At 39.1% G+C, this 232436-nt stretch overlaps 6 protein-coding genes and 1 long non-coding RNA gene across 23 annotated transcripts; 4 read left to right on the top strand and 3 right to left on the bottom strand.

Moving 5' to 3' along the window:
* The first annotated feature begins 7631 nt into the window (after positions 1-7631).
* Positions 7632-19732, top strand: coq10a (coenzyme Q10A). Its single transcript, XM_057829747.1, has 5 exons — positions 7632-8109; positions 8739-8888; positions 17232-17424; positions 17491-17592; positions 17661-19732. Exons 1-5 carry the CDS (start codon positions 7973-7975, stop codon positions 17826-17828), a joined length of 750 nt encoding a protein of 249 aa, XP_057685730.1. The 5' UTR covers positions 7632-7972; the 3' UTR covers positions 17829-19732.
* Positions 19458-63458, bottom strand: cs (citrate synthase). Its single transcript, XM_057829745.1, has 11 exons — positions 63280-63458; positions 47128-47178; positions 42135-42242; positions 38291-38356; positions 37207-37338; positions 36652-36840; positions 27904-28103; positions 27508-27637; positions 27311-27412; positions 26787-26996; positions 19458-21724 (listed from the first exon to the last, which is right to left on the bottom strand). The coding sequence occupies exons 1-11, from the start codon at positions 63328-63330 to the stop codon at positions 21554-21556; spliced, it is 1410 nt and encodes a 469-aa protein (XP_057685728.1). The 5' UTR covers positions 63331-63458; the 3' UTR covers positions 19458-21553.
* A 13789-nt stretch (positions 63459-77247) lies between these two features.
* LOC130906210 (inactive dipeptidyl peptidase 10) lies at positions 77248-157911 on the bottom strand. 6 transcript variants are annotated; one of them, XM_057820315.1, is made up of 25 exons: positions 157768-157911; positions 132463-132577; positions 132174-132269; positions 127803-127897; positions 119348-119419; positions 101118-101170; positions 100555-100636; positions 100179-100299; positions 99921-100075; positions 97784-97881; positions 95763-95886; positions 95165-95206; positions 93226-93339; positions 92737-92828; positions 92255-92302; positions 87990-88108; positions 87715-87762; positions 86972-87070; positions 83328-83394; positions 83055-83234; positions 82918-82972; positions 82728-82827; positions 79441-79499; positions 78962-79034; positions 77248-78876 (listed from the first exon to the last, which is right to left on the bottom strand). In XM_057820315.1, the coding sequence occupies exons 1-25, from the start codon at positions 157804-157806 to the stop codon at positions 78659-78661; spliced, it is 2364 nt and encodes a 787-aa protein (XP_057676298.1). In that variant the 5' UTR covers positions 157807-157911; the 3' UTR covers positions 77248-78658. The 6 variants fall into 6 exon arrangements, with proteins under 6 accessions (XP_057676298.1, XP_057676261.1, XP_057676288.1 ...); XM_057820278.1 differs by lacking the exons at positions 119348-119419; positions 127803-127897; positions 132174-132269; positions 132463-132577; positions 157768-157911 and adding an exon at positions 110554-112156 and having other exon boundaries at positions 100555-100985; XM_057820305.1 differs by lacking the exons at positions 119348-119419; positions 127803-127897; positions 132174-132269; positions 132463-132577; positions 157768-157911 and adding an exon at positions 104816-107350 and having other exon boundaries at positions 100555-100985.
* LOC130906233 (uncharacterized) lies at positions 152718-156112 on the top strand. 12 transcript variants are annotated; one of them, XR_009061268.1, is made up of 10 exons: positions 152744-152837; positions 153249-153282; positions 153360-153458; positions 153523-153629; positions 154858-154918; positions 155006-155041; positions 155241-155309; positions 155424-155532; positions 155616-155685; positions 155820-156109. It is a non-coding gene; the product is annotated as an uncharacterized LOC130906233 (long non-coding RNA). The 12 variants fall into 12 exon arrangements; XR_009061270.1 differs by lacking the exon at positions 153249-153282 and having other exon boundaries at positions 152718-152837; XR_009061265.1 differs by lacking the exon at positions 152744-152837 and having other exon boundaries at positions 152844-153282; positions 155820-156108.
* Positions 157912-169823: 11912 nt separating the features above from the next.
* racgap1 (Rac GTPase activating protein 1) lies at positions 169824-193696 on the top strand. The gene is made up of 17 exons (XM_057829260.1): positions 169824-169972; positions 170869-170969; positions 173638-173840; positions 173923-174065; positions 174995-175064; positions 175139-175192; positions 175358-175426; positions 175526-175643; positions 175919-176061; positions 176919-177083; positions 177883-177978; positions 184772-184970; positions 185226-185331; positions 185418-185550; positions 189839-189962; positions 190035-190134; positions 192986-193696. Exons 2-17 carry the CDS (start codon positions 170885-170887, stop codon positions 193056-193058), a joined length of 1881 nt encoding a protein of 626 aa, XP_057685243.1. The 5' UTR covers positions 169824-169972; positions 170869-170884; the 3' UTR covers positions 193059-193696.
* A 2335-nt stretch (positions 193697-196031) lies between these two features.
* si:ch211-210c8.6 (uncharacterized) lies at positions 196032-203432 on the bottom strand. The gene is made up of 5 exons (XM_057858553.1): positions 203204-203432; positions 200461-200566; positions 200076-200182; positions 196887-197059; positions 196032-196815 (listed from the first exon to the last, which is right to left on the bottom strand). The coding sequence occupies exons 1-5, from the start codon at positions 203358-203360 to the stop codon at positions 196537-196539; spliced, it is 822 nt and encodes a 273-aa protein (XP_057714536.1). The 5' UTR covers positions 203361-203432; the 3' UTR covers positions 196032-196536.
* On the top strand, positions 200636-220694 carry bin2a (bridging integrator 2a). Its single transcript, XM_057858543.1, has 13 exons — positions 200636-200765; positions 208252-208342; positions 208418-208498; positions 208576-208630; positions 208712-208806; positions 208878-208973; positions 209475-209582; positions 209652-209737; positions 209817-209892; positions 214055-214137; positions 214270-214837; positions 219999-220058; positions 220150-220694. Exons 2-12 carry the CDS (start codon positions 208259-208261, stop codon positions 220032-220034), a joined length of 1368 nt encoding a protein of 455 aa, XP_057714526.1. The 5' UTR covers positions 200636-200765; positions 208252-208258; the 3' UTR covers positions 220035-220058; positions 220150-220694.
* Positions 220695-232436: the final 11742 nt, after the last annotated feature.

Below are 232436 nucleotides of genomic sequence, written 5' to 3' on the forward strand. Positions count from 1 at the left end.
CATTGTTCTTTGGCCAACTGCTCGAGGTCTCTGAGATTTGAAGGATTCTTCTCCAAACAGCGATTTTCAGATCTCTCCACAGGTGCTCTATGGGATTCAGGTCTGGACTTTTTGCTGACCACTTTAGAAGTCTCCAGTGCTTTCTCTCAAACTATTTTCTAGTGCTTTTGGAAGAGTGTTTTGGGTCATTGTCCTGCTGGAAGACCCATGACCTCTGAGGGAGACCCAGCTTTCTCACATTGGGCCCTACAATATGCTGCAAAATTTGTTGGTAGTCTTCAGACTTCGTAATGCCATGCACACGGTCAAGCAGTCCAGTGCCAGAGGCAGCAAAGCAACCCCAAAACATCAGGGAACCTCTGCTATGTTTGACTGTGGGGACCGTGTTCTTTTCTTTGAAGACCTGTTTTTTTTTTCTTGTAAACACTACGTTAATGCCTTTTCACAAAAAGCTCTACTTTCGTCTCATCTGACCAGAGAACATTCTTCCAAAGTGTTTTTGGCTTTCTCAGGTAAGTTTTGGCAAACTCCAGTCCGGCTTTTTTATGTCTATGGGTCACAAGTGGAGTCTTGCTGGGTATCCTACCATAGAGTACCTTTTCATTCAGATGCCGACAAATAATACAGGTTGACACTGTTGTACCCTCGGACTGCAGGATACCTTGAACTTGTTTGGATGTTAATTTATGTTCTATATCCACCGTCCGCACAATCTTTTATTGAAATCTCTTGTCAATTTTTCTTTTCCGTCCACATCTAGGGAGGTTAGTCCGCTGGGTTTTACACTTATTGATGACACTGCGCACCGTAGACACGGGAATATTCAGGTCTTTAGAGATGTTCTTGTAGCCTTGAGATTGCCCATGCTTCTTCACAATTTTGCTTCTCAAATCCACAAACAGTTCTTTGGTCTTCTTTCTTTATTCCATGCTCAATGTGGTACACACAAGGACACAGGACAGAGGTTGAGTCAACTTTAATCCGTTTTAACGGGCTGCAAGTGTGATTTAGTTATTGCCACCACCTGTTATGTGCCAGAGGTAAGTAACAGGTGCTGTTAATTACACAAATTAGAGAAGCATCACATGAGTTTTCAAAGGGTGCCAATACTTTTGTCCAGCCCATTTTTGGAGTTTTGTGTAAAATGATATTGATTTCATTTCCCCCCCCCCATTCTCTTTTGTGGTTTTCATTGCGAGCAAAATAAATGAAGATATTACTACCAAAGCATTTGCAATTGCAATCATTTTCCGGGAGAAATTGAGCATTATCAGACACAATTGAAGGGGTGCCAATACTTTTGGCCAGCAGTGTATAATGAATAGGAAACGGTCCAATATATTTTTAACGGGTTACTCAAAAAAGTAAGTGCTCACTGTGATGTCTTGTTACTGTCACAAAACAAGTTCCTAACCAAGTGATAAATCATAAAATTGCAAAATGTTCCTGTTGTTTCTAATATATTGTTTGATACAGTATCAAGGTACACAGCAGATTTACGGTAAGACGATGAATAAGGTATTCTCAGTATAATGCAATGCAGTTTCACAGTACACCCTACAAACTATACACATATCAATACTTTTTGAAAAACAGGACAGGTGAGAAATATAGGATGACAACGACATACAGGGAAGAAAGACGATGAGAACCTTAAGAGGCGTACAAATTGACATCCATCTTTTATCTGGACTGAAGCATGTCCACTGCACAGGGTGCAGGGAATGAAAAAAAAAAAAAAACTCACTTTACAGTGCGTACACGCAGCAACGTCATGACTGCAAAATTTGATTTTTTTTTTTTCACTGCAATTTTTAACAGTTTTGACCCTGTCATGCACAAAGTATGATTTTTTTTTTCTGAAAAGTTTTTATTGAATTCATATCGGACAGGGGTCTCAAATGTGCGGCCCAGGGACCATAGTTTGTGCTACCCCCATTTGACATCCATTGTATTAGTATTGACTGCATGTATTTTGTGGCGGGCAATAAAGGAATTACATGATTTGAAATGAATTAATTGAATGATCCATTTTGGAAAAAAAATATTTGAATAGAAATAAAGAAAAATAATCTTAAAAATGCAAGTAAAAAAAAGCCATGAGCAATAAAAAAAAAAAAATCACAATAAAATATAATTTATTTAAAAAAAAATTGAACCTTCAAAAAATCTAAGACAAATTGTAACAAATTGAAAGAAAGAAAGTGGAAGAAAGACCAAATGAGAAGTCTGGCCTGTGTGCATTTTAGTCTGGTAATATTGTTTCGGTAACACTTTATTTGAACTATGTGTCATAAGACCGTCATAAATAATTATGACATGACACACTCATTAACATTAATTAATGCTTATGAAAGATGTCATTAAGTGTCCTGACCCTAACACAGTTCCTAAACATGAATCCCAACCAAAGACATTTGAAAATTTTTTCAATATTGCATCACAGTGACATCATTTACTAAATGACACCCAATGACAGCTGTCATAAGCCCTCATTCATATTCATGACAGGAGTAAGTCTAATTACGACAGTCTTATGACAACAAGTTCAAATAAAGTGCAACCATAATTTATTTTATTCTTTTGTGAATAATTGTGACTTCACCTAGCTTAACTCTTTGGCTGCCAATAACGGCAATAGGCGTCCAATCCATTTTTACTGAGAGAGGCTGGTATAATATTGCTACTGCTGTCAAAAGGTGTTTTCAATATCAATTTCCCTTTTTAAAATAACATTTTTAATTACTAACTACCTCAACACAAACTCTGCGTCGGGGCTGGCAGTGAATGAGTTAAGCTAATGATAACGTTTGAATAAATTTCCACTGTAGTGACCACGGTACCCGAAAGGGTTAAATCCATATCTGAATTGGTCTTTGTTTGGGATTTACATTGCTTGTTCCTTTCATTATCTAAAAGCAGCAGAAATGTTTTTTCAATGAACCTCTTTTCATCCTTCCATGCGAGAAAATAATTCTCATCTTGTGTTATCATAATGCCTTTGTGATGATATTATTGTATTTATGCATTAATGCAAGCCTACAAAGTGGGGCTTTAAAGGAAACTTGCTACCAGATCATCAGATGTCTTGAATTAGGGGTATTACAAATTCAAGAACTCATGTGCTTTTGAAATGCCACACAAGTGCTGCCATAAATCTCAAGCCACCTGACTCATTTTGGAAACTAATGATCCCATCTTGTGTGCAGATTGTAGATAATATGATAATATGACATGAGAATGAATTCCTCATGTTAGAGCTGCACTTCGCACACAATCCTATTATCCTAATATCAAGACAGCTGGAAATGTGTCTTAAAATTAAGTATATAAAAAGTATATACTGTATATTGAGTTTTTTTGTTTGTATGCTACTAGAACAATGGGTCACACATGCAACAAGGCAGCGATTTGCTGGAAACAAAAATGGAAGGAATGCAACGTTAAGGAGGATTATGGAAGCACTTGTGACTCCCTAAATTCATCCGGCTTTGCCCTTCCAGACCGGTAACTATAAAGTCACTGTGCTGTAAGACTTTTTGTCTTACTATCATGCGCATAACACCAACATGCCCTTTCATAAAAGACGAAAAAGACAATGTCGACATTCATAGAAAATCTGAATTATCAACCACTAAATTAAAGCATCCTTTCCAAGGCGCAATGGCCAACCTCTGAATCGCTCAGAATGAAAAACAATAAGCCACAGCATCAAAATTCCTAATGGTCACACAAAAGTAAAAGTAAGATAGTCGCAGTTTATATTAACAAGCAATAAAAAAAGTAAATAAACATGATTCTTCAGGGGATTAATTGTGGGAATTGGACTTGTTAATGTGTTGTGTACAAATAGTTGGGTCTCTCCCCTCCCATTTAGTGTGGAAATTCAACAACCAAATAAACTTTTGACATCTTTAGCTGATCTTTAGTTGTAATAACGAACTTGACTGACTGGCATTTTGTTTGTTTTTACCTGTATATCCGTCACATTGAACTAACATAATTCAGTTTACAAACATAACATTGTGACTGTAATAATGACAATAATGTGCAGTTTTTAATGACTAAGTTGTAAACATATTGCATGTTCTCCCTGTGAATTCAAAATATTACATCAGCATGTTTTTTGGACCCACATTATATTTGGGCATACATAACATTTTAGAGTTTGTCGCCAATTGCTATTTCTAACATATTGTATTTTTTATAAAAAGCTACTCATTAAATTACTTTAATTCATATGCGGGCACTGACAGTGATCAACATCCAATCCATTTGAAATGGAAGGCTTGCAAGCAATCATTCTCAGTCAATTAGTGAATTTGTGGGGTGCAAAAACTGAAGACTTTCTTCTTTCAAATTTAGGGCTGCATATATTAATGAAATTATGCCTTATATCTGAAATTCCTTGATTATAAAAGTCAAATATTCCAGTAGGGTCAATCAGTTCAGACTGGTAGATGGCTAACACGAGTAACACTAGCTCTGAGGTGGTAGGGTGTCCTAACTTTTTCCTCAGTTAAAATATACATTTTTGTTGATATGTTTGGTTTAATGAATAAAACAACGTTCATTTTTGTTGTTTACCTGCAACAAGATCACTTTCTTTTCCAGAGATAAAGAAAAACAAGATCAGACATTTGATATGTGAACATTTCTTAATAAAGAACTGAATATTTCATGGGGTGCCCTAATTTTTTTTAAACATGACTGTATATGGCTCTTCATCTCAAGCTTGTGTCCTCTAGGACTGCGCTCTTCTGGACGGAGTTTTCTGATGTTTCCCCAGGTATCTGCTGGAGCCACTTCTCCAGTTTGGGGGACACGGCCCCCAGTGCTCCTATGACCACGGGCACCACTGTTGCTTTCACCTTCCAGGTTCTCTCAAGGCTCTTCCTTGAGCCCTTGGTATTTCTCTTGTTTTTCTTGTTCCTTTTTCCTGATATTGCCATTGTTGCTGATGGCTACATCGATCACAATGACAGTCCTCTGCTGCCTATCCATGACATGATGTCTGGTCGGTTGGCCACGACCATCTTATCAGTTTGTATACGGAAGTCCCACAGGATCTTAGCCCTCTCATTTTCCATGACATTGGGTGTGTTTCCCATTGGGATCTAGGGGTCTCCAGTCCATACTCTGCACAGATATTTCTGTACACTATACTGACTACTTGGTTATGGCATTTTATGTATTCTTTTCCTGCCATTATCTTAACCCTGCTATGATGTGTTGGACTGTTTTAGGGGCCCCTTTGCACAGCCTGCACCTAGGATACTGCCTGGTATGGTATATCTTGGCTTCTAATACTCTGGTGCTCAAGGCCTGCTCCTGTGCTGCCATGATTAGTGCACATGGACAGTATTTATGCCTGTCACAACAAGGCCTGGCAATACAATGGGGCAAATAGGTATTTAGTCAACCATCAATTGTGCAAGTTCTCCTGCTAGAAAAGATTAGAGAGGCCTGTAATTGTCAACATGGGTAAACCTCAACCATGAGGGACAGAATGTGAAAAAAAAAAAACACAGAAAATCCCATTGTTTGATTTTTACAGAATTTATTTCCAAATTAGAGTGGAAAATAAGTTTTTGGTCACCTACAAACAAGCAAGATTTCTGGCCGTCAAAGAGGTCTAACTTCTTCTAACCAGGTCTAACGAGGGTCCACTCGTTACCTGTATTAATGGCACCTGTTTTAACTCATTATCGGTATAAAAGACACCTGTCCACAATTTCAGTCAGTCACACTCCAAACTCCAAAATGGCCAAGACCAAACAGCTGTCGAAGGACACCAGAAACAAAATTGTAGACCTGTACCAGGCAGGGAAGACTGAATCTGCAATAGGTAAAACGCTTGGTGTAACGAAATCAACTGTGGGAGCAATTATTAGAAAAGGGAAGACATACAAGACCACTGATAATCTCCCTCGATCTGGGGCTCCATGCAAGATCTCACCCAGTGGCGTCAAAATGATAACAAGAACAGGCCCGTCTGGGGTTCGCTAGAGAGTATTTGGATGATCCAGAAGAGGACTGGGAGAATGTGTTATGGTCAGATGAAACCAAAATATAACTTTTTGGTAGAAACACACGTTCTCGTGTTTGGTGGAGAAAGAAAACTGAATTGCATCTGAAGAAGACCATACCCACTGTGAAGCATGGGGGTGGAAATATCATGCTTTGGGGCTGTTTTTCTGCAAAGGGACCAGGACGACTGATCTGTGTAAAGGAAAGAATGAATGGGGCCATGTATCGATAGATTTTGAGTGAAAATCTCCTTCCATCAGCAGGGGCATTGAAGATGAGACGTGGCTGGGTCTTTCAGCATGACAATGATCCCAAACACACAGCCAGGGCAACAAAGGAATGGCTTCGTAAGGGGCATTTCAAGGTCCTGGAGTGACCTAGCCAGTCTCCAGATCTCAACCCCATAGAAAATCTTTTGAGGGAGTTGAAAGTCCATGTTGCCCAACGACAGCCCCAGAACATCACTGCTCTAGAGGAGTTCTGCATGGAAGAATGGGCCAAAATACCAGCAACAGTGTGTGAAAAGCTTGTGAAGAGTTACAGAAAACGTTTGGCCTCCGTTATTGCCAACAAAGGCCACATAACAAAGTATTGAGATGAACTTTTGGTATTGACCAAATACTTACTTTACACCATGATTTGCAAATAAATTCTTTAAAAATCAAACAATGTGATTTTTTTTTCCCCCACATTCTGTCTCTCATGGTTGAGGTTTACCCATGTTGACAATTATAGGCCGCTCTAATATTTTTTAAGTGGGAGAATTTGCAAAATTAGTGGTTGACTAAATACTTATTTGCCCCACTATATATATATATATATATATATATATATATATATATACATATATATATATATATATATATATATATATATATATATATATAAAACACCATGCTCTCTATTGAGCGTGAGCTTGCTCAAAAATTGGATTTCACTGATGTTATAAATGACTTTGCTGTCAAAAAATCTAGGCGCATCACTGTTTGAGGGCTTGATAACCCCAGGGATGTTGAGGGGGCAGGCACAGGATGTTCAGTTATACTGTTTTGTTGCTTAGCAGGTGGGCATAGCACTCTCAGTTGTTTTTTACTGTAGCCTACATGGGACAATAGATGGAAATTGTTTGTTTATATTGTGTCACATCACATTACGGTCTGTTAAATTTAACTGTCCATCTCAAATGAAATAATTTGAAAATTTACTCTGTCATTGATTGCAAAGCGTTAAAGTACTGCGTATGTTGTCGTGACAAGCCAGTAGCAGGGGTGGGGTGGGGTTGGGCTTTTAATGGTCTCTTGTCACCGGGCCCCTGCAGGTCTGTTGACAGCTCTGAGTGCACCCACTCCAATATGTGCCAGTCATGATAATGATTATATATTATAATTGAGACATGGTGTCCACATATGTTGACATCCAATTTTCGTTTCATGTAGGCCACAATATTAACATTTTATATAAGTTTTTAATCACCAGAAACATTCACGTGCCCGACAAAGGGTTAAATCAATGCACTCTTCTGTACTGTATTTAGCGATCATGTTTTATCCTCCTGCACACTAGGTGGCAGGGTGGCAGCGCCAGTTTCAATTACGAAACAGAACAAGCTGTTTGTCCCACCGGCGTTTTATTTAGCCACAGAAGGTCGTCTGCAACCGGTCGTTATTTGGCAAGAAACGTATAAACTGTCCCCGACAACTTCGCCGCAGTTTATGAGCAGCGACGATGTGAGGACGCGAGTGATGTTTTCGCTTTATGTCGCGCTAATTGGGATTATTACGATAAGTCGCTAGCTGGCTAATGTTACAGCTAGGGTCTTAGCTACATTTCTGACACGTATTAGCTCCGCGCGGGCTCTTTTCCCCTCTTCTTTGGTTGTTCCGGTTGCTTTATTGTCCGCCACGCAAGGTTTTGGTCTTATTGACACCGAGCAGCTGTTTTGATGGCAACCGCGACCACCGCCCGGAGGTTGCCTATGGGTGTGCGGACTTTTAGTGACTACCTCCAGGTTGCCATAGTGGGCTCTCCGCGGTCCTGCCGTCCGGCGGTGTCCCAAATATGCACGCGACAAAGTATCAGGTGAGATCCATCAACAACCTTAATCTACCTATGTGTGTCCCTTGTTTTATTTTTGTTTATGTGATTGTTTCAGTGCCGTTGAGGGCGATAGATGTCCAATCCAATTGGACTGGGAGGATTGGCAGGGATCGTTCAATTGTTGTCGTCCCCTCCAGTCCAAACAGATTGGACGTCAATTGCCGTCAATGGCAGTCAATGAGTGATTTATGAAAAAAAGTTAAGTTATTAGAACAGTAGGAAGGTTGATTATGTGTTTCCTTGGTTTCACTGGTTTAAGTATTATTATGGCAAAGTTACAGTGTTTAATAGGGATTCAACAAATTCTGAAAACAAGGCTGGTGTGAATTTTCCATGACGTCATTGCCATAAAGGTTGTACAGCCTTTTTCAAAACACCTGTGACGGTGAGGCGACAGAGATATTTCTAGCCCCATCTTGGCTTGTGGGGGTCAGTCACCAGAAGCCGCGTTCCAACGTCACATGATGCAGGAGCTCTCGTCACCCGTCAAGTGAGAAAACACCAGTAGCAGACTGACGACTTTTGTTTTGTGTCCTATTGTCACCGTGGGAGGCCGGAATGTACACACCTGTTGGGTTTTCCGCACTCACGAGGTCTCTTGTCCCTTGCAGGCATTTGTCCTCATGCGGCATTTTGATGACCAGATCTCCCAGGGTGCTTTGCCTTCACGACTGGGACGCCATGGCGAGTGTTTCCACTAGCAGGAACTTCATCAGCCTCACCAACAAAAGGAAGGAGTACTCTGAACGCAGGATACTCGGGTAAAGGTCGCCGCTGAGAATCTCGTATTTTCGCTTATTTACATTTGGATAGTAGTGTTGAAGCTATTCCTAGTCCACAAGTATCTGACCACAGACCAGGCCATCATATAAACCCATTATATTCCATAGCACATTCCTGACGGGGATGTACAAGAGATGGAGATGAGTAGATTTTCTTAGGCCCATCTCAGTGATCAGCCGTTACATTTTAAATCAAACACAACATAGAAACTGACTATTTTGAAAGAATTTGAACAATCTAGTTGAGGTACACTAGAACACTAAGCAAACATGCCAAAAATGGCACACATTGTGCATCAAGATAAAAAAAAAAAAAAAAAATCAATTTCCGAGCGCCTGATATTTTAATGCTAATTAAGGGGGGGGGGGGTGTTCGGTGTCTTAAAAAGTCTTAAATCCAATAACTTTATTTTAAGGCCTTACAATGTCTGTCAAATTCAATTTGGAATGGTCTTAAAAATCTATTGACGTTACTTTTATTTAGAACATGCATGAATTTCAGTGTGTGTTTTAAAATTTTCGACTTTTGAGGAAAAAATAAGGTAACTACAAAGTGGAACTACCTGTGCTACCCGGTCAGAATTTATGGAACTCAAGCATAAGCGGATTTTAGGGGGTGGTCGAAAAGTGTCATTGCATGAAATTGACTTTCATATATATATATATATATATATATATATATATATATATATATATATATATATATATATATATATATATGTATATATATATATGTGTGTATATATATAGATAATGTGTTGTAAAGCAATAAAACTGCAACAAAAATGAATGAAATGAACAAAAAAAATTTTTTATAATGGGTCAAAATTAATTTTCGAACAGATTTGAATAGCACCTGAGACGGTCATTTCCTTTGCATATAATTTTAAAAAAAAAATAGGGGAGAGCAATTTTATTTTTCAAATGATTTTTTTCTTTGATTGAAAAAACTTTTTTTTTTTTTTTTGATTGAAGCAACTTTTTTGGGGATTGAATGATTTAGACACAAATGTCCTACCCATAAATGGCCCAAACACAAAAAGGATTGCTTCAATCAAAGAAAACTTTTTCAACGAAAAATTAAGTGTTCAAATGCAAATTTTTCAATCTCAACTATTTTTTCGCATTCAAAAACGATCATAGAAATTTCTTCTTTTGATTGATTTTTCTTTTTGAAAAATATATTTTTTGAAGCAACTTATTTTTTGATTGAATCATAAAGACAAAAACGTCCTAGCCAAAATGTGGTCCAAACACATATCAACATTACTTCAATCAAAAAATTTGCTTCAATCAAAAAAAACTTGACTCCAATCAAAAAAACATTCAATCAAGGAAAAATAGCTTTCACATGCACTTTTTTGAGTTTCAAATTTCCGGTGGGTGTGCCATATTCAATGGATGACGATCTTGGCGAAAAGTATTGCCTCAGCATCCGTATTTAGAATTCCCCTCAAGAATGATGGGAAACAAAAAACGCTCATTGTCAACTTATTATTATAAATATTCTTGTAAGATAATCTTATTGCTGAACACTGCATTTCGGGGTCATCAACATGTTGTGCCCCCCCTGCCCCAAAAGTCAAACTCCCGCCTATGAACGCAAGTGAGTTGACAGCTTAGTTAGCATAGTCATAGCAGACAAAAACTTAAAAGAAATAAATAATTGACTTTTTGATCTGGGGGTGTAATGTTAAGCATTCAGTTTCTTTGATATGGGGTGGGAACTAAAGTTCACTGTCGCGAGTTGGCAGGGGCACTATTAAGCGTTACATCGGCTTATTATCTGATGAACACAATTAGAGTACAGACTTTTCAGTACCTCTGATTAAGATCAACAAGGAAACATCTCAAGTGCATAGTGCATCGAAGAATTGAAGTTGAACTAATTTCCTCTGGAGTAAAGTGGCCAATGAGGTCATTTAGTTTGTGTTGTTAGTTTGCGTTAATTGACTTAGTTTCTGTTCGTGTAGTTATGTATGTTTCTGTGTGAATATAATTTGACTTCATGTAGGCCTATATATTTATCTGTGCTGTATGAAAATGATCTGACTTGATGTATATATTTGTCAGAACTGACTTTATGTATATTTTTATCTGTATTGTTCAGTTCTCACGGCATTGTCAAGGCAAATCAAGTTCTGTGATTAAAGCCCGTAAAAGAGAAACAACTTGGTTCGTGATTTCGACTCGAGAGGGAATTACAGTGAGAATGTGGCTTAGACTAGCCGGAATAAATTCTCGTGAATACATCACGGGAAGAAGAATTTTCTTTGAGTTTACAGTAGTTACATACATGGGTTTGTGCAAATTTTATGATTTCTGGCTTGAGAACGTACAGTTCTGCGCATGGTTGAAGCCGTTAGAGGGAAACTCGTATGACGCAGACTGGACTTTGTGCAAGAAAATTTAAAACTTGGAACATTGTGTAGCCTTCAAGGCATTGGAATCCCATTGAAAATCTGAATAGCATGAGGTGGTCATAAAATGCCAGCAACAAATGCTGTTTGTGGTTCACAAAAGTGAAAGTTGTAGTGTTTTCGGTTGGGCATTAAGCATTTTGTATCACAGTGTGAAAGAGCTGGGAATAAATTCGTATACTTTGCAAGTAATTCCAGGCCTCCAACTTTCCTTCAAATCTTTAGTACGTTTTTTGCCGCTATTGATGTGAAATGGGTCTTCAAATTCATTCGTTATGGTCTTAAAAAAAGTCTTAAATTTGGCTTGTTGAACCCTGCAGAGAGTCCCAGTAATATTCAATGGAAAACGCTTTTCATGAGCTAACAAAAAAATACTACTGAAACAATGAAGACACAAATGCCTCAGAAACTTTATTAGACAAGAACTATAACAACACTCGTGCATATGGTTTTGTAGTTTAAGTTTAGTTTTATAGACAGGATATGTCTGCTATTCATATTATTTATTTCATTTTTTCCTTTTGTTATAATTGACTCTATATGTTAGCAAATGTGGAAGGGAGGCACTGTCCTATGACCGTGTTTTAAGGCGAGGCCGTCAAAGCTGACCGAGTGGAATCACAAAGAGCTTTTTTCGTTGAAAATTCTTGTGAATAAATGCTTAAATCCCCGAATTCTTTATAGATATGGTCATAAAACAATCTCGATTCTTGGTTGATAGCAAAAAAAAAACAACAACAACAAAAAAAACATGCACTTAGCATTTATTTTATGTACATATGTCGAAGTACAATGCTAGTCTATTAGTAAATGTAGCTAGCGGCCGCCTTATGTAAACAGCTTTTCCGGTGAAAGTTTTTGTGAATAAATGCTTAAATCCCCGAATTCTTTATAGATATGGACGTACAACAGTCTCGATTCTTCATTAAAAGCAAAAAAAAAAAAACTTGCAGTTAGCATTTATTTTATGTAAATATGTCAAACTACAATGCTAGTCTGTTAGTGAATGTAGCTAGCTGTCGCCTGAAGTAAACTGAGCTTTTCTGCTTAAAATTCTTGTGAATAAATGCTTAAATCCCCAAATTCTTTATAGATATGGACGTACAACAGTCTCGATTCTTCGTTAAAAGCAAAGAAAAACAAAACAAAACGTGCAGTTAGCATTTATTTTACGTAAATATGTCAGAGTACAATGCTAGTCTATTAGTAAATGTAGCTAGCGGCCGCCTTATGTAAACAGAGCTTTTCCGGTGAAATATTTTGTGAATAAATGCTTAAATGCCTGAATTCTTTATAGATATGGACGTAAAACAGTCTCGATTCTTGGTTAAAAGCAAAAAAAAAAAAAAAAAACGTGCTGTTAGCATTTATTTTACATGAATATGTCGAAGTACAATGCTAGTCTATTAGTGAATGTAGCTAGCGGCCGCCTGATGTAAACTGAGCTTTTCCGCTGAAAATTCTTGTGAATAAATGCTTAAATCCCCAAATTCTTTATAGATATGGACTTAAAACAGTCTCGATTCTTGGTTAAAAACAAAACAAAACAAAAAAAAAAACCTGCAGTCACCACTTATTTTACGTACCCGAATTTTTCGGACTATAAGTCGCGTTTTTTTCATATTTTGGCTAGGGGTGCGACTTATACTCAGGAGCGACTTATGTGTGAAATTATTAACACATGATATTATTTCACATGTTATTTTGGTGTTTTGGAGTGACACTGATGGTTTGGTAAACTTGTTAGCATGTTCTTTATGCTATAGTTATCTGAGTAACTCTTAATAGCCACGTTCGCATTCTGCCTTTGGCAATGTGTGTTCAATTGTAATTTTGACTTTTTTATATTGAAATGCATGCTTTTAGTTTGTGGCGCTTTCACGCCCACGTGGGGGCACACTCGCACTTGTTTACGTGAAGAAGCGTGCTCACATGCCAGAAGACCGACAGCTACGCAGCTGTGAGTGAGTGGGACAGTTAGCGAGAGAGAAACACGACTGTGAACCTACGTTCATTGTTTATGCTTTTAAAATATCTCTACAGTGGCAACACCTGTGTGTATCATCTTTTCTGTTGTTGTTGTTGTGTGTTTTCCACCCGTGATCGGACACTTAGACCCAGTTGTGTGGTTGTTTGAACGATGTGCTAATGCTAGCGAACGCATGCTAACCGTTTATGTCATTGCTGTAAGAGCACCTAATTTTCATTTATTTACGTTGATGGGAACCTGTTTGGTATTGAGGACTAAATTGATTCAGCAAATTATACAGACGTCCAGCATCATCATTTGGGAGTTTAGCTCGCTGCATAGCCAGGACCGAGCCGTAGCGTCCTGGTGAGGACAGTATATTCGCATTTCGTTGTTCATGCACTGTACCCTGTACATTTATTCAGCATATTGTTCTCTATTGTATTTTTATATTAAATTGCCTTTCAAGATGACATATCTGTTCTATGTGTTGGATATTATCAAGTAAATTTCCCCCCAAAATGCGACTTATACTCCGGTGCAGCTTGTATATGTTTTTTTTTCTCTTCGTTGGTCATTTTATGGCTGGTGCGACTTATACTCAGGTGCGACTTGTAGTCCGAAAAATAGGGTAAATATTGCGAACTATGATGTCATTGCAGTAGCGGCTAATTTCTCTGATTGATTTTTTTTTCACACCCTATCAAAATGCATGCATGGGAGTCCTCGAACAAATCACTCCTGAGACAATCTTTCCTATTTGTATGCGGTCCAGCTTTTGTACTTTTTCAACAGAAATCTGGCGTTAGATCGCTGCGTGCGTGTTTGTGAATAGCTCCTCTTAATGTGGGCGGCCCCCTACTTGAATGTGAGGCGCAGTGCATGACTGATCTGACCCGTCAATACCATTATGAAGTCTATGCCTGTAAATTGTTTGACATGGTCCCCAAGATTTCTGTTGTTCACGCCTATAATGAACGAGTTCAAAATTCTAAATTGGGCTTTTATTTGTGGCAGAAATCAAAGCTTTTTTAAAAGGGCCGTTTAATTACTGCTACACAGGACTTGAAGCAACACATTATTGCACAGGAATGCTTTTGGTCTTGGATAAGTCTACTCCATAGCATGAAGAAGATGGTAAATTGTTGTCTAGGGCTGCCACAATGGATTGACTCCCGTATTTTCCACACAATAAGGTGTACCTTCAATGAATGGCCTATTTTAAACTTGTTTTCATATACAGTATAGTATGGGTGTGACAAAAAATCAAAATGGTGATATATCGTGATACTTTGTATACATGAAGGATATCGATATGCTTCTCTCAGGAATCGAGATATCGTTTTAAAAAGGTGTCAATTTAAAAAAAAAAAAAGGAACCATTAAGTTGCTACCAAAATCTTCCTCCATAATAGTGTCTCAAATAACTCTAGTCTGCCATTGACGGTGCTCGACGCCCAATCCATTTAGACCGGGAAGTCTCATTCATTCAAAACCAGAGCTCTCACAGTCATTTGGTCTGATTTTCAGGGCATTTTCAGGTCACTTGCTGTTCATTTTAGGACATTTACAGGTCATTTCCTGTTGAATTTGAGTCACTGCCTATTCATTTGGGTGATTCCCAGGTCATTTTCTGTTCTGTAACTCAAAATAAACAGGAAGTGACTAATAAAATACCCCAAAATCAACAGGACGTAACTGAAAACCAACAGGTAAATGACCTTAAATGGTCCAAAATTACATCATTGCTTGGCATTGGCTGCCACTGACAGCCATAAAAGTTCAATCGGTTTGAAGTGGGAGGGATGGCAATTCGCTGCCACCCTCCCAGTTCAAATGGATTGGACGTCTACTAGTGATACTCATTCCAATTCACAGCAGAAAATTGTTTTACTGTTCATTAGTTGTTTGTAGAATATCCTAGAATGATTTCCTGACCAATGTATCCATAATTGTATCGTCAGTTCGTTATCATGAGCTTTGCATCGCAAATCATATCGTATCGTGAGGTAACAAGAGGTGCCTACACTATAGACCCTACACACGTGACGTCACAGCCACGCCCCCGCGCCATGTTGTCCGGATGCTAATCATGTTAATGCATTAGCGCTTCGTAAATTCCTCCTATTATGGCGTGTTTTTCTGCTCGTTAACATTAATAATCAAAATGGTGAAGTCGTGTGTGGCGGTCGGTTGCAAAAACAGAGAAGATAGACGGAGAGACTTGAATTTTTACCGTATTCCGAGAGACCCGAAGAGGAGACAGAGATTGACTGCTGCAATTCGACGAGAAAACTGGGCTCCAAACGACTACCACAGATTATGTAGTAGTCATTTTATATCTGGTAAGATGCATTTAATATATATTTAGAGGGTTTTGGGCTGACAACCACAATTAAGATCATTGCTAGGCTAATCGCCGACAACATACACTCAGACGTTGTGAATGAACTACCTGAAAATATATAATTATAAGGGGATAATCAGACAGTTGTCATACAATTAAATTACAATTTCACTATTGAGGTCAAAAGCCAAAAAATAAATTCAACTAGGGACAATCTGGAGTAGTGCTATCGCACTTCATATTTATTACGTATTATATATGTATATAGTGAGAGTGCTATCGCTAAACCATATAAACATTAAAAGCCCTAGCTCCATTGACAAATGATATGAAATACATTAGACTTGACAGTGGATGTTAGCAAGAACAAAAGATTTTGAATTGAAAATTTCGTAACTCACCTTCCGAGCACAAGATTCCTGCCGAATTTTCGTGTACGAGGACATGTTTCACCCAACCAGCAACGTAGCATTTATAAGCCTCCAAGCTCTTAAAGTTTTTCAAACTTTCGTGAGAATAGGCTGGTTTTGTGTGGACAAGATAGTTGTAAATATCAGGATATCAGATGTCAGGCGAAGCCAGCGGGTCGAAAAACATCGATTTAGGCATCAAATACGGATCTGGCGAATGGATAAACTGAAGCTTTTCCACGTAACGCCTTTTATGCAACGGATCCAATGAGTTTACAGCGTCAGATAACACCGGGGGTTCCATGAATTGCTCTATAACTTGCTCGACTAATTGAAAACAATGAGAATAGGTCTGAAAAAGAGGTACAATATGGCGGCCGGAAACAGCGACGCGCCCATTTTGTGACGTAGGTGAGTAGGGTCTATAGCAGGGGTTCCCAACCTATTCCACTAAGGCACACTGTGGGTGCAGGATTTCATTCTTACCAAACAAGATGACAACACTTTTTCCCCAATCTGGTGTTTTACAAGTGCAATCAGTTGATTGCAGTCAGGTGTGGCTTGTTTTAGCAGAAGCCTCATTGGTTCAACTGTCTCTGCTGGATCGGCTGGAACAAAAACCAGGACCCACAGTGTGCCTTGAGGACTGGGTTGAAAACCCCTGGTCTATAGGGTGTAGCTGCATAATAAGGCACAGTAGTAGTAGTAGTTGTGGTTGCATTATAAATCCACTAGATGGTGCGCTAAAGGGAATGTCATGCCATGATTAACCAACATTGATCCATATATAAGTCGCATCAGATTATAAGGCACAGTTTGCTTTTGAGAAAATTGAAGGCTTTTAGGTGCGCCTTATAGTGCGGAAGATACGATAATTGTCTTACGATTAATTGACGAATCGTTTATCAAATGAATCAGTTATCTTTTTTCTAACCTCTTAACCCTTTTTAGGGCACGCCTTTTAACTCATTGGCTGCCATTGAGGGCACTAGACATCCAATCCACTGTTCATTCTCCTCTCAATTGAAAAGGGCTTGAATGTCTACTGGTGAAAAATTAACTTAAAGAGGTTTAAATTAGTTGTGAAGAGCCACATGTTTGGACATCTAATTGTCAATGGCACTGGAAGAGTTGAACGGTACCAAGACATGAGTGCAAAAATAATTCTCTCCGCAGGTATTCCATGCAGGAGATGTACGACGTGGTGGCAAATGTGGATGACTACAAGCTGTTCGTCCCGTGGTGCAAGAAGTCCCAGACGGTGGCCAAGCGGGCAGGGCACTGCAAGGCCCAGCTGGAGGTGGGCTTCCCGCCTGTCGTGGAGCGCTACACGTCCATGATCAGCAGCGTGCGGCCTCATCTGGTCAAGGTAGTTTTATTTTATTTTTTGGTTACGTGAGCCATTGGTTACATTAATCTTGCTTCCTTGGTTAAGGCTGTGTGCACAGACGGAAAGCTTTTCAACCACCTGGAGACCATTTGGCGCTTCAGCCCTGGCATTCCCGGCTACCCTCGCACCTGCACTGTTGACTTTTCCGTAAGTCGTCGGTCGCCGTCCCTCCTCTGCTCCTGCCTTTTACGTGAAAGCCCTCTCCCCCACTCCAGATATCCTTCGAGTTCCGCTCCCTGCTACACTCGCAGCTGGCCGCTATGTTCTTTGATGAGGTGGTCAAGCAGAACGTGGCCGCCTTTGAGCGGCGCGCCTGTAAGCTCTACGGCCCGGAGACCCGCATCCCACGAGAGCTCATGTTCCACGAAGTCCACCAAACGTGATGTCCGGTCCTGGGTGCCCACTCTGCATGAAGCCGCTGCCTAAATTAAGACCCCACGCCCCGTCTACCTCCCTTGAGGGACATTGTCCAGCCAGTTTGTGTACAAAAGCAGAAACGAGTCAACAAATTAACCACCCAGCACATGCTTTTTATTTTATTATTATTCATTTTTTAAGCAAGTCCCTTGTTGCACTCTGACCTCAAAGTTCAACATATTCAATGTCCTTCACTTTAAATTCTTTTGATGCACAACTCGCAATAAGATGACGAACCTTGCATTTGTAACGGGCTGGCATAATTGTCAGGATACTTAAATGCATGTGTCCAACAGTTGCTCAATATATATTTTTTTGCACAACTTTTGCAGTGTTCAAATAAGCTGAATGGCAAAATTCACTTTAAAAAATTTTTTTAAACAGTGGACATCTATACAAAATTGATCATTTCCTTAACTCATTCACTACTAGACCAGGTCACAGTTGTTGTGTTAGTTGAAAAAGGGAAATTGATATCCAAAACACCTATTGATAGCAATAGATGTCCAATCCCTTTTAATTCAGTTACAATCGATTGGACGTCAATTGACATCAGTTGAACACCTTGGCTGCCACTCTGAGGTCACCAAAAAAAAAAAAAATCTGACAGTAAAATACACACGGGCCACACTCTTTGAATGTTTTTTTTCAATTGATTTCAAATGTATTTTGAATTCTTTTTTATACTATTTTTAATTTGCATGTTTTTAAATTACAATTGACCCCACCCCTCCCCCGAAATCTTCATTTTATTTCCTATTATATTTTTTATTGCCTATTGCAAAATATGTGGAGGCAAAACTAATACTTCAATTGGTTGTCAAATGGCGGCTGCAACTTGGAGACCCATTATGCTATATGAGCTGTTTTAGAAGATAGTTGTAGGTTCATCCCAAACTTTTTGCTGAGTTGTTTCCGCTTTGCTGCAATATAGTGAGCTTGGTGCTAAACACTATTTATTTATGAATGATAGTGCATTGGAAGGAAGTACAGGGGAAAGTGGGTATAATGTGCCATGTTTGAGGCAATTCGAGTGTTACCAGGTTTGTTTTCTTTCTGCACTTTGAAATTGCCTGCTGTTGTGCTGTGACATTTGCATGCGTGTGCACGTATTTTGTAGCCCAGCAGTGAACTAAATGATACACGCTTTGAGTCAGATACAAGATAATATGGGCTGCTTTAACAGGTATTTTAAATTGGAAAGTTTTTTTTTTTTTTTTGTGTATTTTTTTTAAAATAATAAAAGCAGTTGAGACTTCAGGATGCTTCCCAAAAATCTTTGAACGCTAAAAAATTTGAAAGGCTTATTTTTTTTTTTAATATTTTGATTTCAATTTTTACCAATGTTCTTTAAAAGGTTTTCATTGGGGGGTTAAACTTATTAGATTCCCAATGTTACATGGCATATAAAACATATCCAAAAGGTTTAAAACGGCTATGTTGACCCAGACATCCCTGTTGGGCTGTAAAATCTGTTCAGCTTTTTGTCTTTAATTTCTGCACATTTATGCCTAGGTTTAACTTGTATTTGTGTGTTGCTCACATATTGATTGTAAGACAAAAAAAAAATTGACTGATGTTACCAAAGGTCTATGAATTCTTTTTGGATTACCTCACTTTTTTTTTTTTTTTTTTAACATGTGCTAGAAAAAGTGGGCCTATTTGATGTGGCAAAGTCAACCAATCAGCAATGTAGGAGATAAAAAATTAACTGTTGCTTTGCTACATTCCATTTCTTCAAGTTTTTGTCATCTGCAGGGAGAATACTCATAAAAAGTTAACTTTCAAGCATCTGTGCTATGTCCTATTATTGTACACAAGTGTACCTTTGGAGCCAATATTGTAAATAAATATAGTTCCTTATTTTCAATGTCTAGCTTCAGCGTCATTCATCCAGACCTTTTCCTTTTGGGTCAATTTTGCCTTCAATGATTAAGCCTTTGATGCATGAGTTATGATTTTCATTATATTATTTGAACTTTTACATGGCACTCATTTAACTCACTAGCAGCCATTGACGGCGCTAGACGTCCAATCCAGTTTGACTGGGAGGGCCAACTTAAAAACATTTGAAACATGAGCATTCAAAGCCAGTCGTACTGGATTAAATGAATTGGATGACTATCATCAATGGCATATAATGATTATATATATATATATTATATATATATATATATATATATATATATATAGAGTTACTTGGGGCTGCAATTTGTATTTCTCCTAATTTTGTTTCCAAAGTAATTTACACATTTTACAATCATGAAAATAATGACCAAAAAATGTGACAACTTTCTCTGATCGGGTGTAAAAAAACTCAGACCAGTGTTAATAAAAACCTTTATTCTTTTTTTTCTGGGTTAGGTTTTCCTGTATTTCTTGCCCTGCCCGACCCATCAGACCCCCCTGAAGCGCGTTAGATGAACCCACCTTACATTTCATTCTCACTTATCATTTATGACCCTTCAGTTCCTCTACGATCAAAATGATTGCAACAAGATGATAGACGAGGAGAAAAAAATGCTTTGAGGCAAAAATGGAGTGTTGACACACTAAGTCACAGGCGGCTGGGCTGTCTGACAACTGACCATAAGAGCAAGCTTTATTAAACAAAAAATCCAGGGGCTGGAAGGAGGGGAATTATGTACAAGATAGCTGCAGTTTTTACCCAAGGGACTGAACTACAACACAGTTGGTACTGTGTGTGGTGGTTACGAGCAGAACTTATACATATACAGAACCTATGTACACAAAGTATAAATAAAACCACAACACGACCCAACCATGATAGTTCAATATATTTTCAACTCCACTAAGTTCAGGAAATTAGGACGGTGGGGGTGGGGTGGACTCAAGCTGGAGAGCTGTGGATTCAATTAAGTAGAAGCAGTTTTTTTTTGCAGGGTCGATATTGAAAAAGCGCTCTCGTGTGAACACTACGCAACAAACGCAAGCGGACGTAAAGAATTAGAAGGACAGTTAACTTTGGATTCACAAACTTGCTCGTAGGCGTCACGACAGCCCACTCGCTTGCTTAATGTGTCAGTCAGCAGGATGAAGTAGCGCCGGGATCAAAAGACCTGACCGTTATTTTGATCATAGAGGAAAGTCAGGCCGGCACTACAAAAAAATATATAACAGACCTTTTCAAAAGCTGTGGCATCACCTTTTGTCTTTTTTTTTTTTTCTTTTTAATGTTTTGAGCTTGATCACTGTGGTAATGTTGAAAAGTGGAGTGCTCATAAATGGGAGTGAAACGCTGCCAACGACTGAACAGGGGGGAAATGCATAGAAGAGACTAAAGCGATGTGCCAATTGATTGCCAAGGGACGTAGCGTTAGCTTTTTTTTTCCTCAAACAAACACAAAGGAAGTGCAATTCACTCCCACGATTCCCTTTAAATGTCACGCTCAATTCGTCACAAGGACTTGCAAGACTAGCTTTAAAAAAAAAAAAAAAAAGTGGGCATCTATGTAGAAGTTTCACCTTGCGAGTTACAGGTGAGGAGCTAACGGGACAACTAGCGGTTGCGGGAGGAGCGACTTGTGTGTGATGAAATTAAAAGCATAGGGTCTCTTTAAATCCTGTGAAATTCCAGGGGTGGACAGGGTAGGTCAGGGGGTGGTCAATCATCCCGTTCTTCCGTATCTGCACCTCCTCCCACCGCTAACCTTCCTCGTTTGGTTGGCGATCAACCAGACTTGGAGCCCACCAGAGTCATGAGTCCATCAGTGCTCATGGATTTGGGGCGCTCCAGCGGGAAGCCCAGAGCTCGACTCCACACCAGCTGGGCCAGAACGCCTAGAGCCCGTGATACGCCGAACAGCACCGTGTAGTAGTTCATCTCGGTCATTCCGTAGTACTGCAAGTGGGGGAGCACAGGGACACCTTCAGAATTATGGTCATTAACTCATTGCCTGGTACATGACGGCAATAGGTGTCCAATCCATTCTAATTGGGAGGGCTGAATGTGTGCTCATTCGCTGCTCGCCCTCCCAATTTAAATAGATTGGGTGTCTAATAGTAGCAAAACAATTTAAATTCACAGCAGAAGGATGAAAAGAGCTACATGATTGGACGTATATCATCATTAATGGCAATGAAAAGCTTAAAGCAGTAATGTGAAGTAATTTCTTCACATGCCAAATAGGGTCACAAGTAATTAAACATTGTCCAACAAATAAAGCATGAAAAAATAATTTATATGCAGTATATTTGACAAAATAATCGCGTTTCCAAAGTTCGAGCCTGAAAGGGGACGAACCCGGAAGTGATACGTCACACCGGGAACGCGATGGCACCTCCATACATACGGCCGCCATACAAAGCCCTTCAAACAATGATTCAAACAGCGATATAAGCGATAGATCGAGCACAAGGGAGGAGATCCAAGTTTTTGAAGAGTTGGAGGAAGAAGAGGAGCTTGGAATTTTATGTTGGACCTAACATGTATTAGCCAGACGCTAATCAGGATGAAAACAATGTGCCTAGACATGGAATGGATACAAGACCCATCGAGATTACAACATTGGTAAGATATAGGCTGTTATTATTTTCATGATTTGAAGATGCAGGCATTTGCACATAATTTTATGTTTTTGTCTATCTGATGACATTGTTAAAAAAACATAATAATCAGACTTCATGTTCATTTTGGCAGATCCGGCAGCTCTCGTGCATATAAAATAATAATATAAAAACGTTGGGGGGGGAGAAGGAGCTGAGTCGTTGTTATATCTTAACCGAGTGACCCACACGACACCTTTATTGGCTTTTACAACTTTACTCAACGTCTTGCCAAGTGACTCTGAACAACAACTTTTCTCTCTTTTAGTCAAGGAGTAAGGCACAAACAATAACACATCTAACTAAATGACATGTGTACCCTGGTGAACTCCCGTATTACAACTAAATAATATCCACTATATCACAGTCGTTGATGGCTTTCTCCACTTTATTGTGGCAACAATAAGAAAACAATGTGGCGTCTAATGGCGTGAGGAAATGTAGTTTTTTCACACAAGCGAACAGATTACAAAGCACCACTTCAGTGTTGTCCCGAGACTACATTTCCCATGATTTACTGCGTGACCTGCGCGCTCGCGGATTCGCTGCGAGATTGACTCAATGCCAACACGCTAAATTGTCACCTGTCAGCGGCTCTCGCGAAACAAACTAGAAGGCTATCAAGCAATCACCGTGAAAGAAACGCCGAACCGTACAAATGCAATGCAATGCTAGAACCGTGAAGGTGGAAATACATAATACAAATACAAATACAAATAAATGTGCACAAACTCACCGGCGGTGTGTGTCTCTTACTGCAATGTGACCGTGAATTACCGCGACGCCACCCCGCTTATGTGCACATCCACACCCCTTTCCCGATTGACAGTGGATTAACCCTTTCGGACAAGATCGTAGATGATGCACAATTTGAACACGCTTAACCTAGCGAACGCAACAACAACTATGATCGGGGATTGCCACGAGTTAACATTCGGCTAACGTCGCTAGCTTATACTGTTCATTCCACAACAGTTGGCAGCTCTGCTTTGACAAAGTCATCAGTCATCTATCCAAAAATCACACTTACTTTTTGGCAAATCCTTGATCATAAGCAGACCGGTTAAGGAAGCAGGCATCTTCGAAGTGTTTGCAGCAGAGAACACTACTCGATGATGGCATGAAATTCATTCACTTCGTGTGAACGAAAGATGTCCATTTACGTGCCCTGCTATCCTTTGGCCACTCATACAACTTTTCGTTTGAGTGAGAACAAAACATTGCCACACACCGCCGTGGCATCTTACCGAGAAGCAATACAACAAACAATACTGTTCTATGGCGGACTTCCCTTGCACTTCCCGGTGCGACGTAATTTCCGAAGATTGCCGAAGAAAAGCATTTTCGTTGTCAAGGGCATTGCTATGGGTTAAAAAAGAATCTGGAAGGGTTGCGTTTAAAAAAAATAATGAAAATATGCTTATAACTGTTTAGCCATTGATATTATTCAAAAACATGGTTGGCCAACCTTACTTCACATTACAGCTTTAAAACAATTTAGCAGGCCAACACAATATGCAACTTTGGCGTCACCTAGTGGAATGTTAGTGGTGTTAACACTAGTTCAGTGACGTAAGATACCATAAGTGGTAACTCAAAAGGGCAAGTACCTTTTTTGATAATTAAAAATAACTTGTGCGCACATACAGTGGAGCAAATAAGTATTTAGTCAACCACGAATTGTGCAAGTTCTCCCACTTGAAAATATTAAAGAGGCCTGTACCGTAATTGTCAACATGGGTAAACCTCAACCATGAGCGACAGAATGTGGAAAACCCCCCCCAGAAAATCACATTGTTTGATTTTTAAAGAATTTATTAGCAAATCATGGTGGAAAATAAGTATTTGGTCAATACCAAAAGTTCATCTGAATACGTTTTAAAGTACCCTTTGTTGGCAATAACGGAGGCCAAACGTTTTCTGCAACTCTTCACGAGCGTTTCATACACTGTTGCTGGTATTTTGGCCCATTCCTCACTGCAGATCTCCTCTAGAGCAGTGATGTTTTGGGGCTGTCGATGGGCAACACGGACTTTCAACTCCCTCCACAGATTTTCTATGGGGTTGAGATCTGGAGACTGGCTAGACCACTCCAGGACCTTGAAATGTTTCTTACGAAGCCACTCCTTTGTTGCCCTGGCTGTGTGTTTGGGATCATTGTCATGCTGAAAGACCCAGCCACGTCTCATCTTCAATGCCCTTGCTGATGGAAGGAGATTTTCACTCAAAATATCTCGATACATGCCCCCTTTAATTCTTTCCTTTAAACAGATCAGTCGTCCTGGTCCCTTTGCAGAAAAACAGCCCCAAAGCATGATGTTTCCACCCCCATGCGTCACAGTGGGTATGGTGTTCTTCGGATGCAATTCAGTATTCTTTCTCCTTTCTTCAGCAGGGGGATACATCTGGCAGTGCAGGATTTGAGTCCCTGGCGGCGCAATGTGTTACTGATAGTAGCTTTTGTTACCGTGGTCCCAGCTCTCTGTAGGTCATTCACTAGGTCCCCTCCGTGTGGTTCTGGGATTTTTGCTCACGGTTTTTGTTATCATTTTGACGCCATGGGGTGAGATCTTGCATGGAGCCCCAGATCGAGGGAGATTATCAGTGGTCTTGTATGTCTTCCATTTTCTAATGATTGCTCCCACAGTTGATTTCTTCACACCAAGCGTTTTTCCACATTCTGTCTCTCATGGTTGAAGTTTACCCATGTTGACAATTACAGGCCTCTCTAATCTTTTCAAGTAGGAGAACTTGCACAGTTGGTGGTTGACTAAATTCTTATTTGCCCCACTGTATGTGTACATCACATTTTCGGTCATTTAGGCCACAATACTAAAGGGAACCATGGACAGAAAGACTTGTTTAGTTATAATAATTCGATATTCAAACCTCAAAGTCTTTTCGCTTTTATAAAATTTGAAAAATTAGTTTAACTAGTAGTAGGTCGCAATTATTGTTGACAATGCAATGCAGTGACACCACTGGGCAGTGCTGCCGTACTTCCAGTGTCACTCGTTAGCTACACAAACGTGTCGTCAGTTCTGCCCTTCCAATTTGAACCTGGGAAAAGTGATGAGCAGGACAGTTGATATTTCACATAAAGAGCAACAAAAGCAATTAAATCTCCAGCGGAATTCGAACCTGCATTTCCTGTGTGACAGACATGCACTTAGACCACAGGATTTTACTTCTGCGTGACGTTAGAGTCATGATATTCCTTATAAAGTAATCACAACCCACATGCGCTGTCTGTGCGCTAAAACCTAGAAGGGAAACGCATTAAAAAACGCTGCTCACTTCAGACAGCAAGCAGACAGTAAGAACATGGGGATTGTGTAAAAGGGTTTATTGAACACACAAAAAAAACATGCAATCACGAAAAGGGAGACACAAAAAGTGTCCGTGATAGTAGGTCGGGATCAATTTATTAAAAAAAACGAGGGAAAACCGCGGTGAGAGGCAGAAAAACGGGGGGGGAAAAACAAGGCAAATATGCCAGTAACAACGAAGAGATATACAAACTGTCAAATGGCAGCAAGTCAATACAAGCCACTTAGGATCGGTTTAAAGACACTGCTGATGAACTGGCATTGGATGCAGGTATGAGGGAGCGTATCCCACATCTCAGTAACAAAACAATCTGACCAGCAGCAGAATGTGACAAAATCATGCCAGTTGTCATACTAGCTTTGCTTGCTGGCTAGCGCAGCTTTTCTCCCAGTTCATGCCAACTGCGTCATCACCCCCAGCGTGCATCGAGTACATAAAACATGGTGCCCTCCGTAGGTCAAAGCATGTACTAAATATTATAGATCTTTAAAGCAATGGCAATAACATATGAGTTTATAATAAGATTTTTTAGTAAAAGAACAATTGTGGCTTAACAGAGCATACACGTCTAAGTCCGAGGATACCTTTAACATTTTGTAAATACATATATTAATATCTGTATACTGTATATTAAGTTAATCAATTTATTAATAATGTGTTTTTTTAATATAACCTTTGACGAAAAAAATATTAATAAAATAAAATTTATACAGTGAAAATGAATAAAAATACACTGGTTATGACCATCAGTAACACTTTAAAGTTGACTATTTATGTAGTATTTAACTAATTTCTTGCCAATAACAACAATGGACAACCAATTCATTAAAACTAGGAGGGCTGGCTGTGAATGCTTATCTACCAGTACCGTTGACGGGGCTAGACATCCGATCCATTGTGACTGTGAGGGTTGGTTGCAATCAATTGCTGCCAGTCAAAATGGATTTGACGCATATCGCTGTCAATGGCAGCCAGTGAGTGAATGTCATTTCTGTTTTCTTCCTGATACTGTCTAAGTTAAGGCTTACCTGCAGCAGAACGCCGCTGTGGGCGTCCACATTGGGCCAGGGGTTCTTGGCCTTGCCCTGCTCCAGCAGCACATCAGGGACAATCTTGTAGAGCTGGGCCACCATTTTAAACATGGGGTCATTGGGCAGGTGCTTGAGGGCAAACTCGCGCTGGCAGGTGTAACGAGGGTCAGTCTTCCTCAGAACGGCGTGCCCGTAGCCTGGTACCACCTGACACGGAGAGGCCAAGTTTACAAAGGTCACATGTCTTTAAACAGACAGTCAACACCTTGCATAAATGACAGTCATGTGAAAGAAGGTTGCTCAAAGTATTTAACGTGTTCGTAAAAACCCTGTATTTTTTAAACCTAATTCCTGTACAGTGATACCTCGTTTTTCGCTGTTAATCAGTTTCCCCAACATCAAAAGTTCAAAAAATTCACGATTACTCAAAAACTTTGACCTACTGTCTTTCCCAAAGACATCATTTATACTAGGGGTTATCTACCCCTTTAAATAATACAAAAACAAGTGGTGGTAGTTACCCTTCCAGATTTAAGCGTGTTCCAGATGTAATCCCTCATCCTTTCATCTGAAACCTCACCTCCGAGCTCCTTCTGCAGTGCTGTCAACCACACCAGCACCTCCTGGAAGCAAAAAAAAAGAAGCAGATGACAACACCGTGAGTATAAACAACTTGAATAAATTGGCCTGGCTAAGTGCATGTCGGTCAGCGACCAACCTGGTTTGCGAGGCCGTGAAGAGGACCGGCCAGGCCGTTCATAGCGGCGCTAAAGGACAAGTAAGGGTCTGAGAGGGCACTGCCCACCAAGTGGCTGGTGTGGGCACTGACATTGCCCCCTTCGTGGTCACTGTCAAGTGACACCAAAGTTAGCTCGCGTTGATTATGTAATAGTTATGTATCATTTCAAAATAAAAATGGAAATGTGTAGACATGACAGTATTTTGATTGCTGAGTAAATGGACAGAATACCTTGGATATACATTACATAGACTTCACTGCATTTAAATGTTTGCATAAAAACCCTGAAGAGTTTGTTGACAGCATTTAATTTGTTTTGCTTATTTACTCCTGTCAAATATAAGACATCTTTGTCCCAATGCCAGTGTGTGTTACCTGTGGATAGTGAGGTAGAGTCTCATGAGCTCAGTGAATTGGACGTCGGTGTAGCCCAGCATGTTGGTGAAATTGTGAGACCAGTCCAAGTTGGAGTCGATGGCTCCGATGCTGCTCCCTTCTCGGTACAGGTTGCGGTAGATCTTGGCCGCAATGCAGGGCAGCTTGGCGATCAAGTCCATGGAGTCTTCGTAGACATACTGAGAGAGCAAGTGACCAGTTTAAAGTCAAAAGTTATTCACCATTGGGTTTAGTGATTTTTCAGAATGGGCTTTTTTCAGGCATTTGAGTGGAGAAACGAGCGTTACAGATCATTTATTGTGACAGAGGCCTTTTCAAATTGGTTTCAAACAAAATATATACACTGCTGGCCAAAACTATTAGCACCCCTGCAATTCTGCCAGATAATGCGCAATTTCTCCCAGAAAATGATTGCACTTACAAATGCTCTGGTAGTAATATCTTCACACTTACAAATGCTCTGGTAGCAGTGACATGCGGTCAGGGGAGGCAGGTGAGGCAGAGCCTCACCTGTCATCATGACAAAAAAATAATTATAGCATCAAATTTATATTAATATTTGTCCATTGCTCTTAATGTATGACTCATTTCAAACATTTTTTATAGTCAAAATCGCTGAATTTGCCCATTTCCTGTTCAAATAAGGAAATGAAACGAGAGGTGCGGCAGCAACGAGTAAAGCCTCACCTCTGATTGCGCAATCCATAACAAACTGGGTTGATACATGGAATTGGAGCGTGCTGGTTGCCGTACATCTGCATGTCACCATTATAATGTTTCCAGATACGTTTATCTGACCTGATTTTCCACCGTCTGGCTAATGTCTTTAACCCTTAAAGTTTAATGTTTGTTAGCGACACATTTAGTTTTGCTGATGGGAAATAAAACTGCAGTGAAAAGGCACAGGTTGTGGCAGATAGTACTCTGCCGCACTGAAAGGGGGCGTACGTGAAATTGGACTTTCCGTCAAAAGTGGATGCGATTAACAACACCGGAGCTAAAAGGTTTGCTTCAAACTACGGGACAGAAGATAACTCGCGCTTTGCAAACGGACTGGTACACCCGAAAAGACTGGCTATGTGGCTGTCCTTCGAAAAATCGCCTTTGCTGCTTTCCCTGCCTTTTCTTCTCAACTTGTGCCAATGTCTGGACTAACACGAGATATTGTGACATTAAAAAACTACCACTAAGCCTTAGCAAACATGGGAGCTCGACCACTCACATTTAAAGCCTGATTGCTTTAAAAACTTTTGGAAGCTCAAGGATCAATTTGGCTTTGACGAACAGCGGAAGCTCAACGGTAGCATCCACAACGCCCAAGGTAAAGGAAAACCGAAAGAGTTTGAAAGACCTCATTAATGCAACCTGCATCCTAGCTAAACAGGAGTTAACATTTCGTGGTAACGATGAGCGTGTAAGCTCTTCTAAACGTGGCATATATGTAGAACGATTACATGGTTTTGCTGAGAAAGATGAAAGGTTAGCTAGACATTTGGACACATCCACTGTGTTTTCTGGCTTGTCAAATAGAACACAGAACGATCTAATTGAAGCAATCCTCTCCATTGAGGCAGAGAGATTTTTTTAAAGTAAAGGAAAATAAGGAGGACTTTTACAAAAAGGGCGTAGGTTTGCATAGGGACGGTAGGGACATAACACTACCAACTTTTCAGGATGCTAAAATTGTCCCCAGCAACTTTTAAGCAACCTTACCTTTTTTGCATGATATAATGTTCAGTTACAGTGCCTTGCAAAAGTATTCGGCCCCCTTGAACCTTGCAACCTTTCGCCACATTTCAGGCTTCAAACATAAAGATATAAAATTTTAATTTTTTGTCAAGAATCAACAACAAGTGGGACACAATCGTGAAGTGGAACAAAATTTATTGGATAATTTAAACTTTTTTAACAAATAAAAAACTGAAAAGCGGGGCGTGCAATATTATTCGGCCCCCTTGCGTTAATACTTTGTAGCGCCACCTTTCGCTCCAATTACAGCTGCAAGTCGCTTGGGGTATGTTTCTATCAGTTCTGCACATCAAGAGACTGACAATCTTGCCCATTCTTCCTTGCAAAACAGCTCGAACTCAGTGAGGTTGGATGGAGAGTGTTTGTGAACGGCAGTCTTCAGCTCTTTCCACAGATTCTCGATTGGATTCAGGTCTGGACTTTGACTTGGCCATTCTAACACCTGGATACGTTTATTTTTTAACCATTCCAATGTAGATTTGGCTTTATGTTTTGGATCATTGTCCTGTTGGAAGATAAATCTCCGTCCCAGTCTCAGGTCTTGTGCAGATACCAACAGGTTTTCTTCCAGAATGTTCCTGTATTTGGCTGCATCCATCTTCCCGTCAATTTTAACCATCTTCCCTGTCCCTGCTGAAGAAAAGCAGGCCCAAACCATGATGCTGCCACCACCATGTTTGACAGTGGGGATGGTGTGTTCAGGGTGATGAGCAGTGTTGCTTTTACGCCAAACATATCGTTTTGCATTGTGGCCAAAAAGTTCAATTTTGGTTTCATCTGACCAGAGCACCTTCTTCCACATGTTTGGTGTGTCTCCCAGGTGGCTTGTGGCAAACTTTAAACGAGACTTTTTATGGATATCTTTGAGAATTGGCTTTCTTCTTGCCACTCTTCCATAAAGTCCAGATTTGTGCAGTGTACGACTGATTGTTGTCCTATGGACAGACTCTCCCACCTCAGCTGTAGATCTCTGCAGTTCATCCAGAGTGATCATGGGCCTCATGGCTGCATCTCTGAGCAGTTTTCTCCTTGTTTGAGAAGAAAGTTTGGAAGGACGGCCGGGTCTTGGTAGATTTGCAGTGGTCTGATGCTCCTTCCATTTCAATATGATGGCTTGCACAGTGCTCCTTGAGATGTTTAAAGCTTGGGAAATCTTTTTGTATCCAAATCCAGCTTTAAACTTCTCCACAACAATATCTCGGACCTGCCTGGTGTGTTCCTTGGTTTTCATAATGCTCTCTGCACTTTAAACAGAACCCTGAGACTATCACAGAGCAGGTGCATTTATACGGAGACTTGATTACACACAGGTGGATTCTATTTATCATCATCGGTCATTTAGGACAACATTGGATCATTCATAGATCCTCACTGAACTTCTGGAATGAGTTTGCTGCACTGAAAGTAAAGGGGCTGAATAATATTGCACGCCCCAATTTTCAGTTTTTTATGTGTTAAAAAAGTTTAAATTATCCAATATATGTTCCACTTCACGATTGTGTCCCACTTGTTGTTGATTCTTGACAAAAAAATTAAATTTCATATCTTTATGTTTGAAGCCTGAAATGTGGCGAAAGGTTGCAAGATTCAAGGGGGCCGAATACTTTTGCAAGGCACTGTATATAGAGAATTTAGATCTTTCAATAGTTCCATATTTTGTAAGGATAGAATTGACCCTACCACTATTAAGTGAATTATTTTCATTATGTTTATGTTTGCTAATAAAAACCAGACATTTATTCAGGAAGTTTTCAAAGTGTTTCTTAAGTATTTTTTGAAAATAAAGGTTTGAATAGAACAGTGTATCATCTGAACCAATGCACGTAAAAGTTATTATCAGTAGATAAGGATTTATTTTGCATTGATCATTTTTGCCTATTAATTAATTAGGTTCATATACATGAGAAATGTGGCCCTGTGCCCCCTTCATCCAATCTGTTTGGTCTTATTAATGTCCCGTCCCCAGCAAAAAGTGTACCTACATGCAGGTTATGCTGTTATATCGTCCCTACGAATGTTGAGACCAAACCTATGCCCTTCCAAAGTAACGGCGGTTTTTGTGGTGAAGGACAGGCGCAAGACCACAAACAGTTTTCATTTCAATCTTATGGGAAAAAAAAAAAAAAGAGCTTAGACTAAGAAAAATACAATACAATATTTAAAAACTACATTTTGGACTTAAATAAAATATCCTTTGTTTTTCTTTTCACACTTTTTGTTTAGCAATCTGTAATAAATTGATTAAAGTATCAGAATTAAAAGTTTTAAAAACAACTGAATATTTCACTAAAGGTCAGAATTGAATTCTGTGGTTTTGTACACCACTCTTTACTCTCATTTATGTTGCATGAATTATAAAATTGCGACGGCCAACACATTGAGGGTGTAGAGCAAATGCATGTTATTTTCTCACTTTCACATATCGATAATATGTACCGTGTGCGCGTGTTTTGTGAAGAATGCTGATGAGATATGAAATAACCAGTAGCCAATTGAATAAGCTACCCTTTTTGGTTTATATATTTGGAAATCTGACACTAAAGGAGTCAGTGCCTCACCAACCATGAACCTTACCGCACGTCACTGTCTGGTAGTAATTTCTTCATTTATTTTGCTTGCAATGAAAAAACACAAAAGAGAATGGGGGGAAAAAATGAACATTATCATTTTACATAAAACTCTAAAAATGGGCCAGACAAAAGTATTGGCACCCTCAGCCTAATACTTGGTAGCATAACCTTTAGACGAAATAACTGCCAACAACCGTTTCCGGTATCCATCAATGAGTTTCTTACAATGCTATGCTGGAATTTTAGACCATTCTTCTTTGGCCAACTGCTCCAGGTCTCAGATTTGAAGGGTGCCTTCTCCAAACTGCCATTTTCAGATCCCTCCACAGGTGTTCTATGGGATTCAGGTCTACACTCATTGCTGGCCACTTTAGAAGTCTCCAGTGCTTTCAAACCATTTTCTAGGGCTTTTGGAAGTGTGTGTTGGGTCATTGTCCTGCTGGAAGACCCATGACCACTGAGAGAGACCCAGCTTTCTCACACTGGGCCCTACATTATGCTGCAAAATGTGTTGGTAGTCTTCAGACTTCATAATGCCCTGCACATGGTCAAGCAGTTCAGTGCCAGAGGTAGCAAAGCAACCCCAAAAGATCAAGGAACCTCCGCCATGTTTGACTGTGGGGACAGTGTTCTTTTCTTTGAAGACCTGTTTTTTTTCTCTTGTAAACACTGTTAATGCCTTTTTCCAAAAAGCTCTACTTTTGTCTCATCTAACCAGGGAACATTCTTCCAAAGCGTTTTTCTCAGGTAAGTTTCGGCAAACTCCAGCCTGGCTTTTTTATGTCCCTGGGTCATAAGTGGGGTCTTCCTGGGTATCCTACCATAGAGTCCGCTTTCATTCAGACACCGACGAATAGTACGGGTTGACAGTGTTGTGCCCTCGGACTGCAGGACAGCTTGAACTTGTTTGGATGTTAGTTGAGGTTCTTTGTCCACCATCCGCACCATCTTTCGTTGAAATCACTTGTGAAATTTTCTTTTCCGTCCCCTTCTAGGGAGGTTAGCCACAGTACCATGGGCTTTACACTTATTAATGACACTGTGCACGGTAGACATAGGAACATTCAGGTCTTTGGAGATGGACTTGTAGCCTTGACATTGCCCATGCTTCCTCACAATTTTGCTTCTCGGGTTCTCAGACAGTTGATCTTCTTTCCTTTCTCCATGCTCAATGTGGTACACACAAGGACACAAGTCAACTTTAATACATTTTAACTGGCTGCAAGTGTGATTTAGTTATTGCCAATACCTGTTATGTGCCAAAGGTAAGTAACAGGTACTGTTAATCCCCAAATTAGAGAAGCATCATATGATTTTTCAAAGGGTCCGGTCCATTTTTGGAGTTTTGTGTAAAATGGGAGAAATACTTTTGGCCAGCAGTGTACAGGGTTCGTACTAGGGCTGAACGATATTGGAAAAAACTTACACTGACTTTTTGGAAAGACTAGTTGACTTACCATGTTTTTGTATTAGTGTATTGCATTGAGTATTTTATCAGTTTTTCTTGGATTGCCCCTCTTGTTGTTCTCATATCTCCTTAATTTTTTTCTTTATTTTATATTCTTTAAACAATTAATCATACTCGTCATTTTAAAAATGTTTGATCGCCTAGTTTCTTCGATTTACTTTAATTGTATTGTATTTATTTATTTATTATTCATTTATTTGAGTGACTGAAAGTGCAAAAAATTGCAAGACCGTGATATACGATTGTGTTCATAAAATATAATTTAATCCAGGCTAAAATGAAGATTTCTGTATAGAAAAGGAATACAGAAAGCCACGTCTCGGCACACCTGCTACTTTAATGTAGCAAACCAAAAGTTTTTTTTATTTATTTATTTTTTAATGATCACGCGGAAATAAAACATGGTGCCTCAGAGTTTTGTGGCAAACTGAATGCGTCCTATAGCAGAGGTGCTGCCCAGTCATATCACTCTGTTCAGTGGACGCAGCACACACATCAAGGCCGATGAAACCTTGATGAATGCGCTTTCTTGGAAATGTGGGATACTCGAAAAATGGGTCTCACGCCTCCACATGCTAAACTAAATGAGATTTCGATGTACGTTTAACTGTAGTTCTGAACAACAAAAAACTTTCAGCAAAGTAGTAAAGCTTTTTACAAGGCAATTTCAATCGCTCCTAAAATAAGACTTGCTTTTTTCTTGTGCAACAGGGCCAGTCGATCAAGAGCCAGGCAAGAAGGCCGAATCCTAGCAGCAATGAAGCAACGCTAACTGGCTCCCAGCCGGAATAAACTGTGACAGGCAGAGGGGCTGTGGAAGTCGTGGGAAAAATGTGCCAAAAAGCCTAAGTGGTCGTGCCATAAATGTATTGTACTAAACAACAGCAAATTTGCATGCCATAAATGTATTGTACTAAACAACAGCAAATTCACATGTATACATTTCAAAACTATTTGAAAACTGTTCGCTTCATTAAACTCCAAACTACTCATCATGGGCTCAAATGCACTGTACTCGATGCGACGCGAAGCAGAAAGGGAAAGCAACTTCAGAACGAGCGTGTAGCAGCGAGGAAGCAAGCATTTTATTTTCCTCCATTTGATAAGTTATAAATTTAGACAGGGTGCTGAGAAATATTGTGTGCATAACACTTCCAAGCATTTTCAAAGACTTCTCGCAAAATTCAAGCATTTTGCAAACCTTGAAAACACGACAGTAAAATCCAAGCATTTTTAAGGATTTCAAGGACCCATACGAATCCTACATACAGTGCCTTGCAAAAGTATTCGGCCCCCTTGAACCTTGCAACCTTTCGCCACATTTCAGGCTTCAAACATAAAGATATAAAATTTTAATGTTATGTCAAGAATCAACAACAAGTGGGACACAATCGTGAAGTGGAACAAAATTTATTGGATAATTTAAACTTTTTCAACAAATAAAAAACTGAGAAAGTGGGGCGTGCAATATTATTCGGCCCCCTTGCGTTAATACTTTGTAGCGCCACCTTTTGCTCCAATTACAGCTGCAAGTCGCTTGGGGTATGTTTCTATCAGTTTTGCACATCGAGAGACTGACATTCTTGCCCATTCTTCCTTGCAAAACAGCTCGAGCTCAGTGAGGTTGGATGGAGAGTGTTTGTGAACAGCAGTCTTCAGCTCTTTTCACAGATTCTCGATTGGATTCAGGTCTGGACTTTGACTTGGCCATTCTAACACCTGGATACGTTTATTTTTGAACCATTCCATTGTAGATTTGGCTTTATGTTTTGGATCATTGTCCTGTTGGAAGATAAATCTCCGTCCCAGTCTCAGGTCTTGTGCAGATACCAACAGGTTTTCTTCCAGAATGTTCCTGTATTTGGCTGCATCCATCTTCCCGTCAATTTTAACCATCTTCCCTGTCCCTGCTGAAGAAAAGCAGGCCCAAACCATGATGCTGCCACCACCATGTTTGACAGTGGGGATGGTGTGTTCAGGGTGATGAGCTGTGTTGCTTTTACGCCAAACATATTGTTTTGCATTGTGGCCAAAAAGTTCAATTTTGGTTTCATCTGACCAGAGCACCTTCTTCCACATGTTTGGTGTGTCTCCCAGGTGGCTTGTGGCAAACTTTAAACGAGACTTTTTATGGATATCTTTGAGAAATTGATTTCTTCTTGCCACTCTTCCATAAAGGCCAGATTTGTGCAGTGTACGACTGATTGGTGTCCTATGGACAGACTCTTCCACCTCAGCTGTAGATCTCTGCAGTTCATCCAGAGTGATCATGGGCCTCTTGGCTGCATCTCTGATCAGTTTTCTCCTTGTTTGAGAAGAAAGTTTGGAAGGACGTCCGGGTCTTGGTAGATTTGCAGTGGTCTGATGCTCCTTCCATTTCAATATGATGGCTTGCACAGTGCTCCTTGAGATGTTTAAAGCTTGGGAAATCTTTTTGTATCCAAATCCAGCTTTAAACTTCTCCACAACAGTATCTCGGACCTGCCTGGTGTGTTCCTTGGTTTTCATAATGCTCTCTGCCCTTTAAACAGAACCCTGAGACGATCACAGAGCAGGTGCATTTATATGGAGACTTGATTACACACAGGTGGATTCTATTTATCATCATCGGTCATTTAGGACAACATTGGATCATTCAGAGATCCTCACTGAACTTCTGGAGTGAGTTTGCTGCACTGAAAGTAAAGGGGCCGAATAATATTGCACGCCCCACTTTTCAGTTTTTTATTTGTTAAAAAAGTTTAAATTATCCAATAAATGTTGTTCCACTTCACGATTGTGTCCCACTTGTTGTTGATTCTTGACAAAAAAATTAAATTTCACATCTTTATGTTTGAAGCCTGAAATGTGGCGAAAGGTTGCAAGATTCAAGGGGGCCGAATACTTTTGCAAGGCACTGTATAAGCGTACATGAAGGCCAATTTAAGCATGACAATTCACCTCCCAGTACTTTGACTTGTGCACACCCTCGGAGTAGGCGCGGGCGAAACTGCTTTCGCTGTTAAGGGCTGTGATGGCGGCGCTGAATTGAGACATGGGGTGCAGATTGGTCGGGAAGTTGTCCAACATGGTGACCACGTGCGAGGGAAGCGCTGCTCTCTTAGCCCACTCTTTGGACACCCAGTTCACCTGCCAAAAAAGGAGCGTGCAGCATTATGTACTCGTTCTGGGCACATCAGTCTTTCTTGACTGAACTGACTGACAGCTTTTTTTTTTTATCTTTTAGGCTTATCAGTCTGCTTTGCTCATTTATTCAGAGATAAGGACAATAAAACATACTTTCTCCTCAGCAATAAGCATGTAGTCATACCCTATAGATCCTAACGTGTTATTTGTGCTCTAGTTTTGACTGTCTGCTGTCTGGTCACCTGAAAGGCCCATGATTAATGCATTTCCACTGCCTCAAAACTGTTTAGATTCTGATCATTACCCATTTTGTCTTGGGAAGACGAAATGTAACACGAAAGAATTTCCATGCCATGCTGTGACTCTCACCTGCTCCTCTGTGGGCACCTGTCCCGTGACCAGCAGCCAGAAGAGGCCCTCGGGCAGCGGCTCTTCACCCCCTTCCGCTTTGGGCAACAACGTCTGACACTCTGGGATGCTATAGCCTCGGAAGCGAATGCCCTGTGAACAACTAGAGAAAGTCAAGCAACACTGACTTTTTTTTTTTTTTACATTTCAAAATCTTTGGAAATTTACGGCCATTGCCTATGTTTATATGAACAACATTTCAATCATGATCAATGTTTGGATTAAAATTATGGTTGCACTGTTTTCATTGACACTCAGGCATAATTTCCGGTAGGACCAAATTCTGACATGCGTAGATTGACCAAATATACAAGAAATAGTAGAAAACTTTATTTTGAGTGTGAAAGGTTGTCTATATGTGCTGGCTACCAGTTCAGGTTGTACCCGCCCATTGTTAGCTGGAATAGGCTCCAGGACCCCCAGGACCCATGTGAGGATAAGCAGTACAGAAAATGATTTTTTTACTGACTAAATAAAATACAATTGAAAAAATGTTGATGAAATTAAAATGAATAAATACAAATACACTACGGTTATGGACCCCAATGATACTCTAAAGAGGGTAAGTAACAGAATAATAAAAACATTTTGAAAATTCTATTAAAAAAAAAAAAATAAAAATACACACACACATATATATTTAAATAAAGAGAATGTTAGCAGTTTTATATTTTTTAGTCAAGCTATTAAATAAAAACAACATGAAATTATTATTTGTCCTTTTTTGTTTGTTTTTTTTAATTTAAAAAAATGTATATATATATTTAAAATTAAATGATTGCCTGCCAATGACACCGATAGATGTGCAATTCATTGAGACTGGGGAGAGGGGCTGTGAATGCTCATGTTTTAGTGGCACTGACGGCGCTAGATGTCGAATCCATTTTGCCCACGAGGGCTGCCAGCCTGTCCCAATCAAAATGGATTTTACGTCTAGATCTGTCAATGGCAGACAATGAATTGAATGAATGCACTATAAAGTGGGAAACATAGGTGAAATAGGCTGTAAGAGGGCAAAGTATGCTCAACACTATTTAGCACTGACCTCATCAGGATCCAACACAGAGGTCTCATAAACCAGACCCTTCATTCCCCTCATACCGCCATACACCTGGGCAAGAAAACACAAATACACATAAATTTTTTTTTTTTTTTTTTTTTTTAAATCACAAAAAGTTCTTTCCTCACACTCCATCCCTAAAAAATCTATTTACCATTAAATAATATTGCCTAGCTAACTAGTAATTCTAAGATATCTGCAAATGAAAAAAGAATGTGAGCAGTACCAAAAGTGAACTAACCTGCTGCTCTTGAATATTTGTGCAAGTCTAAAGCCACATCCTGTCACAGTCACAAAAGAAGTTTCCCAATTCAGCGTTTCTTGCCAGTGCATGAATGGAAATGTGAGTCATCACGCACTGGACAAGTACTTTTCCAATACCAAAGTTCATGTTTTGGCTATGCCTTGCTGGTGCGCTGTTTCATGTTGTCAAGTCCACTAGTGATTTATCACCCCCACCAAAAAAAAAAAAAAAAAATGTACCCGAGTTATTGGCTGGCACAGAGGGAGCAAATCACTTTATTTGTGACCTTAGCAACATGACCCGATTGATAAGTGACACAGTAAAAGGATGGCAAAGACAAATTAAGTGGGCTAACTAATCTGCACTACACTTCATTTACAGTTGCGCTTTCTGGACAATTTGCTTTATGTCAAGCCCATGATGCTGTGGCAGAACAAGTTACTTTAGATGAACAGCATGTCTTTTGGTATAAATAACCCATGAAGCAACGTGGTTACCTAGGGTTTAAATATGAACAAATAATTTTCTTGTAAAATTTGGTTAGTGCAGCTTGTGGTCAGGTGCGCCTTATAGTCCATAAAAAGTAACAATTAAGATATTTTACATTGTGAGTGGGTGCTTGGGGAGATTACAGACATTCTTTTTCTTGGGGAGTAATAGGATACACGACTGAAGGTTGAATCTCTTAGGAACAATGACAGGTGTGTGAACAGTGCACAGGTTTATTGCATTATCAGTGGAAAATAAATAAGGCTACGTCTACACTAAAACAGATCATTTTCTCCAGAGTATTTTGCCGACTATTCTTATACCTGTCCACACTTACGTTCAAGGTGCGTTTAAGGCCATCCCACTTCTGCAAGGTACGCCAGCATTTGCGCAAACTACGTATGCGGTGAAAGGAGCATCCTCATATGTTACATCATCGCCCACACGGTTTGCCTCTGAACCGGAAACTCATTACTCGCCGGCGGCAAATTTTAAAATTACTATACCTTGTGGACTGTCATTATTTTGTGATCAGTTTTTTTTTTCGTGAACGCAATTGAACACATCACGCAGGAACGAGGGTAAAGGGAAAGCACGCTCTGCTCTTACGAGCAGTCGCCGAGTTGTGATTGAAATAATCTTCAGAAAACAACGAAAGCCTGACATCGTTACTTGGGATGTTACAATCGATGCTCAGTTGCGCTCTCACCACTTCACCACACAAATAGAGGCATATGGTGTGGCGCTGTGTATATTTCCTGGAAGCCGCAACAAGGTGTGCTTGTGCATAACACTGGCGATCCTGGAAGTGGCGGCAGTTTTGACAGGCAGAAATGTCATGGAAAAAAACTGATCGCGCACCTCTTTGACTATGGATACCACGCTGGTCACTTTTCAGGGTTTAATTTTCCTCTACGCATTTTTATATACTCATGTTCGGTCGGCATTGAGATGGGAGGGGCCAGCCCCGCAGCTGGCTGATCGGAGACTACGCGGGAGACGAACTCTGTAAAAAAATTTTTAAAAAACGCTCATTTCCGTGTCATCCGTGATGTGAGGACCACAAATGGGCACTGAATTGAAGCATATTATTGACACGTAGTTTGAAGGTTCAAGAAAAATGTTTGGAAAAGGGGAGCAGGAATGCCACGTCATGACCGTCCGCTTCCTTTGTTTACAATACCGTCATGGCACACTAAAAATGGCGACTGCATGAAGTCACTTACTTAGTATCCGATTGCTGTACAGAGACAGCAGTCCATATTAAGCAGCAGATAATATTACCCGCCTACATTATCCGTCTAACAACTAATCCGGATAATAGGAATACTAGTGTAGCCGATAGAGGTGTGCAAAATTTCCGATTCTTAGATTATTCGCGATTCGGCCGTGGAAGATTCGAGAACGATTCACAAACATCCAAATTCCGATTATTGAAATATGCCAAGTAAAGCAGAAGTATGACACACTCAGCGCGCCGCGCGGTCTTCGGTACGCAATTAGGGACGGAGCGAGAGTAGCTAAACATCATGCTTCTCATTACCCGGCCCCTCGGGTAACGCCAATGCTCAACTCACGGCTCTAGCTCAACTCATGCCACGAGATAAAAATAAAAAAAACCAACAACATACCTGACTGCTGCCGAAAAGCTGCTACAAGCCACATTATGTTATGGTAGATATCATTCATATAGGACTAGATGCATTATAGCTTCGGTATCGTTACCAGCACATCTACAAAAAACTAGAAGCGGGCGTTAGTAACGGCCGCCATCTTAAAGCAGTACACTTCCCTGCAAGGCTGTTGTTGCGAACCTTCCAAGCGAACCTAATTAACTTTTTATCTAAAATACTCCTAAATCGGTAAAATATTGACTTGAATCTATCTCTAAAATAGTTTTAAAACTTTTACATGTTGAAAGTAGACAAAAGAGAAATTATGGAATAACAGGAGCAATTTTAACAACTTTAACGGTTGATTCACAACATTAAATTAATTGAAAGTAGTTTAATGCTGCTGATATAGAATGGGGACTGGAGTTTTTTTATTTACTGTTATTTTTGCATATTTGTTTACTGCTATATGTTAACTTGATACTGAAATAGTAGTTTGGTTTAGCCTGAGAGGATTTTTGAACAATTTTGGAACTAATGTACAAAACAAATTAAAAAGGAGTGGGGTGCATCAATAATCGTTTTATAATCGAATCGAAGCCTCCGAATCGTAATCGTAATCGAATCGTTAGGTGCCCAAGATTCCCAGCTCTAGTAGCCGACATGCCGTATGGTCCAACTAATTACACGTTTGAGGCCATTATCCGTCCTAGTGTAAACGGAGCCTGAGATGCACTGTAAAAAAAGCTAAATGAGTTGTAGATCTCCTAATACAGGTAGTCCACGAGTTACCAATTAGTTACGTTCCTAGGCTGGCGATGTAACTTGAAATTCAGCGTAAGTCGGAATTAAACCACAAGATACCTAATGAACCTCAAAATAACTGTCCAAAAACATGTATTATACGTCATATTAATAAGATAAAAAAATAAGACACTGTGAGGTACGTTGTGTTTAATGCTGTTATATTTACAGACTATTTGCGTTTAAAAAAAATAAAACTATTCAGGCTTTCCTCGCGAGTGAGTCACCTTGCTGAGAGAAAAGGGCGCTGTACGAAAGAGTAGGGAGGCGAGAAAAGGTAGATATCATGGCCATTCAGGTCGCCAGCGTCCCTTCTCGTAACTCGAGGCCGCTGTCCGAACTAAGGAAAAAACACATCGTGACTCGCAAGTGGAGTACGCGCCGGGTGGGAGGGGGAGGAGCAGCAGTGTGAGAACAAGGAAGTGTGACCTGACGTCACCAGGAATTGCAAGATGGCAGCGACTCTGCTGGGGGAGGAGGGGATCCTGACATAGCAAGAACTCGGTACTGTTAACGGGACTAAAAAAAAGTTAAGTCGAAATCGTGCAAGTCGGGTACGTCGTAACCCGAGGACTACCCATATGTGGTGTTCTTTTCTTCCACATAAAAACAACATTGAATATATTTTATTAAACTCCAGATGGAAATAAAGGAAATGACTAGTTTAAGGCCAACTCACCATGTCCACAGTAATCTGTCCGATGTTTGTTTTGCCATATTGCTGCTTAAAGTTCTTGATCCTGCTCTGTTCTTTAGGGATGAGGTCTGACAAAACGTCCTTGAGATTCTGTATTTTGAAAAGGATAAAAATCAACACACCTTAAAATCAACATACTTAAATATGACCAGAGGTTCACAAAACGCACTTCTTGCCCACATTTAACCAGGCATGAAAATGGGTCAGGGGTTAAAAAGGTGAGAAGGGTGTGGAGGAAATATATTCCAGTACACTGTATTGTACACCCCAACAAAATATTGAGCTCTGTCGACCCACACTGTGTTTCAGCAGGGCCATGCGGAGACCGGTGGAGGGGTTGGTGCTCGTAGATCAAAAGGGGCACATGAACAAGTATTTAATACACCTTAAAACAACATAACTTCAATTTTAACCAGCTTTAGATAATAATTGGCTGCGACTGTGACATACTTTGATTGGGAGGGGGCAACAGTGAATAGAAATCAAAACTGTCATTAAGACTTTCTGGCTGTGACTCAGTCAGTCTGCCTCTTTTCTTCCTTCAACCTCTGCATCAAAACTTCCTTCCTCAACTTGTTCATCTGAGAACAAACCACATCAGATGGTCACTGAGCCACCAACAGCACAGTTTTCTTAAAACTATTATTTCATTATTATCCATACTTAACAACTCTAGCACCTAATGATTAATAAAGCAATGACATAAAAATCTTGTAGAAAAATAACATTGTAATTGTGTTTATAATTGGATTTAATACCTGACTATCCTTGCAAACTTGTTCTTACCAGGTCTGCTATTCACCCAGCTGATGAGGTATCCACTGCCTTTAGCAGCCTCATCTAACGCCTTTTTTTATCCCTCAATCTCCCTTCCCTACGACGCATGTCCATGTAATGAAATATAAATATTTAAAAAAACAAACAGACTCCCCGGTGGCTTTTAGTTTTAAAGCTTTCTTAATTTCTTTCTCACTCAATAACGATGGAGTAGGGCTGGGCGATATGGCCTTAAGTACGTATCACGATAAATTGAGCAGATTTACCTCGATACCGATAAATGACGATAAATTCGCCCAAGCAAACTGTTATATTATTTGAAAATTTGAATCAATGCATGGAATACAAATTAACAGTTTCTCATTAAATTTATTTACCAGCTTTCAATTTAACAATTGCACATGCAGTCTAAACATTAAGTAATAAAAAAAAATCTTGTAAACAATAAGAATTCTTGTGTGAACATTTATAACAGCTTGTATGACTTGAAAAAATATCATCACTTGAATTTCATTAAATTCATTCCGCATTGTTATTCACTAGATAGTGGCATACGTTTAGATATTTAGAATAGATACAAATACGACACATCCACCCGCCCCACAGAAATTATACTTAATTAAAAAATAAAATGTTTCACAAACCTTTCCTTTCTTTTATTCGGCTCAATTATTTACATCTTATGATTTTGGAAATCCTTACAGTATGCAATAAATAATATTCCTGTTCCCAAGCACTGTGCTTACTGTACTGTAATTTTTACAAAAAAATAAACAATACATAGTTACTCCCCGTCATCTAGGACGAGCCGAGCCACTTACAAGACTAGCACTGTCGTGTATTACAAATACTGCTTTGAACACATCTTCACAGACAAAAGCGATGACACAGGCTTAAAGAGGTCAACTTTAATTGTGTAAATCACACTTAATAACGACACGATCTCCTGGTTGAAATAGACGACATCCACTTAATTCTATTGAAGATATGTAATGCTGAGGCAATTTGTCAACTTTACTTTTAAAAAGAAACGTGCACTGTTTATCCAGTAGATGGGGCTCTTGCAGTGTGTCAAACAGTGATTCAATTTAGGGCAATTGTCTTAAAAGTGGTTCATTGTTTCAGAAAGCCTCGGTTTTTCCATCCCTATCTGGAACCCGTCAAGAGTTTACCTAATGTCTGGTGAAAGTTTGGCGAAGCTAACTTAAGCCCGACTTCATCCCGTTTACTTGTAGCATTAGCCGCTAGCGTTAGCCGCTAGCGTTAGCCTACCGGGCTTCTGTTTGATTGGCTTCCTGAAAACCATGTGACTCCAAACGTAAGCGCACTGTCTGCTTTCTTAAAGGGGAATGAACATAGCCGAACAACACAGAGTCAAAGCGGGATGCAAAGACTATATTTTCTTCTTTTATTAAATTACCGAATTTACCGACATGGTCAAAATTACGTCGGTCATCGTGAAGAATTTCGGTAACGGTAAATTTTCGGTTTACTGCCCTGCTCTACGATGGAGTTAGATTTGTGTTTTTATTATTCAATCAAAAAACAAAGTTACTTCTATCAAAAACAAAGTTGCTTCAATCAAAATACAGTATATACTTTTAATCCCAAAAAGTAGCTTCAATAAAAATGTTTTTGATTGCAATAATAAATTTGAGACAAAAAAGCATTTGAAAACTATTTTTCTTGATTGAAACAAATTTTTCCATTTAAGTAATGTTTTGCGTTTGGGCCACATTTTGGCTAGGATTTGTGTCTTTATTATTCAATCAAATAAGTTGCTTCAAACAAAAAAATATATATAAAAAGAAAAATTTTGCACATGTGCCAATCACTGTTTACCAAAGCCTGAGAGGGTTTGAGTAGACTCACTATGAAGCTTTTAATAAAGCCAAGCATTTTCTAACTACTTTATTTTTGTTTAAAAATAATTCGGTGGGGCAGTAACATGTTTAAAAGTTATCATAATTCTTACATTTTGAAGTGCTTGAAAACCATTTATAAATGATACTTTGGTGAAAAAAGTGAAAAAACATGTCTTATATATATGTATCTTTTTTCCAATGTAAAATCTGAATAAATGCATTGAACACGCACAAAAAAATTGGGGGGCGGGGGGTTGGGGCGCTACTTCGCGGTTTTCACTTATTGCGGCAGGTTCTGGTCCCCATTAACCGCGAAAAACGAGGGATCCCTGTATTTCTGAAAAGCTTTAAGAAGCAGGACTCATTCCCACCACTCGTCGGGCCGCTGTTGTGCCGACACCGGCCGTCAGCTCAAATCCAAGCCGAAAATAACGCGTCTCCAGCGGACGACGGGAGCGACGTGAGGCGCCCCCTCCATCCGAGAGAATGCCGCTTAATTTGACTCAACAGTGTGTTTCTTCGTTTATATTACCGTTAAATACACAAGCTTGACGCCAATTTAATGGGAGATTTGGCTAGCTCTGGCAGTGTTCAACGCAAGCTGCAACGAATGGCAGTAACTTTTTTATATCGCAAAACGTGAAAGCGATTGAAACCATTACTCACCAAATTCAATCTGCTGGCAAATACAGGCAAGTGTGTATGCTGCGCTCTGGTCTGCCCCGATGTGGATAAGGCCTGCTTTTTGTTTTCGCAGCTTTGCAATGCAACCGAAGGCTCTCTGAGCACTCCATGTACACGCGTAAGGAGTGCGCGCGTTTGGAATAATGGAACGCAGCTTGGGCCGATGATTGGTTCTCGTCAGCGAAGCATCTAGAAGGATTTGCTGACTGTGTTCTTAAGTGCTCAGTTTACGTACTAAGTTAATCACATGATGATAATAATAATAATTAAATAAAACCTCCCGACCCCCCCCCCCCCCTCCCAAAAAGAATTTCTCCTCGGATCTACGCAATTCACGTAGGTCGCCCTTTTTGACTTCAAAACGGCGAATTTCGCCGAAAAGTGAGAGATTTTCATGCCTGTTTAACCTAAAGACTGATCGCCTGCGCTGCCAAGATCAGTATCAAAATAGTGTTTTCCTGAGCAGAGCAATGCTACCTGAAAGAATTGCAATCAGTGTAGACAGTTGTAGTTGGTGCAACGCTAGAATTCTTTAACAATTAAAACTAATTTTGTACACTGTCATGCAACCTTATCAAGACTAATACATTTTGGCAGTAGGCCTGCACAATATATCGTTTAAAGATCGCCATCGCAAAGTGGAGAGTGATTAAAAGTATGGTGTTAAAGGTGATGCAATGAAATATGTGGGTGCGCCTATGCCTGTCGAGATAAGTTTTAGTAGGCGATATATTGTTTCATAATTATTGCCGATATGAGATATTATTGCCTGTTTTTTTACCAACCTATTCAACCACGAATATAGTGACAATACCTCTGAATAAATAACCGATTCAAATGCAATAAACTTATTAAGTAAAACAAACTATATAAAAATGTATAAATATTTTAAAAAAAACACACACACAATGCATGCATAGTCATTTTAAAGCTAGTTAGGTGCAGAATATGAAATAGATGAGAAAATCCAATGTCATTCTTGTTGTCTACCAATTAAAACCCATGCAATCAACATGCACGTGTGCCTAGTGCACACAGCACACGCAAGTACAAATGTATGTACGCACGCACGCGGCGATAAATCGCAGCCGGGAAAATTACCGCCCTCATTTTTATTTACCATGCGACTTATTGCATTTCCTGACAGGCTTAGGTGCACCTACACTTTGTGCTGATGCACCTTGAGAAAAAAGTTAGGAGCAACCAATGCAAAAAGTGTGGAGCATTGTTAATATAGATCACAATGTTAATTTTTTCTAATACTGTTCACGCCTATACCAAACATAGGTATTCGAGTTATCTGGTGAAACTTCTTGCTTTAATATCGCAATATATTGGCAAAACCCCCAAAAATCGCAATGATAACCCCCCCAGTATTGTTCAGTTCAGTTTCCCACCAGAAAACTGCAGCCCAATGGCAGCCCACCAAGTTTTTGGAATAATATATGAACAAACACAAATGTTAAGTTACATGAATTTTTAAATGATGGCTTATGTGTTATTATAAGACTTAATAACAATACTTAACTGTAGAGTATTGTAGAAAGGCAGAGCCTTGAAATACAGATTTAACAAACAAAAATACAATGCTATTCAGTGAAATGGCAGAAAGCTAGTTATAATCGTGATAACTGGAGTACAGAACTTACGGTTGTGGAAGCGCTGGCGTTTCTGGCAGCTGTAATGAAGTAGGTGGCATTCTAGGCACAGAGAAATAATTAATTTTACAACTGGGATTCACTGTCAAATAAAAGTTGGAAACAAGCTAAACATAAAACCTTTTTTACACCCATGTTTATTTACACGTCAAGCTAACCCATCATCAGCCAAATCTACTGAGTTTTATTTGAAGAGTACTTTAAAAAATGCAAAGTGCAGTTAAAAAATTATTGCTGACAAAATCATTCATAAAAATCAAAACGCTAATCAAACAAAACTTGCAGGTAGTTCAAAGTACTCAACATCGTCTCATACAACAAAGCATGCAGCTTTTACTGTGCTCCACAATGTCAATAAAACAATCAATAAGGCATGTAAATTAATAACTTGTCTCTTCCACCCAATTCTCATGAATAAATAATCTTAATTCCACTGGACAGGCTTTTCCTAGATGCATAAACAAAGTCTACCTCTGGGAAGTCTATTTTCAATTTGTATTACAACTGGTAGGTTCCTTGGCAGTCCAATAGGGGCGCTCTAGAGTGGCAGCGAATGTAAAGTGCATGGAACTCAATTAGACAAGAGAGGAAGCTACAAGAGGAAAGAAAAAAAAGTTGAGGGAGAATGGTGGAGGAAAAAAAAGAGAGAAAAATATTCCTACACACGTGTGTACTGGACACACATTAGATTTTACACCAGTCAGTAAGGAAGTAAGCTGAACATGAACTGTCTAACAAAAATAAGGTTCACTGGAGAGACAATGAATATGCACAGGCACTTGCAGCTGGATCACCGGATTTCTTTAGCAACAACCTGCCATCACTGCTTCGTTTTTATCACCTGAGGTAAGAAAGTCTTGCAATGTAAATGATTTTTATAATTTACATGTATTATTTTGATTACGTTTGTTGAATAATATCAAATAAACCAGCACCATAAATTGGATAGAAATTATCAAACATTATCTACTGATTATCTACTGATTTTATATATTATTTGAGAACCACTTTCCATCTAATTTAAGACACAAACTATTATTACTGCCATTTTGATACAAAAATTTATATAAGTTGTTTGAATAGCTTCCAAGATATATTAAAAACATTAAAAATCTGCGATAATTGCATTTTTGAATTGCATATATTCGATTCACATTTTTAAAATGCACTCAATACTTCCAACACAAAAAAATCAGGACTTCAACTCAAAAGCTATTAAGTAGCTAATATTTTTAATATGTTTTTATAGTGAGGAAGAATGTGACTGAGTCAGACATCTCGAATGCTGAAGCAGATGGTGGAAGTGTTCAAACTAGGGCTGCAGCTATCGAATATTTTAGTAATCGAGTAATCGACTGAAAATTCTATCGATTAATCGAGTAATCGGATAAAACAAATATATTTTTAGGTGAAGAGCAATTATAGATTTACATGAGAAAACAAGACATTTTATCATTTTCAGTCAATCAATGTCTTTATTTTTTATGTATATTGTTGAAAACAGCGAACAATTGCATCTCAGATGTAACTAGAATTTAAAAAAAAAAAAAGACTAATTCACTGCTTTCACTCAAAAAACCTTTAGATCTTATTTACTATATATATATATATACTGGACTGTCTCAGAAAATTAGAATACACAATATTCTAATTTTTTGAGACAGTCCTGTGTATTTTGTGAGGACTGTCTCAAAAAATTAGAATATTGTGTATTCTAATTTCCTGAGACAGTCCAGTATGTATATATATATACACACACCTAAAAATGCCTTTACGCTTGATAACACACATCACTTAAAAGTTAGGATTTTCCCCCACGTTTTTCAATTGAATTTCTATTTGTGTCAAGCCATTTTTAAGTTCTAGTTAAGGTCCTGATAGGATTTTGAGTTTTTGCACTGTTCAAAATAAATGTATGATACAGGCTGTATTGGAGCACATTAGGGACTAGTGCTACTTGGTGTTTTATCCAGCAATGACTACTGAGCTAAAATTGATAGTTAGCATTATTGAGTTTTTATTTGACACCCTTATCACTCCACAACGCTATGTTATGTTAAAGCCTGTATGTAAGACACGTTAGCCACGCATCGAAAGTGGTTTTAATTGATTAAAACCTAGCCCTCCGCAGGGCTAACGTAAGATGAGCTAGTAGTGACAGTAACGTTAACCTTATATATTAGCGCTTAGCGCTTTTTATTAGCGCTTAGCGCTCTACTGCTTTAAGATGGCGGCTGTTTGCTAACGCTGCCCAGACGCGGCCTAGTCTGTCATTGCGCATCTAGTTCAACATACATGTGATCTCTATGAGACTTACCAGACGCTAGCTGCAACTAATGTAGCATGTGCGGGCTAGTATATAGCAACGTCGGCGTCGTTTGTAGCGGTTGTCGGCTGCAGTAAGTTTTTTTTTTTTGCTTCTTCCTCTACGCACGTGACATCAGCGCGTTGTCCCGCATTAAAAGTAGTCCGAGCAAAACGTGATGCTTAGAGCTGTCAAAATAAACGATTACTCGAGGTGAATAAAACTACTCGGATCAGTTTTTAAACTCGAGTTACTCGAGTTGCTCGAGTATTCGTTTCAGCTCTAGTTCAAACCAATGCTTGTGGCAACAAAGGTCAAATACGAAGAAAATTATGTCATTGCTCTACTCCAAGCTCAACTGCTGACACCTATAGCACTGTTAAAGATTTTAAATGATTTAAAATTTTAAAGAAATTAAGTGTGCCATTCATCATGATATCTCAGAGATATCAGCAATTGTGGTTTGTTCTCTCTATATGTGCAGGTAAAAAATTTGCAGTAAATTTAAATTTTACAGCAATGTTACATAGAAAATGTGGTGCTGTTTAATAAATGACTCAATAAACAGCATTTTTTTCGATTTTAAAATATCTTGCTTTTCGTTTTAAATGTTGTCTAGTAGAATATCATATATCAATTTTCTGACCAATATATCGATAATGGCCACTCCAAATCATAATGGGCTGCAGCAACTTGTTTCTCTTTACAGCAAAAACAGATTATTTCACTAACTGGACTGATATATTCTCAGAATTCTTTCCTAAACAACTGCAGAGCCATGATCATTTTGACAAAAAAAACAAAACAAACAAGACACCCAAGTTATTAAGATAAAGAGCCATTAATGACCAAAGTGCTCCCACCACATAAACTCCCCGGATAAGCCTAATCAATAGTTTACATAGCCTGGAAAATCTGGGCCATCTGGGGGAAAGAAAAAAAAAAAAAAAAAAAAAAGGATCACGAGTTATTTTCATATTTCAATCTCCACTCTTTTCAGGATTTTTTTTTCATTTTTCAATTTGATCATGTTTAAACTATTTGTTAGTTTTTATAAAATGCAGTCTAAAATTGTATGCCATTACGGTAGCAAGTGATTTATAAATGAAATATTTTTTTTATTTTAGTGCCCAAAGTGTAATTTTCTTTGTTACATGTGTTGAGCTTGACGATTTACCTCACCTGGAGTGTAAAAAACAAATTCCCAAAAAGTAGGGCGCTATACCAGTTGTGAATAAAAACTGAAGCGATGTGAAAGTGCCAGATTTCAACATAGATGACAGTTAAAATTTTAAACCAAGAAAAAATATTTTGGGGAAAAATATGTTGATTTTCAAACTCACGGTGTCAACAAATCTAAAAAATTCTTGAAAAACACAAAAGCATGTGAACAGGGGGGCCCATAAACTGCACTGCACCACAAACAGTAGAGGAAATCATATAATGGGATCAGCAATAGTTCCACAAACCATTGTCAGTGAACAGAATCCACCGTGTCATCAGTGGTTGCTAGCAGAAGCTCTACAGTGGAAGCAAGAACCCATTTCTAAACAAGACCGAGAAGTGCAGGTGTTTTCTCCAGTTTATTAAAATTGAGTGTGGCAAAGTGGAAAACTGTTCCATCAGACAAATAACGATTAAAGTTTTTTATGGAAAGCTGGTAAGTAATGTCATTTAGACTAAAAAGGACATAAACAACGCAAGTTATCAGCGCTCAGGTCTATATTTCTGCGATAAAATGGGGTTACATGAGTGCGTGTGGCATGAGTAGACTGCACGTCTAAAAAAAGGCACTGTCACTGCAGAAAGGTATATTCAGGTTCTAGAGCAGCGGTCCCCAAACTACGGCCCACCTCCACATTCGGTCCGGCCCCCTGAACAATACCAGAGAGCATTTTGATTTTTTTCCCAATAGTTAGGGCCCGAGCACTAGACGTGCGAAGGCCCTATTGTTTTGCAAAGGATTATTATTATTATTATTATTATTATTATTATTATTATTATTCTTCTTTTTTCAGGGCAAATGAAAATGGCCAATTTGGAGGCCTGAACATGCACGAAAAGTCACCAAAATTTGCACATACGTGCCGCTTCGCGTAAATTTCGATAATCTTGTGTCGTTTTGAAAAAATGTCAAAAAATGGCTCAGTGGCGCCCCCTTTACCCTTAAAATTTTCAAAAAGGCCTCTCCTCTCAGGTTTTCAACGTAGAGCAATGAAATTTGGGGAGTAGATACCTTATGCCTAACTGTTCAAAAAAGCCTCTTGCACCCATATTCCAAATCCAACAGGAAATCGGATATTTTGGATCAAATGTGAAATTTTTATCGGTTCACAGTTGGGGTTTACATTTGGAGGCCTGAACATGCACGAAAACTCACCAAAATTTGCACATACATGCAACTTTGCGTAAATTTTGATAATCTACAAAAAAATTTAACAAAATCGCTCAGTGGCGCCCCCTTGAAATTTTCAAAAAGGCCTTTCCTATTAGGTTTTTTCAACGTAGAACGATGAAATTTGGCGAGTCGATACATTGTGCAAAACTGCTCCAAAAAGTCTCTTGCACCCATATTCCAAATCCAACAGGAAGTCGGAAATTTTGGATCAAATGTGAAATTTTATCGATTTACATTTGAGACCTTGTCGCTGAAGAAAATAGTTGGATCGTCTTCAAAATTGGTCAGAGTATTCAGGAGACATATGAGATCTTAAGTTTTCAAAATGGTGTGTTTTCACTCAAGGGTCGGGCCTGGGCGTGGTCCCAAAGTCGGCCATTTTTGGGCAAAATACCAAATTCAGAAAATGATTAAAAACTCCGTGATACAACGTTCAATCTTTTTCATTTCTAGCATGTATATGAGATATCCCAGCCTGAACACGACTGCATTGAAATATTACCCATTAGGCCTGGCGCCCCCTAGTGGGAACAGGAAATGGCCTTCTTTACGAGACAGGCTCCTCCTCCAAGGGAAAAAAATCTATTGACCTCAAACCTGTTTCAGGGGAGCCTCAAGACATGTGTTCAGGTCCCTGATAAAAAATATTGAGGTTTCGTTGAAGCGGAGAGGTCCAAACTGGAAGTGAAAATGACCGTCAACAATTTGTCTCGCCAAAAATTTTGAACAGTCATAACTCGGCAGATATGCAACATATCTGCGCCAAACTTTCCGTGTTTGTTGAGAGTCATACCCTGAAGGTTCTTGTAGGGGTCATTTGCATCAACTCTACAGTGCCAACTAGTGGCGAAAGAAAGAAGTTTTAAAAAAGGCCTTTCCTATTGGGTTTTTTCAACATAGAGCAAGGAAATTTGGGGAGTAGATACCTTATGCAAAACTGCTCCAAAAAGTCTCTTGCACCCATATTCCAAATCCAACAGGAAATTGGGTATTTTGGATCGAATGTGAAATTTTCATGGGTTCACAGTAAGAGTTTACATTTGGAGGCTTGAATATGCATAAAAACTCACCAAAATTTGCACATACATGCGGCTTTGGATAACGTTCGATAATCTTGCAACGTTACGAAAAAATTTAACAAAATGGCTCAGTGGCGCCCCCTTGAAATTTTCAAAAAGGCCTCTCCATTTAGGTTTTTCTAACATAGAGTGATGAAATTTGGAGAGTCAAAACTTTGTGCAAAACTGCTCCAAAAAGTCTCTTGCACACACATTCCAAATCCTACAGGAAATCGGGTATTTTGGATTGAATGTGAAATTTTTATCGATTTACAGTGTGCACATTTTACACCTTGGCACCTAGGGAATTAGTTTGATCATTCTCAAAATTGGCGAGCCTGTTCATGAGGCATATGAAATCTTAAGTTATAAAAATGGTGTGTTTTCATTCACGGGCCTGACCTGGGCGGGGTGCCAAAGTCGGCCATTTTTTCGCCAAAACACCGAATTCGGAAAATGACTGATAACTCCCTCATACAACGTTCAATCTATTTTAAATCTGGCATGTGTGTGAGGTATACTAGCCTGAGCAGGACTGGATTGAAAATTTACCATTTGTGCCTGGCGCCTCCTAGTGGGAACAGGAAATGCCCTTTTTTACGGGACACACTCCTCCTCTAAAGGGAAAAAATCAATCTACCTCAAACCTGCAAAAGGGAAGCCTTAAGACCTGTGTTCAGGTGCCTGATGAAAAATATTGAAGTTTCGTTGAAGCGGAGGGGTCCAAACAGGAAAGTGAAAATGACTGTCAACAATTTTTCTCTCCAAAAACTTTGAACAGTCATAACTCGGCAGATATACAACATATCTGCGCCAAACTTCCCGTGCTTGTTGAGAGTCATACCCTGAAGGGCCTTGTAGGGGTCATTTGCATCAACCCTACAGCGCCAACTAGTGGCAATAGAAAGTCACTCGTTTTTCCAATACATGTCCAGTTCTTTTCAGGTTGGTCATTGTAGTTTCAAGACCTATTAAAATACTTATTTACGGCCCATGTCCACGTGTCTCTGTCTGTTGCCGTGACGACCCTTTGTTCGCCATTTAAAGGAAATATTTTTTTTCAGAGACTCAGGCAGCTTATAGAGCCACAATAGTTGGCACACTTGGTCGAATTGGCCCAGTTAGAAGATTAATTTTAGTTTTGAATAAGGGCTTGGCTGCACAGCTCAGTAGTGGCTCCTTTTTTGTAGTACTTTCTCCAATAGGGGTTTTTATCTCTTGGGTGTGGGAATGTAAATAGGCGACTTTCGAGCATGTTAGGTTCTAATGAGATGATTAGAGAGGAGGATCTGCCACCGCCCTGACCTGCACACAGTCCGAGTTGCGTGACGTCCGAGTTGCGCTAGATCGCGAGGGCCCGTTCAGTCCTGCTTGCAGGCCTAGTTGTCTTTAATTCCTGGCTTTTTTCTGTGAAGAACCCAGAGAGGGTTATTTGGTTATTATCTATTTAATTAATAGTGTTAATGTAGGAAAGCCCCATTGCATGTTTGTGCTTTAGTTTTGTTACGACGCTGGCCCTTTAAGAAAAGTGACGTGCGCACGAGTCACTTTCTCTCCTCCTTTCATTGGCGTGCACGAGTTACTGTCTCTCCTCCCTTCACTGCCGGTGTACACGAGTCACTTTTTCCTCCTTTCACTGCCTGCGGTTCGTTCCTCAAGCTGCCGTCCTGTTTAGTGGCAATCCAAGTGTTGTATGTGAAAGAAGTGGGTATTAGAGGCGTGCGAAATTTCCGATTCTTAGATTATTCGCGATTCGGCCGTGGAAGATTCGAGAACGATTCACAAACATCCAAATTCCGATTATTGAATTATACCAGGTTAAGCGGAAGTAAAACACAGTCAGCGCGGTCTTTGGGACGCAATGAGGAACGGACCGAGAGTAAATATCATGTTCAACTCATGCCGCTAGATAAAAAAACAATCATACCTGACTGCGGCTGACAGCCGCTACAAACAACGCCCAGTTGCTAGTTGCCACAAACATACGGCTACAGTAGATGTCATATATGTAGAACTAGATGCATAATTACAGATGACGTCAGTGTTAGAACATGTATTATTGAACAGAGATGCGAAATGACAGACTTTCCGGCGTAAGTAAACAGCCGCCATCTTAAAGCAGTAGACCTCTCTAGAAGGCTCTGTTGTAGCGAACCTAATTAACTTTTTATCTAAAATACTCCTAAATCGGCAGAATCTTGTCTTGAATCTATCTTTAAATGATGAAATAGTTTTAAAACTTTGACAAAAGTAGACAGAAGGGCAAGTATGGAATAACGGGATCAATTTTAACAACTGTAACAGTTGATTCACAACATTAAATTAATTGAATGTAGTTTAAAGCATCTGATACAGAATGGGGACTGGAGTTTATTTACTGTTATTTTTGTATATTTGTTTACAGTTATATGTTAACTTGATTCTGAAATAGTAGTTTGGTTTAGCCTGAGAGGATTTTTGGACAATTTTGGAACTAATGTACAAAACATTTAAAAAAAGGGAGGGGGTGCATCAATAATCGTTTTATAATCGAATCGGAGCCTCTGAATCGTAATCGTAATCGAATCGTTACGTGCCCAAAGATTCCCAGCTCTAGTGGGTATATTGTAGAAGTGTGCCATGGCAATGCATAAACACGTTTGGCAGATGAGTTACCTGCTTAGGGTCCCTTGTATTCGTTAGCCGCCACGAGCTAACCGCTAGCGCTAATGCTAATCGTTGGCCCCTTTGGCTACATGGTGGAAGCTGAATTTTGTTTGTTCAGTGTCCCCCCCAGGATTGATAAATCTAAATTCAAGACTTTTAAGACCTTTTTTTAATGCCATTTCAACAGAAAATTAATAATTTTCTAGCACCCATTATTTAGATAATATTTAATCATATTAAAAAAATAAAGCACTGCACTACCTTATAAAATTATTGTAATAATAATCATGCTGTCAAGCGATTAATTTTTTAAAATCGCGACTAATCGCATGCTGTCAATAGTAAACTTGCGATTTTTTAAAATGCACAAATTATATATTTCAATGAGGGATGTCCCGATCCAGGTTTTTGCACTTCCGATCCGATACCGATATTGTTTCGCACTTTCGATCCGATACCGATACTGGCCGATACAGATACCGACCTATCTGAGCATGTATTAAAAGTTTAAAGTTATTTAGCCTCCTTATTTAGTTGTCAGACTCATGTTGAAAAGGGTTTTAGTTAGTGATGCACGATAATACATTTTTCAACCGATACCGATAACCGATAATTTCCTCCTCATTCCAACCGATAACCGATAATGTCAAGCCGATAATTCTATTTAAAGATTTATGTAAAATTTTAAAGTATACACAAAAGAAAATATTACTGTGCAAAAATATAATTTATTGCTCTTTTTTTCAACATAAAATATGAACAAGTCGTCAATTCCAACATCTAAATAATGACATTGTCTGACATTGTGTAATGGTAAACTTTTGGCAACAATTACTTAGAGTAAATACCTAAATTGCACAAAAATGCCTTTAAAAGTATGCCATTCCTAACATATATAACATTAATACACTGCAAAACACACCTTAAAACTATTCAGTTTTAAGTGTAAATCTATTGGAAATAAGTGAAATTATCTGCCAGCGCTTCAAGTGTATTTCTCTCAGATTTCTTGGAAGAAAAATAGCTAGCTGAAAATAATCTTAACAGCCTTATTTTAAGCAATACATTATTATACTTAATCCTAAAAAAAAAAAAAAACTTGGAAGAAGAAAAGATTTTGAATATTTGTGGCTACAGAATATTATTGTTATTTCATTACAACAGGAATGTGCATATTTAAATTGATAAGTGTTAATAAGTGCCAATAAGTTTTGATTATCTACTGTGACTGCAATTGAGCAGACAAATAAATTAGATTAATTTGAAAAGTGATTACTAATGTTATATGCTTTGTTGCACACTGTGAAAATGATTAACTCAAAAGAGCGAGATGTCATGTACCCATTCTGCAGCGCTTTGTTTACATTTGCGGCACTAACGACATGTGCTTTACAGCAGCTAAACTGATACACGGCAGTACTATTTCGATGGAGTTGGAGCTCGCATCTCCGTGCGTGTTGTTTTGTGCCAGAGTTTTGTTAAGCCGAAAATAAAGGCAGCGTTACAAAGTCATCTGACCGCTCGTCATTTTACATACTGAATGCATTATTGGCTGGCTGACTTCATTTTCTCCATGTTTAAATTATCATCTAACCACTGTGCCGTCATGATAAGCTTGCTTACTGGACATCACTTCTCCAAATGTACACGGTGAAAATGTCATTGGCATGTTTTTCATGAAGAATGGTGGTCGTATAAACTGCATTATTTTTATCCAGGGCTTTGGCTCTCGGATCATTTCGGTAAAAAAAAAAATCGTATCTTGTCTCGGCGGCGGCTACGTTCCTACCAGATAATCCGCCCGCACCGGCCGGTTCGCCGCGGCGTATTCGGGGGCTGGCTCTGCTTGCACGCCGTGAGGGAACGCTCGAGAAACCGGGGTGTTCGCCGGAGGTCCTGAAGCCGTGGAACCGGGCTCTGCCCGCCGCGGCGGCCTGCCGGACCAGCCAGAGCGGCGGGCTCTGTCGGAGGACGGCTACTTGCCGACTATCGGTCTCCAGTCGTGCCGGTGTTTAGCCTTAGATGCGAGTTTACCACCCGCCTTGGGCTGCTTTCCCAAACAACCCGACTCTGTATCGTCACAAGCCCCGTAGTTTAACTTAGTGTTTACAATAGCTTTAGCATTCCCGCTAGCAGCAGCAGGCTCATATTCGTTCCAAAAATCTTTGTGATGCAGTTTTAAATGGATGCTGGGTTAGTGGTTTTGAATGAGGACGCTTTCTTTCGGTCTCGTGGAACTTCTGCGGTGCATGTTTCAAAGATGGCGAGAGCGTCGTTTTTTTAGTAACAGCCGCCATAATATTCAACTATTTCTTGTCGTGTAACTCCGCCTCCTCAACCCCTCCTCCCTCAGGGGCTTCAGAGAAGGGAGGGGTTGAGGAGGCATCATGCTGAATTCTTCGGTTGTGCACATTTGGAGGCTAAATCAAGTATATAATTATCGGATTGCATTATCGGTTGAATTTTTTTATTATCTGGATTATCTGTGTGACGTCATAATTGCCATTATCGGCCGATAATTATCGGCGACCGATATTATCGTGTATCTTTATAAATTAAAGCTTGTCTTTTGTAACGTATTCTCCCAGTTAAACAAGACTAAGATGGCTATTCAATAAATGTTTATATCTTTTATATTTGAGTGTCTGTTCTAACAGACGGATAGTGGATTTTATATTTATTTTAATCTCTTCGAATTGGCAGAAAAAAAACGCATGTTTTCTCAATCTTTAAATAGTCTATATATTTTAATAATTATTAGAGCTGGGAATCTTTGGGCACCTAACGATTCGATTACAATCCAGAGGCTCTGATTCAATTATAAAACGATTATCGATGCACCCCCCCCCCTTTTTTTTTTAAATGTTTTGTACATTAGTTCAAAAATTGTTCAAAGATCCTCTCAGGCTAAACCAAACTACTATTTTAGTATCAAGTTAACATACAACAGTAAACAAATATATAAATATAACAGTAAATAAAATACTCCAGCCCCCATTCTGTATTAGCAGCTTTAAACTACATTCAATTAATTCACTGTTGTGTATAAATCGTTACGGTTGTTAAAATTGCTCCCGTTATTCCATAATTTCCCTTCTGTCTACTTTGGACATGTCAAAGTTTTAAAACGGTTTCATCATTTAAAGATAGATTCAAGACAAGATTGTGCCGATTTAGGAGTATTTTAGCTAAAACGTTAATTAGAGCCTTCTTGAAAAGTATACTTATTTCCGCTTTACCTGGTATAATTCAATAATCGGAATTTGGATGTTTGTGAATCGTTCTCGAATCTTCCACGGCCGAATCGCGAATAATCCAAGAATCGGAAATTTCACACACCTCTAATAATTATAAATGAATTTACACAACGAAATAATGCTGGAAAGCACCACATTCCTTCACATTCAGCGAAGCCTACACAGGTTTCTGTATAGCATCTTCAACAATTTGAATACTTTCCATACCCAACTCCTACCACAGTTGTTTGGTTTTCAATTCCCCTGTCTTTAGTTTGTTTTTCACTCCTAGCTGCTGCATATCGAAAAGGAAATACCAGGATGGACTCGCGGAGGGTGCCAGGGCAGGAGGGGAAGATTGAAAAGAGAGTGGGGCCACAGCGTTCACGTGCACAGGCATGCACAGCGCATTCTGTTTTATCCAAATTACTCATTTCATTTAACATGATCCATACATCGTTTTAGTATAAATATATGACTATATATATTATATATATATGTATATATATTTTTTAAAGTTAGCGAGAGAGAAGTCCGGCCCAAATCGACCGTAAATATTCACTCATAAGTCGCTCCAGAGTATAAGACCCACCCTCTACCAAACTATGAAAAAAACTGCGACTTATAGCCAGTAAAGGACGGTATCTAAAGCGGACACGGGTTACCCCAGTAGTTTATCTGGGGCACTGCTGTCGTTTCCCATCCTAAAGCTGAAATCTTGTGCTGCTGGAGTCACCAAGCTTGTCGGTTTAGATCCGGGTATTGAGAACATATGGGCATCATAAAGAGGAAGGTGTGACAAAGAAAGCACAAGACAGTTTAACAGTTAGAGGCCTGTATGAGACACCGATACTTTTTGTGAGCTTGAGTATCTTGTCTCCTCTGTCCCCGATATTTGCACTGTTGTAAAAAGAAATGGGGAAGCCTCACCGTGATTAAAATGGTCGCCCCAATTGATTTGAGATTTGTTGATTCCACGAAATTTAAATCAATACAAATGATAGATTTTCAAAGATTTAAACTTTTGTTTTGACCTGTCAACTATGTTCAATCCTGAAGAAAATATTGAACCATGGCACTTCTACATCATTGCATTCAGTTTTTAATTCACAATTTGTATACTGTCCCCACTTTTTGGGAATCGGTTTGTAATAATCAGCCTGAAAAACATGAAAATCTGATTCTTTTGACGGACTGTTCAAAATTTCCCAAACTAGTCTGTTTGCACACGGTTAATTAAATATGACATGAATGATAAGAAAAGTAAACCCATTTTTTTCCTCCAATTTTCGATCAAAAATTGCTGCATGTTGCCTCTGAAAGACAACTCAGTGAGATCAAGTTAAATCAACAACTGAAGAAGTAGTGTTTTGGTCAGCTGGCTTGGGTCCCACCTGCAAGACGAGAACCCACAGGCTGGTTAGAGCAGCTGACTCACGAGGTGAGGCAAAACAAAAGCTAGGCTCTTCCTGTATGATACGCACATTACTAAACAATGATTACTTAATGCTCAAGGATTGAGTTCATTAATATTAATTATTAGTCATCGCTCACTTCCTGGCAGGGACACATTACAAAAAGTCATGAACTAGTTGAAGTCAAGAGATTCAACAACCATTTCCTGCCAAGGACCTTTTTTTCCACCCATCTGGTAAGAATCCAAGATGCCTGCCTATAACAGGGCTGACCTTTATTTAGAGCTGTACAATTTACTGAATCGTGATCACAATTCTTGCTGCCACCATTAAATAAAATGTTTGTTTTCTCAACATTACTGGTTAAGATTTATGCCCAAGGTTATGTTTTTACTGAGAACTTTCTTTCCAACATCATTTGACCAAGTTTCTTTTCCCCCACATGCAATAAACAACTTCTGATACCAGTGCATAGCAGAACCCACTTCTGGCATCCGCTCATTAATTATAACACTCAGTTTACTGCTGAAATAATTTTGCGCCAGAATGCTCAACACCCACATGTAGCTAGCTTTTGAATTCAATTTTTGATTGATTTCAAAAGAGGGATTTGTAGATTTACATCTCCTTTTATTCACATATGCATATACAGGGGTTGGACAAAATTATGTAAACACCTTCAAAAAAAAAAAAAAAAAATTAATAATTAATTGCAGCAATTAAGGTCTCAATTCTTCGAGGTGTTGATTCATACAAATTCTGAATTGTTTCCAAAGGAATTTTAAGGCATTCTTCAGTTAGAATACCCACTAACTCTTTTTGACACGAAGGCAGTGGAAATCGACGTCTTAACTGAATCTCTAAAACTGACCATAAATGCTCAATAATGTTGAGGTCTGGGGATTGTGGCGGCCATTTGAGATGCTCAACTTCATTAGAATGTTCCTCATGCCATTCTTCAACAATTATATTCATTGATTATGATGCCAAAATGTTATGTAAACCAAGTCACAATGATAGAGAATATTGAACATGAAATCAAAGGAAATTTAGTGAGCCAGGAATGATAATAAGAAATATCAAATACAGTGATAATAAATAAAGTGATGCACATGTGCGCTCATATATTGCGTTTTGGGGACTGCAATAAGACTTTAAAGAAAAAAATAATACTAAGTGCTCTTAATAAAGTTGTGGTGTTTTAAGTAACATGTTTTTTGGGGTAAAATGAGCATTTGTTTTATGCATTTAAATTGCTTTATTTGCTTTTCAATGTACATATTGTAAATAGTTTAATGATGTTGTTGTTTTTTATCACACACACACACACACACAGAAAAAAAAAAAAAAAAAAAAACATTTATCTGTGTCTTGAGTTTTATTTGCGTCTGCCGAGTGCATGCTGTCTCCTGTGAGTTGAGTCTGGCTTTAGATGCACCGGTCCAATAAATTATCAAGTTCTAGTCATGTGCAAGGTCATTGATTTGTCCACATTTTCTTCACTCTAGTGTTTATCCACCGCTTTTCATGAAGAGGCAGGCTCTAGCCTGCCGCCTGCTATAACGACAAATATGAACTGTATGATCTCGAAGGTTGGGGCAGTTCGACTTGAGGGCACCTGCATAGGGCCCTCGGGGATGTTCGTTCTGGTCGGCCAGCTTTTAATTATTTTTTCCTTGATAAATGTATTTGTCTTAGGTGATTATTGCTTTCTTTTTGTTCCTGAATTGTGTGTCATCATCTCCTGCTCGTTAAGAGAATAAAAGAACCTGTGAAAAGAGAAAATTGAATTTTTCCTTCTTCATTTTACATAAGCTATGTGTGTGCATGTTGTGATCCATGTAATGGCCCTGTCATCTTTGTAAACTGGTCATTACAGCCAACTCGCCACAAGTTATTCTTTTCTTAAGAGGAAAAAAAGAACGCAGAACTTGTTGAGGTAGACACAGACACACTAATTCGCAGTGTTTGCGAAATTGCGGAATCACAAATGAGTATGCCTTTCGTGTCCAGGCAGAAAAAAAAAACATTACATTAGGTATATCATTATTTTATAAAAATTCAAACCTCTAAGTACGCTTTCACTTACTACTGCACTCGACTAAACACATGATTCTCCAGGTGTTCTGTCATATTTGAGATTTTATCACAGGAGCTTGTTATGTAAGAACAACAATAAAAGAGTCAACTGGGGCAGAAAAGAAAAGGTGACTGTGACAGAGGTTATCTGGAAATTTTCCTAGTTTAAGTAGGAGCCTGATAACCATTGCAGTCTGTACAGAATTATGAATACGGATTACAAATCATCTTTTAATGCAGTTGTCAGATATGAGGCCATTCAGTACATGTCGCGGTCAATGAAGTACAACACTAGGCTAAAAAGTTGCATGAAGGTGCAGTCATTGTCAGATAAGCATGGTGCTTCAAAGAAAAATGCCTAATAATATAATATACCCTCAAGTGGTTTATACTATAGAAATAATAATCCACTACATTAAATGGGTGCCTAGCTTAATGTATTAACAAATCTGCCCTGCGACAACTCTAAACAATCAGTTTATAGCCCACAACCCAACCCAACACGGACACTTCACAGTTTCGAGGATCTTAATACTGGATATTAGGTTAAGTAATAGGACATTTTAAGTGAAGGTCAACATGGTGGTGAAGTCTGACGGGTGCCTGAGCACCGCGAGTCTAAAATTACAAACGTAAAAAACTATTTCACAGTCAGTATTTACAAAATAAGAGAAGACTTGTCAATCTGTAACAAAGTGTGCGCTTTGCATAGCATAACTTGAACCAACATGTCCCGCCTGTGATTATTGAAAAGGGGACTGGCGACACCTAAGATTTGCTGGCACAATTGGAATCAACCATAAAAGCATAGATGATCAAATTAACCGTTCGTTGGTTACATGAGTTTCATTACAGCATTTAATCCATTGGAGTCACCAGAGCTGTACTACAATGCGGCCATCAGCGCTAACATTAGCTACCTTGACGCTAACCAGCTAACTTGGGCTAGACGGCTTAAGCAACGCTGATAAAAGTAACATGGAGGCCGCGCGCACCGTTCGCTCACCTTTGAATTGAGCAGTTTAGGCGCTAGCCTGCTGGCAGTCAGGAACGACATGGTTTCCGTCTTCAAGTGTTATTCTGGTGGGTTCTCAGTAGTTCAGGAAGCCGCCACCGGTGCACCACGGAGCCGCTTGAAGGTGCCCCTCCGACGAACAGAAGGTTGAAAAGGGATTCAGGCCCGCAAGTAGCATTGATGTTGATTGGACGATGGGCAATAAAAGTAGAGGTGCGTAAAGGGCTGTGATTGGCTACAGCGCCGTCAGACCTCTGCTCATTTGACGGAATTTGTGACGAATTCGAGTCAAACTGTGTGTTCAAGATATGGCTAGTTGTTCAAATTCCTGAACGATTCACAGTGACTATTTTTGGTAATTTAATAAAAATGAGCCTCATAAAGACCTGACTGACGTTCACATACGTGGACATCACATTTTGGGTCATGCCGGCCAAACTATTGACATTTTATATCGTAGAAGTGATGGCCAATTCTCAATTTTAATCATAGAATTTTTAAAAAATGTTTTTTTTTTTTTTTTTTTTTTTTTTTTAAATATGAATACATTTATAATGAATTGTAACAAAATTAAAAAATGAAAACAGAAATACACTATGGTTTATGGCCCCAATAACATTCTAATGTTGATAAAGAATAAATGTTTAAAAAGTATTCATAACATATAACAATTTCGGAAGATGAGTGAATTAGTTTTTTAAAAAATCCCTTTTCAAAACATTTTTTAAGAATTAATAAACATTTTGAATAAATAATGAGAATAATTCCAGTTTTAACTTTTTTCTTTAAGCTATTTTTTGAAAGAATGAACAAACATACAAATAAACAAACAAAAAAAATAAGAGAATAGTTACAGTTTTTTTCCCTTTTTTGTTTTATATAGAAAAAAAGTAGCTAAGCTCAAAACATTTTTAATAATAAATAAGAGAATATCTACTATTAATTCGTTGCATTCCAATGACAATGCTAGACGTCCAGTTTATTTAAACCGAGAGGACTGGCTGTGAATGCTCATTTTTAGGCTCCATTGACAGTACAAGACCACTAAAAATCACATCAATAAAATGACAATGGAGTAATTAATTATTACTACTTGCCATTGACCAACAGGCAACACCTTTGTACGGTATCTCTAATTGTAATTTATCTGTAGGCCTGTCAACAAATTTGGAACAAATGCTTAGCTGCAATCAAATACAGTATTTCCCTTAGGTCCGTTACACACAATAATATAATCAGGTTTTATTTGACCCAAACAGGAGACTATCTTATGTTTTATGGCAGGGGTGTCAAACCCGTCCTCAACGGGCCGCAGTGGGTGCTAGATTTAATGGCGTACCGCACGCAGGCTATTTTTAGACCGTGACGTCGCACCGTAAAGCGGAAGTAAAGCCGAAGTGGGACATTATAGACCCGCCCTCGCATAGACCCAACGTAATTAGTGCTACTTTTCTCCGGTAATCTTTCAAAAAAGAACATGCCGATCACGCATTGCTTTTTTGGAACTTGTAGAAATGACTCTAGACATTACGACACATGAAGGATGTTTTCCTCATATGTTTCCGGAAACCAAAAACTCGGGAGGAAAAAATGTGAAGACCGAATCAATTTGCGCGGACTTTAACACCAGCTCGGCGAATCCATTCACGTTTCATATGCAGTAAACGTTATGTTGGGTTGGCATGGTCTTTCAGAGGACAAAGAGGTAAGCCATTTTTATAATTTTAACTTATTTTTTTAGCGTAACATTGTGCCGTACTGCTTCTGTCTGACAATAAATGACCTGAAAAGAATTACAATGGTATCTGACTGCCACTGTTACTGTTTCTGTTATATATATATATATATATATATAAAAAAACTAATTTAGTAAGGGGGAAGTGTAAATAAATTATAGGATTAAGATGTGTTATCAATGAAAAAAATTAAAAGTGTTCATTGGTTGTCACTGAGTAGCATTTGCGATCGCTACACAAAGCTAACTAAATTACCCCCAAGAACGGTAAGAGATGTAGGACAACCAGAGGATATATAAAAAAGACAGGGCTGATGGTAAAGGATAGCTTGTTGAAACAGGAGAATGTCATTGTCAGTCACGTCGATAAAAAAAGCTAAAGCCATGCTTAGGTCGGCTCGTTTTTTTTCGTCTTTTTCAGCCTTCGACACTAAACCATCTCTTTAACTGAACATTTTTTTTTTTTTTATAATTTAAGTTTTTATTTTTTTTCCGACTCACAAATAATACACAGTACTTTGTACTTACAATAGTGAATAAAGATCGTCCATTTCTCGATTCATTGCTTTTCCTCTTAAAGGAAACGAGAAAAAAATAACACAATAACTTGAAAAAAAACAACAACAACAACAACAAAAAAAAACAAAACAAAAAAAAAAACAACAGAAAAAAATTAATTAATTAATAAATAAAGAATTTGGGAGCACATCAGGAATTGTTTTCTTACCCAGCAAGATAGGGATGTACTTTTTTGTTTGAGCGTCAATTGAAATCCATTCTAACTGGTTTCACGTACTCAGTCCATTTGGACCATATCAAGTAAAATCTATCCATCTGCAATGTAAGTGAAAATGACAGCTTCTCCATAATGTAAATTTCATGTATAATATCTATCCATTCCTCAATGGTTGGTGATTGTTTCTTGAGCCATTTCCTGGTAATAGATTTCTTGGTGGCTGCTAATAAAATATTGAACAGTTTTTTATCATTGACTTTCAGCTTATTCAGTTTCAAATCACCCAAATACAGATATTCACATTTAAAAGGGATATGTTGCCCGAAAATATTCTCCAAGTGTGTGTGAATCTCAGTCCAGTATGGTTTAATAACATTGCATTTCCAAAATATGTGTGAATGGTCCGCTCCATTTGTTCCACAGTCTCTCCAGCAGGCATCTCCTTTACCCAGGTGTCGTTTTTGGATCGGGGTTATAAAGTACCTCATGATGTTTTTCCAGCAGAATTCACGCCATATATTTGAGCTCGTTATAGTCCATTGCAGTTGGCACATGTTCTCCCAGCTTTTTTCGTCTAGTCGCATATTTCCCTCCCCTTCCCATTTTTGTTTTATATACTGAGTGTTCTCCATCTTGGTTAGTCTAATAATTTTATGCAATTTGGAAATAATTTTATTGCAGGTTTTGGACTCAAGAAGGTTTACAATTTCTTGAAGGACCAAATTTTCATGTCTATTTATATTTTTTAATATGTTATGGTGAAAATAGTGTCTAACTTGCAGGTATCTATAAAAATCGTCTTTTTCTAGGCCATTTTTAGATATCAGGGTTTCAAAGTCCTGAAATTTACTGTCTTGTGTGAATGATTGATATGAGGTCAGGCCTTTTGAAATCCACTTTTTAAACCTATTATCTGTTTTGTTTGGTGTGAATTCTGTGTCGAGGGCACACCATCTCAACCTTTTGAGTGAGTTCTCAATTTTAAGTTTTTTGCATACCTCCTGCCAGACCTGCAACAAGTGATGAGTTATGTTGCCATCTGCAATGTTCAAACGATGCCACAGTACATTATCAGCCATCAAAGCAGACATTGGCATTCCCTGGAGATTAGAACATTCAATTTCTTTCCAACCCGCACTGTATGTTGAGGAACATAAACAAATCAAAGGTCTTAGCTGGGCTGCGTAGTAATATTCTTGTAGGTTTGGAAGTCCCATTCCACCCTTGTTTTTGCTCAGTTGCAGTGTTTTGAATTTAATTCTAGCCCGTTTTCCTTGCCAGATATATCTCAAAATTAATCTCTCCCATTCCAAAAATTGTTTCGATGGTATCTTAACAGGTAGACATTGGAAGAGGTAAAGCAGTCGTGGAAGTATGTTCATCTTAATTGATTCAATCTTAGAACTCAGACTAAGGGAGGGTATAACATTCCATCTTTGCAGATCTGCTTTTAATTTTAAATTTAAAGGATTATAGTTAAATTCGAATAACTTTGTCAAATCTTTAGGTATCTGAACCCCAAGATACTTAATTGAACCCGCCTCCCAGTTCCATTCGTACGTTGTCCTGATCTGTGGTGGAGGATCATAGTTGAATGTCAGGGCTTGTGTTTTATGTATGTTAATTTTATATCCCGATAGCCTGCCATATTCCTCTAACATATTCATTAATTTGGGTAATGTCTGTGTTGGTTGTGCTATGGTCAGCAATAGGTCATCTGCAAATAATGCCAATTTTTGTTCCCCTGGTCTCATGATTATACCCTTTATGTCTAGCCTTTGTCTGATCAATTGGCCCAAGGGTTCTATGAATATGGCGAAAAGGAGTGGTGACAGGCAGCAGCCCTGTCTTGTTCCCCTTTCCAGTTTAAAAGGCTCACTCAGTTCCCCATTAAGTTTAATTCTTGCTAGTGGGTTTTTATACAACGCTGCCAAAATTTCTATCACTGATGGGTGGAAGCCAAATTTTCCGAGTACTTCATAGAGGAATGTCCATCTCACCGAATCAAATGCCTTTTCAGCGTCTAGGCTTAACATCAACATCTCCTCTTTTTCTCCCATTACTTGTTTTATCACGTGTATTATCTTCCTAATGTTATCCTGTGTTTGTCTTTGTCTTATGAAGCCCGTTTGATCCATGTGTATCAGAGCTGGTAGTACTGATTTTAATCTGTTAGAGATTATGGAGGTGAATAATTTATAATCGACATTTAGGAGGCTAATCGGTCGGTAATTACCACATTCGAGGCTATCTTTTCCCTCTTTTGGTATTATTGTGATTATTGCATCTTTCCAGGAGGGTGGGGCTATTTTCCTTTCTAGAACCCAATTATATGTTTTCAGTAATGGTGGAATTAATTGTTCCTGCATTGTTTTATACCACTCTGAACTGAAACCATCAGCCCCTGGTGATTTAGCTGTCTTTAGTTTCCCGATTGCTAGTCTTAATTCATCTTTTGTTATTTTAGCTATTATTTTGTCATTTTGTTCCTCTGTTAGTTGTGGTAGTTGAAGGTGAGCTAGAAGTTCTTTGATCTGTGTATTATTATTTAATTGTGGTTGAGAATATAGTTCTTCATAGTATTTCCGAAAACATCTTTGTATTTTTCCCAGGTTACTTTCTATTTCGTTGGTTTTGGGGTTTTTTATTTTATAAATAGTTCTCTCAGCTTGCTGTTTTCTAAGTAGGTATGATAAGAGTTTCGTTGACTTCCCTCCCACCACATAATGCTGTTGCTTTGTAAAGAGGATTTTTTTCTGAGTTTCTTGTGTGTTCAATTCATCTAGTTCTTTGTTTACGGTTTTGATTTCTGATGCAGTTTCATCTTTTATTGTTCTTGAATGTGCTTTTTGGAGATCTTTCAACTTTTCCTCCAAGGTTTTAAGTTTTTGTTGTCTGAGTTTTTCCTCATAGGTAGAGATGGCTATTATCTGACCCCGAATGACAGCCTTTAACGCGTCCCACATTATGGGTGGTGTTACCTCGCCGTTATCATTTTGTTCGATATATCGTTCGATTTCATTTTTCAATTTTTGTTTAATATTTATGTTATTCAGAATGTTAGAATTTAGTCTCCATGATGTTGTTTTAAACCTGTTACTTAACTGGATCGACATGTAGATATGCCCGTGATCTGATATTGTGCATGGGCCAATTATACAATCTTTTACTCTCTGTAGATCTTCTTTAAACACGAAAAAATAGTCAATCCGAGAGTAAACCCTATGTGCTGACGAATAGTGTGAATAGTCTCTGCCTGCCGGATTCAGTTCTCTCCATACATCCATTATTCCCATTTCTGTCATGTAGATTGTAAGTTTTTTTGTAATATGTTTTGTGTCCGATTTACCATTTGAGGTGTCTAATTTTGGATTTAATCTTATGTTGAAATCCCCTCCACATATCATAGACCCTTGACTTTTTGTTATCATCAATTCAAATACATGTTTGTATAATGACCAATCACTGCCAGGGGGAACATATACATTAAAGAGACTTGTTAATTTACCCTCTATTTTTCCTGTTATCATAATATATCTCCCTTCTTTATCTTTTATTTCTGACACATGTTCATAGTTTATTGCTCCCGAAATAAGAATTGCTACTCCCCTTCGCCTTCCTGACTCATGAGAAGAAAAGTAGACATATTTATAGCCTGATTTTTTCAATTTAGTATGTTCTAGATCACTAAGATGTGTTTCTTGTAAAAAGGCTATTTGTATTTTGTCTTTTCTAAGTTTTGTCAAAATTTTCCCTCTTTTAATAGGGTTGAGTACTCCGTTTATATTAAATGACGCAATTTTCATTAGATTACCTTGCATGTATAATTGTTTCTCTAAACCACTTCAACATCCTGGTGTGCTCCCATTTCCCCTTGAAAACATAGGGGAGAGAAAAACAAACAAACATAACAGTAAACAAACTCAAACTATCTAACAATTTAACCCAAATCAAGTTTTGTGGCTTCCTATGTAGGGGTCTTTGAACTTGACCCTGATGAGCCTCTACCATAGGCTCGAAGGGAATGGTCTCACCTCCTTGACTGGAGGGAGAAGCCCTTTCTTGCAACGGCAACGTGTCCCTTAAGTAGTATCCCATGGTGAACCTTAATTATTTAATACCACTACTATTCTAATATATCTATACATACATATACATATACACAATCACACACACTTACAGTGGGGAGAACAAGCACCGGACACACCGCCAATGGGAAAACCCATTGGCAGCGTGTCAAATACCTGCCCTCCCCACTACATGCATATTCATATAAATACATACACACACATACATGCATATATACGTACACACATATATATGTGCATACATATACTCACATACATAAATGCATATAAAGACCGTTACATCACACACCCACACACACACGTTTTATTTAATTTTTTAATTTTTTTTTTTTTTTTTTTTTTTTTTTTAAATTTTTAAATTTTACACCCACACCCTGGTTATATATTAGGCGTTTGCGTGCATCCATACTGTCGCGTGCCCGTGCGTACCTGAAGAACGTGTGCATGTGGTCCCGTGCGTATGGTGGGAGGGTTCCATCGTGTCATGGTTTGAAGTTCTTTAATGTCTACTTGCTCTTTCCTCCTCCCCGCCTTCCATCTTGACCGTTCCAACGAAACAGAATCCTCCGACGAGTTATTTCTCAGATGAAGGCGATGGTGTTCTCCTAAATGCTCTAAGTCTTTCCTTGTAGCTCGTCGCCCGTCCTGTATTGATGTTATCCCTCGTCGTCAATCTCTCTGCTTTTGTCCACTGCAACCGCTGAATCTGCTCCAACGTAGTCCCCGGCGGTCTGATTGTTGTGATATTGTAACCTCTCTTCGCCATGTCGTCAGTCGCTTCTTCATTGGTGTCGTAGATCTTGGTCTCCTCCTTGAATCTCACCCGTAATCTCGCAGGAAAAAGTGTTTGAAAGGGGATGCGATCTTCCTTCAGAACTTTGCGCACCTCGGCATATTCTTTTCGTTTCTTCAAAATCATTGGTGGGTAATCGTGGTCCACGTTGATGTGATTTTTGTTCCATACAAAGCCCTTCCCTTGCCAAGCCCTGCGCAGTAATGTCTCTTTTGTAAGGAAATTCTTAAACTTGACTAGGATTGAACGTGGGGGCACTCCTTTCGGTGGTGTCGGACCCAGCGATCTATGTGCCCTTTCGATGTTCAAATCAAGTTCCTTATCAGCCAAACCGAGACCGCTATGAAGTACTTGTTCCACGAACTGCTTCATCGAAGGCGAATCATTTTCGGCGCCCTCCGGAACGCCATAAATTCTGATGTTCTCACGTCGAGATCGGCAATCCAGGTCTAGCAATTTATTCAGCAGTTCAGTGTTTAGCTTTAGCATCTCGGCTATAGCGGTTTCGGCGTTGCCAACTCGTTCCTCTGTCCTTTCAATTCTATTTTCTGCTTCATCTAGCCTCACGTTTACTTTCAAGATATCTTCTTTGAGCACGTCAAATTGTTTTCTGTTTTCGAGACGGAATTCCCTTATCTCCCGGAGGATAGGATCCATGTCGGTCTTTCCTTTGCTTGTATTTGCCATTGAGAGGGAAGTAGTCGTCTGCCCGCCTAAGTTGTCAATTTCCGTGTTCTTGCGTGGCGTCTACCCCTCAGCCGCTGTTTCGCACAACTCTTTTAATTTTGGTAAGTGTGCAGTCTTCTTACCCCGTCTTTATAGATGTTCTCATCGGTATGTTCACTCATCTTATTTCGGGGTTTGATCCAAATTTCTCCGGTTCAAATGGGCGCTTCTCTTAACACGCTGCCATCACTTCGGTGTCCCGACCGGAACCAGAGGATATATAAAAAAGACAGGGCTGATGGTAAAGGATAGCTTGTTGAAACAGGAGAATGTCATTGTCAGTCACGTCGATAAAAAAAGCTAAAGCCATGCTTAGGTCGGCTCGTTTTTTTTCGTCTTTTTCAGCCTTCGACACTAAACCATCTCTTTAACTGAACATTTTTATGTTCTTCCACATCTTTGCCAGTCAATTTGGCACCAGGCACATCATTTTCGGAGATAATTGGTAGGTTTAGCTCTGCAAACATCTCCTTCGTACACGATTTCCATTCATTTCCTATTAGGGACAAACGGTGGCTTGTCCCTACTTAGCAACAGTAGCTAATGTCATGAATATTAATGAGCGGAAGTGACGTGTTGCTTGCGGTACGCCATTCCAATCAGTGGCATAGGAAGTGGGGTGCTGAGGGTGCTGCAGCACCTCCTGGTGTTGGGGGGGAGTGTTTTGGTAGATTCTTTTTTTGTTGTTGTTAAAAATAAACAAAACGTATTGAAACAACAGCGTATTTAACTTTGGGGATTAAATTTTTTTTTTATTTTTTTTATTTTTTTTTTTTTGTTCATAATATGGTCACCACCTGACACCTTGCTTGCTATGTTGAATAAGGCGCTATTGGAACGGAAAAGTTAACCATTGACAGAGGAGGCAATAACATGGCGCAAAAACGAATTTGCGTTTTTTTTTTCTTTGCAAAAACATCGACATTTTCTAAAATTCATTTCAAAGTCGAAAATAAAGATGATTACGATTATAGTTCTATAATAGTATCCATTGAGGAAATGTTTGCTGCAGATTTAGACCGTGGAGTGAAGAAAATAAATCTACCTTTGGTGTCCTTAAGTAAGTAAGACCTGCTTACATTGTAGCTATATTATTGTTTGCTGTTGAGCTGCCGCCATGCAGAGCGCTGTTGGATATTAGTGTGCAATTAATTTTAGGTTGAAAAGGGGGTGTTAAATCGAGGCTTATTGGACCTTTTAGTTTTCAAAGGTGTTCATGCTTCATTGCGCCGTCTAGTTGCAGGGATTTTCATTTTGATACACTGGTGCTTTTATTTCCAATACAAAAACTCCAACACACACTGTAGGTGAAATAGAATGTTATCTTTGTAGTAGCCTAGTATAGTAGTAGTACGTAAACTATCCAGCATGCGCCTGTACTGCTATTTTGCACGCCTTGTATGGAGTAAATGCGCGAGAATGACAAATTTGGGCTGAAACGGCTGTCTTTGGATGGGGAAAAACAAAAAAAGATTCTCAGCACACCCTGCTGTGAGTAGCTTCCAGCGCCACTGATTCCAACCAAACGAGATGAATACCTAAATTCAATCAATCAGTCACCACTCTGGTGTCTTACAAGTGCAATCAATTGATTTCAGTCAGGTGCTGCTTGTTTTAGCAGAAACCTCATTGGTTGAACTGTCTGTGCAAGATCTGTTGGAACAAAGACCACCAACAGCGGCCCTTTGTGGAATTGGTTTGACACCCCTGTTTTATGGCCAAGCGGAACATAACGTAGATCAGGGGTGTCCAAACCAGTCGTCATGGGCCGCTGTTGGTCCAGGTTTTAGCGCCTACCAATCGAGCACAGATAGTTTAACCAATGACGTTCCTGCTAAAACAATCAGTGCCTGACTGCAATCAACTGATTACACTTGTAAGACACTAGATTGGTGAAAAGGTGTCGTCTTGTTTTGTTGGAATGAAATGCAGCACCTACTGCGGCCCTATGTGGAATAGTTTGGACACTACTGGCTTAGATGGTCCCTGAGGCGAAAACTCAGGCAGGGGAAGCATTCAGTGATGCCACTGACAGTGACTTCAAGACAGCTTTGAGGACATTCTGGTCCAGGGAACAGTTCACCAGTAACCAGAGGTGAGTAGTAAGTACTAGTAACGCATTACATGTACTCTGTTAGATTTATTTGAGTACCTTTTTGAGAAAAATGTACTTCTAAGAGTAGTTTTACTAAGTAATACTTTTTACTTGAGTAGATTTATGAAGAAAAAAAGCTACTCTTACTCCGCTACGTTGGGCTACACAAGAGTTGTTACATTTTTCCTCTTTATTCTACATAATTAGATTTATTTATATATTTTTTTAACCAGTAATGACAAGAGTAGCTCTACAAATTTCACCAATGAGACTATGCAACAATAATCACATGACTCCATTATGCCAATCTTGTGCAAACTTACTGTTCTATGATCACGCCAGCCAGTTCAATCATGTGGTGTCTTTAAAGCACCATAAAAATGATTTGACATGGAGCACTGCCCTCAACATGACTCAAAAGTACAGATTTAAAACTCTCTACCAGTTTTTATTTGACACCGATCGACCATGGAAAACCGGAGATATGATCCTTTTAATTTCATAATAGTAACCATTCACTATTCAAACTAGGAACTATTTTCTCATGCTGATTGGACGAATAATGCTTCATTTCCATCTTTTTTTCTCTCGTGCTGGAATTCAATGATTATTTATTTATTTATTTATTTTTGCACTTCTTGGCCTAATGTGGTTATGGAATGGGTTATTGCACGGTATCATTATACCTACAGTTCATTTAGATAAGTTTGTGCCGAGAGAAAAAAAAATTCCATTGTTTAAAAAAAAACAAGTTACAATGTTACTCATTACTTGAGTATTATTTTCACTACTTTTTTACTTGTACTTGAGTACATATTTTGGAAGAATACTTTTACTTGAAAGTAAAAGTAAACTGTTCTAAAAGTACAGTAGGCGCTAGAGCCTTTAGCTACCAAGCTCCTGTCTTATGGAATCAGCTTCCAGCTAGTATTAAAGAAGCCGACACAGTCTGTACATTTAAGATTAGACTAAAAACGTTCCTATTCGACAAAGCTTATGGTCAGGCTAGTTGAAATCGGACTAGACTCACAGTTCAGTCTAAGCTGTACTAGAAGCTATAATGCTGGGGGAAGTACAGCCACTGAGTCCTATGTCCCTTTTCTCACTTTACCTACCACTTGTCTTGCTTATTTCTCTTTTCTAATTTTAATATCTAGTTGACTAGTCTCTTCATCACTAGTCACCCGGTGTCCCAGGGCTATTTTTCAGCCGCAGCCTCCTGACTATCCGGACCCCTGGCTGGATGAACGTCCTCGTTGCCCCCCCGTCTCATCTGGTTAGATGGACCTCCTCTTGTTCCCTCATTCTATTGCATCTCTATAAACTGTAACTCCATCTGCAAATTCCCATTAGCAGTCCTGGTGCATCTTTTCTATCCGTCCTGGGAGTGGATCACTCCTGACTGTGGTTCTCCCCAAGGTTTCTCATTTTTTCAAAAGGGTTTTTGGAGTTTTTCCTTGCCGACATGGAGGGTCTAAGGATGAGGGATGCCCAGGACTTGAACTTTATTTAATTCATCTACTGTTTCTGACTGCGTATCATATTGCCTCTGCAAAGCCCTTTGAGACAACCTTGTTGTTATATAGGGCTATACAAGTAAAATTGAATTGAATTGAACTTGAGTAATATTATTTTGAAGTAACTCTACTCTTGCTTGAGTAAAATATTTGGCTACTCTACCCACCTCTGCCAATAACTGTGTGGTGGCGATAGAGCGCTGTTAACCTCAACGAGGGATGTGTCAGCTGGTGGGGAGAATTCTAGGAAGTTCTCCTGAATTACAGCAACACGCCTTCCTGTGGGAAAGTGGAGATCGGGGATTTTGAAGAGGGCTCTCGTATCTCCCGAGTGGATAAAAAGCTTCTTGGTAGGATGTTAGTTGAATCCACTCTAGTTCCCAAAGGTTCTGGATGTTTTGAGGCCGGTTGACACGCAACTACGACATCATGTGTAAATCGAATACAGTGCCTCTGGATGTGTGTTCCAATAATGTACCAGAATTACTCAGGTTGGACAGTTTCAGACTTGTTCCGTGTTGGCGACTTGTGCTCTCTGTGTGGGGAAGGCGGGGGCCTTTTTGGTCGGCATTGGCAGTTAAATAAACCATACATTTCCAAAGATGGACGATGGACTGTCTCTTCCTTGGCTCGAAGATCCAGTACTAATTTATTTATGTTTCCATCTTAATTTTGCTATCTTTCCAGTTTGCCACGTTCATAATTGCGATGTTTGTTTACCGCTTTTCGTTTGACTGTGAAGAAAAAGGAAATGACAATCGGCCCGCTATGATATTTATGTCATCAGCCCTCACGCTATGACTTGAGAATCAATGGGTTGCTTTCATACATGCTGCGTCCGGGACATTGTCCTAGATTACAGGACATTACCTAGATTTAACTGGAGTGTGTTAAATGTGTGTTTAATATCGTATTAAATCAAATGAATGCCCTTGAATCTACTTGAATGGAAATCGAAGCGTTGCAGACAACTGCAATATCATTGAATATGGCATGGCTGTCCAGAGAGTCAATGTCATGACATATCGTCATGAAATTGGTGATATTCCCCACAGTAAAAAGTTTTGAGACACTTTCTCACTGGTGAAGTTTCATAACTTTTGACCATGAATGTAGTACACCTCTATTCATAACCTTTATGGACCGACTCTCCAGGCAGAGATGAGGTGTTGATAGGGTCCAGTTTGGTGACCTCACCATCCAAACCTCAGTTTGGTTCTGTTGGCTTTATCTAATAAGCCTTCAGCTCTCACTGGAGCAATCCATATCCAGCAGAATATGAAGTGCCTGAGGTGAAAATCCGGATCTCCAACTCTCAGATGATCATCCTCATTCGGAAAATGGTGGCACACCCTCTCCAGGTTGCAGGGGGAGTGAAGGAGTTCAAATATGAGGAAAGAATGGAACAGGAGGTAGCTGATTCCTGCAGCTTCTGCAATGATGAGGCTAACATTTTTTCATTGGACTGGGCAGAAGTCAAAGCAAAAGTTACTGACAACAGGAACTATGACTATTTCTCCTGGCTCGCCTGAAAACACCTCAGGTTCTTCCCGTAAGAGCTAAACAAAGTGATTCAGGAGAGGGAAGTTTGAGATTCCCTGTTGAAGCTGCTGTGCCCCCACCTGACCCCAGATAAGTGGAAGGCAATGGATGGAGAAAGTGTTAATCATAATGTCCACTGAATTTCCTTTTTGTAGTGTTCTAATTACCACTGCCAGTGGGTGAACCTACAGAAGGCGGAGGTTACGTATTTGGTTCTGGATGTCTGTTTGTATGTTTGCGTTCAAGATAACTCAGGAACAAATAAAGGCATTACCGGTACCATCAAACTTGCAAGATATGTTTGTAATATGAAACGGATGATTAATCCAATTTTAGGATTATGAGGTTAAGGTCAGAAAAGAAATTTCACAATAACTTATTCTTATTATAAAATAAGACAAAGGTCACAGAAGTCCAAAATATGTTGCTTTAAATCTGACTGTTTAAGTGGAAGGCTGCTCTCAGGGTGCTCTCTCAGGATTGTATTAACGCTGGAAGGTAAATTGACATAATCTGCAATGAAATGTCAGTTAATATAAACAAACATTAGACTAACGTTCCATATTGAAAGCCCTGACGTTGACATCTACATATCTAAAGCAAAATTACTGCAGTGCCACTGATACACTGTCCTATGCTTGTATAGAGGCATATCAACGACTTCAAATAGCCCATTTGAAATAATGGCAAGTACTAGTAACTGCGAGGAAACACAAGTTTGCTGTAAAACAACTTTAATTGTCATGGTATTGTTGGGGGAAAAAGTTTGATGTAGATAATTGGAGTCATGCAATGGTTTAGATCTTTACACTGTCTTTGTAGAGAAAATTGAGCACTGTCTCATGCATTCAGAGACCAATTTAAATGTTTAGAAATATCAAAATATGACTATATTCTACTTCCACTGGAATTGATGAGTCAACAGTTTACCCAAATCATAACTGCATAGTTGGATATACTGTACCGTATTTACTTATTTACTAATATCAGTCTAACGGGTGCATTTTGCAATTTATGTGCCATTTTACTTAAGTGCTGTAAAAACATACTGTACTGTATGTATATTTTTTGGACTGTGAGGCACACCATCATTAAACAAGTTTATTTTCATAAAGCACACCTGATTATTGGGCGCATTAGAGCGTCAATATACTGCACTTGTCATTTGTTCTTTATCTTTTAACATTTTTATCCCCCATCACCTTAGTTATGGCTTTGATTAATGCGTTTTCAGCACTTTACTGGCGCAGCAAAATACATTAATGCTCCGATATAATAGCTTTGAGGTCATTGAGCACAACCAAAATTTAAACATAACGCGCATTGTCAATATTTGGAAAAAATAAAGGATTTGAAGTGCGCTTCATAGTCCAAAAAGTACAGTATAAGTCGGGTTGTGTGTCTGTGTACACACATATCGTGTACAGTATACTTGTTAGTAGCTATGGTAAATCTCACCCTTAGAGAAATCTGGATACTTTCCAACCAGCCTGGGAGTAAACTGACTCATCCGAACTATGTGTGAGCTTCATTTTAATTTTCAGCCCCTTCAGCACAGTGGTTACGAAACCTGTATTGTTAATCTGTTCCAGCATGTAATATTAGTTTGTACCATGACGAAAAAAGACAGAAAATGCAATTTATTTCACATCATGCAACCTTCAGGTACACTTTAAAACCTGTAAACATTTGGCACAATCATCAGCCTACTATCTCTTACATACAATATACAGTGGATAGAGAAAGTACTAAATGTACAAGGCAGTTAATATAGGTAGAAGTCTTATCAGCCAATATTTCAGACTCCAACAGATTTCCCGCAGTTTTAAGATCTCACAATAAACACAAAAAATAAGAAAGAAAATTGCAAATGTGTGCAAAACAACACAAGGTTGGGTTTACTTTCTACACCCACTTTATTTTGTAAACAAACGCGTTCTCGAGCAGACGGTAAACAGCAGAAACCGTTGTGTACAGTTGTTGTTTAGGTCATCCATTTGCCAAAAGTTGTAGAAGCTGACTTGCTTGGGTGATGGTTTTCGGTCTTCCCTTCTGCCCTCCACATCACACTCATCACCAAGGCGTGTAGACCTACAGTATGACAGCACCTCCAGAGAAGAGGACAGGGAGCACCAAGCTCAGTCATCCTCCTCTTCGTCATCCTCAGCTGTATATGAGAGGGCTTCGTGCTTGAAGCAGTTATGAATATAGTTCACAATTGTGCGCTGGAAGTGCTGAATGCTGCGCGGTTCCCGCAATGAGTGACCCTCATCTGGATACAACTGCAGGGAGTAGTTGGCCTCTACCTTGACCAATCGGCTCAGGAGCTCTGCACTGTGCTGGAAGTGGACCCTAGCTGTGGTCAAACAAAAACACACTAGTTCAGTAGGATTAAGGTAGGAAGATGAAATTGTTACAATGGCATGATCAGGAACATGTACCATCTGCAGTTCCGTGTAGAATAAGAAAGTTTTCGTCTTTCAGTTTGCTGACCTCCTCCAACAGAGAGGCAGTCTGGAATAAAAAATTGTAGAATACATTGAATTAAGGTAATAATTACATAGACCCTTCCCTTCAGAGAGGAATTCATTTTGGCTACTTATTGCAGGTTATACTGTATTTTGTAATAACTCCTTGTTAAAGCAAACGTGTCGTAGCGTTAAGTGCAAATTAGTAATGAATAATTAAGCGAGCACTGGTCTACAGCCTAACCCATGATGAACTCACAACAGGGAAATCTTTTAACGCACAACACAAAACACTATAATGAAATGCTTTCATAACACTAAGTAGCTAAAATTGCTGCACACTTCTGATCACAGTCAAAATTGGGATGTAAATAAAGCAATAGAGCCAAGGAATAAACATGGCTTTTTTAAGATTAAGATCAATTAAGAACATTGAGGTTTTATAAGCTTACCGAGTAAATATGCTCCTCCTTTGTTGGAAGACCGAGATACCGCTCGGAGAATGCGGCACCTGAAACAATAGAATAACCTTTGACACCACGCTAGTTAGAGTTCAGGAAGTATATAATGTAATTATTAGATCCACTGGTGGATAGAGTGGATAGAGGTGAGTAGAGACATGTGGCACATAGACAGGTTGTAAATGAATACTACTACAATTTGGCTTGTCGTTCAATAGTTAGGTTGGTAGAGAGGTTGCTTGATGTAAAGACTGATATGGAGGCCAATGTAATTAGCTGGTCAGGTTGCTAAGCCAATAGGCAGGCTATCTACAATATGGGGAAAAACAGATTTGGTTGAAAGGTCAATAGTAACAGTTTTTTTTTTTTTTTTTTTTTTAAATAATAGGGTGCCATTTGTGTCCCCAGTATAAATTAAGTTGTATTTTCACTAAAGTAGGACAAATACTAATTCAACTTATTTTTTGTGTGTATTATCAACTGCCGTCTATTATAAATTTAAGGGTACATGTTTTTAAATTCTATTTCTTAAATCCAATTTACATCTGATAAGGCAGGCTATCGACAATATTGGGAAAAACAGATTTGGTTGAAAGGTCAATAGTAACTGGGTATTTTTTTAATAGGGTGCCATTTGTGTCCCCAGTATAAATTAGTTGTATTTTCACTAAAGTAGGACAAATACTAATTCAACATTTTTTTTTTTTTTTTTTTGTGTATAAATTCAACGGTACAGGTTTCTAAATTCTATTTCTTAAATCCCATTTACATCTGGTAAATGGTTGTGACGGAATTTTGCTATGTCCCCAGTGTGCTTCATTTAAATCTATATTTAAATCTATAATATAATTAGAATAAAATTCCAAAATAATTTTAAATTTTATTGCCCTGGACAAACTATCTTTAATTATGTTGTTTTTAAATTAATATGTATGTGCATATTAGAGCTGTCCCGACTAGTCGACGTTGTCGACGTCATTGATGACGTAAATGCGTCGACGGGCACAACATACTGTCCGTCGACGGGTAATGACGGGTTTAAAAAAAAATTACATGCGGATAAAGTTTTGAATGGTGGACACTCGCCATGCAAGCGGTGAAAGCGGCATAAAGCCAAAAAACCGGACCAGAATGACCAGAGCCTGGAATTACCGGTATTTCAAGGAAAATATGGAGGGTGCCACTGTGTGTCTCTTTGCCAAGCTGAGCTCTCATACCACGGTAGCACGGCAGCTATGAACGAACACTTGAAGCGCCGTCAGGCAGGTGTAATTTTGGAAGACGAGAAGAAACAACAAGCTAGCGGATCATAAGTCATACAACTAATGATTTTTTTTTTTTTTTTAAACTGAAGTTACCTTTATGTGCGTCGTATCAACATGCATCATTTTTTGCCCCACGTGCTTCACGTTTTTGATCTACTCTGCTGCTGCTCCCGAAAGCTGTAGATCTCGACATCTCTGTGCAGGGCATGCAGATTGTATTTATTAGGATCATGGAAGGTCCCACTTGGGAAAAAAAAATATATTATATATATATATATATATATATATATATATATATATATATATATATATATATATATATATATATATATATAATATAATAAAAATGTATATAGAAACGGAGCACTGGCCTGCTTACTATAATCCATGACTGCACTAATGTTACTTTATATTATAAAGTATAATTGTGTATATACATATAGGAGTATACTCTAAAATTAATACTATATATTTAATTTTTGTTATTATGACTATGTGTGCCTTTTGATTAAAAATAATTGTGGTAATATTTCAGTATGCCTTCTGCTTTATCTATTTTCAGGTTCAAACAAACAAAAGTTGAACAGTTTTTTCCCCTCCCCCAAAAATGCGGAATGCACACCAGAAAGAGCATGAAAGAGCATCTGAAATTCTGAACTCACACAAAGTATTTTGAAATTGATTGTCCAGGACATGAGGCCGATTGCAATTCATTTTAACATTTAGAACAATATAGACATACCACAAAAAGAGTAAGAATTGTTTTGATTCCTGTTAAAAAGGTGAAGTCAAAGTGTTTCCGTTTACATTTATTTGCACTAGTTAATGCCAGCAGCATTTGACCTCATTGTTTGTGATTTATTATTGATATTTATGTTTATTATTTATACGTTAATAAATAAGTGTTCCAAAATGTTTTTTTTTTTTTTGTGTGTGTGAATTAATAAGCTAAAAAAAAATTCATTATTATGTTAGTAAAAAAAGAAAAAAAATTGTTAGATTAGTTGACTAATCGTAAAAATAGTCAGCTGACTAATCGGGATAGAATTAGTCGTTTGGGACAGCCATAGTGAGTATGTATGTGTGTGTATATATATATATATATTTTTTAAAAAATAAATAAATAAAAGGTTTTCTGTTCATCCCCAGTGTCACTGTCCACTCTGTTAAGTGTTATTGTTCCTTTAAGAAAATTCCCTATTTATCAATGACATCACTCTTTCACAATAACATCACGCTAGTGATGGGAAATTCAACTGTGATAAGAAATTATCTTTTTTTCTTTTCAAAAGAAAAATACATTTAAAATCAGATTTCGCAGTTTTATGAAGTACGTTCAGTGTGGTTGATAACGTGACCACCCTGTTAAAGCTATATATATCAAATTAATTGAATTGAATCATTTCAAAAGGTTTATTTGTAAAACTACAAATTACATATATTTTTCATCAAGCAAAGTTAGGCTCAGGGCTAATTGCAGCATAAAATGCCCCCTCTGTTAATGTCTACTCTGCTACGCCCAAATGCCACCCAATAAAAATAACCCAACTGCAGTCTATAAGTATGTTAAAGGGGAGAAAGGTAAGTTGATCAGTAGCTTGATAGAAGATGGTTAGGCAGGTTTGTAGGGTAATGGGCCTTATGCAGAACATCGTGTGCCCAAACTGTAAAACAGGTTGAGAGACTTCCTGTGTAAGCAGCAATAACTATAATAACTATGACATATGGTTTCAATCCGAGCTCAGTGATTGTCTTTACCTCAAAGATTTTGGACAAAAATTAAAGATCTGTACGTGTACAGTATATCATTTGTATGTCAACGCAAATAAAGCTGTTAAAATTCTATTGAATGGTACCAGAATGCATACGCTCACCAAGTCAAAATGGTTATGGTCATGTTCGCCAATGCATGAACAACACAGTCATGCAGGTTGAGTGATAAATGGTTCACGACAGGAAGCTTGGGCAGAACAGATATTTTGATTGACAATGATGATAATAAAAATAACTCACTGTAAAGCCTAAAGTCAGTTACTGGGGCCACAGCAGCTGAGCACTGAAAGAGCTTCTCTGTTGCAGTTAACATTTTGAGAGTTAAGTGTCCACCAAATGCCTGTTGGGAAAACAAATACACTTGAATGTAGAGACAAAATCATTTTTTGAGTGCTGATCCAACAGTTTAAAAAAAAAAAAAAGATCTAACCTTGCCATAAAGAGCCATGCGGCGATCATCAATAAACGGCAGCTTCATCAACAGCCTGAAAATAGCCATGGAAGCAATCTATTATATTTTTACCAGCACTACTGTCAAGTTTACTGTTTTGGTTGTGTGGAACTCACTCTACAACTTCCAAATGATCTTTGACTTGAAGTGAACCAAGCCTACGGGGGTCTGAGGTGGAGGTCTTCTGTCCACGGCTGTCCACCCACGCCAACGCAACATTGTGTGAGCTGCAGAGGACCTGAGGCCAGTCAAGCGCAAACTCTTCTGTCACTGACTGACTACTGGGAAGGCTGTCTCTGAAGGACAAGACCGACAAGAAAACCTGATAACCTTTGAATGGCTATGTTGGTGTAAACATATGCTAAGGACCATTAGAAGTGTCCACTTACAAAATGATAAGCAGCGGGTGGAGGTTAGCCTCGTAACCTTGCGGTAAAGATAATTTCAGGTGCACATCTAAGGAAAGGAAATACATTTCCAATCAGCTTATAAACTAGCAAAAGATACTACATTAGGTTAATTGAAGACAGAGATATCTCTGATATTAGTAAAACAAGCAGTTATTTCCTTGAAGGACCAAAGTTTTCAAAGTGAATAACATGGTGTGATTGGTTGTGCACTGATATATCACAATCGACCATTCGATCTTCGTACTACCCTCACCTATGGTCATCATGCGCGATGGGTAATGAAAGAAAAAGAACAAAATCGTGGGTACAAGCGGCCGAAATGGGTTTTCTCAGGCAGATAGCTGGCGTCTCCCTTAGAAATAGGGTGAGAAACGTTGCTCTTCGCGAGAAGCTCACAGTCGAGTCGCTGCTCCTTCGCGTGGAAAGTCAGTTGAGGTTGTTCGGGTATCTGGTTCGGATGCCGTCAGGCAGCCTCCCAAGGGAGGTGTTCCTGACACATCCAGATGGGAGGAGATTTCGGGGCAGGGGGCCCATGACCATGTGGAGGGATGATATCTCAACACTGGCTTAGCAGCACCTCGGGATCCCCCAGTCAGAACTAGTTAATGTGGCCAGGGAAAGGGAAGTTTGGGTCCCTGTTGAAACTGCTGCCCCTGCAGCCCCATTTTGGATAAGTGGTTGAAGATGGATGATATGTCACTGCTATCGTTGATGGATGATCAGTCCAGAGAAGGGGTTGGGAACCTATGGCTTGCGAGCCAGATCTGGCTCTTTTGACAGCTGGATCTGGCTCGCAGAAAAATCTTTAATTATAAAAAAAAAAAAAAAAAATTATACTCCTTTGCGCATTGCACGAACCGGCGACGGTCACCGGTCATGCGCTGGTTATGTGCAGTAATAGGCAGAAGTGACTTTTGCGGCGTATGTTAGCTTTTTTGATGCTCCAACAACACTCCCGCACTTCGCACTAGATATCATCAAATAGCAACCTAGATGTGCTATGTTAGATCGCCCCAAGTCCTATGCCATTGGCTGCGTGAGCCCAGGGTGATCATGGGACACGTAGTCCATATACTACAGCCGGCAACTAGAATGCCGGTTCACAGTATATTTAGTGGGAAAGTGGCAAACATACATGTCGTTGTGTCTATCTATCTATTTATCTATCAATCGCATCGCATAGGCAATGCCGATGAGGCATAGACACTGTTCAAGTGGGGTTGCCATATTTTGCTGTCGAAAATAGCGCCGATGTGCGCGTGTGCGTGAGATCAGAAAGCAAAACTTCCTCATTTTCAGTTTCGTTTTTTGCGTTGTCTAATCTTAGCAAATCTTTTGAGAAGATCGCCAAAAAAACAGGAGTATCGTACTTTTCAGCAGGACATAAATGCGGCACCGTTTTTTTCTCCCGCTTTGGATGAGTCAACAGACGTAAGCTATTCATCGCAGTTCAGCATGATTGCAAGGTTTTGACTATGAAAGGGACAACAAGAGGGGAGGATTTATTCAAGTCCTTCACTGAGTTCGGTAAAGAAAAAAAATCTACCGATGGATAAACTTGGGGTGTGCACTGATAGCGATCCGTGCATGAGTTTCTCAACGCCTGCAAATATCAACGAGACTACAAAGCCATCAGCAAAACCATGCAGCACCAGAAGTCGCATTAATGGTAAGAAATACTTATCATTAATTAGCAACAGCATAACTATGTTATTAAACAGAATTCAAAGACTTATTTGTAAAGATGCACCGATACCGATACTAGTATCGGCAGGGGGCGCCGATCCGGCCCGAAATGGTGGTATCGGTATCGGCGAGTACCAACAAAGACAGCGCCGATACCATTTACCGGTCCATTATTATAACATTTGACTGCAGCCTTTTTTTTTTCTCCTGGCGCTCACTACACTCTGTCTCTGTGTTGTGTGATGACACGTGAACACCAAGCAGCTATCGCTATTGGCCTGCTCCAGACCAATGAGAACGGGCCAATAGCCACTCCTGACCAGTGACAAGGCCGCTTGGCGGTGCCGACATGGCGGCGGTCGGGAAATATTTCAAAATAGAAATCCCGTCAATTAAAATCAATGGCTGTATGCAAGATTTGCTGCCTGAAAGTTTCGAGATGTGGAGTTAAATCGGCCAGTTTCAATACCTCGAACCTGATAAAACATTTGAAGACGAAACGTGAACGAACACAACGAGTTTGAGCCTGCAAGAGCAGGACTGCTATCCAGAGGAAGGGCGCTGGACCGGTGCAACAATCTCTGGTCAGTTCACTACGTCAACTTTACTTTGTCTTTTACTTAAAGAAATGCTGCAGTAATTTGGGAACTGTTTCCAAAGTAGGGTTGCCACCTTTCAGAAATAGAAATAAGGGACTCCCCCCCCCTCCCGAAAAAAGGAGGCTAATAGAGAGACGGGATGCTGTGGTCAATTATTATTACTTATAATTGTTAGCGTCCGTAAATGCGGAAACAAGGTTGGACCTCGAAGCGGACAACAAGCGGGGGATACGTACAAGGGTTTAATGATTGCAAACAAAAAATAACACGTGATCGCGGGATAGTAGAAATAACAAAAGGAGTCCGTGACAGCAGGTCGACGGAGCTCAATACTACAAACTCGAAGGTTCACTAAGATGATTGGCAGCGAGCCAAAAAGCCAAAATATAAACACTCAAATACCTGCACAGGGTAGAGGTTACAAACGAGTGCAGCACACTAACAGAAAAAAACCAATGCAGGGGCGTAACAAGCAAATGTAGCGAGACTATAGTGCGAGATGTCAAATGGCGATCAGCAAAGCAAGTATCTCGGCAGCCTTCTCTGAGCTCACCCGTGCTTAAATGCTGCGTTGATGAGCCTGCATTGGATTCAGGTGCGACGTCAGGAACGCCCCCACTAACAGCCCAGCAACAAAACACAATCTAACCAGCAGCAGAATGTGACAATAATTTCATGAAAGTTGCACTGTTTGGCCTTTGAGAGGTTTAAAAAAGTTTACTCAGTTCATTCAGAGTTCATTATTATGAACTTATTTTTACTTTCTTACTGTTGGGGTAGTATTATACTTTGTACTATCATGTAGCTCTTTGGGGGGGGAGGGAGGAGAATTATATATATATATATATATATATATATATATATATATAAACGGGGTGGTATCGGTATGGTATCGGTATCGGCCGATACTGCACAGCCAGGTATCAGTATCGGGGCCAAAAAATGGTATCGGTGCAACACTACTTATTTGTACTTTAAAAGTGTTGAAATTACACAAAATGCACACATTATTTGTATTTTTAGTTTTAAACACATTGTATGGCTCTCACGGAATTACATTTAAAAATATGTGGCGTTCATGGCTCTCTCAGCCAAAAAGGTTCCCGACCCCCGGTCGAGAGTGTACCCTGCCTCTTGCACAAACTTCACAGCAAGTGATGAAGCTTCCCAGCTTGTCATTTATATGTCACCCCGTCAAGGTAAGCACTATTCCAAGAACGTTACACACTTTGAATTAAGACAAGCCTTGAAAATGGAATGACACTTATTTTCAAACAGAAAATATGGTACGTCAGAATTCGACACACCAGTTTTAAAGAATGTTTGTCACAGCCATACCATGGGTGTCCGCAGAAAAGGTCCTGAACAGAGTCTCAGGGAGATGTTTGTCTTCCAGGGCTTTGGAAAGGGGAGTGTTGTCCTCCAAGATAACATATCCTACAAGAGGTAAAAAAAAACACATTTTTTTAGAACTACTTAGTTTTAAAGTTTTATATGATGGAAATCTTCGTGATGCGTCACATAACAGGAAAATATAAAATGCTACATTTAATTAAGATAGCCAAAGTACTAAAAAAAAAAAAAAAAAAAAAAAAAAAAAAAATCATCGCCATTAATTAAAATAATATAATATACTGTAGCTATCTCAGAGGGAAACACAATTACTCATATAGTTAGTTACAGAATGTGTGATCACTTTTTGAGATACAGCATTAAAACATAGAGCAAAATCCACGTTCTGAATCAGAATGAATTTTATTAACGATGTCACCGGACATTTGGGTTTGGTGTTGTGCCAAATGTTCATGAACAACATATGGGTAAAAGCTTTTTTTCCACTTTGAGCTCTCCTTTCGCAAACAGAATCGGGGCTTTGCCCCCTCTTGTCATGGTAATAAAATCAGGATGCGTCATTGACACAAATGAGGCAGAGTATAAAGTCACTCACAGCCAGGGCTCTCCCTTATAAAATTGACCAATTTCAGTGAGACAATGAATGAGTGTATTTAACTCTGTGTAATGGTTCTACACTTGCCCCTTGTGGACACTTTATTGTTTCTATGTGCAAAAGTGATACTCACTAGAGGGGTCCTTTAAGTAGTGAACTGATACTCTCGGAATCCCTGGACCTGGAGAATTTTTCAGATAACAAACATTTTAAAACCAAGATGAAAAATGAGCATAAAAAAACAACAAAAAATGAGGTCAAACACCACTGGGGTTGGAATTTGACTGAAATGATCCGGAAAATTCTATTCTGAAGCTACGCATTGAAGATTGAAAGCACAGTCACTATGTAGCTCTCTTGCTTTTTCATGACACTTTCAACTGTAGGGCCATGCATCTTGGTGCTCACCAAGGCAGCGGAGAGTGAAATAGGTGCAATTAGGACTGAAATCGGCTTGAAAGAAGTTGCATCCATCGAGGAGGTTACAGGTGATGCACTGGCGGTGAAATGCTCCGTCCACATCCACGCTTGAAAGGAAGAGATGTGTTTGGTTACAGTTTGCATTGATTAATGCTCATGCAATTTTTTTTGCTAGTTTTCAACACCCTATCTTTGACATTAGTATAAACTATTTTTTACCCCCTACACTAAGGGTGGGCAAACCGGTCCTCGAGGGCTGCAGTGGGTCCTGGTCTTTGTTCCAACTGACCCAGCACAGAGAGTTTAACCAGTGAGGTTTCAGCAGAAATGAGAAGCACCTGACTGCAATCGACTGATTGCACTTGTAAAACAGCAGATTGGTGAAAAGGTGTCCTCTTAATGGGTTGCAACAAAAACCCGCACCCACTGCGGCCCTTTGTGGAATAGTTTGCCCACCCCTGTCCTACACAGTGATACCCAAACACTCTCCCGACACTCTTACCTAAAGTCACTTTAATTGATAAAAAGAAATTAGGATTTAAGATCTCTGACCTCTTCAAATTCAAGTAAGTATATCAGCCTTGTGTTTAACTGTAGAGGCCCAGATTTTACACTGATTTTACTAATCTGTAAACAGTGTTGTGAGTAACGCGTTACTAAGTAACGTCTTCGTACTGTAATCTGATTACTTACCTCAGTAACGAGTAATCTAACGCGTTCATTTTTCCAAACCAGTAATCTGATTAAAGTTAGTTTCTTTAGTGTCTGTGCATTAATATTTTGTTATTGCCTCATAATGTATGTACGTAGAATGAAGAATATCATAGTAATGTACGAAGAGCATTTTGAATAGAAAATGTTAGAAAGGTCCTCGCTACATTTTCGTTTTCATTGAAACCGCTCATCCCTCATCCTGTTTTGGTCTCGAATCACACGCGCTAAGTGTTTTGGGACTGACGTGTGCCAGCGCGGGTGCACTTTCGAGCTGAGTGCAGCCACTTGTTGAGATGTGCGGGGGAATATTGATCTGTGTGCATCCATGAATGAACGTGTGTATTTTTCCTTCACTCTGTAGGGTTCCAGTGATAGGTTAGAGCTGGTACATGCGCTGCCATTTCGTAGCTTTGCCGTTATAGTCGTCGCTCCCGCTCCTCCTCGCGAAGTCGCCGACCATTTTTTACATCATATTCGTGTTACACATTTATGCCGTGAGGTGACATTTTTCTTTCGCATCTTTGAAATGTGTTGTAAGTCTGATTGAGTGTAAAGTGCTTAGTTGCTGCCACGTTTTGTGGCCAAGTGACCACTTGTGTGTACGGCGTACTTCCGGATTGTGCGCACGCATTCGCGCCTGCCCCAACCTTGTGTTTATTGCACTGTGCAATTCATTTGTGTGTTGCTGAATATCGTGCAGTCAATTTGCATTGTTTTATATTGGCACTGGTAAGCTGTTAACCCTAACCCGAAATTCAGAATTTTTGACATTAGGCTTAATCTTAGAGTTAGCGGGGTTTAATTAGTTGGTGGATTTGATTTCGACAAATTCCATGCAGTTTGTCAGTTATTTATTATTTTCAGGGCTCTGGAGTGCCTAAGCTAGCGCGAATCAATGGTGGTTGAAATCAACTCCATCGACTAATTAAACCTCCGCTGACTCAAGATTAAGCTTCATGTGAAAAATTATCATCTTCCCCTTTAAATTCAATTATGGGAAAGTCAATTACATGCGATGACATTTTTCTGTTGTCATTGTTATGTTGAGGCGTCAAAGGGAGAAAAATTGGTAAAAATTAGCTGATGAATTACTTTTAAAGTAGCTTGTTTACTTTAATAAAATAATAAAATAACTAGTAAGTTTTTCGAGGCATAATCAGTAATCGGTTGTTAAATTACTTTTTCAAGTAATCTGTGACAACACGGTCAGTACATTGAGACGAGTTCATCATTATTTCAGATCTTTGTTTGGTGGTATACAGTGAGCTTTTTATAATTAAAAAAATATGTGCCTTGCTTCAAGGAAGTTTAGGAAACAGTACTCTGAGACAATTAGCTGCTGTGTTTTGTGAAGCCTCGAGCAAAGTGAAACTTGTTTTGCAGCATAAGAAGTTCTTGTCATTCTGACCATGTGTCAGTAAGCCACTGGTTACAGTACACCATGTGAAACTGAAACTCCAAATCACGTGCAAATACTGAGATATGATGTCTGCAGTGACCAAGATATCAGACTGCTGTACATCCACAGAATGGTCTACTGAAAGCTTCCGAAGAACATTCCTCCTATTTTGCAAGTTTGCTCCCAATTTCTTGTTGGAACACACAATTCTCTCGATATTTCAACTGTTTATCTCTTGAATTTCAGGTGTATTTGAAGCATGCAAATGTAAAGTATGTTGTACAGTCCTCATTCAATTAATCATTAAAAGCCACAATAGACGTGTGAAGCACTTAGGTATTTAGGATAAAGAGGCGTGCTACCTCTGGGAGCTTCTCAAATTCATAGCGATGACAACAACCTCAAACTCTTCAGATAGTAGCCTACTCTTGGTCTATTGGAAGATTTTGGCAATTGACCAATTAGCCTACTTTTATAATAGTTCCAGTTATCCAAGCATCTGCAAAGCAATCAAAGGATTCATATCTGTTTCAATAATACATACTCAACTTTATAGAGCACTACACCATGGCTGTAATAAAGTGCTGGCGTCCCAGTAATGATAAATGCTATATGGGCTATTACCTCATTTACTGCCATTGATGTAGAGAGAGTTTATTGAACTGGGAGGGGCTGACAGTGACTGATCACTGCTAGATTAAATGGATTTGACGTCAATTGCAGTTGATGGCAATGAAGCATGATTAATCACTGCTAGCCCTTCCAGTTAAAATGATTTTGACAGCTACCGGCGTTGGTGGCAGCGAATTAGATAAAGCGGTGGTTCAGAATTTTTGACATTAGGCTAAATCTTCAAGTTAGCTGGGGTTTAATTAGTCGGCGGAGTTGATTTCAACAAATTCCGTACAGTTTGCAAGTTATTGGTTAGTTCCAGGGCTCCAGAGTGACTAAACTAGCTCGTGTCAAAAAATGATACAGATCTATGAACAGTTCCAACAAAGTAAAATTCAAAACACAGAGCATTGTGCCAAACCACCCATGCAGCCAAAAAAATGTCACACCAAACTGCCATTGCATTCTGCAGGACTATTTTTTCAGATGTGTAATACGACCACAACAGAGAGGAGTGCTTCGGCCACTCGTGCTTACGCTGCATTCGAGACAGGTGGGAAGTCGGACTTATCCCACTCAGAGGGTACCAGACGCAATCTCAAAGCGTTCCAAGCGGATGTAAACAGCAAAGATGACTGATCGCAACAAGTTGTTTTTTATTTTGGTTATCAAAAGACATTTTGACCTCCAGCAAACCTGCCTCTCGTAAGCTATCAAATAGTGGAGGCGTTCCAATGATATTTTTCCAGATCCGAGGTTGGAAACTCTGACTTCCCATCTTCCTTCATCCATCATCAGTCTGCTGAGTTAACTTATGGATTGCAACAAGGCGAAATGTGCATTTAGAGGCTGTGGAAACAGACAGAAGAAATGGGCAAATGAAAGTTTCCACAAATTCCCTATGAAGAACGAGGAACAATATAAACTGGTTACTTGCTGCTGGCTACGACATAAAAAAAAAAAAAAAAAAAAAAAAAACTATATCACTCCTTCCTGCTCCTCTGCAGAGCATCTGGATTACAAATGTTGCTGTTCATACTGCAATTATTGACATGCAATGGTACGTTTTAATAACTTTATCGATGATTTACAAGTGTCCATATGTTGTTGTTTTTTTATTAACATGCTAAAATGGCCCAATTGACTCGCGCTAGCTTAGCCACACCTGAGCACTGAAACTAACAAATACAGAATTTGTTGAAATCAACTCCAGCGATTAATTAAACCCTCACTATCTCGAAGATTAAGCCTGAAGTCAAAAATCCTGAACTTCCCCTTTGAATACAACCGATGATCACACCGATGATGATCGTAGGGTTCAGACTTATTGTTGTTACTTAATGACATCCCATTGCCGCACCTTTTTGATGGCAATTTAACTCGTTTGCCAGCAGGACTTTGAGCTGCATTCCAATGCACATTTCCAAGCGCCAGGTTAGAAATGTTGACTTACCAGTTTTGTGGAATACAGCCTTAGATAATTAATGCAGCATTAGTGTATTAGTCAATGCCATTTGTGTATACCTACCTGTAAAGGTGCCTGCCTTGTCTGGATTCTTCTGTACTCAGGAAATAGCTGGTTGCCAAAAAAAATTGAGACCACAATGGTTATGAAATGATATTCGTCATCATCATTATGATAATAATCATTCATTGGTTCATTTACAGTAAGTCTTCAAAAAGGTGAATAATTTTAGCTAAGACAAACATCTATTTTGTATTGTGCAATCCTGCTATCTCCATCTTTCCTACTATTTACTCTTTTGATATGCCAATAGAATTTCATGGTGGTGCACCATGTGTTGATTTACACTAGCCATTCGTGGGATTAAAAATGTTTCTCAAAATGCTGTGGCATTTGACAGAATGACAGAACTAAGCAATGATCTTTATCGAAATAATAGCAAGTATTTCAAATTCGGCATGCTGCTTTTTGAAATCTTGTTATTTTAAAAGACAGTGAGAACATATCTTTTAGTGATGACTTGTGGTCAAAAGGACATCACTTACATTTTTCCAGCCTTCTCGTCCAGGGCGCAAAGTGAGGTGACATCCCAGCTTCCAGATGTCAAAAAACGAGGAGGGATAGAGGGAATTGTGGGCTACGGGGACATTAAATATAAAATTAATGATCATTATGTGTGAGCAAGGAAGGACATTCAGTAACTCGATGAGAAATCTTTCAATCTCTAATGGGCGCAATAGGAAGGTCTCACCTTTTAACAGCAATTGTACTTAAGTGTTAATGACAAATAAGACAAAAGGTCCCTTCGTATCATTTCTAAAAGCACTATTTCTGTTCTCTTCATTTGCTTGGGTGAAGATTAATTGGAGTGGCCAAACAAAAATGTCTTGGTCATGATTTATCTGCAGTGAGGAAGAAAGCGAAATAAATGCAAACAAGGCACTGATGCCTCTAAGCAAGTCTTGTTTTACTTCACCCCTGCTGAGGCATTAATGGACAATTTGGAGGAAATAAACGCTAATGAGCCTACAGACCTGGGCTGACAGAGTGGCGATATGGTTGAACTCTCCACGGGCGCCCTGCTTGGCAGGCAGGATGGCATAGAACACAGAGCCATCCTCTGAGAATAGAGGCACATCCTGCATAGACTGAAGAGAAAGAGAAAAAAATACCAGTCCCAAACAACAGTATCATGTCAAGAGAAATACAAAACATTAAATAACGAATGCAATAATTTCAGTTCAGGCAAAGTAATGCCTTTTTTTCAGTCATTTTAATCTATAATTAGTCAATTGGAAGTTTTTCAGTGACCATTTAATGGTTTATTTCTTGAGCAAAAATATAATATCTACACTGCTGGTGCTACACATTGGCACCCCTGCAATACTGTTAGATAATGCTTAATATCTCCCAGAAAACGATTGCAATAACAAATGCTTTTGGTAGTAATATCTTCATTTATTTTGCTTGCAACGAAAAAACACAAAAGAGAATGGATTTTTTTTTTTTTTAATCATTTTACACAAAACTCCAAAAATGGGCCGGACAAAAGTATTGGCACCCTTTAAAAAAATCATGTGATGCTTCTCTAATTTGTGTAATTAACAGCACCTGTTACTTACCTTTGCCACATAACAGGTGGTGGCAATAACTAAATCACACTTGCAGCCAGTTAAAATGGATTAAAGTTGACTCAACCCCTGTCCTGTGTCCTTGTGTGTACCACATTGAGCATGGAGAAAGGAAAGAAGACCAAAGAACTGTCTGAGGACTTGAGAAGCAAAATTGTGAGGAAGCATGGGGAATGTCAAGGCTACAAGTCCATCTCCAAAGACCCTAATGTTCCTGTCTCTACCGTGCGCAGTGTCATCAATAAGTGTAAAGCACAAGGCCCTGTGGCTAACCTCCCTAGATGTGGACGGAAAAGAAAAATTGACGAGCGATTTCAACCAAAGATTGTGCGGATGGTGAATAAAGAACCTCAGTTGTTCAAGCTGTCCTGCAGTCCGTCTAAATGAAAAGGGACTCTATGGTAGGATACCCAGGAAGACCCCTACCCAGCAGGACCCTACGTCTGACCCAGAGACATAAAAAACCCAGGCTGGAGTTTGCCAAAACTTACCTGAGAAAGCCAAAAACGTTTTGGAAGAATGTTCTCTGGTCAGATGTGTCAAAAGTAGAGCTTTTTGGGAAAAGGCATCATTTTAGAGAATACAGGGGGAAAAAATAGGCCCTCAAAGAAAAGAACAGTCCCCACAGTCAAACATGGCGGAGGTTCCCTGATGTTTTGGGGTTGCTTTGGTGCCTCTGGCACTGGACTGCCTGACCGTGTGCACGGCATTATGAAGTCTGAGGACTACCAACAAATTTTGCAGCATAATGTAGGGCCCAATGTGAGAAAGCTGTGTCTCCCTCAGAGGTCATGGGTCTTCCAGCAGGACAATGACCCAAAACACACTTCCAAATGCACGAGAAAATGGTTTGAAAAAAATGCACTGGAGACTTCTAAAGTGGCCAGCAATGAGTCTAGACCTGAATCCCATAGAACACCTGTGGAGAAAATGGCAGTTTGGAGAAGGCACCCTTCTAATCTGAGACCTGGAGCAGTTGGCCAAAGAAGAATTGTCTAAAATTCCAGCAGAGCATTGTAAGAAAGCGATGGATACCGGAAGCGGTTGTTCAGGGTTATTTTGTCTAAATGTTGTGCTACCAAGTATTAGGCTGAGGGTGCCAATACCTTTATCCGGCCCATTTTTTGAGTTTTGTGTAAAATGATAATGATGCCCCCCCCCCCCCCCCTCTCTTTTGTGTTTTTTTTATTGCAAGAAAAATAAATGAAGATATTACTACCAAAGCAGTTGTAATTGCAATCATTTTCTGGGAGAAATTGAGCATTATTTGACAGAATTGCAGGGGTGCCAATACTTTTGACCAGCAGTGAAAGTGAGGACGAATGTTAGCAATGCTGCATACCTGCCATTGCCTGTGAACTATATCCAAGGTCATCTTGTGTTTCTTTGTAGGGAAAAAAATGAACTGTTAGTGCATTCTAAATGTTAAAAACAAAACAAAAAAATCAATTTCTCAAATACATGAAGGCAGAACTGCAGCTGTCAAAGGTGTAATAGACGCAGAACAGTCAAGATTCGCTATCCAGACAACTTTGTGTTGAAACTAATTGCGGCTGCGGTATCGAATATTTAGGCTTGCAAAAAAACAAAAAACAAATACAAAGTACTCTCAGGTCCTAAAATTAGGTTTTCTATAATGTATGACAGAATGACTGTTGGTATGAATGAGTTAGTAAACCTTAATAATTTCATCCCACAGTAAATCACCCATGAAATGAATTTACGGAATATCTAATCTAGATCATGTGGGTCCAGCGCCTTAGGTGTGCAACAAAGTGATAAACTCCCCTTCAAGTTGAGGATGTATGTGAATATTCCTCGACATTAAGGAACATTTATCTTCGTGCTGAAAATGAATATTCTGGTATATAAATTAGAGGAGTAAACATTTAACAAGGTAAGGAAATCAATTCTGAATGTGACTAGGGATGATCACTCACCTCCGAGCATGCCCCCGTGGTGGCCTCACAAACGCAAAGCACCGATTGGTTCTGGGCCCTGTTCAACCAACGAACTGCCAGGCGGGTGCTGCTGATCCATGTCACCATGGAGATGTAGCCTTCTCTGTACGGAATGAAACCGATGGATGTCAAGGGCTGGGATATTTATTTAATGAAACAACTCCATTTTCAAAGGCTGAATTGCATGTGGTAAGATACTTTTTTAATGGAGGAAAGTGAGAATTAAGGGTTTTATACTGGATTTACACTATATCTTTGAGTGAAAAAAGTTCATATTGTGCTGACATTGGAGACACAATTTTAGATCACATGTCCTAAACAGGTGAAAGAACCCGCATGCACAGACATTCAAAATGCAGGTGACTTAATGTCAATGTTGGCCAGGGACACCATGAAAATTGACAATTACAAATAGATGTAGGCAAACTTGGTGTGTCTTTTCTGGCCAGTGTTGCTAATCTTTACCTTATTCAATTAGATCAGGGGTGTCCAAACCGGTCCTCAAGGGCCGCTGTGGGTCCTGGTTTTTGTTCCTACCAATTGAGCACTGACATTTTACCTAATGATGTTTCTTCTAAAACAAGCAGCACCTGACTGCAGTGAACTAATTACACTTGTAAGACACCAGATTGGTGAAAAGGTGTCGTCTTGTTCTGCTCGAATTAAATCCAGCACCCACTGCGGCCCTAATTGGAATAGTTTGGACACCCCTGAATTAGATAGTCTGACAGCCTAAATTGTGACCCTTTACACTAGAGGTGTGCAAACTTTTGTGCTTTTCTAGATTAGTTTAGGATAGAACTAGATAAGTAATTTATTGACGCGGACTAAAAAATAGAATTTATTTTTATTATTTTCAATTAACATAATTATATAATACATACAGTACATCAGAAGACACTGTCAGAGAGAAACATTTTTAACATTTTAAAGTGACATTTAAGATTGCGTTCGAATAACATGTATGTCAATACTATATAATAGACTTCATAATTAAATTATGAATTGTCTCATAATAATGTCTCATAATTAAATTATGAAGTCTATGACTATAAATCTCTCTGTGGGGAAGCATCTTTTTTCAAATTACATGGACAGAAAAGACTTGTTTCTATTATTCTTTGGACACTGGTGCAAGGAATGCTGGGGTAAGAAAATGTATTTCCTACTTGTATTTTCTGTAAGTGAAGAGGGTTTAATTAGCTTTAAACATTAATCTGATGATTTAAAAAAAAAATACATTCGTCATCTTATTTCAAGACTCCATTGATTAAATAAATCCAATCTGTTTATTTACACGGCAGGGCAGCAGCAGATAATCATATCAAGATTTTATTCACATTCAAACGAGGGCATATTAGTGCTATACTTTATTATACTTTATTACTACGATAAGTCTGAGGATAAGTCCTTTCGTGAGGGGGGATTTTATGTTGTATTGACCCATATCGGACTAACACCCATGGCGAGTTACAAATATGCATTGTGTCATCTGACCCATGCAGTGCAATCTAGCCTTGTATTCATTTTATGGTACTGCGCAAAGTGTACAGTCCACCATATAAAAACTACAATATTGCTCTGCATTATATCATCTTCCATGAATCAGTAACTGGCCATTTAAAAAAACAAGTACAATTAAATTCCTCTTCCATAGTTTTTCTGTTCATTTGGTTATTGGTGACAGTCTGCTGACTGAGGAATTGTATTGATCTTAATTAGTTAGACAGCTTGACAACTATTTTTCTTGAGATATATAAGTGTGCCCAACAATAAACTCTTTCGGTATATTATTTTGCAGATTCACATAAAGTTGCAAACAAATGGTCTCATTTTCATTTTTTGCTGTTACAATGAGTTCCAACAGATAGAGTGACAGCTAGAGGAAATGAATGGATTAGCACAGTCTTGCATGACATGACAAAGTCTAGATTTCGCTCCTGTTGAGGTTCCACTTTGGCAATGTGATTTGATCCATATTTTAAAAGGTGTTGGCCTACCTGGCTCTGACTGCATCAGGGGGCATCATCTCCACCGTGTGGGCCGGCCCATACAGATTCACAACAAACAGGCTAACAGATGGGATATTGGAACCAGCCTATAACAATCAAAAGACACACTTTACTAATATAATATATAATATATGACAATAATTCAATATTATTTGAGGACTAGAGAATAGACTTCATAATGATATTGACAGGTTAGAATTGACCTTCACTGCGCCACACCTTCAAGTAGGAGGCCATCCCACAATTCGCTTTAGTTATCGGGCGGAGCGACACATGCAGCGATTGAACGCTGGATTTATGTTGAAAAAGTACGAAAGCTGTACCGCATACAAACAGGAAGGACTGTCTGGGGAGTGATTTGTTCAAGGATTCAAGGTAATTATTAGGGCTATCAAAATTATTGCGTTAACGGGCGGTAATTCATTTTTAAAATTAATCACGTTAATATATTTGATGCATTTAACGCACATGCCCCGCTCAAACAGATTAAAATGACAACACAGTGTCATGTACACTTGTTACTTGTGTTTTTTGGTGTTTTGTTGCCCTTTGCTGGCGCTTGGGTGTGACTGATTTTATGGGTTTCAGCACCATGAGCATTGTGTAATCATTGACATCAACAATGGCGAGCTACTAGTTTATTTTATTAAATTAAATTTTATTAAAATGAAAACATGAAGAGGGGTTTTAATATAAAATTTCCATAACTTGTACTAAAATTTATCTTTTAAGAAGTACAAGTCTTTCTATCCACGGATCGTATTAACAGAATGTTAATCATTTTAATGCCATCTTGTTGATTTATTGTTATAATAAACAAATACAGTACTTATGTACAGTACATTGAATGTATATATCCATCTTGTGTCTTATCTTTCCATTCCAACTATAATTTACAGAAAAATATTGCATATTTTATAGATGGTTGAACTGCGATTAATTACGATTAATTAATTTTTAAGCTGTGATTAACTCGATTAAAAATTTTAATCGTTTGACAGCCCTAGTAATTATTATATTTTTCGTCTTTTCACAAGACTTTTCAACGTTAAAAGCTCTTTGTTGTAAGGCTGCCGGCACATTCTCTAACAGACTAGCATCTTTCTTCGACAGCCGTACGTAAAATAAATGCTAACTGCACGGTTATTTTGCTTTTAATTAAGAATCGAGACTGTTTCACGTTCACATCTATAAAGAATTCAGGGATTTAAGCATTTATTCACAAGAATTTTCACCGGAAAAGCTCTACTTACATATGGTGGCCCCCACATTGGCTGACAGACAGCCATCGTACTTCAACGTATTTACGTAAAATAAATGCAAATTGAACCGTTTTTTTTTTTTTTTTTTGCTTTTAACCAAGAATCAAGATTGTTTTACGTCCATATCTAGATAGAATTCAGGGTTTAAGCATTTATTCGCAAGAACTTTCACCGGAAAAGCTATGTTTACATATGGCGGCCGCCACGGTGACTGACAGACTAGCATCGTACGTCTACATTAATTTTTATGTAAAATAAATGGTAACTGCTCGGTGTTTTTGCTCTTAACCAAGAATCGAGATTATTTTACGTCTATAAAGAATTCTGGGATGTAAGCATTTATTCACAAGAATTTTCAACAAAAAAAGCTCTTTGTCCGTGATTCCACTCAGTCAGCTTTGACGGCTACGCCAACAATGCAGGCCCCCTATTAATCGGCACCGTGTCCCGTCAATATCATTATGAATCTATGACTAGAGTATCACCCAAAACAAGTGTATGTCCAGTTCCACTTAAATAAATTTGAATTTAATGTGTTTTGGTTAATCTGTAAATGCCAGCATTGTACTGTATAGTGACAAGCAGAATACACTGTATTGTATTCTCTTTCACTAGATGGCAGTGGGTCAAAGTGTGCGTACACTGTCTCAAGTCTTAAAACAGTAACATAGTTGGGTTGTGTTTGACAAAACAGGCTCAGATTGCCATTTTATTTTGGATAATTTTGTCATTTCATTTCATCTGCACTGTTTAATGACAATAAAGGTATTCAATTACATTCTTAGAAACCTACATGAAGGATCAATATATTTTGTGTTAAAAGTGAGTTGTTTGCAATGTGTTGTATTTAAAGTACAACCCACCTTGGGGTAGGGGAAGATTAAATTAGAGGGGTACAGGCCCCCCAAAAATTGTGGTATTTCCATAAGGGGTGTGGCAGAGTTGTTGATGCTGAGGTAAGCCAGCCGGGCGCCATCCAGTGACCACCAGTTGGCAGCGTAAGACAAAAGTACCTCCTCTTTTTCCCCCCAAAAGGTGTAGGCAATAAAAATAAATATAGCAGTAAATGTTTACATATGATCAGCATCTTGATTTTGTGCTAGCAAACTGTAGAATCCTACCTTCGTAGGTCCAGTCTGAAAGCCCGTTTACCACACGGTGCCGGTCGCCAGTGGATGTGAGACGCAGAGCTTGGCTGGTCACACTGGACTTGTAGTAGATGTCTCCATCAAAAACAAAAGCCTGGCAATGAAACACACCAAGCAAATCCTTATTTAAAACGGTGCAATTACAGATTTTGCAGCTAGGTGAAGGAAAGGAAGGCGGGAACCCCATCTAAGACGGAACAAATCTCTTGCCAGCAACTATTAAATGTCAGAAAAATGAAATTCCGTGTTTTTCAATTTATTGAACAAGATTCTTTCTGCTGGTATGCACATGATAAAGATGTTCTTTTCTTTTAACTGATGCAAGTGACAGATTCAGTGCCTGCCTTACCAGCTGGTTCCCCTGAGGTCCCCATGAAGCGTACTGCAAATTAGCATCCTCTGTCAGTGGTGGCCTAAGCTCTAGTCGATCCCTGCGAAACACACAAAGCATCGCACATTATACTGCCATTTGGGGCCAGCATTTTGCTTTAAGATTTGCATGGTTGGTCTGTAACCTGGCCTGGAAGATGCTCTTATGTCTGAGCAAGATGCAGAGAAGGGGAAACAAAAAGAGAGAGAATGGGGTTGGTTCATGCAGGGGTGCAACATCACCAATCCCTCTTTTGTTTTGGCTGCCTTCACAAGAAAAGCCTCCCAGTTACCATCAGATGATGATCAGTTTCGCAGCTTGGCTTTAGTCCTTTTCTGAATAGTTCCCCAGAGGATCACGTTTCCCTTATCATTCACATAATGCTGAAAATGATTCTCAGGCAGTGGAATCTGAGGAGAGAAGACTAATGAATGAATGTATGTCTGACGCAGGCACGAGGCTCTGATCGGATGAGAGGAGTTTGTCAGTCTGCACGTCTGCCGGCATGCAGCCCATGCATTGGCATTCAGGAGTCCACCTACCCAGTGGCCACACTGTAGATAGCAAAGGTGCCTGTGAAGGACTGAGAGAACACCTGAAAGAGGTAGAGGATATCATGCATATGCGTAGCTCGGCTGCACAGGCTTATTAACATATAGCAAAAAAAGGAAACCTGTAGACTCGCCATTAGGTCCTTCGCATCACAAAGTGATAGTGAAAAATGTCAGGAGCATTGAATATAATTAATTAAAACATACTGCATAGGGCGTATGACTCAAAATGATCATTTAACATTAAGAAATACCACAACATGATATGCCCAAATAACTGTTGCACTATTTATCAAAGTTTTTTTTTTCTAAATATATTTTGACGCTCTGGGTAGCTGCGCTTTCTTGCGTATCTTCCTTTCTCACCATAACTTCTGTACACTAGTCCCAGCCAACAATGAGGTACTCAAACCCATACCAACAAACTAGTCAAAGTCTGAAAGTAAAATACATTTTAGGAGTGTAGCAAAGGCGATTGCAAGGGAAGCTCAGCTTTCCACAAAATGTCAAAAAATAAGTCATCAAATATATAGGCCTACTGTTGTGTGTAGATGTCATTGATTAATATGCGCTACAACGCACTCAACTTTTGTTCAGAATGAGTCTCTTATCACTGGTTACGGTGCGGCTATTCATTCAGCTGCACAGCTTCATAGTCCTTTAAATAGAGTGGAAGCTGTGCGCATCTGGACTGGCGTACCGCACGTAACACGTCACCTTTGCTCATTAATATTCATGACGTTAGCAACTGTTGCTAGGGGAGGTCAAACTCGCGTTTGTCCCTCATGCTAGATGCATGTAAATAGTGTACGAACGAGATGTTTACTGAGTTAAATCTACTAATTCTGTCCGAAAATGATGTCCCTAATGCCAAATTCACTGGTAAAGATGTGGAAGAACATACAAATGTTCAGTTAATGAGATGGCTTGAGTGTCGAGACAGGAAAAAGAGCCGTCCTGATCCAGAGGTAGCATTGTTTTATCAACATCCTTTTTCTTGTATGCATTGCCATACGCTACTGACAATGACATTCTCTTGTTTCGACAAGCTATCCGTTACCACCATATGCCTTTCTTATATATTATATCCTCTGTTTGTCTTACGTCTCTGACCATTCTTGGGGGTAATTTATATTGCTATTTTTGTGTAGCGATTGTAAATGTTACTCAGTGAGAGCCAACGAAAATTTTTAATTTTTTCTCTAATAACAAATCTTAATTTCTATGAATTTATTTACACTTCCCCCTTACTAAGGTTGTTTCTTTACAACAGAAAAGGTAAAGCTGTTAAATCTAGAGCTTACCTGTAGGCAGGAACAGGCTTACTACAAAAAGACCATGCCCAAACATGGCTATGTTATCTAAATGTTTCTAAATTTTAGAAAAATAGGCCTAAATGACTGTGATATATGTGATATATAAATAAAATTTAAAAAAATTTTCAGGTCATTCATTGTCAGACAAAAGCAGCATGGCAAAACGCCACGCTAAAAAATATGTAAAAATATCAAAATGGCTTACTTCTTCGGGGCAGGCAATGTATCAGGATTGTCATCTGTAGGACCATGGCCCCCAACAAAATGTTTACTGCATATGACGGTGAATGGCTTCGCCTTGCTGGCTTTAAACTGGTCTTTTGGATGTCCGCTAGCATGGGTTGTATGCGAGTGCGCGTCTATGTTAACCCCCTTCCGGTCTACAATGGTGATGCCTTGCGGTCTAAAAATAGCATTCGTGTGGTACACTATTGAGAGTACATTGTTCCACTACTGCGCAACGAGACATTGGCTTAAGACTGGGTTTATCCTGCCCATCAGATGTTTTACATCTCTGGGGGTCTATGAGCAGTGGGCGGGGCTTGGTTGGCTTGGACGATCTGGTTCTCAGCATGATGATTGAATGATCTGTCTGAGGCTGAATTCCTTTTTGAGTGACAGCGTAATCAATGATCTTGTATTAACATCCGCAGGAGGCATTTTTCAATTTTCATTCCGTTGTTCTGAGTTCAATTGAAGACTTTCATAATCATCCCAGTGACACTTGCTTTGTTAAAAACGACTAGCGAAAAATCATGCTTATTTCTGGAGTTTTTTTTGTATTGTAGTTGCTTGTGTTTGGAGACTTGACTTCTGGCACACTACCTTCTTTCCCTACTGAGCAGCGGGAGCCACTGAGCCCCTCCCCACCATAACAAAGCACTCAAAGACCAGCATCTTTTACTGGGGTGTACCTATAGCAGTAAGCTACCTAACTGCATGTCACCATTGTTCAGAATAACCTAATATTTAAATATCTACTATATAATTTACACAATTTAGAAATAAATCATCAGTGAAATTTCCAAATATGTTAAAAAAGTGTATTACAAAATCACCGTGCATTTACTTTAGTTTGATTAGGTTTGAAAACCAGAAAGCCTTTATTCAGACTCATTAAGTAAGGTTTCGTTTAGGGGTGTCAAACGATAAAAATTTTTAATCGAGTTAATTAGAGCTAAAAAATTAATTAATCGCAATTCAAACCATCTATAAAATATGCCATATTTTTCTGTAAATTATTGTTGAAATGGAAAGATAAGACCGAGATGGATATATACATTCAACATTCGGTACATAAGTACTGTATTTCTTTATTATAACAATAAATCAACAAGATGGCATTACCATTATTAACATTCTGTTAAAGCGATCCATGGATAGAAAGACTTGTAGTTCTTAAAAGATAAATAAAAATAATAAATAAAATATATAAATAAATAAAATATATAAATATTTATAAAAATTTATAGAAAATATAAGGGCTGTCAAACGATTAAAATTTTTAATCGAGTTAATTACAGCTTAAAAATTAATTAATCGTAATTAATCGCAATTAATCGCAATTCAAACCATCTCTAAAATATGCCATATTTTTCTGTAAATTATTGTTGGAATGGAAAGATAAGACACACGACGGCTATATACATACAACATACTGTACTTAAGCACTGTATTTGTTTATTGAAACAATAAATCCACAAATGGCATTAACATTCTTTCTGTTAAAGTGATCCATGGATAGAAAGACCTGTAGTTCTTAAACAATAAATGTTATAGTTACAAGTTATAGTAATTTTATATTATTATTATATTATTATCATGTTTTCGTTTTAATAAAATTTGTAAAATTTTCAATCAAAAGTAGAGTTAATATAATAATAAGAAGAATAAAAATAACAATAACAATAATAAAAATAGAGTGACCAAAGTCTAAGTTTTACGTGTATTTTGCATAGCTATTTTGATATGGAATGCCAGTTCATTTTGCATTGTTGTTGAACTGTGTGTCAGAATAAGGCCTCATTACTATAGACTGAAGTGCTTTTCTTTTTGTGAACATTTTTTTTTTTTTTTTTTTTTTGAGAGATAGGAATATTATTTTTGTTGTGCTTTCACTAAACGCCACTTTTAACAGTTAATCAAATACTTGTTCTCCCCACTGCCAATGAGTTTTCCCATTGGCAATGTATCAAATACTTGTTCTCCCCACTACATGTTTGTTGTGAAGGAGTTGCCAATAAACGGCGCGGTCCAAAGAACGCCTGTGTCCACTCGCCTTTACTGTATAACATACATCTGTACATTCTGTACATATCTTACCCAAAATACAACAAGAGAAACATAATTGCCACTAAAAGAAAGAAAACTTACCGAAATATGTGTGGAGCACAAACAGCAATTTGCATTGCATTGTGAATACAGCATAAACGTCTCACAACTACTAATTCTCCCACGATTAGAAGAAATAACATGAGTATGGAACGGCGCTGCCCCCAAGCGGCCGGTGGCATTCTCTTCACTCTTAATGTTCATAAACGGCCTCAGTGTCATCTGTTTGAGGCAATATGCGAGATGGACATTCACCCAAGCGCCAGCAGAGGGCGGCAAAACTCCATAACAACAATTGAGCGTTTCACTGTACTGTCATTTAAATCTGTCTGAGCGGGGACATCTGCGTGAATTGCGTCAAATATTTTAACGTGATTAATTAAAAACATTAATTAACGCCCGTTAACGCGATAATTTTGACAGCCCTAATATATCCTCCTGACTACCAGGGGAAAAAATGTTGTCCAATCACATTTATTTTGAAATTCCCCAATCTATGTGAAGTAATTAGAATACTGCAAAAGAAATTTTTGAAATTTTTACTTTTGTTTTTAAGCTTTGATGTGTCCTCTACAATGGACATCGGAACCCAATAAAGGGGAAACAAAACTTCGTTGTCAAACAGTTAGTCCAACAGAAAATATCAAAGAGTCAACTTGACAAAGCCTTCAACATAAACATAACTGTCCATCATGCCTTTTCTTTTGTTTCACTTTTGCTTCTATTGTGTTTTTTGGTAGGATACTTCAAAAGCAATTCCCTTTCTTGGTAACACAAAGGAAATCTTGCATTCGGAGCACATAACATACTGTATTTTTTACTGTTGCAGTCAGATCGGCGACACCTTGATGCATTTCATCCACCATCTCTGAAAGATGCACAGCACCATAGTGTCTCAGAGCTGCATTTGTCTGTTGTTTTCATTTTTGACATGGGGGAGTGTAGTCATCTTCACTGTCACTTGCTGCACGTCCTGCTTGGGCTCGAGCAATTAATCCTTCACCAAGGAGCACTTTGAAGTCAAGGAACTTCTGTGGTTTCTTCACCAGACACTCTCAGTCACTCTTATGCTGGAGCCATGAGTTGGCAGTTGCCAGGTCAAAAAAGGGGAAAATGGCATGATCTGTCCATTTTCTAGTCTGAGCGGGCATCCTGTAAAAACTCTACATTCAATTGACCAAGTCCACACCATCCATGTTGGTGTTTTACTCAGCAATTGCCAGTGGCCTTGACACTTGGACAAACCTTTTCTATTTCTTGGACCATCTTCTGAGTGTGCCCTGATGTTCAATCCCATAAGCAGATGATGCCATGACAACTGGCTTGTTGTCCAACCATTTTATGACAGCAAGTTCAGATGTGCTTTGTCTCACAACCATCTCTGGTGACCCTTTTTAGTTCTTTTTGAAGAGCTCATCCCCTCTGATCTTGCAGTCTTTTGGAACCCTGTTATTCATGAGGGTTCCAGTCGCTGTCAGTCCTTTTGTCATCAGGGTGTCAAGGAGGCTGATTGTTGTAAAGTACCTGTCAAAGGACAGGTGGGTGCCTTGAGAACAGACTACGTCAATTGAAGAACAGCTTGTTCCCCAATGCTCCTTCCTCCTGGAACTGTGAAGGTTGTCTTTCCTTGGTAGACCACAAAATCCAAAACTAGACCAGTTGGTGCACCAAAAACAAATATTTACCTTGAGTCTACTTGGGTTTGGTTTGCCCGGTACATACTGGCACACTGGGCATCGATCAATCAAAGGAACCATTTGCTTGTCACAATTTTCCTTTTCTTGGCTAACTCGGACGTCCTTGCCGTAGTTTGGTCAAGAGGGCCCTGATTCTCCACAAGACATCACTTGTTTTTTCTTCATTTGAAACATCAAGGTCGTTGACAAGCTTGATGGAGTTTCTCAATTTGTAAAACCGATTTCTGGTCTGCTCTGCTTCAATTTCCTCCTCAGAGGTCCCTGAATCATCTTCCTCTATTTCTGCGTCAAATAGTGGATATTCATCATCTTCATCAGATAACTCAATGTCTGAGTTTCCATCAACAATCAACAGTAAAATTTGCTCTGCTCCTGAGAATGACGTTTCTTGTCATTTGGGAAAGGGTAAAATGTACAAAAGTACTTCGAATGTCCGATACAGAGGACATTTTTTAAACACTTGAATACTCTGCTAAAATACACTTAAAATAACTCAAACAACACTTAAATGTGTTCTTAAGAGTCTTATAGACAAAACGCCAACAACATTTCAAGACAAAATGTGTTCGATAAAAAGTATTAAACACTTACTTTTCCTATTCCCATAAAATGTGCTTGCATTGACGGAAGCCATTTTCTTCCATGGTAAAGTAAAGGTTAACAAAACCCCACCCCTACAAATTTGGTATCATTGGAAAGCTCTGGATGTCCTCTATAGAGCACAAAAGGAATGAATTCAATTGGATGCAGTGGGTGGGAGATATTTCGGTTTATAAATGTCCTGTACAGAGGACAAATTTGAACTACTGGTAGTCAGGAGGATATATGAAATTTCTAGTATTATTAGGGCTGTCAAAATTATCGCGTTAACGGGCATTAATTAATTTTTTTAATTAATCACGTTAAAATATTTGACGCAATTAACGCACTAGGCCCGCTCAGACAGATTTAAATGTCAGTACAGTGAAAGGCCAACTTGTGTTTTATGGAGTTTTTCCGCCCTCTGCTGGCGCTTGGGTGTGACTTGCATATGTTATGTGGCGTAATGTCGCCCTCTGCTGGCGATTCAGTGCAGCTGATTATTTGGGTTTCGGCGCGCTTTTCTGACGTGATTATACGTCGACGCGAACTCACACTAATAGACAGTGCTATTCAGACCAGCTAACGTCCGCATCCAGTATTCAGTGGCAGTTCTCATAGCCCCATCACACTGTTTGTGTCTAATACATGCATCGCTTGTGAGTTATATTCCTCCTTTGTTTATATTCATGAGCATTAGATAGTTATTGATGATGTGTATTTGAATTTGTTCACATATATGGTGAAATGCAGTTACATTGTTAGATGCTTGTGAGCTAATTGGCTAGTGCTACTGCTCAAATGGACACGTGTGTGTACATTTTATGTTATTTTGTGATTTATGCAAGTTATTGACACATTGCCTTGTTATTTTCAGTTTTACAAAAATACAAGAAACGTGCTCCTGTCAAAAAGAGATGACTTCAGTAAAGCCCATGCAACTTTGCCACACCGTCTGATTTCTTTTTGGAACTTATGTTCGCTATCTGTCAATTTGTGTACTCACACACATTGAGGACAGAATAGGGCTACTAGTTTATTTTTTGATTGAAAATTTTACAAATTTTATTAAAACGAAAACATTAAGAGGCGTTTTAATATAACATTTCTATAACTTGTACTAATATTCATCTTTTAAGAACTACAAGTCTTTTTATCCATGGATCACTTTAACAGAATGTTAATAATGTTAATGCCATCTTGTTGATTTATTGTTATAATAAACAAATACAGTCCTTATGTACTGTATGTTGAATGTATATATCCATCTTGTCTTATCTTTCCATTCCAACAATAATTTACAGAAAAATATGGCATATTTTATAGATGGTTTGAATTGCGATTAATTACGATTAATTAATTTTTAAGCTGTAATTAACTCGATTAAAAATTTTAATCGTTTGACAGCCCTAATTTATATTTTATATTAAAACCCCTCTTCATGTTTTCGTTTTAATAAAATTTGTAAAATTTTCAATCAAAAAATAAACTAGTAGCCCGCCATTATTGATGTCAATAATTACTTACACAATGCTCATGGGTGCTGAAGCCTATAAAATCAGTCGCACACAAGCGCCAGCAGAGGGCGGCAAAACTCCGAAAAACACAACAAGTACATCTTTCACTTTGCAGTCCTTTTTGCTGTCCTTTCTGTTTGAGCGGGGCATTTGTGCGTTAATTGCGTCAAATATTTTAATGGGATTAGTTTAAAAAAATAATTACCGCTCGTTAATGCGATAATTTTGACACCCCTAGTTTCGTTACATTACTTACATCATGAACAAAATCAAGTCTAAAGAAAGAAACATTGCATCGAAGGAGAACCGAAGAATAAGGTTAAAAAGTGGTGATGTTAAAGTTAAGATATTTCTGCTTAGTCGACATTGCAGCTAAAAGCCTTCACAGTGAGATCTATGCTGGTTGGCTATTGTGTCACAGGCATCAGCAGGTCCTAAAAATAATTAAATTAACACGTCAAAGAAGACTAATGACCAACATCTTTGTGTTTGGGTGTGCACGTGTGTGTGTGTTTTGACTGCAATTGATTGCAATCACGCGATGAATTCAAGGTGGTACATTGATTCTTACCACTCTGTTTTGGGGGGTTTTTCACAACAGACTCAAAAGAGGCAATTTGCCTGCTGGCCTTTGCAAGCATTTTTGGCAAACAAGTCCCTACTGAAATTAAATGTCACATCCTCTACAAAGCGCACTTGAAGAAGGGATATTGGATTTGTTCCTTTGTTGTATGTCGGCTGTTTGGGACTGACGCAGGGTTGAAGCTGCAGGGATAAAGATAGGTATATGCCGAGCCCCAGGAAAAGAAATGGGAAAATAATTGAGCGGGCATGTCCGGGTCCAAGCCTGAGGTAGTGGCCATGTATCAAGGTCAAAAACTCCGAAGATGCAACGCAGACAAACAGTGCAATGAAAAACAACCATGAGCACTGATACTTTTGTCGAAATCTTTTAAGAAACAGTCAAAGTTGATTCTTGAATTAGATGTGGACTTGTACCAACCGGCTCGATACGATGAGTTATACTAATGATTGCATTTATTTCCCTTTTATCAGAAAAACCTCACAGAACCCCATAAAACAAATGTATGAATTCTGAAATTATAATGATCTCGTCTCATTTTACTCACAAACTGGCTCAATCAATCTGATGACATCTCTTTGATTTAGCACAAAACTGATATGCTCACAAAAATCATATATTTTCCATAAGATTTGCATTTTAAAAGCACCCTCTCATAAAGTGGTAAACCTGTCATGATTGGTCAGGTAGTGTTCAACTGAGCAATAAATCAATCCAGTGGTCCAAGACCGCGGCATGATGACCATTAAATCCAGCTCACTTTGAGGCAGAGTGACTGCAAGGGAGTAAAGACTCCATGGTTCAGCTGAACTAGATTGAAAAGAATCGTGAAAAAAAAAACAGGAGGGCGGTCAGGCACGTAACATGCCCTAAGGCCACGGGAGAAAGCACTGTCAAACTGAGAGTGGACAGCGGTTGCATAAGAGTGGAAGTTTCTGAGTGATGAACAGTTGATATCAGGCAGTTAATTCGAGCCATTCGTTGTTCACATTCCCTTTCTTAGCAACTGTCATGCATGCTTTGTGCGATCATATTTGGTGTTAATCTAGACAATATAAGTCACAAGACTGTCTGTGTGTCTGTCGGGATTCAAAGCCTTCAAAAACCCTTTATTGTCACTAGACAAAGCACCATAAAATTGTTTTCAGGCTTAGGGAGTACTCTTGACTTAGTATTTTTTAACTAATATTTTCAAGCATTCTTTTCTTACTTTTTTTTTTTTTTTTTAAACATTTTGCTCTCAGTACAGATAAATCTATTCATATGAACTCCATGTTTTCGTATTTTGCGTGTGGATTATTTTCATACTTTGATAAGTAGCACGTAAAACTGAACCAATTTCACTTTGATCTTGGACTCAGCGTTCAACAAATGAAATCCCCAATCATCGTAACAATTACTTACTCATCGATGTCGTAATGTAAAAGACGGTGAAGGAATCTGACTTTCCAGCCAGACCGCCGGAATCACGCCAGCCGAACCGCCGGACCTGCGCTGGCGCAAATCCAAAGAGGGGGCCCGGGCAATCCGGCCAGAAGGCCAAACTCCGTGCCTTCACCTTAGTCTTAACCCTTTGTACTTACTCCATTTTGAAAGGTTTAAAGAAGACTCACCGAGAACAAGTTGACAATTTATTCGGGTCGACAGCGATCAAACAGAAAGACGAAACAGATACAGACTCAGGCGAGGAGGCAAACTCGTTCCTAGGTCACCATATCAGAAGTCAACAAGAGGTTCCCGAAAAAAATGACAACACTTAATTAAACATTCAGTCTTTCCGGGGGAACTGATTGCGAGAGTTGGGGCATCAATCTTGCTAAGTAAGTTGCATGACGCACGCGATAGGCTTACGTGATAAGAAGGCGTTGTTTATCTGTTATTCCCTATATTCTGCTTGTTTTCCTTAAACTAGAGTATAGGTGCTATTTATTTTATATTGGGTGTGTTAGAGTTATACAAACAGTCAAACTGTAAATACGAGAAACGGTACTCTTCCCTGATTGATTACATTAAGTTTGTTAGAGTAATGCAAACAGACGGTGCCTATGAGAAAAGGTACTACCGTATCTCCTTCAAGGGTCATTGCTGATGCTGAAAGAAAACACAGGGCATGACATTTTCAACAAGGGCATAGGTTTGCATAGGGACAGTAGGGACAAAACACGATCAACTTTGCAGGATGCTCAAATTGTCCCCACCTACGTTTTAACCAATCTTATTTGCACACACACACACACGCACACACACACACGCATTCACAGCGACACCGACAGAAATACAGCGTGCCGCTTCATCCGCCCCCTTCGAAAACTTAGGGTATTAGAAGTTTTTTTTTTCCAACAGCAGCAGCCACTGTAAGTACTATAAAAAGACAATGTTGTGGAGGTGGGGAAGACACCACTAATTTTGCTGCCAAAAGTCAGACCTGCATCAGAGTTAGCATAACATTAATCTGTGTAAATTTCTCAAACACGAGGATGAAGTTGCTCTGAGAGAAATATCGTCCTGTATGTTTTCTACTGTTAACGTTAATTAAACTGTAAGAAATGTAGTGAACCAAAATGTATCCCCTTTTCCCTAGTTTTCATTTTTATTTTATTTATGTGGTCTTAAAGCAGCCCAAAGGAGCTTTCATTTTTTGTTGGGTTTGGCTGTGCTAGTGGACAAAAGCAGTAGTGTTTTACCTGAAGGAAGGCTCCATCTTTATCTATTTTTGTTATTCCTAACTAAAAATTTTATATTTTATGAAATTTAATTTATTTAGACAGGCAATTTTGAGTGGTGTTAAGACAAACTTATTTTTTTGCATTCAAGGATAGTTAAGAGATGATTAAAAAGTTTGTACTTTTTGTGCATGTAAATATAATTCATGTTCAAATAGTGCAATTTAAATGTTTCAATAAAATCCAGACATTTATTCTGGAAGTTTTCAAAATGTTTCTTTAGTAGTTTTTGAAATCAAAACAATCTTAAAATCTTAAAAAAAAAAAAAAAAACTTTTTCTCAGAAATTTTCTTAAAACATTATTTGAACGCATTTTTGGGGGGATTTAGATGAAAAATAACAAACTTTTAGATGTATGGATTTAATAAGAGCAAATAGTAATACTTACTTAAAGTGGAATAATCTAACACATTAATCTGTTAGAGAAGAAGATGGAGAAAATTATTCGACTACATTTAAGAAAAATGATCAGATTAAGACGTTATAAATTTGCAGTGTGAAAGTTAGTATAACTCAATACAGATTTATTTTGCATTCATCATTTAGCCTATCAATTAATCAGGTTCATAATGGTGAGAAATGTAGACCTGACCCCCATTCACCCAATCTGTTAGGTCTTATTAATGTCCCGTCCCTAGCAAAAAAGTGTACGTGTAGGTTATGCTGCTATATCGTCCGTACCAATATTAAGACCAAACATACGCCCTTGATTCTCAAACTCCAACATAGAGGCACCATCTCCTTGCAGCTGAAGCATATTATCAGGATATAAATACTCCTACATTGTATAGACACATAATATATTTTTATGTTGATGCAGTTCTGGGGCTTTAAAGTAAATACAATTTGTACAACGCACATATACCATGTTTTACAATACCTAACTATATTCCTCATCTCATGCAGTATGTACCTGTGGATGAAATATCAATGCTTATGACGAATATTTACAGTGTGCATTCATGTGTATAGGAGCGTGACCCCCCTTCAATATTGTTGTCATTTTATTTTATGTATCCTTAATGCTGTTCAGCACCTAAATTCCCTCCTCCCCTTTCAGAATCTGCAGTACTGTACAGGCACCGCTCTTTCGAGACGTGTTCTTCCCGAAGGTCTTTGTGTTCACTTGTGTATATCAATCACAGAAATCTACCTCCCCTCTTTTCCGGTTCACTTTCATCTAATTTTCAAATTCTATTTACTCCCTCCAACCCCTTTCCAAATAATTTTGTGTATTTTCCTCTATGATCCCTCCCTGATTCCTATGTGGCTGAATCCCCTAACTTGCTTCCAAATTCTATTTATTGTCACCCAGCAGGCATCCCTGAAAGCTTAATAGAAAACCAACTTCTCGCACAGCTTCTTCATTCGTTTCTCTGTGCTGTACTGCCACTAGCTAAGCACCTTTGCCGATTTCAAACGCTAATCTCCCAGATGGATTTTAACTGGGCGGTATATCTAGTCAGAGAATCCTATTTCCTCCAAGACCACCACCGAGCTCCCTAATTTCTCCACTGTTACTTCCTCTCTTGCCTTGCCCATGGCAGGGCTGCTGTAAACTGCACAAGTCAGCATAAATTGCCCAGAGATAGACAGAAAAAAGTGAGTGAGGGAGATGAAGCAGCAGAGGGAATCAGGTGGGTTGGTTTGCAGGAAGACAGACGGTGGGCTCACGCTGTAACTTGGGAATGCATGATTGAAGGTGGCAGGTTACATCCCACCCGCCACCCCTGTCTTCTGATGTCTTATAGTACGGCTGCATACAAATGACAGTGGGCAGAGCCCAAGAAAAACCAATAAGGTCAGCATCCATTTTATATAGCTCTTGTTCCCAATATGGTTGCGGGTACTGATATTCAGTTTCCTTTAAAGCAAAAATACTTGAACAAATGTACTTGAGAATAGTCAACACCTAATGCAAGTGTGACACCATGCCCACAGTAGTTTACAACAGGGGTTTCCAAACCTGGCTATTATCCTCAGCAAACTGAAGATTGTTTTCTACTCATGGGACTGTTTAAATAAAATAAAACCATAACAAAAATAAGGAAGAGAAAAACAAAGACAACATCCCAATACAAGTACTTTTACAAAACAATAAATTGCCTGTTTATTTCAAGTGGTAGCAGGACAGCAGGATAGCAGGACGTGGAAATAAAAAAAAAACTGAGCTTTTGAAATGAACTCTGTCCCTTCTGGTATTCCCTTGTAAATGGCTAGTGATATAAATACAGTATGTATTGTGTAGTTAAAACATGGATATATACACTGCTGGCCAAAAGTATTGGCACACCTGCAATTCTGTCAGATAATGCTCAATTTCTCCCAGAAAAAGATTGCATTCATAAATGCTTTGGTAGTAATATCTTCATTTAATTTTCTTGCAATGAAAAAACAAAAGAGAATGGGGGGAAAAAACAATCATTGTCATTTTACACAAAACTCCCAAAATGGGCCGGACCGTTTGAAAAATCATGTGATGCTACTCTAATTTGTGTAATTAACAACACCTGTTACTTACCTGTGGCACATAACTGGAGTTGGCAATACCTAAATCACACTTGCAGCCAGTTAAAATGGATTAAGGTTGACTCAACCTCTGTCCTGTGTCCTTGTGTGCACTACATTGAGCATTGAGCGGAATACTGTCCCCCAAAACTCACTTTTACATTGTCAACTGTTTAAAACGAAAGGGGGGTGTTCTCGCTCCCTCTCTCTGGAAGCCGTTTCAAATTTTTGTGTTTTCAGCCTCCCAAAACGCCATCGCCGTGTAAACGATAGGGCTCTGTGGAAAGGTTTTTGCGTTGTAAGCCTCGTTGCCATTGTCGTGTAAACGGCCCGGAACCTGACCATGTCCTGAGTTGGTGTCATTTAACCAGATACGTGATAATTGACAACAGCTCTTTCCGTGTTGTCACTGATGCAGGGAAGGTAGAAATTTCCAACACTTATAAAGGTTTGGAAGTCAAGACCATGCATTTCGAAAATCTGAAGAATCTAGAAGGTCAAAGGTCAGAAAAAGAATTTTTTTCTTTTTACGATAACTGAAGAGCAAATTGTTAGGTTTTGTGTTTGTTTTCTCCTAGTGTGACTTGTCTCTGTGATTGCCCATTGCTTTCTGCGTGTGTGTATATAAAGACCCAGTTTCTTGTCACTCCTTGTTGCGTCATTGTCAATGTCAGTGTCTGTCAACGTTGAAGTCAAGTCCCGTCCAAGCCCTCGTGTACCTGTCCCTCCGTTTAAGTAAGTTTTGTTGGAATATTGCCTTTTGATCCATAGTCCTTTTGTTTGTACTTTGTGATTTTTGTTAGTTATTATAAAACGTTTTTCGAGTTCACTGCCACCTGCCTTGCTGCCTTTTTCGTTTCCCTGCATTTAGGTCCACACAACCTGCCTGCCCGCGTCCCTGACAGAATGACGCAACCACCTGTGGACCCAGCGGGAAATTCCGGCACTGGCGTGCTCGCCAACGGCTGTCTGCCCGTTCCCCCGATTTTGTGTTCCTGCCTGATCGACCCGTGCGTGCGCCCTACGTCTGGCGCCCTGGACACCCTCCCGATCGGCCCTTGTGGTCGACCCACTTCTGGCGTCCTGGACGCCCGCCTGACTGGCCCGACGGGCTGATGTTGCTCCCTCCTCCGGGCAACCTTCTGCCCACCGTGTTTGGGATTTTTTTTTTTTCCTTGAGGACATCTGAGATCCGACCCTTGAGGGGGGGGTACTGTTAGGTTTTGTGTTTGTTTTCTCCTAGTGTGACTTGTCCCTGTGATTGCCCATTGCTTTCACCTGTGTGTGTTCTCCCAGTGTATCCTGCAATCTGCATCCACCTGTGTTACCCAGCTGTTCCTCGTCTCGTTACCCCTTGTCTGCGTGTGTGTATATAAAGACCCAGTTTCTTGTCACTCCTTGTTGCGTCATTGTCAATGTCAGTGTCTGTCAACGTTGAAGTCAAGTCCCGTCCAAGCCCTCGTGTACCTGTCCCTCCGTTTAAGTAAGTTTTGTTGGAATATTGCCTTTTGATCCATAGTCCTTTTGTTTGTACTTTGTGATTTTTGTTAGTTATTATTAAAACGTTTTTCGAGTTCACTGCCACCTGCCTCGCTGCCTTTTTCGTTTCCCTGCATTTAGGTCCACACAACCTGCCTGCCCGCGTCCCTGACACAAATAAAGGGATTCTTATTGTACATAGACAATTGAGCATCTTCAATAAACATGCTCTGTTTTTAAAATAATGACCTGGAGAAACCACACACAAACACAAAGGAAATGGCACACTTCCAAGATTTGAACCAGAAAATTGTAGGTCTAGGACAGGGGTAAGCATCTCTGGTCCTCGAGGGCCCCTATCCAGCTTGTTTTCCATGTCTCCCTCCTTTAAAACACCTGAATCAAATGATCAGCTTATCAGTAAGCTTTGCAGGAGTCTGATAACGATCCTGATTATTTGAGTCAGGTGTGTTGGAGGAGGGAGACAGGGAAAACAAGCTGGATAGGGGCCCTCGAGGACCGGAGTTGGCTACCCCTGGTCTAGGAGATGCTAACAAATATACAGCTTTGGTCTTAATAATTCATTTGCAGAGGGGTATGACGAGTCTGGTTGGCTCTACATTCACAAACAAAAAGAATAAGAAACAGTAGCTGAATCAGTGATAAACCCAGATAGAGATAATGAGCATTGGACTCCTGCTTTCAGTAAAAATGCAACTCGCTTTCGTTCCCTCCAAACTTGTTTTCATTTGCTTGTAATTACAGCTCGTCTGTCTTTTCAGCAAAACGCCTGGCGCTCTGCAAAGCTGCTAAAATAAAGATTGTTACAGAGCGACGGACTCTCTCGTATTTATCTGACTCACCTGTCCATGCCATTCATGGCAGCTTTTAATAGTGATTCCCCTGGGACTCTCCTTCATCTCCTTTATGCCCCCTCCTGCTCCCATGAGCATTTTCCAAAGAGATTCTTTCATCCTTTCTCACCCTTCTGCCAGATGTTGGCTTAAATATTTAGCTCCCCATGTCTTCTCGCTGACATTTTATTGAGCTAAAGTGCACTGCAGTATGCTTGAGTCAGGACAAGGCATAGTCTTTTAGGATGTGAGCCTCTAATGCAGTGGTAAGAGTATTGGATCTGGGCTGCCATGCTAATTCTTCATGCCAATAAAACCCTGAAGCAACTGCAAATTAAGAGCCCCCATAATTACCCTGAAATGCTCATAATGTAAAATTTATAATATAAAACATTTTATTGACTCAAACACTTTATACACTCAACACAAGCAATGTCTTCTCTATTGCGTGCGCTTCCTTTTTGATTAGCATACCATTTCACGATATAATCAGGCCGCTCGTGGTTCGGCCAAACTTTGTGCTGACATCCATTCACAATTGTTAATATTACATAATCAGAGATAAATGCGAAGTAAAAATATGTCTTAACACAGCCCACAACACATTATAGCCACTTATCTTTGTGAAACTGATAAGCATTAATTGCATGGAGTTGCAATTTTCACCTGTAGTCCATTGACGGAGTCCTTGGCACATTTAAAACACACCGCATACCAAAGGATAATGGCTTTTAGCCAGCCAAATCAAAATTTAACCCAATTGTCACACACCTTTCAGAAACCTCCAAATTATCTATGTAGGTACCGTTATAAATCGAGGACTGTACTGGGCAAGGCGGAAAAGGTGAGCATTAATTTGTCTTTTCACTCCAAAAGGTCAGATAACTACCCATAGCAAAGCAAAATTGAAGATGATATCTTGTTCATGTCTCATTTACATCTCTGAGAAATGAATAATCGAGACGAGTGGTTTTCTCATTTTTCTCAAATTTGTCTCATGAGGAGTAAGTCTCATAGTGAGCATTACATGAGAAGGTCTTGAGAATAGTTCTACTGACACGATTTTTCAATAAAGTCTTACAGTTGTCTCCTTTCAAGGTCTCGCCAAGAGACAACTATGAGTACTTGTATCGATCTCAAATGTGTCTCAATTTTATCTCCTTTCTTGGAGTCACGATCTCAGTAATGTCTCAGTAAAAGATATGGATGAGCAAAGTATTTTATTTCTTCAACTTGCCTCATAGCTGCCTCTTTTACTAATCTCGTGGAGCAACCTTATACAGTATTGTGCCAGTCACAAATATTTCTCAATTTGATCTCCTTCCAGTCTGCAATTGCTCATTTTGGGTTTTCAAGATTCTTTCATTGTAGGAAAGCGTAGTCTGCTCTGACATCTGACACCATTCACATCTTAATTAATCTCATGCCAAAATCTGAGAAAATATCATAATTGGTCAAATAATTAAATAACATCTGGTTCATTTGGTTCATTTTGTTCAATGTAAAAATTAGAGATTGACCGAAATTTTGGCACCAAAAACTATCGGCTGCTACAAATGCATTATAGGTTTTTGGTTTCGAAGACCAAAAGTTTACCACAAAATAGTGTGAAGAACCTTAGTCCTCTTCTTTGATGACGTAATCAAAACAGGCAACACGCTGGCTGACGATGTCTCGCTAAAATTACTGGCTCACAGTGTTTTTTGAAATATCAAAGAAATATATACTGTATACTGTCTATTATTAAATGAACCAAAATATAATAAATTTTCTTCATTGCTCACGCTGCTACGTGCACTTTCTGAAGTTGTTTTCCATTGATGTGCCGCGTCACATCGAGCATAGTGCGTCTGTGCGTGGCTCAGTAGTAGAGAAGTTATTCCCCAACTCAGAGGTTGTGAGTTCAACTCTCTGTCCTGATGAATTCATTTAAGTGTCCTTGAGCAAGACACTGAACCCCATGTTGTTGTGTCACCAGCAGGTAGATGAGGATAAAGTGTCAAAGTGCTTTGAGCGCCTGAAAGGTGCTGTACAAGTGTAACTCCATTTTTAATGAAGAGAATTTCTCTTCTCAAATATTGCTCAAATCTTTTTTTTTTTGGTTTTGTTTTGTTTTTTCAAATCAATCTCCTTTGTCTCAATGATGTCTTTGCTCATTTTGACTCATCACTTGCTCCTCAGGGTACCCTTAAGAGAACAAACTCAGAAACATATAAGCAGAGAATGAGATAAATTTGAGATGATCAAATTTGTCTCACGAGACAAGATCAAGCAACAGATGAGTAGCAAATGTTTGCCATGTGTATCAAACATTACATAGAGGAATAATGTGGAAAACTGCAACTGTAAATTCACATTTGTTAAGTGGCGCCTCCCGCCCTCGACTGACAGCAAAGTAGAATTTTCAAAATGCCAATCCTTCTCCATGCATTCATGGTCAGATCACTCTGTAAATGTCCAGTTTTAATCCAATAATTTCAGATGTTCCGATTTCCTTCAGTACGCATTTGAAAGAATTCCTCCATCCACAGGAGGCCCACATTTTGCTAATCCCGCCAAGTGTGGGGCAAAAGTGCTGGTTTGCTACCTACTGCTTGAATGTTGATTTGTGGTTTTGAGAAAAAAACACTCACCGGTTTAATATTGTAAGCCAGGAGCACAAAGCGCTTGTCTGAAGAAACTTGGAATTTTGTGGCACTCAGGTCCTGAAAAATATACATCCACAAAATGATCATTCCACAAATAATTTGAGAAGAAAGAGATATTGCATCTTTACTTTGACAAAACCGAAAATAATGTGATTTAGAAATGAGCCGATTAGTCGACTAAAAACCTAAATAATCATTTGTAGCAGCCCTACTTCACTGTGAATGATTTCCTCCCATTTAATGAGCTCCCCAAGGCTCATTCACAGGACTTTTTGTATTTTATTCTTTTCCGTTACGGGTAAAAAAGTTTGTTGTTATAGACATTTGAAGATTGTTCAGTATCAAGTTTAGTGTGGGCCACAATTTATCTCGGAGGTGTCAGATTTTTTTTTTTTTTTATTCCTGTTTTCCTTCTTCCTGTCCTATCGGTTAGCTGGTGTAACCCTTCTTTGAAGGGATTCCCTCAGTAAATAAATTTGCAACAACTTTGTAACATTACTCATAATCATGTTCAATGCATGTTGCATGTTCTTTTATGCTTCTGTTGTATTGTGTAGACCTGTTCACTATGTTCATTCTTCCTGTGCATCCTCTGTCTGTTCAAAATAAACACCACAATACAAACAACCACAACAACCACAAAGGAAGTACAGTGGTGCAAATAAGTATTTAGTCAACCACCAATTGTGCAAGTTCTCCTACTTGAAAAGATTAGAGAGGCCTGTAATTGTCATCATGGGTAAACCTCAACCATGAGAGACAGAATGTGGGAGAAAAAAAAAAGAAAATCACATTGTTTGATTTTTAAAGAATTTATTTCCCAATTAGAGTGGAAAATAAGTATTTGGTCAACTACAAACAAGTAAGATTTCTTGCTGTCAAAGAGGTCTAACTTCTTTTAACGAGGTCTAACAAGGTCTAACGAGGCGCCACTCGTTACCTCTATTAATGGCACCTGTTTTAACTCATTATCGGTATAAAAGACACTTGTCCACAATCTCAGTCAGTCACACTACAAACTCCACTATGGCCAAGACCAAAGAGCTGTCGAATGACACCAGAGACATAATTGTAGACCTGCACCAGGCTGGGAAGACTGAATCTGCAATAGGTAAAACGCTTGGTGTAAAGAAATCAACTGTGGGAGCAATTATTAGAAAATGGAAGACATACAAGACCACTGATAATCTCTCTCGATCTGAGGCTCCATGCAAGATCTCACCCCGTGGCGTCAAAATGATATCAAGAACGGTGAGCAAAAATTCCAGAACCACACGGGGGGACCTAGTGAATGACCGACAGAGAGCTGGGACCATAGGAATAAAGGCTACTATCAGTAACACAATGCGCCGCCAGGGACTTAAATCCAGCACTGCCAGACGTGTCCCCCTGCTGAAGCCATTGCACGTCCAGGCCCGTCTGCGGTTCGCTAGAGAGCATTTGGATGATCCAGAAGAGGACTGGGAGAATGTGTTATGGTCAGATTAAACCAAAATAGAACTTTTTGGTAGAAACACAGGTTCTCGTGTTTGGAGGAGAAAGAATACTGAATTGCATCCGAAGAACACCATACCCACTGTGAAGCATGGGGGTGGAAACATCCTGCTTTGGGGCTGTTTTTCTGCAAAGGGACCAGGACGACTGATCTGTGTAAAGGAAAGAATGAAAGGGGCCATGTATCGAGAGATTTTGAGTGAAAATCTCCTTCCATCAGCAAGGACATTGAAGATGAGACGTGGCTGGGTCTTTCAGCATAACAATGATCCCAAACACACAGCCAGGGCAACAAAGGAGTGGCTTCGTAAGAAGCATTTCAAGGTCCTGCAGTGGCCTAGCCAGTCTCCAGATCTCAACCCCATAGAAAATCTGTGGAGGGAGTTGAAAGTCCGTGTTGCCCAACGACAGCCCCACAACATCACTGCTCTCAAGGAGATCTGCATGGAGGAATGGGCAAAAATACCAGCAACAGTGTGTGAAGAGCTTGTGAAGAGTTACAGAAAACGTTTGGCCTCCGCTATTGCCAACAAAGGGTACATAACAAAGTATTTAGATGAACTTTTTGTATTGACCAAATACTTATTTTTCACCATGATTTGCAAATAAATTCTTTAAGAATCAAACAATGTGGTTTTCTTTTTTTTTTTTTTTTTTTTTTTTTCTTCCGCATTCTGTCTCACATGGTTGAGGTTTACCCATGTTGACAATTAGGGGCCTCTCTAATATTTTCAAGTGGGAGAACTTAAACAATTAGTGGTTGACTGAATACTTATTTGCCCCACTGTTAAGTACAGTGGCGCAGCAGGGCTGTTCCAGCATTCAAAGAAATTCAGTGCCACAATTTTTGCAGTTTTATTAAACAAAAAAAATAGTAGAACATATACAGTGGTACATTGAGCAGGATTTTCCCATAAGAATACATTATAATTCCAATAATTCGTTTCACAGCCCAAAAACCTACACTAAATCCGTATACAGTAGATGTTGCTGGTACTACTGCAAATGGCAATTACACCTAGCAAGACAAATAAATTTAAAATAAAAATTGGAATAACAATATAATATAATAATTCCTGTAATAATGTAACAAATCAGGTTCTAATGTAGCGGATGTGTTTTGCGTGCTGTACCTGAACGCATCGCGTGGCTGACATGACAGAGTGACAAAGGTGCGGTAGAGATTTTACTTTCTCTTTTAATGTGCTCTTGTTGTTAGCGTGAACTGCGGCAGAGGTGTGTAAGTGTGTTGTGTTGCACAAGTTCTGAAATAAATGATTGAAAACCTGACGAAGCTAGTGATATCTTTGGCGATGTTACCACAATAATAATTGTCACCTTAACTTATAAAGACTGGCGAATTGAGGTCAGGGGACGACCGTCGAGATTATAGATATACTATGTCCGTATTGTCGAGCCAGATCACGGACGTACAGACCACGCTTATATTTTTCTATCATTTCCAATTTCATTTCAATGGTAAGTGTCACCTTTTCGCTTTTTTCACCACCTGCACTAACCTTCTTGGAACCCGTGTTGATTTCTCTCACAAGAAAATCCGCGTGCGTCCATCTTGCGGCAAAAAAAGAAACTGCGGCGCTGTCATAAATTGTTGTATTTCGAGCATGTCGTCAGATGTAGAAACCAATGGTGACTCGAATTTTACTTTGGATGTGGAAAAGATAGTGTGTCGAAGCGATCGTATGTCGAGGTACCACTGGACTAGTGTGGTTATTGCATTCAACATACAGTGGTACCTCTACATACGAATTTAATTCGTTCCAGGACCTTGTTTGTAAGTCGAAATGGTCGTATGTCGAGCAGGATTTTCCAATAGGAATACATTATAATTCCATTAATTCGTTCCAAAGCCTAAAAACATACACTAAATTCTTAATAAATACTGCTGGCACTGTTACAAATGGCAATTAAACATAGAAAAACAAATAAGTTATTAATAAATAATTCAGAATAATATAATAATAATAAGAATAATTAATAATTATTCCTGTAAATAATGTAACGAATTGGATTCTAATATGGCGGACACTTTTTACTGTCCCTGAACGCACCGCGAAGGTGACGTCTCAGTGAGATAGGTCGGTGCGGTAGAGATAATACTTTCGTTTTCTTGAGAGCGGTCAACTGCTTAAGACAATGGGCGTTTTGTGTTGGATAAGTTCTTAAATAAATGATAAAAACGTGACGAAGCTGGCGATTTCCTTGGCAATGTTACCACAATAATAATTGTCACCTTAACTTATAAATAGTGGCGAACGGTGGTCGGAAGAGGACCATGGAGCTGTATTGTTGAGCCAGTTCAGGGACGCGCACCCCAAGCTCATATTTTTCTATAACTTGCATCTTCATTTCAAAGGTAAGCATCACTTTTTTCCTTGTTTCTCCAACTGTATCAACTTTTTTTGAAAACTGTGTTGATTTCTCACACAAGAAAATCCACCGTGCGTTCGTTTGCAGTGCTGTCATGTCGTCGTATTTCGAGCAACTCGTCGGATGTAGAAACAAATGGCGGCTCAAATTTTACGTCGGATGTCGAAAAGATCGTGTGTCGAAGTGATCGTATGTAGAGGTACCACTGTACCTATAGCCAGTGACGCGGGAAGTGGGTTGCTGAAGGTGCTGCAGCACCCCCTGGTGTTGGGGGGGTGTTTTGGTAGATTCTTTTTTTTTGTTGTTGTTAAAAATCAATAATACATATTGAAACAATAGCGTTTTTAACTTTGAGGATTCAATATACAGTGTATCAGAAAAGTGAGTACATGCCTCGTATTTCTGCAGATATTTAAGTATATCTTCATGAGACAACACTGACAAAATGACACTTTGACGCAATGAAAAGTAGTCTGTGTGCAGCTTATATGATAGTTAATTTATTTTCCCCTCAAAATAACTCAATATAGCCATTAATATCTAAACCTCTGGCAACAAAAGTGAGTACACCCCTGAGTGAAAGTTGTCAATATTAACATACAACATGTCAACTGTCAATATTTTGTGTGGCCACCACTATTATCCAGAACTGCCTTTACTCTCCTGGGCATGTAGTTGACCAGAGCTTCAAAGGTTGCCACTAGAATGCTCTTCCACTCCTCCATGACGAAGTTGCGGAGCTGACGGATATTTGAGACTTTGCGCACCTCCACCTTCCGCTTGAGGATCTGACAAAGATGTTCTATTGGGATCAAGTCTGGAGACATGCTTGGCCAGTCCATCACCTTTACCCTCAGCCTCTTCAGTAAAGCGGTGGTCATCTTAGAGGTGTGTTTGGGATCATTGTCATGCTGTAACACTGCCCTGCGACCCAGTTTCGGGAGGGGGGGGATCATGCTTTGCTGCAGTATTTCCCCCAGACCATGACATTCCCACCACCATGCTTGACTGTAAGCATGACAACACACTTATCTTTGTACTCCTCACCTGGTCACCGCCACACATGCTTCAGACCATTGGAACCAAAAAAATTCATCTTCGTCCTTCTTCATGGAGCGCAACAACATTTCTTTTAAGATCCTCAGAGAGTTCTTTGCCATGTGGTGCCATGTTGGAACTTTCAGTGACCAGTATGAGAGAGTAAGAGCTGCACTACAAATTTGAACAGACCTGCTCCCTATGCACACCTGGACCTAGTAACACTAACGAGTCACATGACATTTTGTAGGGAAAATGACAAGCAGTGCTCAATTTGGACATTTAGTGATGTAGTTTCTAAGGGGTGTACTCACTTTTGTTGCCAGGGGTTTAGATATTAATGGCTAGATTTTGAGGGGAAAATAAATTAACTCTATTATATAAGCTGCACACAGACTACTTTTCATTGTGTCAAAGTGTCATTTTGTCAGTGTTGTCCCATGAAAAAATATACTTAAATATCTGCAGAAATGTGAGGGGTGTACCCACTTTCGTGATACTCTGTATATACAGTGCCTTGCAAAAGTATTCGGCCCCCTTGAATCTTGCAACCTTTCGCCACATTTCAGGCTTCAAACATAAAGATATGAAATTTAATTTTTTTGTCAAGAATCAACAACAAGTGGGACACAATCGTGAAGTGGAACAACATTTTTTGGATAATTTAAACTTTTTTAACAAATAAAAAACTGAAAAGTGGGGCGTGCAATATTATTCGGCCCCTTTACTTTCAGTGCAGCAAACTCACTCCAGAAGTTCAGTGAAGATCTCTGAATGATCCAATGTTGTCCTAAATGACCGATGATGATGAATAGAATCCACCTGTGTGTAATCAAGTCTCCGTATAAATGCACCTGCTCTGTGATAGTCTCATGGTTCTGTTTAAAGTGCAGAGAGCATTATGAAAACCAAGGAACACACCAGGCAGGTCCGAGATACTGTTGTGGAGAAGTTTAAAGCCGGATTTGGATACAAAAAGATTTCCCAAGCTTTAAACATCTCAAGGAGCACTGTGCAAGCCATCATATTGAAATGGAAGGAGCATCAGACCACTGCAAATCTACCAAGACCCAGCCGTCCTTCCAAACTTTCTTCTCAAACAAGGAGAAAACTGATCAGAGATGCAGCCAAGAGGCCCATGATCACTCTGGATGAACTGCAGAGATCTACAGTTGAGGTGGGAGAGTCTGTCCATAGGACAACTATCAGTCGTACACTGCACAAATCTGGCCTTTATGGAAGAGTGGCAAGAAGAAAGCCATTTCTCAAAGATATCCATAAAAAGTCTCGTTTAAAGTTTGCCACAAGCCACCTGGGAGACACACCAAACATGTGGAAGAAGGTGCTCTGGTCAGATGAAACCAAAATTGAACTTTTTGGCCACAATGCAAAACGATATGTTTGGCGTAAAAGCAACACAGCTCATCACCCTGAACACACCATCCCCACTGTCAAACATGGTGGTGGCAGCATCATGGTTTGGGCCTGCTTTTCTTCAGCAGGGACAGGGAAGATGGTTAAAATTGACGGGAAGATGGATGCAGCCAAATACAGGAACATTCTGGAAGAAAACCTGTTGGTATCTGCACAAGACCTGAGACTGGGACGGAGATTTATCTTCCAACAGGACAATGATCCAAAACATAAAGCCAAATCTACAATGGAATGGTTCAAAAATAAACGTATCCAGGTGTTAGAATGGCCAAGTCAAAGTCCAGACCTGAATCCAATCGAGAATCTGTGGAAAGAGCTGAAGACTGCTGTTCACAAACACTCTCCATCCAACCTCACTGAGCTCGAGCTGTTTTGCAAGGAAGAATGGGCAAGAACGTCAGTTTCTCGATGTGCAAAACTGATAGAAACATACCCCAAGCGACTTGCAGCTGTAATTAGAGCAAAAGGTGGCGCTACAAAGAATTAATGCAAGGGGGCCGAATAATATTGCACGCCCCACTTTTCAGTTTTTTATTTGTTAAAAAAGTTTAAATTATCCAATAAATTTTGTTCCACTTCACGATTGTGTCCCACTTGTTGTTGATTCTTGACAAAAAATTAAAATTTTCTATCTTTATGTTTGAAGCCTGAAATGTGGCGAAAGGTTGCAAGGTTCAAGGGGGCCGAATACTTTTGCAAGGCACTGTATGTTGAAAAGGTTTTTGTTGTTTTTTTTGTTTTGTTTTGTTTTTGTTAATGACGTGGTCACCACCTGGCACCATGCTTGCTACCGGGTCACATTGAATACGACACTACTGGAACGGAAAAGTTAATTGTTGACAGAGGAGCCGTTAGCATGGCGCAAAAACTAATTAGCGATTTTTTTCTTTACAAAAAAAGCAAAATTTTCTAAAATAAATGTTCTACAATAGTGCCTAGCATGGAAAAGTTTGCTGCAGATTTAGAATGTTCAGTACAGAAAGGAAATCTACCTTTGTGTCTTGCTGTGCAGACCGCTGTTGGATATTAGTGTGCAATCTATTTTAGTGTTTTAAAAAAGGGGCCGTTAAACTGAGGCTTATTGGACCTTTCAGTTTTCAAATGTGTTTGTGTGTCATTGCGCTGTCTAGCTGAGGGGATTACATTATAATACACGGGCGCTTTTATTTCCAATACAAAAACTCTAACACATACAGTAGGTGAAAAACAATAGTGTGTTTAATAGTAGCCTAGTAGTAGTATGTAAACTATCCAGCATGCGAGTGTATTGGCATTGTGCATTGTATGGAGAAAACGCGCAAGCATGACAAAATGGCTGTTTTTGGATGAGGAAAAACTAAAAAAAAGATCCTCCGCACCCCTTTACTGTGAGTGATTTCCAGCGCCTCTGCCTATAGCACTTGTAAATCAGTTTTTTGTCATGTTTTCTGGTTGTGTTGAAAAATATAGAGCTACAGTATGTCTAGATCTTCTTTTAAATGTTGCTATAACAACACATATAGTGGTGCTCATAGTGCTCATTATTTTGTGTTCATTTATTTGGGGAGACCCAATTACACCTTTTGGTGCACACTATATACCAACACACTTTATCTTGAGCCTGACAACAGCAGCCTGCAGTGACCCACATACTGTGTGAATGTCTCTGTCGCACACAGGCAGTGTTAGGAGTGATGATGCGCTTGCTGGATTAATAAAAAAAAAAAAAAAAAAAAAGAATTCTACTCTGTTGAGTAGAAAGAGAAGCTCGGTCCTGTCATGCTGCCAATAAAATAATATTCTCGGACTGCAAGGTTATAGCTCAATAAGTATGCATATGTGTTAGTGATAATCAAATCATTGGGTTTGTCCGACATAAATTTTAAAGATACTGCTAAAAAATGAAATTCGTCACTGTTAAGAGAACAGGTCTAGATGAGCGATTGGTTCATAATCACCTGTCTTCATAAAGCAGATTTATCAAAATGTCATAGATGTCATTTGTAACAGAAGTAATCATGTAACATTTACCATGAAGGTAGGTGCTGCAAATGACCAGCCACCTTGTTTGTGTGTGACTAAAAGACATATGAGCAGCACTAACCAGTGAGGCGTTGTCCAACAGTGTGGTGGTCAGGTTGTAGTTGAGGTTGAACGACAAAACATGTCCTTCTTTGCTGCGCAGAACTACTTCATTTTCTGCCATCAAGAGAGAGGAGATACAAATTGTGGAAAATTGACTTTTTAATAGCTGATACAAATATAGTTGAGTCTCCAGGATGCCTGCACCAAGCGTGAAATTTCTGCCTATTTCTGAAAATATAGTCTGTGAGCAAGCTGTTTTGCACTTGTGTGCCAATAATATCCAACACTGGAGCCAATATACATGGCCACTCCCAGCAAAATCCGGAAGGCTGGGGCAAAGATCCAAAGCCACATTCGGTGATGTCTGGAAGGATTGCTTTGAACAAAGGTCTGCTGTATTCATGTTGATGCCCCTTCTAGTCCAACATACAGGTTTCGCCCCAAGTCTTCATACAAACGAAAGCAGTATATAAAAACAGTTAAAAAATAAATGTCTGCTACAATATCTGATACTTATGGTCAAGACCATGTAATTAAGATCCACGAGAACTGTTTTTTAAATCCATAGGTGTCACATTATGCACCCCTAAAAGATCATTTGAACAATGATGTAAATTATTTGTGGTGGCCATACATCTGGCTTTAAGGGTGACAGTCCAAATTCAAATGCCTTGTCTGGTATCTGCCGCTGTCTCAAGCTGGATGCTTATTTTGTTCTCCTTTTGGGGTTGAATATGAACGCAATGCTGCATAGCTGGATAATCTACGGTTCCTTTCGTACTGAGCACTAGATTTACCATTGCAATACCACATCATCAGGAGGGTAAAACTAACATGTCTTACAGCAGTCTAAGCCTGAGTTATGCTTCTGCGTTGCAGTGACGGTGTAGCGTTGATGTAGACCCTACAGCTTCAATGAGCATTCGATGGTACTGTGACAAGGAAACACGTTGCTCTGTAATTCACCGCCAAGCCACTAGAGGGGTGTGGCGTTGTGTTTGTACGGTTTTGGGGGACTCTTGTCGACTTCCTCTAGTTTCTTCCGGTTACACACCAATGCCAACAGAGATGGAATGCTTGAATGTGGATCTTCAGCTCATCAACATTAAACAGCAAATCTTGATCATAGAAATGTTGAGGTGCAGGCTACACAGAAGACGGTTGCGGAGGTGGTCTGTCCGACTGTTGATGCCGGACAGACACTGGGAGTTTACGAATTCTAGCATCGGGTGGAAGCCAGCAAGCTGCGTTGTTTAGTGTTTTGTCCGATTTCTTTGTTGTGTCCTACAACCAGCCAGTGGGAAGCCATAGCAGATTTCTGGTGGCTGTGGAACCTCCCAAACTGCGTTGGAAGCCTTGATGGTAAAAACGGTATAATAAAAGCACCGAGGCACTCTCAATCAGTGATGATGTATTAAGTGTGTGCACTGTCTGTTGTTGAAACATCAAAACAACTCTTTTGACACCAAACCTGTGCTTTATTCTTCATATACTTGAAGTGTAAAATGTAAATAAGTCACAGACTCACAGCAAACACAATAAATAATAAAGTGCACCAACCAAAAATACGACATAAAGTGATAATAGCTGGCAGTTTTTGGCCGACGGTGTCACTGCTTCGTGTGGTCATTTGCTTCCGAACACACACATACTTGTATAGGAGGTTCTTCCATTTTTTTATGCAATCGCTGACCTTCAGCCCCGTATTTTCAGCAATCTCCTTCCACAAATTGCTTGCTATTTGGCAATCTTTATAATGTCTTGACGGGACATTGTAGAGGTTGTCGTACTTGCGGACCTCTTCTATGATACTCTTGTCGGCTTGGTCCATTTTTGCGTGGAGCACAACGTTGTTTGAAAATGGTGATTTCGCGCTGAACCGGAAACAACAGTCTCAGCGGACCAATCACAGTCCATTTGCGTCACGTCACCACGTGTCACGTCACCACGATGACCACCAGTCAGGAATCTGTGGAGGTGCACGTCAGGCTATGGCGGAGGGTCGTAAATCGGGTCTGCCTTGGCGGCGTAGGTCTGCCGCAGAAACATAACTGGGCCTTCAACCTAACTAAAATACCCAATTAGTGGGTAAATATAACAACGCCTGGTAAATACTGCTTCACAATGATAAGAGGCCCAAAATCAAAGGATCAAAAAGCGACATAGCTGTAAGATTAGTGATCAGTGACTGAAAGCATTGTCCCTCAATTCTCTGGTTTCTCATTGAGTGAAATTTAAAATGGTCGCCCCCTCTTCCCACGTGCTAGCTAGCACGATGTCACACATCTAATGACAAACTATTATGTTAATATGCCAAAACGATGGACCTCATTTAATGCTAAATGGCCAAAAGAACACTTCTTGGTAAGCTAAAGCACAATTTCCAATTATATTTCACACTTTGCTGTTGTAATGTTGACATCAGCATGCAAGCTAAGGGGGGCATTGAGAGACATGCTAACAATGGAAAAACAGAGGCAGCAGCCTTTAAGGACTGTATTCTTTTTTTTAAATGCAAATTTAATTAGCTCATTCAAAGCCATAAATGTTATGCTTTTCTCCACTTCACTTTGCAAAAGGGATGCATTAACAATATTAAAATGCTGCGAGCTAATTTTCACCTTCACTTAAATAGGCCTACTGTTTTCTATTCTGCTATCGCTAGGCCTTCATCATGTTATGATCTTATTATCATAAATTGTCTTGTGATGAACAAAGTATCTAAGAATGACTGTATTATGATAATATTGTTATCATGTAGAAATTGTATTGTTGTGAGGATTACACTTAACTCATTCACTCCTAGCCATTTTCACCGGTGCAACTCCCTTAGCTCCCGGCCGTTTTACTGGATTTTGACTGGCCCACAGAAAATTCTGTGCTATTGCTATATAGACATGGAACCCACCAAAAGAAAGATTAGACTCTCTTCTTTCAGCAGGAAAAAAAGTTACTTCATATATTTTTCCATTGTTTAGAAATCAACATTTGAAAATAGCTTAGTTTGAGCAATTTACCAATTTCTGATGAAAAAACAGAGAAATTGAGCTTTTTGTAAAAGCATACATTTCAAACATAACTTTGACTTTAACACTGCTATTTTTTGCTTTAGTTACATCCAAAACCTCTGAATATTGTTTTCCTTTTGCAAAATACCATAAACAACAAGACAAATAGAGCTTTTGATAGCAAAGTAACAATTTATTTACACATAACTAACTGAGAGATGACGCTGTTGTGGCCGCGACAACCGGGGTAAACTTTTCCCTCATTGCCGCCTGTCTCATAAAGATGGATTTTTTTGAGTCTTTCTTTTGTGGTGACCACTGCCTCGTGGCGGAGTTCGCTTGGGGAACTTTGTGTTCCTGGGGGGGACCTGGTTTGGCCGTGCGCGTTTCCAGCTGAGTCGCAGGACACTGGAGGGTGCGGGGGACGCGGGCGGCTGAGCACGGCGGCACAGGCTCTGCTCTGCGAGCAGCATGGGCTCAACGGCATCGTCCGCTGCACTGGTGGTCCCGGTCGTTCTGTTCGGTCGTCCAGCGCCTGGCATCCTGGACGTCCATTCGGTTGTCTTCCGCCAGCGCCCTGACCATGTGGCCAGGCCATTCGTTCCGTTGTATCGGGTGGCGGGTCTTACCAAATGTGCAACCGCCCTCCAGTGGCCAGTTTTATTGCTTTAAAATGGATTTTCAGCATTGTGCTTTGGAGCTAAGTTGAATCAGAACCTAGAGATGTCTCTTGTGAAAAAAAAAACGTAAAAGACGCGTCTTTGGGACACTGAAACAATTAAAAATAGAACGTATTTATACATTTTTGGGAGCATATGAGTTAGGTGGGATGTTGTATTTTTTTTCCATCCTCACTAAATACCACAAAGTGCCTTCCTTTTTGGTGCTATTAAAATGGTTGCCATGGCAATATTGCATTCATGACCTGAAGCCCACCTCCACGTTGAGATCATGGTCAAGATATTGAAGTACTTTCACAGCTTCATGCACCCTTCATCCAAGCATGGGATAAGCAGTGCGAAAGAAATGATCAATAATCCCAGCCACCATTGCAATGTTGTGTTGGATATCATTCAAAATCAATGGGGTCTCTGTGAGTATAGAAACAAAACCCTCAACATATGAAGACGAACAGTTCAGAACCTGTTGCCTTAATAATTGAAAGGTGTCAAAATAAATGATCATTACAGTAGATAGAACCAATCAGCGCATCTCCCTCTTATGAGAAAAGATGTCCTCTGTTGTTGTGTCTTTACTAAATAGTCTTCCTTTCTTGATTTCATTCATGACTAATTTCATGCTATTGATGTAGGTGAGTTGGCAATTCACAGTGCATACCGGATTGAATTGGACCACTTGGTGTAACACCGAACGATCTTTACCTGTCAACCAGGATACACAGGGGTCGTGAACTTTGAACTCTTCACTCTCCAGGTCTTCCATGGTGAGAAGGGAGCGGCGTAACAATTGAGATTCATCTGAAAAGCAGACCAGTCCACTGTAAAGTTTCAGATATGTGAGGTAAATCTCCAAGAAATGGCTATTTTTCCACTTTCTTTAAAGATTCAGAGATATTACTTCAAATCTGCTGTTTTACAATGGTGAAAGTTTGACCCTAGGAATGGTTGTTGGTTATTTCTATTTTTGTTATTTCTTTTTTATTTTCCTTACCAGGAGTGAGGAGAGCGACGGAGAGAATGACCAATGACATGACAGCCAGGATCACCATCAAGGCGATCCCAATTCCCTTCCAGTTGCGCGGTGGCCCATCTGAACTCCCCAGCTCCTGTCCCAAAAACAGATCAGATTTTACGTCCACAATGGAACAATGACGTCTTTTTCCAAATATGTCCTTGTCCATAAAAAATATGCATTCGCTGTTTATAAGATCAGATTTTCAAATATCTGCATTTTTGTCTGCTATCACTTTCAATCACTGTGCACTTCATTTAGCTTTACTGAATGATGGGCAAAGTGGTGCTGCTAGAACCTAAAGTGATGCGTGCGTGGCGCTTGGAATTTTAATGAAGAGGATTTATTATGCACTTTAGACTTTGGTGTTATTTCCCCATGAGAAAAATTCTTTTGCACATCCCATACATAGTCTCCATGAGATCAATATCAACAAAAACAAACACTGTAAGAAATCCCAAAAAATATTACAACGCAACCTGATACTCAGCAGGGTCTATGACTGTTGGAATGAGGCTTTGTGTAGAAATGGTTATTCATTCATCATATCTTGCAGCTGTAAAGGCAAAATGGAGGGCACTTCTTGACCAGTAGAGACACTCATTACTTAATTCAGGCATTGTTCATTCACCTGCTAGCCTCTCCAGTTCAAATGGACTGGACGTCTATCATCGCCAATGGTAGCCAATGAGTTAATAGCTTAGTATCATCTTTCAGCAAAAGCTACTGAAGTTAAAATGAGAGCGCATATCTCTACAAGGTTGCAGGCATCACAATTAATCTGCGTGAAAGTCATCATCAGTCACAATTAAACACAATGGCATGCTATAGAATGGTGTTGTTGCACTTTATCACACTGAGCAGTTGACATCGCCGACTAGACCCTGAGGAGTTCAATCATCCAACGGCTATTAAACTCAGCATTTATTATTTCTCGCCCACCCCGACCCTCAGTGCCAGGAACGTGGGCAGGCAGGCCGGAAGCAAAATGCGGAACAGATTGCGGCTCCTCCTTGCTCTGTGGGGCATAGCGGCTCTATTTCCGAATCGCTCATAATAACCACATAAGCATAAATATTGCCAGCTAATGCGCTTTCACATATGTAACAGTTCATAAACATACAATTTGATCAAGAAATGCAGTGTGGTCTAACGATAATCATAATGCCTATTCAGCATTATTTGCATGGCTGACGTATGGATCGAAACCATCTGCCTAAAATGCAATTTTTTTTTTTTGCAAAGAGTAGCATGATAACTGACACAATCATGTGGAATGTTCTACAATTTATAGTACACAATTTCGCATAATTTGTTGTATTTGCAATGCTGTATTGACACCCGTTATGATACAAACTATCCAGCCATGGAAAACAACTACCAGGCCCGGAATGGCTAATCGGGAGGATCGGGACACTTCCCATTGGGCCGGCCTGACTTTTGGGCCGGTCGTAATATACATTTTTAATGTGGTTGTCAGTTAAATTCGTTAACAGGTTGTCAGTTAAATTCGTTAATAACGGCATTAACGCAACCCCCCTTTGCATGATAAATTATGGCCCTTCTAGCATCCCGTAGTTTGGAATTCAAGACCCCGCGACGTGCTCCCAATGCCGCCAACCCAGCTCTAAGAGAGAGTATACTCCTGTTGACTTGATCCTGATAAAACTTCATTTTAAATGAGGAACAGTGAGGCAGGGTGACGAACGTGAACTCGTCTGGCTGTTGGCGCGACTCATTATGGTTGTTTTCGAGCATGTTTGGATAAAAGTACAGTGATGAAGCTACTGGCGTGTTGGCTGCCCGAAACGCCTTGTAGACGGGCAAAAGCACACAGAGGCTCTGGGTGAAATCCCCTTGACAGGCGAAATGTAACTTTGTCTTTTTTGGACCAAAAAGTGGCACTCTTGTCATTTATTACTGCAATGCACAGATACAGTAAACATGAACATGAACAACAACAAATTTTAAAAAGAGCACTACTAAAACCTCCAGCGTGGAGGCTCCCGGCACTTAGGGCTTAAGTCGTGGCCGCCCGAAGCTCACTATTTTTGGGCACAAAGACAGAGGATTGGGCTGAAATCCACGTTCTCAGGCAAAACATAACTTTGGCATTTTAACCCAAAACATTGCTGTCTAAGGTGGACTGATGGGCGCTAACTACTCTGGAATGCACAGATGTTTGAACTGTTTAAGTGCTTTGGGAGACAACCGTTTTGGTGAGTTCAATTGAATTTTATCTTTCACATTTATTTTTTATGTTTTTTTTTGTAATTTTATGTCATAAATTATATGAAAACACCTATAACCAATCATATATTACATTAAAGTATATACAGTACTCTCCCTTAAATTTGAATATCAAGTAAAAGTTGCTTTATTTTGGCAATTTGACAGAAAAAATTAAACCAGCAAAATTTAATATGTCTCATGACTTCTGATGCTAAAGATTTTCAGCTTATTATAACCAAAAACACACACCAAAAAAAGTTGAATACGATGAAAAGTTCAGTTTTGTACACACTTGCCACATGTGTAATTCAAAACACCTGCAAAAGGTTCCTGAGCCTTTAATTACCCCACAAATAAAATGATAACTCCACACAGAACCCATGCTTGAGCCCTTGGTCTCAAAACTGTGATTTGACATGCGAACCACTCTTCCTCCCTGCATCTCTTTTTGCAAGTTATTTGGGGATAAATTCATGTTTAATTCATCTTTACAAGTGTAAAGTAAAACTCTTTACTTGTTTTTAATGAGGCTTAAAATTGATGTAAGGTAAGCACATTGATCAACTCCTGTGCAAATAGGTGTATTTAAAAATTAAAATATATAATTTCTGCATTTTAAAAAATGCCACTAATCACAAGTTTACTATTGACAGCATGCGATTAATCGCAATCAGCATGGTTATTATTACAATATTTGAATAGTAGGTCACGATATGAAGTGGCATGAAACTCCATGAATATGAGTCCCAATCCGGCCCTGACAACTACTCTAAGATTAATCTGCTGCTTAAGGCACAAGTTTAGCTAGCTTTTGTTGTTTTTCTGTTCACTTATTTGTTAATTAATCTGGCAATTAAGTGTACTATTTGGCTGCAAGCAGTAGACGTTTCGTTGATTGCTTCTCAACTAGTTTGCTGGCTAATGATCCAAACCTCTGCTAATGAACAATTCCATGTGTCAGCAATATTGTCATGCTCATTTCCCGCTCATCATTATACGGTATTTTGAAGATCCAGTCACTTTGTGCCATTTATTGTGCCTCATTTTGACAGTGATTATTCACAGCCGTGTTATTTGGAAGACATCTGGAGAAAACCTATGCAAGCAAGAAGAGAACACTGAACTGTAAGTCAACTAAATACCAGCCCATCATGCTGACAGTAAATCCCACCTGTAAAATTTATCCACATGACTGATTTCCACTTTCATTCTCAATTCCTACTTCTAATTACTCAATGTGAAGGCATGTTCCCAGAAGCCCTAAGTAGTATCCCATGCCCTCCACAGACAAACACACACGCATAAATACACGCGCGTCAAATTAAGGACGTGCCACAATTACAACATCCATAAGAGTGCAGTCCTACATCTGGGGAAACACAGGGATTCGGACAAGCAGAAAATTAGTCCCCAGAGTGACGAGAGCTTTCCTAGTCACCAACACACACACGAGATAAATCTGTCCTGAAAAGCGCTGGCTCAGGCAAATACGTGACAATTGAGCGAAGGGAGGATCTTAATCAAAATGCTGATGCACCAAGTTCAGATAACAACCTCAACACACAGACCTTCTATTAAAGTGCCAGTTTACATTTCTTCGTAATACCAGCTGGAATTCCTCCTGCATGCAAAGGTGTAGGTTTGCCTAGGGACGCTAGGGATATGACACTACCAACTTTTCAAAATGCTCAAATTGTGCCCACCAATTTTTAAGCAAACTTAATTGCATGATATACGTAATGACTTCAGTTATATATATGTTATTTAGATAGTCTTCCCATATGTTGTAAGGATAGAATTAACCTTACCATTATTGACCTTTTACCATTAACATTTACCTCTTTTTACTTGCTGAATGCACTGGTCCATTTTTTCCCCCTCAAACGCACGTTTGATTGGCTGATGATTTGAAACACCCTCGACACACACACACACGCTCACACTCACACAGCCCTGACAGAAATACATGTCGACAACATGCCACTTCCCCCGCCCCCTTTGAAGAAGGGGCTATTAGAATTTTTTTTTTTTCAGCCAGCGGCAGCCACTGTAAGTAATTTAAAAATACGCCAATGTTGTGGAGGTGGGAAACACACCACTAATTTTGCTACTGGAAGTCCGACCTGCATCAGAGTAGCATAGCATAACATTAAACGATGTGAACTTGTTAATATACAAAACTTGAGTAGCAAGCTGCTTAGAGAGACATGTCCTTCTGTTTGTGTTTTCTACTCCTAACGTTAATTAAACTGTGAGAAATGTAGTGAACTCTGCTGGAAACTAGACAACAAAAAAACATGAGCAAGAAGCTGCTTAGAGAGAAAGGGAGGCTGCATAACCTCATGTGTTGCTTACACAACACACCATACACACAACATAATCAATAATTACCGTATTGGCCCGAATATAAGATGGTGTTTTTTGCATTAAAATAACACAGAAAAAGAGGGGTTCGTCTTATATTCACGGTCTAGACGTTATACCCATTCACGACGCTAGATGGTGCCAGATATCACTGAAGCGATGTTCTGTCAGGACAGATCTCAGCTACTCTCCCCATTCACGACGCTAGATGACGCCAGATATCGTTGAAGCGATGTTCTGTCATGATGGATCTCAGCTACTCTTTTTAGTTTAACCAGTTTGCGTTATCTTATTGCAATGTTTTTCCTTATTCAGATTTGTTTCAAGACTACAGTTACAGTTAGATTTCACTTTGATGGTTAATGCAGTTATTGCAATTTTGCTGCTTTATCACTATAGATTGGTTTATTTACATTTCAAAAACCAGAAGCCATTCATTTACGAATGTGATTGCACATTAGTTTACATATTTAAATGTTCAGATATTAAGATTTGAATGAGGCAAAATAACATGGTTTTTCTCTCAAATATATTTTTATAATCATTTGTTTCGGATGTACTATAATTATTTTCTGTATAAAAATTAATTTGGTGTTCAAATAGTCTTTTTTCAAACTTAAATCTTGAAAAAGAGGGGTCGTCTTATAACCAGGGCCGTCTTATATTCGGGCCAATACGGTAACAATGTATATAAAAAATATATATATATATATTTTTTTGGTGCCGTTAGCTACCCACACCAGCGTTGCAATTGACTGGTCGATGGTAATCAACGGAATGAGCACCCCTTATCTAGCATATCAATTAATTAGGCACATATTCGTAAGAAAAGTAGCCCTACCCCCCGTTCACCCAATCTTTTTGGTCTTATTATTGTCCCATCCCGACCCAAAAAAAGTGTACAGGCAGTTTATGCTGTTATATCGTCCCTACCAATGTTGAGACCAAACCTACGCCCTTGCCTGCATGTTACTTTGAATAAAAGGCAAATTAAGTGAAATCATTTTTTCTGCATTCCGACAGAAATTAGAGGTGCAGCAATTAATCGATTAATCGACTACTAATCATTTGCAAATTAATCAACAACTATTTTAATAACCAATTAACCGCTTATGACCTTCTTCACCTGATCTTGTCTAAATTCTTGAAATTATAACATACATACAACTTCTCAGTCGTAAATGTTATCAGGTTTCTTCATTACAGTGTTACCTCAACATACAAAGTTTATTCATTCCAGGATCGTGCTTGTAAGGCGAAATGTTCGTATGTCGAGCAGGATTTTCCCATAAGAATGCATTATAATTCCATTAATTCGTTCCACAGCCCAAAAACTTACACTAAATCCATAATAAATGCTGCTGGTACTATTACAAATGGCAAAAACCCGGAGCAAAATAAATAAATTTTTAAAAACGGAATAATAAAATAATAATAATTCCGGTAATAAGGTAACGAATTGGTTCTAATATGGCGGACGTGTTTTGCACATTATACCTGAATTGACAGAGAGGGAAAGGTGCGGTTGAGATTTTACCTTCTCTTTTAATGTTTTGTTGAGAACACCGGCAACTGCGGCGGACACTAGGCGTGTTGTGTTACACAAGTTCTGAAATAAATGATAAATGATGTGGAGTGGCGTGGCTCAGTGGTAGAGTAGTTGTCCCCCAACTCAGAGGTTGTGGGTTCAATTCTCCGCCCTGATGAACTCGCCTAAGTGTCCTTGAGCAAGATACAGAACCCCACGTTGCTCCTGGTGCTGCGCACCAGTAGGTGGATGGCGAGATAGCATAAAGCACTTTGAGCGCCTTGAAAGGTGGAAAAGCGCTATATAAGTATAACACCATTTACCAAAAACCTGACGAATCTGGCGGTTCCTTTGGCGATGTTACCACAATAAAAATCGTCACCTTAACTTATAAAGACTGGCGAATGGAGGTTGGAGGAGGACCGTGGAGATCGTAGACATTGTACGGCCGTATTGTTGAGCCAATTCACGGAGGCGCACCTCACGCTCATATTTTTCTATCATTTCCATCTTCATTTCAATGGTAAGCGTCAATTTTTTCTTTGTTTCACCACCTGCACTAACCTTCTTGGAACCTTTGCTTATTTCTCTCACAAGAAAATCCGCCGTGCGTCCGTCTGCGGCGCTGTCATGTTGTCGTATTTCGAGCAGGTCGTAGGATGTAGAAACAAAAGGCGAGTCATATTTTACGTCGGATGTCGAAAAGATCGTGTGTCGAAGCGATCGTGTGTCGAGGTACCGCTGTATATTTTTTTGTTAAATCAAAGTAGGACATGAACAATAATCTTCTTTTAATATTGGCAACATTTTTGCCAGTTTTCAGACATCTTACTGTCTAAACTAGCTTCTTAATAAGGCTGCAACAACTAATCGATTAAAATCGATAAATAAATTAGTTGCCAACGAATTTGATAATCGATACAGTTGTAGACTACAGTTAAGCCAGGAAGCTGTAAGAAGGAAATAGTCATCCGTTTTGTCTTCATTGTTACTTACAACATGCGTAAAACAACGTCAAGGTAAATTGTGAAGGTAATTGAAAAAAGTGACATTTATCAGCTGAATTGATAAATCATTTAATTAATCGTGTGATTAATCGATTATAAAAAATAATTGTTAGTTGCAGCACTAAGAGAAACATTTTAAACTATTTTTTGCATGCACATCACTTGTTCAAGACTATACTAGTACAACCCCTTGCAAAAAGTATGGAATCCCTAGTCTTGGACGAGCAGTCACTCAGACATTTTATTATGTAGAACAAACTCAGATAAAAAGCTTGAAAAAATAATGAATTAGTTCAAAAGTGCAACTCCTTGGTATTCAGAAACACTAAAAGAAATGAATTTTAAAAAACATTGTGGTGGTCAGTAAATGTTACTTTTATAGAGCAAATGCAGGGAAATAAATATAGAATCACTCCATTCTGAGGAAAAATATATGGAATCATGAGAAACAAACAAAGAAATAACAATCAAAATACATCTCTAGTATTTAGTTGCACCACCTCTAGCTTTTATGACAGCTTGCAGTCTCTGAGGCATGGACTTGATGAGTGACAAACAGTATTCTTCATCAATTTGGTGCCAACTCTCTTTGATTGCAGTTGCCAGATCATCCTTGCAGCATCCTTGCTGTGGACCTTTTTTTTTTTTTTTTTTTTTTTTCAATTTCCACCACAGGTTTTCAATAAGTTTGAGATCTGGGCTGTTTGCAGGCCATGACATTGACTGGATGAGTCTTTCTCCAAGGAATGCTTTAACAGTTTTAGCTCTGTGGCATGATGCATTGTCATCTTGGAAAATGATTTCATTATCCCGAAACATATTTTCAGTTAAAGGGATAAGAAAGCTGTCTAAAATTTCAATGTAGACTTGTGCATTTATTGAAGATTTAACCACAGCCATCTCCCCAGTGCCTTTGCCTGACATGCAGCCCCATATCATCAAGGACTGAGGAAATTTTGATGTTTTCTTGACGCAGTCATCTTTGTAAATCTGACTGGAACGGCACCAAACAAAATTTCCAGAATCTTCATCTTGTCCAATGCAGATTCTTGACTCATCGCTGAAAATAACCTTCATCCAGTCATTCACAGTCCATGATTGCCTCTCCTTAGCCCATTGCAGTCTTGTTCTTTTCTGTTTAAGTGTCAATGATGGTTTCCTTTTAGCTTTCCTATATGAAAATCCCATTTTGCACAGTTCTGTCACATACCTTCACTCCAGCTTCCTTCCATATCTTCATTTGTCTTGCTGTACATCTTCTGTTTTCAAGACATATGGCCTTTAGTTGTTTGTCATGACGTTTGGATGTCTACCAGTACGCTTAACTTTAACAACCTTGCCATGCTTTTTGTACTTGGTCAAGATTTTTGATACAGCTAGCTGAACATCCCACATCTATGGCAACCATACGTGTAGCGCAGGGGTCGCGTTAACCGGATATTTTCCGTCGTTGACCGTTTTTTTAAAACGGTGACGGAAAAAACTGAAGTCCGTCCATCATTTTGACAGGTTGCAATTCACACCCCAGACCACAGGGTGGCGAGTTAGCATATTAATTAGCTATTGTCTCTCTTAATGCATGACGTCGTTGGCTCTTCTGTCAGAATATTGTAGCGTCACCGGGGTCTGGCGGCGGCACCGTGATTGACACATCAACGCGAGGTTCTTATTGGTGCACCCGGTTTGCCAGCGCGTCATCCAATTGATGGACAAGATTGCCGCCTGTGTATAGACCCCAATCACATGACGTCACAACTCCGCCCCCGTGACCGGAGCCGCCATATTGTGTGTCAGCTCGTCAGGTTTACACATTACCGCTACGTACATGCCTCCTATTACGGCGTGTTTTTCTGCTCGTTAATATTAATAATCAAAATGGTGAAGGCGTGCGTGGCGGTTGTTTGCTGTAAAAGAGAAGATAGACGGAGAGACTTGAAGTTCTACCGTATTCTGACAGACCCGAAGATGAGAGCGAGATGGACTGCTGTAATTCGACAAGAAATCTGGGCACCAAACGATCACCACAGACTATGTAGTAGTCTTTTTATATCTGGTAAGATGCATTTAATATATATTTAGAAGATTTTGGGCTGACAACCACAATTAAGATCATTGTGTGACGTTGGTGATTGGGGTCTATATCGTTGCCTCTTTTTCTTTGGGGGCGGAGTTGTTGGCGGTAAGCAGAGTAAAAAGGGAGAAAAATACCACGACTTCCGTGTCTAATTTTTCGCCGCCAAGCAAGCGTTACAATATTAATTAAAAATGAATGAATACTAAATACTATTGAATATGTCATCATTATCATTTTAAAAATTTAAGTGACGGGTAAAAATAGACTATGACCGGATTTTTATGACCCTGTCAGTCAAAATGACAGACAACGAAAATGTCTAGCGCAACCTCTGGTGTAGCGTTACCTTCTTCAAGAAGTTTGATCATCCTCTCCTTGGTCTCAAGTAGGGGTGTGACAAAATATCAAAATGTTGATATATCGTGACACTTTGTATCCCAAAAGGTTATCAATATGCTCCTGCAAGAATCAAGATATCGTTTTAAAAAGGTGTCAAAAAAAAAAAAAAATGTTGCTACCAAAACCTTCCACCATAATAGTGTCTCAGTTAACTCTTAGGCTGCCTTGACGGTGCTTGACACGCAATCCATTTAGACTGGGAACGTTCGTTCGTCCGAAACCATAGCATTCACAGTCATTCTGTCAGATTTTCAGGGCCTTTATAGGTCACTTGCTGTTCCTTTTAGGGCATTTCCAGGTCATTTCCTATTGAGTTTGAGTCACTGCCTATTCATTTGGGCGTTTCCCAGGTCACTTCCTGTTCTGTAACACAAACTGAACAGGAAGTGACCCATAAAATACCCCAAAATCAACTGGAAGTAACTGAAAATCAACAGGTAAATGACCTTAAATGGCCCAAAATTACCTCATTGCCTGGCATTGGCTGCTACTGACGGCCATAGACGTTCAATCCGTTTGAAGTGGGAGGGATGGCCACCCTCACAGTTCAAATGGATTGGACGTCTACTAGTGATAAACTCATTCCAATTCACAGCAGAGGCTAGTTTTTCTGTTTATTAGTTGTTTTTTAGAATATCCTAGAATGATTTCCTGACCAATGCATCGATAATCATTGTATCGCCATATCGTCAGATCATCGTTATCGTGAGCTTTGTATCGCAAACCGTATCGTATCGTGAGGTACCAAAAGGTTCCCACAATTGGTCTCAAGAGACATCTCTCTTGTTGGAGTCATGATCCTTGTGAATCAATTTGGTCCAGCAGCCCTCCAAGGTGTGATAACTGCACTGTTTTTAACTGCTGACTAACGAGCAGATCTAATCTGAGGCAGGGGCCTAATGAAGGAATGGAAATTGACTGGGTGTGTCTGTATTTTCTACTCAAAATGGAGTGATTCCATATTTTTTTTCTTCAGAATGGAGAGATTCTATATTTATTTCCCTGCAATTGCTCTATAAATTTAACATTTACTGACCACCACAATGTTTTTTGTTCATTTGTTTTAGTGTTTCTGAATGCCAAGGAGTTGCACTTTTGAATGAATTCATTATTTTTTCAAGCTTTTTTATCTGAGTTTTTTCTACATATTAAAATGTCTGAGAGAGTACTCGTCCGAGACTGGTGATTCCATACTTTTTGCTCAGGGTTTTATTTGTGGGATTCAACTATTACTGCCTCCAATCTTGTTACAGGCCTACTAAAGTTGTACAAAATAGAATTCAACCTCAGTTGGTCCCAAAAAATTTTTTCAAAGTCATCCAAAACTTGGAATCTTGAACCAACAGAACACACTTCAGTTAAGCGAGAATGGAAGATTCATTTGTTTGGTACTTTTGCTTATTTCAACTGAGGGAGCAGCTCAGCAAGATGCATTAGGAGAAAAACATAAAAGCGGAATGCTGAGAGCATTGGTTAATGAATTTTGACGTTTTTAATATTTGAAAATTCTTACATTAAACATTGTTTGCTCCATCAATAACGGTTTTCGGATTATGCGTATTTGAGTTTGTGTTTTTCATGATACTATTAATTGTTTAAAAAAACAAATTGGAGTGCTGTGGAAAGAATCGTCTTCAGCTATTTACTGAATAGCCTAGCTGAGATAGACTCCAGCTCAGCCACGACTCTAATGAGGACAAGGGCTACAGAAAGTGGAGGGATGGATCAGTGAATCTTTCTGAAGAACGTCCGTTGTCCTCGCTCATCATAATTAGGAGGGCACAATTTCCCGCCTTTAATTGGCACTGAGTAAAATTTTTCCACAGGGACGAAATGGAAAGGAAAGTTGGCAGTAACAACAAATAACTCAGATTGGCACTTGAATGAAATGTTGACAAAAAACATTTTTTTTTTTTGCATTGAAAGTTTTTTTGTTTTTTAACACATGCAAATTTAAGCGCTTCCTTCAATTCATCCAACAATTTCAATTGTACTGTAGTGCATTGATTGAGCATTCACACTCAAGCACTGCAAAGCACCGTGATCCAGCCTCTGCGAAGATTTCATAAATTGGACTCGGGAGACTTCTTGAAGTCAATCTTCTGTGTCTTTGAGGCATCGTGATTCTGCCGATAAATCACATGCAAAGGAGCAGTGCAGGGGGATACCAGTTGTGGATTTGCATATAAGCAAAAAATTAATAAATTCTCCATGTCACGGAGTAATGTTATATAAGAAGCTACCCTCCAAGAGGGTTTCCATGGCAGATGAGAAGCCCTCACTTTTTCCTGCATAGCTCTGTCTTTGATGATTTACTGTAATTGCACACAAGGGAAAGCTATAGATTAGCAAGTAGCCCACGTACAAATGTATCACCTTGTCAATATTTCCCTCCGAGCAGAGGTCATCATTCGAGCGGGCTGCAACTTTGTAACATTTAGTGGAACGGCTAACCAAGCTGCTCTCTTAATGAGATATGGCAGCGACGACATATCGATTGGCAGCATAACAATTCTTTATTACATTGAAAAGAACATCTTAGAACCACCTTGCCATCGCTCTCAGTCTACTAGTCCCTGTAGAGAAAACCCCAGTGCCAATAATTGGGTTGATTGATTTTTATTTTGCTCAACAGGCTTTTTTTCGCACGCAGTGTGACTCACGGACGACAAGTATTTTGCTGCAAACTATTCAATCAGCTGCAAGGAAATATTCAATCAGCAAAAACAACACGGTTTCCTGGCCACATTAGTGGCAAGTGATAAAAGGAAGGCGACATAAAGTGGAGCACAGCTCCCCACCAAGGAAAAGCAATCTTAAACACGTTCTCCTGGCTCGTTTGATGAAAAGAAATAAATAGTAATAACTTGCACTGCGATACTGCAATTGGCTGGAAACCAGTCCAGGGTTTAACACAGTCAGCTGGGATAGGCTCTACACATCTGTGACCCAAATGAGCACTACAGAAAATGAAACACCCCCCACCCCCCTTCTTGGGTCCATCTATTGACGAGAATTGTCAATTGCCCTATTGGTCCCAAATCCCAATGCGAACAGACAAGAGGATTCACTATGTTGCTACTTTTTACACTTGGCAAGAGTATGATCTGCTTAAAGCAATCTTTATTGATCTTTTTTAAATGTTTTGCTGGCATGAAACCCAGATTTCGCTTTCATCACCAAAAGCTGGCAAGACAGACTTACATTCCTTGTGATACCAGTTTGTTTAGTGAACACGATCATTCTGCAAAAGACTCATATCTCAAATCTTTCCTTGCTGAAATTAAATGCAATTAATCTGTTCCAGCTTCCTCAAAAAAATGCTGGTAATAAGCGTTTTAATGAGGAAAATAGCACTTTATGTGTGCTGTGATGTTGTCATTTTTATAAACCATGGCAATGAATTAATTAAATAGAATCGAAAGATTTCATTTGAAACCGTTTGTGAATCATAGCTCCCTCTCAGACATATGCTGAAGTCTACTAATGTACCAGTTTTTACCTGATACACGCGATGTGGAAAGACAAACTGACACGGAACTTTGCCAAGGACGGTACATTATCGGCTCGCCTTATTTGTGATTGCAAGAAAAAATGTATGGCTTTAAGGAGCAGGAGGAGAGGCTGATGATGTATCTATCATATGACTATACTATTTTTGAGACAAAATAACAAAAAGTTAGCTTTAGACAAAATAACTTACTAACTTATCAACAAACTAGATCAGTCAACTGTTCACGTATCTTAGGGTTTAGGAAGATACTGTTATCTTTTGAATGGGATGGCGCGGGACTCTGTGGCCCGGCAAAGGCAACAATAGTGTTTAAGGATGTCCGGATTGCATATTTTTGTACCCGAGTCACCTGATTTTGAGAATCTGCTGATACCGAGTCCCGATCCGATACCGGAATTTTTTTTTTTTTTTTTTCAAAAAAAAACAAAAAAAGTTCCAAACATGTTACTGTCCCGTGAATAACGTAGAGAAATTATTGTCTTAAATTATTCATTGAGTGAGTACACTCAAATTCACTCTCGCTTTGACGCTCACGTTGCCACAGCACACTTATACAAGTTACCGATGATTGACACATGTGTGCCTTTGATCGTAGTGCTCCAAAGCTGGCTAGTTTGTCTTAACTGCTTAGCAGGTGGGAGGGTGAGAGGCTGAGGCGCTGTACGAGTATGACTGCAATCAGCCCGATTTCCCATTACGTGATTGGATCAGGACATTCCTAGTAGTGTTCATTATGTAATAGTTGAGGATGTGTCATTGTTCAGTCTGGTCTCTAACTCATATGAATGGGTCAGATTGGTACAGTAAATCGGTGTAGCGGAACAATCTGTACAATCTATAAAAAAGTTGACGTCATACCTGAGTCACATGCTGCATGTGAAAGCAGCCGAGCCAGGTAAGTACCACTACTTTCCCCTCTAGTCTTAACGTGGTCGAGTACGTACTGGTACATTTCCATATGTCTAAAAGCTATGATCCGGGTACACTGCGCATCAAGTCACCCTTCTGATGTTTATGTCTAGACCACCAGGAGCGGTATAATACAGTCCTACAAACACAACTGAAGAAAAATGGTTTTCACAGAGGATAGCGAATACTATATATGCCTTTAAATTTTGTTATACTCTCTGTACACATGTGTTTATGCACTGTTTGTGGTAAAATATGTATATAATATAATATATTATATATATATTATATAATATATAATATAATATAATATAATATATAATATACTTTAAAGAATACAACACTGTCATGTAGATGCTTTGTATGTGTTGTTAACATTATGCATAGCCGACTTAAGATAAGGCTATTTTGTTGAGTTAAATACAAGATGTATAATTATGTTTGTTTGAGTCATTTTATGCATTCATTCATTCATTAATCCTCTATTCTGCTTATCCTCATGAGGTTTGTGGGGGTGCTGGAGCAATATCCTGTGTAATTATTGGTGCATCCTGAGTGGTTGCTTGCCAATCACAGCGCACAAGGAGACAACCAGTCACGCACACACTAATACAGTACTTAGGGACAATTTAAAGCAGTCAAAAAGCCTACCTTTTTGGGATGTGGGAAATGGGAGTACCCAGATAAAACCCATGTAGGCACAGGGAGAACATGCAAATTCCACACAGGAAGACCAGAGCCAGGGATTGAACCCTAGATGTCAGAACTTGAGGCGGACACCTCTGTCGCCGTGCCACCATTTTACAGTTATTTTTGTCATTCAGTTTCAACTGGGAGTGACTTAAAACATCTTGAAGATTATTTTTTAAGAACTGTTCTGATTTATCTGACAGAATGATGCGTGCCGTGAAGTGATGACCTGCAGTTACCTTTTTGTCACACTATCCAAATCCATAGTTGCTATTGGTCCAGCAGTATAAAGAAAGGAATGCTCTTTCAAAATACATTAAAAAATGATTCAGGATGACGTATTTTAAATTTTCTTTTTTTTTTTTTTTTTTTACAATTTATATATTATTATATTATTAAACATGTGATACATGTTCTACATTGCACAGGAGCATAGATATCATCATTTAATGGGTCAGCTGGGCCATGCACTGCGCAACTCCTTCAAGCTTGGGGCCGCCCACATCAAGAGGAACTATTCACAAACACGCACGCAGCGAACTAACGGTGGATTTCGGTTCAAAAAGTACGAAAGCTGTACCACATACAAACAGGAAGGATTGTCTCAGTAGTGATTTGATCGAGGATTCAAGGTGATTATTATATTATATATCATATATCATCATATGTATGCATTTTAAAATGTGAAAAAAATTGAGAAATTAGCCGCAAAGGCATTGGCATCATAGTTCGCAATATTTACGTAAAATAAATGCTACCTACACGTTTTTTTTTTTGCTTTTAACAAAGAATCGAGACTGTTTTACGTCCATATCTATAAAGAATTCAGGGATTTAAGCATTTATTCACAACAATTTCAATGTAAAAAGCTCTTTGTTTTGGTAAGGCGGTGCCACAGTGAACTTAAAGATGAGCCGCACATTTGACATATTTTCGTCAAATAAATGCTCCCTGCACGGTTTCTTTTGCTTTTAACCAAGAATCTAGACTGTATTACGGCCATACCTATAAAGAATTCAGGTATCTAAGCATTTATTCACAAGAATTTCAATACAAAAAGCTCTTTGTTGTGGTAAAGCGGCGCCACAGTGAACTTAAAGACGAGCCGCAAATTCGACATATTTGCGTAAAATATGCACGCTTTCTTTTGCTTTTGACCAAGAATTGAGACTTTTTTACGTCCATATCTATAAAGAATTCAGGGATTTAAGCATTTATTCACAGGAATTTCAATGTAAAAAGCTCTTTGTTGTGGTAAGGTGGCGCCACAGTGAACTTAAAGACGAGCCGCAAATTCGACATTTTTACGTAAAATAAATGCTACATGCACGGTTTCTTTTGCTTTTGACCAAGAATTGAGACTTTTTTATGCCCATACATATAAAGAATTCAGGGATTTAAGCATTTATTCACAAGAATTTCAACGTAAAAAAGCTCTTTGTCTGTGATTCCACTCGGTCAGCTTTGACGGCATCGGCAACAATGCAGAACCTCTATTTATCGGCCCCGCGCCCCGTGTCCTGTCAATTACGTTATGAAGTCTATGGTGGGGAGTATAATAGTCTATTTTAATGGTGATTATTGAAATAACACCTTGTTAGATTAATAGATAAGTGATGTTTTACAACCCAGTGATGCAACGCTTTATTTAAAAAACAGTTCTTTGCCTAGATTTGACTGTGCTTGTAGTGTAAGATGTGGCAACTTTTTCCAGCAATGGCGGTGGAGCCCCGTGAGAGATAATAAAGCAGCAGGATCAGTTGGCGGGTGCTGCACTCAGGTTTGCCCAAGATGTCATCATGTCAGACAAAAGCACACAAGGTTCTTTTGTGACTTCACGAAAGATCTTGTTGGGCTGTGCATGGTATTGTTTCAGACCTGTGTGCTGATCTCACCAACATGAGAAAAGGAAGCTGTTTGTTCGATAACACAGAAAGTGTTAATTTGTCCACTTGGCAAGCTTTTGCATTGATGCACTTGTGCTGCAGTTACAGAGAAGCGTTTACGAGGTACAGCAAATAAAAAGCTTAATGTTTGTTATTTACAGATTATTCAGACATTCCCAAGTCCTAAAATAGACATTCTGTAATATCATCTTTAAAAGACCATGATAATGTTATTTACTAAGATTGTAATTATTTGGTTGAGTGAGTGAGTAAACAAGGTTACACACAAGCTACATAAATCTTTTCCACAAAATCATTCTCGCAAATCATCGGCTTGGGGGAATTGTGGGTGGCAGATGGCATCCACTGTGTGTATTGTGTGTAATGTCTACAGGGGGCTGTTCAAGATCTGAATTGGATTGAAATTACCATGCATGCAATTACTTTGGTCTGAGGGTAGACCACAAATATAAGTGACCTTTGATGCATTGCTAACAGTTAAATTAACTACCCTTAATGAGTGTTATCAATAACAACAGTGCCAGCACAACACATTTAGTAAACCCTACTATTACATTCTATCCAGCTTCACAAGTGCTTTTGAGATCTTTCAAGTTCACCTTTGAACTTCCTTAGTTGCGCTAATTTGAACAGGTATTATGAATTTCAAACAGAATCATACTTTTACACCAAAATTTGAATCACTAAGAAATGAATTATTTGAAATATTTTAAACACAGGAAAATATGTTCAGGAACGCAAGTCAGTTACTTTTTTGTATGTTTTTAATCGATCCGTTAGCATTAAAACTTTCATTGTGGTTAGAGTTTCCACATATTATTTATATAATCCAGCGCTGCAAGGATTAATCGATTACCTTGAGTAATTCAATTACAAAAAAGCTTTGAAACAAATTTTGCTGCTTTGAGGATTCGTTTAATTAGAGTGGTGTTGTAATGGTTCGTTTGAAAATATTTACATTTAGATTTATTGATTTGGGTGTATACGCTGGTCTCTAGTAGCAACAGTAAATATGACATAACTCATCTAACGGCTGGATCCAGCTGCTTCCTGTTAAGACTAACATAAGGTTGTGAGTTTTTGTTTTGTTTTTTGTATGCAATCGTAAGTGTAGAGGTATACTTTCTTTTTTAGGAATATGTGTTTGAACGTTTCTTAAGTGCATTAAAAAAAAGTTGGTATTTTATCGCATTTAAGCTAGCAAACTTTTGCAATGCAAGTTAGCTATTTGTTCTTTTGTTGTACTTCGATCCTCATTCATTTATTTTTTTTGTACCGTTTGAGACTAAGTTCAGGTATTTGAATTCATTTGTAGATGCATTTATTGCTCTTGTGAAATGAGAGTGCAGTTTTGCATAGTTTGAAAAAACACTATGGAATTTTATTTCGTATTCACATTTAATGCTCTTTTGAAAGTGCAATCTTAGCAAGCCTTTGTTTTGCATCTCTTGAAATTTATTCTGCAACGCATTACATGTTTGTAATCGGATTACTCGATTATTCGAACCTACTAATTGATAGATTAATCAATTACTTAAATAATCCATAGCTGCAGCTCTAATATAATCCTTTATAAAACATATTGCTTATTACTAAAAAATTAAGCAAGAAAAAAGCTCTACCAAGGTAGGCAACCTCGGCCCTGAGCTGAAAGGGACTCCGAAAGACAGCTGACCTTGGCCCATATTAATGACAAAGCTGTTGGTGACAGGTGGACAGAAGAGATTTTGGTCCATTTCAGTCAAGCCTGCTACGACTCCTTTAGGTGTTTTAAGCTGAAATGTGAAGGTTCGCCCTGCCCCACCCTGATACTACCCAACAAAGTCACCCAAAAAAACTTTTTAAATGTGCTTTTATTACGAAGCATTGAAAACACACAGACACACACAAGCACACACTATTTTGTCAAAGGAACAGTATTACAGAATAGTATTTCTATGCTTTACTGAAGTGACTTCACTGAAATCAGTATTAATTGTAATACATCTACTGTAGTTTAAAGTTGATTAAATTGTAAGAGACAATAAAATACATAACTGAAAACGTCATATTTCAAATAACCAGCAGAGGAAGGCAAAATGAAAGCTGTCTGATGTGAGTGTGTGATTCTTGTTGTGATGCCCTTTCAACACTCAACACTCGATGTGCTTTTGTGGTGCGGCGACACTGATATTAGTGACACAACTCGAAACCCCATAGATCACAGCAGGCATGCAAAAATGAACAAGAAGATAAGACAATTGTGATGTTAGGTAGTGGGTGCCCAAACGTTTGCATGCCACAGTAAACTTGGATGGAACACCAATGAGAACATACTGTATAGTTATTTATTTCAACATGGTCTTAAATCGGTAGTGTTTGTGGCAATTATTTACTTGCATGACCTTTACTTGCATTATGTCAACGGAATTTATTATGCTGTTTTCTCATTATTAGCTTTCAGTGTTTATAGTTAAGCAAATTCTTACTTTACATGTAACTTAATAAAATACTTGCTTATGTGGTATCCTTTTTTGGTATTTGTTTTGTTTTTGAATGTATTTATTTTATTTTGGGGGGGAGAATATTCATCCAAAACAGTCATAGCATAACCACGAGATTAGGTGCTGATGTACAGGCTATTCATTTGCCTGACTTTTTGTGCAAAGAGCATGGGTTCAGTTTCCACTCAGTGATGGTGTAAATTTGAATGAAAAATGTCCTGTAAAATGTGCTCGGCAAATGTCTGGGAAACAGTTCAGGGTGTAGTCCACCTTTCGCCCCCAGTCAGCTGGGATAGGCTCCAGCACCCCGTGACACTAGACACTATAAGCGGTGTTGAAAATGGATACTCTCCTTGGTAAAGGAAATCCATGCTTACAAACCATAAAAAAAGAGAACAAAGAAAGGACATTTATTTCCGCAAATTGTGGCTTCCACTCGAAAATATGCTGACCCTCAACCTATTGCCAGGTGCCATTGTTCAGCGAGGAACAGAGGCTAAATCACAACTGTGCAACTTTTAGCGTGTTCCACAGGATGTTGCAAAAATGTATCATTCATGTAAAGGATAAAAAAAATGAAAATTCTAACAAAACATACAAATGTATATAGATCTTGGAAGAATTTTATTAGATTATAAATTACATGAGAGACAACAGACATTTTCCTTTTTGGCTTCTTTCCTTTTTTTTTTGTTCAATGTCCAAAAGTGTTTTCACTTTTCACAAAGTGTTACTATTGAATTTTCTTTAAATGCATGCTGCATGCATATTCTCACTAAATGCCTTCTCATGGCTAGTAAATATCAATCGTCAGATTTGTCATCCTAAAAAAAAAAAAAAATGAAAAAAAATGTAAGACATTAAACTAACCACTTCAGTTTAACACATCGATAGTCAATGTTGTCAGACATTAAGTTGTTACTATTAAATTATAATAAGCGATGTAAACATTGTATGTACGTCTTTTCCATGTGTAAGAGTAATTTTAAAAGCCTATTGATTATTTGGAGAAAAAAAAAAAAAAACATCGAATGTTGTCCCCAAATGTTCGGCGTACTTCCAACAGATGGAGAGGAGTCTGGCTGCAGCCCGCCTCTCTCAGTACCCTGCGCCGCTCTTCTCAGTACCCATCCCGCAGACAGGAAATGACGCAATACCGCTGCTCTCAGTTCCCTCAGACCGGAAATGTCGTCAACCCTTGCGACGAAAACAAGTTACGTTATTTCACCTCTCGCGAAGAAAACACGGTAAGTGGCCGCACTGAAAAAAAGTTTTTAAAAGCGTATGCATGTTTAAAAATGTTAAATAGTTAAACAACACTTGCGGTGAAAATATGAAGTGTTTATTCTGAGTTGAAAAGACCGTACTTATATCTAGTATTCTTAATGTAATTTAAATAATGTCTTCCTTTACTAACTGCATATGACTTTGCTCTACTTATATTGTTTAATACGTACTGATGAATTCAGCAGCGAATTGGCTAATGCTGCTAATGATTTTACTTTTTTTTTCACAATGAACAGTCTTCTTTGTGTAGTTTTCATTATATTGCACTCTTATTTTTCATTATGTACATGCCTGCAATTCGCAGCTCGCTGTTTTTGTTGTTGTATGGTATTGTTGTTTTGCCTTCATTTGTTTTGTCTGGTCCTTTGTAGTTTGAATGTTGTCACATGATCCAAATAGGACAAGGTTGTAATTTTTTCTTCATATTGTTACTCTGCTTAGCTATATATTTTTTCATCATTATTATTATTATTTTTTACTAGCTCCTTGATCACCACCCCATTGGGAAGAAACTAAATCACGACCCCCAAATGGTAGTCTTCCCATGCAGATACAGGGATGTCACACAGATCCAAATGGAAGTAAGTAGCATAAGTAGTAATGTACTTTAGATTTTGGACTGTGCTGAACACTTTTTTTTGATAGACATCGAACACTGTAAAACCCACTGTGCAGACAGGACCAATGGTGACAATATAAGACCATGCCGAGCTTCATGGACGGTTCAAACTCATCCTGCCCAGGAACGGCTGGTATGTTTTTATGTCTGAGACAAATGTTGTGCTCAGTGGAAATCTGGATAGGCTTATTATTCCTTATATTAGTTAACAATTGGACATAATTGATTATTTACTCTTTGTTTATTTAACCAATCAACATTCTCAATAGCTTATGCAAATCTTGAATATAAAGAGGCCAGAAATGGTGTTGATTGTCTAAAAAAAGAAAGTTTGATTGACACGTGCTGACTTTTGGAACGTTGGCCTGAACAATGAAATGGAATCAACTGTGAATTTTTAGGATTTAGTTTCTCTAAAGAACATAATGTCACTTGTACAATTAAGTAAAATGTAACTTTTTGTGTTTGTTTTTTTGCAGATATGAAATGCATATTTATAACTTGTCTAACAAGTAGCTCATTCAAAGGTATAAAAATGTATTTTTTGGCGTGTGTAGGGTATTATTTTAACTATGTAGCCTACAGAATGATTGTATGGGCTCATGTAGGTGTCTGCGTACGTTTGTATTTATATAACATATGTCCGTGGGTATAGATTATGTATTTTTCAGGGAAGGACCATATTTGTGGCTGACCCCTATGTTGTTGCAACATGGTGAAAGCCTACAGGATGTGACCCACACATGCATTTGCCTGTAAGGCTGATTAGTAACAACTACAACTTGGAGGATTGGTTCATTTTCAAAGAACAGTCAAATCATAACAAATTAAATGATCCAAATTCCAATTATTTGTGGGAAGAAAAACAGATCCAATCATCAGAACAGAGAACTATTGTTATCTCCAATGAAATTCAGTATCCATTCATATTGGCATGGCGTTTCCATGATGATCCAGAATAGCCTTGTTTGGTTTTGAAGGTATGTTCCAGTCGATCCTTTTATGTTGCCCCTTCAATTAAAGCAGAATTGCACTCCAGATGATTCATCCATTCATTTGAAGCAAAATTCTAAAATGCCACTCTAAAATTACGAATGTTTTGTTTCAAGGGCGTTGGCCCGGTCTCAACATTGGTAGGGACGAATATAAAGCAAATAAGGTTGCTCAAAAGTTGGTGGGGACAACTTTAGCATCCTGAAAAGTTGGTCGTGTTATGTCCCTACCGTCCCTATGCAAACCTACGCCATTGTTTTGTTTGCATGAATCATTTAAACCTGACTGGTTGGTGTTCTTATGCATGGAAACACGTTTGTAATTGTTTAACTACTGTATTTAATATAAACCTATATTTTCAATTGCAGAAAACGTTTACAGTCAATCAACAGGGGAACATGGAAAGAGAGGATTGGAAGTGAAATAGAGGTATTTGGAAAAGTGTGTATATTCATTGATTCAAAACTTGAAGGAAGTGACTCGGTTAAATTCTTACGTTATGGTTTTCCGGGACAGCCATAGGGGAAGGACTGTGGCATCTTCATGTTGATGGTAGGTGAGTTTAACTGTCCAATTTTGTCTTCTGTGATATTTGTATTCATTTATCCATTTGTAGTATGCTCTTTGCACTGTTCTGGATGCTCTCTTTGAGTTTAACCATTGTAAAATGAAGTTCACCTAATCATTCAAATTGGGCTACAAAATATCCTTGTCGTTATTCTTTATTTACACTTGTTTTTAATTTTGTTAGACTGATATGCCAACTCTGAGGAAGTGGTGGTGTATATTGCTAGCGGACAATTTCAAACTTGGGTGCATGGTAAGTCTTTGAAACTGTTGATATGGCATTCATAGGAAAGTAGGTGCACAGCACCTTAATTCTTTGTTGGAAAATGTGGAATACTTATTTTTGTATTTTTTCAACTTATGTGAGCCACAGGAAAGAGTTTGCCCTATGGACAGATGAGGCAAAAGCATTACTGCAGGGTTAAGTGCCACCAGTCTATCAGTTACAGAGGTGAAATTTGAATATAATTGCTGAGGTCAGCTTTTAAAGACTTTTTAGTGTCCATTACTCTGACGCACTTTTGAACATGCCCCCCTTTATTCACTGATTTATTTTTAGGAAGAGGTGCAACCACAGCTCCTTCAAGTTAGTGGTGGCCCACTCCAAAAAGATATGGCGGGAAAAAATGGTAAGATTGTTTATATACCTAGTTTAATGCAATGCCTGAAAAGAAAAATCAAGTATAAAATTAACAAAGCATCATTTTTATTTTACTTATGTAATATTCAAATAGCTCTTTTCTTTCTCTTTTCCAATGAACAGTTTTGCTAAAAGGATTGTGCAAGACAGCACAAAAGCCTCGGACAGGGCTGGGGGTGTGGAATCAATGCAGTAGGAGTTCCCAAGTATCCTGCAGATGGAAGAGGATGAGCACGAACTACAATGTCTTGGAGCCATTCAAGTTCTGTTTCAACCATCTGGAAGATGGATTTACCTTTTTTGAGGAGATTGTTGACTAAAGAAAATATCTGGTGTTCTCTCAATAATAATAAAAAATAATAAAACTAAAAAAATAAAGTTTACCACATTAGAACTGGTTGTATTGAGTTCATTTTTCTACACTTATAAATTAGTTGTTTTTTTTCTTTTATCCCAGATGTTAGTTGTAGGTAGTTTTAATTACCTGTGATGAAGGCGGGAGTGCTTGCCGAAAAATGTCAGGTAATTAAAACAACCTACAACTATTGTCTGGGATAAAAGAAAAAAACAACTAACACATGACAACTATTTTGTCATTTCTGTTTGAAATAAAGGTGCCTTTCCTGGAGCAGAAAGTTTAATATAGTTTCTGAATTAGTTAATTAGGATCTTCACCCACATGAATGAATTTAAGTAGCAAAATGAAAGACAAAATTGGTTTGGTTGCAACATTGAGAGAATATTACGTTTTTGATACATTAAATTGTAATGAAGCTATATTAATGTGTCCGTTCATGAAAATGTAAGGATGACAGCAATTTCTAATAATTCTCAATTGGAGTATATTTTACAATTGACAAACTAAAGTACACACTGTGATAGGTCACAGGCGATCTTTCAGTCACTAATTAAACCTTTATTGCAATAGTGTGTATTTTAATTTTGATGTACTGTAACCGTGTTTTTCATTTTGGTAAAATCAGCAGGCTTTGGCAAACTGACCGCGCTTAAAGAGTTAATCTCCCGATTTCACCAAATCAATTTAAGGAGCATGGAAATAAATTATTATTTAAATAATAATGAGTGATGCTGAAACCGAAAATAAAAGACGTGCGAAAAGAAAAGTAAACTAGTATTTACGTTCGAATGGACGCTAACTATTACGATAAAACCGGAAGCTCGGAGCTCGAGCGCTACTTCATGTTGTCATTTCCGGTCTGAGAGCTGCGATATTGCGTCACTTCCTGTCTGCGGGATGGGTACTGAGAAGAGCGGCGCAGGGTACTGAGAGAGGCGGGCTGCAGCCAGACTCTCTTGAACAGATGGGTTAACCCATTATTGGCGCTCGTTGATGACGCTAGACATCCAATCAATTTTTCTGGGAGGGCTGGCAGTGATTCACATAAACTGTATTAGGATTTTTTTTAAATGAAGTAATGGGGATCGTAACCAGTGTACTTCTGTTGTCAATCATTTTCATTGTATTAATTTTGTTTTTAATTAACATTTTATGTATTTGCATATGTATTTATTCACAAACATAGATTAAAAATACAATAATGATTATAATTTACTTGTTAAGCATGAACCAAAATTTCCACATACAGTAGGCCTATATGAAAGCCAGGTTGAGTTGGGTTTTTAAAAAATTTTTTTTTACCAAATTTACCAAAAATTTTTACAAAAAATAGGGTTCAAAAGGGTTTTAGTCAAGACGAGACAGATATTTACAGCAAGAAAAACAAACTACAGTTGTCACTGGGGCACACAGCAATGATTCAAGGAACCAACACCGGGAGTGAAATGCTCCATATTGAGTTTCTGCGTTGCAAGCCAGCAAGGCAGAAAGCCTGTTACTGATGCAAATAAAGGTGGCATGTGGACATCTTTGGCACTACATGCAGCGTGTGGAAAATGATCATTCATATTGACCGCAAAAAAGTCTGATTAAATGCACGTCCTGCTGTGGTCATTCACAAGGAATTATCAAGCGCACAACGTGGGGGTTGCGGGGTGTTTCATACACACTCACGCGCGCGTGCACGCTCACACACAAATAAAAGACACGTACCAGCTCTGTGGTCATGTTTTGTTGAGTTGTAGCAATCATGGTGTCGTCGTAATCCAGCAAAGCTCTGCAGATTCAGCGCGCGTGTTCGTGCGTGTGTTCGAGTGTTCTCAAAAGGCGCCGAGGAGCATCTGCACTGTTCCGCTTCTTGCAAGTTTGGTTGCTGATGCCACCCCCTCGCCCCTCCTTGCGCTCACTTTCTCTCTCTTCCCTCTTCATTCAATTCCCACTATCCGTTTATGGATTATTGAAATTTCCTGGGTCCCTGGTGTTTAAAAACCGTACAGTTGAGTGGCAGCCCAAAATAATGATATATGTGTACTGTACATCAAGTGTAGTAGCCTCCCTAATCGAAATTACGCACCATTGTCCTCCAATATTTGTATGAAACCAGAAGCTATATCAACAAATTTGTTAAATGAAAATAGTGTGATATTGCCACATCTTGCTTAACTCCTTGGCTGCCATTGACAATGACAGATGTCCAATTCGTTTAACCCTTTCAGGCAGAGGCGTAGCGTCCCATTAGGCAAACCAGGCAATTGCCTAGGGCCCCCAGCCACAGGGCCAACAGATTTAGCACACGCAGCTTTACTGCACTGTCGCAGCGACAAGTGCGACAGTGCCAGTGAAAGCCTTGTGTCTGAGTTCCCTGAAGGGGCCCATTCACTCGCTCTACACCCCCCCCCCCCCCCTTCACGTATCTCAGAGTGAGGGTGAGCGGCGATTTGGCTTTTTTTAAATTGGCGTATATCCAAAATGAAGAGAAGTTATCCTTCTGGAAGCGACAAAAGAAAGGAAAAAAATGCAGAAGAGGAGAAAAGGAAGCAAGACAGCGGTGAGTGTTACTGTAGTTTTATGTCCTAATGTAGTAGAAGCCGGGCACTTTGAGTGTCCTAAAAAGCGCTCTGTGAGACTGAAGCGTTATTATACTTTTATTAAATATGCTATTGCGCCAAGTCCAACTGTCCCACTTATTTGCACACGCTCGAAGGGCCCCATGTGGCTTGTTGCCTGAGGCCCCCGGGGACCCTTGCTACACCTCTGCTTTCAGGGAGAGCGGTCATTTCCATGGACAGCTATTCAAGACCTTAACCCTTTACAGGTCAATAGACTAATTTTGGTAATTTATTTTATTGCAACACTTAGGCACGTTAACCCATTATTGTGCAAGTGACTGTTTTTGGCCATTTAAAAAAGTTTAAATACAGAATTAGCGAAATGCTGTGTGGCGGTAGCTTCATTAACAGACATGTGGAAGTCCAGAACGGATAACTTAGACTACAATTTTTCAATTTTTGCAAATGCAGGCGTGTCCCAGCATTTGACATTAAAGTCCGACACAGTTAGTAGTTTACTCACTATTCTCTCCACGTCTTTGTAGTTTACTAGTTAACTCTCAAAATCGGCTTTTATTTGTGAACTTCAGTGTTGTCATGCACGCTGTAATCATGAACGTCTTTGATCCACTGCTGGAAGGACATTTAAGATCTCTTTCAGCTAGGGCAGTGGTCAGCAACCTGCGGCTCTTTTGCGCATCCCTAGTCGCTCCCTGAAGCTTTTTCAAAAATGTTTGAAAATGGAAATAGACGGGGGAGGGATATATATTTTTTGTTTTAATATGGTTTTCTAAGTGTTGTCAGAAACGCGTTACTAACGCATACCTGTCAAGTTGTACGGTTTCGGCGTAATATGTACAAGTGAGCACTGATTTTTAAATTTGTATGCCGTACATTCAAAATCTGTACGTTTTTCGTGCATTACGTTTTTTTTTCTCCGTTCGGATTTTGTCATCGTTTCGGCAACGAGAGAATGTGCATTAGTATGCATTACTACGTTGGTTGAATGACGCGAAAAAAGTCAGAGACAGAGAGAGAAGAGCGGGAGTGGGAAAGAGGGAGTTGTGACGCCGTTGCACACGAGATGCTAGGCTAGGTGGCTCCAATAACACCTGACTGGAGCCGACAGCCTACAAACTACGCCCACATGATGCTACGCTAGATATAACATGTATATGAACTAGATGCGAAATGATACACTTGCCGGCGTTGGTAAACAGCCGCCATCTTAAAGCATTAGACTTCTTAGAAAGGCTCTGTTGTAGTGAGCCTTCCTAGTGAACCTAAGTAACTTTTTATCTAAAATACTCCTAAATCTGCAAAATCTTGACTTGAATCTATCTTTAAATGATGAAACAGTTCTAAAACTTTCACGTGTTGAAAGTACACAGAAGGGAACTAATGCAAAAATCGGAGCAATTTTAACAACTTTAACGGTTGAATCACAACATTAAATGACTTCCAACCATAACAAAGGTTACTATTTTTTTTTTTTTTTTTTTTTATCAAGAAAAAAAACATGAAAGCTGAATTGCGAGCTGAAGTGTCATGAAGGGCAGCCATCAAAAAGACATGATAGAAATTGCCAAAAGTGCTACATACAATTATAACAAAAGTCACTGTTAAATTTTAGTAATCATGATGTAGCTGAAGATATTGATTGTTCTTTGATTGCACCAGGTTATATGCGACAATATTACCAATAAATTCATATAATTTCAAAAATTGAGTTTATACGCTATATAAAACGTAAGATTAGTCACCAATTTGTAAGGTCATACGTCACTATTTGTAAGATTGCCAACGGCCTCGGGTTGACAGGTATGCTAACGCGTTACTGTAATCTGATTACTTTCTTTCAGTTACGGGTAATCTAACGCATTCATTTTTCTAAACCAGTAATCTGATTAAAATTAGTTTCCTTAGTGTCTGTGCATGACTATTTTATTATTCCCTCATAATTTATGTAGAATGAAGGAAATTGTAGTCGTGTACGAAGAGCAGTTCCTAATAGAAAATGCTAGAAAAGTTCCCGGTACGTGTTTACATGGTAACTTCTACTTTCTACTTCCTGTTTTTGGTCTTGAGTCACCTGCGCTAAATTTTGTGGGACTGAGAAAGGCGTGGGCCAGGCGGGTGCACATTCGAGGCGAGTGTTGAGATGTGCGAGGGAATGTTGATCTGTGTACATTCATGAATGAACATGACAATTTTTCATTCATTCCGGAGGGTATCAGGCAGCGTTAGGTTGGACTCCCTACATGCGCGGCCGTTTCGTAGCTTTGCCGTTGCAATGACGGGCAGTCATCACGCCAAGCATGATTTACATCATATTCGTGTTGCACATTTATGCCGTCAGGTAATGTGTTCGTTTAGCATCTTTGGGATGTGTGTTGTGATTGTAAAGTGCTTAGTTGCCGCCACCTTTTGTCGCCAAAATAACCGTGTTTGTGTACGGCGTACACCCCACTTTTGTGTTTATTGCACTGTTCAATTCATTTGTTTGTTGTTGATTATTGTGGTGTCAATTTGCATTGTTTAACATTGGCACCACTGATATGCTGTTAACTCTAACCTGAAATTCAGAATTTTTTACATTAGGCTTTATCTTCAAGTTAGCGGGGTTTAATTAGTCGGTGGAGTTGATTTCAACAAATTCCATGCAGTTTTTCAGTTATTTGTTAGTTTCAGGGCTCCGGAGTGGCTTATCTAGCGCAAGTCAATGGTGGTTGAAATCAACTCCATCGACTAATTAAACCTCCGCTAAATGGAATATTAAGCATTATGTGAAAAATTCTAATCTTCCCTTTTAAATTCAATTATTGGAAAGTAAATTACATGCGATGACATTTTTCTGTTGTCATTCTTACGTTGAGGCGGCAAAGTGAGAAAATTGGTAAAAAGTAACTTATAAATTACTTTTAAAATAACTTAGTCGCTTTGATAATGAAATAATCAGTAAAGTAATTAGAGTACTTTTTTGAGGCTTAATTAGTAATCAGTAATTAAATTAGTTTTTAAGTGATCTGTGACAACACTGGGTTTTCTGTAGGACAAACATGACACAAACATTCTTCTAATTCATTTATATTATAATGAAGTTAAAGTTGAGGCGGCATCGTACAACAGAGTAGGCACGTGGTGCATCATTCTCTATAGGATGCACTGCAGGGAAAATAAACATTTTATCATGAAGGCTTATTATGTATTTATAGCCAACTTAGTCTAGTCTAACTTAGTCTTAGTTTTGATAGTAGGCCAATATAGCTAATATAGGTACATACAGCATGTGTTGCCTTTATTATAAAGGCTTATATAAGGTTTTTAATTTTTGGTGGCTCCAGACATATTTGTCTTTTGTTTCTGTCCAATAAAGCTCTTTCAACATTTTGGGGTGCCGACCCCAGAACTAAGGGATATAAGAATGACAGTAAGATTTTGTGGTTATCTGATTATTGCAGTGTTTTATTTTTGAGTACTTTGGAACCTGATGCCTGTTTCCTGCCACCTGTTTTGAAAGTGTTATCTAAATTTTACTTGACGTAAATTATCTGTGCCCTCCTTTCAGCTTGATTGTCGTTAGTATTTGTTGTAGTAACTTACCAGTACCTCACTTACCAGATCCTTTTTAACTGCCACTTCACATAATTAAACTATTGGGATGAATTTTACAAAGAAAAAGAAAACAGATTGTGTGCATGTGGCGTGTGTGTGTGTGTGAGGAGTGGCTTGAGTTATTTATCCTTATGTGAGGGACATAAGACGATCAAGTGTAGTGGACTTAAAGGAAAAAAAGACCGTATCCATCAAGGATAGACAAGTGTGCTTGAGAATGCACATTTACTACAGTAATAAATATTCTAATTTTTTGCACTGATACTTTTCCAGAAAAAAATACATCAAACTTGTTTCATAGTTTCTAATCATTATATTTTTCCACGTACAGGCAATTGCATTGCAAAAATGTTTGGTTTACTTTTCCCAAACTCTTTTATGTTCTGTATTTCATGAGAGTTCCCACCCCCCTCCGTGACCTAATCCCCCCCACCCCCTTCCACCGCCAAACCCCCCCCTCCTCTTTCCAAGGCCAAATCCCCCGTGTTCCGGCGCCCCACGTCCTGTTTCAGTAAATGACCCAAATTGGGACAGGATGGCACTGAGTCGTGGCTTGCGTTTGTGCGTTGTGCATCGTCTGCTCTCTGCATTTGGCATCAGTGTGGTTAAAATGAGAACACAAATGGCCAACATCAAGGTAACCTTTTGCAGTCTGGACATGTTTGGTTAACCTGAAAGGACAGAAGCAGCAGGTTTGTAATGTAGTGAACAGTATCTTTGGTAACCTCGATGGCAACACTTTAATACCTTTTTTCATATTGATGTAACACGCTATGTGTTCAAGGATGGGGAAGAAAGTCTCAAAATTTGTTTGTCTGATCACTTTGTTTGATCACTCAATGGAATGAGACGTGTTCATGTTTTCTTATGTATTTTGTGTTAATGTTTAAAGCGTGAGAAGACACTGAAGATAAGAATAAGATTCATTGAGTAGAACAATTTACTTGTAAATGCAGCATTTCTGATATTTAAGTTTTTTTAACTATTCATTTAGAAATAAATTAGAGCGATGAACTTAAAAAATTGAGAAATCCCTTTAGAGCTGAAAGCAACAGCTTTAATTAGGGATCTGAGCCAAGATAAGTGGTTCTTGAAAGAAGCCAAAATTCTCATAGCAATGTGTCAGCTGCCCCTGCGAGAGCTGGACAAAGTGGCTGAGTAGAACTGAAATGAGAATCTCAATAAAATAGAAGGACGGAATTCTTATTTCTCGTGTGTGTGTTGGTGGACCTACCTGTTGAGCAAGAGATAAGCGTGTCACAGAGCGGCTCGTTGGAGAAGTGATGTGAAACTGACACACAATTGCATTTAACATTGACTCAAGTATTTGTATAATCAAGAGGCTTGTCTTTGTTGCCTTACCTTGCTTTGCACAATATTACAATAATTAAATAGACCGTGCTGGCTCAATATCTGAGGATTTGTACCGAGGTGCTTACCATAACGTGTCATGGTGTCATTCCTGTCATTCCTGTCATGTGCACATCATAGGTGCTTTATCTTCATCACACAGTTTTATGAAGCTTCAGATTCTCTTATTTTAAGACTTTTTAATAACATAATTACTCATAATTTTAGCTAAGATAACGCAACTGAGAAGTCTCAAATTTGGCAAAAAAAAATCATTACATACTGCTTCAGTTGCATTGGAGTCGTCTCGGAGCAGTGTTGTTAATTTTACTTTAAAAAAGTAATTAATTACAGTTACAAATTACTTCTCCCAAAAAGTAATTGCGTTAGTAAGTCAGTTACCTGAATTTAAGAGTAATTAGTTACTTGGCAAAGTAACTAGTGATAATTTTCATGTTTTTTTTCTCAAAAAAAAAAAAAAAAAAAAAAGGTCACACAATGAGAAGTTTAAAGGGTTTTGGGGACAATTGGCCCTAGCCCAATTCTTTACCCTCCACTTAACTAGACACAAGGGTATTGCAATAACTAGATAGTAACCTTTGCTATGTGTGGAAGTCATTTAAAGTTGTGAATCAACCATTAAAGTTGTCAAAATTGCTCCCGCTATTGCATTAGTTTTCAACATGTGTAAGTTTTAAAACTGTTTCATCATTTAAAGATAGATTTAAGTCAAGATTTTGCCGATTTAGGACCATTTTAGATTAAAAAAAAAAAAAAAGTAGGTTCGCTAGGAAGGATCTCTGCAACAGAGCCTTCCTGAGAGGTCTACTCCTTTAAGATGGCGGCTGCTTACTAACGCATGTAGTCCTTAAAAACATGTTGCCAATGCAGCCGTGTCTATCATTTGCATCTAGTTCTATAATATGCGATATCTACCGTATCATGTGGGCGTAGTTTGTAGGCTACAGTCAGGTATTAATGGAGCCACCTAGCATCGCGTTTGCAACGGCATCTTCCCCACTCCTGCTCTGCTCTCTCGTCTCAGTGAGTCCGTCTCTCTGACTTTTTTTATTCAACCAACTTAGTAACGCATAGTAACGCACGCCTTTCCCGCCTCAGTAACGGTAACGGCGTTGCCAATATGAGAAAAGTAATTAATTAGATTACTCACTACTGAATAAAATAACGCCGTTAGTAACGCTGTTATATTGTAACGCCGTTATTAATAACACTGTCTAGGAGTATTTGTGGTTTTCATTAATGATGTGCGTTGCAAATACATTCAAAGCCAGAAAAAGCATGTAAACAAGTAAAGTGCAGGTTAATAGACTTTTCCAAAGTTTGTATGTTAAAAACTTGCACTGTGGAACCTCCAAAATTGAACATACAGTGCCTTGCAAAAGTATTCGGCCCCCTTGAACCTTGCAACCTTTCGCCACATTTCAGGCTTCAAACAAAAAGATATAAAATTTTAATTTTTTGTCAAGAATCAACAACAAGTGGGACACAATCGTGAAGTGGAACAAAATTTATTGGATAATTTAAACTTTTTTAACAAATAAAAAACTGAAAAGTGGGGCGTGCAATATTATTCGGCCCCCTTGCGTTAATACTTTGTAGCGCCACCTTTTGCTCCAATTACAGCTGCAAGTCGCTTGGGGTATGTTTCTATCAGTTTTGCACATCGAGAGACTGACATTCTTGCCCATTCTTCCTTGCAAAACAGCTCGAGCTCAGTGAGGTTGGATGGAGAGTGTTTGTGAACAGCAGTCTTCAGCTCTTTCCACAGATTCTCGATTGGATTCAGATCTGGACTTTGACTTGGCCATTCTAACACCTGGATACGTTTATTTTTGAACCATTCCATTGTAGATTTGGCTTTATGTTTTGGATCATTGTCCTGTTGGAAGATAAATCTCCGTCCCAGTCTCAGGTCTTGTGCAGATACCAACAGGTTTTCTTCCAGAATGTTCCTGTATTTGGCTGCATCCATTTTCCCGTCAATTTTAACCATCTTCCCTGTCCCTGTTGAAGAAAAGCAGGCCCAAACCATGATGCTGCCACCACCATGTTTGACAGTGGGGATGGTGTGTTCAGGGTGATGAGCTGTGTTGCTTTTACGCCAAACATATCGTTTTGCATTGTGGCCAAAAAGTTCAATTTTGGTTTCATCTGACCAGAGCACCTTCTTCCACATGTTTGGTGTGTCTCCCAGGTGGCTTGTGGCAAACTTTAGACGAGACTTTTTATGGATATCTTTGAGAAATGGCTTTCTTCTTGCCACTCTTCCATAAAGGCCAGATTTGTGCAGTGTACGACTGATTGTTGTCCTATGGACAGACTCTCCCACCTCAGCTGTAGATCTCTGCAGTTCATCCAGAGTGATCATGGGCCTCTTGGCTGCATCTCTGATCAGTTTTCTCCTTGTTTGAGAAGAAAGTTTGGAAGGACGGCCGGGTCTTGGTAGATTTGCAGTGCTCTGATGCTCCTTCCATTTCAATATGATGGCTTGCACAGTGCTCCTTGAGATGTTTAAAGCTTGGGAAATCTTTTTGTATCCAAATCCAGCTTTAAACTTCTCCACAACAGTATCTCGGACCTGCCTGGTGTGTTCCTTGGTTTTCATAATGCTCTCTGCACTTTAAACAGAACCCTGAGACTATCACAGAGCAGGTGCATTTATACGGAGACTTGATTACACACAGGTGGATTCTATTTATCATCATCGGTCATTTAGGACAACATTGGATCATTCAGAGATCCTCACTGAACTTCTGGAGTGAGTTTGCTGCACTGAAAGTAAAGGGGCCGAATAATATTGCACGCCCCACTTTTCAGTTTTTTATTTGTTAAAAAAGTTTAAATTATCCAATAAATGTCGTTCCACTTCACGATTGTGTCCCACTTGTTGTTGATTCTTGACAAAAAAATTAAATTTCATATCTTTATGTTTGAAGCCTGAAATGTGGCGAAAGGTTGCAAGATTCAAGGGGGCCGAATACTTTTGCAAGGCACCGTAAACTGCTCTGTGAGGCCCATTGACCTCCAATGTGTTTGTGCAAAGGGTATTCATTTGATCCAATTTCAAACAGGCATCAACGAAAAAAACTATTACACATGCAATAAAGAGAAGTTCAAATGTGACATAATGAAACTAATATTAACAATGGTTATTTATCAAAAATACAAGTAACATTAATGGAATTCCAAGACAAAGCATTGTCTCCAATCCTTAAAGCATGGGATCAGCCATTCTGACCACATTGTTCCTGAAATGTACAACAAAAAATGTCTCAAGTCAAACTATTTTCAATTTTGGAGGTTCTATTGTGCAAAATTGTAAGTAAACTCAGGAAAATTATTGTAACATGCTGGCTTTTTGTGATCCCGCACATTGATTTGAATGTACTGGATTTACATGATGAAGACGATAAACATTTGCTTTTATTAACAAGATTACTGTTCAATTCAAAGGGAGCGACCGGCCGGAGGCTGCTTTTTTCCTCAGATCCAGAGTGAACTTGTCAAATTAAAATACTTGTAAAATGATGAGCATTTCAACCATTAGTTTCCCCAGACACATTAATATTCCATAAATCCTGCCTATATCAATACTCGACATGTGCTGATTACCGGCTCAAGTTATACCCGTGGTATGAAAACGTCACGGTTTCAAAACCGCAAAAACTTCCCGTCATACTGTCCCTAGGTTTTTTTTTTTTTTTTTTTTTAAATCTCCCAAAAATGCAAGGAGAAATCCCTTGCTGGCAGCTGCAGGGCTCAACCCTCCCCACCAGTTGCTGCTCAGTATCAATGAGTCAGCTGAACTACACGATGGCTGGAGGAGGTTAAACTCCTGAACTTTTCCCCCCATCGAAGAAAACGAAATCGCTAGTATGGGAGTACTTCGGCTACAGAAAAGTTACAGAAAGCCGCAGCTTAGAGGAAGAGGGCCAACCGACGTTTAAAACATGTTTGCAGAGTGTGGCTGCCGAGGAGGCAATACCTCCTATATGATTTAGCATTTATACAAAATTAAAGATTGGTAAACAGTGTCGTGAACATTTCCCACCAGCTACAAGAGTTAACTCCAGCGTCTTTAGTGTATTCAGCTAAATGTCTTGTCAAATAGAGTGTGTGTATAATGTAAACATGATACAAGTCATACACATGTGCTCTTTATGGAAAATATTTCGATTATTTTTGTTCTGATGGTAATAATGTTGAGCTGTGGGTTTAGGCTCACCTAAAGGACTGCATTTATTTTATTTACAATATTTCAGTTTTTTTTGGTTTTTTTTTTTATTTACTTTTACTTAACAAGATACTTGAAATCCTCCACTTGGGGCAGGATCTCATCCCTGACCCGGAGAGGGCACGCCACCCTTTTCCGGCTGAGAACCACGGTCGCCATGAAAGGCGAAGCTCTCGATTTACCAGTCGATCTAAGTTCCTACCCTCACCCAAGGTAACGAGCTGTGGGTCATGACCGAAAGGACAAGATCCTGGATACAAGCGGCCGAAATGAGTTTCCTCAGCAGGGTGTCCCGGCTCTCCCTTAGAGATAGGGTGAACAGCTCGGTCATCCGGGAGGGACTCAGCCTCGAGCCATTGAAAGGAGCTAGTTGGGGTGGCTCAGGCATCTGTTTCGGATCCCTCCTGGATACCTCCCTGGAGAGGTGTTCCAGGCGATGATTGTTTGATCGCTGCCGGCCACCAGTCAAATTGGATTCGACTACTATCACCGTCAACGGCAGTTGAACATGATTACTCACTGCCAGTTTTCCCAGTTGAAATTTATTTAATGTTTCTAACTGTGAATTGGCAACAAACCACAAAATATATACAAACTATATTATTTATATTTTCATTTTTGAATCAAACTTTGCAGAGCAAAGACAAAATGTCCAGTAACTGCAACAAAAAAAGGCAACAAAATCACAACTAAATTAGCTCACTTTATCATGCTGGATTATTTTTATATATATAAATTTCATTATGAAAGACACTATACAGTAAACTGAAATTTTACAGTTTATTACATTGTTTAGAAATAATGTCGAGGCACTGTTTAAGTGACTGGCTCTATCTAGTGTTAAAGTTGAGAAGTGCAAGAGAATGTAGGCTGTGCATTTTGTCACTTTTTTACTCACGACTGTCACCTCTGGTCTGAAGCGTGATTGCAGCTTGTGCATGGCGCACATGCTTGAACGAGCACGAACAAAAAGCAACGAGTGTTTAGCCCATCAAATCGGCACCAGAAACGTTGGTGTTGGTGTTATACTTGTATAGCGCTTTTCCACCTATCAAGGCGCTCAAAGCGCTTTACACTACATTACCATCTACCTACTGGTGACGCAGCACCCCGTAAAAACAGTTAGTTGCAAGTCAGGTTAAGTCAAGTCTGGTCTAGTCAAGACTGAAGCGGGTTGGAAAAGTGTTTTTGCCAAGCGGCTCGGTGAAACAGCACTGCTGCCGAGGGGACGCGCATCGATGTGCACATGCAGGTGTTCGCCCAGAATGGTTGACCCGAACCTTTCTATTGAATATAAGAAAAGGGGTTTTTTGGTGTTGTCTCAGTTAAAATGTCAGGGCTCTGTGTCCTCATCAGGGCATTGGTGGTGCATGCATGTAGTAGAAGAGTAGTTTAAATTAACTCTAAAAATCCAGTATAAACCCTCTAAGATTCTTGTATGGGCCATATGCAATGATATTTTCATAAATTAATGTGGGCCAATAAAAACGGGGCAACTGGCCGCAGTTGGCCCACAAACTGTAGTTTGGACACCCCTGATCTAACGCAATAAGAAATACAAAGCAATTTTGAGTTTGTTTGTTTTTTAGGTTTTTTTGCGGGGGGTGGATTTTACTGTCTGAAATTTTATTGAAAACTATTCTTTGAAGGAAAAAAAACTACATATCTTAAATATGACAATCAATGTTTATTCATTCAATTCTGCCATTTTATGCAGTGCTATTTCATTCTTAACGTAAAAAATAAGTTGCGGCTCCTTTTGTTTGATTTCCTACGACGGCTCTTCGAGCAAAAGTTTGTCGACCACTGGCCTAGCCTAGGTCAAATAATGACATTTGGGTTTGTTTACAGTTTCAATTTTTGCCATTTCGGTGAAAGGATCTTTTGAATATTTTACTGCTTTTAACATGAAAGCTTTTACCGGAAGCGTTCTGTGTTCTCGTTTGTGTGTGTGACGTAAGAGTAACCACCGTCGCTGATTGGCTAGCAGCGAAATTTTAAACATACACGCGCCCGACCGTTGCGGTAAAGACGGAACTGCGAGGTGGTCGGTCGCTGCTGGTAGTTGTTAAAAAAAAGAGAAGGATATCACACGAGCGGAATTCAAGTTTGCTGTCGGAAATTCGTGAGCTTACTCTGAAAACCGTTGGTAAGTATTACTTGCAATGTGAAGGTTCGAGTAGCTCAGCTTCGACTCATAAACTTACGAGCGGAACTGCCGTTATCTTTACTGAATGGGGCCGAAAACACGCTGATTTAATAAAATAACTGTTACTTTCAGAAAATGCACATAGAACATTTTTGTTTGACTGCATTCAAAGAAAGCTAGTTTTCTCTGTGACATTTTAATTTCGGTTTATTCATGATGTAGTTAAAGTAAAAGATGAAACTCGATTTGAAGAAGACATGTGGAACAGCAGACTGTGTAATCTTAAATGTCTACCTCCGCTTCGCTTGACCTTTTGCGTTATTTAAATGTCACAAAAGGGCATCAGTTAAAAGAGCCCACAAGAAGACGTTAACAGAAAATAGGGGAGATCAACATGGTACCCTCAGGCTCAAATGACTACTGAGTAACCTGCCGACCTTTCCTTTCCTGAAATTATTTGAAAGTATAACTACTTGCAGAGTTTTATAGAGCTAAAGTATTTCATCTTTAACAGATGCAGTCTGCCAGTCTAATAATTTTCTTCACGATGCCCTCAGCCACTTTGGTCACCTGAACTTGTAGCCTACAAAGCCGGGGGGGGGTCGGCTCTCAAGCAGTAGCAATGTGTGGTTGCAGGTTCCAGTGCATAATGACCATCATTTAAACATCGTTTTTTCCCTGTCTTGTTATCTCAGGTTATTAAAAAATGAACATAGTTATATTGAGCAAATAGGTTATTTAAGAAGAATTTGAAGTTTGTCATAAACTTTTGTTTTGTGATCTATACTCGTCTCAGAACATATTTAAATTACTAATTGCGTGCCATTTCTACCTCTGGACCGTTTCTCTCAAGCTTGTCAGTGTAATGAAAGGTAAAACTCTTTCTCTTTTTCAAGTTTGACAAAAAACACCATGGAGAACGCCGTGCTGAACCTCCAGAGTTTATACGAGAAGATGCGGTCGCAAGTTGAACTTCTCAACGAGGGTGTGGAACCAAGTGAGTTGCGCTTTTCTTCTTGAGCTTCACTATGGCAGTGTTTACAAGACAGGTCATGATGTTCAGTTTTTTTATTTCTCAGTTCCAGAGAATCTTTGAGTGTTTTGGGCTCCTTTCACTATTTTAGCACCTGTAACTTTTAGCAAGCATGACTGATAGTTTGTTGCCTTTTTGATGACTCATAGGTTGGGTGATATGAACGAGATCTGTATTGGATTAAACAAAAATGTATACATGTAACATTGAGGGAGGGCTGAATTTACAAGCAACGTTAACATAGCTTAAAGCAACACTTTTCAACCTTTGTAAAATGTTTTCATAACATTTGGCATTAGACATGTGCCGATTACCCGTTTCAAGGTATACTGTGGTATACTCAGGATCGTTATCAGTCTCCTGCAGAGCTTGCTGATGAGCTGATCATTTGATTCAGATTCGTTAAAGGAGGGAGACATGGAAAACAAGCTGGATAGCGGCTCTCGAGGACCAGGGTTGCAGACCGCTGGCCTAAACCCGCAACCACAGCTCAACATTAATATTAATTATAATAGTAATACATTTTATTTGAAGGCGCCTTTCTGGCACTCAAGGTCGCCTTACAATCATTTAAAAAAATAATTCGACAAATTAAAGACTAAAAACTGTAAAAATTATTAAGTATAGAACGTTCAAAACAATGAAAATACTAATGTATGAAAATAATTAGCAGACCAGTAAAACACAAAGAAATCAGGGATTATTATGGATATGTGAGTCTGAACAGGTGAGTTTTGAGTTTGGATTGAAAAAGGGGGGAGTGAGTCCGTGTTCCTGAGGTCGGGTGGTAGTGAATTCCAAAGCACCACGGTGCTGAGGTGAGCGGGGGGTTTGGGGGGGGGGGGGGGCAAGTGTATGGAGGTGGAGGACCTAAGGGCAAGGGAGGGAACTGTAGTATGGAGGAGGTCGGACAGTTAGGGAGGGGTAGGTTGTGGATGGCCTTGAATGTGAGGAGAACTTTGAACTGGATGCGGAAGTGGACCGGGAGTCAATGGAGCTGGCGGAGAACTGGAGTGATGTGGTGGATGAATGGGGTACGGGTTATAATGCGAGCGGCTGAGTTCTGGACCAGTTGCAGTTTATGGAGGGTCTTTTGACTGAGGCCAAAGAGGAGGAAGTTGCAGTAATCCAGGGGGGAAGTGACAAGACTATGAACCAGGATGGCAGCAGAAAGGAGGGTGGGGCGAAGGCGGTTGATGGTGTGTAGGTGAACGTGGGCAATCCAGGTATTATTATTGATGTGTGAATGAAAAGAGAGTGTACTGTCCAGGATGACACCAAGGCTCTTAACTTGGGGTGGGGGCAGGGGGAAGAAACAGTAGAATTGTAGATGGTGAGGGGATGGCGATGGTATTTGGATATGGTGGATTTAGAGCCGATGAGTTGTTTTACGGGGACTAAAACCCCCTGAGAAAAGGTAACCGTAACGTAGGATTACCCCCCCCCCCCCAAAAAGGAAGTAAATATTATTTTGTATAAAATATATTTGTATAATGTAAATATATATTGTATACTTCGCATATACTGTAAAGTACGGGATTTAAATCTGTTTACAGTAATTACTGTCCTTATGCAGTCACTCAAATTTGGCACACATCCTGGATGTCGTGGCAGTCCACTAACAAGCATGTAGCGGAGATATGACACTTTATTTGTGCGGATAAAAAAGTACAAATTCCCTTTAAGATGTTGAAGGTTTGTAGCTGGCTTTGGGTGCTGTCAAAGCAGGTAAAAATGGAGAGAGGTACCGCTTAATATCGCCTCGGTGGTGTTTGGTGGTACTCCATTTCTGGGTAAAAGTTTTCCGCGGGAGGTTTTGGAGTCTTGTAGCAGGCTTTGAGTGCTCTAAACGCGGGTAAAAAAAATAGTCCTGGAGGTGTTTGGTAAGATACAGTGCTCCATTTTCGGGTTTTAAAAAAAATGTTAAAAAGGTTACAATTCCCCCGGATATTGTGGAGTTTTTGTAGTGGGCTTGTGTTGCGCTATAAGAATGACGCAACAGGAATAAAGTGTGGAGAGTACAAATCAAGGCAACAGTTTACGAAATCCACTTTTCATCAAATTAGGTGCCAATTATCGGTAATAATCTGTATCGGTCCTGAAAAAACCATATCGGTCGATCTCTATTTAAAACAGTTCAAATAATGTACAAAGCACACAAAAACCTAATCTGCCACAACACTGTATTTAAAAACTGTTTGAAATCAGTGTTTCTCTGATTTAAGGGTCAAAAACACCTATAAAATAAAACTAAAGACAAAAACAAAGCAAATGTGTCTAGGTATATTACATTGTAAATTTGTTGTTGAATGACATACCTATAGAAGAAAGATACTGTTAACTGAACAAAATGATTAGCCTTTGAAGTGTATTTTTTTTCCATTCAAAAACTGCTTGAAGTTACTGTTTTGTGTTACATGTTCAGTGAAATCAAACAATCGAAGGCCTGCTGATTCACTGACGTGCAATAACAAACACTGATTTTCACTGCCAGATGATGATAATGGCGAAATGCTTTCATGCAATTAGTTCAACAAGGGTTACAGAACAACCCAGAATACAGGGAGTGCACAGGACGCTTCGCACAAAGGCAACTCTTTGAAGTTCCAAAAACTGCGCATCTCTCTGCCAGGTTTCATTCGCATGGCTCAAAACTTTGAAGACTGCCGGCGCAAGTGGCTGATGGCGGAAGGAAATCTGGAATCCTGCAAGGAGATTCTCACCAAAACTGAGACAGAGAGAAGTTCCTTGGAGGTCAAACTGAAGCATGCCCGCAATCAAGTGGATATAGAGATTCGGCGCAGGCAGAAAGCAGAAGCTGACTGTGAAAATCTGGTTCGTATTGAACATTTGTTATCAATGTCTACTATCATGGTCTTGTATGAATGGCATTTATTTCACAATCTGTTTTTTGCAGGACCGTCAGATCCAGTTAATAAGGGATCTTCTAATTAGCGAGGGCTCTTCAAACAGCATCCAGCTTAGTGCAGAGCAGCGCTCTGCTCTGGCCTTCCTCAACACAAACAGCCAGGGAGCGGCCACTCTGAATACAAGCCGAAGGTAGTACACAGTAAAACATCTTGTCATTTGTTTGTATGTGAGAACCTCTAGATGCCTGGGGCTGAGTTGAAAAGTGTTTTCACTTGAACGCAGTTGGCATTTGGCACAAAATTGCACCTTTTTCAACATTTACATATCAGGTCAACAGATACAATCCTGTTTTTAAGTAAAAGTCACTAAAGACTGTGATTTGGCTCTTCATTTTCTTTGTAAGCAAATATCTTGAAAGTAAGTTTTATGTATTTTGCAATGTTTCCATATTACATATCGTCACCCTCTTAAAATAATTCCCAGTCATTTTTTCCAATATTTCAATAATAATTTCAAAAATTTTCATCAATATAAAGAATTTAGCAAATGTTTCATTTTTTTTGTATGTTGAATAAAATAATTACTGTATTTTTCCATATATTTTGTTAATGTTAATTAAACCTATACATTTATTTAAAAAAAAAAAACAACAATAAATAAGAATTTAATAAATTAAAAACAATAAGTGCAGTATATTGACGCACTCATGTGCTAATTTGGTGCACACGCCAAAAATAGACTACCGGTAATTCATTGGTGGTGCCTCTTTTTAGTCCGAAAAATATGGTAGGCGTATTATTTTACGAAGTCGTAGTTATGCAAATAAAGAATTATAATGAGCAGGTAGTCTTCTTAGAAATTAGAATCATAATTTAGTCTAAGATCATTTAAAATCTTAAAGGACGGTCTGAGTACTGTGATTTACTCTATAACCACATTGAAATGTTTCTAGGCCATTATGAGAAATGATAAAACCACTAAACTAAGCTAAACTAAGTTTTTCTAAAATTTGCTTAGAAACCGGTCTAAACTTGAATTCACTATTATGCCAAAATTTTCCATTCCATTACTGTTTTTGATGTTTTGCCTTTTTACGAAAATAATTTTACTTTTTCTAGACTGACCACCATAGACGAGTCTGGTTCCATCTTGTCAGATATCAGCTATGACAAAACCGATGACTCCCTTGTAAGTTTTCCACTTAACGTGCATGCTAAGCACACCTTTTTGTCATTAAGTCATGTACAATTGACCTGTAATAGGATTGGGACTCGACCACTGTGAGGCCAGTCCGACTCAGGAGGCGACAAAAGCGGGTATGTGAGGCACTTGGGTGTGGGGCCTCCACCGGAAGTATTTGTCATCTTTGCCCATAATTAGCTGGGATAGGCTCCAGCACTACGTGACCCTTGTGAGGATAAACTAAACTGAAGGGGAGTGAATGACAAAATCATAAAAGATATATTTTTCTTGTATTTCAGCGCTCATCTAGACATCATGTGGACGGCCCTTCTAAAAGAACTCGACCAACAGGCATGATACAGGAGCGGGTAAAACTTTTTACATGTTTGAATGATCATTCGTCTCTGCATCTAAATTGTAACTCATGTAGTTCGAGTGTAATAAATTTCATCTTGTTTGCCTGACAGACCAATGAGAGCCTCGTGACCACCACCACCGTGACTGTTCCAGCCGATGGCGGACCCGTTGAGGCAGTTTCTACCATTGAGACGATTCCATATTGGACCCGTAGCAAGAGAAGAACTGGTATATAGAGACAGTTTCACTGTGGCCTTCCTTCTCTATAAATCCATAAATACAGACGTATTCCATTAACTACTGCTGTATGCTCAAATTTACATAATGGTTATAGTTCATTACAAGTGTGCATGCTTCGTATTACTTATGATTTGAATTCATTTCATCATATCGCCATCCTCTTTACACATTTTTTAACTCGTTATTGAACGCATGCACCACTCTGTTACCTTATTCGGTTGAGTTTTGAATATATCAGGGCTCATTATATTTGTCCATCATAGCTGCTATGGAGTGGGACTCCGAATCTGTCACGTCTGAGGATGTTTTCAAACAGCCCGTCGACCCGGTGGCCGAGAAAAAAAATGAGCCATGCACGCCGCAGAAAACCAAAGGTGTTCGTCAGCATGAGTTTGTCTCCAAAACGGTAAGAATTCTTGGATCGATCAACATTTTTTAAACTATTAGACTTTATTTCCCTTCCTTTGGTTTTCTCTCCCAGTTTTTATTTGTTACCGACTGACCACAGAAAACCGGAGATATGATCCTCAGGAAAAAAATAATACAACAAAAATATAAGCATTTACTTACAATGTTACTCATTACTTGAGAACCCTTTTCACCAAAGTCGCACCTGAGTATAAGTCGCACCAGCCCAAAAACGCGCAGTGAAGAGGAAAAATAAACATATAAGCCGCACCGGAGTATAAGTCTCATATTTGGGGGAAATTTACTTGATAAAATCCAGCACATACAACAGATATGTCATCTTGAAAAGAAATTTAAAATAAAAATACAATAGATAACAACATGCTGAATAAGTGTACAGTATGATAATGTTACATGATGCATGAACAACGAAATGTGAACGTGGCCGGTATGTTAACGTAACATGGCTATTAAGAGTTATTCAGATAACTATAGCATATAGAACATGCTAACAAGTTTACCAAACCATCAGTGTCACCCCCAAACACCAAAATAACATGTGAAATGATATAATAATGTGTTAAGTTTCACACATAAGTCGCTCCAGAGTATAAGTCGCACACACAGTCAAACTATGAAAAACACTGCGATTTATAGTCAGAAAAATACGGTGCATGAGTACATTTTTTTCTGACGACTACTTTTACTTGAGTAATATTATTTTGAAAAAAACATACTTGAGTAAATTTTTTGTCTACTCTACCCACCTATGTTTTTTGCTTTAATTGACAGAAGAATCTTATTGAACTCAGTGTCAGTTTTCACCTTACTCGCATCATTTTATGGCTTTTGCAGGTCATAAAACCAGAGTCCTGCGTGCCTTGTGGGAAGAGAATCAAGTTTGGCAAGGTAGCACTGAGGTGCTGTGACTGCCGAGTGGTTTCTCACCCAGAGTGTCGGGACCGATGCCCTCTGCCATGCATACCCAACCTTGGAAGTACACCTGTGAAAATTGGGGAGGTGAGACATACCGTATTGGCCCGAATATAAGACGGCCCTGATTATAAGACGACCCCCTCTTTTTCAAGACTCAAGTTTGAAAAAAGACTTTTGAACACCAAATTAATTTTTATACAGAAAATAATTACAGTACATCCGAAACAAATGATTATAACAATATATTTGAAAGAAAAAGCCTGAGAGAAAAATTTTGCCTCATTCAAATCTTAATATCTTAACATTTAAATATGTAAACTAAAGTGCAATCACATTCGTAAATGAATGGCTTCTGGTTTTTGAAATGTAAATAAACCAATCTATTATGATAAAACAACAAAATGGCAATAAGTGCATTAACCATCAAAGAGAAGTTTTAACTGTAACTGTAGTCTTGAAACAAATCTGAATAAGGAAAAACATTGCAATAAAATAATGCAAACTGGTTATACTTGAGCGTAGCCGAGATCTGTCATGACAGAACATCGCTTCAATGATATCTAGCGCCGTGAATGGGGAGAGTAGCTGAGATCTGTCATTACAGAACATCGCTTCAATGATATCTGGCGCCATCTAGCGTCGTGAATGGGTATAATGTCTAGACCGCGAATATAAGACGACCCCCTCTTTTCCAGTCTTATTTCAATGCAAAAAACACAGTCTTATATTCGGGCCAATACGTTTTTTTTTTTTTTTTTTTTTAAATTTAAGTTAAGCGCTCTCAAACCATTGCATATTTATTTTGGTCAATGGTCAAATCTTACAGTGATAATTGCAGGTCCTTGGTTGAAACGAAGCATTTAAATGTCTTTGTTTTGTCCAGGGTGTGCTTGCAGACTACGTCCCAGACGTTTCACCAAAAATTCCCCTTCTTGTTGTCCACTGCATCGGTGAAATTGAACAACGAGGAATGAACGAGGTATGGGGTCATTTCCTTTTCTAATGTTAATCTGCACACGTGGGTTACATCCCTGTTGCTTGTGTCTGACCACTTTTCTGAAACCATCTATTAGGTACTATACTCATTAGGGGTGTGCCATCTTAGGCACTCCACGATTCGATTTGATTACGATTCAGGGTGCTACGATTCGATTATTAAACGATGATAACGGTATTGACGATGATCAATGTTATCACGATTATCGATGCATTGTACATTACTAATTAATAAAGTAGCCAAACGTATGTCCATTATTTATTTAAAATATTCTAATGATTCAACAGGAACGATGGAAACATGCCCTTACAACAAAAAGCTGCCCTTAAGCTGCTTTTTTTTAATTTATTTATTTATATTATTTTTTTTTTTTACAAGAAAGTGCAAAAACATTAACTATTTTAAGGGCAGTACTTAGTTCTCTCAACAATGCAATCAAATTTACACAGGTGGAATGAATTCCACATTTTCTGGAAACAAAGTGTCTTTAGAAATAAGACTTCTTTTAACCAATATATTTTATTTTCAGATTTCTGTACTATTTCGCATGTTTGCAGTGTTACCGCTGTACTTAATCACGGTTTTACACGTTCTGCATATGAAATACACGTTAGCGATTTAGCTAATTAGCTTAGCGCTCGGCGCTAACTGTTAACATCTCAAAAACAACAACAATAAAGGCTAAACAGTACAAGAGGGTTCGTGTAGTCACCTCTTACAGACCCTACCCACGTGACGTCACAACTCCGCTCTCCTGACTGGTGCCGCCCAATTGTCCGTCAACACATCGTGTTTACCTGTTACGGCTACGTACATTCCTCCTATTTACGGCGTGTTTTTCTGCTCGTTAACATTAATAATCAAAATGGTGAAGGCGTGTGTGGCGGTCGGTTGCAATAACAGAGAAGATAGACGGAGAGACTTGAAGTTCTACCGGATTCCGAGAGACCTGGAGAGGAGAGAGCGAGATGGGCTGCTGCAATTCGACGAGAAAACTGGGCTCCAAACGATTACCACAGATTATGTAGTAGTCATTTTATATCTGGTAAGATGCATTTAATATATATTTAGAGGGTTTTGTGCTGACAACCACAATTAAGATCATTGCTAGGCTAATCGCCGACAACATACATGTATGTATGTAGTGAGAGTGCTATCGCTAAACATATAAACATTAAAAGCCCTAGCTCCGTTGACAAATGACATGAAATACATTAGACTTGACAGTGGATGTTAGCAAGAACAAAAGATTTTGAATTGAAAATTTCGTAACTCACCTTTCCAAGCACAAGACAGATTCCTGCGGAATTTTCGTGGACGAGGACCTGTTTCACCCAACCAGCAACGAAGTATTTATAAGCCTCCAAGCTCTTAAAGTTTTTCAAACTTTCGTGAGAATAGGCTGATTTTGTGTGGACAAGATAGTTGTACATATCAGGGTAGCTAGCAGATGTCAGGCAAATACGGCGGAGACAGCGGGTCGAAAAACATCGATTTAGGCATCAAATATGGATCTGGCGAATGGATAAACTGAAGCTTTTCCACATAACGCCTTTTATGCAACGCATCAAGTGAGTTTACGGCATCCGAAAGCACCGGGTCTTCCATGAAATGCATTATAAATTGCTCGATCAATTGAGACCATTGATAATACAGACACAAAATGACGGACAAGGGGGCGGAACAATACAGCGAGCACGTGATTTTGTGACGTCGGTGGGTATGGTCTATAGACGCACACGGGTCTTAGCAACACACTCAGGACGTTTTTCAATTGACATGACTTGAAACTACTGCTGGTATCTCTCTTCCTCTCACCGCTCTAAATAATAACTTGTGCACATACGTGCGACCGCTGGGTACCTGCCTGTCTCATACACAAATTTATTTTCCAGTCTTTTGAAAAGAAGTAAATCTCTCGCTCAGTAACCGGCAGCATCCATCATAACGTTGTGCATGCGTCCGTTTAAGGTGTCTGGGCGGCAGACGTGTCTTGAATTTCATTCCGCTGCGAGCAGCTGTCATAAAGTTATTAGAGAAAATCACCGTGTTTGAACCTTTATGAATCGTAATTGAATCGTCACATATTGTAAATTCACGATTCATCTAATAATAGATTTTTTGGGGAACTCCCTTACATCTTCAATTTGCCTTGCTGTGTTCCAATTACAGTGATTCCTTGTTTTTCGTGGTTAATGGGGACAAGAACCCGCCGTGATAAGTGTGATAAGTGTTAAATGTATTCAGATTTAGCATTGCAAGTAGATGCATACAAGACATGTTTTTCACTTCTTTTTTTTTTTTTTTTTGTAGAGCTGTCCCGACTAGTCGACATATTCGATGTCATCGATGACGTAAATGCGTCGACAAGCACAACATCCCGTCAATGGTTAATGAAGGGTTAAAAAAATATATGCGTGGAAATTTGAGAATTGCAGACGCTCTGTATGCAATAAGGGGAAAGTGGCACAAAGCCAAAAAAGCGCACCAGTGTGGCCAAAACATTGACTTATTTTAACAAAACTAAGGAGGGTACACTGTTGTGTTCTGTCTCTTTAATGCCAAGCTTGGCTGCACGTCGGCCGTGAATGAACACTTAAAGCGCCGTCACTCAGTTGTAATTTTGGAAGACTACAGGAGACAACAGGCTGGCAGATTGTAACTTTATCTAAGTAACGACACTTTTATTGAGGTTGCCAAGCCTGTTGCGATATGCAATAAGTCCATTTATCGCACGGGAAATAAAAATGAGGGTGGTAATTTTCACGGCTGCGTTTTATCGCAGAGTGCATGCGTGCATGGATACATTTCTGCATGCCTGTTGATGGCATATGAGACTCCAGTTATTTTCACAGATGTTTATTGGTCATCAACACACTGTAGAATTAAAGTTCAGACATACATAGTAAAGCAGGGCGGTAAACCGAAAATTTACCGTCACCGAAATTCTTCACGATGACCGACGTAAATTTGACCCTGTCGTTAAATTCAGTAATTTAATAAAACAAGAAAATATAATCTTTTTATCGCGCTTTGACGCCGTGTTGTTCGGCTATGTTCATTCCCCTTTAAGAAAGCAGACAGTGTGCTTATGTATTGAGTCACGTGGTTTTCAGGAAGCCAATCAAACAGAAGCCCGGTAGGCTAACGCTAGCGGCTAACGCTACAAGTAAACGGGATGGAGTTGGGCTTGAGTTAGCTTCGCCAAACTTTCACCCAACATTAAGTAAACTCTTGGCAGGTTCCAGACGGGCTTTCACCCGCTGTCCTCCCTGGTTCTCACGATATCAGGAGAGGATGCTTTCAGCGCTTTCTTCTGGTAGCCAAGCCACAGGCTAACGCTAGCGGCTAACAACTGCTACAAATGAACGTGAAAGAGTCGGACAGCGGCTCTAACGTTGTCGAAACGGCTGAAATGAATGAGTGGACTGGGCACGGACTTCATGTAGCAATCATCATGTCGCGTTATTTGGCATCTCTGTGTGATTTCTCTGAAAGCTTTCATGATGGTAAAGCACTCAGCTTAAAGTATAATCCAACAGTGAAGCCTATATATAATATGACAGTTTAATGGCCACAGCTATTTTTCTGTATGTGTTTGCTTTATTCTGCCATCATAAAACCTTAAATGTTTCATTGGCATCAGAGCAATACAGATTTAATCTGCTTGTGTCTAGAATTCTTGCTGTTAACAAGATTTTTTTTAATACTTAATGTTTAGACTGCAAGTGCAATTGTGAAATTGAAAGCTGGTTAAATAAATTTAATGAGAAACGGTTAATTTGTATTCCATGCATTGATTCAAATTTTCAAATTATATAACAGTCTGCTTGGGCGAATTTATCATCATTCATCGTTATCGAGGTAAATCTGCTCAATTTATCGTGATATGTACTTAAGGCCATATCGCCCAGCCCTAATACATAGTAAGGAAACACATCTATATTCAACACTGTAAAAATTAGCATTGCTACAATGAGGCTAGGGGGGGGGGGGGAGACAATCTACTTTAGCCTGCTATAAAACATTGGCAGTCTTCTCCAAAACGCCTACTTGCAGTTAAAAGGTGACACTTCAAACATGAAAAACCGCTGGTTAACAGCATTTGTAAACGAAAAAATAAAGGAAAAAAATATTCTTAACGACAACACACACATGCAATGACGAAGTGCTTTTTTTGCTGAGTGTAAAACTTACGGTTAGTGGTTTAGTTAACATATTTCCAGTGAACATTTAAAAATAAAAGCACGTCATGTTTGTCATATAAATAACAATTTCTGGAGTTAATCCCACATACTTCAGAATTCAGATTCTACACCAAGAATAGCTTTAAAATGACACCCTTCATGAAAAACCTGATTGGCAATGAATAATTATTATAATACCATTATATATATATACAGTAGTAGTATACTATAATATTAATGCTAGATTTTTTTTATTTTAAGAATTGTTTTGAATCATGTTGGAAAGGTGAAGTCAGTGTTCTCAATCTGCTTACATTCCATTCTTTTGCATTAGTTAATGCTATCAGCATTTGACCTCATTGTTTATTTGTGATTTATTATTGTTAATTTACGTGTTTATTTGTACTTTCTTGAAGAAATCAAGTGTTCCAAAATGTTTTTTGTGAATTAATAAGTGTCATCAAAAATTTCATTGCTAAATTTGTAAAGAAAAAAAAAATTATAACATTAGTCGACTGATTGTAAAAATAGTCTGCTGACTAATCGGGACAAAAATAGTCGTTTGGGACAGCCCTACTCCCCCCACCCCCCAACCCCACCCCAAAGTATAATTACAAAAAAACTTGTGTACAGTGGGGCAAATACTGTAAGTATTTACTCAACCACTAATTGTGGAAGTTCTCACACTTGAAAATATTAGAGAGGCCTATAATTGTCAACATTGGTAAACCTCAACCATGAGTGACAATGTGGGGGGAAAAAAAACAAACAAACAGAAAATCACATTGTTTGATTTTTAAAGAATGTATTTGCAAATCATGGTGGAAAATAAGTATTTGGTCCATACCAAAAGTTCATCTCACTACTTTGTTATGTACGCTTTTTTGGCAATAACGGAGGCCAAACGTTTTCTGTAACTCTTCACAAGCTTTTCACACACTGTTGCTGGTATTTTGGCCCATTCCTCCATGCAGATCTCCTCTAGAGCAGTGATGTTTTGGGGCAATCGTTGGGCAACACGGACTTTGAACTCCCTCCTCGCCCCATGGCGTCAAAATGATAACAAGAACGGTGAGCAAAAATCCCAGAACCACACGGGGGGACCTAGTGAATGACCTACAGAGAGCTGGAACCACAGTAACAAAGGCTACTATCAGTAACACAATGCGCCGCCAGGGACTCAAATCCTGCACTGCCAGACATGTGCCCCTGCTGAAGCCAGTACACATCCAGGCCCGTCTGCGGTTCGCTAGAGAGCATTTGGATGATCCAGAAGAGGACTGGGAGAATGTGTTATGGTCAGATGAAACCAAAATAGAACTTTTTGGTAGAAACACAGGTTCTCTTGTTTGGAGGAAAAAGAACGCTGAACTGCAGTATACCCACGGTGAAGCATGGGGGTGGAAACATCATGCTTTGGGGCTGTTTTTCTGCAAAGGGACCTGGACGACTGATCTGTGTAAAGGAAAGAATGAATGGGGCCGTGTATCGAGAGATTTTGAGTGAAAATCTCCTTCCATCAGCAAGGGCATTGAAGAGTGACGTGGACACACAGCCAGGGCAACAAAGGAGTGGCTTCGTAAGAAGCATTTCAAGGTCCTGGAGTGGCCTAGCCAGTCTCCAGGTCTCAACCCCATAGAAAATCTGCGAAGGGAGTTGAAAGTCCATGTTGCCCAACGACAGCCCCAAAACATCACTAATCTAGAGGAGATCTGTATGGACTAATGGGTCAAAATACCAGCAACAGTGTGTGAAAAGCTTGTGAAGTTACAGAAAATGTTTGGCCTCCGTTATTGCCAACAAAGGGTACATAACAAAGTATTGAGATGAACTTTTGGTATTGACCAAATACTTTTTTTTTTACCATGATTTGCAAATTATTTAAAAATCAAACAATGTGATTTTTTTTTTTTTTTTTTTTTTCCCCACATTCTGTCTCATGGTTGAGGTTTAACCATCTTGACAATTACAGGACTCTCTAATATTTTCAAGTGGGAGAACTTGCACAATTAGTGGTTGACTAAATACTTATTTGCCCCACTGTATATGTGTGTGTGTGTATATATTCATATAAATATATATACAGTATTAATAAATAGTTTTTAAGCATTTCAAATGTGATAATTATCATAAGTTTTTAGAATGTTACTGTCCCACTGAATGTTTAAACAAGAATAACGTAGAAAAATGTTTGTCTTTATAAAGTGCTTAATTGAGTGAGTCCACTCAAATCCGCTAAAGCTGCTCACTTACAAACATTAAGTTGCCACAGCAACTGTTTAACGGTTAAACGATGATTGACGCATGCAGCGCTTTGAAGTTTCGGCTTCCAAGCGTCTCTGGCAATATCAAACCTTAACGTCTGTCAATCATCGTTAACTTTAATAAGCAACTGCAGTGCAGTGCCAGACCAAGAAAAGCGGCAAGCGCGAGAGTGAGAGACTACTTGATTGTATTGGGACATCTCTGTAAAATAATGTTTTTTTTTTTTTTTTTTTTTAATTGAAAAATGAAAGGTTTGAAGCGCGAAGTAGCGAGGTATCACTGTACTGTAAACCTAAGACAAAAAATTTTTTTCACTCTCTCAGGCTGGACTGTACCGACTGTCTGGTGCTGAACGCACAGTAAAGGAGCTGAAGGAGAAGTTTCTCCGTGGAAAAACTGTTCCTGTGTTGAGCAAAGTGGAAGACATTCACGCCATCACTGGCCTTCTCAAGCAGTTCCTGCGCAACCTGAAGGAACCTCTGCTCACCTTCCACCTGAATCGTCAATTCATGGAAGCAGCCGGTAGCGAGTTAGCTAGTGGAATCTTGAAACTGACATTTTGTAGCAACCAGAGAGCTGTCAAATTGTTAGACAAGAAAAATGGAGTGGGCACTTAAAATGCCCTTAAAATCCTCCATATTTAATTCAATCTGGAAAAACAATTGTTTACTACTTCATTAGTACAATTTCAGTGGAGTGCTTTGGTACAGCTGTAACAATTGTTAAAGTGCTATAGTAATAAGTTTGAGTTGAACATGGCTTTTCTTGTTGTTTCAGAGGCTTCAGATGATGACAACAGCATCGCCTTAATGTACCAAACTGTGGGTCTGCTGCCACATGCTAACAGAGATACTCTGGCCTTCCTGATCCTGCATCTTCAGAGGTCAGCAGTTGTCATCTGATACAGTATATATTTTGATTTATTTCACTGTTTTAAGAACAGTGCTCACTGTGTGACTTTATTTTCAGAGTGGCTAAGAGTTTGGACACAAAGATGGACGTCAGTAACCTGGCTCGGGTCTTTGGTCCCACAATTGTGGGTCATGCCGTTCCTACCCCAGACCCCATGACCATTCTACAGGATACAAAACGGCAACCAAAGGTATGTTTGCTGTAGAGCTTAGAGCAGGTGTGGGCAAACCGGTTCTCGAGGGCCGCAGTGGGTCCTGGTCTTTGTTCCAACTGATTCAGCACACACAGTATAACCAATGAGGTTTCAGTGGAAACAAGGAGCACCTGACTGCAATCAACTGATTGCACTTGTAAGAAACCAGATTGGTGAAAGGCTGTCCTCATGATAGGTATGGACAAAAACCCGCACCCACTGCGGCCTTTTGTGGAATAGTTTGCCCACCCCTGGCTTATAGCTTGAGCCCGAATCCGACCCAACCCGGGTCGGGCCCAAAATGTAAAATATTTTCGTTCGTGTCTGCACGGACTACTCTCTGGCCAACTTTTTTTCAATAAATATATATTAATATATTTATACTAAAACGATGTATGGATATTAAACTAAGGAATACTTGTTATAAAATAAATAATTTGGATGAAACGGAGAAGGCGCTGTGCATGCCTGCGCATGTAAACACTGTGGCCCCGCCCTCTTTTTAATCTTCCCCTCCTGTCCTGGCGCCCTCCGCAAGTCTGCATCCTGTTAGCAGGATGAAGCCGAAAGAAGTGGAAAAACAAACTAAAGACAGGGAATTGAAAAGATAAACGTACTGCGGTAGGAGTGGGGTATGGAAAGGCTTCAAATTGATTGTTGAAGCTGCTATACGGAAACCTGTGTCTGCTTCGCTGAATGTAAACGAATGTGGCGGTTTGCTCAAACAAGAAATATATTTAACAAACTTTTCCATCATTATTTTGTTGTGTAAATGCATTTCTAATGATCATAAAAATATGTAGACTATTTAAACATTGAGAAAACTTGAGGTTTTTTTTCTGCCAACTCGAAGAGATTAAAGTAAATGTCAAATCCACTATCTGCCTGATAGAACAGACACACAAATGTAAAATGTATAAATGCTTATTGGAAATCCATCTTAGTCTCGTTTAAAGGCCAAATGTGAAGTAAGGTTCGCCAACCATGTTTTTTGAATAATATCAATGGCTAAACAATTATAAGCATATTTTCGTTTTTTTTTAATGCAACCCTTCCAGATTCTTTGTTTAACCCATAGCAACGCCGTTGACAACGAAAATGCTTTTCTTCGACAATCTTTGGAAATCTTCGAAATTGACGTCACACCGAGAACTGCGAGGAAAGTCCGCCATACACACAGTTTTGTTGCATTGCTTCTCGGTAAGATGCCACGGCGGTGTGTGGCGATGTATTGTTTTCAATCTAAGGAAAAGTTGTATGAGTGGCTGGAGGATAGCAGGGCACGTAAATGGACATCTTTTGTTCGCACTAAGCGAATGAATTTCACGCCATCATCGAGTAGTGTTCTCTGCTGCAAACTCTTCGAAGATGCCTGCTTCCTCAACCGGTCTGCTTATGATTAAGGATTTGCCAAAAAGTAAGTGTGATTTTTGGATAGATGACTGAGGACTTTGTCAAAGCAGAGCTGCCAACTGTTGTGGAATGAACAGTAGAAGCTAGCGACGTTAGCCGAAAGCTAACTTGTGGCAATCCCCGATCATAGTTGTTGTTGTGTTCGCTAGGTTAAGCGTGTTTAAATTGTGCGTCATCTACAATCTTGTCCGAAAGGGTTAATCCACTGTCAATCGAGAAAGGGGTGTGGATGTGCAAATAAGCGGGTCGGCTTCGCGGTAATTCACGGTCAAGTTGCCGTAAGAGACACACACCACAGGTGAGTTTGTGCACATTTATTTGTATTTGTATTATGTATTTCCACCTTCATGCTTCAAGCATTGCATTGCTTTTGGACGGTTCAGCATTTATTTCACGGTGATCGCATGATAGCCTTCTAGTTTGTGTTTTACGAGAGCCGCTGACAGGTGACAGCTGACAACTAGCGTGTTGGTTTAGCGTACCCATTGAGTCAATCTCGCAGCGAATCATGGGAAATGTAGTCTCGGGACAACATTGAAGTGGTGCTTTGTAATCTGTTCGCTTGTGTGAAAAAAACTACGTTTTCTCACGCCATTAGACGCCACTTCTACAAGCTCTATCTATCGCTCCGCACAGCCTGCCGAGAACCCCAAGCTGTGTTCGCACTGTTAGCTCCATGTGTTAATGGTGAATGGAAAGAAACAAAGTTGTCAGCACGTCGTGTGTTCGATACCTTTGTCAACAAAAAGCTCATAACAAGACAGTATGCACGATCCGTTTAAGAGACGCTGGGACTGGAGAGCTGTGAATAGTAGGAGGCGAGGGGGTGAGATGAGCGAGAAGCAAAACTTCGCGGTCGAATGTGGCGGCAGTCCGCTATTATTTTGTTTTCTTATTGTTGCCACAATAAAGTGGAGAAAGCCATCAATGACTCATCTCCTTCTTTCCCCCCAACGTTTTTGTATCATTATTTTATATGCACGAGAGCTGCTGGATCTGCCAAAATGAACATGAAGTCTGATTATTATTTTTTTTTAAACAATGTCATCAGAAAGACAAAAACATAAAATTATGTGCAAATGCCTGCATCTTCAAATCATAAAAATAATAACAGCCTATATCCTACCAATCTTGTAATCTCGATGGGTCTTGTCTCCATTCCATGTCAGGTAGTCTAGGCGCACTGTTTGCATCTTGATTAGCGTCTGGCTAATACATGTTAGGTCCAACATAAAATTCCAACCTCCTCTTCTTCCTCCAACTCTTCAAAAACTTGGATCTCCTCCCTTGCGCTCGATCTATCGCTTATATCGCTGTTTGAATCATTGTTTGAAGGGCTTTGTATGGCGGTCGTATGGAGCGCTGCCATCGCTGTTCTCGGTGTGACGTATCACTTCTGGGTTCCTCCCCTTTCAGGCTCGAATTTCGGAAACGCGATTATTTTGTCAAATATACAACGTATAAATTATTTTTTCATGCTTTATTTGTTGGACAATGTTTAATTACTTTAATTGTGACCCTATTTGGCATGTTATGAAATTACTTCACATTTGGTCTTTAACTGGGAGAGTTCGTTACAAAAGACCGGCTTTAATTTGCTATCATTATGCACAGGCATCGTCACAAATGTGATCACACAAAACGTAACCACACATCACATCCCTGCATTTCCTCCTTCTGAGTCTTCACAAATAAAACATAAAATTTCAGGTTTTTTTCGGGCTCGGGCCTACAATTAAAACCTAAAATTTCTGTTTTTTTCGGGCTCGGGCCGACAAATAAAACATAAAATTTCAGGTTTTTTGGGGGTAGCTCGGGCCCGCAAATCAAGTTAATTGATCGGATTGGGTCGGGCTTTTTATACCCGCAGGCCGGGTTGGTCTGGATTTTTTTAGGCCCGATCTAAGCTCTAGTTGGCTGTCTAACAGGGCATGTACTGGTACGATAAAGAAAGAATTTGCTTCTATAACCTTGGTTGCCAGTTTAGCAGTTTTATATGAATATTTGTGTTGAAAGTGCCCAGAATGTCATTTTAGTTGGTACTTTTCTGGTCTTTCTGCAACTCCAATTCTCATTAATATGCAGCAGACGAGTTGTAATCTGAATATTAAATATTTAAATTTCAACTCTTTGCTTTGATTGGCCGTTGGTGGGAAGCTGGTAAGTGTTGGCAATGTGTGTGATGATTCTGACACATCGCGGAGGAGGCAACTACAATTGTTCTTCAATGACACCAGGCTTCGCTAATTCACAATTATACAAAAATATTCACTCACTTGACTAGCCCTTCCCCGAGTTGTGCGTGCTTGGAGCTAAATCTTAGTCAAGAGTTCAAGATTTGCCAGGATTTCCAGGTTCCAAAATGCTTAGCTATTGGTTACTTCTACGTAAAGAAAACATTCGATCACTTGACGCCAACATACTCTCATGTTGCGTCAAGGCTGGAGGTCATTGTCACAGTACAGACTTCCAGAAAGGATGCACAGAAGATTTAAAAGAAAAAAAATGGGGAAAACTTCCAGACTGCTTTGTCAGTGCTCATCGCTCCCAAGACTATTAAGTGGGAAAGGGAGGATGAACAAGGCAGTTACTAGTCTAACAATGTGTAGTGTGACGCCACACCCTGGTCAATTTCAGAACCTACAGTTTTCAGAGTAATTATAATTACCAAACTAATTGCAATCAAATAAAAAAACTACATGGATAACACACTTCAACCAGGGCACACTCCCATTTTTACCCATTTTATGGATGAAACAGTTTAAAATATTAGAACTTGCAAGTTCAAGACAAGCGATAGTCTACTTTATTTAGCTTTAGAAGAATTCAAGCCCACAATTCTTGGCCGTGGTACACAGTACTCTCTTCTCAGGTCGTGGAGCGTCTACTGGAACTGCCAGCGAGTTACTGGGCCCAGTACGTGAAGTCCGAAAATGAGATTCCGCGCTCGGATCACCTGATTTTCCAGAACTCAAACTGCTACACTCCTGAAAGAGGTGAGTGTCAGAAAAGTCGCAATCAGTCTCAAGGAAGAGCTGTTCTAGTCTTGAATGTTGTTTCTGTCCCAGTGACTTTGCTCGGCCCCCTGACGACTCCGGAGCAGCAATTGAATAAAACCCCGTCCTCCAGCTCACTGTCGCAGCGCTTCAAGTCCTCGCTGACACCCAGGTAAGTGCCTGGCCTGGTGACTATTACATCTCAAGTTGTCCTCTGCAGCTACTCACAAGATCAGCCATTAATCCTGTGCTGAATTCTAATTCTTTTTTTTTTTTTTTTTTTAACTTTGGATTCCCATTTACATTCCAAGCAAGGCATATCTAATATGGCTATTGATAGAAAACGCAATAATCCACGTGGATAGATGCTCAAATATTAGCAAGAATCATTTTAAATTATTTGGTTATTAAATTGATTTATTTTCGAAATAGGATAAATACAAAGGTGATTATGGAACTTTTTTTCCCCCCAACTTTTACAGGGTAGCAGGCGGGTTCTTAAAATGTGTAAAAATGTCTTAAATCCAATAGTTTGAATTTAAGGCCTCAAGATTTCTCAAATTCTCCTAAAATCTCATAAAAGTTCTTAAATCTGTTTTTGAAAGGTCTTAAAAACCGATTGATGTAACTTTTATTTGGAACATGCATAAACTTCAATCTCGCGTATGTTTCAATTTTTGAAACATACTACAAAGCGGAACTGCTTTTTCTGAGTTAGTCTTTTTTTTTATGTCTGTTTTTTGCCTTTATTGATGTGAAATGGGTCTTAAACTGTACTCAATATGGTCTTTAAAAAGTCTTAAATTCGTCCTGTTGAAACCTGCAGAGACAGTTTTATTAATCAAACGAAATTAAAACATATGCAAAAAATGAAGAGAAAAAAAAGATTAATTAAAAAAAAAACTGTCAGTGTGGTTAATGTGTGAGTCCATGAAATAGTTCCTTAAACCTGACTGGCGTCATCTCAATGAGGTGTGTCTCCTCTGACCGAAATACTTTAATAGGCCACAGACTTCATAATGATATTGACGGGACGCGGGGCCGATTAATAGGGGGCCTGCATTGTTGGTGTGGCCGTCAAAGCTGACCGAGTGGAATCACAGATAAAGAGCTTTTTTCGTTTAAAATTATTGTGAATAAATGCTTAAATCCTTAAATTCTTTGTAGATATGGACGTAAAACAGTCTCGCGTCTTGGTTAAAAGCAAAGAAAAAAAAACAAAGTGCAGTTAGCATTTATTTTACGTAAATATGCCGAAGTACAATGCTAGTCTGTTAGTCAATGTGGTGGCCGCCTTATGTAAACAGAGCTTTTCCGGTGAAAATTCTTGTGAATAAATGCTTGATTCCCTGAATTCTTTTTAGATATGGACGTAAAACAGTCTCAATTCTTTGTTGAAAAAGAGCAGAAAAACGGGCAGTTAGCATTTGTTTTACATAAATATGTCGAAGTACGATGCTAGTCTGTCAGTCAAAGTGGTGGCAGCCTTACAACAAAGAGCTTTTTACGTTGAAAATTCTTGTGACTAAATGCTTAAATCCCCGAATTATTTATAGATATGAATGTAAAAGTCTCAATTATTCGTTTAAAGAGCAATAAAAAAAAAAAAACGGGCAGTTAGCCTTTGTTTTACGTAAATATGTAAAATAAAGAATGATGCTATTCTGTTAGACAATGTGGCAGCAGCCTTACAACAAAGAGCTTTTTATGTTTAAAATACTTGTGGAAAATGAAAAATATAATTATTACCTTCAATCCTCGAAGAAGTTACTCCTGAGACAATCCTTCCTGTTTGTATGCGGTACAGCTTTTGTACTTTTTCAACGTAAATCCGGCATTGGATCGCTGCATGTGTCACTGTGAATAACTGAAGCGGATTGTGGGATGGCCCCCTACTTGAAAGCGTGGCGCATTGAAAGTTGAATCTGACCTGTCAATATCATTATGAAGTCCATGAATAGGCTAATCTGAAAAATGTAGGCAGCAGTTACATAGTAGCGTGTACATATTATCGTTAGCCTTTTTCATCAATTCATCTTCTGAACCATTTATCTTCACATGGGTCGCGGGGGTGCTGGAGCCTATCCCAGATAACAACAGGCAGGAGGCAGGGTACACCCTGAAGTGGTTGGTAGCCAGTTGCAGTAACGTTAACCTAATGCTATCAATTTGGTTTACTCACTTTAGTGACACTGAGTGGGCACAATTAAAGCTACCAATATGTGATGCAATGTTAGTGGGCCATCAATATGCAGTATATTGAACTTCGTTTTAACTTCAACCACACAGAAATGAGATGTGAAGAGTCCAGCTATAGACTTCCTGCAGCTTTCCAGTTGCTATCGCTGTTAGCCGATGTTCTCCCAGACGCATAGCTACGACTTTCCGCTATAGCCAGTAGCAGCTCGTCTGACAAAGATCTGCGGGGTTTGAAAATGTCAGCGCATACGCGGCGTATTAACAATTAAACAAAACCCCAAAAAATCATTTGAAGAATTGGTGGGCCGCTGAATGTAGCGTAAACACTGAGACAATTATTTTCCTTATTATTGTCACACCTGTAATATGTTACTTACCTCACAAAGACTGAACCGATTTCATTCTACAATATTCTAATAAGAAAAAGCATTGACTGCTTAACAACTAGCAGTATCTGCATTTACGCTGCGTTCACATAAACAATTGTATGGTCTGCTTTTGCTGTAATTTGCATTCCACACAGCCTCATAGATTCCATATTTAAAAGACACCTGATTCCAATACAGTCTTGTGCGTATTTTCACATTTTTCTACTTGGGAGCAAAACATCTGAATTGTCACCTAAGCCACATGAGTAAATTCGGCTGTGACTGTCAACTCAAAATGGATTGTCTCAGTCAGAGTTGGTTTTAAGCAGGTGGTGGTACCATCTTGCCCCCATTTTGTTTGGAAGCCCTCTTTTAAAGCTTCACCTTAAATTGAAAGTCAATTAAACGGTTACTTTGGACTTACCCTTTTTTATCCATTACTTTTTTTCCCTCCAGATTCGGGAGCAAGAGCAAGTCGGCAGCTGCACTTCCTCAAGGGAAGTTCTTTCAGTCTCCACTCCTGAAATAATCCAGATCAATTTATTCTGCACATGCAACACTCATTGTTTTTCATGTCTCACGTTAGGAGATATACATTGGTTGTTTTATCTGTTTGAAAATCACTTGTTGTTATTGTTGTATTTTTATTTTTACATCAGACCAAGTGCCAGTGTTCTGCTCCCGTTGTTTGATAAATGTACTTGTTTGAAGTATGGAAAGTGACCCACATCGACCTGCCCCAACAATATAGCAACAATTTGCACAGTATGAATTGCAAGAGCTGCATCACACATTCTGCCCCAATAAAAACCAGGTTCAGTTGTGATTGCAAACAGTTTCTAATTATATCTTTTGGGTCTTTTGTATCTGAGATAACCAAAATTTGTATTCATATCTGATCAGGTCACCCAAAACAACCTGGTTCATATGTAAAATACAGCTCCTGTTGGACATACTGATTAGTCGAAGTAGTCCTAATGTGGCTAGTTTGTGATCCCCCCCCCCCCCCCCCCCTTCCATCATTTCTGTAGACCACTTTTTCAACTCATGTGTCACTCAGAAGTTGAAAAGTATGTTTAGACATTTCATTATTGAAGGTACTCCTTCCTGTTTTAGGTTAACTGCAGTTCAGTGTTGATGTACTTTTTCACTTAATAAAATATACGATTTCTCACATTTATGCTTGATGCTCTCAGTGTGTGTTCATCTTAACTTCAGACTGGGAAGTACAAAACTTAACTATGCAACTTGCGTATGAAGGATTGTCCAACTAAATATTTCTTGATGATTCAAAGGAATACTAATCCCTAAAAATGTTTTGATTAGTCAATAAGTTTTATAAAGGGATAAAAATGAAAACTTCAAAATATGCAGTTCCCAATGCATTAAAAATTAAAACTAAAGATTTTGAGTTTTACTCAATTTCTAAATGTGCATATTTTTGCAGTATACTATACAATGTGTACAGACCAGTGTTGTTAATCTTACTTTAAGATGTAATAAGTTACAAATTACTTCTCCCAAAAAGTAATTATAACTGTTACCTCATTCCTTTAATGTTCTACATGTGTTTACATGATACATTTTTTAACATTTGACATTAAAGATGTTTATATTAACTGATTTTTTTTGTTTAAAAAAAAAAAAAAAAAAGAAATAATAATAATAAAAATAAAAACATGTCACACTTTTTACATTTAACCCCCCAAAAATAAAAATACCGATATCATTTTTTCCTACTGTACTGAACCTGCACCGAACCGTGACCCCCGTTCCAAGGTACGTACTGAACCGGGACTTTTTATCGTCAACCCTGAATATATATGGTGGAAAACACTCAGGTGACTTGAAGTTCTGCTCTGAGACCCCCAATTTGGTCAAATTTCAAAATTGTCCTATATGCATGTGTGATACATTATTGGAAAGTTTAAAATCTCACATTTCTAGGGGAAAATTTTTTGAACAGGAGGGCATTTAAAAAAAAAAAAAAAAAAATTAAACCCCAAAATCCTTTCGATCTAAAAACTTCTGTCTCACCGAGTGTCAAAACACGGCTGTGAATGGCCGGACTTCTGGGGGATTTTATGGGTGAAACAAGGTATTATAACAAGGGTCGCAATTCAGAAATCGCAGACATCAAGTCGTGGTCGCGATTTTCTTTTTCAAATATTTACCCTTCCAAACGTTTTTTCTTTTTTCAATTTTTTTTTGTTTGGATCGATTGTTCATCATCTAAAATATCGGGGAAAATGCAATAGTAACAAAATGAAAAATAGAATTAAGCGATAGTTATGAGGTAGTGTGTAAATACGTCATGGAAATCTATTAATTTTATTGTGACGTAATTTTTTTAAAGTTTAAAATATGCAAGTGAATTTTTTAACGAAACACTAGACAACAATTAATGATTCTAAGCTAAAATGCTAGACATTTCAAATATTTACCTTTTTATGACTGGGTTGAAAAAAAAAAAGCGGTTGCGCACTGTCTGTAATTGGGGGTCTCCAGGATAAAACTGACAAATAAAAAAAAAAAGTACGGGGGCTTAATGCGCCATGAAACGGCGATGGCAGCTTATAGATGTATTGTTCTATCAAACACAGCTCTTTTGGCTTCAAATACAGCAGTTTATTTTTAAAGAGTGATGCAAGAGCAGAAACCGCTTTTTCAGTCTTGTCCGAGTTTTATGCCATATATATACTGTGTGCATGTATGTATGTGTATATATATATATATATATGAGTGTGTATGTATATATGCTGAATATATATACTGTATATATATATATATATTGTATATCAATATACAGGTGAAGCTCTGAATCTCCTGCCTCTCTTATCTTTGCTCCAGTTTTGATTTTAAAAAAAAAACAAAAAAAACCCACAAGATTCATGGACATGTCTTTCAACAAAAGTATAGGGCAAGTGACTATTTTTGCTCATTAAAAATACAAAGGACAGTGCCAACTTGGTGATGATAAAGCACACTCAGCAGAAAAACACATTATTTTCAATTAACTGTACGCACCTGAATACCACGAAATGCTAAAAAAAAAAAAAAAATTGCCGAGAGTTTAAGATGAAGCTCGCAAAGCTAAATGCTAATGAGAACGCGAATGCTATGCTAACGCTCCGCCTAACCACTACGCCATCATTATGGCGTTTGCAATGGCGTCACGACCTGGCAGTATTTGTTTATTTTACATCATTTGGGCTTGCATTTCATAAAACCTACAAAAATAACTTTCGTCAACTTAGAAGAATACAAAGTACTGTGTATCACAAAAGTGAGTACACCCCTTGCAGTTCTGCAGATATTTATTTCTTTTCATGGGACAACACTGAAAAAATGACACTTTTACACAATGAAAAGTAATCTGTGTGCAGCTTATATAATAAGTTTATTTTCCCCTCAAAATAGCCATTAATATCCAAACCCCTGGCAAGAAAAGTGAGTACACCCCTTAGAAACTACGTACATTCCTAAATGTCCAAATTGAGTACTGCTTGTCATTTCCCCTCCAAAATGTCATGTGACTCATTACAGGAGTGCTGTCAGCATTGCTGCAGAGATTGAAGAGGTGGGGGGTCAGCCTGTTAGTGCTCAGACCAGACGCCGCACTCTAAATCAAATTGGTGTGCATGGCTGTCACCCCGGGAGGAAGGACATTGTTCCAGTAATCCATGTGCTTGGTTGACATGTCTTCAGCAAACTGTTTGCGGGCTTTCTTGTGTACCGTCTTCAGAAAAGTCTTCCTCCTTGGGTGACAGCCATGTCAGTGCTGTTCCATGAAAAGATATACGTACTCAAATATCTGCAGAAATGCGAGGGGTGTCACTTTAGTGATACACTGTATGTTACTTTATGAAGATTTTTTTTAAGACGCATGATCACTAAGTAGTGATAAATATGTTGTTAGAATATAACATCGAGGCTGTTTTTAAGTGGCAAAGGAAGAATGTGATTTTATTTTTAGTGCATTACAAACAATACATACTGTATAAAATTCAAAACTTTGGCCATGGCCACAGAATTGGAGTGTTCTTGAGGTAGTCCAGGTATCCTGGGTCTGACCCCCACTTCTTCATGGCCTGCCTTTCGAGGATGGGAATGCCACTGACATGGCGCAGCAGGAACCAGACAAATAGCGGTGACGCGACACTCAGGTACTGAGGACCTTGCATCACTGACGAGGCTGAGAGCCACAGACCTGACCACTGCAGTATCTCTCCAAAATAATTGGGGTGTCTGCTGTAGGCCCACAGTCCGCTCTGGATGAACTTACCCTAAAGGCACGGATCATGAAATTGGATTAGATTGATGCTAGTTCTTAGCTGCGTTTGAGTGGGTTACTTACGATATTATCTGGGTCCCGTTTGAAAATTAATTTCTGCTGATCAGCGATAGCTTCGGTGGCAAAGCCGATGCCCCAGAGGGTCCAACCGAGATAGTCCCTCGTTCCCAGAGGTGTGTCCCGCGTTTCGCTGTTGAGCATAAGGGTGGGCAGCAGAGTCACAAACACCCACACAGCTGGCAAAAAGGAAAGGGAAACATTTGTTACACATCGTTTTGAACAGAAAAAACAATCTGCAATGATAGAAGTTGGCTGAACTGGTAAGACTAGTGTCTTGTGTAAACAATAAAGTGAATTTGAGAGTATTTTTTTTTTTTTTTGTATTGTCAAGCAATATGTGATTTAGCATAGTTAGTCATACTTAAAATGGTGTTTAGTGACCAGATTTACAATGGGTGATTGATATCACACAATACCCTAACTCTAGAAGGCGTATGTTTTTTACACTAATATCTCAATTTCTCCTGGTTTGTTTTATTCGAGTATAAGTAGCCATTTTATACAGACAAAGCCTTTTGACAATGTCATTTTTGGGGAGAGTTTGTCACATTGCTACTTTAAATTATAATCTTAACAGTCAAAGAAAGACAGCCACTCAGAATAGCATACCGCACGAATGCTATTTTTAGACCCCATGGCTGCTTGACGTCACCATCATAAATCGGAAGGGGGTCAACATAGAAGCGCGCTCGCATACAACCCATGCTAGTACTGCTTGTTTTCTGCCAGTAATCTTTCAAAAAAGAACATGCCGAGTAAACACTGCTGCTATGGTACTTGTAGAAACGACTCCAGACATTACAACCGTCCACATATGAAGGATGTTTTCTCCATACGTTTCCCGAAGCCAAAAACTCGGAAAAATATCATTACAATGGTTTAACTTGCGCGGACGTGCAAAAGACTAGTTTAACGCTAGCAAGGTGAAGCCATTCACCTTCATATGCAGTAAACATTTTGTTGGGGCTGATCATTGCCTGTCACACCCTGCCCCGAAGAGGTAAGCCATTTTGATATTTTTACTGATTTTTTAGCGTGGCGTTTTGCCGTGCTGCGTCTGTCTGACAATGAATGACCTGAAAATGTTTTTAATTTTATTCATATATCACAACAGTCATGTCGGCCCATATTTCTAAAATACGGATATTTAAATCAATTAGCCATATTTGGCCTCGGTCTTTTTGTTAGTAAGCCTGCTCATGCCTACAGGTAGGCTCTAGATTTAACAGCTTTACCTTTTCTGTTGTAAAGAAACAACCTTAGTAAGGGGAAAGAGTAAATATAGTAATAGAATTAAGATTTGTTATTAATGAAAAAAATTAAAAGTTCGTTGGCTGTCACCGAGTAGCATTTGCGATCGCTACACAAAAATAGCAATATAAATTAACCCCAAGAATGGCCAGAGACTTAAGAGAACCGGAGGATATAATATATACAGTAAGAAAGACGGCATATGGTGGTAAAGGATAGCTTGTTGAAAAAGGAGAATGTCATTGTCAGTGGCGTAAGGCAATGCACACAAGAAAAAGGCGTCGATAAAAAACTACCTCTGGATCAGGTCGGCTCTTTTCCCAGTCTTTTTCAGCTCTCTGCACTCAAGCTATCTCTTTAACTGAGCATTTTTATGCTCTTCCGCATCTTTACCAGTGAATTTGGCACCAGGGACATCATTTTCGGACAGAATAGTGTACCGCACGCAACATGTCACTTTTGCTCATTAATATTCATGACGTTAGCAACTGTTGCTGGGGGGGGGCAGCTCGTATTTGTCCCTCAGGCTAGATGCATGTAAATAGTGTACAAACGAGATGTTTACTGAGCCAAACCTAACAATTCTGTCCGAAAAGGATGTCGATCTGTAGAACCATGGCCCCCAACAAAATGCTACTGCATATGAAAGTGAATGGCTTCACCTTGCTGGCGTTAAACTGGTCTTTTGGACGTCCGCACAAGTTAGACAGACCATTGTTTACATTTTTTCCCTCCAAGTTTTTGGCTTCGGGAAACGTATCAACAAAACATCCTTCATAAGTGGACGGTTGTAATGTCTAGAGTTGTTTCTACAAGTTCCATAGCAGCAGTCTTTAATCGGCATGTTCTTTTTTGAAAGATTACCGGCAGAAAACAAGTAGTAAAAGCATTGGTTTTCTGCGAGCGCGCTTATATGATGACCCCTTCCATTTTACAATGGTGACGTCACGCAGCCTTGTGGTCTAAAAATAGTATAAGAGCGGTACGCTATTGGTAGGTTTAGCTCAGTAAACATCTCATTCGTACACTATTTACATGCATCTATCATGAGGGGCAAACACAAGTTTGACCCCCTAGCAACAGTTGCTAACATCATGAATATTAATATGCAAAGGTGACGTGTTACGTGCGGTAGGCTATTCTTCAACCTCAGTGGCTTTGCCCCCCCCCCCCAAAACAACAACAATGGTTCTAGGTCAAGGGTCATCAATCTTTGATACACAAAGAGACATTTTCTTTTGACAGTTTCCCCTCCCAAAAAGATAATACCAGGAGCCACAAAAGCCCGTTGACATCTAAGATTCAATAAACTGTGACAGAAAACACCAGTTAATCTATCGTTTGCCTACAGGGGGTTGAATAGTTTATTTATTTATTTTTATATTAGAATGGCACCATCATTTTCAAATTTAGAGTTACGCTTGAAAAACTGATATTCTAATTCAAATCAAATATTCGTTAACCCATTGATTACCACTGACGTTGATTTTGGGTCACTGCCTTTTCAGTAGGCCAAAATCAACTGGCTGTAAATGCCCCAAAAGCAAAAAGAATTGACCCTACAAATGCCAAAAAAGGAAAAGGAAATGACCGAAAATCAACATGAAATGGCGTGAAAGCCCTCAAAATTTACTCATTGGCTGCCATTAACGGCCATAGACGTCCAATCCATTTGAAGTGGGAGGGTGGCAGTGAATGAACGAATTCGCTGCCACCCTCCCACTTCAAACGGAATGGGCGTCTACTAGTGATAGAAAAGGATGATTGGGCATCCAACATACTAAACTGAGCTAAGTTACAACGAGCCACATGCGGCTCTGGAGCCGCAGGTTGCGAGACCTATTTGCCGTTTGAGCATTGTCTCGAAGAGCGTAGCTGCTATTCCTGTGTTTTTGAATGTCAAACCTCGAATGAGTTGACAATGCATCCAGCATTAAGTACCTTGAATAGTCCAGTACACAAAGAAAGTGCCTGGGCTCCCTCGGACATGGTCAAACCTTCGATCTTGGCCGTCCTTCAAGATCCGCATGAAGAGGAATGTACCCAGCCTGCAGGAAAAATACTTGTTAACCACCAGTCGCATTAACCCAGGCATTATTCATTAACCCGACTTTAGGATTTCTCCGCTGACCTCAGCGGCCCAGATGAAACTTCACTCTCCTTGTGTTGGGCGTAATAGTGAGATATTGCTGATTAAAACCATTGAACTGTCCCCCACCCCGATGAGAATGTAAATGATTGGACGGTTGTTGCAATGTCACGGATTAAAAATAATATTTATCATTGACCTCCAAGTAAGAAAAGCAGCCATAATGAGGGAGCATACCTGAGCCCCCACGCTGTAACCAGCCCTGTCTGGACATTCTGACGAAAGTGGCCTGCCCTTCCCCATAGACGGCTCAGGTGGGCAAGCAGTATAAACGTGCCAGATCCTGCAAAAGACAAAGCAAGAAGTGGATGGCTGCTCGCCAAGTAAGGCGTGTTTTCATAAATCTTTTACCCAGGAAAGAGTGGGTAATTGGTTCCAAGGTTCAATGGTGATACAGCCCAGAAGTGCAGTGGAGAAGCGGCAAGGGACAGGAGCGGGCGGCACGAAAGTGTCAAGGTGAAATCGGACGACCACATTGAAAGGTAAGTTAAGTCATTACTTGTACAGCAAGAATGGACTAAATCTGTGCTTCTTAATCCTGGGGCCATTGTATTATATTAATCATATTTATAAACATAACAACATATACTACCGTAAGTGGACATGCCCAAGGTGTCAGGATGATGTAAAATTAAATATTTAAATTCGCTACCACAATACCTAACCTGATCCTGGCGTCAATCTCTTTTTGTGTGTGTGTAAACTCCCATACCTCATTATGTTTTGATTGGGAATGGTACACCACAAATAATAACGTTTCAGACATGTCAAATGTTTTTCTCCAAATTGATGTAAAACCTGCTCTGAGCTTTACGACGCACAAGTAGGAGAATGCTGTCGTCGAACGCTAATTTAAACTAATCACGAGTAAGGTCATGATCACAGTAAATATTTGTATTAACAACAGTGAGTAGAGCACAAACTGAGCATGCCTTCTTGTGCCGCAAAACCATGTATTGAAACATGAACATCTTTCAAACTGTCGTAAACTGCAGCCCATCTGTCATTTTTATCTAAAAAAACGTTACCTGTCTGGGACTGAATTTTTGTGCCACCAGGTGAGTATTGCTGCACTTAAGACATGTTACATAATTGCATTTGTAAATTCCGTACTGACATATTTATAGTAATTTCAACGGTGTCTTCTTGTTATTTGAAAGCAAAGTATTATGAAGAGATTAAATGAGGTAGGTGGGTAGATACAGTAGGTATGCAGTAGGGGTGTGACAAAATATCGAAATGTTGATATTAGAGCTGCAGCTATCGATTATTTTAGTAGTCGATTAATCGATCAGCTAGTTAGTTTGAATAATCGAGTAATCGGATAAGTAACATAAAAAATTTAAATACCTGAGCTGAGCCTCAAACGGTATAAAAAAATAATAAATAAGGATCTAAGTACAATAAAAGAACAATTGGCTATCTTGCATAACACAAGTCCGCTAGCTTAAATGCTATAAAATGCTAACTGTTTTTTTTTTTTTTTTTTAAAAAGGTTTTTTTTATTACAATGCTCTTAACAAATGGTTCAGGCAAAATACATATAAACTAAATTACGAATGCATTAAAAAACAATCGCTCATACAAAAACTTAGCTTACGTTGGTCTTAACAGGGCGCAGCTGGATTCAGCTATGTGAAATGAGGCAGACCTTTGGGCAGTGTATCCACCCTAATCAATAAAACAAAATGCAAACAGTTTCAAAATAAATCATTAAAATGCCACTTTAAATGAATACTCGAAGCAACAAAATTTAATTAATTAATTAAAAATATTTTTTTCTAATCGAATACTCGAGTTAATCGATTAATCGTTGTAGCACTAGTTGATATATCTTGATACTTGGTATCCCAAAAGGTTATCGATATGCTCCTGCCAAGAATCGAGATATCATTTTAAAAAGGTGTCAATGTTTAAGAAAAAAAAAAAAAGGAACCAACAAGTTGCTACCAAATTCTTCCACAATAGTGTCTCAGTTAACTCTAAGGCTGCCATTGACGGTGCTCGACGCCCAATCCATTTAGACTGGGAACGTTCGTTCATCCGAAACAAGAGCATTCGCAGTCATTCTGTCTGATTTTCGGGGCATTTACAGGTCAGTTGCTGTTCATTTACAGGCCATTTCCTGTTGAGTTTGAGTCACTGCCTATCCATTTTGGTGATTCCCAGGTCACTTCCTGTTCTGCAACTCAAAATAAACAGGAAGTGACCCATAAAATACCCCCAAATCAACAGGAAGTAATTGAAAATCAACAGGTAAATGACCTTAAATGGCCCAAAATTCCCTCATTGCCTGGCATTGACTGCCAATGACAGCCATAGACGTTCAATTCAGAACATTCGTTCATTCGCTGCCATCCCTCCCACTTCAAACGGATTAGACGTCTACTTTCTGTTTATTAGTTGTTTGTACAATATCCTAGAATGATTTCCTGACCCATTTATCGCTAATCGTTGTATTGCCACATCGTCAGATCATCATTGTCGTGAGCTTTGTATCGCAAATCGTATCGTATCGTGAGGTACCAAGAGGTTCCCACTCCTAGTATGCAGGCAGACAGTTAACTAGGTAGGCATGTATAGACAAACAAGCAAACAAACAAAACAAGATTTATTTTTCGAGTTTCTAAAATATACCTGCTCACTTTAATAATGTAGTTATCATTACTGTTATTAATCTTGATTCATGTGATTCTCGTCCATCCACTGTACGTCATCAATGCAAACCAATGGGCGTGTTGTTTCATAAGCGCTTTTGTAATACTATTAATACGACTCTTTTAGCATTGTTATGGAATGCATCCCAAAAATGATTGGTTGAGGAATCCAGTTCAGCTAAAAAGTTCCCCTGAAAAGCTCAAAAGTCAGTTTGCACGAGTACTAAAATTGAACAAATTTTACAAATAAAAAATGTTTTTACCTGCCAAGTCGTAGAACTTCTCGGTTTTGAACGCCGCCGCCAGCGCCCAGCCGGCCCATTGGATGCCGAGGTCGGTGACAGCACATTTAGCTACCGTGCTCCCCATGATGAAGTCACTTAGGTCGACCAGCAACTGCGGCGCAAGAGTATTTGTCATGGGGCCACTCCTCCTCTGAAGTTGGCTATAAATTACAGGTCATAGTTCGGAGTAGGCTGCCACCATGTTTTTTTTTTTTTATGGGGCGTGGTTTGGGGACAATGACTTGTGGGTAACGTAGTCATTAATGTGATCCCTCGTTTTTCACGTTTAAAGGGAACCGCCCTCCCCCACGAAAATCGAAAATCCGCAAAGTAGAGGCGGAGCTTATTTACATGAAAATAAAACATTTTTTTAGTTTTATTTTGTCTAGGGTGTGTTCAATGTATTTGTTCAGATTTAACAACACTGGAAAGAGATACATATAAGACATGTTTTTTTCCCTTTTTTCCTCAAAGTATAATAAAAAAAACACCTTACACGTTTATGTATATTTTTCTAAATGGTTTTTAAGCACTGCAATTGTAATAAATATGAAATAAATTAGATAAATACAAAAGAAAACGACGATTTTTACATGTATACATGCATACGGCGGAAAACACAGAAAAGACTGAAAAAACAGTTTCTGCTCTTGCACTCCTCTTTAAAAGAAACTGCTGTATTTTAAACCAAAACAATTGTTGTGTTTGATAGAAAAATATGTCTAGATGCTACCATAGCAGATTCATGGCGCATGAAGCCCCCAAAATAGTTTTATTTTGTCCATTTTACCCCGAAAACCCCCGTTTACAGACGTCGCACAACCGCTTTTGTTTCAACCCAGCCATGAAACGAAGGTAAATAATTATATTTATCACGCAAAATGTCTGTCGGTTTTAGCTTAGAATCATTAATAGATGTCTCATATTTCGTTTTTAAAAAAAAAAACGACTTTAAAAAATTATTCACTCACATATTTTAAACTTTTAAACAAATTATGTCTCAATGAAAAAAATGGCGTCTGTAAAAAAGTCACGGATATCTACCTCATAACTATCGCTTAGTTGTATTTTTTTTTTTTTTTTTGTTTCATTCGCATTTTCTCCGATATGTTAGATGATAAATAATCGATCCAAACAAAGAAAAATTGGGAAAAAAAAAAGTTTAAAAAAGGTAAATATTAGGGCTGTCAAAATTATCGTGTTAACGTGCGGTAATTATTTTTTTAAATTAATCACGTTAAAATATTTGACGCAATTAACACACATGCCCCCTCAGATTAAAATGACAGCAGTGTAATGTCCGCTTGTTACATGTTTTTTGGTGTTTGGCGCCCTCTGCTGGCGCTTGGGCCCAAATGATTTTATGGGCTTCAGCACAGTGAGTGAGCATGGTGTAATTATTGACATCAACAATGGCGAGCTACTAGTTAATTTTTGATTGAAAATTTTACAAATTTTAATAAAACGAAAACATTAAGAGGGGTTTTAATATAAAATTTCTATAACTTGTACTAACATTTATCTTTTAAGAACTACAAGTCTTTCTATCTATGGATCGCTTTAAGAGCATTTTAATAATGTTAATGCCATCTTGTTGATTTATTGTTATAATAAACAAATACAGTACTTATGTACCGTATGTTGAATGTATATATCCGTCTTGTGTCTCATCTTTCCATTCCAACAATAATTTACAGAAAAATATGGCATATTTTATAGATGGTTTGAATTGTGATTAATTACGTTTATTTAATTTTTAAGCTGTAATCAACTCGATTAAAAATTTTAATCGTTTGACAGCCCTAGTAAATATATGAAAAAGAACATATTGACCACTCCTTGATGTCTGCGATTTCTGCATCACAACCCTTGTTATATTATCATGTTTAACCCATAAAATCCCCCCAAAATCCAGCTGTGGCCATTCACGCATGTGTCTTGACACTCAGTGATACATGCTACATTGAGTTTTTGGATCGAAACAAGGTATGTACGCGATAATATCTCGTTAAAGTCATGGCGTCTGTAATTCTGCTCTTGCTTGCTCTCACCTCCAGATAGGATTTTGCTGAAAAAAAAACATTTAAAAAAAAGTCCTCCTGTTCAAAATTTTTCTTCCCCCAGAAAATTGAGATTCTAAGCTTTCCAATGATGCATCACACATGTATATCGGACAATTTTGAAAGTTGGCCAAATTGGGGGTCTCAGAGCGGAACTTCAAGTCTCCTGAGTGTTTTCCGCCATATACCAATACACTGCTGGCCAAAAGTGTTGGCACCCCTGCAATTCTGTCAGATAATGCTCAATTTCTCCCCAAAAATGATTTTAATTACAAATGCTTTGGTAGTAAAATTTTCATTTATTTTGCTTGCAATGAAAAAACACAAAAGAATGGGGGGAAAAAATCATTATCATTTTAAACAAAACTCCAAAAATGGGCCGGACAAAAGTATTGGCACCCTCAGCCTAATACTTAGTAGGACAATCTTTAGACAAAATGATAGCGAACAACCGCTTCCGTTATCCATCAATGAGTTCCTTACAAGGCTCTGCTGGAATTTTAGACCATTCTTCTTTAGCCAACTGCTCCAGGTCTCCGAGATTTGAAGGATGCCTTCTCCAAACTGCCATTTTCAGATCTCTCCACGGGTGTTCTATGGGATTCAGGTCTGGACTCATTGCTGGCCACTTTATAATATAGTCTCCAGTGCTTTCTCTCAAACAATTTTCTATTGGTTTTGGAAGTGTGTTTTGGGTCATTGTCCTGCTGGAAGACCCATGACCTCTGAGGTAGACCCAGCTTTCTCATACTGGGCCCAACATTATGCTGTAAAATTTGTTGGTAGTCTTCAGACTTCATAATGCCATGCACACGTTCAAGCAGTCCAGTGCCAGAGGCAGTAAAGCAACCCCAAAACATCAGGGAACCTCCACCATGTTAACTGTGGGGACCATGTTTTTTTCTTTGAAGGCCTGTAAACTCTATGTTGAGTTGACTCTATGTCTTTTCCCAAAAAGCTCTACTTTAGTCTCATCTGACCAGAGAACATTCTTCCAAAACGCTTTGGGCTTTCTCAGGTAAGTTTTGGCAAACTCCAGCTTAGCTTTTTTAGGTCTCTGGGTCTTCCTGGGTATCCTACCATAGAGTCCCTTTTCATTCAGACGCTGACGGATAGTACGGGCTGACACTAATGTACCCTTGGACTGCAGGACAGTTTGAACTTGTGGATGTTAGACGAGGTTTTTTTTTTTTTTTACATCATCCGCACAATCTTTCGTTGAAATCTCTCGTCAATTTTTTTTTCCCGTCCACATCTAGGGAGGTTAGCCACAGTGCCATGGGCTTTACAGTTATTGATGACACTGCGCACGGTAGACACAGGAACATTCAGGTCTTTGGAGATGGCCTTGTAGCCTTGAGATTGCCCATGCTTCCACACAATTTTGCTTCTCAAGTCCTCGGACAGTTCTTTGGTCCTCTTTCTTTTCTCCATGCTCAATGTGGTACACTCAAGAACACAGGACAGAGGTTGAGTCAACTTTAATGCATTTTAACTGGCTGCAAGTGTGATTTAGTTATTGCCACCACCTGTTATGTGCCACAGGTAAGTAAAAGGTGCTGTTAATTACACAAATTACAGACGCATCACGATTTTTTTTTCAAAGGGTGCAAATACTTTTGTCCGGCCCATTTTTGGAGTTTTGTGTAAAATGATAATGATTTTATTTTTGTTTCCATTCTCTTTTGTGTTTTTTCATTGCAAGCCAAATAAATAAAGATATTACTACCAAAATATTAGTAATTGCAATCATTTTCTGGGAGAAATTAAGTTAATTAATCTGACAGAATTGCAGGGGTGCCAATACTTTTGGCCAGCAGTGTATCTTAGCAATTTCAAATAAAATAGTGTATTTGGGGGGGGGGGGGGGGGGGTGCAATCTATTTATTAAGATTTAATAGCATTGGAATGAAAAACATACAGTATAAGAGATTCTTTCCCTCAAAGTTTAACTAAAAAAAACTTATAGGTTTACGTATAATTTTTAGAAATAGTTTTTACGTACCACAAATGTAACGATAATGATATAAATGAGATATACTGTACAGACCAAAGGTTTGGACACACTTCATTCAATGCAACACAAATAAAGGTCCCAACCCCATGGGGAAAGCAATAAATTCCAGTAATTAACCCTGAAAAGTCATACCTGTGAAGTCAAAAACCATTTTAGGTGACTCCCTCTTGAAACTCATCAAGAGAATGGCAAGCGTGTGCCAAAAAGTATCACAGCAAAGGGTGGCTACTTTGAAGATATTGGAATATTATAGATTATTTTTGTTATTTTACCTTTTTTGCTATGTGCATAATTCCACACATGTTCATTCATAGTTTTATCACCTTCAGTGTGAATTTACAATGTAAAAAGTCACGAAAATAAAGAAAACGCACGAATGAGAAGGTGTGTCCAAACTTTTGACATGTACTGTATATAAAAGAAAACAATGATTTGTACATGTGTACGTGCATAGATCTTAACAATTTTAAATTAAATACTGTCTTGTTTTGTTTTTTTTTTTAATTGAAAAAAATCTGCGATGGACTGAGGGCACGAAGCTTGAAGTGTGAAGTAGAAAGGAATCACTGCACATGGCTGGCAAGAAAGGCTTTGGGGATTCTGTTGTATGAGCTGTTCAACTAAGTTTTGTATACAAGACAGTCACACGTGTTAGTTAATTGTCATGCCTGATCTCATTATTAAGTAATTCTAACATTAATTCATAATTCAATCATTCGCTTCGCTGTCAGTCTTCTGAGTTCATATCGATTGTAGGTCCATCGCCATCAGTGGCAGTGAAACATGATCATTTTACTGCCAGCCGACCCAATTGAAATGGATTGGACGTCTATCGGTGTCATTGACAGCTAATGAGTTAATAACCTTTCTAGATTTGAATGACTGCTAATCAGCGGGATATGAAAGTAAAATGAATAATCACTAATTATTTTGTGTCATACTCTGACAAGACTAAAAATGGCAGATCGTACAAGTCCTAAAGGCAGCACCGGAGATTTTGCCAAAAAAGTCCAAAGACGGCTGAGCAGAGGCAAAGAAAAGGCAAGCCTTTCGATCTGCGACATTAAAACATGAGAAATTTTGACTGCTAATTATTCTTACTTCTTTTACTTGCAGGTGCTACAGAAGCTTGGAAAGTCTGAAGAGACCCGGGATGATCAATTTGAACTTTTTGCCCAACAATTCAATGACCAACAGGTAATGATTGGTGGATTCTTTTTGGATGCAAAACAATGAAAGCCCTTCATTTATTCTCGCTTCTTGCCTGTTGGCAGATTGATGGCAATAGAATTTACAAAGACCTGAGGAACTACATCGAAGCCGTCAGAGGTGACACTGTGTGTTATTGAAGTGGTAAAGCTGCATTTGTGTGTGCGTTTTTCCTCACATTGTCACTTTTGCTTCTTCCAGACATGCGAGAGGCCTCGAGACGTCTTTCACAGTCCCTGTTTGATGTTTATGAAAGTGACTGGGTGGGACAAGAAGACATAGGAGCCATAGTGGAGGTCAGGCCTGAAACTAACCTTACTTATACTAAAATGAATACTTCATCTCATATATTATATGTCTCTTTCAGGGGGAGGATCTTCTCTGGAATGACCACGAGGTGAAGTTATTGGACCAAGCCGTTCGCACTATGGAGTCCTATGCAGGCCAATTCCCAGATGTCCGGGTAGGTCGATTCAACACGTAAGATCACACAGTACTTGCACAATATGGATAAAGAATTCAAAGAATTTTAACTTGAAAAAAGTTGATTCAGTCATTCTTTCGCTGCATATACCACGAAGGACAGAAAATGACTGCAGTATAGATAAAAATGTTCTTGTATGATCACTCATTTTATGACTATTAATTCTAATAAAATTACATTTTTTCTTCATAAAATTATCCTCCCCGTTTTCTTAACATTCCACCATTAATACACAATACCCATAATATTCCAATTTTATTCTCTTATTATTAGAAACTATATTCCTGTAACTAAATCTTTTTTCCTCATGTTTTAGTTTAATATCGTTTTAGTTCAAATATTTAATCAAAGAACCTCCCCCTCCCAACCGAAAATGATTATGTCCGTAAAGACAAATTTGGGGGCAACTTGGATTGTGTATGTGCACCTACTACCTAATGGTGTGGATGCTGAGCAGATTTTTTCCATGTGTCTTTTCAGGAGAAAGTGGCCAAGAGGGGTAGGAAACTGGTGGACTACGACTCAACCCGTCACCATCTGGAATCCTTGCAGATGGCCAAAAAGCGAGATGACATCAAGATCCTCAAAGTACTCATAATTACTCGACATTTATATTGCCCAAACTTTTTCTAAAAAAAAACCTTTTCCCACTTGCAGGCCGAAGAAGAGATGGATGATGCTAAACGTGTTTATGAGCGAATCAACAATGAGCTGAAAGAGGAGCTTCCTGTGCTGCATGACAGGTCTATTTTTATTTTTATATACATTTTCCATTTCCTGACTTTCTTGGCACAACATTATAAGGACCTTTCTATATTTCAGTCGAATCGGATGCTACGTGACCGTTTTCTCTGCGATATCGAGTTTAAGAGACATTTTCTACAAGGAAATGAGAACGGTATGCTGCATTATGAAGAGAAATATATGTTGATATTATCATGTATAATTATACTTATTCATTCATTGCTGTTCTGTTACTTTCAGGCTTGTTCACAAAGTGCCTGTTTTCCTTTCTGTAAACATTTGAACTCTCCTCCTCAAAGATTTCATAAGGGCACATGAGATTATTTTGTTTACACTTTATATTTTTCCATCATGTATGAGTCCATGGGGCAGCTTGGCTCAGTGGTAGACTAGTCGTATCTCAACACATAGGTTGTGGGTTTGATTCTCCCCCTTGGTGACCTTGTCTAGGTATACTTGAGCAAGCTACTGAACCCCACATTGCTCCTGGTGCTGCATCATCTGTAGGTGAATGAGGATATAGCATCAAAATGCTTTGAGTGCCTTAAAGGTGGAAAGGTGCTATACATGTGTAACTCCATCTACAATTCCATGGTTCAGCCCTGGAGGCTGGGATAAACTTGCTCCCTGGCATAGGACTGTCGTTTCGGGCGGTCCTTCTGAGAAGGAGCCTTTTTCTCTTATTCCACCTCTGATAGGGGTGGGTGTTGGAGGGTTGCGGGGGGCAAGCCCAGGGTGTTTCACAGTTGGACTTTCTTAAATGATTCTTTCCCGCCTTTTTGTTCTAAGTTAATTTGATGCTTTATACCATTTTTAAAATTTATTATTTGTATTATTTCTTGCTTTTGGCTCCTGAATTGTGTGTTTTCATGTTCTGTTAATTACGACAGGGGTCTCCAAACTACACAAAAACTAGACCGGTTTCAAGGTATAACGTGGTATGAAAACTAATCAGGATCGTTATCAGGCTGCTGCAGAGCTTGCTGATGAGCTGATCATTTGATTCAGGTGTGTTAAAGGAGAGTAACACGGAAAACAAGCTGGATAGGGGCTCTCGAGGACCGGGATTGGGCACCCCTGTAGACTGTAACAAGAGGAACTATTGTTATTTGGGTTTGAATTTCCCGAGGGACACATATAGTTGACGGACACAGGAAGTCTATGTTGTGTTACGTTTGTTATGGTCATTATGGTTGCCGAGTTGAAATAAACGTTGACTCAAATGAGTTCAAGAAACTAAATTCTGTGCGTTATGAAGAGTGAAAAAAGCAGAATTTAACACAGACGAAATCATTCGACCAATCAGAGTGAAGTATTACCGTAACAAAATGGTGACGTCATGTTTCCACAATGCTCGGCAACGGATCGCCGCATACGTTTTCTTCAACACAACATGGCCGTGTCAAAAAAAAAAAAAATCGGTCTTATATATATATATATATATATATATATATATATATATACATATACAGTGCCTTGCAAAAGTATTCGGCCCCCTTGAATCTTGCAACCTTTCGCCACATTTCAGGCTTCAAACATAAAGATATGAAATTTAATTTTTTTGTCAAGAATCAACAACAAGTGGGACACAATCGTGAAGTGGAACAACATTTATTGGATAATTTAAACTTTTTTAACAAATAAAAAACTGAAAAGTGGGGCGTGCAATATTATTCGGCCCCTTTACTTTCAGTGCAGCAAACTCACTCCAGAAGTTCAGTGAGGATCTCTGAATGATCCAATGTTGTCCTAAATGACCGATGATGTTAAATAGAATCCACCTGTGTGTAATCAAGTCTCCGTATAAATGCACCTGCTCTGTGATAGTCTCAGGGTTCTGTTTAAAGTGCAGAGAGCATTTTGAAAACCAAGGAACACACCAGGCAGGTCCGAGATACTGTTGTGGAGAAGTTTAAAGCCGGATTTGGATACAAAAAGATTTCCCAAGCTTTAAACATCTCAAGGAGCACTGTGCAAGCCATCATATTGAAATGGAAGGAGCATCAGACCACTGCAAATCTACCAAGACCCGGCCGTCCTTCCAAACTTTCTTCTCAAACAAGGAGAAAACTGATCAGAGATGCAGCCAAGAGGCCCATGATCACTCTGGATGAACTGCAGAGATCTACAGCTGAGGTGGGAGAGTCTGTCCATAGGACAACAATCAGTCGTACACTGCACAAATCTGGCCTTTATGGAAGAGTGGCAAGAAGAAAGCCATTTCTCAAAGATATCCATAAAAAGTCTCGTTTAAAGTTTGCCACAAGCCACCTGGGAGACACACCAAACATGTGGAAGAAGATGCTCTGGTCAGATGAAACCAAAATTGAACTTTTTGGCCACAATGCAAAACGATATGTTTGACGTAAAAGCAACACAGCTCATCACCCTGAACACACCATCCCCACTGTCAAACATGGTGGTGGCAGCATCATGGTTTGGGCCTGCTTTTCTTCAGCAGGGACAGGGAAGATGGTTAAAATTGACGGGAAGATGGATGCAGCCAAATACAGGAACATTCTGGAAGAAAACCTGTTGGTATCTGCACAAGACCTGAGACTGGGACGGAGATTTATCTTCCAACAGGACAATGATCCAAAACATAAAGCCAAATCTACAATGGAATGGTTCAAAAATAAACGTATCCAGGTGTTAGAATGGCCAAGTCAAAGTCCAGACCTGAATCCAATCGAGAATCTGTGGAAAGAGCTGAAGACTGCTGTTCACAAACACTCTCCATCCAACCTCACTGAGCTCGAGCTGTTTTGCAAGGAAGAATGGGCAAGAATGTCAGTCTCTCGATGTGCAAAACTGATAGGAACATACCCCAAGCGACTTGCAGCTGTAATTGGAGCAAAAGGTGGCGCTACAAAGTATTAACGCAAGGGGGCCGAATAATATTGCACGCCCCACTTTTCAGTTTTTTATTTGTTAAAAATTTTTAAATCATCCAATAAATTTTGTTCCACTTCACGATTGTGTCCCACTTGTTGTTGATTCTTGACAAAAAATTAAAATTTTATATCTTTATGTTTGAAGCCTGAAATGTGGCGAAAGGTTTCAAGGTTCAAGGGGGCCGACTACCTTTGCAAGGCACTGTATATAAATATATATATATTTCTTTCTCCATCCCTTTACCCGTGTATAATGCAGACCCATGACTTTACAAGTTGATTTTGGGGGAAAAAAAGTATGCGTTATATTCGGGAAATTACGGTAGGTCAAACACCTGAACTTTTCCCCCATTGAAGAAATCGAAGTCATTGGTATGGGAATACTTCGGCTACAGAAAAGTTACAGACGGCCGCGGCTGAGAGGAAGAGGGCCGACCGACAAGTATAGCATGTTTGCGGAGGGTGGCTGCTGGAGTGGGCAACACCTACAATATGATTTTGCATTTAGCTGACCACCTGTCGCTTTATACAAAATTAAAGGCTAGTAAATGCTGTTATGAACGTTTCCCACCCGCTACGTGAGTTAACTCCAGCGTGTTTAGTGTGTGTCGAGGTGGTAACATAAACAACAAAAAACGGAACTTAGACAATAATTCGATTATTTTTGTTCTGATGATAATAATGATGAACTGTGGCTGAGGGTTTAGGCTCACCTGAAGGACTGCATTTATTTTTAATTTTATGTAGAATATTTCATTATACTTATGTTCCAATCTGCAAATCCAAATCCAAATCTTGTTGTATGGAAAAAAAACTTTTTTTTTTACCCAGACATATCAAAATAACACATTTTAGAGCTGTAATTGCAATTCCGTGATACCATGAAACCGTGATTTTTTTTTTCTTTTCCTAAGGTTATCATACCATCAGAATCTCATACCGGCACATGCCTACTCAAAACTGGTCCTCAAGGGCCGTTATGGGTCCTGCTTTTTGGTCTAACCAATACAGTATGGAAAGCTGAACCATTGAGATTTTTGCTAAAACAAGCTGAACCTGACTGCAATAAACTGATTACACTTGTAAAACACCAGATTGGTGAAAAGGTGTTGTCTTGTTTGTTTGGAATAGAATAGAATAGAATAGAATAGAATAGAATAGAATAGAATAGAATAGAATAGAATAGAATAGAATAGAATAGAGAAGAATAGAATTTTATTGTCATAGTCAGCAAAACAATGCACCCACTGCAGCCCTATATGGAATATTATATTGGAGACCTCTGATAAAAAAAGAATTTTAAAAATTGTAAAAATTAAAAGACTCCGGCTATCTTTGCCTCAACTTTGTTTCTCTTCAATTACAACGGATAAACAAAAGGGGGGAAAAAAATCTTTGTAATCCATCCTTTGTCTCTTCTAGCTCAACATGGATCTTCACAATGTGGTGAAGGAACTTCAAGGACAGTATCCAGACAAAGTGTTTGCTGTCAATGGAATACAAAGGTCAGAGCTTTACAGATTTCTGTTCCATATGCTAGAAGATGCTCATCTAATGACAACAATAACCAGCCTTCATTCAATTTTAGCCCAACTTCCTTGTCTGCATTTTCATCGCTATCTTGTTCATTGCTCCAGGTATGGCTCCCTGAGGAGACGAACTCTGATGTCCCCTAGGGCTTGGAAAGCCAGCTTTTCAGAGTTCCACAGGAATTACAATCCAAAAAGTGGTCCAAGATTCAGTTTTAGGTCCCCGGAAAAACCTCGTCACAGTACTTTGTCCAGAGAAAGTAGCACCATTGCAGTCTCCCCACTGTCACCAACTCTTGAGAGCCCGACTGAGTCGAGCCGTGTTGAGATGCATGATCTATGTGCGCAAGAGGATGCTGTGGAAGTGGAGAACAAACCAGTGCCAGAAAAAGAAGATCCCAATCGGGAACATGAAGAGGATTGTTTGAAGGTAGAAGAAGAGTCTGAAGCAAAAAGCCCCGGACAGCAAGAAGAGAAGAAACAAGATTCTCCGCCCAGCGAGAGCAGCTGTGAGCTGAACAACTCGTGTGACTCTGAGAGTTTGGAGCTGCAGCTGACCACAGGAGATGACGATCTGCTGCACGTTGACGACTCGGGCCGCAGCTGTGATTCTCTCAAGGCCAAAGGACAAGAGAACGGAGACGTTTCGGGGCTTAAATCTGAAGAACTGGACAAGGTTTGACTCATGTTTTACACACTTCTAAAGGCTGATTTATGTTTCTGTGTTCCGGTGACATCAGACCTACACCGCTAACGCAGATCTGATTTATGACCCTATGCTGTCGCCTGACGTGCATCTCCAAAAATTTCTGACTACACATAACGTCAATGCGTGTGACGTGAATGTCAAAGGACTGTGATTGGTCCACTTAGAATGTTGTATTCGGTTCCTGATTTTCAAAAATTCAAACACTTCCACAAACATCTTCTGTGTCGCCTACACTCCAACATTTGGATTAACAACATTGATTGTTCAATATTAATTAGTTGCAGCTCCAAATACACGCGTTCCATTTCCATTGCCATTGCAGTCTATGACCGGAGGATAACAAAGGAATTAGGCAATAGTCCCCCAAAACCGTACAAAGACAAAGCCACAACTCTCAAGTGGCTTGGTAGTGAATTACAGAGCAACGAATTCCCTTGACGCAGAACTTCGAATGCTCAATGACGATGTAGGTTCTACGCCGTCACTCCGCCGTCAATGCAACGCAGAAGCATAAATCAGGCCTAAGTCCATATAAGACATGTCCGAAGTCAAGAGCCCATCCCCGGGGCTGCGTTTAAGAAAAAAAATCCATTTCACTTTTAAAAATCTATATCAAGTTCCATCAAATGTGGTGCCTTTACATACAAGTGTCAAAACAATCAAGATACGAGCCATGGCTGGTGGACTTTAACACAACCTCTTTGTTTAAATTCACAAGAAATAAAGACAGAGAATTAAATGTTGTGTATTTGACGAATATATCACTAAAGATATCTGAACTCAAATTCAGCACTAACTCATTTCATGACGATATGATACAAATCCGATTCTTTGGACAGCGATACGATATTTGAACTGAATCAAATCGTCAACTATCATGACTATAATATTGGCAAATATTGGATAGTTCTCAAAAGAAGCGATACCGTATTGTAATGTCATGAAATTGTTGATTTACACCCCTACTGCTTAGTAGTTTAACCTAATACGTTTTAGCTGACTAACTACTCCCTTACTATACCACACAGCGTCTTTACAGTAGTTTGGCTCAAAGGAGCCACATTCTATACGACACGTAGGAGAATCTTTGTGACATATTTTCAGCGCATATGCAGTTGGTTGCGTTGCAAAAACACAACAGGCCGTGAAGACCCGTCGATATACATATACAGTGGGGCAAATAAGTATTTAGTCAACCACTAATTGTGCAAGTTCTCCCACTTGAAAATATTAGAGAGGCCTGTAATTGTCAAAATGGGTAAACCTCAACCATGAGAGACAGAATGTGGAAAAAAACCCACAAAAATCACATTGTTTGATTTTTAAAGAATTTATTTGCAAATCATGGTGGAAAATAAGTATTTGGTCCATACCAAAAGTTCATCTCAATACTTTGTTATGTACCCTTTGTTGGCAATAACGGAGGCCAAACGTTTTCTGTAACTCTTCACAAGCTTTTCACATACTGTTGCTGGTATTTTGGCCCATTCCTCCATTCAGATCTCCTCTAGAGTAGTGATGTTTTGGGGCTGTCGTTGGGCAACACAGACCTTCAACTCCCTCCACAGATTTTCTATGGGGTTGAGATCTGGAGACTGGCTAGGCCACTCCAGGACCTTGAAATGCTTCTTACGAAGCCACTCCTTTGTTGCCCTGGCTGTTTGGGATCATTGTCATGCTGAAAGATCAAGCCATGTCTCATCTTCAATACCCTTGCTGATGGAAGGAGATTTTCACTCAAAATCTCTAGATACATGGCCCCATTCATTCTTTCCTTTACACAGATCAGTCGTCCTGGTCCCTTTGCAGAAAAACAGCCCCGAAGCATGATGTTTCCACCCCCATGTGTCACAGTGGGTATGGTGTTCTTCGGATGCAATTCAGTATTCTTTCTCCTCCAAACACGAGAACCTGTGTTTCTACCAAAAAGTTCTATTTTGGTTTAATCTGACCATAACACATTCTCCCAGTCCTCTTCTGGATCATCCAAATGCTCTTTAGTGAACTGCAGACGGGCCTGGACGTGTACTTTCTTCAGCAGGGGGACATGTCTGACAATGCAGGATTTGAGTCCCTGGCGGCGCATTGTGTTACTGATAGTAGCCTTTGTTACCGTGGTCCCAGCTCTCTGTAGGTCATTCACTAGGTCCCCCCGTGTGGTTCTGGGATTGTTGCTCACCGTTCTTGTTATAATTTTGACGCCATGGGGTGAGATCTTGCATGGAGCCCCAGATCGAGGGGGATTATCAGTGGTCTTGTATATCTTCCATTTTCTAATGATTGCTCCCACAGTTGATTTCTTTACACCAAGCGTTTTACCTATTGCAGATTCAGTCTTCCCAGCCTGGTGCAGGTCTACAATTTTGTCTCTGGTGTCCTTCGACAGCTCTTTGGTCTTGGCCATAGTGGAGTTTGGAGTGTGACTGAGTGAGTTGTGGACAGGTGTCTTTTATACCGATAATGAATTAAAACAGGTGCCATTAATACAGGTAACGCCTTGTTAGACCCCGTTAGAAGAAGTTAGACCTCTTTGACAGACAGAAATCTTGCTTGTTTGTAGGTGACCAAATACTTATTTTCCACTCTAATTAGGAAATAAATTCTTTAAAAATCAAACAATGTGATTTTCTGTTTTTTTTTCCCCACATTCTGTCTTTCATGGTTGAGGTTTACCCATGTTGACAATTACAGGCCTCTCTAATCTTTTCAAGTAGGAGAACTTGCACAATTGGTGGTTGACTAAATACTTATTTGGCCCACTGAATAATCACTTTAATGTCTGAAGACCAGAGAAGGAATAGAGTGAAGCTTAAAATATGTATCGGTGACAAAATCAACGTAGGTCAAAGCCTGTATGAGATCTGGGATGATGCAAAAATTGTAGTCCAACTCACCTCTGTCCTGACCACAAGTCTGCTGGGGATACATTTATTCCTATTTAATAGAAAGCCTTGGACCCTTCACTCGTGAAAAATTAAAAGCCTTCAAAAATCTGCAGGCCTACGATTATTTAGTTTTGACTTAAAGGAAAGTTGGGCCAATTTCTCCTTCTTTTTCAACGTCTTGTTTGTGCTGAAAGTGGAATACCGGTATATACTATGCAAATTTTGTTTATTTATTTATCTAATCGTCTCGAAACAACATATACGTACGGGGGTAAACAGTAAACAGGGTGTTCCTCGCCTCCCACTTATAGTTAGCTGGGATAGGCTCCAGCACCCCTGTGACGATTGTGAGTTTATCGGTACAGAAGATAATGAACAACAAATAAATAGTCTTTAAAATTCATCATGAACAAAGTGAGCTTCACAAACCCTGTCAGTATCAGCAGGAATCCAGTGCTCTGTCATAATGACATTCTTGTCAAAATAGCATATCCGTATCGCGCTTTTCCACAAATTAAATGATGCTCAAAGCTCTTTAAAGTACTGAGAATACTTGTTAAATTATTGCAATAGTTGTGCACCAAACCTGTGTGGCGTACTCTGGACTGCATTTGGTAAAGTTGAGTATACATATATGTACATATACTGTATGTGGCGCAAAACACTCAGGTGACTTGAAGTTCTGACACCCCAAATTTGGCCAAATTTCAAAATTGTCCGATATGCACGTGTGATATATCATTGGAAAGCTTAAAATCTCAATTTTCTGGGGGAAGAAACATTTTGAACAGGAGGGCATTTAAAAAAAAGAGAATTTAGTGTACACTGACTTTTTAACACTTTTTCAAAATTTCTATCATTGTATAATGACTAACTATTCCGATACTCATTTTCCTTAATTATACTGTGATGTTTTTTTTCATTTACTCAAAGGTAACTTTGCCTTATGCAGTCAATTTTTACAGAGCTCCTAAGGGGACTTGGAAGTAGAAAAAAAAAAAAGCGAGGAAAATAAAAAAGTTGACATAAAAAAGGACACGGAAGACTTTTTTTCTGTTGAAGCAACAACAAAAAAAGCTAGGGAAAAAAAAAAGACACGGAAATTAAAAAGAAAAAAATATATATAATTTTTTTTTTTCCCATCGAAGCAAAAAAAAATATCTTTTTTTGCATCGAATCAAAAGTTTTATACTTTGAAGCAAAATGTTTTTTTTTACTTTCAAGCAAAAAACAAAAAGTTGAGGTTGAGGTAAAAAAAATTTTAAAAAACACATAATTTGGCTATTTGAACGTGTGTTGTGCGGCTTAATTTCAAAGTAAACAATGGCAACAATGGAGCGTGTTCACCCGTGGGGCAGGTTAGTTGAGTTTTGCTTTGAAATAAGCCTAAAATATGATGACACAAGATTAATTCTTGATATTAAGTACTGTTTCCAAATAAGCAGAAGACATTTGAAGCGAGTCTTAAACTTAACCAGACTTTTTCGTCAGAAAACTTTCTGTGCTTTGGCGGTCCTTGTTGACTTAGTTAGCAACCAATTGCTATATTCCGGACAACTACATGGTTACCAATGAATGCCCAGCAAATGCAGAGAAAACGGACTCTGTGAAAGAAAAGAGGGTGTTTGTCTTGTTATTATCTTCCAATTATCTTCCCAAATTTATTATTTTATTTTTATTTATTATTATTTTTTGCTTTTGCTATGATGTTAACTTTTTTTCCCGTTTTTTTTTCTTCAATGTAACAAAAAAAAAAAGGCTAAATGTGATTTTTTTTTTTTGCTTCGATGTCATTGTTTTTTTGTTTTTTGTTTTTGCTTCGACCTGTATTTTTTTTTAATTTTTTTTTTTTGCTTTGACAAAAAAAGAAATCTTCCGTGTCCCTTTAGGGGCACTTTTTTTTTTTTTTTTTTAAGTCAACTCCCCCCCCCACCCCTTTTTTTTTTTCTTCTTCTTCCATGTTACCTTCCTTAAGGGCTCCATAAATTTAATATGACAAATCTGGTGCCACCTTAAAATCTTAGCGAATGTTAGCATAGCATGTGAAGTGAGCTCATTGTTTAAATTCACAATTTAAGTTCAGGTTCAAATCTTGGCTCTGGTCTTCCTGTGTGGAGTTCAAATGTTTTCTGTTTTTCTCGGGTACTCTAGCTTCTTCCTACAGGATAAAAAAGTGTATTTAAGTGTTTGAGATCCAGTATTTGTTTCCCTCTCAGAAAAAAGCGGTTTGTTTCTCCTTCTAGGCAGCTTCTGCAGACTCGAAGAGTACAGAGGTGTAATAAGTCCACTCTCTTGGCCTCAAGGTTTGTGCACCATATGTAACAGTGAGACTTGTTTTTGCCAATTGTGTCTGTGCTTGACTTTTCTTGTCTTGTTGTGTGATAATGTGAACAGCTAAGCAGTAACAAGACTGAAGCCAACAGCTGTTGCGGAAGGAGGAATCTGCATCTGTTCTTGAACACCCTCCCACATACTTAGCATCTATTTTTTAAAATGCCCACTTTGAAGACACAGCATAGAAGCAATCGTGATATATAATATCTAAGTAATACAAGACTTGTTTTTATTTCTTGAATGGAAATGGTAATCCTCAATTCTTAAGTATGAACCAAAAACTGCATGTAAGTAGCTAATTAATGAATCCCTGTGAAATTCACATATGCCACTATTCATATCTACAAATGAGTGTAGTTATCAGTGTAAATTAGAATGAAGCAGGAATTTAGTCAAAATGAAATACATCTTGTTAGAGCAGCATGGTGTCATTTTTGTAAAGTTCTGTAACATCCTAAAAGACCCCCACTTGGAAAAATGTTTAAAACCAATGATATATTCAAATAAATGAAACCATATTATGATAATCAACATTCAGTTGATTATTAACTAATCGTCATGTTCATTTGATTGAATGTTGACCCACGTTATAATTATCCTGTGTAACGATGTATCTACTTTCTCTTTATTATTCTCACATTATAATGAAATAAATGAATGTGAACCAAAGTAAATCAGTTCATTTTTAAATAAAGTTTAACAGCTATTATGTCAGTAATAACCAATAGCACTGCCGCAAAGTTGCATTAAACTCAGTTTGCTGATGTCTCCGCCTCATGTAAACCATTTAAACATTCTGACTTGGCTTGCTGCATTTATTCAAATGTCTTACTTGTTTTTAAGGGTAACGATTAACCACACGTCAGAAGTACAAATTGGCAGTCAATATGTAATATTCAACACATGGTGTTGTTGGTTTACGACATCACGTAGGATAAGGAGGTACTCTTGGTTATTAGTGTATATCTTGTTTATCCATTTATTTTCTGGCTTGAATGTTCTCAACCCTTCCAGGTACATTTTTTAAAAACCCTGACAGTGCATTCATTTAACTCATTTGCTTCCATTGACCTCACTAGATGTCCATTCCATTTTGATTGGGATTCACCCCTTCCAGTCAAATTGGATTGTACGTATAGTGCCGTCAATGGCACAAAAACATGAGCATCCACTGCCAGTCTTCCAAGTTTAAATGAATTGGACGTCCATCGCTATCAACCTCACGTAGAGTTAAATACTAAGAAAAAAAACTAACTTGAGAGTGTTACTTGGGGTCAGAACCAGTGTGGATTTCAGTTTTTAAAATTTATATTAATATTACTAATTTAGTTTTTATAAACATTGTATTCATTTATAACTTTATCTATATTAAAAAATATATATATTAAAAAAATCCAATAATAATAAAAATGTATAACTAAAGGGTTTATTACAGAATTTACTAATTTTAACATTAGCATTTCGACCAAGGGCGTAGGTTTGCATAGGGACGGTAGGGACATAACACTACCAACTTTTCAGGATGCTCAAACTGTCCCCACCAACTTTTAGGCAACCTTATTTGCATTACAAAATAAGTTTAGTTGTATTGGGTCATTTACATTGCCTTCCATTATGTTGTGAGGACAGAATTGACCCTACCATTATTAAGTAAATTATTTTTATTATGTTTAGACTTACAATTACCCATTTTTTCCTACTGAATGTGCCGATCTTTTTTCCTTAAACGCACTTTTGATTGGCTAATGACTTGACCCCCCCCCCCCCACACACACACACACACACACACTCATACGCACTCACAGACCCGACACACAGTGGGGCAAATAAGTATTTAGTCAACCACCAATTGTGCAAGTTCTCCTACTTGAGAAGATTAGAGAGGCCTGTAATTGTCAACATGGGTAAACCTGAACCATGAGAGACAGAATGTGGGAAAAAAAACAGAAAATCACATTGTTTGATATTTAAAGAATTTATTTCCAAATTAGAGGGGAAAATAAGTATTTGGTCACCTTCAAACAAGCAAGATTTCTGGCTGTCAAAGAGGTCTAACTTCTTCTAACGAGGTCTAATGAGGCTCCACTCGTTACCTGTATTAATGGCACCTGTTTTCACTCATTATTAGTATAAAAGACACCTGTCCACACTCTCAGTCAGTCAAACTCCAAACTCCACTATGGCCTAGACCAGCAAAGAGCAAAGAGCTGTCAAAGGACACCAGAGACAAAATTGTAGACTTGCACCAGGCTGGGAAGACTGAATCTGCAATAGGTAAAACGCTTGGTGAAAAAAAATATCAACTGTTGGAGCAATTATTAGAAAATGGAAGACATTCAAGACCACTGATAATCTCCCTTGATCTGGGGCTCCATGCAAGATTGCACCCCGTGGCGTCAAAATGATAACAAGAATGGTGAGCAAAAATCCCAGAACTACACGGGGGGACCTAGTGAATGACCTACAGAGAGCTGGGACCACAGTAACAAAGGCTACTATCAGTAACACAATGCGCCGCCAGGGACTCAAATCCTGCACTGCCAGACGTGTCCCCCTGCTGAAGCCAGTACACGTTCAGGCCCATGTGTGGTTCGCTAGATGATCCAGAAGAGGACTGGGAGAATGTGTTATGGTCAGATGAAACCAAAATAGAACTTTTTGGTAGAAATACAGGTTCTCGTGTTTGGAGGAGAAAGGATACTGAATTGCATCCGAAGAACACCATACCCACTGCGAAGGATGGGGGTGAAAACATCATGCTTTGGGGCTGTTTTTCTGCAATGGGACCAGGCGACTGATCTGTGTTCGAGTAGGAAGCTGCTAAGAGAGAGGTGTTTTCTACTATAAACATTCATTAACTGTGAGAAATGTAGTTTTTTCCATAATTGCTCAACACACTGATGCACTTTAGAGATGAAAACAAGGGGGCAGAAGGTGAAAGATTACTCTTGTGGTGAAGGACAATGTAGTTACATGAATTTCCATTTCCATTTCCAAGTTTTCAAAATGTTTTTTTTTTTTTTTTTTAGTAGTTTTTGAAAACAAAAGTTTGAAGTGAACGGTGTATCACCTGAATCAATACACATGACAGTTATTACAAGTCAATACAGATTTATTTTGCATTGATCATTTTGCTTACTAATTAATTTGGCTCATATTTTGGAGAAATGTAGCCAAAACCCCATTACACCAATCTGTTTGGTTTTGTTAATATCCCGTTCCCAGCAAAAAGTGCTATGCTGACATATTGTCCCTACCAATGTTGAGACCAAACCTACGCCCTCGGTTTCGACGCATGTACGAGTTCGGTTTACGCGTCCTTGTCCTCCTTACCCCTAAGGGGTTCGGTGAAGGTTATGACACGCAAGGCCCTATTTTTGGACGCTGACTAAATCTAAGGCAAAGGGGCGTTTTAGACCAGGTTTTGGACTGGTTAGTCCCCAATTTACAGGCTTTATACCGATTCTTTTTACTGCTAATCCTCTAACTGATGGAAGGAGAAACTGTTTGCTCAGTGGAAGGTTGACTCTCACTTGGTATCAAGAAGTACAACAGACCTATGGGTGGAGTGCACTGCGTTGACATAAAAAAAAACATTTGTGTCACATTTTACGCCATGAAAATAGTATGCGAGGCAAAGATGTGATAAAATGTGAATAAAACATGAAAACAAAAATAGAAACAGTGTGAAATGAATCGAGTTCAATTTCATTTTCCAATGTGAAAAGCAAAAGGCAAAATTATTTTTTGTAAATTAACACTGTTTATTGGACTTGGTTTATTGCAGAAGATTCATGTTTTTTTTTTTTTTTTAACATAATGACTTTGAGTACAAATGTGGCAATCATTTAGTGCAAGGTGTTTCATCAAATTTGGTAACATTTGAGATGTATACATGACAGATCCTGCACGGTCAAGGTTAATGCAACTAAGCAGGTTTAATGTTGGGCTAGTCTTGGTTTAGTGGCCTGATGATGCTTCAGGCATCAATATAAAAACATCAATTTTGGCCTGTTTAAATCAAAAAACGTGCTATCTAAATGAGAAGAAATTTGAATGAAAATTCACTTGGGTTATTGCTTGTTAGCGTAGATATATCGATTTTGAAGTTGGGGGGAGAAAAAAAAAGATTTTTCAAATTCTATAGGGTTCGCTTCATGCACGTGTGAAACTCATGGGGTTCGGTACCTTTAGCAAGGTTAAGAACCGCTGCCCTAGACATATACCAGCACTGACTCCATTAATCAGTCCAAAATAGTCCACACTACACGTTAACTTGGGAGTGGTAATCTTTTCTCAGACACATTCTTTGGACGTCATAGAAGGGTGGGGCTACTAGGCTTCATTCACATCTTTGGTTTGAGTTGCGCACTTCAAACATAGACGATCTTCGCACGTCGAAAGAAAGGAAGAGGGTGACGACTCTCGTCCGCTCATGGTAGAAGTCACGAGCGCCTTCAAAACGAGTTTAATTTCGTAATAATAGTTTCAGTTGGTCGCTTTTAGCTCTGTAGCCTCAGTATTCCTTGACGCCGGACGTGACTTTTTTTTTTCTTAAGTTTTGACACGAGTCAGTCACTTTTCTTCGCTTTTGAAATCTGCTTGAGTGCCGACTAGCTGGCTTGTTTGTTTGTGACACGCGCCCAGGTAAGCTCGCGAGACAGCTGTGGCGAATGCTAAACAGTCAACGTTTTGGTCGTTTACCGCAGAAGTAATTGTATGTAAATTGCGTTCATGTTTTAGCAAGTAGTATTAATACAGTCAAGGGTTGTAGAAACGAAAATACCCCCCTCACCTAAAAAAGCCGACAATTGCGAATGGCGTCGCTACAATCGGATGTGGCGTGTTTTGACAAAACACATGTGGCAAAAAGGGAATTAAGGCGAGGCAGCAGTTTCCTACCTTAATTGTAGAAGTAGAAATTGTCAAGGTGCTTGTAAATGTGCTGAAGATCTAAATAAGAGGGCACTTTTAGAGAATGTTTTAATTTCGCTATTTATTACCATTTTAAATCCATTGTCTAATGTTCAGGAACAATAGTACATTCGTAAGTAAATGATGATCCACTTCCATTCAGCGGCCTTAGTGGATACAGAGCTCATAAGGTTGGTAGTAATTACAGTGTCATAGTAATTACAGTGGCAAGTATTTCTGAATATGTTGTCACAAATGTGGCACCCCTCTCCTCCTTCAGATTAAATGGGGAGCATTCCAGATCTTAGACTGTCATTCTGGTATGCACAAGTGTATACAGAACGAAATATCATTACATTTTACTAGGGCTGTCCCAAACGACTAACTTTCTCCCGATTAGTCAGCAGACTACTTTTTTGATTAATCGACTAATCTAATAATTTATTTTTATTACTATTTTTTACTAATTTAATAATGATTTTTTAAAGCTTATTAATTCACAAAAACATTTTGGAACAACTAAATTCTTTATTAACGTTTAAATAATAAACATAAATATCAACAATAAATCCATTACAATGAGGTCAAATGCTGCTGCCATTAACTAGTGCAAAAAAAAAAAAAAAAAAAGTAAACGGAAACACTTTGACTTCACCTTTGTAACAGAGTCAAAACAATTCTTACTCTTTTTGTGGTATGTCTATATTGTTCTAAATGATAAAATGAATTGCAATCGGCCTCATGTCCCGGACAATCAATTTCACAATACTTTGTGCGAGTTCAGATGCGCTTTCTGTTGTGCATTCCACATTTTTGGGGAAGGGGAAAAACTGTTCAACTTTTGTTTATTTTAACCTGAAAATAGATAATGCAGAAGGCATACTGAAATATTACCCCAATTATTTTGAATCAAAGGCACACATAGTCATAGTAACAAAAATTTAATATATAGTATTAATTTTAGAGTATACTCCTATATGTATATACTAGAGCTGCAACGATTAATCGATTAACTCGAGTATTCGATTAGAAAAAAATATTCAAATTAAATTCTGTTGCTTCGAGTATTCGTTTAATTAAAGTGGCGTTGTAATGTTTTTTTTTTTTTTAAGTGTTTGCATTTAGTCTTATTGATTAGGGAGGATACACTGCACTCTGGTCTGCCTCTTTTTACATGTCTGAATCCAACTGCAAAACGTTTGAGGCTCAGCTCAGGTAATTTAATTTTTCATGTTCCTTATCCGATTACTCGATTATTCGAACTAACTAGTCCATCGATTAATCGACTACTAAAATATTCGATAGCTGCAGCCCTAGTATATACACAATAATACTTTATAATATAAAGTAATTAACATTAGTGCAGTCATGGATTATAGTAAGCAGGCCAGCGCTGTGTTTCCATATTTTTTTAATATGATGTAAATATATTTTTTTGTTTTTTCCCCAAAGTGGGAGCTTCCATGATCCTAATAAATACAATATGCATGCGTGCACAGAGATGTCGAGATCTACAGCTTTCAGAAGCAGCAGCAGAGTAGATTTAAAAACGTGAAGTACGTGGGGGAGGAAATGATGCATGTTGATACGATGCACATAAAGGCAACTTCAATTTAAAAAAAAAATCGTTAGAAAGTTGTATGGACTTACGATCCGCTAGCTTGTTGTTTCTTCTCGTCTTCCAAAATAACACCTCGGTGACGGGCATAGCCGACGTGCTACCGTAGTATGCGAGCTCAGCTTGCCAAAGAGACAACAGTGGTACCCTCCATATTTTCCATGAAATAATTCCAGGCTCTGGCCATTCTGGTCCGCTTTTTTGGCTTTATGGCGCTTTCACCGCTTGCATGGCGAGTGTCCGCCATTCTAAACTTTATCAGCATGTAATTCTTTTTTTTTTAACCCGTCATTACCCGTCGACGGTATGTTGTGCCAGTCAACGCATTTACGTCATCGATGACGTTGTTGGGACAGCTCTACATTTGACCAGTACAGTGTTGAGAATAAAATGTAAATAAAATAGAGGAGGAATACTGTACAGAAATGCGATAATAAGAATTGCAGAGTGAATGCCAGGAGGAAGTTTATAATATGTACACAATGTCTAATATGCAGTGATAAATATTGTATAATGTACAGTATTTACGTAGTGCACAGAAAATGTGGAGAATGAACAAGACAGAAAACGTGGGGGATTTGCAGTTTAACTGTCTAATGGCAAGGCGAACAAAGCTCTTACAGAACCTGGTACTACAGCACTGCACACTGCAGAACCTCTTACCAAAAGCCAGCAGGGTTAACTGTCAGTGATGGAGTGTGAGGGGTCACTAGTGATGTTTGTGGCTTGGGATGAGAAGCGCTTCTGTCCGATGTCCTGAACAGAGGGGAGATAAGTCCCAGGGATTTTCTCCGCTGTCCTTAACACCCTCCTCACACTGCTCCAGTCGGAAGCACTGCAGCCTCCACACCACACAGATAATTTGTCGCTTTGTCTATGGTGGTTCTGTAAAATGTGAGGATGGGTGGGGGAAGGTGAGCTCTCCTCATCTTCCACAGGAAGTACAGGCGCTGCTGTGCCCTCTTCACTAGTGACGCAGTGTTCACAGAACAGATCAAGTCTGGGCTCTGGTTGGGTCACTCGAGGACACTCACAGAGTTGTCCTGATGCCGCACCGTGTGCTTGGGGTGATTGTTGTGTGAGAAGGTAAATTTTTCGTGCTAATCTGAGGTTTTCAGTATTCTGGAGCAGACTGTCATCCAGGATGGCTCTGTAAATCGCTGCATTAATCTTTGCCTCAATCCTGACTAGTCTTCCAGTTCCTACTGCTGAGTACATCCCCACAGCATGATGCTGTTACTACAAGGCTCACTGTAGGGATGGTATAGACCAGGGGTGGGCAAACCGGTCCTCGAGGGCCGCAGTGGGTCCTGGTCTTTGTTCCAACTGATTCAGCACACACAATATAACCAATGAGGTTTCAGTGGAAACAAGGAGCACCTGACTGCAATCAACTGATTGGACTTGTAAGAAACCAGATTGGTGAAAGGCTGTCCTCATGATGGGTATGAACAAAAACCCGCACCCACTGCGGCCCTTTGTGGAATTAATTGCCCACCCCTGGTATAGACCCTACCCACGTGACGTCACAACTCCTTCCTCCTGACTGGTGCCGCCCAATTGTCCGTCAACACATCATGTTTACCTGTTACGGCTACGTACATTCCTCCTATTTACGACGTGTTTTTCTGCTCGTTAACATTAATAATCAAAATGGTGAAGGCGTGTGTGGCGGTCGGTTGCAATAACAGAGAAGATAGACGGAGAGACTTGAAGTTCTACCGGATTCCGAGAGACCCGGAGAGAAGAGAGCGAGATGGGCTGCTGCAATTCGACGAGAAAACTGGGCTTCAAACGATTACCACAGATTATGTAGTAGTCATTTTATATCTGGTAAGATGCATTTAATATATATTTAGAGGGTTTTGGGCTGACAACCACAATTAAGATCATTGCTAGGCTAATCGCCGACAACATACACGTATGTATGTAGTGAGAGTGCTATCGCTAAACCATATAAACATTAAAAGCCCTAACTCCACTGACAAACGACATGAAATACATTAGACTTGACAGTGGATGTTAGCAATAACAAAAGATTTTGAATTGAAAATTTCGTAACTCACCTTTCCAAGCACAAGATAGATTCCTGCCGAATTTTCGTGGACGAGGACCTGTTTCACCCAACCAGCAACGAAGTATTTATAAGCCTCCAAGCTCTTAAAGTTTTTCAAACCTTCGTGAGAATAGGCTGATTTTGTGTGGACAAGATAGTTGTACATATCAGGGTAGCTAGCAGATGTCAGGCAAATACGGCGGAGACAGCGGGTCGAAAAACATCGATTTAGGCATCAAATATGGATCTGGCGAATGGATAAACTGAAGCTTTTCCACATAACGCCTTTTATGCAACGCATCAAGTGAGTTTACGGCATCCGAAAGCACCGGGTCTTCCATGAAATGCATTATAAATTGCTCGATCAATTGAGACCATTGATAATACAGATACAAAATGACGGACAAGGGGGCGGAACCATACAGCGAGCACGTGATTTTGTGACGTCGGTGGGTAGGGTCTATTGGTAAAGTTATAAGCAGTTCTTGGTGTCCTCCAAACATGATACCTGGCATTATAAAATGGTTCAATCTTTGCCTCGTCAGAACATAGAACTTTCTTTCCTATGGTCTGATAGTCCTATCAGATGCATCTTAGAAAACGCTGCAGGAACCGCCATGTGTCGTCTACTAAGGAGTAGCTTCCATCAGTCCACTCAAACATCGAGGCCTGATTGGATGAGTACTGTAGAGATGGTTGTCCTTCTAGAACACAGGTGTCAGACAGATTCCACAAAGTGCTTAGTGGGTCCTAGTTTTTGTTCCATCTAAAAAACGCACACACACTTTGATCAATAAGGTTTTTGCTAAACCAGGCCGCACTTGACTGCAGTCAACTGATTACACATGTAAGCAGTGTTGTCCTGTTCTGATATTCTGTATTTGAATCGGCACCTGATACGGCTATTTTTGGAGAAATCGGACAATATCGTGTGTTTTCAGTACTATCGGGCTTTTCTTTGGACGGAAAATCTGCACTCACCAGGCCCTTTGTGAAATTGTTTTTTTCACCTGTAAACTAGAAGGACTGTGGAATCTGTGTTCGAGAAGAGTCTCCTCTTGCCATAGACAAGTGCTGACAATGACAAAACAGGTTCTTGGTCCCCCTTCCAAAGGCCCCTCCCATGCAATTGTAATTAAATATGAAAAATTAATAACCCAGTATATATAAATCCATCCATTATGTTCCGCTTAATCCGGGGTCGGGTCTTGGGGGCAGCAGCTTTAGCAGGGAAGCCCAGACTTCCCTCTCCCCAGCCACTTCAACCAGCTCCTCCAGCGGGATGTTCTGTACAAATTGTGTTTACATTAAATCCACAAAACCACCATATTAGAGATCGAATGATATGGGTAGATTATTAGTAGTTAGAGGGACCAATAACCAATGTTTTGAGGTGATATTCATTTGCAGTAAAAGTGTATAAAATGGACGTAAAAAAATTGAATAATGCAAACACTGAATTTCATTGAAATGCATGTAGTATGTTTATTAAATCTCACGAACAGAAAATCATAGCTAATCATAAGGGGTGGCGTGGTTCAGTGGTAGAGTAGTCGTTCCCCAACCCAGAGGTTGTGGGTTCGATTCTCTGCTCTGATGACCTTGCCTAAGTATCCTTGAGCAAGACGCTTAACCCAACGTTGCTTTTGGTGCTGCACCACCAGTAGGTAGATGAAGATATAGTGTGAAGCGCTTTGAGGTCCTCAAAAAGGTGGAAAGGCGCAATACAAAGTGTATTTCCATTTAACCAATCAGAGGATGGGGTGAATACTAGTGCAGGAGACAGCCAGAAGGAGACACAGGTGTGGCTGCATCTTAACTGAAATAACCCAGTCTTAAATTGTTTTCATATCAGCCGGTCGGATTTAAAAAAAGGCCGATACCGATATATGTCAAATTTCCAAATATCGGCGCCTATCTTTACTAGGAGAACAAAGTGAGAAAGAACATATGTTAAAGAGAAATGAAAGCCAGACAATATTTGTAAAAAGACAAACACATAAAGATGTCAAATAGGGGTGTGACAAAATGTCGAAATGGTGATATAACGTGATACTTTGTATCCCAAAAGGTTATCAATATGCTCCTGCCAAGAATCGAGAGATCGTTTTAAAAAGGTGTCGATGTCTAAAACAAAACATAAAAATAAAAAGGAACCAACAAGTTGCTACCAAAATCTTCTACCATAATAAGTCTCTGTCTCTGTTAACTCTAAGGCTGCATTAACGGTGCTCAAAGCCCAATCCGTTTAGACTGGGAACGTTCGTTCATTCAAAACCAGAGCATTCACAATCCTTCTGTCCAATTTTCAGGGCATTTACAGGTCACTTGCTGTTCATTTTAGGGCATTTACAGGTCGTTTTGTGTTGAGTTTGAGTCACTGCCTATTCATTTGGGTGATTTCCAGGTCACTTCCTGTTCTGTAACTAAAAAAAACCAAAAAAAAAAACAGGAAGTCACCCATAAAATACCTCCAAATCAACAGGTAAATGACCTTAAATGGCCCAAAATTACTTCAATTAATCATTGCCTGGCATTGTCTGCCACTGACGGCCATAGACGTTCAATCCGTTTGAAGGATTGCAGCGAATTCGTTCATTCGCTGCCATCCCTCCCACTTCTAATGGATTGGACATCTATTAGTGATAAACTATTTCCAATTCACAGCAGAAGCTTGTTTTTCTGTTTATTAGTTGTTTGTAGAATATCCAAGAATGATTTCTTGACCAATGCATCCATAATCGTTGTATCGCCATATCGTCATCGTGAGCTTTGTATCGCAAATCGTATCGCATCGTGAGGTACCAAGAGGTTCCCACTCCTAATGCCGAATAAGTAGAGTACTTTCTTAATGCAAAACAGTTTCATGGTCCCCTATCCAGTGACAATAAAAACTGAATCATTAAAAGGCTTTAAACCCGGACAGCAGTGATGTTTGGTGTGTCCCCGACAATGAAATCTGAAAGGAAGCAGTAGGTCTGTGCGTCCCGTGGAAGCGCCTCCTTTATTGTAAACGTGTGTACAAAATTGCACCAGTGAAATAAATATTTTTTAATTTATTTTTTTAATTGATTTTTTTAAGTGGGTCTTAGTCCTTTGTTGCGAGCACTGCTTAGTCAAGAGTGCTGTGCACGCATGCCTGGAAGTGACGTGCGGGTAAGAGGGCAGTTGAGTTGAGTGCCAGTTAACATCAAGGTGTTTTGGGTTTTTTTGGGCGTGGGGGATTGAATTTTCTCAGGACCCACTCAAATTACTACATGTGGGACTCTACATTAAAAACCTGACAACATCACTGCTGGGAAGACACAGACAGTCCTGTGAATTATAGTGTAGAAGATTGCATCTTGTTTTTGTTTCTATTACTAAATCAACACAAATAAATAAATAAATTGGTGGGAAATGATTGCTGCACTCATTGGCTGAAATTGACGCCGTTAGGCGTTGTCCAATCCATTTGAATTGGCAGGGCTGGCAGTGATCAATTAGAATGATTATTCACAGCCAGACCCTCCTAGTTGCGTAGGCGTCTATTGTCGTTAATGGCACTGAAACATGATTCATCATCATTCATTGCCATCCCTCCCAGTTCGGATGGAATGGAAGTTATCGCCGCCACTGGCACCGGACGAGTTAAATGAACATCTTTTTGTCTCATCTTCTTTCAGTTTCCGACATGGTGACACCGACGGCTTACTTCAACACAACGGCAAACAGTAAGACTACTCTGCTTACAAAGGCTGCCTCTGTTTTGTGGCCTGA

This window comes from Corythoichthys intestinalis, chromosome 2 (genome assembly GCF_030265065.1).
Source record: "Corythoichthys intestinalis isolate RoL2023-P3 chromosome 2, ASM3026506v1, whole genome shotgun sequence".
Taxonomy (NCBI): domain Eukaryota; kingdom Metazoa; phylum Chordata; class Actinopteri; order Syngnathiformes; family Syngnathidae; genus Corythoichthys; species Corythoichthys intestinalis.

What these genes read in the sequence shown, in the direction of transcription:
- si:ch211-210c8.6 (XM_057858553.1), bottom strand. Translation starts at nt 203,360, where the DNA reads ATGACAAATACTCTTGCGCCGCAGTTGCTGGTCGACCTAAGTGACTTC. An exon ending in TGTGTACTGGACTATTCAAG is followed by an intron (nt 197,060 to 200,075) that starts GTACTTAATGCT and finishes CCTTTTTGCCAG; the next exon opens with CTGTGTGGGTGTTTGTGACT. An exon ending in AACGGGACCCAGATAATATC is followed by an intron (nt 196,816 to 196,886) that starts GTAAGTAACCCA and finishes CCGTGCCTTTAG; the next exon opens with GGTAAGTTCATCCAGAGCGG.
- LOC130906210 (XM_057820315.1), bottom strand. Translation starts at nt 157,806, where the DNA reads ATGATTGCTACAACTCAACAAAACATGACCACAGAGCTG. An exon ending in TAATCTTCCCCTACCCCAAG is followed by an intron (nt 97,882 to 99,920) that starts GTGGGTTGTACT and finishes TGATTGTTATAG; the next exon opens with GCTGGTTCCAATATCCCATC. An exon ending in CACCCGCTGCTTATCATTTT is followed by an intron (nt 83,235 to 83,327) that starts GTAAGTGGACAC and finishes CTTGTCCTTCAG; the next exon opens with AGACAGCCTTCCCAGTAGTC.
- racgap1 (XM_057829260.1), top strand. Translation starts at nt 170,885, where the DNA reads ATGGAGAACGCCGTGCTGAACCTCCAGAGTTTATACGAGAAGATGCGG. An exon ending in TCAGGAGGCGACAAAAGCGG is followed by an intron (nt 175,193 to 175,357) that starts GTATGTGAGGCA and finishes CTTGTATTTCAG; the next exon opens with CGCTCATCTAGACATCATGT. An exon ending in ATGAGTTTGTCTCCAAAACG is followed by an intron (nt 176,062 to 176,918) that starts GTAAGAATTCTT and finishes TGGCTTTTGCAG; the next exon opens with GTCATAAAACCAGAGTCCTG.
- cs (XM_057829745.1), bottom strand. Translation starts at nt 63,330, where the DNA reads ATGTCGTTCCTGACTGCCAGCAGGCTAGCGCCTAAACTGCTCAATTCA. An exon ending in CTGTGTTGGATCCTGATGAG is followed by an intron (nt 37,339 to 38,290) that starts GTCAGTGCTAAA and finishes AGTTGTTCACAG; the next exon opens with GGCATTCGCTTCCGAGGCTA. An exon ending in CTCTACCTCACTATCCACAG is followed by an intron (nt 27,638 to 27,903) that starts GTAACACACACT and finishes GTCACTTGACAG; the next exon opens with TGACCACGAAGGGGGCAATG.
- coq10a (XM_057829747.1), top strand. Translation starts at nt 7,973, where the DNA reads ATGGCAACCGCGACCACCGCCCGGAGGTTGCCTATGGGTGTGCGGACT. An exon ending in TGCACGCGACAAAGTATCAG is followed by an intron (nt 8,110 to 8,738) that starts GTGAGATCCATC and finishes TGTCCCTTGCAG; the next exon opens with GCATTTGTCCTCATGCGGCA. An exon ending in TCTGAACGCAGGATACTCGG is followed by an intron (nt 8,889 to 17,231) that starts GTAAAGGTCGCC and finishes TTCTCTCCGCAG; the next exon opens with GTATTCCATGCAGGAGATGT.
- bin2a (XM_057858543.1), top strand. Translation starts at nt 208,259, where the DNA reads ATGGCAGATCGTACAAGTCCTAAAGGCAGCACCGGAGATTTTGCCAAA. An exon ending in TGAGCAGAGGCAAAGAAAAG is followed by an intron (nt 208,343 to 208,417) that starts GCAAGCCTTTCG and finishes TTTTACTTGCAG; the next exon opens with GTGCTACAGAAGCTTGGAAA. An exon ending in CTTCCTGTGCTGCATGACAG is followed by an intron (nt 209,738 to 209,816) that starts GTCTATTTTTAT and finishes TCTATATTTCAG; the next exon opens with TCGAATCGGATGCTACGTGA.